We start from the raw sequence: 203386 nt of genomic DNA, 5'->3' as shown, positions 1-203386 counted from the left end.
TCGAAACGTCGGCAGTAATGCAATTCCCGACCCGGTGGCGATCTCGAGCAGGGGCGCAGCTAGGAATTAAGGCTGGGGTTTGGGGGGGAGGGGTTTAGGTGAAACTAATACCGGGGTGTGTGGAGGTATGCAATACCCATACAGGATAAGCGGTAGGTGCGAGATTAATAAATAGCGAAATTTTAAGATAAATTGTTCAAAACGGTGAATTTCACGGCTTTCTGAGGGATATTTTATTAATCCTTACACTATTCTATTAGTAATATCAATCCAATTAAGTAAAATGGATTAAACCAAAAAAATTTATGAGCTCAGGGGGTTTTTATCCCCCAAACCCCCCCAAACCCCCCCCCCCCCCCTCCCCACTCGCTGCGCCACTGATCTCGAGAACTCTTCATGAAGTCTATTCGCCGGGAAAGAACTAATTCAATAGCCATAGGCATTGTATATTCCAAAGAACCCAATGTGAGTTATGAATTACACTATGGAAAGCCCACCAACAATGACTTAGCATGTGCCAAAAAATATGTCGGAAACAGGAAGAGGCCCTGACGGAGAGCGTCTAAGATTTACGTGGTCGAATGTTTTACGTAACCACCCGCCGCGGCTGTGTGTTGAGCCTCACCGCGCGTTGCCCTGGCAACTCCTCCCACTCCACAATCCTATATCCTTTCATTATACCTCCCCCCTCCCGCCCATTCGACCACGATGCCCCATCCTACCCTCTGTAAATTTTTTTTTCATTCTCTTTCGTTTCATAGTTACCGTGGAACTCGACCAATCAGCGTGCGTCCTTCCTCCCTCACCCCGCTGCCTCATAGCAAGTCCACGTCCCCTCCACCACAGATAATCCGCGCCCCCCTTCCGAAGCATGCAACTTGAACCTGCGGGTCTTGCCGTGTTTTTATTTGGCTGCCTCAGTCAGTCCCGGGCGGAGGAGTCACTTAGTGTTTTCCGGCCCTTGCAGTTCGTGCGTGTATAGTTCCGATCTTGGGATATCCTCTTGGTGTTTCCCTGCCCCCAGTGTCGTCATGGTGGAAGGCGGGGACACAACGCCCCCCAGGCTGATATGGAGGTCCTCCGGATTTCGGTGAGTTCATTGCTATAATTCTTCTTTCCCCATTCTATCCAACCTTTATTTGTTCTACCATCGGCCGTGGTGGATTCGGGGTAATGTTCTGGCCTGCCAAGCCATAGTTCGCGAGTTTGAATCCCGTATGGATGAGTTACGCCGCCGGTGACATGGATTCCAACTTTTCTAGTGTCGAAGAAGACTCTACTTCTAATTTCGCTACTTAATTAAAGGCGAAATCATAATTAACCTGTTTTGAGTTTCTCTCGTGGTCAAAGGGAAAGCTGTGGCAAGGTTCCCTTAGACTGTCGAAAAACTGGTTTCGTTCTGTTATATAAACATTTTGTGGAATGTTATTTGACGTAATTCAAGAGACAATGACTTGGTTCACAAAGGCGGAGAGGTATGGTACGGATCCTTAGATTATTGCGACCGGTTCCGATCACAAGTACGCATTGTTATCCAGTACTGACTCGTAGGTATAGAGCGAATTTCTTAAGGCAGTTATAGCCTTGAAGTTTGACGGTCTTATCGAGCTTGATGTTACCCGTTTAACTTAAGTTAATATTTCGTTCAAGGGACTGCATGAAGGAGCCATTCTCAAGAAGCTTGCTCAATGCCGCCCCTGAAGGCCGTTTTACATGGGGCATTTCATTGCGCAGGTTAGCACTGAAAATATTTTTGAAATTGCGAGAATGCGAGCTCGGAATTAGAGCAGGGGCAATTTTGCCATTTCGCATCCATGCATTCTCGTATGCAGTCTAACAATTCACGACGCAATTTTTACTGCGCCTTAGTACATACGTTAGATTGCGCAATGACGTGCCCCGTGTAAAACGGCCTTTAGGTCGCATCGGTTTTACATAATTCCCGCAGAGCAACAATTAGTGCAGAGCAATCCGTTTTTTATATTGTATACATAAGCAGATTTAAGGGAGTTACGAGGGCACGTGCCCCCCCCCCCCCCTTTACGCTCAAAAAATAGGCGAGTTTTTTTAAATACAAATATCAATAAATTTAATATTTTAGTATAAAAGTTATAAATATTTTCAGGAATAGAAGGATCGACAACTTTGCTATTTCCACATAGTAATTTATTAGCACCGACCATGGTTTCGTTACAGAGTAAAATTATCAAGGTGTTACTTTATTAAATTAACTTGATAATGTTACTCTGTAACGAAACCATGGTCGGTGTTAGTAAATTACTGTGTGGATATAGCAAAGTTGTTGATCCTTTTATTCCTGCGATTATGGATTTCCACCACGTTACGCCCGCCACGATTAATTATTATAAATATTTGCTTATTAATAACTTTTATGTTAAAATTAAGAGTATTCTTCTTAGAGTAATTGTTGCATGTAGTTTATAATCCCAAATATTAGAAGACCGTTAGAGGGCCTGTCAGACCCTGGTGACCCCCTAGAAAAAAACTTGGATCGATCATTGATTTTGTATTTCCAATCGAGTATTTGTATACGCATGAGGAATTGAATAGATAATAGATAAAAATGATAGATTATGTAATCAAAAACATAAATTTTGGTTCGCTATCATCATCATCATTGGTCAGCATTCCTAAGATTGGTTTCACGCAGCTCTCCATTCCGCTATCCTCTCTGCTAGACTTTTCATACTTCGGTATTTACCTACTCTATTTTACATCCTTTATAACCTGTCCTATGTAACTCACTCGGAGCCGTCCCTCGCCCTTCTTCCCGTCCACCTGTCATTCGAAGATTGTCTTCATCAGGCCATCAGCCTCATGTTGTGTCCTTCTCTCGTTTCCTGATGAGGCAAATGGTCTTCTTATATTTAGGATTATAAACTACATGCAACAATTACTATAAGAAAAATACTCTTAATTTTAACATAAAACTTATTAACGAGTAAATATTTATAACTTTTATACTAAAATATAAAATTTATTGATACATATTTCATTAATATTAAAAAATCTCGTCTATTTTTTAAGCGCAAGGGGGGCACGTGCCCCATAACCCCCCTAAATCTGCCTATGTATACAATATAAAAAACGGATTGCTCTGCACTAATGGTCGCTCTGCGGGAATTATGTAAAACCGATGCGTCCTAAAGCCGTTCTCCCGTTTTCTATAACTAATAGCAGCGGGCGTAACTTGGTGGAAATCCTTTATCGTGGGAGTTGAAGGAGTAAAAACTTTGCTTTTCCCACGTGGAGATTTATTTCGTCCGACCATGGTTTCATTAGCGCGTAACATTATCAAGGTGAGGAGTACAGGCCAATTGATCAGTACATTCGAGGGCGTTGGGGGATCGGGTTGGTGTGGTGGCTAGAGTGTTGGCTTCCCACCTAGCGGGCCCGGGTTCAAATCCCGGCAGCGGCAGAGAATTTTCAGAGATTGCTCGATCCCTGCTTGAATGTTGTGTGGAGGACATTTCAAGAGCAACATTCCGTCCGTTGGATGGGACGCTAAGCTGTGGTCCCCTTGGCAGAGGTTGAGCAGAGGTCCCCTTGGTTAAGAGCAGGTTAATGCCGACGCCGAGTTTCTCTCCACCCTTCCTTCCATACCCTTCCCTCATGGCGCAAATAACCTCAGCTATCGGTCGCCTCCTCCAAATACCATACCATACGAGGGCGGTTTTTTAGGCGGGTAGTGCGCAGATAGGGCAGTAGGGTAGTCTCCTTCATCAAAGAAAACGAAAGGCATTGATTGCGATTCGTTAATCACCATTAGTGTATTCATAATATACAAATTATTTTGTTTTTATAAACCTAGTTTAGACGAATGTTAATGGTCAATTTAAACTCCGTAATATCAGCAATAACACCATACAAGCGACAGGCGGTTACTGCGCGCATAGGGCAACTGCGCATCCTCCGCACCACACGCTCAAGTCATTTTTGGCCGTAAGATTAAGAGGTTACTTGCAATCTCATTAACTACACTGCCTCAATTGATTCTCCCGCCTAGTGTGCACTGCGGATCGACAGCCAGATAATTCGCCGAATGGCTTCAGCATTGACTTGTCTTGACCTTCATGCCAAAAAATGAGAATTTTTTTATGCTTTATGGCTAAAGAGTGAAACAGTGTGAAACATTACGTCCATTCCCATTCCAAACAAAAGTAGAGGCATGCTGAATTCTGGAAGCGTTCCGATCGGTTCCGATCCAGGACAACGCCCGTCATCTCAGCGCTAATATAGCCCAACTGCTCCTTGAGCAATTTCAATGGGTCATATTCGATCTATGCTATGCCGGCCTAGTGCCGGGGGACTTCCATATTTACGCTGAAATGAAGATGTGGCTGTTGTGGAAGCGTTTTCAAGCGGACGATGAGCTTCAGAGTAAAGGCACAATTTATTGGTAGTCATTGACGGCGACATCCTATGAGGAAGTTATAGTGAAGTGTGTCCACGACCAATTCCTCAACCCCCCAGGCCATTATGTCGAAAGGAAACCACAAGTGTGCTCAATATGTAGCAATGAAATAATTTTCAATCAATCACTTCGTCTTTCGTTTATGACCCATCGGAGGTTGAAAAAATCGGCCTCGTATAATGCGTTAAAAATGGAGTGGGTAATTCTCGGGTGCTGTTGGTGAGGGGGAGGTGGATGTTGGGCTCGGTGCTTGAGTAGTCGTCACTGTGAGGGTAAGTGGAAGGTTAGTTGAGTAAGTGGAGGAGGGGGGAAAGCGAGAGGGGTAAAGGTAGTCATTAACTAGGTATGAATCCCTGTATCTTGAAATATCCAGCTCTTCCAGGGCGTCTAATCTGCGTACATATAGGTACTGCTCAATTTGTGTGTATTCTTCACCTTGAAAATGCTACGCGGTAACGAAACCATGGTCGGACAAAATAATCACCATATGAAAAAGCAATGTTTCTATTCCTTCAACTCCTAATTTCGTTATCTTTATAAGGTTTTTAGAATACCATATACCATTCTTCTCATCACTTTATCATTGATCATTCGGTTGATTTATTTCGTCTCCATCATTCTTCAATGCTTCCACTGTTGACTTTCTGCAGCTTTCTTCGATGAAGAGCCTTATCTTCCAAGGACGTACTCAGGTGAAAACTAACGGGGGTAAGCCTTGGTCGTTCAGATTGAAACACAAAAAAAAGGTTGTGAAACCAAAATATCAAGAAAATTTTAACCGCGCTTTATTGGTCTTATAAATTATTTGCTCGGAAAAAATATTTTTATTTGAATTACATGTTTAAGACTAACTGTTACTTTTTAAGACTGGATTTTTCAACCTTCGGATCCGCCCCAATTGTTAATTATCGATGGCTTCGAGCGAAATTAAGCATCAAGTAAGACAGTTTTCAAAGATGCTTTACGTAATGCATACCGACTTACGTGATCGTAACCATTAAATGTCATGATAATCTCTTGATTCAAATAGAGGAGCCATTCCAAGGTTTTCGTGTTAATTCAGCGACCGGTTTGAGCTGGTGTATCATCACGGAGGACCTTGAAAAAGAGTGCAAGTAATTTTGCTGAATGCATTTTACCACATATTCCTGCATTCGTGTCGATGCACAGTGATGATTGCACTATATTTAGTGGAATGTTTCAAGATCAAATGGGTAACTTTTACTTTTTTTATGTCTTCTCAGTCTGGAATATTGTTCAACAGACTTTCATTTGCTGCCGAGTAGTTTCGACGGCTATAGCGTCATAATCAAGACTGACTCTAGAAACCCTCAGGAGACTCATCACTTGCACTCATTCGGTCTATTATCGTGACGTGTGAATTGTTTAAAACTTGAACAATTTTAGTATTGAAAATTTCGGAGCATGTTGATCGGGCCCTTGTCTACACTTTCTTGTATCTCAAATTTGAAAAATTTTCTGTAATATTTTCTGTAGTGTGAAATTTTTTAATATTAAAATGTATATCAATTCTTTGGTGCTTCTCTAATTATAGAAAAAATGTCTCAAAATAGCTTCTAAGTTAATAGACTCTTCTACATCAAAGATTTACCGATGTAAAAAGTATTGTGAAGACGAAGGAAGACGTAGCGGAAGTGACCGATGGGTTGTTTCGTAACCGCACGTCGAGCTAAACACCCGTGGATTCTTCCTTCTCCTGTGACATGTATCAGTGACGTAGCAAGGGGGTCTAGGGGGTCCGGACCCCCCCCCCTAAATATGAAAACGCAATTGTTTTCCTTAACAAAAGAAAACAAAGTATTGAAAAATCATGAATTTACAAAATATTTCTTTAACAAATAAAGTTTTTTCGATTATGAAAAGGGTTACAATTAGTTTAAAATCCTGGCTTTGGACGAAATTCCTGGCTACGCCACTTCCATGTATTACTCCTTTTAGTGCTTCCACAAAGGGATGTTTTACCTACTTCAGTCGAGAAAATCTCGCGATACTCTTTTTGAGTTTCCATCGCAAAGCAGTTTTCTTTCGAGAGTACCTACCACGGAGTGAATGGCTCTCGCTTTGTCCTGGTTACCTAAGGGAGACGTAAAAGGCTTGCTCATTCTATGAGGTCGTTCGACGAGGTAGCCATTTATCTTCCTGGTGACGGCGTTTTGAAATGATCGACTTGAAATAGATTTCTAGCTGTTGTAGAACATTTTCCTACCACTACCTATGTACACCTAACCATTTCACAAATTCGCTTAAAATAATTTTTTTTAGAGAAAATCTCTTGAATATTCCTCTTAATAGATTTATCCAACACTCTCTAGATACAGCAAATTTGGTTTAGCTGTCATCCTTTTCGAATATCTTTGCAACTGGCTCAATCGTACCGGCTCGGAATGTTTTTAGTGGTGTCGCGCGGCAGGAGATGGAACACTAGGGATGCGACATGGAAAGAGAGAGAGAGGGCGACGCTGCCATGTTTTCTAAAAAGACCGTCAGTGAATGGAAACGAAAGACTATCTCAAAAACCATCTTCCCACTTGGCAAAACATCTAAATTAATCACGAAGCGTACTCCTCGAAGGTCTGAGAGCGACCGAATTTCCCGGTGGTTGGATCGCACTTTCATTGGTTTTCAGGAAGTCGTGTGCCCCCACAGCTAAAAAACTTGGTCCCGCTTCTCAGTCGCAAAGGTAATTTGAAATGAACTCCAGTGGTAGCTCGCGTCGCCTTCATTCACGGTGGTCGTATTTCATGACAGCAGCGACATTCTCCCATCACGAACCCTTCCTCCCCTATCCTTTCCCTGCAGGCATCGTCGATAATTAATTCAAAATTATTTGTTCAAAGATTGTCCAAAAATTAACAGTAAAGTTCATTAAATGTGAGTTTTTAAATATCTAATTTTCTTTTATAACATGCATCATTTGTATTTACTTTCGCGGAAATAATCTTAAAGCCCGTTGGCCTTCTTGACTTAACTTTTTTTTAAACAAAATGTGAAATAACAATAAAATTATTGCAAATACGTTTTTAGAATGTTAAAAAATCAGAATTAGCGGATCAAAAACTAGTATGAAACATATACGTACTAATAACAGCGTTATTAATTTTGGCCAGTTTTTTTCTATTTGTGACCACTGTGCGGCGCCACCATCTTCTGTATTCCTTCCTATGTCCTCCCGCCCCCTCTCCAGGAAGATGGGCGTAGAAGTCACTGATTGGGTTACCGCATTGGTGAAAATGCATCCCTGCGGACACACTGTGGGTAACCGCTTCCGATGCCTTAAAATAGTGTGTTATGAATGAGCAACTATTAACAACGAGCAAGTAACTATTACTGGGAAAATGGGGTACTTCACTCACTGTCAGACCTGAAATAGAGATTCATTGAAATGATTCAGATTAAGGACCATAAAGATAAGTTATTAAAAGTAAGAATCCTCCTCAATAAGCCCCTTCTTATCTATCATCATATTATATAATAATCTTCATCGTTATGGCCATAACGTACCTTAGAAATAAAACAGACGCGGGAGTTGCCGCCCAATGTTCCTGAGTTAGTGACGTCATTAGAGTTTCAGTTCACTGACTCGTTCAAAATAACCACTCGTTGAAGGAAGATATATCTCACGAGAGTATAAACAACTATGAGGTCGATACGCGAGACGCAGTAATAACTGAGACGCGGTGATCCAATTGGAAGGCTCTGAAACTCTGATGACTTCACTAACTCATGAAAAGTGGGTGGCAACTTTCGCGCTCACGACGAATAAGTATCTTCTTTCTTAAGCCCCTTCATATCATAATAACCTTTATCACTAAGCTTATAACATTTTTTTAATGGAAATGTGGAAAATAAAAAACGCCATGGTTGCCGCCCATTTTTTATGAGTTAGTGACGTCATTACAGTTTCTCGAGGAGTATACATCGGATAGAAAAACGGAGAGATCGATTGTGTCTATTTTCAAACTCTATCATATTTGTCTGGGGAAAATTGTGTAGGAGCCTTTTATGCTTTAAATCGAAACAAGGCAAAAGATCAATGTAGATAATAAGGATGGGAAACTTAATATGGTCGGTAAGATTTGGAAGTGGTTCGGTGGTATCACAAACTAACGTGGGGTTACTCTAAATAGCTATCGTGACACTTGCGAACGTCTGCTTTATACGGTTACATATTTTTTATATGAATGGAAGGAAACTATGCGAGCTATTTTTTCTCCGTTCTGTTATACCATGCCTGTTATATCACCTGGAGTGATGACCCCCAATCCGGAAAATTTTTTGAAAAATGATATGCCTGAAAGCGCATTTTGCATCATTTTGACACTAAAAATTTAACTTTAAGCAGATGCAGTTATTGAATGTAATCCCCTCATCCCCCCATCCCCAGTAATTGGTTGTATTCCCTCATCCCCCCATTGTCACGCTACTGCCATAATAAATGGCTCCAGTGCCTGTCTACATCGTTTCCTAGGTATCTTCACTTTCACCAACGTATTATCACCAACTTTCCTCTCCTTATGTTATCGTTTCTGTCGGACATAAACATACAGAGAGGTTCTAAGATAACGTTCTCAGTGTCTCTCTGAAAGGAGTTTGTTCTCAATGGCTCAAAGAATCTAAGCCTAGCTCGTAACCTCTGAATCCATTAAGGCTCCCATATTATGTCTAATATAAGCTGCGTACCACTCTCTGTTCGCTCGTAGTTTTTTTACGAATAGCGATGCTCCTTTGTATTTTATATCGCTCGCCAATGTAATATTTCTGCTTCGCATCCCGTATGCTTGGCGCGTATTCGTCTTTCACTGGAGTAGTTAGTTACATTCTTCGGTTAGAATGCTCCATGCATGAGCAGAGACTGCGGTCGTAGACAGGACATCTGAGCATCAACCTCCGCAGCCGGCTCCTCCCTCGTAATAACAGCGATCGTTAGAGAACCGGTGCTTCCACCGAGGCCGACCGTCCTCGGGCCAACGAGTGGAGACCTAAGCAAGGTGGAGAAGAAAGAAGGATAGCATTTGACGATTGGGAGGCTTTAAGACGTTTCCTCGCGAGCTCAGTGAAGGTTCGCAAGCATTCTTGTGTGAAGATGTTCATAGAAAAAATGTGAGGTGAGCAATGCTGGTAACTATTCGCGGGGAAATTGGATCGTTTTCTTAAAAGCGTGAATCTCACGATCATTTTTCCGTCCCTCAGAGTGATAGCTCGAGCGATAGGTTATCACGGAAAATCATCGTTAAAAAATATCTATTCTCAAGTGCTCAAGCAATCTAAGCCTGGCACGCAGCCTCCGAGTCTGTAGCGCCTCCCAGCCTAATTCGTTTAACATCTATGTAAAGGCCGTTTTACACGGTACACGGAATTGCGCAATCTGACGTACGTGCGAAGGCGCAATCAAAATTGCGTCGTGTAAAGCGGTGAATTTGTTAGAACACATGTGAGAATGTGTGGATGCGAGACGGCAAAATAGCCCCTGTTCTAATTTCGTTCATGCAATCGCACAATTCCACACCATTTTAGAAATTAATGCAGCTCTAACCTGCGCAACATCGTGCCCCGTGTAAAACGGCCTTAACACTCTGTACGCCCGTAGCAGACGTTGACGAATCGGGAAGCTTTGATTTGTATTTTATTGAGTTCCTGGATGCAATTTAACTGTGCTGGATCCTATATATTCGCTGCATATTAAAGGTACAGGCGAAAGAGTACAGGAGAAATAGCACCTCTCCTACTTTTTCATCCAAAAATCTTTCCACGATACGCTTGACGAATCCTTGCTTCAAATGTCAGGCAGCCAAAGGAAGCAAAGAAATGCGAAGATTTGCTTGGAATGAGATTATGAAAAACAACTTTTTGTATATTAGTAAGCAATGAATACAGATGAAAATTTTTTCATACTTCAAGGCATGTATACTAACACCAACTCGCATACCACCCAATCCCCCCGCGAAGCAAATTTATGGCTCAGTGCCGGCCATAAACGTTTTTAAATACTCTCCACAAGAAAATTACCTTATTCCCTCAGAGAAAGTGACCAGAAAGGTCGGGCCACGAAAGGTCGGGCAATAACCGAGTTAGCACGCTCGGAACACATTTATTACAATTTCCTGATATACTGGAAACTGTAGAGATAAGTATTTACCTTTACGTCTTCATTTTTATATCCATATCGTGGTGGCTATATGCCAAATCAAAGAGTCTAATGTTAACATAGTTAAGTCGAGTCTGGAAAGTAACTGTACGAAATAGTAAAAAAGGGATTGCATTTGGTACAGCTCAACTTGCTCCCTTCAACACCGTTGACAGCGATACATTTATAGTTTTACCCAAAAGCAAATTTATTGTGATAGCACGGTTGTGTTAGCCATTGTGGTAAATTATCTGATCTCTTCTCACCCGACAGTTGTTACTGATTGCATTATTTAAATTTTTAAATATATTTATCATTTCAGTTTTCATCCATTAAAATTTTCACACGGAGAATAAATGTCAACCTAATGAGTTTTCTTATTTATTTAATACATAAATACGTCAAATACATTTTAATGAAGAAGACTCGATCGATATCCCCATTTTTATCTGAAATATCAACTATCAATAATAAGCTTTTAAATCTGTAAATAATCAACTTTGTGAGATTCCCTAATGTGATGTTACAGACGAATGGGAAAGATCGGAAGGGTAGATCGTGTGAGTAATGTGAAAATTTTAAAATGGTAGGGAAGAAATCTTTGGAAAACTTTGTATGGAGCGCGGTACAACTTAATTGGCCATATTACGAGACACGATAATCGTCGAAGGACAAGTGGATTCGGAGAAAGGCGGAGGTATGCCTCGAATTAGATTCATGGTCAAGGATGAAGAGCAGAAAAATTGTGCGTGTATTAAAAAAATAGTTGACTGGTGAATTAAGTGAAGGGCTTTGTCAAACGAATCTTCAGATTGCTGACTGATGATGCTCGTGATGTAATGATATTTACAGCATGAGATCCTATAATAAATTTCTGTTCTTTTTTGGGAATAGCTAATGAGCCTATTGGGTCAACAATGGGTATAGCATATTTTTCTCGAAAAAAGGCTCATCATTTCCATACCGAAGTGGCTATATATCAAATCAAAAAGCGCCATGAGAACACAGCTTAGTCTGGAAACTGTCTACGAAATATTAAAAAATGGGAATGTGTTTGGTAGAGTGGTGATGATGAATTTTGGGCTTTTTTATTAGCCTGATTAACGTTTTCCTTAGAACTATATTGTTGGGATTTTTAAAGGGACTTGTGAGCTATATCGTTGATCTCATTTCCATCTATTCCCTAAATGTGCCCCGTAGTATTATGATATCAGTTCGCGTGAAATCACTTCCATTTGCCGTTATGACATTGATTCTCACCACTTTCACGCATGGAATTCTGTAATTCCTCATTTAATAGCGTATCCTAGGTGAAAACTCGTCCTATTCACAGGCATGCATATGCTTTCGCAGTTGTTTCTGGATAACTTACGCAACATGATATTCCGCGTGATGCAAATAACTCATGTAGAGACTAATTAGGGGCAACGTGATAGCATATTGGGGAGAGCGTTTGGCTGTCGATCCAGGGAACCCGGGTTCAGATCTTGTGGGAAGCCTTTAGTCACCCCGAAAATAAATTCTATAAGTGCGAGGTGGCCCAGGTGACGGAACTGGCCCCCTAAACTGAAAGTGTGAAATTCAAAGGCTGGTGGCTTAGTTCGAGGTGATCTCTACCCAGTCATATCCCAACCAACCTTTAGCTTGAAACTATTGGTGAGTGAGAGCATAATTAATATGAATAGGCAAGAGGACTGCGTAGAGGAGGCCCAATTCCATCCCATACAAGGCTATTTCTGTAGCCACTTCGGTCGCATTTTAATCGGGTTTGAAAAAAAAATGTCCACGGGGCTGTGATGAGTGCAATGCGATCCAATTTTTCCATTAGTTTGCATTATTATGTTTCTAATTGCGACGCATAGCATTGAAAAGTTATGGCTTTGAAAGAGGACATCATCACGTGTATAAATTTCTGCTGATACCCATAATTTTACCATATCTCGGAATTGAAACACATATCTTGAAACTCGGATCTATTTGTCCGTAAGCGACACGAGTGACGACTTTTGTAAACTCTTTTAAATGCGCGGTGGATGACAAGACATTTATAGGTCGACTTGAGGGTCCTCTTTTGTAATATTCGTGTGTGTACAAAATACAAGTGTGTATGCATTGACATACATTTAACCAGGGGTATTTTTTATTTTATTTATTTCCACACCACCAAAAGCAGCATCTTGGCCTTAAACATATTGGTTTTCTTTTAATTCGACTATTACATATTACAATTCGAACTAACAATCATGCCCTGAGAAGGGGCAACCTATCCATGCGGGATTCGAACCCGCGACCTCTTGTTTGACTGGCCAACTTAGGCAGATGACGGTCCCGGGTTTAAATACCGCGTGAAGCTCTAGGTCACTTAAATGAAATCCTCCAAGTGTGAGGTGGCCAAGGGTAAGGAACGTTCCCCTACCTTAAGCGTGTGAAATTCACTCGCCCATGGATTTCGATGCTAAATAGTATCTACACTGAAAATTAAAATGAAAAATTTGCAAATGCAGTTGCAGGATAGTCTGAAGTTAGTGACTGTCCCTAATATCTATCCACGGCCCAAATGATCAGAATCTAATGATGACGACATACTTTTGAAGCGATAGCACTTCATAAAACAAAAGCCTGACGGTCGTGAAAGATGCTTAGTCTGACGTGAGCTTTACCTTCACATATCCAAACCAACCTTACGGTTGAATCACTGAGCGCGTGCGTTATACAATTCGTGAGAAAAGTTTTGATTAATATTGGTTTTCGTGTGAATTTTGTCTCAAGTATTTGCTCTGCTTCTCAAGCCCCTTTCATTTATTACAACTCGACTCCACTATTGAAATTTAACTCCGATCCAAGGGAGGAAATGTTTTTCATCGAATGCTCTGACTTTTCAAACTCGAGACGACATGGCTAGCAGTCCTTGTCTCTTCATATGCTACACTTGGATAGAGCCTAGCTAAGCGTGTCCCTGTCGGTGCCCGTTAGAGGCGTTGAAGTCGAAGTTACACTAAGTTACTTCCACTGATCAAGGACTTGCAAGGTATAAAAGCAGAGATTGGTGGAGCACCAATAAAAAGTAACTGGGCTCAGATACAGCTGCTTTTTATTGCAAGCTTTTCCTTAGCTTTCTCCGTCCTTTTCATCGATGGAATCTTGTCGCAGATTTTTAACCCACTTCACATAGTCGGATCGGCTTGAAATTTTCAGTGCCAGACGGCAATGCATTCTTACACTTCCTTTTCCTAGATGTTAAGAGGCAGTATTTACCTCAAAATCGATAGTTAACATTCAAAGTGATAGCTCACGAGCTACAGGGTAAGTATTAGTAATTTCATACTTCGTATGTGCCGCAGATGCGATTTGGCGCAACGGTGAACGCGTCTGCCAAGGGATTAGAATATTACAGGCTTGAATACTGGAATAGGCTATAGTTTCCGTACTTTAAAAAAAAATTTATTTACAAGTTGACTTTACGCGTCTTGCATCGTTTTAGGCTTTGCTATTCCGCAGGTTAAATTTACAGGTTTTTGGCGGCCTTATAGGCCTCACTTTTATAAATGCATAATGAAAATTATATTGAAATCGATTATAAAAAATAATTCAAAAGTCACTTTTTTATTCGTACTAAAAAATGAAGTAAAAATACAAATTAAAAAACAAGCTTATTCCGAAAATAGTATACAATGGACAAAATGGTAAAAAATATGCTATTCATCAGTCAGAGAATAAATTGCTAACCCTTACTTACCGACTAGGCTCTTCTACACTCATTTCTAATAAAATTAATCATCAGGTTTTGGAAATAGTGTGTTTATTAAAAATCTCCTTTTATTAAAATTTGTGATCAGTTTAACGAACCAGTTACAGTTTCGAGAAGTAACCAGTCACGTGTACAATAGACATTACTTTTCATAAAACCTTTTGAAATTTGCACACGAGATTCATGCAGAAGTATCGATTGAATTTTTTCTTTAAGTTAAAAGTTGAGCAAATTGTGTGACATGATACCAAATAAATTTTGTGATATGATAACAAATTTTACAGTTAAGCTCCTTTTGAACAGTAGTACAGTTGCTGTGGACAGCCTAATGGGGACCAGGAGGAGGATATTGTTCACAATTGTCACATATCTACTTACCATGCGATTTTAGTTTTGAACATATCTTTAGCGCAAATTTCGTTTTTACAAACTTTAAGTCCGCCTCTCTGTCCCTCGCGTCATGACAGCTGCTCGTGGGATAAGCCTTATGAGAACACGTTTTTGGCAAGGGAAGTGTCGATTTTTCGTCGCCGGAGGGAATGTTAGACGTCGCCTGAGAGCATTTGTCCGATTTCCACCACCAAGCGTTCAGCCGGGTTTTCGCGTCGATGTTGACTGCTATGATATTCTTTCGGATTTCACTCAGGGATGGCGAGTGAAACGAAATGAAAATACTTCGTTTCGACCCGGAGGAAAGCGAAACACGAGGAGGAATATCGTCAGTAAAAGCATAAACCGAGATAACAGCCCAAAACCGAGTTCATGCATCTGGTGGAACGCGATTGTTGTAATATCTCGGTTTTTGGAGAATATTATCCGAATTAATTCAATTATCCTCGTTGGTGACTCTAGCTCTTACAGGAGAACGGTGAACGCAAACTGGCCATTCGATTTTTAAGCTCAAAGTTTCAATCTCTCTACACCAGCGGTTCCCAAACTTTTTCTATCCGCGACCCATTTTAGCTCATTCTTTTTAGCCGCGACCCCCTAAAAATGGTCGTCCAAGTTTAAGTACGTTGTTCACCATATTATTAGTACCTCGCGACCCCTTTCCGAACGGCCTACGACCCCCACTTTGGGAACCGCTGCTCTACACGCATTTCAAACGTAATGGGTCGAAATTATTCCCTCCTATCCCCCTCCACTCAACTTCAGGGATCGAAACTTAACTATGAGCAGCGGAGTTTCGAATAATTTAGTTTCGTTCCTGGGAGCAAAGTTTCGTCCCGGGTCGAAACTAAACTCCTTGGTGATTCTAATTTCCTCCGGAACAAAACTAAACTTAGGCCTCGTAATTTCGTTTTCCTCCGCGTCGAAACGAAACATTTTCGATTCGCTTCACTTGCCATCCCTGTTTGTAATCCCATAGGTGTGAGAAAAGTTCGCTGGCCGCGAGAGGCAGTGATTTTGCGAATTTGTGAAGACAACTCTTCTGAGTGTGCGGCAGGGGGACAATTTTTAGATCTTTGCGGAGGTTTGTGTAGCAGATGAACCACGGAGCGCCGACTATTCAGTGAAGAATTACGTTTTCGGTTCTTTGCAGTTTCTTGAGATGGGCCGACAGAAAGATAAGCTTCACGTTTTTTCGCTGTATAAAATGGGACATGACTGTACGTAAAAATAAACCTCTCCAAGAGCATACAGGAAACCTCATGGTGGAGGTCAGTTGGAGCCTTGCGGGCCGACTATAAAAATTCCCTCGAATAGAGACGCATTGAATTTTGATTCGCTTCTTCCTGCCTGGACACGTAACCCGTCTTATATAACGAGCGGACTTCGAAAACGCCGTCGGTAGTTTGAGAGATCTCCTTGAACGTCGAAACCTAGAGAAAAGATCTTTCCCTGCGTTTTCTGGTAGTAAAGGTTTCTCGGGTGCTACACCGCGTTATCTCCTCCATGGCAGCCGACGTTTCGGTATACGAGTCGTACTCATCATCAGGGCTGAATATCGTAGCTTTGAAAGTGGTCGCCTTATTTATAGTGCTGTGCAAGAGTCTCGTCTCGGCTTTCTGAGGGATAATTTATTAATCCTTACACCATTCTATTAATAATATTAATCCAATTGAGTGAAACAGATTAAAATAACTGTTATTACAACGGTTTCTGTACCTGATGATGTCGCCTCTGCGACGAAACCGGTCGTATTAATTAAATCGTGTGGAAAAGTACAATAACTTTTTATTATTAAGAATGGATTTTCACAAAGTAAAGCCAGAATAAATCAAGTTTATTGAAACAGATTAAACTTAACCCCTTCCCCTTCAATTTATTTCGTGAATATCTTGTTCGTATCCTCTATTTATTTTTTCTGTGGCTCTTTGAAAATGGAATGGCAGGTGATGCAATGGTATCTTGTAGTTCGTAATCAACGTTGAACAGTGAAATAAAAATTATTATTTAATATTGTCAAGTATCTAGTTAAATCCATCGAGAACACAGCTATCGCTTCTCGTATAAAATTATTCAGTTACCTTCCGAAGCATCATATTTCATGAAGTATCATTTCTTTATGCACATTATGGATGTCTTGACATTGTTGATTTTTCAAAATATTTTTATTGTTCCCCTAAATGGTGCTAAAATTGACGAGCTAAAATTCACGTCTTATGACGAGCTACACGCGATTTGGCATTGGAAGTTCATGACGAAGTAGACTCGTCATGTCAGCATAAGCGGTTAAAAATTTCTCTGAGCTTTAAGGGGGGCGTGGTTTATCCCCCTCGCTGCGCCACTGCTGTTGTGGTATATTACCACCTTTCTGTGGATTTTTTCGAGGGTATTGGGATCTCTGGCGGCCGCGCCTCTGAGTAAATAGTTTAAATGAAGAGAGATTGCCTGCTTCTGAGAATGCGACAACGAATATTCGAATTGCCCAATCTCAGATCATATAATGGGTCCAATTCCCCTGCCAAACACCCTTATGGTGGCTCGCAAGGTAATATGTAGATATGGATTGGCTAATTATACGGAAGCGTTTGTTTACATTATATTTATTTCGTTTGTAAATTTTACGGGAATAAAATGTAATGCTCACGAAGGAGGAGCGTAAAAATTTCAGTAAATACTTTTTATGAATTCGTTTTAAAATTTTTGCTTTTCATGATATTTACATATAAGTCAAGTAAGGATTTTTTAGAGTTGTCCTCAAGTTTTGGTTACTGAGCAGCCATTTTTACTGCTCTTCTTTGCAATTTACACCAAGATCCACACCGCCTAAACATACAGGAATTCGTATAAGAGGTGTACCCTCTTTTTTGATGTTTTTATATTCAAATAAAGATGCTCCTCTTCAGCGAATTTATGTGGTAACTTGCTCAACCCAGATGTTAAGTTTGTTTGTTGTAACACTTGGCCCGTACTCCTATCTTTTAGCTGTACTCGTTAGAAATGGAATACCAAAACGATTTTACTTTATTGCATAACTTGCTCCTTGAATAATTCAGACAACTTCCCTAATAAACTTTAAAGCTGCTCCTTTCTGTTTCAGAAATACAAAATTGTGAGGTCATACTCCAAATTAGTCTTTATTTTCAGATAAAAATAGAGTTTTAATCATTGTCCTAAGTTATTGTACCTCATTTGCTTCTTTCATTTTGATATTCCAGAGATTTAATGCGAAAATTGAATGCATGATAACCGATTCCTGGTAGTTCAATAACCTGATTACATCTACTTAAAGGCAGAACTGTTCTTAAAAACGTCTCCCTATTCGTGCATTGGAACAACCGTGGCTTTTATTTTGATATAGTTATTTCACCTTCATCAATTTATATTAGAGTAAAGGTTCAGATCAATTCCAGGGGCGAAATGATTACGAGTGATAATTTGTGCTTCGCCTAAAGGTAGCTACGATTCAGTACAATGTACCAGCTTTAACAGTGGTTGTGGTAAAATCAGGTTCCTGAGTCTATATTACTTCTTGAGAATCATGTGCCAAGTGAATCAAGGTCATCATGGTTTTTATTTCTCGCCTTGGAAATTAAGTCATGTGTGTCCATGATACGGCGTTTGTAGTGGAAATGTTTTTGTGGTTAATTTCCTACTTCCTTCAAGTCCATTCATTTTACTGTGACATTTTGTTGCACGTGTCTGACCAAGGACGAGGTAATTTATGCACACTGTGAGGTTTGATAGGAGTAGACATGATACATTTAAAAGAATACAGAGTGACTGCGGTTTTATTGACATATTTATAGGTAGAAGTTGTACATTTCTGTAAATAGATATATAACGTATGAAAATCAACTTTTTAGGCCAATAAATCCATAAGAATCTGAATTAATTATAAAGTATGAATAATATCGAAGGACATGGTAGGGAGTTACAGGTTTTCCATTTACCTGCTCGCAAGCAGAATCAAATTTATCATGGATGTGAATAGTAGTGGTTGAAGTCTAGGCTAGACTTATGGACTCCCAACTTGATTACAAAGGATTAAAAATATGAAATAATTTATGGACTTCGGGTATTAGTCTGATATTATTTTCGCTCTTTCGTGTAGAACGGGCTTATATGCAGAGGCGGATTCATTATTAAATTTGGGGGAGGGGGCGGTAGAGAGGGACGTTTTTACAGTAGGGTGTGCTACTCTCTGGGATAAACGCAACTCAAACTTCTCTCACGTTGGGGACTTGTAGCCATGCATTTGAATGTAAAATTACTTTACTCCTTTACAAGGATACAAAAAACTATTAAACGAATAAAAATTTTAAAAATTTTTAAATAAAATTTGGGGGGAGTCATTACCCCTATTACTCCACCGCGTCTGCTGAAGTGCTCGCGCCATCGTTCCCCGATGTTCCGCTTGCGTACGGTATGGCTTGAGTGAGATCTGCCCTGTTAGTCAGTGTCACCAATCAGACTCATCACGCGATTTGGGATTGTACCATATAAAGGCCCATAACTGGGAGTTTTGTCAGGAGGGTAGGGGGCAAAGGTCAGATTTCCCTTCTCCCTCCCCTGATCCACTTTCACTCTCTCCCTCCCCCAATTCCCACCGCAAAAAAGATAATACATCCGTGAGCTATTTGGGACTTATAGCCGTGTATTTGAATGTATAATCCCTTCACTCCTTCAAAACGATAACAAAAACTATTTAACGAATAAAAATTTAAATTTTTTTACAAAATTTGGGGGAGTCATGATTCCTCGCGTTATCGTCCCCGAATTTTCTTTAAGAATTGTAAGAACACACCGCATGTCTGCTATTAAGACGTTTTTAATGTTATTGTTCGTGAATTTATAAATTGATAATTATTCTCAAACAGTGGCGCCGACTCCAAGGGGCCTCAGGGGGCCCGAACCCCCTCGAAAATTTGTGATGGGTGTGAGGAAAAAAAGTGTCTGGCTTGTCGATTTTCACCGGAGTGTCCAGATATCGATATTTGAGTTATCAGGGTACTAATGTTGATCATACGACACTTCTAAAATTCTTTAAAAAAACTTAAAGCTCACTAGTTATATAATCCCCGGTTTGCCGGCCCCCCTAATATTTTTTGTAACTCGGCATCCCTGTTCTCAAATAATTTAAGTAGAGAAATTAAATATTTTTTTAAAATAAATTTTTCAAATATTACCACTCCCTGAAATCTGCCGCTGCCGGGGAATCTGCCTCGCCCTGATAACCGACCTGAGCTCCGGGCCTGACGATATCCATCATGATCGCAGGTGCAGAGGCCAAAAATCACTCGATTTAGTATTTTGCCCGATGTTGGGAGCAAGTGCCATCTGTGACTATGCCACCCCGGTGAGTAAGTACGGTTGGGGTAGTTTGCGTGCGTGATCGAAGTTTTTTCTGGCCGCTCGCCATCGAGTTATGCCTCGCACCGTCGCGGGTGGCGACTCGTGTCCGTCACAGCACGCGTGGTTCTGCACCCGACAAAGAGGGAATGAAAAAAGGACATATCTAATGGATGTCCCTCGGTGAATGCAAACGATCACCAATCCCACTGGTAAGAGACATCGGTGGGTAATGAACGACACTCTTGCATTGCTATCACAACGGATTTATTGGTAATACAACTTGAAGATTACTGGAGGATATTGACCACGGACCAGACAGCGGCGTTACTGTACGCAGTCACACGCAAGTGCTCTTTAAGTGGGAAAATTCCGCCGAGGAAACATTCCGGTCAAGGAAAATGAGTTTTCCCCACGTGGAATTCACTTTGGACGGTCGACGATTCAAAACTTCATAACATCAGTGCTGAAAGGCGTTGCTCGGGAGTATAAATAAAATAGAATAGAATATAAATATTAATCATGCAGTGGACATCACCCTTGGAGTCTAAACACAATTTGCAATAATTGGCACCCCTAAAAGCTCATTACGTATGTAAATTTCATTCCGTACATGGAAAATAAAAATAGAACAACAGAAATAGCTTTTGATAGAAAAAATAGGTATAGCAGTTTCATCCAAAAATAATTACTGGATCACAAGGATTTAAATTTTAAAACATTCGAAATAGGTATTCCATTTTGTGACTTCAATATCGTTGGCTAAGTTCTAACAGCATGTATCTCAAATTTGGCCAGTTTAAGACAGGTATCTTAAACAAAGTGTATTAAATAAAAAAATAAAATACAAGCAAAAAACAACTCTTTGTTTGCAAATGAATGCTTCTTTTTCAGTTTTATGAACTTTTGGTTGTTAATTTCAGTGTACAAGTAGAAATAATTAATCGTTTTTATACTCTCCTGAAAAGTTGCTATTTTTGAGATACGTGTTGTTAGAACTTACCCATCGATATGTATACCTGTGGTTTTTATTTATAAAAACTATATTTATTGCGCGATTTTTCTGTTTCTTTGTGTTTCATTTACCTGTAGTATATATGATTTGCGGCAGAATATAATAGAAATTTTCAGTTTTGATCAAAGGAGACATTACACAATTTTCCGCTTTAACTATTGGCACATCTCCTTCAAGTGCCCTAAAAACTAAAATAAAAAATATGTAATGACTCATTCAACAATACTGAATTATTTATTTTTTCTTTCTTTCTTTCTTTCTTTTTTGACAAAAACTTATTGTATCCTTCCATTTCGAATTTCATGCACGCTGTAATTCTTGTTACAACATTGTTCGATTTCCAACAATACTTTCCTATTCGTATTTTATTATCATTTATCTTTATTATATTATCTTTATTTTTCGTGAGTAAAATAGGTGCACAGCATTTAATAAAATATGCACGTTCATTACATTACATTTCATAGCGAAATTTATACATATTTAATCGTTCATTTTGCTGAGTTAATTTTCAATTCCTGTTCGGCTTTATTTGTCGAATTTTACCAAAGCTTTTTGCTAAAGCACTCAACCGGAAATCGGGGGATCCGGGTTCCAATCCCGGTCAAAAAGTATGATTATTTCCTTTGTGGGTTTTTCGAACAACTTAATTGTCGAATTTATCACATCGTTTTATCAAAAATCTATATGATTCGGAAGGGTACTAATGCCGAAGTAATGTCAAAATATAATTTTGCAAGATTAATACAATCCTATCTCGACCGGTAGAATAATTCAGTTCAAGCGTAACTGTTAACTCGCACTCTCAGCTGTTAACCCAAAACCGCAGACAAACTCTTCCACCTCTGTTCTCAATTCCTCTTTTCCGTTGATTTCCGATATTTAACACCAAAAAGGAGCGCTTCCTTGAGGTTTGACCGGTGAGGGCGCTGAAAACTTCAAAACACCTGTTATTTAAATATACCATTGAGCTGTTCAGCGATTCTCACCTTGTCACTTGATCTGCTTGATATGGAGAACGTGATTTTGACGTTGTCGGAAGTGTGGTTTTTGAATTGGTCATTCTTGGAGGTTTCTCGTAGATCTCCTGGAGATTTTTTGAAACCATGATCTTCCGGTTTCATTCTTCCATCCCATGGGTATAATGGATCAGGGAACAACCGCGTCAGTGATCTTGGTGAGCTTCGGCGGTCCGTGAATGTCACTATCAAAAGTCTCTCACCGCAGCGAGCCCAAAACGAGATTTCTTGCCAATTTATTTATTTTTTTATTGCGTCAGCTGCTAGACGGTGCAAAAACTTATGAATCTCATGTCTTTTCCCGCTTAGATCTGGTTTAATTTTTCCCCCGCGGCTACTTGCTGCGAGCAGCTTCATTACGTAATTACAATTTCACAGCCAGATTCGCCATACATAGTCGCTCAACAAGAGTTATGTTTATGTGCCACATTGTGAGCTGCCCAACCGTGTATGGTTTGGGGTGTTAGAACACCAAACAGTATATTGGTATTGTTCACAAAATTTTTAAACCGTCGATTTTGAAAGAGTTTGAATAGTAAAGACACCGGTATTTTCAGATTTTTTAATGTATAACCAACTCTTCGAGTTCATTACGACGAAAAATTGCCGACCTTAAACCTTTTCGTCGGTAAGTTGGTGCTCGAACGGTGTTTTTTCGACGCGTTTCTTGTTTAAGAGTTAGGCTATCGACATGAAATTCTGTGATTATATAAAGTTCTGAGATAATATGAGCCAGACCCAATGTAAGTATTCATTTATTTCTATAATTTTGAAGACTTCATCGGGGAGAAAATCCTATCCTTTTCATATTTGAATACGGGAAAATATTTACAAGGATCTATTCTAACTCGGACATTCAATTCAAAGATTAGTTATGAGAGCTGAGGGTGGAGTTCACCCCGTACTAAGCCGTGTACTTCTCACATCCAAAGTAGGGGGGGAGGCACTTCACTGAGCCTTCTTGATTCTTTGAGGCTTTTGTTAATGGGTGTCCGAGGGCTTCACCCAGGGTTTGAACCTGGGAAACCTTGAATGGCAGCAAGCCTCTTTCCCCACTAATTGTAAGCTACCACACTCCCTGGGTCTATTCTATTCACCCAAAAAGTTTTATCATGATTGCACGTGCTTGAAACATAATACGTCAGGAAATCAGATCGTGCGAACAGAATTTATTAGTCTTTTTGAGGAGAGATTAATACGATATGCACGATCAAGGTCCCTCTATGTGTTGTTGTGGTCAATTGGATGTGGATTCTCGTTGTGTTGTCTAAACCTTGAAGTAAATATTAGCAATAGCGGTAACCAAATGCTGACATCAATATTAAAACCGCAGATCCAGAGTAGTAAACAAAATGGAAGGTAAGCGAATGAAACAGTTGTAAATTGATTATTGTGAATTGATTATTATTAAAATCGTATTTCTTCTCCTTGAGGAATAATTTTGATGGAATTCAAATTTCCTGTCGAATTTAAAAGCATGATAAAAACGCTTATGTTGCAATCAGAAAATTAGACCCAACACATGATCTATGTAATTAATTTCAATTTTATTTGCATGTGTTAAAGACAAAAATCGCTCTTGCTTATATTTTACTAACAATGAAGAGGAAAATTTCAGTAATTTAAGTATACCGGGAATAGCCAGGGTGATGACTTTACCGAGTCACCCACAATGCACAAACTGCGAAAAATAAAAATACCATTTGCCTTGACCGGGATTCGAACCCGAATCCCCCGATTTCCGGTCATGTTCAATAGCCAGTTAAGCTACCAGGGCGTCATTCTCCCCTGTAGTTCAATATTGCTAATATGGCGAGGGTAAAATATTCAAATTTAAATACATGGATGTATAGAATAAATGATAGAGTCGCCGTAGGGAAAACCCAAATTTAAATACATGCATGGATTATAAGGGTGGGCCGAAAAGAGGTTTTTTTCCTGATCAAATTTGCCCTGTGCGGGAAAGTTGCGAAATGATATCAGGATATCGCATACAAAGTTTTTTAAAAATCGGATGATATTAACCGCTGCCGCCAGAGCTCTAAAAGTTAACATTTTGCAAAAATCAGGCTGATATCAGAATCAAACGGTTATGAAGACTAATTTTATGCAAATATAAAATAATGAATCATATTAAAGAGTGGATACATGTTTATAGTTTACAAAAATGAAATTTGAAGTTTATTTGACAAAATTTATGGCTCAAACAATGCCTATGAATAAACAACAAAATTAGAGTACAGACCATCCGCACAACACAACGCATTATTGCCTACGTCGAGCATCGTTTCGAAAATTCCATTTTGGGGGCTAAATTGAATATAAAATAATATTTATTCCGATTGAATCTCATTTTTGAGGAAAATAAGTCATCATATTGTAGTAAATAATCCCACAAAAATTAATAATAGGGTAAATTAATTTGCAACTCTCGCTCAAGAGCCCGGTTCACGCTACTTAGAGCATGCCTATACGAACTTTCCGTCGCGGAAATTCGTCCGATAGCGGCCGAAATGATGCAGGGTCACGGAAAATGACCATCCATTTCTCGGAATAGGAAAGCGATGCGCCAGCTGGTTATGGGATATTTGTGGGTTATGGGTTATATAAGTTTTGTAATATTATTACCGCGAAAATGGTGCTGCAGAAGCTGTTAAGAAGTTACAAGTAATTTGCAATACTAGCACGGTTTGTGTACTAAAAATTGTGGGAAATGGATGATTATGTGCGGAGTTAAGAATTAAATAAAGTTACAGGCGAAGCGAGTTGAAAGCGATATTGCCTTTCACGGCATTAACGCTGTACAATAATGCAGTAAATTTAGCATGGTTGATAGCATAAAAGCGCTTCCGAGTGACGGAAACGGAAAGTCCGAAATCTCGGAAACGAGAAGACTTAGTTCCTGGATAGATCTCCTGGAGTGTAGCGTTTTAAGGTTCGGAAACAATGATACTTAAGGAGGAGGACGAGAGAAGACTGGAGGCGGTACAAGATGAGAGTGTGGAGGAGAATGGAAAAGGTTAAGTGGACGTATAGGAGAGAGAAGGACGAAGTGCTGGACATGGTGGGTGAGGAGAGGCGGCTTTTAGATGAGATACGGAGGAGACAGAAATAATGGATGGAGCGAGTGCTTAGCGGGGAGGGGATTTTGAAAACAGTTTTAGAGGGTTGAATGTTGGGGGAACGAGGGAGGGGAAGGAAGAGAATAGTATTTTTGACAGGGAAGACTGCCAGAATACTTTTTAAATACTCCTTACAATCCTACCTAAAGCGGTAGAATTCTGAAATGATAATAAATATTTTAGGGCAATGGGAGGTATGGTTAAGAGTATATACCGAGTGGGAAGAAACTGTTACACAAAAATTCAGTGGCGGCGGGGTAAAGTCCTCGCCTACCAAGCAGGAAGTCGCGGGTTCGAGTCCCGATTGGGTAATTTACCCCTATCCTGGGGATGGTTGTTTTTGTACGTAAAATTGTTGACATATTAATAACCCTGATGTAAAAAGCCGTATATAGCTCTTTTCATTGATATGGAAATAAATAAAAAATCTCAAATCAATCACTTGAAAACGCGGTCAACAGGAAGATAAATGGCCACCTCGTTGAACGAACTCATGGAATGAGCAAGTCTTTTACGACGGCAACTTCTGGTAACCAGGACGAAACGCGAGCCATTCACTCCGAGGCATTCTCGAAAGAAAACAGTGCTTTGCGGTGGCAAGTGGAAAAGAGTATCGCGAGGTTTTCTCGACTTCAGAAGGTAAAACATCCCCACTGTGGAGGTACGAAAATGAGCAATCTATGTCACAGGACAAGCAAGAATCCACAGGTATTATGTCGAACGCGCGATTACGAAACAGCCTATCGGTCACTTCCGCCAAGACTACATCTTCTTTTGCCTTCACAATGCCTCTTACATCAAATATTTGATGTAAAGGAGTCTAGTAATTTCAGAGCCATTTTTTCAGGCAAAATCTTTTTGATTTTAGTAGAAAAAATTCAGTTTAAATAATAAAATAAGTGCAATAATAAACACCTAATTCTAATAATAAGGGGTCTCCAAACTTCGGCCACCAGGCCAGATATGGTCCACGAAGGCGTTTAATCTGGCTCGTGGAGACCTTTTTACCTCTATGACATCGGCAACAGTCACTACTTCCACCAAGACTGTGTATTCTTTTCCTTGGTCTTCATAATAATTTTACATCGGTAAATATTTGATGTAGAGGAGCCTAGCAAATTAGAAGTTATTTTAGTGAGGAAAACCCTTTTGAAATTAGTGAAGCATTTTTTTAACAACCCCTTTTGGGGTATACGTAAAGGATTAAGAGTAGCGATTGTAGTAGAAGTAAGGGGGTAGTGGGGAATTTTCTCTTGATTATATAAGCGGCAATGGGAAAAAAGCCCATAGCTTAATTTCGATACATAGCGCGAAGAAAACAAGTGGCTACTATTTTGAGATTCACTCCGTAAGGCTAAGCTTCGTCGTCTTGTCACGCAGGCGAAGGATCCAGGTGACAAGGCGACGCGGAGCGAATATTTGAAGGCACGAAGCGGAAGACGTGCCTCAAAGCCCCATTCTCCAATTTCATGCCTTTGCATATGGATATGCTGATATCCACTGGGGGGCAAGCGAGGACAAGTATTCGACGTATGTGAGGCCAAATCAACGCGATGCGCCCTTCTTTGACCAAGGACCCCTAACACTAGCAAGGTCCGCGGAGTATCTGTCGGAATGTAAATTAAGATATCGGCGAGGAGCTTTTACAAGACATATGTGTTTTATAGGTTTTACCTTCTGAACGCTAGCGGTAATCTTTGTCAATTTGCATGCTCATGAATTTAATGTGAACGGTATCTAATTCATCTTTTAGTCCTTGAAACACTCTCTTTAGAGAGATTTTGAAAAGGGCTTCTAGGTTCATGAACTACGCTTTCCTGAATATGGCCGATAGTAATAAAGATATCGGCGAGGAGCTTTCACAAGACACATGGGTTTTATTGGTTTTATCTTCTGCTCACAAGTGGTAATCTTTGTCAATTTTCATGCTCATGAATTTAATGTGAACGGTACCTAACTCATCTTTTAGTCCTTGAAACACTCTTTAGAGAGATTTTCAAAAGGGCTTTTAGGTTCATGAACTACGCTTTCCTGAATATGGCCGATAGTAATAAAGATATCGGCGAGGAGCTTTCACAAGACACATGGGTTTTATTGGTTTTATTTTCTGCACACAAGTGGTAATCTTTGTCAATTTGCATGCTCATGACTTTAATGTGAACGGTACCTAACTCATCTTTTAGTCCTTGAAACACTCTCTTTAGAGAAATTTTCAAAAGGCCTTTTTTGTTCATGAATTACCTAAGCTTTTCTGAATATGGCCGATAGTTGGGAAATCAAATAAAACCTAAAGGCGAAAAGCGTTGGTATTGATTTCGCCCTGAATGAGCCCTTACGTAACGTATCTAGACACCATAAAGTTTTACCGACATCGTTAGCTGTAGTTGAGTCCTTGTTGCAACCATACCACTTGCGTTATATAACTTCCATGCTGTATCTCATGCTAAAAAAACTATGAATTCATTTAAAATCCCACTTATAGGACGTAAACGTGAGAAGTAGGTCACGCCATTAAGGAAGGTATGTATTGATGGATAAGCTTTGGACGATGCCAATTAAAATGTATATATGAGTTCTATAAATTGCAGGTTACGTAATCTTACGCAAACTTTTGTATGATATACATATTTCTTAACCGATCCAAGCAGGGGAGTGAATAGCAAGAATGTATTTGGTGAGGTTCATCTTTCCAGAGGCCAAGGAACTGACATGTTTCGGATTAAAGTCTAGGAGACATCTACTCTCAAGTTGCTTTTAAATACCTCTCTATTCAGGAGTCATTGTTGAAGATGGGAAAAAGAGTTGGAAAAGGTGTGCAGAAAATAAAATAATAGATTTTATTATTTTTTTCCTTTTCTTGACCTTGTTTAATATATAATATAGTATTTCTTGGAGTTTAGGTCATTTATAAAATAAGTTTCAGCCAACGTTTCGATTTATTTTTTTAATCATCTTCAGGGCTATGTAAGAAAAAGTGTGAACAATATAATATACAGAGAATAAAACGATACACAATATTCATACATAAAAAAGGTACAATCGGTTTTTTTATACAATATAATTTAAAGAAACATACATATATATAAGAACAGAATGGAATACGTTGGCTGAAACTTATTTTATAAATGACTTAAACTCCAAGAAATACTATATTATATAATTGATATTTTGAAAAGCTTACTACAGAGTGCTTTAAGGACTAAATGATGAGTTGGATACCGTTCACATTTAATTCATGAGTATGCAAATTGACGAAGATTACCACTAGTATGCAGAAGATAAAACCAATAAAACCCATATGTCTTTTGAAAGCTCCTGACAGAAATCTTAATTTACATGCTGACCCGTAAACCACCTACATAGGTGAAACAAATACATAGTACTGTTCCACAAAATTTTATTTGCTGTCGAATAGTTTCCACGGCTATAGCATCATTATCAACATCAAATAAAAGTTTGTGGAACAGTGCTGGTTTTTTGCTTCACCATGAATATCTCATCGTTCTACCAAGTCACGACAAAAATCAGTTGATTTCACTCAAATAGGCTTGTGGCTATCGGTAGAGATGCGTGAAAATCGAAAATGCGATAAATGCGATATAGATGCGATGTGCGCAAAGAAATGCGACATAGATGCGATGACTGGACTTTTATGATATTTTTTCGAAAATTTGCCTTTTCGACGGAAAAATTCGTACATTTTATGCCGAGCGCAGTTTAAATGCTTCACCGACACTCACCGCTTAAAGCATGTGAGCGACTGGCCAGCTGCTAGTTGGCTGGGACTCTAAGTGACCGCGAACTACTAGTGGGCGCAGACAAGCTACACCTCCTATACTATATGTCTTATTCCTTAATCTATTATTGTTCTACACCATAATTATTTAAAATATTCTGTATTTTGTCATATAACTGCGTTGCACCACATTTTATCGTCATCTACCTCATTATGAAAATAAAAAATAGACGCTACAAAATGCGATAAACTGTTATAGAAAGCGCGATAAAATAAAAATAAAAGTGGGATTTTCACGTATCTCTAGCTATGGGTGTTAGAACACCAGTCGTTTACAAAGAAAGAAAAAGATAAGGAGCGCGTTAGAGTGGTTTGATTACCCATTCCCACCTAGCATATCCTTTATGTCCTTCATTGTTTTGGGGAAAAATGAATTCCTATCTACCTATTTGATGGTTGGTTTCCGGGTTAATTCCGCGTCGACTCCTTTTCGGCGGACGACATTTTCGGGCGCGTTCCAGCTCCCGTCTTCGGGTCCAAAAAAAGACTTGAAACTTTGGGTTGAAAATGTCGTCCACCAGAAATGAGTCGACATGAAATTAACCCGGAAACCAATCATCAATTTAATCATCGCGGAAGCTCCGTAATAATCCTATAAATATTTTTGGGAAAAATATCTTTCTACTTTTATCTTTTCTGTCGGAAGTAGAAACCCCGTGAATGTTATTTTCTAGTAAGCTTCTTCAAAATCTTAGAATTTTGAGAGCTCTTTGAGGACCAAAACTGTTTCTTAATATAAATTTTGAAATTATAGGTGCGCAAGGTAACAAGATGACTCTACTTTGAATCAACTTTTGCCGCAATCCACTAACAACTTTGTGTATTGGGTTGCAAGATTGAAGAAAAATATTTCACGAATGTCATAAAGAATTATGAGGATTGAGGTTGTGCTTATTGCTGGTTTTCATTCGATCATTGGACTCATTCATTCAACGAAACGCTAGATCAGTCTAATAAAACCGTATATCGGAGAAGCTTGATCACTTTAGATAGGCTTGCTTATAAAAGCTCTCGAAAATTCAATGCAAGTACATTCGTTTTTCCTCTTATTTTTGTTTGCTGTGTATCAAAATGTGCCATTTTCTCTAACTTTAAGACGTTGGTTTCCTATCTGAATGGAGTTTAAATTTATTTATTTGAGAATCGGCAGCATAAAATTTTGCTAACACATCTATCACAATTACATGCAAAAGTTTCGATAGAGAATTATTATTTTAAACATTGTCATTGTTTTTTATTCGATTCGCAAAAATGTGGAGGCTAGTATGATGAAGCTTATTACGTATCAGTAAATATTTTGCGGCATTTCATGCAAGATTATAGCGTCTGTTGATAAAAATATTATTCAGATTAATAGATGAAACGTTTATCGAATTATCTAAGTACATTAATTCTGTCTAATAATTACAACAGTAAAATCGTTTGAATATTTGAGAATTCCAGCTCATTTTTTTATTTTATGCCCGTAACAGAGAAGGTTGAAATAATTTATTGATTGATTTGATTCCAACATAGATACATGTATATTAATTGTATTTATGTCACGGAGAAATAATGTTTTGTTTTGAAAAATCTTGATGAACGCGTATCAATGCTTATCCCAGCTAATTTTGGCAACGGCATAGCCACAGCTCTCGAAGGCGGGCTAAGAATGATAAATTAATCGGTGGTTATGTAATGGTAGGGTTCTCTGACTCTCTGAAACACATCGTGAAGCCTGACTTGGGCAGCGGGTCTGGTCACGCTTACTGCACATCACAAGGGCACATTCATACGTTCGGAAGCAAAAGAATCAGGAACAGGTCTTTTCCTTCGATCCAAGTCCATTCAAGGCGATTTCAGTCACTTGAAGATTCCTAAAGGTATTTTGACGTAAAGGTTTTTCGTTATTCTTTGTCGCTACTGGAATTTGCATTCATCGCGCGCGCGTAAACAAGGGCTTCTAGATATCCATCAACGCGTCTATCACAAAAAATTCCAATGTTTTGATACAGGATTATTATTATAGATATTTTTTTTGTTTTATGATTGGACACGCATTAATTTTCATTATATAATATATATTATGTATTGAACATGAGTACAAGGCATTTTTTAATTGAACTTGCATCATATTTTCATTTTTTCCAGAAATTACGGGACGGTTCCCCCCCCCCCCCTTCCTCTTCACCCGCTCCCCAACTTAATCTGCCTCTAGATCCCCAATGCCTGGCAAAAATAGCGAACTTGATGAAATTTTCCTATTCTCGCAGGCAGGGGAGGATCCAGGATTTTTTTCTGGGGGGGCAGGATTTTTTTCCTCATTTGAAAAGGGCCAGATTGGCGCCCATGCGATGCCACTCCACGTGACGTCACAGGGACCTAGTTTCTATACGATTAAATTGGAGTTTTACATAGTCTGAGGTTATCAATGCATGCATGAGGCACAGAGCGCAGGGGAACATGTCTTAATAATCAGCTATTAAAACTGGCTAAGGTCGGAAAGTTTTCCTCGTTTGAAAAGGTATTAATAATCCTTATTTAAGCCAAGCGCTACCAGCTAGCAGGGTACTCTGCTACCTGCGAGCATCCTGCGTCGTATCAGCGCTCAATGCCTCGCCCCAAGGTCACCTCACTTGCGGCAGCGGGAACCAGAACGACGTCACACGGGAGTTTTCCCGGCTTACTCCCCCGTCGCGTTTTCGCGCGCTTGAAAATGTTCACTTTTCATTTAATCGCTAAAAATGGATATCGTCATTTAAAAATCTAAAAGCGTGAAATACGTACTCCAGGAGTAATAAGGTTTCGATTTAGGCAATAAAAAAATAATAGGAAACCACCCTATTCTTCTCGGGTTCTCAACCAGGTTAACTCAGTCGTATAGGCCGACGTTTCGGTAGATGACTTGTTATCCATTTTCAAGGTCTGTTACTCAGTCCGAAAGCCCAATCTCACACGCAGAAGCATCAGTTAATTTAACAATTTTTTCTTTACACTTAGCAGGAGTATCTTCAATTTTAGGTACAATTTTATTACCACTACAATTAATATAAAGTCACCAGGAATAAATATGGACCAGTTACCTTTACTTGTTTGAACTGTAGTTATTACAGCAGTATTACTTTTATTATCATTTTATTAAAAATTTTAGAAAAAGTTGAAGAATTCATCTCTGGTTTGCAACCACGTTAACTCAAAGAAATTGTAATGAAACTCAAATGGCTAAAAAAAAAAATAATGACGAAAAAAAAGAAAAAAAGTACAATTTTTTACACTCCCGACCAGAACCTGAAATTATGGGATAGTTGAATTTCGTTCTAGTGAAGGTGAACCTGGAGATTTTGATATCATTCATCGTTTACTACTTTGATAAAAGTGGATAAATAAAATGAATATTAGCTATTTTCATACGAAGAGAAGTCTCAAGAAGGTGTTAGATACTTCTACCAAGAGAAGATAACATTTGTAAGCATTGAAAATTTTAACCAAGGTTAAGACGTGATATAATTGGTCTTGGCTAAAATTAAGAGAAAGTTGATCTTTTCCGATTAATAACGCTAAAAAATTGAGAAACTTCGCGAAAAGTCATTAGTGACTATCAGACGCTCTCCCAAGTTATTTACTTATAATTCATGCCAAGTTGCGTCAATTTAAGTTGTTGCGAAGAGGACTTAAGTTTCAACGGCGCAAAGTGGACGTGATTAAAACATGACTTTGAAATCAGGATGTAAATAACGAATAAATGCAAACGAACGGAAATTAAGTGACGTGACCATTTCCGGGCACTGTCAAGGACTGCTCGCTGTGACCATGGCGCCTTTAAATCGGGTGTTGCGTTTTTCTCATTACGTAATTCGTTGTTTTTCATTCGCTGCAAGTAGCTAGAAAAGCGCACGTGAAAAACGCCGATCATTTTCCTCCTATGTCTACTATACTATAGCGCACTAGTAATTCTTAGTCAAAAATTTCGCGGTTGTCCGTCACTACAGTTTCATAGCTTTCGCTGATCTGCATTTCTTACCGGTGTAACTCTTCCCATAGGTTTGTCTACATTGGAATAAGATTGAACTTTTCAGATTGTAGCGGTTTTTACGATATGTTTCTCTTGCACACTAGGCGAAAATTTTGTCCTGACGTGGAATTTTACGAAGAAGTCAGCTGTACCTTTTGCGTATAAGAGAAAGGCATTTTTCTGGTCACATCTACTTCTACATAATATCCTGTGAGCCACCTTTAGGGTGTTTGGCAGGGGGTGATCAATCACTAGCATGTAGCATGCAAGAGGATTCCCACATGCACACCACACGGTCCAAAAAACGTCACGCATACTATCAAATTATGCTTCTAAATGCTGTAAGAAACAATAAAAACTCAGAAACAAGCATTTAGGAGAAGTTGCATAGGCATACATAAGTGAGTAGGCTACACTAGAAGTCATCTAATCCATTTGCGAGTCATAAAGCTGCCGTTTTAATTTCTCACTGCTCGTGGAAGAAAATACATTCTGAATCTGTCTGTTCAACAGTCAATCTCTCTTATTTTATTTATATGATCTGATCTTCTGTAGAATGTTGGCGTCCGTAAGATATGATTAACTTCGTTAGTAAAGACACTGCTCTTGAATTTATCTAAAAGATTTAGTATATTTCCCAATCTATGGTCTGACAGAGATTCCCATCCGCGTGTATCTAAGAGATCAGTTACACTAACAAGGCTATCGTAACGACCTTTCACATACCTGGCAGCTCTTCTTTGCACGCGTTCTAACTCTGTTATTAAGCCTTTTTCATGAGGGTCCCAAACACGGGCTGCGTATTCTAAATGGTGTCAAACGAGGGAGAAGTAGCTAATATCTCTCACATTGTCGTCGCACTGTCCTAATATTATTTTAACAAAACCCATTTTACGATTATCTTGACCGGTTATTTCTCGTATATGTTTATTCCACGATAGATCATTATTGAGTTTAACTCCTAGATATTTCACGGTTTCAACAATCTCTAAACGGGTACCCCGAATGATGTAGCTATGTTGTGGGGAGTTATTATTTTTCCAAAAATTCATTACTACACATTTTTTTTCAAATGTAGTCTTCTGCATCTCTAAAGCACCGAGGTTCTCTATGAGTTAACGGCTTCTGTGGAGATCTTTATATCTTCATTTTCATTAGCATTTGTCGATAAACATCGTTGGGGCCAACAGTGGCGAGGAGATATAACCGTAACTTTTTTTAAATTTAAATTGCCTCACAAGAATCAATTCCCTGATGATTCCCTTATGCGGCGAAGTACGTTGAGATTAAGTAATATATAGGGGAATCGGGAAGGTTTCGTTGCTTTAGGGTTGCCTTTCCACCCTGTCGGTCCCGATTCGAATCCCGGCAGCGGCGTAGATATTTCGGAGAATTCCCGATCCCCGCTAAAGTGGTTTCTGGAGTGCGCCTCAAGTACAACACTGTGTCCGTCGGAAGGGACGTAAAAACGCGATCCCTTTGGAGCCTTTTGTTCAGATCTGGATAATGCTGACGTGGGGTTTCTCTACAGCCTGCCCTTCCCTATAGCGCAAATGACCTTAGCCGTCGGCCGCCTCCTCCAAATATCCTACCTTACGTAACATAAATTCTGTAATTGAATACGTCGCCTTTTCTATAATGTTTATGGCGAAAAATTATTTGAAAAGCTAAATATAATCGGGCGACTATTGCTTGCGTGTTGTAATAACTCGCGATTGAGCTGAGCATTCGCATCCCATCGAGTGCAACTAATTCCTTCCACTAATATTTCCAACTATGAGTAATACTTTGATCAAGGTCACTTGTGATAATCTATGCTTGGGCGCTCCATACTCATTAAACTTACCATACTAAGGGTTCAAGTCATGCCATGCACATGCTCCGCGTGAGTTTAAGGAATTAGCACGAGTAAGTAACGAGGAAGTCCTAAGATGAGTAGGAGAGAAGAGAAACCTCATGAAAACCTTGATAAGGAGACGGTACGACCTTATCGGCCATCTCTTTTGACATGATGGCCTGATGAAGACATTCGTCGATGGACAAGTAGATGGCAAGACGGAAAAGGAAGACCCCGAAAACATTTATGGAACAGGTAAAAGGAATAGGGAGAAAGAAGGGAAGGAAGAATATCGCTCGAATGCCATGGTTTTCCCGATTTATTACGTGCGGAGTTTTCATATAAAAATGTATTGAAGGACTCCAGACAAGATATCTTGGAGCCAGAGACGTGAGAATGAATTCTATGCAAACAAAACGGTTGTTTGAAGACGCAAAGAAGTCAGAGTGATAAAATATTTTGAAGCATCATTGTGGTTTGGAGTCAAAGGGTGATTCTCTATTACATGTACCGCAACATAAAGTACTCTGAATTAACTAGTGCTAGTTATTTCTAGTTTACGATATGTTAAAATTTCACCAGATTAAGCCTGAAGCTACTTTCCATATTTTTAGTTTTCGTTCACCGATGACGTGAAGGCAATTGATAAGGTACAAGAAATTAGTGTGTTGGGCTAACTTATGTCATTTGAAATATTAAAATGACGCAGAAATTTGATATGCCAAGCCAATCCTCAGCGCATCAATATATATATTTTTTATAGCTCCAGAATATTTCGATGATATAGCATAGAACCAATTATCATCGTATTTTTTTCAACTGACTCACGTAACTGATCATACTTGCATATTTATACGCGTCAGGAAAAGAGTAAATGGTAGATATGATACGTCCATATCAATGACTGCTATTAATGATTGTAACCAGTGGCGCAGCGAGGGGGGGTTTGGGGGTTAAACCCCCCCCCCCCAGAGCTAAGAGAAATTTTCAAGTTTAATCTATTTTACTGTAATGGATTGATATTACTAATAGAATAGTGTAAGGATTAATAAAATATCCCTCAGAAAGCCGTAAAACTCATCATTTTGAATCGTTTATCTTAAAATTCCGCCTTGTATTAATCTCGCACCTACCGCTTATCCTGGTGGGTATTCCACACCCCCACACACCCCGGTAATAGTTGCACCTAAACCCCCCCCCCCAGCCTTAATTCCTAGCTGCACCCATGAGTGTAACTACATGGAACTTCTCACAATTACTTTGAAGGCTTATAGCTCCTGTGTTTGGAAAGAAAATCTTGTTATCTGAATTCGTTTTCTTGCAAATATACCGTGAATATGATGCATCCCACCCGCAACCAGAAAAATTTATTGAAAATTTGAGTGATAACGAAATTATTGCTATCGTTAAGCATTTTATTAGACGCAGAAATACGCGAAATATACTTTGATGTGATGATTTTCAAATTTGTGTCTTTGAGATATTAGTCTTTAAACTTGGGAGAAATAATTTTAGAGTAGAATGTATTCCGGACAGTATAGTGAGTCGCGGATTAGATGAGATATAAAGGGCGAAGCTGTCTGCTCGAGAGGTCTTCCCATCAATTTCATCGTCTTCCTTTCCTCTCCCGTGCAATCGAATCCGGATAGATGGATGAGAGAAGGTCAAACGCGGCCGACGGGCTCGTCAACCGCAGAGTTCCCGCCTTCGCGGCCGCCAGCCTTCACTTGCGAACTTCAATTGTCCTCTGGCGAGCCGCAGAACGACTCTTTTTTTCTATCCGTGAATCATATTAGGTGCGCTCTTTTGTGTTACCTTCCCGTAGCTTAGAAGATGCTGAGGAAGCAACTTAACTGTCCCAGTTTAATATATACGTGGCAATGAAGATCAAATACATATATTTATGCATTGAAAAGGTCGAGAAATAGTTGACATATGATTTATGATAGTATTATTTTTATGTGTCTGTTAGACACTTAACTGTCCCTCGTAAATACCTGGTGTTTCAAAATAAATAGCGGGGTTTACTCTGTATAATATTAGATTATTTATTATAATACCGTAGAAAATTTGTGGTAATATAATTTGTATGTGTCTGTCAGCAACTAAACTGTCCCTTGTAAATACCGGGTGTTACAAAATAAATAGTGGGGTTTAACGCCTTATAATGCATATTGCACTTAACTTAAAACTATAAATGATGTATCAAATGAAAGAACAACTCGAGCAGATTTGTTTGTAGGCAACTATGTGCATGTGCAGTGTGTACCCAATGTTTCCTCCGCCAACCGTTGAGAGCGCTAGTAGAAAAGATGGCGGCTAGTAAATAGGAAGCGTTTTGTGCAAGGGAACTGCATAAAGGAGGCCCAATTCCACCCCAAAGAAGGCTGATTTCTGTTGCCACTTGGGTCACATTTTAATCGGTTTTAAAAAATGTCAGCAACGTGGTGATGAGTGTAATGCGATCCACTTTTTTCCAATATTTTACATTACTATGTTTGTAACTGCGCTGAATAGCCTTTACGGGCAATGCATTTCACAAATCACACCATCATGAATGTAAAATTCAGTTAATAACTCTAATTATTCCTCATTTCCCCGTAAAACTCGGATTGGTAAGTCCGTTAGCGACGCGAGTGTTTCACAGCTTCTGTAAACCCATTTAAGTTCGCGGTGGTTGACAACACATTTAGAGACCGACTTGGGGATCCTCTTTTGCAATATTCGTGGTTTTGTGTTTCACAGCTGGCATATACGGAGTCTGTAGTTATAGTAAAACATGTGTTCCGAATTAAATTCGGTTGTGATCCTTCACGTATGCAAGTTACATCCTTGCTTCCCCTACCGGCTGACCTATCCGATTTAAGAAACGGGATCAAAGCAGCTGCTGCAACAATTACTTACAATCAACGTTTGGAGAAGAACTTGCATATCGTGTTTACATGTTCGGTGTGACGAATGGTATTCATATTGAACAGTTTTAGGCTTTTATATTAAACTGTTTGCAAAAAGACCCCATCTAAAATCGTCTGAAACCCTAGGAGAAATAGTCGAAACACTAAATTTCTATTTTCCATCTATTAAATTGTTGCTAGCTGCCTCTATGCCTATACTTTTTGGGTGCACTTTGGGGTAAAAATGATCGATTTTTCAAAAAAGTAATTTTTCGAATTTAGATCACGTGATAATCTGAGAAACTAATTGTCAGGCCGATTGGAGCACTTTTAGTTTTGGACAAATAGTGCAATTTCAGTATTTCGTAAATTATTATCTCAAAAACAGAGGAAGATACGATTTTGCGTCGTAAAGAGTGAACTAAAACGGCCGAAGGCCTTTTCCGGGGGATCTGGGGGGTATGCCCCCCTCCAGTGAGCGACAGTGAGTATTGAATTAAGGACCAAGTGGGGTGGAGATGATGATTTGAAAACGTTAATGAATATCTTTGTAAGAGTTTTCAGTTTGAATTTGCCACTTGAGGACGTTACTTCATAAATTTTAGTGACTAGACCAAGTCAAAGATGTAGCCTATTCCTCTTCACTAGTAAAATCCTACCAGGAAACTTCGGTAATTAAAATTCCAGAAAGTAAAAGGTTTGGAGTGATTGCGAATTGGAATTTGGCAGTATACTCAATTCGGCAGCCTTGTGGATCCTAACCAGCTCCCCGGGCCAGACAGTATCGTTCGGTGAATTTTATGGGCACACGTTTTTCGGAATGGTATTTTACGAGGGTGTTGGGTCGCGCGAAGTATACCGGTTATTCGGGAATTCCTCCCAACCTCTGACGATAAATCCAAGGTTTAATCAATCGAGTCCGTAACCAAGTTGCGCTATTCTTACTCTTAGATTCATATCCGCTCCAGCTTCAGGCCGCTCGGTTAAAGACATTTAGAAATTTGGAGTGAGGGCATAGAAATCTTTACAAGAAGTTCATGACAGATTAATAGATAGCTCAAGAATAATGCGATGGAATCATCAATAAGTTGAAAAAACTATTCTTCAAGGCATAAGTTTCGTTGATAATGATACGATTGTTTCCCATTTAATTCTTCACTTTGAATTCAGCCTTGCGATTTAATTAGAGATTGATCTACGCAGTAAATTCCGTGTGTGTTAACGTCTCACGGCATAACTACGACTAATAGCTTTCATCTTTTGTAGAGAATTCTTGGGGTTTTCTACACTGCTTGACCCGTAATTGCAATATTTTAGGGCTCCTCGATTTTCGCGAATACAATTTTTTTGCGATTTTGTATTGTTTGCAATTTTCACCTAATGTTTAGTTTTGTTGGTGCATTTTTAAATTTTTTTCTGCGACTTATCGAAGATTAGATTCCTCTCAGAAGACCCAAACACCTCTTATATATTGCAATCTATAATTTAGTCGTTATAATTTGCATTCGTGAAAATCTAGGTGCCGTAAATATTGCCTTGATGAATAATTGTTTTCAAAGTTGAACCTATCAATTCTGTAACGATGCCGATTCTGTGAAGTAGCCTCCATATATGCCAGATTTAGCTGTATGACGTTTTCATATTTTCAAAAATATACAGTAAAGGGCCACCGTTTAACAAGCATAGATGACGTTAAAATAAATTTCTAACAGAGGTAAATGCTATCCCAAAGATCGAGTTTGAGAAGTATTTCGAGCATTAGAAGAAGCGCTGTCACAAGCGTATGATATCTAATGAGGGAAACTTTGAAGGCGAAAATATAAATATATATTTTTTCAAAACATTAAAATCCCCTTTATTTCTGAACATACCTTGTACCTCTCAGCATTCCATCTAAAAACTAATGGTCTAATACCATGACAAAAATTTTGATTCAGTAATTCAATTCAATTAATCTGTTATCGTGGGCCTTTTGGCCTATGAGATATTTCGCACAGCAATTCAGGAAAAATCATTTAACAGAAGTACGACAGCATTTGACAGAAAACACGACAGCAAGGCTCAGTAAATACAAAAAGGTGAAAAAAAAAACAAAGGAAGAAAAAATAAAATATAAACCTACACAAGCGTTCACATAAAATTCCATCCCGAATGCGGATACCTGGGTATTTAGCCACACAACATTTCCATGCACTTTAAATACCATGGAAACGATATCACTATTTACTCAAAGGAAAACGTTCAGCTCAAGCAGAAAAACGTAGTACCAATAGAAAGTTAAATCATGAATGCAAAATATATTCTCACCTCATCAAATCAGTAATCAATCACGTTAGCATGGCTAGTTAAACTGGGAATTACCAAGAACTAACATGAAACAACTTATACACTTTAGTCTTAAATGCATGCATTGATGGAAAATTTCTTAGTTCTATCGGTAGGGAGTTCCATATTCAGGCAGCTGTAACTATGAAAGATTTAATGAGATGAGATGTTCTATGGTTGGGGATGTCATGTTGTGATTCATGGTGGATATTAAATGAATGTTTCTTTTCCAAATAAATCTTTCGCACAGATAAGGCGGGTTACCAGAAGGAAGTATTTTGAATGTAAGGCACTTGAGATGATAAAAATTATAAGAGACTTCACTCAGGTTTTCAAGAGGAATTTTCATCAAAATCCTCTTGAAAAAAAAACTTATTATATTTTCACAAAAGAGGCAAAAAATAATTTGATGGTCAAAAAACTCACTCACGCTATGACAATCCCCAGCAGAATTGCTCAAAAGAAGGATAGTTTGTGGATATCTTAAGCACACATACAAGCAGGGTATTATTAGGGCATGGGTATTACTCCCTCAGCAGTGTCATTTTCTCAAATTGGCAAAAGTTAGCAAGAAGATGGAATAATCCATGACAATTTACTCATTCTTTTGATAACGCTACCAGTGTAGGAGGTGCAACACTTCTAGCAAAAATTATTCGCACGAAGCATTTCGCGATAAGGAAACAAATAGTTGGTAAAAGTAGCTGCGAAAACCTCCCAGGAAAAAATCCTTCCTATTCTTTAAATGTTCACAGTTCTTCCATCGAGTTTGAGAAGTATTTCAAGGATTGAAAGAAGTACGAAAAATCCACAGAGAAAAAATCATTCGCCTCGACAAGGATGCGAATGATTTTTTCTCTGTGGATTTTTCGCACAATTTGTGCATTGCGGGTGACTCCGTAAAGATAACGTGGCTAGTCCCGGTGAGCTTAAATTGATCGAAAGAAGCGCTGGCATTAGTGCATTATATCTAGTGGGGACTACTTTGAAATTAAATCGACACTTAAATCTTTTGCGTGATGGATAGGCTCCGGGAAGTAACAAAGTGTCTGTTATCAGTAACAGACACTTTGTTACTTCCACAGTGTATTTTCAAATTTTTTGACTGGTTTCGGCTGTCAAATCATTATCAAGTATAGTAAATATAAAAAAATTATATCTTCTGTACTTGATAATGGTGTAACAGCCGTAAACGGTCAAATTTAAAAAAAACTTATCGTGGAAGTAAAAAAGTGTCTGTTATTGATAATATGACTATTTTGAAGACTACAGCATATAAGTGGACGAATAAAGATGGTATGCATTCCAAAAAATCAAAATTCCTGTTGTTTTCCGAACATATCTCGTGCAATTGATACTGATTAGTGTAAATTTCCCATAGATTTTTGCGAATAACTATTATTGTAATAGTTCTTGACTTTTTTCAAATTTTAATATCATTATGTGGATATTTATCAGTCAGAGCACTGCCTTACAATTGGAAGTTGGGTCTTTGCTTGTTTAGAGATTCGAATTACAGTCGTAATTCCATGCAATTTTGTTTATGAAAGTTTCTTCTCTTCGGATTAACCTATCTTGGGAATCCGAATGTTGTCAAAGTCCAAGAAACCAGACTTTCTATCCTTTGTGTCACGAGAGTGGTGTGGCTAACCTAGATTTTCACTTCATTATACTCGCATAAAAAGCAACACAATAATAGACAGCGTACGTACCTCTTTGCGGGAGTGAAAGTTTAAAAGGAACTTTAAAAGTTCACGTCTTCACTTCTGAGCACTTTCAGCCCGAAGGAGCAGAGAATTTTGCCGTCGGAATTAATGAACGCTAGAGTTTACCTGTAAAGGCACATACGATTTTGATCTCCGCACCAATCTCATGGATTTGAGAATTTTCTGCAGGTTTGTGACTTATGTAGTTGCTTCCAAAAGAAAAGGCTGCGATAAAAAAGTATTTAGGGTATAATATCTGATGGGAACTATTTTGAAGGTGACAAAATTAATGCAGACAGAAAATATTTCATTCAAAAAAGTAATATTCCCGTTGTTTTCTGAATATACCTCGTGAAAATGACATTTATTAGTTGCAAATTACCCACAGATTTTAACTTCTTCCTTGAGTTTCCTTCCTTGTATTTGCTTCCTGGAGTGAAATAGTGATAAATGAATAAATTTATGGTGGACGCACCGTATATTCTCAAGTGGCAATAATGAGATCAGTTTAGCTAAAAATATAATCATATCCGTTTAGAATGCAGGCAAAAAACTATGCCTAAAAGCTATCTTTCGAATTTCCATGTATTGTATAATAGAGTCGATAACGGCAGAAAGGCATCATGTTCAAGTTGAACGATTTTGCTTTTTTGTTCTTTAAGTTGTTGCTAGGTGCAAGACTCAACGTTTCCTACTAAAAGGAAAGATTTTAAGCTAATAACACTGAGCTGACATGCTTTAGTAGGAAACGTTCAGTCTTTCACCTAGCAACAACTTAAAGAAAGAAAAAGAAAAATCGTCCAACTTGGACATGATGCCTCTCTGCAGTTAGCGATTCGTTTGAATACACAAAAATAAAGTGTTTGGCTCAATTCTGTGTTTTCGTTATTCGCAAAAAAAATTCGGGGTCTTTTACTACAATCTATGAATTAAAACTTTTATGTATATGAATTATTTTCAATGAATCAGTAAAAAATGGGGGGGCAAGCCATGGTTGTTCAAGTTAAAACCAGGAAAAGGTGAACGAAACCAGGGGCGCAGCTAGGAATTAAGGCTAGGGGGGTTTCAGGCGCAACTAATACTGGGGTGTCTGGGAGTATGGCATACCTGCCAGGGTAAGCGGGAGGTGCGAGGGCCCTCCGCCGAAAAAAAATTAAGATAAATGCTTAAAATGGTGAGTTTTACGGCCTTCTGAGGGATATTTTGTTAATCCTTACACTTTTCCATCAGTAATATTAATCTAAATAAATAAAATATAATAAACTTTTAAAAAATGTCTGAGCTCTGGGGGGGGGTTTATCCCTCAAAACTCCCCCCTCGCTGCGCCACTGATTGAAAGCAACATTTTAAGAAAACTATAAGTGCTTTATTTGTTTTTAATATTATTTGCTTGAAAAAAATTATGTTAGTTGCATTCCTTATACTTATATCATTTTTAGTGGGTAAAGAAAATTTAGTGAAAACTTTCGTTTCAATCCAGTTCTGATTTTCCTTAAACACTTTTGCGATTTTTGATTGTGAGTCTTGCCCCTCGCAGGCTACTCCCGTGCATGGTGAAGCAAAAATCATAATCAAGACAAACAGAAGGATCATTGTAAGTGCTCCTTCGGTTTGTCTTGATAATGACGATATAGCCGTCGAAATTAGTCGACAGCAAATAATAGTTTGTGGAACAGTTATTGGGTTTTTGCTTCACCATGAACAATTTAAAGGCATTTACTAGGCCACCTGTTTCATTTCCATAAATACCTATATGGTAGGGTATTTGGAGAAGGCGACCCCCAATTAAGGTCATTTGCGTCTTGGGGAAGGCGCTCAACATAAATGGACCTGGCGCCACCGTAGCATGTCAACCTACAGGAACAAAATTTTTTCTCTGCTCATTTGGTACCTCGGGCTGCATTTTGACATGTCGAACTTTGAATTTCGAAAAAAATTTGTTTGATGACCGCCCCAAGTGTTGGTGTAATTAATAGATTTTTTGAATGCCCCGATGTAAAATGGCCAATATGTGCTGTATTCGGTGGTTTTGGAATAAAATAAAAATTAAATATTGAATGGAAGCGGGCATCATCGTTCCATTGTTTAGATTTCGGCGATCCAAGCCAATCTTTGATATCTAAAACCATCGGTATAGTTCAGCGATCGGAAGTCGACGAAGACAATCGCCCATCGAAGCGCGCACGTCTTGGGTGGGCTGGCGGGGCTCAGCTGTCTAGACGGGTTACCGGGTCTAGTCGAGCTCCGGCCGGTATGATTGTAGTGAGTACTTGCTTACGTAACAATCGCTGCACTGCGAGAAAGAGGGGAGACTGATGAGTTTGGAGGATGAGGGGATACGGCCCTCTCCATATGCGAGCCCTCGAGAGAAATTAGCGGAGTGCAAGGAAAAGCCGATGTCCTTGTTGAAGTAACCGCTGTGAGCGGACGTAATGATGGTCTGTCACGCTTGTGAAGTTTTAGCTGACTTGCAACTGTGCTATTCACAAGGAAAGTCCCTCAAGTTCCACATACCAGATCTCGTTCAAATTTTGCTAGGTGGTAGGAAATGGATACCATATGATGTAGTTTTTGTTTCTAACGCTCCCTGCATATTACATATTTTCGTCCGTACGGGTTTCATTTGTAATTTTCATTTCGTATTTCTCTTGTTGTATAGCATCGGTGGCAGTTATTAAAAAGACTGTTCCAAAATGGTTTCACCTGAACCAAGGGCGAACCCAGGATCAAAACTTGGGGGGAGGGGGGCAAGCCAAGGTTTATCAAGTTACAGGTAAAATTTAAGCAAGGAAAAGGTGAATGAAACCAACATTTTAAGGAAACTGTAACACCTTTTTATTAGTTTTTAAAATTATTTGCCTGAAAAATATTATTTTCCTTAAAGACATTTACGATTCTTGCTTCTAAGGGGGGGGGGGGGGGAGCTGCCCCCTCCTGTCCCTCGCTGGGTACGGCCATGACTTGAACTGCACGTGTATTCATTTTTATGACGTCCCCGACTGCTTTAACCGATCGGTAAACATAACAAACATCATAGAGAGAGTGAGAGTATCACACATAAATAAATAACTAGATTTTAAAAGCAAAGAAACACAGAAAAAGGGATACTCACAACTTTTTCAGGCATTTCCGTAGGATTACTTGCACTATTATCCAGGGGCGGTCGGGGGTGATTGGGAGCTCTCGGGTAGGGCTCCTTACCTGTGAATTCGGGGGTCCTGCCCCCGAAAAATTTAGGAAATTGCATGCCCGTAAATGGATTTTGGCGCTATTCTGGCTCTTAAAAACTAGATGAAAGTTAAAAAAGAATAGCATTTCGAAATAAAAATACTATTGAAAACGAGAACTTCACAGCTAAAAAAGTTTAATAATGTATTATGGTTCTATTATTTCTTTATTGACTTTGGTCCTTGAAACTGCACTGAAATCTAAAAAAAACTCTAAAACAATCATTTCGAATTACCCTTTCAAATAAAGCGCCAGGTTCTCTTTTATCTTCTGACACCCTTATTTTTTTTATCTTTTTACACTGATACTGTTAAAAAAATCAACAAATTAAAACGCAGAATTTTATGACGGTAAAAAATTTGGTTGGAATAATCTGAATCTTTTTATAATACTTTTCACATACGTTCCACGTTAGACGCGAGCGTTGTGTGGGCCCTCTTAGCTCGGGTCCCACGGCGATTGCCGACCAGCCGACCTGTCCAGACCTCCCCCCGAAAAATTTAGGAAATTGCATGCCCGTAAATGGATTTTGGCGCTATTCTGGCTCTTAAAAACTAGATGAAAGTTAAAAAAGAATAACATTTCGCAATAAAAATACTATTGAAAACGATAATTTCACAGCTAATGTACTTTTATCTCATGGAAACATCTGAAATTGTTAAGGGTCCCTTTTTCTGTGTTTCAGTGTATTTTAAAATCGATTTATGCTAAACAGCGATTTAAACAGGTGCAAATCCCATGAAGACTTCACTACAAATACTCGAAATCGGAGAAAAATTTTAGCCGGCTTTTTTTATCTAATCGCGAGATAATAGCGATTTTCGTACAAACTATTGGCCGCTCTTCAGCGCCTCATAATTAATCCTTGCGCGTTACATAAGCGCCGGCCCCATTTTTAAGGATTTTATTAGTTTATTGCGAGAAAATGCAAAATTGAGCAATTATGCAAGCATGATTCGTTGATTTTATGATTCGTCCAAGTGTTACAATTATTTACGATGGATCATGTTACTGGAGGTATTAAAGATTTATTGTCTTTGAAATCCATAAGTACTCCATTACGAGCTGGTTTTTGTTCTTATAGCACTTTTCGTTGTTGTAAAAGATTTCGAATTTGACATGTTACTGCAATATTAAAACATTTGCGAAGTCACGCTTTCTACTCAACTAAAAACTTAAGTTTTAGTATCTAGCGCTTTTGTTAAGAAATCATATCAACGTAAAGGTATTGTCAATATTCTTATCTCATTCTGAAGGGTATGTATATATAGTAATCAGTCACGGGGATATGCTGGTTTTAATTCACTTTTTATTTCGATTATGTGATGCTTGCTCGGCGCTCAACACAACCGTTTTTTCGTGTGACCGAATTCTGTCAAAATGTCACCTGGCGACACGTTTTGAGGTTTCCGGCATATTTTGCGAAGAGAGCCACGCAGGATGTCGCCTCGTGTCGATATTCAACACTCAAGGACTTATATAATGGTTCGTCTCCCTAGAGCCGGCTTTCGTCGTTTTAGGGTTGGAACGGGCCGCTCAATAAATCGCCAAACGTAATCCCACAGGTCTGTGGCTGAAATATAGTTGTAAGTGAAACATAATATTCTTCAGTATACTTTTCTCTTTTAATATTTAGCGAAAATATGGAAATCCGGCGCAAAAAGTCTGCGTGGAATTAATAAATTCAAATTAATAATGGGTGAACTCCATCGCGCTAGGATCCGCGGATTACATTACTAAATGGAAATCTGCGTGGCCTGTCAAAAACTGCTACGAGCGAACATAAAACGTTTCACAGATTTTACGCAAATTAGGCTAGGGGCCGCTAGAGACTCTGGCTTAGATTGCTTGAGAAATTAAGAATAGATATAATAGATCGATACGGAGAACATCATCTTAGAACTTCTCTATAGTTCTTTGTCCGAAAGTGACGATAATTTAAGAAAGTAATTTTGCCAGATGGATGGATATAGGACTTCTTTTTTCTCCAGAAAAATAAAGTAATTAAATGAACCCTAGATGGAACTCTGTATACGTAACTCCTTTCTTTGCCAACAGCTGGTGTCCGGACCCCCCGCCAAACGCCTATTGAGGCAGCTTTTGGGGGATCAAGATGTAGATGTAGCAGTATATTCATTTCCGCTTATCTCCTCCTAATCCCCAATGTTCTTTAGGGGGATCCATTTATTACGTGAGGTTATTTTTGCGATCACGATCCCCTGCTCCCTATTAGTGACATATATTGAGATTTAGCTCGACCCCCTACCTCTAATTTCACGTGAGATTTTTCAAAATGCGTATTTTCAGTGTAAATACGTTAATATATGCTTTATTACGTTGAATTTTTTTAAATTCTTGATTATTTTTATCTAATATTAGTTAAGACTAGCATTTAATAACACTAAGATCGTAGTCTACAATCACATTTTACACTGTTTCTTGAGGAAAAAAAATTATGTGATACTTGCCATGATCCCCTTTATCCCCTACGTGAGATAAGGTGAGAATCGGCTTGACCCACCTTAACGCCTCACGTAATTAATTGATGCCCCTCAGCATAGGCGGATTTAGGGCTTTACGCTTAAAAAAATAGACAAGATTTTTAACAAGGTTGTCATTACGTCCGTTTTATTTTTCGCATTACGGAGCCTCAATCATTTAATTTAATAACTTTCGTATCAAAATAAAGAGAATATTGTCTGCAGTAATTGTTGAATTTTGTTTTAAATTTCAAATATGAGAAGACCTGTCAGACCCTTGTACTTCAAGCCCCCAGAAAAAATCCGAGATCCGCCCCTGCCCCTCAAAGATTGTTTGTTAAGCTGCAAAAATTGCATTCGAAGGCCATAATAATGATTTCCATCTTTTCGGTTTTTTCAGGAAAGGGTTTGTTCGCTCAGACTGAAAGCATCATTTGAATAGAATATGTAGAATAGAATTTTATTGTTCGAGGACTAGTGTCCTATGGAACAGGATTACAATTTAACCTTTTTTAGTTTTGGTGCTGCAAATGGACAATATACCAATTATTTGAATTTCATACCTGCGCATTACATGCCAATAGAAACATTCGTAGATATTCATAAAGGAGTATACATATGTTAACATAGACAAAATTCCAATTACATGACAGTGAAAACATGCTTAGGTATTAATACAAGATTATACACAAGGGAAAAAAATACAGAGTATAAATTATGCATCTCTTCTGAAGCTATATACACACACATGTGTGAAATATATATACATACATACACATACATACATATACACTTATATATGCACACTTTCTTGCTATTGTCCTTTGGACAAGAAATCAAATTATTTTTCATTCGGTGTGCACAAAAGGTAACACACATACAAGAGTATACCCATGTAAACATTAACAAAAAAATAAATTATACACATCTTCAGAAAATGAATAGTTACAAATATACCAACATAATATATGTACACTTATTATTATGCATTAATCATTTGAAATCATTTGGTGGACGAAATGAAATATAAGTTTACCACGAAACATATCTTCCTCATGTTGCCATTCTCTTATAAGTTCCATTTTAAAAAAACGCAAAAGTCACAGACTACCTTTCATTGGTTTGTGACGTCATTGGAGTTCGGGGTCCTTAACTTGTTCATGGAGGAGTGCAAAATTTCGAACAATTACGAACAACGTGAGGCTGTTGCGAGAGGCCGAGGAGAAGGGGAGGAACAATAATACGCTCGGCAGGAGTTAATGACGTAATCAACTTATCTGCGAAAAGGAAGGTCGCCAATTTTTCGACGCTTATAGCTTGAGAAATAGATGACGGATGGAAAAATATGTTTTTTAATTTTTTATGCTCGACCACAATTGATAATTTAAAAAAAATTGGTGAACGAGGCTCTTACTCTGAAGGCGGTGACCCCTATAATTAGCATTTCTCCCCTTAATCAACCCTTAAATTACGTTACTCGCCTAGTGATTCAACCCATAGGTTGGTTAGAATAGGTGAAGGTAGAACTCACCCTGAACTAAGCCACAGGGGTGTAATTTCAGGACCCAATCAGGAGAGGTTTGGGGGAATTTCCTCTCCCTGGGCCACCTCACAATTCGAGGATTTTGTTTGGTGGTGCCCGAAACTTGAGATTGTCCCGATATTTGAACCTGGGACATCTCAAATTTCCGGCCTTGATGGCGGCAGGTCTGCCTCACTAGAGGTCATGAGTTCGAGTCCAGCCTGGGTAGGTTGCCCCTATCCAAGGCATGTATGCTTGTGTAAGTTTAATTGTTAAGTTAAAAACCCCGATGTAAAAGGCCAATGGTGTTGTTTTCGGTGGTAAAGGAATAAATGAAAATTTTGTACCCACCTCATCCAAATTCTCCCGTGAATAAAATATTTATCAGTGTATTATTCTCTTCCAAGGATTCCATCAATGAGAGGTGAAGAGAGGCCATTGCTGAAGGATGCCACGTCCGACTTTGGATACGACCGTCCACCTCCCCAAGAGGGCTTGTCCCTATTCTTCGCCATTCTGTTGATGATTGATCTTTTTGGTGTGTTTCCAATCATGGCACTTCCTGGAACAATCATCAGATGTGGTGAGTTCAATTCGCCAAAGTTTTAAGAAAATTTTTATGAGGCAGTTGAGAATATTTTCTGAGTTGTACATGGTTCATGAGCTTGCTTCGTGGAATAGTGACATATATATGCGCAGGGGCGCAGTTAGGAATTAAGGCTGGGGGAGGGGGTTAAGGTGCAACTAATACCGAGGTGTGTAGGGGTATGGAATACCCACCAGAATAAGCGGTAGGTACAAGATTAGTAAATTGAGTAATTTTAAGATAAATGGTGAGTTTTACGGCTTTCTGAGGGATATTTTATTAATCCTTACACTAGTCTATTAGTAATATCAATCCAATTACGTAAAATGGATTAAACTTAAAAATATCTGTGAGCTCTGGGGGGGGGGGGGTTCATCTCCCAAAACCCCCCGCCGCTGCGCCACTATATATGCGTGACCGTCTTCGGTGGTGGTGAGGTAAATAGGGTAGTTTCCTTAATCAAAGAAAACGAAAGGCATTGGTTGCGTTTCGTTACCCACCATTAGTGTATTCGTAATATACAAATTATTTGGTTTCAGAAATCCCAGTTTTGACGAATGTAAATGGTCAATTTTAACCTAATGTGAAAAAGGCCAGATTGGCGCCCATGCGATGCCACTCCACGTGACGTCCCAGGGGCCTGGACGCTATACGAGTAGTCAGGAGTTTTACATCGTCTGAGATTACCAATGTATGTGGCACAGAGCTCAGGGAGACATCTGTTAATAATCACCTATTAAAATTGCCTATGGTCGGAAAGTTTCCTTCATTTGATAGGGTATTAATAATACTTATTTAAGTCAAGCGCTACCAGCTAGAAGGGTAATCTGCTACCTGCTAGCAGCCTGCATCCTAGCGGCGCTCATAGCCTCGCAACAAGGTGGCCTCTCACAGCGGCACCTGGAACCAGAATGACGTCACACGGGCTTTTCCCAGCAACCATACTTGGTCGTCGCGTTTTCGCGCGCTTGAAAACTTTCAATTTTCATTTAATCCGAAAAATAGATATCGTCATTTAAAAATATAAAAGCGTGAAATAAGTACTCCAGGAGTAATAACCTTTCGATTTAGGCAATAAGGCTTCATTGAGGTTTATTGTTAGCTTGTTACAAAACCCTAATGTGGTGTCATTATCGATGGTACATAAGGAAATAAATTCGGAAAGGTTGGGTTTTTACGTTATTAGTGTCTTGAAATTTATCTCTGTTCCTTCCTCTCTAACCACTCGATCATAGTTACAACAATTTTGTCGACCAAAATATTTCTCTCTCTCATGGGTTAGGCAGTGACTTAATTTTTATGCATATTGCTGGTAATTCCTGTACCTAACCGCTTGGGCTATGAGTTTGTACGTGTATTCATCCTTAAGGTTATACTTCATTTCAAACACCCACAAAATGCATCTCAGAGAATAGCGCAGGAAGTACTAGATTGTGATGTTGTTTTTGTGATGGCTCGAAAAGAACCCCTGTTTTATGAAAAGTCTCATAGGTTTCAATGTCCGAACTTCAATTTGGATGGGAGATTGGCAGTTGTGTTATGAGCAATCATATACAACACATTGCTATTGACTATAGGGTGGTTTCCTATTATTTTTTTATTGCCTAATTCGAAAGATTATTACTCCTGGAGTACGTATTTCACGCTTTTAGATTTTTAAATGACGATATCTATTTTTCGCGATTAAATGAAAAGTGAAAATTTTCAAGCGCGCGAAAACGCGACGGGTAAGTATGAATGCTGGGAAAACTCCGAGTGACGTCGTTCTGGTTCCCTCTGCTGCAAGTGAGGTGACCTTGGGGCGAGGCTTTGAGCGCTGATACGACGCAGGATGCTAGCAGGTAGCAGAGTACCCTGCTAGCTGGTAGCGCTTGGCTTAAATAAGGATTATTAATACCTTATCAAACGAAGAAAACTTTCCGACCTTAGTCAGTTTTAATAGATGATTATTAAGACATGTTTCCCTGAGCTCCGTGCCTCATGCATGCATTGGTAATCTCAGACGATGTAAAACTCATATCCACTCGTATAGAAACTAGGCCCCTGTGACATCACGTGGGATGGCATCGCATGGGCGCCAATCTGGCCTTTTTCAAATGCGGTTAAAATTGACCATTGCCATTCGTCTAAACTGGGATTTGTAAAACCAAAAAATTTGTATATTATGAATACACTAATGGTGGGCAATGAATCGCAATAAATGCTTTGTTTTCTTTGATGAAGGAAACTACCCTATTGTTAATTCTAGAGGGCTGCATGGAGGAGAGCCCAATCCATCCATTATCATTTAAATATTAAAATATCAGTATAGGTAGCTTTTAATGGATCTTTTGAGAATTACTCCGACCATCTCCCCTACCATCTTGTCAATTTTTATGGAAGCTCCCCAGGGCCGGATTTAGGATGTAGGTGGGCCAGGGGAGAATAGGAAAATTTTTAAGAACAGGGTACTAAGTTGAGGGTTTTAAACTAATTTTAACACTTTTCATAATAGAAAGAAAACTTCATTTTGCAGAGAAATATTTTGTAAATTTACAATTTTTCAATATTTTGTTATATTCTCTGAAGCAAAGGAATTATGTTTTTATTTTTGGAGGGGTCCAGACCCCCCTAAACTTCCCCCTGGCTCCGCCACTGATGGCATTGGATATTTTAAGCATTTTTGGCTTGGGGGGTTGGCTTCCTGGGTACCTAATTAGCAGATATTTCTCCTAATCATCATTCTTAGTACCTAACAATGTTTCCTTTTCTCATTTTCAATTAAAAGGTTGGCTTGGAATCCCATTGGCTGTGACAGTGTTCTCGCTACAAATTTACACAGCAACTCTTTTGGGCCGATGCTGGGTCATGGCAGAAGTTCTGCAACCATCGATTGTGGAGAAGAGCAGGTCTGATGATCATTCTCGTTAGTTATAAGTAAGTTTAACATTTAGATTAAAAGTGAGGGTAATGTGAGGGCACTTTATCATTTGATTTTTTTGCATACAGACTGATTCATATCAGATTCACACAGGAGTTAAGGGTGGAAAGAATTTTTTTACGTTGTTTTAAAGTATGTACTGTGTGGGGAGTAAGTGTTCTGATAAACCTGTGCTGACATTATTGGTCTGCAATAAAATAAGTTTTTTTTCTGATGGGATATTATTCTTCGTTCCAATTCATGGCAAGGAATAATCAAACATTGCATAGTCTTATTTTCTTCAGCACATATGTAAGAGATGGAATAATGCAGTGGTGTAATTGGTGGGGGGGCGTAACTATTGAGGGGATTAGGGGATGTACCACCCTCCCAAAGTCACAGAGAAATCAAAAAATTATTTAAAAATCTTGTATGGATTTGATGTATAATAATTACCTCTGCTTAAAGTTAAATTTTTAACGCCAAAATGATGTAAAATGCATTTTCAGGCATGATATTTTTCAAAATTTTTCCTAAACTCCCCACTTCATGGGTGTGTAGCCCCCGCCAACCCCTCTCATCCCCCCCAAAGCATATTACTAGTTACGCATCTGGAGTACTTGCAGCTCACCTGCACCAAGTGTAATTCAAGCTGGTCACTGTAATTGTGATGCAAAAAGTAATACGTACATATTTATTAAATGCCTTGGGAATTTTCAGCAGTTTAGGGTAAAAAAGTGAATTCACCAATTCTGTGCTTTACCAATGACAAAAGAAATTATAGCAATGGAAATTTTATTTCTGTCCTTACTTTTTCTTAGATTATAGAATTTCCATCAAAATACTTACAACCAAGATATTTCAATCTTCTCGAGTGAGGACTTGAATAACATACAACGACAGGGAAATTCAAATGTGTTCAAAGAGTATAAGGGGAACCATAGGCAGATTTGGGGGGTAGAGGGGCATGACGACAAAATTTTAACACATTTATCATTTTGTTCGTTTTGTTGTGTGTATTTCGGGTCCTCAATCATTTGATTTTATATTTATAACTTTCATATTAAAACAGAGAATATTTTATTTAGTAATTGTTGTATGTTGTTTTTAATCCCAAATGAGAGAGGATGATTTGCCTGTCAGACCCCTGTGACCCTCCCCCCCAGAAAAAAATCCTGCATCCGCCCTTGACGGGAGCCAGTTTACTGGGAAACTTATTTGACCAATAGTGCATGTTGAACTCCCCCAACTCTTGCCACAGGATCAATAAAAGAGAAAGATTAATGTGAAAGATTTTATAATAATCATTGTAGAAACTCTTCTGATTTTCTGGCGTATCATGTTGGTGAACTCCTCCCAGGTTTTCCACCAGTTGTTCTGGACCATTTATTCCAACATTTCATTTTCTGACACTGCCATTGTCTTCTGGGGTCTGAATCCTATGACATCATTTCTGGTATTTTATATATTCTGACTGGTCATCCTTCAATTAATGTCCTCTGATTTGTTTCAGCAGCAGCCCCCAGGTATTGCTGAGATTGAAGCCCTTAGCTGGGGTTGAAATGATAACATGCATTAGGACTGGAGCTTCAACCTCAGCCAGTGGTGCAGCAAGGGGGAGGTTTTGGGGAATTAAGCCCCTTCCTCCAGATCTTAGAGAATTTTTTTTAATAAAAATATTTTAATGTGACAAATTTCGTAGCTTATATTAGGGGGATGGATGACTCATGAAAAAAAACATCAAACTATCCACACAACCATAAAACTCACCATTTTGAACCATTTACCTTAAAAATTTTCAGGGGGAGGGCCCCTACACCTCCCGCTTACCCTGGCGGGTATTCCATATCCACCAGACCCCCCAATATTAGTTGCATCTAAAACCCCCCCCTGGCCACAATTCCCAGCTGCAGCCCTGACCTCAGCAATGCATGAAGGTCGGAGCTGAAATGAATCCGAGTAGAAGGATGGAGCCTGGATAATAATCAGTTGGAATGCATTTAAACCACAAATGTGAGATGCCACAGCTATCAGTCCTAAGAAGGCTATGACTGAGTCTGCAATCGAAGTGTTGTGAGAAATGCACAAGATCAACTGGTGGAAAACTTTCCATTACAATAATCATTATCTTATTGAATTTTTTTTTTCTTCCTTTCAGATTTGCCATTGAATACCATTTTCTTTCCAGCTAATGGATATTTCATTATTTTTGATTTGGTTTTTATTAGGCAAGTTATTTGCATATATGATTTATTGACTCTTAAATTATTTCTCTTTTATGAAAGGTTTCCATATGCTGCTCTTGCAGAGGAAGCTCTGGGGTCATGGGCCAGGGGCATTGTGACCTTCATTGTTGACTTGACTGTTTTCGGAGGAGGAATCCCTAACCTTCTTATCGGTAAGGTACCTCATTTCAATGATTTCCTGAAGCATCACCCATCTCCATTCCACAAGGAATCCTAAAAAAAACATGTTAACTCTGGATGAACTGTTTTGGCATTAGTTCACTTTGAATGAAACTCATATAACCATAGTTTCCAGTCAGCACAATCGTTGGTCCACAAATTTTAAATCTCTTGTACAGTTAGAAATAGTATTAATACTTGTAAAACCATTGTGTTACTGTTGTATTCCAAAACCTCCAAAAAATCAATGATAATACCATTGTTACACAAGGTATATACGAACAAAATCCAATTTTTGGAACCAATGTACATATTTCCTTTGTAAAACAAGATAAATACAATCATACATATGTTTTTAATAAAGCACTGTGCCACTGTTGCTGTGAGTTAGCATCGGCAAGTTCTTGTGCACGCTTACTTGAATGGGTGACTATTAATTGCTGCTGTTGACTGCACCATTAATGAGCAACTGCAGGGATGCCGACTTACAAAAACTATTGGGGGGGCCCAAACCGGGGATCTTGCCCCGGGAAATTTTATAAGTAGTGAGTTTTAAGTATTATATGCATTTTAGAAGGGTCACATGATCAACATTAGAACTCTGATAACTCGAATCTCGATATCTGGACACTCTGGGGAAAATCGACAAGCCTGACAAATTTTTTCCTCACATCCATAACGAATTTTTGAGGGGGCTCGGGCCCCCTCAGGCCCCATGGAGTCAGCACCACTGGGCAAATGGCACTGGAAGTAACACTCGAAAAAAATTCATTTGTCAAAGTTATCTTTTGTAAATTCATAATTTTTCAATATTTTGTTTCCTTTTATGAAGGAAAGTAATTTTGTTTTTATATTTTCGTGGGGGTCTGGACTCCCCAGACCTCCTCCCTCGCTACGCCACTGCAAGCAATTAATGTTATATACTATTTGTTACATAAGAACATATACCCATTTATATGTTCTTATGTCTATACACTTACGTAAGCATTTAAAAATGGTATATGTAGTAATCAATCTGATGAGGAACTTATTGGAACCATTTCTCTTTTCTTTCAGCGGCTCAGAATCTACAACTCTTTGGAGCCAAAATGTCATGCTTTGAATTCAATGTGTCATTTTGTATTTGGCTGGTGTTTGTGGGCATTCTCATGTGCCCTCTGATGTGGCTTGGAAGTCCTAAGGATATGAAGTAAGTGCACCTTACTCTACCAATGCTTACACTCAGTGCTGTAACAAGAGATATGCTTTAAGGGGGATGACGGGGCTTTGGAGGGGATGAGGGAGGTTAGTGGGGGCCTACCCCCTCCGGGAAAAGTTTTGAAAATAACATGCCTGAAAATGCATTTTGCATCATTTTCACACTTATAATTTAAATTTAAGCGGAGGCAGTTATTATGTATCAAATCCAGACAAGATTTTTAAATGATTTTTTGATTCCTCTGAGGCTTTGAGGAGGGATACATCCCCTCATAGTTACGCCACTGCTTACAATAATTTCTATGGGAAATAATTACCCTGAACCAGGATTCAAACTGCCGAGCATTGACTTTCCCCTGTCATATTACAGTCATTTCTTCGTGGGGGGTCATCAGTTCATCACTCTCCATAGCAACTTGGTGATATGCCATACCTCTCAGCAGTAATGAGTCTGCGGTGTTTCATGAATAGACAAGTGGGTTTCAGATATACATCAATTAATTTTTAACTCTGCTTGTCAAGCCGGTGAAATAAAAACTATGTATAATTAGATAACCAACCTTAAGGGCCCCCACGCATTGGAACTTCTTCATAGAAACTAAATAGTTGCTTTGAAGTAGTTCCAAAGAAACGCAGTATTGACTGTGGCCCTGCGCACAGGTGACTTTTTAGTTGCCCCAACTAAATAATTGCATCCAGACCTAATCTGAGGGTGAGTAAACTGTTGCGGGCAAGAATAGACCATGTGGGTTTTGGCCCCTGTACTGTCAACTATTCAGTTGCTTGACGGCTGTTGTTCGGAGATCATCTTGGGAGGTTTCTTTCTATCTGCATTTGGAAAGGTCTCATAGTTTTTAAAGTAATAGTGGAAGAAGTTGAAAAGTTTATTTTGCTTATTGAGAAGCGAACAACTCGAATAGCTCCCACGAGATCCATTACAAACTGATCTGAGAGGCAACTATTTAATTGCTAGTGTGCAGTAGGGGGCAACTCTTGGGAGAGTGTATATTGTTTAGTTGCCAGTGGCAAGGATTGTCATCTTTTCAGTTTGAAAGTCTTCACTAATTTGCTAACACCCCTTGTTTCTTCAAAAAGTTTAATTCTTTAATTCATCATCTCCTCCAAAAGTATGGTCCAATAGCCTGACGAAAATTGTAAGGCACTAAGAGACTTTACTCAGATTTTCCAGAATTTTAAAGAGGAATTCTCACAAAAATCCTCTCTAAAAATTTGTTGTATCATCACAAAAAGAGGAAAAAAAATAATTTAATGTTCATAAAACACACATCTCTCAATCCCTAACAGAAAACATAGCTCCAAGGAAGAATTTTCTGAGAACATCCCACTCATACACACGCTCAGGTTCATGGGCATTACTCTCTCAGCAGTGGTATTTCCCTTACAATGTCAAAATTTAGTAAAAGGTGGAAAAACCTCCTGGGAGAAGATTTTTCCTTTGAATGCACACAGTTTGTCATACGGCTTGTAATATTACTGCAATAGGGTGGTTTCCTATTATTTTTTTATTGCCTTAATCGAAAGATTATTACTCCTGGAGTACGTATTTCACGCTTTTAGATTTTTAAATGACAATATCTATTTTTCGCGATTAAATGAAAAGTGAAAATTTTCAAGCGCGCGAAAACGCGACGCTCAAGTATGAATGCCGGGAAATATTTCCGTACGTCGTATTTCTGGTTCCCCCTCCCGCCCGGTGAGGTGACCTTGAGGCGAGGCTTAGCGCTGATACGTCGCAGGCTGCCAGCGGGTAGCTGAGTACCTTGCTGAATGGTAGCGCTTGGTTTAAAAAAGGTTTATTAATACCTTATCAAACGAAGAAAACTTTCCGACCTTAGCCAGTTTTAGTAGGTGATTATTAAGACATGTTTCCCTGAGCTCTGTGCCTCATGCATGCATTGGTAACCTCAGACGATGTATAACTCCTATCCTCTCGTGTAGAAACTAGGTCCCTGTGACGTCACGTGGAGTGGAATCGCATGGGCGCCAATCTGGCCTTTTTCAAATGAGGATAAAATTTGACCCTTGCCATTCGTCTAAACCGGTATTTCTAAAACCAAATAATTTGTGTATTATGAATACACTAATGGTGGGTAACGAATCGCAATCAATGCCTTTCGTTTTCTTTGATGAAGGAAACTACCCTATTCATGAAAATAAATATTTTTTGTTTCAGGTGGCTGGCTGTGACCTCTTCCGGAACTGTCCTCACTGTAACAATGTTAACTTGGTCATCAATGCTCACAGACCAAAATGTGCCAGTTCCTCCAGTGACCCCTACTCCCACTTGGGAGTCAGTGGCTATGGCATATGGAATATTAGCATTTCAGGTTAGTGTATTCAACAGTACTTATGTAATCAATAGATATGTATCTACAGTAAAACCCCTTATTTACACTTTTCTAGGGACCCAAGAAAAAAAGTGTAAATTGCGGGAAAATGCAAATCGTGGGAAATAGAGAATTTTCACTTTAATTCATATACTGGCTTTGGAAATGTTAATTTTTTAATTCTTCCCTAAGCATTATTCCATAACACTGTTTCCCTCTGAAGCACAGTGTTTTTGCTGGCAGCAAAAATTAAAAAATAACCCTGTTTTGTCTGCACTGAAAACATCTTTTGGGCTGTAACCTTCCAGAACTCTAATATATTCAGATTCTTTCCACTGAGTTGCTGTCTCTATGTTAACATCTTTGCTTTCACCACTCACCATCTTGTATACAAGACTGTACCTATTTTTGAATCTGTCCAACCAACCATTATAGATGCCGTGGAATCTTCGATTCCCAATCTTGTGGGGAAATACTTTTTCTCAAGGGCCTGTGGGCCTGTTTACACGATACATTAACACGTACGAGTTAATTTCTGCTTGCATGAATGATTTTTGTGGAACGGGACATGTACGAATGTAGGCAGGGGCAGATCCAGGATTTTTTTCTGGGAGGGGCACAGAGGGCCTGACAGGCAAAAGATCTTGTCTTAATTGAGATTAAAAACAAGATATAACAATGACTTTACAAAATTCTCTTTATTTTTATATCAAAGTTATTCTTATTGAAATAAATGATTGAGCCTCCTTGAGTAATACACTAAACAAAGCGAACATAATGATGACCATCAGGGGCGGATCCAGGATTTCTTTCTGGGGGGCACAAGCAATGCCGTATCCAGGATTTTGTTCTGGAGTGGGGGGGGGGCGCACAATGATACCACGTTATACAAAAAGAACGCAATGATAACCGGACCATATTAAAAATCTTGCATATTTTTAAGTGTCTGGGAGGCCCCCCCCCCCCCCCCCCCCATAGATCCTCCGATGATAACCCCTGCCCCTAAATCCGACTATGAATGCATGAACCAAATTTGAACAGGTTCTATTTTCTGTTCGTGCATATACGCACAAGTTGGGTGAATACACGATGCATTTTCGTGTTCATAATTTAGACATTAACTTGTACGGGTTAATGTACTATGTAAACAGGCCTTTAGATGACACCATTTGCTGGGACATTTGATGATCTTGCACCTAAAAACTACTCTTTTAGAATTCGTTCTATTTATTCGTACCTGGAATTCTTCACATATATTCTCTTTTTTGATAAATTTCCGCACTGGTTTGCATATTTTACAATGGCATCGCGATTTTTCACCACGGTATTGAATGTTGAAACTGGAAATCCGAACGGATTGCCAGTCCCAACATTCGAGTCGCCAGCGTTTGAATCGATGCGGGTTCCGGTGTGGGAATCAACTATCTCTATAATTTTCATTTTCTCGTCAATTAAAAATGTCCGTTTTTCACCTCGAATTTCCATTTTCAAGCAGGATCAATTGTATTTCCCGTACGAATTGAGGGTAACTCGGCAACACACGAGTATCGGACCTACTCCTCGGCGATCAAGTGCGTAGTACAACCTGTCATGGGACTTCATAATTTTTGAAAGTTACAATAGTTTGCGATACACTGCTATTTTAATGGGATAATTCAAGTTTAAATAAGTTTTTTTAAGTATTTAATTAACCCATAATTGCTACGCAACTGTTGAATGAAGTCAGCGCAAATGATCCCAGTTGTCGGTCAAGTTATATAGTTCCGGCATTTATCACGTCTGGTTTCCTTTCAAACTCTCGTATCAAATTATCGACTACATGATTATTGTCTACATTCCTTCAGGAGTTCTTGCATTATAATTAATACATATGTAGCTCGATTGCTCAATACACCTACTTTCATATCGTGAATCGTTTCGCCGCTGAGCCGCTGACAGAAAACGAGATGACGTAGTTCAACTTTCCGACGTTAGTGGCGTTCTGTCCCGCCACATTCAAATTCTTCCCGAAAATAGTTCTCATTACGTCTTTCTCTCTTAGATTTTTAAATAAAAATGCGCGAAAGGAAGCCAAAAGACAGTTTTAAGGGCTGATATGCGCGATTAAATATTTTACAACGCAAAAAATTTTTTTTAGTCGGCACGTCGTGATGCACATGGCGGGAAAACGAAAAAAACACGGCGTAAATACAGGGTTCTATTTACATTGGAGAGATAGGAAATATGACGGGACCCAGAAAAAAACTTGCAATTTGCGGGAAAACGTAAATTCCGATAACGCAAATACGGGGTTTTACTGTACTTTATAGGCTTCGGTTATGTTGATGCTGAGTTCTTAGTGTCACTAGGGCAATTGTCAAGGATGCAGACTTACAAAAAATATTGGGGGGGCCTAAACCGGGGATCTTGCCCTGGGAAATTTTATAAGTAGTGAGTTTTAAGTTTGTATTTTGTATTAATACCAGCTTGCTTAATACCAGTTTAAGCATTTTAGAAGAGTCATATGATCAACATTAGAACCATGATAACTCGAATCTCGATATCTGGACTCTCCGGGGAAAATCGACAAGCCTGACACATTTTTTCCTCACACCCATAACGAACTTTTGAGGGGTTTCGGGCCCCCTCAAGCCCCACTGGCAATTGTACAATTAAATCTCAGCCACACTGTGATAGAGATGTGTTCAAGTATCTGAAATTGTCCTCTGAAATAGCCACTCTGGAATCACAACTAACCTTTTCAGATGCATATCTCATTTTGTCCATTTCGTGCATTTTTATTTTCATCCTTCATTTTATTTTTCCTAAGTGACATGTCTTACACAACATTTAACATCTGTTACAGCTTTATCACTTGACTAATATATATGTAGTATTATATATTTTATTGTTTAATATAGAGCCCCACATATCTGTCAGGTAGATCTGCCTGATGCATTCGACCATTAACATCTCTTATGTTTGCTGGAATGCTCACAGTTATTTTACTTTAGTAGTTTTTATCCCATTAGTTTTGTATGTACTTGAATGAGGTATTATTCATTGAACCATTCTTTCCAGTTTGATATACACCCCAACATTCTCACCGTGCAAATGGACATGCAACACAAGCACAAAATGGGGAAAGCTGTGCTATTAAGCTTCTGTGGTGAGTTCTACAACATTACTGATTGCATAAATAAAAGTGTTACATTTGTATATTTAATTAATTCAAAATTCATTGATGAAATTATGATATGCTGCAGATAAGGCTGCAACTAGAAAAACTATTTGGGGGATTAATTTGGTGAGGGGGTAAATTTTGGGGGCAGTGGCGGATACAGGTGGGGGTGCGAGGGGCACGCACCTCCCCTTGCTGTTCCGCCCGTATTGCCGAACATTGCAAAACTACAATTGTAGCTTTTTCAAATCATAAGATTGAATTGTCTTTTGTCTTTTACATGCATCTGATCACTTTAAATAAAATTTTCTTATACTCCGTCTGTGACTTGATCATTTTTTATTACGATAAAAGTAAAGACAACTCAAGATATATTTTGGAACCCCCCCTTAAGTTTTTCTGTATCCCCTACTGTTTGGGGGGGTGGGGGGGTTACTTAAGAGGGTGTTATGTTCTCTTAACCTTCCGTCAGGCACACTGGATCTGACAGGCAGTGTGCAAGAGTTTTTTCATTTCTTCGTGCCACTAGGCAGCATAGACCCTTGGCGCTTATAGTGGCTGTTTATTTTTACACACACTATGCGGCCTTTCAGTTTTTGCATTTATGCAGACAGAACAGTCGCAGATTATTCAGCATAGTTAAACAAATTAATGGCACAATGAAGCAAAATAAAAGCACTATGTATTAAGTAAATAAGATAGCAAAATAAGAAACACTGATCTTTTAGGGGGATCTGGTTGGTGTGGTGGTTAGTGTGTTGGGTTCCCACCCTGTTGGTCCGGGTTCAAATCCCGATGGTGGCTGAGAATTTTCAGAGACTGTCCGATCCCTGCTTGAATGTTGTATGGAGGACATTTCAAGGACAACACTCTGTCCGTCGGATGGGACGTTAAGCCGTGGTCCCCTTGGTGCCTTTCGTTAAGAGCAGGCTAACGCCAATGCCTAGTTCCTCTCCACTCTTCCTTCCTATTCTTCCCTCATAGCGCAAATGACCTCAGCTGTTGGTCGCCTCCTTCAAATACCATACCTGATTTTATAAAATTCACATGCTAAAATACTACTTATTATTACACTCAATAGCCTTAGCAATAGAGCACATTAAATGGCACCTTGCTGGATCAGTCCTGGGCCGAATGACGGCTTGTAAAGGTGACTATGCATATCTTGAAAGACATTATGTAAGTGTTTGACTACACAAATAATGGCACTTTAAACTTTGGAGGAGTACCACTGAGCCATGCTAAGAGTTAATGATGTTTTTTCACATCTGTGCCTGTCCGGTACATTGCACCTAAACTCAGCAATTTCAATATTGCACCTGATGAAAGGTTAAAGGTGTACCTTCCAAACATACCAGGGGACTTTGAATCTACTTCGAAATAAAAATTAAGAAGAAAAATAATGAAGTATAATTAAAAGGTGAATTTTTTTAGCTGCTGGACAGTACCATCTTCCTTTCCCAACTGCTCTGCTCCACAGCATGAGATTGCGTGAGATTTGGCCCTCCCAATCCCCCGAAAGGCTTCACATAATAAATGGACACCCTCTAAAGTTGAATACCAACGATGGCTCCTTTTTCTTGTCTTGACCTCTATTTATTAAAGATCAAAAGTTTCAGGAATTTAGGCCAAATATTTATTCAGATTTATTTTGCCTAAACTCCAGGAACTTTTGATCGTCAACAATGGACCAATTTCTAAGATTATGAAAACATATTCTTACAGAATTGTCACTTATCATGCTCCAATTTTATTTATTTCCAGTAACCGGAGGTCTTTCCATGATAACTACAATTATAGCTCTCCATCAGTATGGGGATTTGGCCAGACCGAACTTACTGCAAGGTTTGCCTGGTAGCTACATGCTGTACTTTAATGTTCTTCTAGTCACATTGCAGATATGTTTGTCAATGGTTGTAGGAGGAAGTGCCTTGTTTCAAGACATTGAAGATACTTTGGGAGTCCCAAGAGGTTGGTACATCTTCATTTGTATTTTAATTGCCTCTATAACGAAGGGAATTCATATGATATGTTTTTGAATATTTTTTCATTATACCATCTCCTTTACTTCAGAAAGAATCATATTCATTGGCTAAGATAAATATGCAAATCATGTAATGGGAAAATATTTTGAGAATATATGAAATTAGGATTTTGAAATAACATTTATGTGGCAGAGTACTTTCTATTTCTAGCAAAGAATGTTATTGGATTCTTCTGAAGTATCTTAATGGAACAGAGAGATACTTGCATACCAAGGTTCTTAGACTGTAACTTAGACTTACTCTAAGAACCTTGCCTGCATACAACCAAAGACAGGGAATTCAAATTCCAATTAATCTGGTGGCAATTGTGCCTCATCCGATAGATGACTCTCTGTTTTATGATCATATGACTTTACTGTTGCATGAATAGAAGGAGATTGGCTTCGGCTTTCTCCCTTTCATCTTCTAATCAACAAAATACTCATATAGAATTTAATTATGCACTTTTACCACCCTCATTCAGACCCTTTATGTGACTAATATTCACCTAGCAGCTTTCGTGGAACATGATTTGACATATCTCATTTGGCCAACCACAAAAAAATGAAATTGCTACTATCGTTGTCAAAAATGATTTTTTTCTAATTTTTTGTTATTGATGACCCTCTAGAAGATCAGAGCATGATTTCATACATAAAGTTGATGAAAATTACTTCCAAATTTTAAGAACATTGAGGTCATCTCTTAGCTGCTGGTGGTGGTGAAACAGAGGCATTACAGTAGATTTGAAGATGGAAGGAAAACATCTGTGTACAGTGTTCAGAGATTTTCTACAGCAATAATCAATGGAGTGGAAAAGCCTGAGAGTGAAAATTTCAATTCCCATCTGGTGGTTGAATGTTGGTGTAACACTATGGAGAGGTTGTGTGTGCAGACCTCATCATGCGATTGCTGGACAAGAATCAAACCCATCACTCTTAGTCTAGCCCCAGAAGCGGATACATAAAAAATCAAGGAGGGTGCAAAAGATATCTTGATCTGCCTTTAATTTTGTCATAATCACAAGTAATTAAAGCACATGCAAAGTTTAAGAAAGTTTAATCTAAACTGATAATATGCTTGTACAAGACAATTCCATCTAATGATATAAAAAAGTTACATTAGTCGTTCTGCCAATTTAGGCAATGCAGGCGGCCCCACAAGGGGGGGGGGGGGGGCAGAGCCCCTGCACCCCACCATAAGTATCCGCCACAGCCTAGCCCTCAGCGTGTTTACACCTATTCTCCTATATGCTGATGATGGCCTACGACAGTCCAAAAACTGGTTTTGGAGATGTTTTCCTTCCAATTTTCATTGGCATTTGAATTTCCTGTCACTTAAGACATATTCACTTAAGCCAGTCAGCAGCTCAACTTCACTATATATTCCAAGGAAATATACCTGCTTCCCAAAGAGTGTGTTGTTTCAGGTTTAAACTGGCAGAATTATAACATATTAGTGAGTTAAAATTTAGTGGCAATTTCCAAAATAAATTTAACTTTAATTGAATGGTACCTTACCATGAATTTGTGAAATTCACATGCTTGTGGCTAAGTCTGGGGTGAGCCCTACCCTCACCAATCCAAACCAACCTTCATGTTGAATCATAAAGTCAGTTAATCTTCAAAGCGTCTCCCAAACGGCAACTTTCAAGAAATGGAAATCAAACCCACTGAAATTCTCTTCATTAACTTTTCACAGAATTCAACTGGAAGAGATGTGCTATTAGATCAACCATCCTCATGACTGCTGTCTTCTTGGCGGAAACAGTTCCAAGGTTTGACCTTGTCATGGGGCTGATTGGTGCTGCGCTCACTGGACCACTCATGTTCCTCCTCCCACCCTTGTTCTACATACGGCTGAGTAGGAAGCTGAAGCTGAGAGAAGAATCTCTTGGCCTGACCGACGGTGGATCCATGTACTCCTGCATGAAATACGGCTACGATGAGATGCTGTACCCAAGACTTCACACGGGGCATGTTGATCACATTGCCATTAGACAGAGGCGAGCATCCAACACAGTCTTTGAAGAGGAAGTTTGCGGCATCCCGTGGGAGATTTTACTGGCCTTTTTTGTCATTTTTATTGGAATTGGTGCCACAGCGACTGCCATTTACTTTGGAGTTGAAGAGAGCATTCGATATGCACAGTTCTCTCCATCCTGTTTACAGAATTCTACTGCAGCTTCCGATTTGGCCCTTTTTCTTGATGAGGGGGTGAAATAATGGCCAGTTACAATCAGTTAAAAATGAATGAATTGGTGCTAAAGTATGATGACTTTGAAAATAACGCAGGGCTATAGGAAGAAGAAATTGCCGTTTTCCACATAAAAAAATTAAATCAAATGGTTCATAATTTTTGTTTCTTGCTATTTTGTCATCAAGTGCGTGATGTGTTCATGAACAAGTCAAAAAAGAACTTATCTGTGCGGAAAATGAAACTTCTCCTACTTGCTCTTGTCCTGGAACAGTACAGTCTTGAAGCTCTCAGGATTAGTCAATTATGCATACACAGAGTTATTATGTGAATGAGTGATTGCATGATGCTTGTTGTCTACACAACATAATCCATGTACTTCAATAGGAAATTGATGACTTTGAAATATGATACAAAGACTGCTGAGAGAACTTACGAAAGGAAGACATTGGTGAAAGCAATTAGAAAAGGTACAGAATGTTGGGTTGCAATAGTGTGAATGCATTTTCCTGCAGTTGTTTTTGTTTTTGGCTGAGGAGGCGATAATTGTATACATGACTATTTGATTGAGAATCTCCTCTGTCAGTCAATACCAGCATTGTTGAGTGTGGCTCAAATGTTACCCATGAATGTGTAAGATTTGAATTAACAAGTTGACCAAAGCATATAATTTTCTATGACTGTAATTATCCTTAGAAGCACACATATGGTGGATGACAATAGTAGTATTAAGGGGGATTGAGCCCTCAGATCTGGAGCTCAGCATGACAGTAGACCACTACATAGTATATTCTTAACCGCCTTGAATAGTAACAGTGAAGTAATCCCTAATAAATGGCTTTTGAATCATCTAGCAACACACCATTGGACACATATTACTAATATTTGAGCAAGCTCAATCAAAGAAGAGTCCTTAGGCAAGTAGTAGCCAATAAGATAGCTTCGATAGATGATTGAGTGCTCACTCGCAGATGCTACATAGAGGTTGCACTCGGGGGTTAAGTCCACAGCTGTTTGAAAAACTGGGTGCTAAGTAGAGGGTTTTAATCTAATTTTCACACTTTTCATGACCGAAAAAACTTAATTCGTAAAAGAAATATTTTGTAAATTCATGATATTTCAATATTTTGTTTTATTTTATGAAGAAAAATATTTCATTTTTATATTAAGGGGGGTCCGGACCCCCCCTCTGGCTACACCAATGGCTCTGAGTGCCCACAATCCCTGAATGTACCCAATTCAATGTTATTACCATAAAATGGAAACGGCCAAAAATCTCATATGAATCTGGGGATTGAGAAACCCCATTTTTATCATCCTCGAAGGTGGGCTACACCACCTTCGACGGATGCATGTCTTACCTATGGCAGATCTAGACCAGAGACGGGTTAACACATTCAGTGTGGAGCATGTCAATTTACGTGGTCCCATCTAACCTGAGATATGGAGCTCGGCTCTGCCGATCGGGCCAGAAGCCCTTTCTCTGCCTCTGTTCGTGACTGACATGCACTTCTGAGTCTTCCGATCGTGTGTATGGCCTTCAGCAAGCTTCCCTCTTTCAAACCGTGTGCACTGTTTGTAAAAATCAGCATCTGAACGGAAGTTATGGCGTGGAAACCTCCATCTATTTTTCTATCTTATTTTTACAGCTTATTTTGATGACTTTAATGAAAATAGTAAATACTGAATATAGTAATAGTAATATTGAATATGTTAAGAGGGTGGTATGGTGCCCCTCATATTTTCCAGAAATTGAAAAGATGGTAATCTTCAATCTCTGATGAAAGTTTTATTTCACCAATTTCATTATATTTAAAATTAATCGAATGCCTTAAAGTTTACATAAATCAGACCGCAGATGCATTATTCTTCAGAGGAAAACCATACGACCAGGACACCACAGAGAGTTATGAACTGCCCCACAAAAACAATGACCTTAATCCGCTCCTGGTCAGGTTTTGGAGGTGGGTATGGTTTCACTAAGTCACATTCTCTTCATCCCAATATCTTCAAGGAAAAATTAATAAATACATATCAAATTGCAAATGTTGCTGAAAAATTTTGCCACTGATATTGAATGAATATTTCATCAGTAAAAAAATTCATTCCCGACAATTGTTTACAAGGTTTATTTACATGCTTGCAGTGGCATGACCGAGAAATGGGTCACACCCAGACTATTCTGAAAATTCACCTTTTAAAATTGATGGTTTGAGGCGTACCTTTGTGGAAGCGATTCATTGTGAAAAATGAAAAAGAAACTGTACTTTCATATGAAATATTTATTTACACAACCATATTTTCAACGTAAGACGTCATCATCAGGTGATCTCTACAAAGGTCCATCACATCAATTTATACCAGGGTTGGTGGGGGAGGGAGGAAGGTAATTAGGTTGAATGGATTGGTCATCAGAGATGAAGGAGGAGGAAAGAACTTGGTCATATGGTAGAAAGAAGTTAGGGGGAGGAGGCTCTCTTAGGGAGGGTATGGCAGGTGGAGGGAGGAGAGGTTTGGGTGAGAGAAAGACCGAAGGGTTCGTCTCGTCGTTAGCACAGGAATTTAAGAGTGGGACGTTTAATAAAGGGGAATGGGAGTCATACAAAAATTTGTTAACAATGTTGTCCTCGGAATGTACATGCTGCAAAATTTCCATCTGTTCCAAAGCATCAAGTCTTGGTCCTTTAGGTTCAACATGAAGCGCCTCACATACAAAATCACTTTTATGACTACTTTCTAACAAATTGTAATAACCGAATGTGACAAGAATCCACTTTCAAGTAGCGTAGAATTCTTTGTTTAAAGGATATTGGGCCAAAGATTTACAAAAAGGTGCCTAAGGATAAGATTAAAGTTGCATTTTACAATAAATTCAACCCTAGGAACATTTTTCCCTCACAAAAGATCCCATCCCATGAGAAGAAAGGAGTGGGGTGTATATGTTAAAATGTGAATGCAATGCAGTGTATGTTGGGCAAACGGGGCGACAATTTCAAGAACGGGTGAAAGAACACCAATCCTGCATGAGAAATAAAAAGACTACGTCACAATTTGTGAATTATTGTCACACTTTGAGAGCACTCGAAATACACTCACTGGAATTATGTCCCTCTAAGGTACCCAAGTAGCAAAAGAATATTGAAAAATGATTTTAAAATCATTTCAATTGATTTTAAAATCAAAATATCATAAGATGGCTAAATTCATGACTTTTTCAAGATTTTAAAATAATTTTAAAATAATGTATTAGGCGTTGCTCTTTTTAAGTCTTGTACCATTTGATCTCATTTTGTTGATAGTATATTCTTGGATATGCAGGAAGTAATGGCTTATTTTAGCCAAAACTGTTCGTTTTTTAATTTCACAGAAAAATAATTATGTGAACATTATTTTAAAACAATTTCAAAATTATTTTACACACATTTTAAAATAATTTTGAAATAATTTGATAATTATTTTCTAATCATTTTAACATAATGTTATAATCATTTTAACATAATTTTGAAATAATTAGGTCATTTCAATCTTAGTCATACCAGTGTGATAAAATAAACCAGTATAAACATTCTCATTCCTTGGAGGTGATTGTGGTAACTGACAAGTAGCGTTACATAAAACAAGTAATACAGATGATTTTGGAGACTTTGTCTACCAAAAATGAATCCCTTTTCTCAAAAGTGAGTTTGAATTTCGCCATCTTGAAATCCACAAAACAGTATTTTTTGGCAGTTTTCCATAATATTTCTAGAAATTTAAAATAATGAATTTCTGGGAAAAGTATCCCAAAATGAAGGCATATCATCAAAAAATGGACAGTAAACGATCCGAGAATGCAATCAAGGAACACCTGAAAACACTCTCAATATGTGCTTTATTGCATACTAAAAAGGGATAAGGACTGAGTATACATGTTTCTAAAATGAATTCGTTTCAAATCCAAACTCTGACATCTGATTTCCAAGATGTCAAGGTGTGTATGGTAATGGTGGGATTTCCGTGAAAGCACGCAGAGAAGGAGGTTCTGTAATTGTCACGATGCATGTACCATTTCCTTCAAAACATCCATGTCTGTTGACGCTAGGATAATTGTTAGGTGGGAAATTTTTTTTACTGTTCCCGGCACAGTTCAAAATTTCAAACATGTGTTTACTTATATCATATTAACATAGCAATTAATCATTTTTAAAAGAGGCTGAATTAGTTACAACATATTTTAAAACTATTTTAAAATCTATATTTCATAGCTTATACAAGAGTAGGACATATTTTAAACTTATGTTAAAATCATTTTGAAATGGTGAAAAAAAGATTTGTAACGTTGAAACAGAGAAAGCTAATATGTTTTCAAAATGATGTTAAAATCATTTAAAAATGTTCTCGCAATATATTTTAAAATAATTTTTACATAAGATTTTGCTACTTGGGTAGCAAAGTCTTTTGCTACTTATAAGTCCAAAAACTGTAGCTGCATATTTTTAAATATAAATGAGAAGATTCATAAAGTTAGTTAGGGATAAATAATGATGCTACCATAATAAAATGATGTCAGCACAGCGATAGCAACAGTGAATGGCAATGACGTGATTTTTGCATTTGCTAATAAATGCTAATTTTTCGAGAGTTTAATGACAATAACCAAAGAGCTTTTGTCACTATAGTTCCTTGGAAAGTCTTTTAAGATGTATCAGGCATACTTGCTGCCCATATATTTATTGGTCTCAAATTTTGAACTAGGAACAACACAAAGAATAAGGCTGTTAATTAACTGTGAGCTAGTTGTGGATTACATTGTGGATGCAAATATGTTGTGTTAGATTGAAAATTTCTATAGACATTCCCAATATCAACAGTTTATCAAGTTGGCTAAGTTAGCCCAAATGCACAACAAGCAACAAAATTAGTGCCAACATCATTTGCTGCATTATCTGGGCCAAGCTGGCGATGACTTGTGACCGATGTAAGGCAAAATTGGAGACAATAGCATCATGAAGTCTTGGTATATGGTTATTATATTAAAATGCTTGAACCTCTCTACCTGGATTATTCCTCCACATAATAATAACTAATTTAGGGAGTGTTTCTGTTGCTAAAGGATCCTCTTTCAGGCAAATTAGGACTAAAACATGAGCACAAATCAAAATTTTTCGTAGCTGTTGAGTGACAAATATTGATACATCTAAAATAAATGCACCTCACAATGTGAATCATGAATTTGGTACATTACCTTATTCACCGTTGATCAGCATATTGTGGAGTTCCACCAGCAGATGACTCCAGACTTCAGCTAATGCCACAAATACCATGGCACCCTTATGGAGGGGATCAGTCCCCCTTAAGATATTAATTGTGGATATATTTCTCTCTGAATCTGATGGTAACACATCTCTCATGGTATCTCACTCATTGTGTATAGTATATTGGCTCCATACCTTCATTACCAATGCACAGTGGCGGATACATATGGAGGATGCAAGGGGTGCACGCCCCCAACTTGCGGGGTCGCCTGCATTGCCTAACATTGCAGAACCATAATTGTAGATGGCACTGTCTTGTATGCATGCATATTATCAGTTTAAATAAAACTGCCTTAAACTTTGCACGTGACGTAATTATTTGTCATTGCTAAAAAAGTAAAGGTACCTCAAGAAATCTTTTGCACCCCCCCCCCCCCTTGAGTTTTTTCTGTATCCGCTACCGACCCTACATAATAACAGAAACTGCCAAGACTAAAAAAAAACTGGCATTTTTTTATTGTCTAAATCGGTTTTGTTTCCCATATTTCTGATTCAAGATAAAAAGGCCCTCCCAATTCTTATGAACAATTACATATTCCAGTATAGGAAGATTATAGAAGCAAACTTGGTCTTTCACATTACACATGATCTCATATTGTTTTAAGGTAATATCAGATGCCTTTCGTGACACCTAGAGGTTGTTTGTTGTGAATTAGCTGTCAGGGTTTTATCAGTCACTGCCTTCCATGTAATGATAAATTTATGACTTACTTTAAACTTTATTTTATCGGCCGGGATCATATGTAGGTACGCTAACACACATCCCTGGTAGAGAAGAGTAATAAAGCGATTGGGATGCATACCGATTTGAACCGTTCGGACATATACCTAGGCAAAACACAGGGTTATTAATGAATTATGTCGGTATACTTATCTTAGGAACTAATACCTGAAAATGGACATTAGTGTTTTCTCAGAAGTATACAACCGTTAAGAAATCACGTGAAATCTAAGCTCATGACATGAAGCTACAATCACGTTATTTTGAATTCGATGAACAAGATAAACATGGGAGTTAATATAGACCGAAACGAAATCAAAATCATCTTTGTGCACCATTGCATTGGTAATCACATCCTTATTATCAAATTTAAATGACGTGTCACTCGTTATTTGCTGATAGCATACCTTGTCCATTGCGAAACAGCCAATATTCGACAAACAAACCTCAGACTTCCAACAAGTGATGATGTAAATATACAATAATTCGAAGACTCATATTTAAATGCTTGCAGACAAAATTTGTGATGTATAAATCCAAGATATTAGAGAACATAATTCCATAGCATTAATTTAATAAAAGAAATTACCGAATTCGTGTGTAATATTGTTTAACCCTCTTAAACTTCTTCGGTCACTGCGACTTGAATTCGTAACTACAAATATTTCGAGCTGTGCTCGAGAGATGGCATTGCGTCCGAGGTTATGTGAATTTCTTTTGACCTCGCTGTGAGGCTAGCAACATGTGTCCTGTCAGCTGATTGGAAGAAGTCACCACAACAATGCCATGCGCTCTGGTCCAAGCGGAAGAGTTCACAGAGGGAAAGTAAACGGAGTAGATCGACGGAGCGTCGTACGTGCAGCTGTGATCTGATGTGAAATTTGCGACAATGCCGTTCATTTCTAAGGATTGGCGTTCTCCTGGGGAAGAATGGGTGAAGACAGAGGAAGGATGGGAAAAGAAAAAGATCCTAATGTGTGGACGGCAACGAACGAGCAACATGGAGGATTCAAACAGCAGGTCAGTTCCAACCGAGTTGGGGGTGGTTTGTTTATATCCCCTCAGCTGATCGAATGGCTTCCTTTGTAATGGCTTTCTGTCATCGCCCGTGAGGATGGTGGATGGATATCTGAGTTTTATTGCTGTCTAAAAATCATTTTCTGTGTTATGCTGCCCCTAAATGCGTGTAAAGTGCGTAGATTAAGACAATGTGTGACCTTGACTGGATGCACTGATTGAAGGGAATTTCGTGCCATTATCAAGCCGAAGATGCTGAACGCAAGGGAATATATCGCCGAGACAGGAGCACTGGAATGACAGAAATAGTTTATCGCATTCCAAGATTTTTAATCTTTAATGACAGTAGAATTATATTGAATGTATTAATTAATTATTGATCGATTTTATTTCCGCAGTGTTTGGTGAATTATTCGTATTTGTGAATTGATGTGGAATTTCTGTATTCAGATTAATTTATTGTCACGCATCGTTTTTAGCTTGGTGGTGATAGTGATTTATTCTCTGTAACTGCTAGTTTTGAATTCTCTCATTCATCTTAGTTCACTCGCAGTAATTGATTTTAGGGAGAGTATTTCGAAATTCTTGCTCCATATGCCGGGAAGAATTAGCATAATTTAGTTTTAACGTTATTTCCATAATTTTTTTATGTTGACTCATGACATAATGTTGCTTTCTGTAATCAAACCAAGTGTAGTTCATGCGCTTCATTAGCGTAATCACATATGAGTAATGTTACTCACCGAGTAATTTTTATTATTTTTGTAAAAATATGCGATTTCATTATGCAGCTGGAACGACTTTCTTTGTATATTTTCTTTTCACTTGCGGTGAGATAGAAGGCGATGTGTTATAGCGCATTGAATGTGAGAGAGAGTTGAAATTGTTGCTAAGCCCGCAATTAATGGTATTAAAATCTAGCTCTGTAATAAATTGATATAAAAATGTTTCGATTGTCATCTTTTATGGGCCTGATTAATATCCGCATCCATTTTGTGGCGACTATTACAAAATCATCGGTGATCTGCCCATCAGCTGTGACCACAGAATAGTTAGTCAATAGAATAATATCTCCCAAGGACTGCTTTGGCTCGATTTGGAGCAAGTTTAAAATATGTTTTATATGCGCGTCAATTATCCATTACATAATTGTTTAATTATTCATAAGTTTTGCCTTTGGATAGAAAAGAATATTAGATACATCTCCGTGCGTAACCCGAATTTACGTAATCGTGTCCTATCATTCGATCTCTTTGTTTACATTTGCTGTCGTGAAAATCACCGTGTTTTCGCGTAGCAACGGATGTGCTAGTATGATTGAGTTAAATAAACTGCTATGATTTTAAAGTATTTGGAAGTACTTCTATACTCATATCTAATACCGTGTAATGTCGTGGAAGACAATGTGATAACGGTTCGTCATCCTTCGCGTTGCAACTCCTCCGCAGTTTGTTTACTACGTCAAGTTACTCCGTTGGTCAGTAGCCGATTGGCTGCGCCGTTCACGTGACTGCGCGAAATTATTGCCGAGGGGACTGCGATTCCGTTTTGTGTTGCCAGGCCGTTTGTTTCCGCCACCGCGGGCGTACAAGCAGCCGGGATATTTCCTCGTGTTCATCGCCCCGTGATGGGCTTATGTTTTAACAGTGTCCTCACTCTCCTCCAGACTTCTCCTCTTGCCTGAGTAGGGAGGAATGCCCCGCTTTTACCTTTTTTTCTCCCCGAAAGCTCGACCTTGCAACGAGTTCAGATGCTTGAGAGGTAAAGATCAATGCCGCCTGGCAATAGCGCATGCGTCGAGACCCCGGTCGTTTCGATGTCTGGAATAAGGTCACTTATATCCTCCCTCCCATTCCCTTTGAAGATGACCATAGAATGATGATAGGTTTACGCTGCTGCATTATTCCCTTGTTTCTGTCAGGCTCCTCTGCGTTCCTCCTCAGGAGAAACGTCATCCACTCAGCTGGCCCCTTTGTTTTCCGCACTGTCTGGCACTCGGGGTGCGGCTGCGATTACTCATTGTTTTGGGAGGGGGAATATTAGGGGAGGGGGCATATATATCCTTGGGGGAACGGTAGTATCCAATAACGGTGGATGTTGCACCTCTGTCCTGGGGCACCTTATGCTATCGTTAGTGGCGGTGTAAAGGACGGAACCCCCCCATTAATTCTGGAAAAAATGAAATGATGGCAATCTTTAAATGTTGTTCTACGAGAGAAGATTTTCTCAAATTTGAAAAAATATGTTTAAAAAATTATGAAAGGAAAACCCCTTGTCTGTTTGTTTCAGACCTTAGACACATGATCGCTGAGAGTTTACCAAAATGATAAAATTCTCCACTACCCGAATGCAAAGACCTTAATCTGCCCTGGTTAACGTGCAGGTAATTATGAGTTTTCGTCGTGTATTGTTGAAAGAATTTCGATTTTCCACTTCTTTTTAAGATTTTTAGGAAAAAGACCAGTTTTGATAACCCCTTATCATATGTCTCCTCTATTTGCCCTCTAGAAGCTCTTTCCTCACCCACCCTTGGGGTATTTGAAATACCCCTTGCGCAATGGAAGGTGTGGAGAACCTTGGGCAAATAAATGATATTTCCACGACAATGAAACATTTACTTTCAACAGGACACTAATTTTTAAATTAACAAAATATCCCTTGCTGCTATTAGTACGATAGGACCGCTCGCAGATCTTCGCATACTTACATCTTCACAAACTGATCTTACGCCAGAATTTAACTCGTAAAATCATATAACTTAAGGCACAAAGGTCGATATGGTGCAACTTTCCATCATGTAGTGTCTAAAGAAATGCATTTCCAATTTTTTTTAAACAACGAGATGGCTGGTTTGGTTACACTGCGTCATTTTCTTATTGACTGTGGTATTTCTGGGACTTCTTTATCATAGGCACTTAGTAGGACAGAATATGTGGTACTAAATATGACGTATGACCTTTTAAATTTTAAGTACTTAATAATTTGTTGGCGACGAAGTGGTGGACATGGTGGGTGAGGAGAGACAGCTTTTGGAAGATAAACGGAGAAGACAGGAGGTATAGATGGAGCGAGTACTTAGCGGGGATGGGATGTTGAAGACAGTGTTAGAGCAGTGGCGTAACTATGGGGGAATGAGGGGGATTCCCCCCCCCCCCCCCCGCCAAAGCCTCAGAGAAAAAAAGATTATAAAACTCTTGCCTTGTTTTGATGCTTACTAACTGCATCTACTTAGTTAAATTTTAAGTACCTAAATGACTTAAAATGCATTTACAGGCATGTTTTTTTTCAAAAATTTTCTCGGGCCCCGATTGCTTGGGGGTGGAGGGAGTCGCCCCCTAGGCCGCCCCCCCAAAGCATATTCCTAGTTACGCCACTGTGTTAGAGGGTAGAGTGTTTGGTAAACGAGGTAGAGGAAGGAAGAAAATAGGATATTTAAATAGAATGAGAGGGGGTCTACCTAATTATGAATTGAGGTTAGCCCATAGTCCAGTTCTTGAAATTCAATGAATATATACCTTAATTGGTTTAATAATTGAATAATGATAATTAATTTGTTGGAATACTACTCCTACCTTGCGTAAATATTTGGACAGGGATTTGATGTGAGTCAGGGGTTGGAGTTTAACTGGGGGATCGGGTTGGTGTGTAGGCTAGAGCTTTGGCCTCTCACCCAGTTTGGTCCGGGTTCGAATCCCGTCGGTGGCGGAGACTTTTCGGAGTCTGCCTGATCCCTGCTTAGGTATTGTTCGGAGTATACTTATAGGGTAGCACTACGTCCGTAGGACTGGGCGTTGGGCCGTGGTCCCTTGACGCCTTTCATTGAGATCCGGCCAATTATGTCGCCGGTTTTCTCACCACCCTTCCTTCCCGACCCTTTCCTCACGGCGCAAATTACTAAAGCTGTCAATCGCCTTCTCCAATTATCAGACCGTACCAATCAAAATCGGGAAATATAGGTGTTAAGTACTGTGAGGTTCGCGAATTATCAGGCGTTAATTTGCCTGTCGTCGAGGGGGTGTAAGACGTATAGATGGGATCCGGTGCAGAAAGTCTTAATCTGTGAAATTAATAAAATACAAAGGAAAGCTGCGCGATTCGTCAAAAATGCTATGAGCGTGCAGAAAGCGTTGACCAGATGTTAAACGAATTAGGGTAGGAGCTTCTATAGACTCGGAGGCTGCGCACTAGGCTTTGATTGCTTGAGTAATTGAGAATAAATACATTTCAGAGTGACATGGAGAACATCATGTTAGGTCCCCACGTCATTTCCAGGTCCGAGGGAAAATATATAAAAACTAGACAATATAGCCCGGTCAAAATAGATATTGACCCTTGCATATATTCCCAACTAGCTGAAAATTTGCATGAACCTTAAGGATACCACTCTAATGAAATCCTGAAAAGTCCCCATAGATCCCGTGTGTGCAAAAACTTTTATTCAAGATCAAAGGTCACAAAAATGAGTTTTTGCATTTTTTGGCCAAACGGTTAGTTTTATGATAAAAATTGCTCAAACCAAAATTGCATATCAAAAAATTATCTACAAAATTGTTATTTCACTTATTTCTCTAAGATTTTCCGTTTCTGAGAAAAAGCCATTCGAAAGTCTAATTCGAGCGTCCAATAATGTTCGGTGAGCGCAACAATATAGTCATGTATATTACGGAGAATATAGCTCCAGCTGACTTTCGAATGGCTTTTTCTCAGAAACGGTCAATCTTAGAGAAAAAAGTGATGTGACAATTTTGTAGATAATTTTTCGATCTACAATTTTGGTCTGAGAAATTTTTATCATAAAACTAACCGTTTGGCCAAAAAATGCAAAAAAAAACATTTTTGTGATCTTTGGCCTTGAATAAAATTTTTTGCACTCACGGGATCGATGGGGACTTTTCAGGATTTCATTAGAGTGGTATCCTCAAGGTTTATGCAAATTTTCAGCTTATTGGGAATATATGCAAGGGTACCCCCTATTTTTTGGGATAATTTGACCGGGCTAATAGTTTTAAATATATTTTATAGATCCCCCACATAGTTACGCCAGAGAAATAAAAATTATATTTAAAACTATTGTCTTGTTTTTACATATAATAACTGCATCTGCTTAAAGTAAAATTTTAGTGCCAAAATGATGTAAAACGTATTTCCAGGCATGTCATGTTCAAAAATTTTCCCGGACCCCGTTGCCTAGGAGCGGGGGTCGCCACCCCAGGCCATCTCACTCCCCCCCCTCCCAAAGCATCTTCCTAGCTACGCCACTGATGACAGTATTTTCCGAACGGAATTTTTGCCCCCGAACATTAATGGACTTAAGTAAATGCTTGGCTGAACTTCGTTGAAGCATTTCCTTTTCATTTCCCAACGGATGATGCCCTAACACCTCCCGCCACACGCCTGCTGAGGCGGCTTGCGAGGTAATATGTAGATGTAGCTTAAGACAGTATTTAATCTAAAAATTACTCTTTCTCCTATCGAACTCCGCCTCCTAAAGAATCCCTTCCCCCAAAATATTCTGACTACGTTCCCGTCTGGGAGTAATCCGAGGTCTAGTTATCATCTGTGACCATCATTCTTGCCTAGGCATTGGTTAGTCTATTAAACACGGCTCAATGAATCCATTGTGCGCACACGTTTATCTTCCATATGCGTTGTGCAATCTCCACACTGCTTGCGAGTCCCACTGATTGCCCCCACTCCATTCCTTCGCGTTCTGCATCTCAGGTGACACTCCGCTATGCAATGCGCTAATGAAGTCGAAAGACTATGTGCAATACGGAATATTATCCCAGGGGAAGACGGACGAGCAAATCCCCAAATGCAAGAAAAATGTGTGTCGTGATGCTATATATTCAGTTTGTTCACTTTCACCCTTATTGATTGACGTATTAAGCAAATAATGTCCTAATTGAAGCAAATTATATAGTTGCTTTCTCCTTTTTTCAAATCTTTAAAAGCAAGTGATCAGTAGTAAGCCAAAAATAGTATTGAATATCCTCGCAAAGATGAGGAGGAGTACATATTTCTCTTTCGCAACTTTAACGTGGTTGTGCAAAATATAGTGGGAGAAATGATAAGTCTCCTTAAAACTCTGAAGAGAAGATCGGACAATTAGGCCACATTGCATTAAGACACATAGGCCTGATGAAAACAATCGTAGAGGGACAGGTGAAAGGGAACAGAGGCAAGGGACGGCCTCGAATGAGTTACATAGGACAGGTTATAAAGGGAATAAAAGAGAAGCAATCCGTTGCTATGATTAGGCTAGCAGATAGGAGAGCGGAAAGGACATTAGCGTAAAATCAATCTTGGGATTGCTGACTTATGATGGTGAACCAATTTATGAGTTAGGAAAAAATGATATGCTTGGACATATATTTTACATCATCAATACATGATATTTAACTTTAAGCAGATGGAGTTATTACATGTCAAAACTTGACAATAGTTTGAAAATAATTTTTTTGTTTCTCTGAGGGTTTGGGGGGGATCTATCCCCTCACCCCTCCATAGTTACGCCAGTGATCCCTTCTTTTCTACCTCTGCCATCACTAAATCCTGAATCACACGAGAACTTTTACCACCCCAGATACAGCTCCAGCAGTCGCTGCACCGATGGCGGCAAAATAACTTTTCTTGTGATCTTTTTCCGCGATGACTCGAGGAATGTGCTTTCCATCCCTTGTTCCATCAGTCGGCACGTCCATTTTTCCGCAGCTGAAACCATAGGTGACACTATTCTCCAGCCAATCATGACGCAAGGCCGCTAACAGCGATTGTAACGCCGCGATTGGCATTTAATTGAATGGCATTTGTAAACACGGAAAAGTCGATGGATAAAGGGACGGTGAGAATGACACTGTGATTAAAAAAATGATTGGTTGAGCGATCACTGTTTTGGTCTCTTGAAGCCTGTCGCTCTGAGAGACGGAAAAAAATGATCGTGTGATTCATGCTTTATATCATCGACACCACTCCGCGGAAGCCTTCTTTTCTTTTATATCAGTTAGTTTCGCGAATGATCAGACGTTGATTAGATAGTCACGAAGAGAATTGCGGGAACTGGTAGATTCGTTAAGTAAACGATACGATATAGGAATACGAAATGAATATTATCTACGAGATGACAAATGCGTAGTGGTAATGCAAGGCCTCGCGAGCGAGGAATGTGAGGCTCAAGATAAAGGTGAATGGGGACCAACTGGAGCTGTTTAAATATTTGGGTAGGGCATAAGAGGAAAACCGTAGTAAGGATAGTAGGAAGAGAGTTGCTTTAGAGAAGGAGGCGATTAGGAAAGGACAGATAAGATGGTCGTTTTACAGGCTGGAGCAAAATTGTGTCACAAAATTGTAACCCTTATTATGCCTGTGGAATCGGGCATCGGAAACACACAGGGCGGTCCCCTAGTCAGAGACTTATACGCCAGTGCCATCTCAAAGAGGGGATCGACAGAGGAAGGAAAAAGGATAGGAGGCATCGCCGCTATGAGAGCCCGACGACACCTCCAAGGAAGGGATCGGTTTGGAAGGGATGGATAGGGAATACCCGTGCCGCTATGGGAACGACGAGGCCCACTAGTAGCGAAACTATGAATTAATTTTTCTACAGAAAAGGGAAAATTTCCTATGAGGAAGGAAATTTCTACGATTTTCCGTAGATAATTGCTGATGCATCTCGAATCGTCGGGAGACATGTAGAACATGTAGAACAAGGAACATGTAGAACAAGGGAGGAAAACCCGAGAAACTTTTCTACATATTCCCTTGTATTTAGGGTTCTTTTTATTTCAACCCTTTGAAATGTTCAGCATGTCCCACTTTTTCACTGCCCATCCGCTATCGAGGCAATTGCTTCGCTCTCCGCTCGTCTCCGCTCCGCTATGGCCGTTTACCTCCGCTTCCTCATCCCAACAGGCCCTTCCGTCTCCCTTCACAGTACTCGCTCTATCTCTCTCTGCATTTTACCCTGCATCATGGCTCCAGCCTCATCTCGGTCTCCCGCGCTGATTTGTAGTACGTTACGGTTAATGAGGACGCATCGGGACCGGTACAGGGTAGAGTAATGGATGATTGTTATATTATTATTAATTTATTTTTTAAATTATCGTTTTTAATGTAAGGGGAATGGCGCTTATTTATTTGTTTAAATATAATCATACTTTGCGTAAGCATTTAGGCAGGAATGGGTTTGCTGTGAGTCAGAGATTGGAATTAGAGGGGGAGATTGGGTTGGTATGGTCGCTTTTGTGTTGGCCTCCCACCCTGTGCGTCCGGGTTCAAATCCCGGCGGTGGCTGAGATTTTTCAGAATTTTCTATTGTGTTCAAGAGAACTTGTCCCAAGTTAGCCGGCACCTTCTATATCTAGAGGATTAATATACTGATTCTTCTGCAGTATGTCTCAGGTAGTGAGCCTGACAGTCCATTTGATGCTGATTGTGAGATGAAAATATGTCTACGTGAAAGACTGACGGAATCACATTAAAGGATATTGTTCGCGATTTGCGGTTTGAATTTACGTATCACAGGAGAAAAACTCTAAAACTATTGTCTACGACACAGCGCACTAAAGAATTTTTACGCTTATTTGAAGGCTACCGGACCCTCCAAATATTATTCCTTTAATCTACTAAGGTTTCACGCTTATGATTTCGACAAACTCCGAAATTGGCCTCAGGACACTTTCATCTCTAGCTAAGTTTTCCCAACGGTTTTTTTTATCACTACATTTTCTTTCCATAAACCAGCCTTATTCCAAGGCATGTATGTGTCCAACTCCAAAATTCTAATGTATGCTGTGTGACAGTACTTCGTGTATTGACTTAGAAAATATCGGGCTGTCTCGGCATTACCTTCCTGTTATTTCATTAAATAATAATCATAGTTTATACATAGGCCATTACGGTGTTGTCTGCGTTCGCATTGGAAAAATGCTGAATACAAATTTAGGATATTGTCATTTTATAAAAAAACTGATATTTTCTACTTCTTAGTCCGCCACACAATAATACTCACTAATTAATGAAAATAGCGATACGGTCATCTTAAACGGCACGAAAAAGCATTCAACGTAAATTTTTTTCAAAGTATGCCGAGGTAAATCGCTCTGATGACAACTAATCCTCTACGTGAAAAAATAATAGTGTCTTGTTTTAAGGTGATATAAAGCCTCTTTCTATATATTATTTTACGTCTGGCATTACTTAGGCGGATTATTTTGTTAGATAAATGAAACATTGCAATATTTCCACTGAATTTATTTGAGTACGACGCGTTCAGTCGTTACAACAGCATACCCAGGTGAATCGTGTGCAGCCAAGTTCGTCCTTAAATATGTCTTGCTGCTGAAGGAGAGGGGTAAGAGGGTGGATGGGGTTTGGGTGGTGGAATGTGGGAATATTGAAGTCATAACTCCCTCCACATCGTACAACGTATCGTACAAAATAATTTTTAAATGCCTTTCACCACATCCCCATTATGCATATTCCGCCTTTTATCATTGTGATATCGCCAAACAAGTTCATAAAATGATCAGATCCGTTCTCTCTCCGACATGTCCATTTCATCGTGAATTGGAGTAATTTTATTTCAATAAATGTCGAAACGAATGTCCGGTTCATGCAGATGTTCTTGGTGTCAATGGAAAACTCATGCGGTATTCTGGACGGATGCCAGTTTCTAAGCGACGGGAAATAATCTCCTCAGGTTTGCCTCCAATCTCGAACGGGGCAATTTTTCTGACCGGAATAACAAAAAATAAATGATAAAATATAATAATTCATTTTGGGCTCCCTGTTTGTCTTTTCTAAACGGCAGTGTTCTATCCAAATGAACCTTTTATGCACGCACATACACAAGGAAGTCTGTGGGAACGATTGTTATGACACTGATTCTAGCATGGGACCCCTGAAATAAGTATATATGATTTTCTCGTTTTTACTTATAAATCTGTTCATTATATTTGAGCATAGAGTCATCTTGTGGTGTTCTGCCCGTCGGCAGGTCCCCTGCGCCAATGCTGTCTCCATTCCCGCCTGTCTCCGGCCATCTCCTTGAGGTCTCCACAATTTCTAATTTTTACGTTGTCAATAAACTTCAGCCTTCTCCTTCCCCTTCTTCTGATCCCTTCCACCGTTCCCTACGAAGCTAATTTCAAAATTTCATTCCCTCTCATCAAATGTCCCAGCCAGTTGCCCTTCCTTTGATTTATTTTGTCCGTCAACGTTCTTTTCTCATCTATCTTATTTAATACTCGCTCATTCCTAACTCGATCCGTCCACCGTATTCCCTCCATCTTCCTCCAAACCCACATCTCAAACGCCACAATCCTGTCCCTGTCTCTCTTCCCCATTGTCCAAGTCTCACATCTATACATAAACACACTCCACACACAGCATTTCACCAAACTCTTCCTCAATTTTAATTCCAGTGCCTTGTTACACAAGGCTCTTTTCTTCTTCTTGAAAATTTCTTTCGCCATTCTTATCCTTGCTATTTCTCCTATAATTTTCCAGTCTTCAGTTATCAAAGTTCCCAAGTAGCTGTAGGTTCTTACATTCTGTATTTCACCTTCTTTTGTCTTCACCCTCATACCATCTACATTTCTCTCATTCATTTCTACATTTCTCATTTTCATTATCAGAATCGATTAGGCGATCGATTCTTAATGCCTATTCTATGCGCGAGAATCGGTGGAATCTAGAATCGACTTTTGGAATCGGCTCATCCCTAGTCAAACCATAGGATTTCTACGCCCCCCTACATTACAAGGACAACGCTTCTGTCGACACGACTTCGGTCTCAAGTACCAAAATGTGGATGTGAAACGCTAAAATTTTGTTCACGATACTTAGTCTGAAATTTGGCGTGGATTAAAATGTTGGTGTTGCTGGCAGCTTACCTGACCGGCAATTGGGAGATCCTTGTTCGAATCCCGGACTGGGAATATGATATTTTCATGGAAATTTTCACCATGGTCGTAAATAAATTCTGATTTTACGATTAATGCCGGGATAAACGATCGTGGTTTTATGGTGAAAAAAGTCAGTAGTTGTCTGCATGCCCTAGTTACTCCCATGTACTGCTGTAAATTTATATGTTATTTTTATGTTCCTTTCGGAAACTCTTTCTCGCGGAGCTATCGTGAAACGACTTCGAGTGTTCCCATTTATCGATCAGTATCGCTCATCCATAGCCTTGTGCTGCTATTCTTTCTCGCTGTGTGCTCTCGTAGCGTGAACGAGTCGCCGAACTCCACCGCGTTTCCCCGCAAGACCTCATTTTTTTGCGTTTATGGTCGACTGACGAAAATGTTCTGCCTTCGGTAGAACTGCTAGTATCCCCCATCCCTCTCTGTATTCCCGAAGTCGATATTCGTGTCTATATTAGAGAACACGAATTTCGCCGACTTAAGCAAAGTGTGCGAAAATTTCTCGGAGGAAAAAATCATTCGCGTAGACTGGTTTTCGAACCTGGATCTCCCGAAATTACGGCAGGTGTTCTACCGCTTGGCTAGGTAAACCATCTTGTTCTCATAAGCCAAAGAAATTCCGCAGGGGAAGAAGGTGCCTTTGTTGTTAACATGGTAGAGCAGCTGTCGCAAATTCGGGAGATAATAGGCATCAATTCTGGTAAGGCAATCAACCCCTACCTTTTCAAATTATTCCGAATATCGTGCCCATATCCTCTATTTATTTTTTCTGCGGTCCTTTTTAAATGGAATGGTAGGTAATGAAATGGTATTTTGTAGTTTGTAATCAACGTAGAGCAGTGAAATGAAGAGTGATTATCATTTAATATTGTTCACGAGCAAGCCCTTTTCCTGTAAGAACATCGAGAACACGGTTATCGATACTCGTATAAAATCATTTTTTTCCTTCCAATGGAGTCTATTTCGTGAAATATGAGTTCTTTATGTGCATGATGGATGTTTTAGCATTGTTAAACTTAAAAACTGTTAAACACTAAATAGTGATAAAATTATGGAAATCTGATGACGCGCTACACTCGTCATTACGCGATTTAGCATCGGGCTAGACTCGTCATTTCAGTGAGAGGGATTAATGGATATTGTATGGAATTTCCGCACCTCAAGCACCGCTTACTCGCGGGATAATACACAATGCTCGCGACTCTAAAGGCCGTTTTATACGGGGCACGGAATTGCGCAGGTTAGAACTGCATTAATTTCTAAAATGGCGTGGAAGTGCGCGAATGCATGAACGATATTAGAACGGGCTATTTTGCCATCTCACGTCCACGCATTCTCGCATGTGTTCTAGGCTAGAACTTCTAGCAATCCACCGCTTTACACGACGCAATTTATACTGCGCCTTCGTACACACGTCATATTGTGCAAGTACGTTCCCCGTGTAAAACGGGCTCAATACTTGGTAGGCTCGAGAAAAATCGCGGAGTATTGCCATTATAATGCGGTATTGTCGCATTGAGGCTAGCTTGCATAGTTAGGCGTATTTTCGATCGCGGATATCTCCGAAACGAAGGCCCATTCGAAGCTTGAACAAAAGCAATTATCCAGAAAAATTTGATATTCAATCACGCTGCGAAGTTCGAACGTGGCCTAGTGGTGACTAGGCCAACTGACCTAAGTCAGTGCAAGTGGCTTCATCGGAAACTGGTCGCGGCCTCTTGGATGGGTGAATTAATAAATATTAATGAGTAAATATGACATAAAGATTTCATCTTTCTGAAAGAGTCCATTAGGTGAAGCCAGACCCCAAAAAGCTTACGGAAATGGCGTACTTGGATCGAATATTTCATCAGGAATGTATATAATATATTGTGTTATCACTAGTAAAGTACTGAAATCCTGATCAAAATATTGGAATTGAAAATCTTCGTTCTTTCAGCCTTTATCCATGTTTTTATGTCATCCTACTTAATTGCTTATCTATTTAAGTACAAATATTTAGAATTTTCGTTCTAGGTTAAATTGGTGACCACCCACTTAAAATGTCCTTTTTTATCACACTGCGAACTTAAAGCGCCATCTAGTGGTGACTATGGTGACTACTCTAGTTAGTGCAAGTGACTCCATCGGAAACAAGGTCGCGGCCTCCTGAATGAGTGAATTAATAAATAGGTATCAACGAGTATATATTTCATAAAGATTTCATCCTTATGAAAGTTTCCATTAGGTGAGCGGAAGTGGCATATTTAGATATAATATTTCATCAGGAATACATAATATATTGTGTTATCATTAGTAAAAAATTGAAAGCCTGGTAAAAATATTGGAATTTAAAATCTTCGGTCTTTCAATTTTGATCGAAGTGTTTTTTTTCTATAACTAATAACTTCAGGCTTAACTATGTGAAACCTCTCCATATTGGAAGTAAGGAAATAAAACTTTGTAAGGTCCACTGTTATTTAATTATGGGCACGACACTGTTATTTAATTATGGGCATGTTTTTTTTCTGTTTTCTTACTTAAGCTATATCTTGTAGTACTCAAATATTTAGAATTTTCGTTATAGGTGGCATTGATGACCACCCTTTTAAAATGCCATTTTTTATCAAGCAGCGAAGTTGGAACGCAATCTATCGGTGACTAGGGTGACTACTTTTGTTAGTGCAAGTGGCTCAATCAGAAACAAGGTCGTGGCCTCCTGAATGAGTGACAATCAACATTTTTTGCCCGTACCGTTACCTGCAATCAATCTGCTTCGCGTAACTGTTCTCTCGTCTTCGCCTTTTTATTTTTTCTTCGCGTGGGTGGTTGTCGAATCTATTGTATCGACGAGCCAGTTCACTCGAACAGTGCGGAGCGTCACTTCTAAGGTCTCCCGAGGCTGCACTCTAGACTGGCTTCTTAATCCGCGTGGGTGGATGGATACTCGACTATTACGTAAGCGAAGGAGATCGGGCGAAATGTTTTGTCTCCCTCCGGCGAAAAAGGAATGCGGTTCGGCATAATTTTACCTCCTCGTGGCTCTTTTGCCATTCGCATTCGGTCGAATTTTTAATGCACGCTTTTTCCTAACTTGCTTTGCCTGTCTGTTTCATCGATGGAATCTTGTAATTGATTTTTGATCGACATCTGATTGTCGAATCGGCTAGAAATATGGCACATTTGCTGAAGCCTGCATCACGCGATCATTTTTTCCGTCCCTATTAGTGATCGCTTTTCGCGACCGGAAAAGTGATCGCTCAAGTGATCATTTTTCTGAAAGTCCCTCCCGCCGTCGCTTTTCGCATCATTTCCGATATCACAGCTTGTTTTCATAGGACCCGTGTGAAGTATATAGCGTGTTTATGTTTTCCTATGTCGTTACCACGATTGTCAAACGTTGCGCTGAAATCGCTGCATACGGGCTTGTGTTCTGATTGTCTGATATGGTGTTTCAGTGACGGTTTCAGCGACGGAAAAAGCGACCAGACGAGTGATGAAAAAAGCTATGGGAATCTTCATCATTGGGGTGATCGCGAAAAACAATTGTGCGCGACGATCATTTCTGAGTGATCGCTGGAGTTATCACTCGAAAATGACGAAAAAATTGAACGAAACAATCGTGTGATTCAGGCTTTACTTTTGATGACAATGCAGTATTTAGTAATAAGACGATTGATATTTTGTTCCATTGTGCTCTAATTAATTAACTAAGTTTTTCTAAACGATTTTAATTTCTCCTTGTGAATTATATTGATGAATTAGACTTTCATTGAGTAACACGCCTTGAAAATGAGAGACAAGTCTTCTTCCGAAACGTCGTCCTATTCGACTGAGTTGACTTGGTTGAAAACCCAAAAAGAATTCATCAATAAATTTCTCTACGGAAAATAAATATAGATTTAAAAACTTTTTCCCAAAAACAGTATAAATTTCACTGAAAGGTAAAAAATCGGCTCGTCATTACTTGGAGAATAAAGGAAGGGTGATGATTTGTTTTAGGTAATAATATTGCGAGATAATCCTAACTCAGCTGTAAGTCTATTCTACGTGCATTTCTTAAAATGCTAATCTATTCCCGCTCTTTATTCTCCCATGAATGAGTAGTTTATTTTTTTTGCTTTTTGGTACATTTTATACTGTTTTGAAAAAACAGTTTTGATGAAATCTTTTTTATTAAAAAAATGTTTCTCTTCTAACCATTGCCTTGGTTAACATCAATGAAAAAATAAGGGGGATTTGTACCTTGGGGAAAACCTGTGTCTTTATTTCAGTATTCGAATGCAGAAATACTGCCATTTGAAAGACGTATTGACGATTTATATATTAATGAATTAAAACTAAAAAACAAGAATACAAAAATAAGAAGTTGATCTGCACAAATAATGTGTATGTATATGGGTAGATAAACGCCTACACAATACTAGAAATTAGAGGTGTTTCCAGGAAACGGGGCATCTCAAGTTTGATGAAAGAGCGTGAGGAGAGAAGTAATGGATACGCACTGTCAGGGAAATAATGAAATAGGCGAGGCAGGCTACATATTAATGAGCGTTTCACAGGGGATTATCTCTAGATAGATATAACAGAGTTAAGAATGTGAGCGGGGAGATCAGTGGGGAGCTCTGAAATGTATGAGAGTGTGTAATTCAGGGCTGTCTATTGTTGGAGCGATTCAAACGACAACCATATATTATTTGGTGTGGATGCAAAAAAATTGAATAATTATTAGTGTTCGTGGAATTCGAAAAGCAAATATGGGATTAGATATTTATTCCATCAATTTCTATCCTTTTATGAAGCTTATCATTTCCCGGAGCTAATTCCCCGACCTTCGCGACGTGGACAATTAATTTTTTCACAGTATTTCATTTGCGTACGTAATTACCTCAGGGGAGATATTTAGCCGCGACACGTAGTTTTACGCTTAGAAATGAGGTTTTATTTGTTTTTATATTTATTTAATTTCAAGTTTTGGGTTGTTTAATTCATTTTTATACTTTATGTGAACGAATTAATTTTCCGTGAATACGGCCTTCTGGGCTGCCTTTCAGTAATACTAAGTTCAACCTTGGGAATTAAATGGAAGGAATTACGTTTTAACGGTATCTTATTTGGGCGATGCATTGTTTGCGTTTCTTGGTGGAATTTGTATGCAATTTTGAGTATTTGGACAATTGAACTCAGGCCCACGGCGTGGTAAAGTGATGGGGAAAGCGATTTAGATTAAAATGAAAAAAAATCCAGTTTTGAATGCCTTGCATCGAGTAAATTGAGATCTAGCCTTGATCATAGAGTTTCGATCAAAACTCGATTTTTCAGCTTCGATCTTGGCCATTTCGTTTGATCTTGGCAGTATCACTACCGACCTATGATAAAGTCATCCACCCCATGTGGAAGACTTTTCCCCAAGGCCGGTAAAATTGGAAAGTTCGCCCTCGATCATCAAGAAAAGTCGCAATAAGTTGACATTTCCTAAAAAATATACTGACGCCAAATTGTTCCAAGTGGTGATCCAAAAAACTTAAATGAGTGTGCATTTGTATTTTTTTTACTAATAATTCACCCATGTTTTGGGGGATTTTTTTCTGTATTTCAAATGCTTAATGTGAGAGTTATTCGAATGCATAGTTAACACGTTTTTGTACAAACTGCAATGTTGTAGTAACCATCGTTTTTTTATCAATCGATCTTTCGCTTCATTTTTCGTTTAAAAGTCGTTCTTTTCATTTCGATTACCAATCGATTGATCAAAAAATCGATTTTTAACGACATTTTTCCATCACTTAGTCGGAAGCCAACACTCCACGACACCAACCCGATCCCATACGGATCCGTACACCCATGCTAGTAGCTCCCTTGGTGATATTGGCTTCCGAACAGTGGATGATAAGCGTCGGAGATATTGGATACCGCCAGAGAAAATATTGACGCTTTTAATCAATACGACGGGCCACCTTGATCGGGCTCTCTGTGTGGTCCTTAATCCCTTTAAAACAGCGGCGTATAAGCCTTTAAAAAGGCACGATGACGTCGCTATATAATTTCCCCTCTGAGGAGGTTCTTTTAAAGTGGCGGCTGACCATCAGGGAATCCGAAATTTATTTTACATTTCGGATTTTCGAAATTATTAAGGATTTGCTTCGAGTGTCTCGTTAGCTTTCCCAGTGCTTATTATTTTGTTTGAAATCCGCATATCTTATAATTAAGGGGTTTCCTGTATTTTTCATTTTAATTATCCGTTTGTTATTTTAGTGCTTGCATTTGTGGAATTAATGGGCGCCGTCTGCTACTTTTTTAAAAATTGTCAATTGTGGGAGATCCAACCATGATTGATAGTGGATTATTTATTAAAATGTGGAAACAACTATAGGTGTTTATATTTTATCGTGGATATATCGCATTTCCACAACGTTAAACTTGAAACGATTTTAAACGATTGTGTTCGAGTTTAAATGATGAAGTTTTTTATGATTTTCCCAATTTTCGATCCGTAGCCTACTTCTCAAACTTTTCGCGATGAAACATTGGCGGCCTCAGCACTTTCTGAGATAAGTTGATGACGTCACGGACATGTGCCGAGCGGGTCGCCGTTTCTTACATGCCCCTCATCCTAGTCCATGGACATCCTGTGGTCCGTTCTTGTTTGCCCTATTGTGAGCGATTCCTTCTCTCATTATCAGTAAGTTGTTCCCCCCGAACAAGTAAAGGAATCAGAACTCTTGTGACATCACCAAGATATGAGCAGAAGATTTTGGCCGTTCTTAAAGAACAACCCTCATTCAGACGTTATCAATAAATCATGGACCGTACCCTGGTCTGCGGTGAGCTCTAACTTCACCTAACCCTACCAACCTTCAGGACGAATTACGGAGTGAGATATCAGGAACTGCTGATGAAATTAAGGATGTAATTTTTAAGTTTTTATTTGTAATATATTTATCAACCACTTGGTCACTATTCTGTGTCCTTTCCGGAGGATTGGTCGGGAAATAATTTTTTTCGGAATAATTCCAACTTTTTGGTGTTTATCGGTGCCTATAACAAAAACACGAAGGACAAAACCGCAGGCTATGTGTCAATCATTGACATTTTTGTGAATTTACACTTTGATGAGAACACATTGAACAAACAGCAATACACATTGCTCACAATTAAAATAATGTGTATATAAATATACAAAATGAAAGTAATGTATTTCGTCTTAACTTCCTCTCTTACATTTTTTATGCTGATGAAGGTGAGTAAATATAGTGAAATAATATTTTCTGACTAGCCTTCTAGGAAAGACAGGATATTGTTTTAATTTTTAAGCTGTTTCTCGTTTTATTTAAGTTATTCTGGGGAAGTGTGTTGTAATAATAAATGTTGACGATGAGGGAAAACAACGAATCAAGCGATATTGGACTACAATTCGGGTTGACGTCGTGGAATAAACAAAATGTGAGTGATGAAATAGAAATGGTAGAAGGCAGTCGTGCGCGTCATCGCTTCCGATTTTTCGTCCTGAATTATTAGTTGTGTGTTACAATTTGTGTTAATGTGATTTTTGAAGATACATTACGTGTCATCGCTCCCGAGTCTCTTAATGAGGACGTATCCAGGGCAAGGGTTTAATATTTTGGTGTTTATTTGCCATATGAAATAAAAACAAATGTTACGATGCTATTAGTTGATGTAGTGAGGACTAGGTTTTTAATGAGAAAAATATTTTACTCCAGTCCATTATAGAATACTTTGAGTGTGCGTGAAAATAATTTCAAAAGTAAACCAAATCGTTGGCCGACTAAGCCCCCGTGCGGAAGAATTCTTGCATAGGGCGTTTGGCTCGTCTCCAGGGGCTATCCTGCTTTCATATTGAGTGCTAGGGATTTTATCGAACCGTAATGAAAGTTCCACATCGGCTGCCGGATTACAGCATCCTCACCCTCGGCTAGTTTCGGCCGGTCGGCCGCTGCTGTGTCGCCACGATCATCCGCTTAAATATCTATGTGCTCGTTTCAACGCGAAAATGTGATTTTCGTTCCAGTTTTGCGTCCTCATTCCGCCATCTTAATCTCATCATCGCCACGGAATCAATTATTTATTTTCTACAGTATCTCGCGAATCAATTTTTTCTTCCCAGTTACATCCTCTACAGTCTTAATGGCCTTTTGAACACTAAACGCAGAAAGTTAGGATATTTTACAGTTTTTAAATTTTGTTGTCTATGTCCATAATTATGGTTAAATACACGAATTTGGATGTAAGAATCCCATAAAGGTCATGTCCATTTCATGGACATAATGACTGTAACTATTAATGCTTCATTAAATCAAATCGTCACTTTTAGTTCAATATTATGCATGCCAGTTATACCTGCTTATTCTGCCTATGTCCTTTCTGGGGACCCCGCAACTCCTGCTTACCCTGGCGAGGACTCCAGACCCCCAAACTCCCCAGTTTAAGTTGCGCCTTAATTCCTAGTTGCGCCCTTGCTCATCGCAATCCCACAGTTATTCTGAGACTTTGTTTAGAGTGTTGGGTAGTATGCGTGTCCTCAGGCAACAATTGAAGTCTTCGAGACTTATCGCACGTTATCTCCAAGAGTGGTCTCACAACCATTTAAACTTTTGACTCGACTAATGATACTTTTAGTCTCCATTGGACACATAGCTTTAGTATTCACATAGCGCTGACATTTTACATCAAACTCGTGGTCGTGGTTATGAAACTGCTCTCGGAGGACCTTGGAAGTTAAATATTTTGATTTATTATGAGTAACCAAGCGTAACCAAGTCGCGACTAGAACTTGAAGGAGATATTGTGTTGCATCTAAACTGAATCGTTTAATAATGTGTAAAAATAATGTCAGTGCTTATGTTTGCGTTAAGGGTGTCTAAAGTTTTCCATTATCATTATTATTATTATCCTTTTTACTAATGTTTATTTGGTATCAAGTATACATATAACTCTAAATACGTTCAATAAATACGTTTTATGATGATACCCACGATATGCTTGCCATCAAGTAAATATTTAGGCATCATGAGAGGTAAAGAAAGGTAACCAAGTCGCGTCTAGTACTTGAAGTTCTTTGGTGTTCAGTACTCATTAAAAAATTAAAATATTCGGGTGACTTTAATAGTAAAATGAATCACGTTAGACGGAAAATGCCAAAGTTTGAAAATGCCACTGTGTTCGGCCTATTTATTTTTCGTTTCATGCAGGTGCCTCTTTAATATCACCCTAAGTCACTCCGCTTTGGGTTCAAATGCCAAGTGCTCTTATCCTTCAGGTATTCTCGGCTTTTCATACGGCAGCGGTCGTGTAATATCTGCTCCTTTATCTATATAGGTTACGGAAAGATCTTCCTTGCAGCCGTTTCGGTAATCGCGCCTTTTGAAACATTCTTGAAGGCTGGTCTTACGTGACGTGAGGTGCTTCCCATCATTTTGCTGCCTTCAGAGATTTCACATGCCTAACACGTCATAATGGGATCGTTTCTCAGGCGAAATCGGAAAGTTTTCATTCGTACGCATGCCTTCTCGTTCTTAATAGAGCATGGATAATATGGATTTATGTCCAGTTACGTCAGTTATGGTCTTTTCCCTGAGTTATGCTCACATCACGATTTTTTTCTCTGTTCTGATAAATTACGGACAAAGCAAAGAAGCCGGACATACGTTTTTAGAAGCTTGGACTGTCCAAATGAATTATTGTTTGAATTGATAGGGCAGTTCGAATGAATAATTGTTTAGATAGCCCAAATGAATAATTGTCCTAATGAATGGATAATGATTTGAATACATTGTGCGAATATTGTCGCAGTCCTAATAAGAGCGGGAGAGAAGAGATGACTGTTATAACATCGGGAAGAAATGGGAAAATAAAATCGGCCACGTGATGAATCAGCATGGTTTTATAGACATAAGCGATGAAGAATAAAATTAAGAGAAGAACGGCTGGGGAAGGCATCGGCTGAGATAAACATATGGATAAAGGATGTCGAACATAATAATTTTTCTGTATAAGTGTTATTTTACTATGTAAGTGTTAAAAAAAATAGCTGATTGTAATGCTGCGTGAAACCAATATTTTGCTGGCTGTTGATGATGATGAGGAGAAAAATCGATGGTTTTTGTTTTGCCTTGTGCTTCCATTGGTAAATTATTATCTCTGCTGAACGTTTTGGGATAATTTCATAATTTCGTGAGTGATTCCTTTCCTAAGTTAAAGTCTCTCTTTGAGCGAGTAAATGAATCCGGATGATTTTATTGGACAGTCCAATAAAATCATCCAATGAATAAATAGTGTATTGAATAGATCGTGTGTATAATATGACAGTCCTAATAACAGCAGAAGAGGAGAGATGATTCTGATAACATCGGGAAGAAGATGGGACTATAAAATCGGCCACATAATGTAGCAGTATGGTCTTATAGACAAGGAATGACGTGATGTATCTAAATTTTTGAAAAGTGGGTGGCAACCACTGATGTGAAGTAACGAAGTAAAAGTATCTTAAATACTGTCAATAGTTACATCTTTGGAGATTTTTACTAATATTCAATAAGTTTTGAAGAAGTAATTTTAACTTTTAATCTTCTTCAAAGCTCGTGGGAGTAATCGTTACATTTGCGTAATCGTTATGTTTGAGAAATCTTGAGATTTCAGAAATCGTTACATTTTAGTAATAAAAAGTGAAAACTCGCATTCCACGCGCGCTAATCGCAAGGCAGTTTCAGCGACAATTAACTCACCCACAAATGTAAATTTTTAGTAGAACATATTTATTTATCCTCAAAGTGCCTAAATAAAACATTTTAATTATTATTTTATGAAATGGAATTAAAAAATAATTAAAATGCTGGCATGTTATTCCTTGTTTGTGAAAATGGTGACAGCGATTGCATCATGCACACGAGATTTATTGAAAAGCAATTTTAATCGTAATGGTAATCCTGCTGATTACTTTTGCAAAAGATTTCATTGTAATTTTAATTGGGCCCCTATACATTTTTTTTCTAAAACTTTACCCATCGCTGGCGGCAATTTTCGCGTTTTCTCGTTAGGAGGCCTGTTTACACGGTACATCAACGCGTATGAGTTAATTTCCAAATGTATAAGAGCCAATATTCAAAGCGTAACGAGTTGTAACTGCCCAACTTGTGCGAATGCATTAATCGAAAATAAAGCCTCTTCCATTTTGGTTCTTGCAATCGTACATTTACCGTTCCGGTCCACCAAATTCATGCATGCATTTAGGTATTAACTCGCTCGGGTTAATGTACCATGTAGTCACGCTTTACTCTTAGGAAGGAATGGCTGACTGGCGATGATTCTTTCTTCGCCGTGGATTAGCTTTCCCTCTCTTTATTTTTATCTTTTATCCAATTATTTTTTGTGAATATCGATTTTGTGTCTTATTCAACGATCTCATTTCTTAGGAATTTACAGAAATAGCAGAGGCCCGATCTCATCTTAGGTATAACTATGAATCATCGAGGATCATGTATTGATGGTCAATTTCGAGGCATACTTCAGCGCTATTAACATGCATAGTTTTACTTTCTTATTATTTAGCTCTTCTGCGATCGTATATATATACTGCGATCGTATACTTCGGCTGTTTTGTTATAGACAGAGTTCAACTTCTGTATTTTCTGTTAACTCAGAGAGTTCTATTACTCCTTCAGATATGTCTTTTTATCTATTTGATTCTCAGTTACTTACGGAATTTGATCCAGGTATTTTTCATCAATTAATACATAAAACTACTTTTTTGTCGATAAATTTTGGCCAAGAAGTTAATTATCAATATTATCAATTACTTCTCTTGTTAAAACGTACAAATTAACTCATAGCTGAAGCATTGATTTTTGCTTTACACTTGTTGTTATTTTTGTGCCTGCAGCAGCATCGTTTTGTCAAATGTGAACAGAGATACAATGAAAATATTATTTGTGATTATGTTTTAAAAGGCAATTTTTGTCTTTTCAGGTGTCAAGCTTTACAGGAATTCAACCAGGAGCACATTAACGAATTAAGCACAATAACGAATAGATGGTGAGTAAAAAATTTCCCCTTTTTTTCACAATCGAACTTGCAGCCTCGGACTGCGCAGTACGGTCAAACAATCGATTTTATTTTTTTGTGTTAATGTCGATCGCAGATGATTTCTTAGGATGGACACTCTAACAGCTTTGCTGTAATTGTGGTGTAAATATCTGCTCGTTGTCTTTCTTCTTATATTCGAGCAAAGTTTTTACTGAAATCAGCGTCCTTTATTTGGCATTGTGTCGACGATAAATCGGTAAATATCACAAGACAATGGAGAAATCAGATTATTATAAATGGCAAAGAAATTTTGCTGTAATATATTAATGCTTTTATTGAATTCCTTTGCTATGAAAGATTCACTGTCCAACACCCTTCAATTAGGGTATTCCTAGTGGCCAGTTGTGCTGTGCTGCCCGGTCGAAAATTCGATCTTGACTCCGGCGTCCGCACATCATCTCTTTAGGTCACAATCTAAAGGCTTTGTTGTATATATTATGTAAATATCTCGAGGTAATTAGGGGACAAATATTTTATAATCCTACGTATACAAAAGAATCGACGAAAAACGGGATATGCCATCGTTTATTTATTTTATGTATTTCCATACCACCAATTTTTAGTTTCATTGAATCAATACAAATTGTGTACCGTTCGTAAGATAAATTTCGAAAAAACCTCAATACTGGCAATTTCTACGAAATTTTTTCTATTTTAATATCATGTATTGTGTTAAAAAAGCGACCAGTGAAAAACAGTATGCGCCAAAGCATTCACTAATGTATTTAAAACAACTGTGCAAAGTTGCGAATTCAATACCTACTATAAAAACGAGGTTTTGGTCTTTTTTGTATTTCTCCCCAATGTGCCCGGGTAGATTTCTGAACTCGGTTATCTGGTCATCTTGCTCCCCTTATCACGAGTTTTAATGAAATACTCACTTTTGATCTAATTTTTTTGGATACGAATAGTTTTTTGTTGGGTTCAATTGCCGGCCACTAAATTTGTCGTTACCCACCGCTCATTTAAATGAGTTCACGCAAGTCCACCACTCGTGACACTGACGGCAGGGTGATCCGAATTTTTTATATTTTTTTTATTCACCTTGTCACCGAAGCACAGCATTATATAGGCATTTTAAATCGTTTTTTTTTCAACAAGTTAATAACTAAACGTATTCGAACACTCATGCCGTATATCACGAGCCCGCGACCGTCACTGAGGACGGCGGGCTAAAGTTATAGGTAAATAAGCTGTAATCAAGGCTGTTAACCGAAATCCATACTCTAATGCTATAATTTATCCAATTTCTTAGCTTTAAATAGCGAAATAAAATACTCAAGGCAAATGTTTTAATATTTGGATCGTATAGCCCTAATTTCCACGCCGCGGACATTTTTGGAAACCGATTATAAATTGATAAAAAATTCAGCATAAATCAAGCTTCTACGAGACGAACTGGGCCCTCTTCCATGTTTGTCCCTCGTTTTTTAATTTGAAAAGGTGTTTCGACGTCTGAGAAGCCTTGATAGTGTTCCTGAGGGATGCGTGTGCCAACCGGATCGCAATTGATTCCGTCTCATGAGAGAATGACTCATTGCGACCACAATAGTCTCGCACACGGTATCTCACTTTTTCGTGGAAACACGTTCTCTCTCGTCTGCGGCGTAAGTATTTGCTCTCAGTAGGGGGGTGCAATAGCACTGTGAAACTGTGAAGAAACTTTTTTCTTATATAGGTTGATTTTTTAAATGCATTTCTGTCTCCTGCATTTGCAGGCGCTACTTAAAATTATGGTGGTATCATCCACATTTATGGTGTAAACAAGGATGTTGTAAATATCTGTAGGGGGCACCACTTGTTCCGAGCGTGGAGCGAAGTGTGGCCGGAATGGGGGTGCTTGGGTAGGACGAGCCACGCCCACTTGGACCAAAGCATTGATAATCCCATAAGGGTCAATGCTTACTATTTGGTGAAAGTTTTGGTCATAACTCCTAATAAATCAAAATAAACTACGGAATGCGCTATTCAAACCTTTTTTTTTTTCTTATTTCATTGGTAGGCTTTGCGAATTTATGACTCAAACATCTTTTCCCGGGGAAAAATAGGGTAGTTTCCTTCATCAAAGAAAACGAAAGGCATTGATTGCGATTCGTTACCCACCATTAGTGTATTCATAATGTACAAATTATTTGGTTTTAGAAATACCGGTTTAGACGAATTGCAATGGTCAATTTTAACCGCATTTGAAAAAGGCCAGATTGGCGCCCATGCGATTCCACTCCACGTGACGTCACAGGGATCTAGTTTCTATACGAGTAGATAGAAGTTTTACATCGTCTGAGATTACCAATACATGCATGAGGGACAGAGCTCAGGGAAACATGTCTTAATAATCACCGATTAAAACTGGCTAAGGTCGGAAAGTTTTCCTCGTTTGATAAGGTATTAATCATCCTTATTTATGCCAAGCGCTACCAGCTAGCAAGGTTACTCTGCTACCTGCTAGCATCCTGCGTCGTATCAGCGCTCAAAGCCTCGCCCCTAGGTCACCTCACTTGATGCAGCGGGAACCAGAACGACGTCACCCGGAGATTTCCCGGCATTCATACTAAGCCGTCGCGTTTTCGCGCGCTTGAAAATTTTCACTTTTCATTTAATCGCGAAAAATAGATATCGTCATTTAAAAATCTAAAAGCGTGAAATTCGTACTCCAGGAGTAATAATCTTTCGATTTAGGCAATGAAAAAATAATAGGAAACCACCCTATTATAATCAATCACCACGGTTACGTTCTACAACCAGCTGAACTGAAGATAACATTTTACGAGGGTAAACTAGTCATATACCTGCACAAATACTGGTATGTAATTTTATTATAGTGAACGGAAATCTTAATATTGCAGTGATTCATTTTTCCTATGCTTGAGGTTTAACTATATGAAGATCCCCTACATTTTCGAAAAAAAATTGTGACCTTTCAATTTTCTTCTTGGTGTTATTAATCCCTCATTGTTGCTCTACTACCCGTCTGATCAATTAATACTCAGATGATTACTCGAGTACTCACATAAGTACCCTTGTTATTCTCATTATTTTTCAATAGAAAATAAATTACCCTTGACCAGTAATTAAACCACGCACCTTTGGCTTTCCGCTGGCCCCTGCAAATGAGGCCACGATGAAGGATTAAGGAATTTAATTGCAATTTAAACAGTATGTTCGAAATAGTTTCCCTGCGGGTACTGAAGTTCCTACGAGGGATTACTTTTAACGCACCTTTAGTACGCAGTACCTTGCTAGACGCATCGAGGATAACTACTGGGAGAATTTTTATGGCATAGCATACTTTGGAATCATTTATTTATTTTTTTTAACTATTAGTCTCAACGGCATTTAGATTATGATAATTTCTCTAGAGTCCATCATTATGAGTATGCATAATGATAGACTCTATTGAGCAAGAAGAGGGACCAAACAGATTTTTTTCGGGAGCACTGATCGGAAAATAACATATTTTTATAATTCCATTAATAACTGTGATACAGATAATCGTGATGGCATGCGACTTCGTATAACTATTGCGAAAGTCTTTAACTACAATGTATGTGATGGGTAAGTCAATATCTCTATCCGTTTTGTTGTTAAAAAGTCGAAAATGCGATAATGTATCCGTCTGGAAATCAGAAAAAAGTGGTGGAATGCCATATGCTCGTGGATCGATAGAAGCTACTAGGAAACGGCTTGATTTATGACACCTGTCATACAACAATAGCTCTTTCCGCGCTCTTCATCGAGCCTTGTGACGGAATAGAAGAGTCTTCGTGAATGTGTTTGGGGCTATATTGCTGTTTCGGTAATCTACACAAAGGAGGCCCTACTCTACCCCATTGAAAGTTGACTTTTGTTGACACTTCTTTCGCTATTTAATCGGTTTTCATAAATGGCGATGAGTGCACAATGGTCCAAATTTTTCAAACATTTTGCGGTGTAGTACTTGCAATTGTAAGAACTAGCATTGAAAAGATATAAATTTGACATATCACGTCCTCAGGAATATGAATTTTGGTTACCAGCCCTTATTATAACTTATTTCTCGTTGGAATTCGGGTCGATTCGCCCATCAGCGACGCGAGTAGCGGCTAACGTAAACCTATTTAGAGCCGCGTAGGGTAGGGTACAACACGTCTGGGAGCCGAATTGAGGATCCTCTTTTGTAATATTTGTGGTGGTAATACAGTGGAACCTGGATAATTCGAACTCCTTTAATTCGAAATATTATTTCATTCGAACATTTCTCTGGTGCCCTAGCATTTTCTATTCCAACAATGCTAAAAAATTGTGGATAATTCGAATTTTTATTTTGGATAATTCAAATTTTTGGTGTGTCAAATTAAGGTAAAAATTACAATCAGCGACTCAAAATAATTGTGTATCCATCGGAAAATATGCTTTACCAACGATATTGTGAAAAGGTTTGTGTTACACAATAGGCGCGTAATTAATAGAATCTTTTATGACAGCCGAGAGACTTAATTCGAAGAAAAAGGCAAAAATATCATACTTTTTTGAAAAAGAGCAGGTTTTGTTTTTTGTCTATCATCCCAGGAGCTTTATTTTTATTTTTCAATATTCGGTTAGTCAATAAAGTACGTATTCAACGTTTTTAATATCTTTGGTTATTATGATTCTATTGCAGTGTGTTATGCTATGACATTTTGTCTAAACGTATACGATTACAAGTTAAGTTAGTAATGCACAGTAGTTCAGATGTTGCGGAGGACATTTTAAAGTTAGAATAAAAATGTTACTATACTTTAATTCGTAGTTTGTTGAAATATTCCTGTTTTAAGGTTATTTTAATCTTGTTAATTGGCGTTATTCAAAGTACTTATATCTCAAGAGTCGATTTGATCTAGAGTTTTATTGGAAATATGAATTTTATTGTTTTGGGCTAATTTTTTACGGTCTTCTTAAATTTGAATTCTTGGATATTTCGAAGTTTTTAACTGGTCCCTTGATTTTCGAATTATCCAAGTTCCACTGTATTTGATATTCCAATAATACCTCTATAACTATGGCCCATTGGACTCCTGAGTAAAAAAAGTATGATATATAACTTAAAATTTCAATTTCTATCACACTACAAAGTCTGAGCGCGATCTGATGGTAACACTTGGGCAAATATTTCTTCGTTAGTGCGTCCGAGTAGGGAACTGGAATTAAGTACCCCGTTTATTATTACCCTTTCTCTCCTTGCGTTCACTGGCGCTCCCAGTGAGTTATGCATATTATCCTCGCTACTTTCCCTGGGGGGAAACTACGTTCTCTTGTCATGTGTAACGGTGCATGCGAATCTCACTTTCACTCCTTGCGTTTTCCTGCAGTTGGGAAATTAATTTTTTCACCGCCCGTTCTCCTGTTCCTATCTAATGATTCTACTTGGTGACTGGCAACTTCCTGCCTCCAATTCCATGCGATTTCTCGCGTGCTGTAAACTTATCTACTCTCCGTCATACTCTGATCTAATTTCAGTTATCTTACCGATCACTCATTCAAAATTCTCACTGTGTCATTTATTAATAGATTATGAATGCATTATTTGCTACATATCTTTGATTTTTGTTGTGAATGTAGTAAATGGGATGTAGATGAAAGGCAAAAAATACGGGGAAAATTATTTCTTGTCGTGATTTGTCTCAAAATGCTTTTTAAAATATAAAAAATGTTCTTATTTTCTACTTATTAGTGATGAATCATGATGTCGATTAAGCTAGAGCTGATAAAAGACATTTCTGCCAAAAAAATTGTATCCAAAAGTCATTTACTTAGAAAATTTAAAAATATTTTTCCAAAACGAAATTAAGTTAATTCATTAGAGCACATTGGGACGAATTTTCAAATGTCTAATTATTGAATATTGTATGGTCATCAGAAGCAAGCGAGTATGCAAAATTTCAAGCAGATCCGACGTTGGGAAATAGGTTAAAAATCAATAGCTAGATTCCATCGAGAAACATGCTTACGAAGCAAGAAAAAGAGTGTAATAAATAAAGCTAACTCGACGCTATCATTCTTGATGGGAATCACTGTCAGACCGTAGATTTAAAAATAGACTAAACCTTTTAGATAAATTCAAGAGCAGTGTCTTTTCTGACGAAGTTAGCCATATCTTACCCACGCCAACATACTACGGTAGGTTAGCTCATATAAATAAAATAAGAGAGATAGACTGCAGAACAGAGATATTCAGATTGTCTTTTCTTTTCCACGATCAATAAGAGACTATTAAGGCAGCGTTAGAACTCGCAAATAGATTAGATTACTTGTAGTGAAGCTTACTAACTTATATATACCTTCATGCATGTTTCTAAATTTTCTTATTATTGTGGGAATCCAATTGCATGGCACATGCTGGTGGTTGATCACCGTCTCCCAAACAACCTATAGGTGGCTCTCAGGGTATTATGTAGATGTAGATAGATTCTTCTAGAGAATGAAAGGCTTGCTGCAGCAAACTCTGTAATTAAGTCGTTGTTTATTAGCTTCCTTGCTGTATTTTCCGGAGTTTTCTTCTCCCTTCCATATTATATCATTTATATTTTTTATTTCAAGATGTATTTTCCATGATTCACGGCAATGGAACTCAATATTCGTGATTCACGGTTTAATTTGATAAAACACGGGTAATAATGCGCATGAAACACTTAAACAAATGACGGTGACACTGCTCGTTTCTAAAATTTCACGCCAAGTTTCTTGTTAATTCAAAAATTGACCCAACCACGTGGAATTTTCGCGCTATTGTTTTTTTTACGTACGCCGCCATTCACTTATGGGTACCGGAATCTCACGCTAAGTTCTCCCTACGGATAATTTATTGCTAAGTTTTTTCTGTAAGGTGGCCCATTTTAGGTATTCTACTTCCTCCTTGCCATTACAGACATCCATCTCCTCTTCGGTGTTCAACGTGTTTGGTTTAGGCTCGAGTACTCGGTCGATTCCCTTGTGCTGCCATGGCGATCCTTTTGTTGTCACTCTCTCTTCCGGAACGTGGGTCCCGTTGGTGCACTGCCATTCCCACCATCATGCTGTTCTACTCTGTGGATTACTGAGGTTCTTGCCCAGTCATTCCATTCGTAGCCATAGCATTTGATGAGGATTTTGGCCATTGTTTGTAGAATTAATTAACATAACTGTTGACTACATACTTAAATTAGAATCTTTAGCTTTTCCGGCGAAGTAATGGTATGATTTTTTCTGGGGTTCTCCGCCGGATAGGCAATATTTCTACGCTCGACTCCTTTGTATTAGCGTGAACAGTAGGCTTCGGATCAAGAAATGGAAAAATACACATCTCGTTATTTTTTATGCACTATCAGAATCAACGGTTTAAAGTATTACAATATTTTTTTAATAAAAAACCTGAAACAATTAACTGTCCTGGAGAGATTTTATTTCAATTATAGTGATTGCAGTGCATTCGTTGGGTTTTGGAACTCCACATTTAATTTTTATTTCAGAATATTACTCGAGATGTTGTTCCCATAAAAATGTAAGAACATTGCATTGTCATCCAGTTCGGAATTATCTTGAAAATCTTAGCGCTCTAGCTAATCAGGGAGTTGTCGAAATTTGTTAAAAGAGTTGCAAGATTTTGCCTGGAGGACAAGTAAGAAAGCGAATATGTATTATAAAACGTGGTAGCAAAATTGGTGAGCGAGCTCCGATGAGTGATTCCGCGCTGATGGTGGACCATCCGCCGTGATCTTTCGCCTTATTTCGCCGTCTCTTTACCCCCTCATCATTCATCTGTCCAAGGCCCAATAGTTCTATTTTTGGGGTGATGAATATAAATAAATATGGATTGAATAGGTGATATTTTTATGCAGTAATGTGACGAGAGGCCTTATTTTGTTTCGTCACTCGGTTAGGTGTCTTCACAGTTGGTCCTTACTGTTGGTGATAAAATTATATAAATTTAATTCTCCGCCGACGCGCCCTGACTAAATATTGACTCCCGTCTTCAGAGCTATGAATTTTAACGAAGAAATCGGGACAAATGTACCGATAATATTTGGAAAATAAAGTTTACCTACTGTTAATTACTTCTCTTATATCTACATGTATGTAGAAAGGAGGATGTCTGTTTGTCTGTCCGCTATGCGTTTCCATACGGCCACACGGATTGCGACCTAAGTTAGTACGCAGATGCATCTCATGCTCTCAAACCCCGTAGTGCTATTTCCGGTAGCATTGGACGCGTCATATGCGTCGTTTTCGCATTACCGTTTGTTATGTCACGTCATACAAAGTCTGCGATAGGATATCCTGCTGGGTAGGCAAACATCTCGACAAGCTCAAAGAGAAAACATAAAAATCCTACTATTTGACCATAAATTCTAACTTCCAGGTTTCCGACTTCTCTGGGTAGTATCCTTCTCGAGCAACGCCGGTTGTCAATATTGCACAGGGGTCTCCAAACTGTGGCCTGCGGGCCACAACCGGCCCGACACATAATTTTATCCAAAAGCCTGCATGTTGGCCTTGAAAAAATAATATCTTACGAATTTGTGCATTGCGGGTGACTCCATAAAGTTATCACCGTGGCTAGTCTCCGTATACTGAAATATTATCGCGCGGCAGAATTATTCAATGCTGGGGAATCATTCAGAACTATGTGCAATCTGACTATCGAGGAAATTTGTATGATGATCGTTTGAAATCAATTCTTACAATTGGCTCATCTAATCTGGAACCCGATTTTAAATAAATCTTACGAAAGTCAAAATGACAGTATCATTCGTCACGCTTATTCGGTTGCAAAAAACTAAAGGCAGGAATCTATTTAGTTTACCCTGATTTTTTCCAATGAGATATTTTTTTAATATCTCTATGATAGTAATGTAATTTTTGAGGAAATTAAATTACTGGCTCTGATTTTTTTTTCATTCCTTCGGCCCGCATTAGTGTGGGAAATATATGTGTCCCTTACATTTGAAAGTTTGCAGACCCCTGTGCTAGTCCACAATACCAGGATTGCCCAGGAATTAATGCACCACAATATTTTTATCGGCCGACAACCATGGTGGCGGTCTGGGAGAATATCCACGGCTGTCACACCTGACATGTTGCAGCGAGCTGATGTTGCCATTTCCGAAAAAGACGCATTTTAACTTGACAATGGGCGCTAAATCTTGTAATGAGTAGGGAAATAGATGCTTCCTGCGACCTCAGTGCCATGCAAGCCCAGGAGATATTTTGATTCAACATGGTAATGCTCGGCCCCACACAAGTTTGAGGACTGTTGAACACATGGAAAAACAGGGTTGGACAGTGTTAAGCATTCACTCTACAGCCCTGAGCTGACTCCCTCAGGCTTCCTCTTGTTTGGCACGTTAAAGGATGCCATTCGTGGAAGATATTTTGAGGACGATGAGGAGGTGATTCACTCAGTGAAGAAATGGCTCCATGGTCAGAACAAGGATTGGTACCAACAGAGCAAACACGTCCTTGCTTCACGCTTGATGACGGCCGGAGAAATTGACGGAGATTACGTGTAAAAATAGTGTGTCGCTGAAAAATCATTCTCTCTTGCGTGTAATTCTGATTAGGTGTGATAAATAAATGTCGAAGACAAAAATTATGGTACATTACTTTCTGGGCAACCTTCGTATATGTGCAAAGGTTCAAAGATTGATTTTTGTCTTCTACCGTCACACATTTAGTGCCTCTTCCTTGTCGTCTCTCGGTATATTCTCGAAAAGAGGAAATCTTCAGATGCTCTTTCAAGTCGGACCAATCCCTCCCACGCTACCCATGTCAGAGATTTCGATCGAAAATTATTTTCCTCTTCGAGTCCGAGTGACAGTTCCGCTCTACTTGACGGACTGCATTCCTCAATGGGCAATGTGTTTCTTTTTCCCCCAATGCACTGAACCCCGTCCAATTTTAGCCCGCCCGAACATTTTGTGCGGAGACGCCCTCCCTCGCCCCGGAATTTGTCACGCGGTGGGTTTTTTGGTCGCTTCTTCAAACTTCCTTTGCTGCTTCAAATGACGTAGCCATAGCAGGAGTTTCTTGAGAGCTGAGTTCATAGGTTTTCCCTTTAATCGTGGTTATTTATAAATTCTCGACTGAGCGCGTGTATCGCATGTTGTTCTCGTTCTTTGAGAGTTCATTACGACACGTCGACGCGACCCTTCCACTGACGTTGATAAGGTTCGTGGTTGGGGTTAATAGTTTTTCGCATCAGTGGACGCAGTCAGGATATTAAACATTCTGAGCTAATGTATGCATGTATTTTGGAGTCTTTTGCGTAATTATTATAATCCTCTTTTTTATTCTTATAATTATCTGCCAGATACAAACTACCAAAAAATACTTTCCCACATTATTTTTATCATGTATTTATTTTGAATAACCTTGCTTGGTTATGTATGCTAAATTAATCAAATCAAATTATCATAATCCTTTTTATTCTTATATTTATCTGCCTCATACAATTGAATAATTCTTCTGAGTTATTTAATTATTTATTTTTAAATTCTAATATACTAATTTAACGAATGTAAATGTTATTAATTAATTATTATGGTTAACTCGATCGCTTTCACTTCATCGCCATCGGACATTTTTGAAAACCGATTAATATACGCCCCAAGTGGCTGCAAAAATCGGGCTTTAACGGGAGGGACAGCATTTTGTCCCGGGCATATTCCATTTATTTTCGAGTAAAAATGCAACTAGGCCTTTTACCGAATTTCTCTCGTCTCTGCTGGACCTCTGTGGTCGTGCCTGCGGGTCAGTGCTTTTGACAAGTTGCCAGAGTCGTTGTGCCGCTGGGGATTTCAAATGGGGAAAAGTCCACTCGAGGAAAACCTTAACTCGAGCAGCGCCAATTGAACTGATTCCCATCGGGAGCACGTGGGCGTGGCTGTGTTGTCACGTCAACGGAAATCTTCTTCGCTCCGGTTTCAATGTCATCACAGCATTGAATAAATTGCCTTCCTTATCTTGGTGACTATTTTTTAAAGGAATGCCTTGCGTCCTAACTTTCCTTATGGGGGAACGTTTTTTTTCGAACGTTACTATTCATAATGGGATCGTACACCTTTTTTTAAATTGTTGATTCTAATAGTGTATGAAAAAAGAGTCGAGTATTTTTCCGGTTATTGATCCCTTGCCTACTTTTCAAGCTAATCGCGACGAAAAATCGACAGCTCTTAACCCTTCGTTGATAATCTAATGACGTCACTAACTCCTCACAAGCGGGTCATTGATTCCACTCTCGCATCGCTTGGTTAGTTGTTTACACTCTTGTGAACGTTTCCCTGCCTTTATGAGCGGTACTAATTGAACGGGTTAATTAACCGGATTTCTAATGACGTAACCAACTCATGAAAAGTGACTGGCATTTTTATCAACTGATTTAAATGCGCCAAACTCCTTTCTACTTTTTAATGAAGGGGCGACATAAATATTTTAATGGGATGATTCAGAGCCACCTCTAATTAGTCTCATGACTATTATGATGTGCTGATTGGATTATTATTCCGTTAAATATATTATTTTATAGTTTCCCTTCCTTGAGCAGTTCTCCTTATTATCCGCCAAAACTTCAAAAAAAAAGCATGGGCAAAAAAATTGAGGGAATTTCCTTCAAGGTTTGGAATCGGTTTCCTCTCGGAAATACTTCGTTGGCCCCTTTTGGACTTACACCACCGCCGATCCAACCATTTTTTTCGGGTGTGAGATTATAGATGAGCTGATGAATCACGTCATAATTTTCAACTTCTAAATTTATTCCCTGCCCATTAGATACGACGAAGATATGCCAGAAGAGCCGATGATCAATCCCGCCCAGCTTTAATTAGTACCTAATTTTCAAAATGTCCATTTTACTATAAAAAATTTGAATTATTTATAAGAATAAATTTCCAGGCCAGTGGACGCAGTCAAAATATTAAACATTCTGAGCTAACGTCTGCATGTATTTTGGAGTCTTTTATGTAATTATAATAATAATCCATTTTGTTCTTATAATTATCTGCCCGTTACAAACTACCAAAAAATACTTTCCCACCTTATTTTTATCATGTATTTATTTTGAATAACCTTATTTGGTAGTGTATGCTAAATTTGAAGCCGACTTTTCAGGTTTGTCTTAGCTTACGAAATGTTCAAAGCCGAAAATATCGCTTTAAAAATAGGTAGAAAATTAATTATTCATTTATAAGTTACAGATTTAATCCATGTTGGTATTCTCAATTTATTTTCATTTTATTTTTTCAAACTCAACAAACCGAAATAATCATTATCCTAATAATTAATGCTATGTAACCAAAATAAAATATTTCCCGTGGTACATTACATGCATGGAGTTCAAATCAAAGTTATACTTAAAAGATTTAAAAAATAGGTAATTGATTTTTTTAGATAATAATTTTTTTATGGTACCGTGACCTTGATATTGATGATGAAGGATTATAATGTAGAGAATTTTTCCATAAAAACAATGGTGAACAACCCCAGCAATGTGAAATGTTCATAAATTCACGAAAACGTTGACGTTCTTCTGAAGTAAAACATTATCATTTCTTGACCAACGATCCAGAAAGACTAAAAATCTGCAACTAAGTGGTTGATTAATATATTTCAATACCCTGTATAAAAATCCGGTTTTTTAATGATATTTCCAGAAACTATTGAGCGGACTCATTCGTAATCCCTATATGCCCCAGACCGCGCAAGTAATGGTAGCGGATGGTGAATCTGGGTGGGCAGGTATTGGCCGAGCAGAGAGGCAAGGCATTATCAGCGTTGCTCTTTAACGTGCATGCTTAGGAGACAGCGCGAAGGCCGTTTTACACGAGACGAGTACTTGCACAATCTGACGTGTGTACGAAGGTGCAGTCTAAATTGCGTCGTGTTAAGCGGTGAATTACTAGAACACATGCGGAAATGCGTGGACGTGAGATGGCAAAATAGCCCCTGGTCTAATTTCCTTCATGCATTCGCGCAATTCCACGCTATTTCAGAAATAAATGCAGTTCTAACCTGCGCAAATCCGTGCCCCGTGTAAAACGGCCTTGGGAGACGTGAGATGAGTAGGAACGTGGAGTGAATGTGTGGGGAATAGTGTTCAAATCAGTGAGTCTCGCGGATAATCAGGCGTTATTAGGAGGGAGGACGATAGAAGACTGGAGGTGGTCGAGATTTGGGTGTGGATAAGAATGAAGAGGCTGAAGTGGACGGAGAGGAGGAGGAACGACGAAGTGCTAGACATGGTGGGTGAGGAGAGGCAGCTTCTATGTGAGATTCGAAGGAGACAGAATACAAAGATGGAGCGATTACTTAGCGTGAAGGGGATGTTGAAAACATCGTTAGAGAGTAGAATGTTGGGTAAACGAGGGAGAGGAAGGAAGAAAATCGGATTTTTTTGATGGAAAGAAAGGGAGTACACCTTATAGTAAATTCGGGTGGGAGACTGAGAAAATACTTTTTCTTCACTATGTCCAGCACTTCCAAATAATAATAATAATAATACGTCATTACTGGGCGAGATCGGGACTACAAAGTCCCATCTTCCATCTAACCCCTCGTCAAACATGAAATATATGTAGTTAAATACAAAATGAAGTTGCTCATGAAAGTACCTGCAGATAAATTACATAAATTGACATAGAAGTTCCATTTTCAATTAACAAATAAATAAATATAATCATTTCAATCAACAAATGATCCATGCTAACCTACCTTAATCAGTAGAATACTTAAATTGTTATAATATAGCGCGGAAATACTATTTTTTCGACTTTCGGTGGATGAGGTACAATTAGAAGAGCATATTTTGAATATTCATGAAAATGACTTAGAATTCGTTTCTCGTAGCAATCACCGCAATGCCCTCGTCGTTGATAGCCACCGCTGATTCGGCCCCCCGTGCCGTGCATTCACGAGTGAGTGTTTTTTTAATGTCCTGGAACGGTGAACTTACGTTTTCAGCGACTCATGCTCAAACCACCGTGACATTTTCCACCAGAGCGCATCGTGGAGAACTTCTGACCAGAGGAACTGCACACGAATAGAGGCTTCTTGACGGTTGAAGCGGGGGTTTTTAACCCCAAGCCATGAAAGGGGTTTGCGGAATGAGGAAATCATAAGTTAATTGACCACTTCTCGTTTCAATGACCGCTTTGTGTTGGAATATAGGGAAAATATTGCAAAAAATATTTATTTCAGGTTAATTTACTATTAAGAGTATCATAGAATAAAATAAAATAAAATTGCTTTGTCTTATTTCACACTTTATTTTAAATAGCACGACTCGGGTTTCATTCAGTTGATGATAGCATTAGATGCTGAAACTCGGGTCGTGCTATTTAAAATTAAGTTTGGAATAAAACAAAGTAATTTTATTTTATTTTATTCAATGTTGAAGCAATTCCATGAAGTAACGCCTGAGACCGTGTCTTAAAATATTAACTTATTATAGATGCGGCAGCTGTAGATATTTATGGTGACTATTCCCTTAAAATGCTCCAAAATGTCGTTTCATTCATATTCTTCCTTACTTTTGTGATTTCTGCTCTAAAATTGATGTGTATTTGATTTGTGATTGATGCTCTATTATTGTTAAATGTAGTAATACTGGTTATCTTAAATTTTGGCGAATCAAGTCTTGCTTAATTTTACGTGATGTTCATTTTTGTGAACGGAAAATGCGTAAAGAAAAGATATTCCATCTCATCCAGTTAGTGCCGTGATTGAAACTGTATTTATTGTGGTGCCGTGATTGAAACGTATTAGGAAGATCCATAAAGATCAGTATAATTCCACCGAACCTCCTATATTGATTTTGTTCTAAATTAAAATATTACTATCCTTAAATTACAAAAAAATATTTACAAGAATTACTGGAATTTATTTTTGCGGTAGGAAAAGTATTTTCACATAGCATTAATTCATCTCATTACGATTCGTGCATCGATTGGTGGCCAGATGATTAATTTCGTAATTTTCATGGACTAATAGGTCGAGCATGCTTCATGGCAAGCGTTAGATATTAATTTGACCCACATTCGGTCCAAGCTGTGATATTTACTATGGCTTCCGCCTCGAAGGGCTCATAGGAGCAGTCATTGTCTTCTGCTCTGCGGCCAAGATTGAAAATTCTCGAACCAGTGTTCCTATCATCATCCCTCCTGCTGTATTCGGTAACGAAAACAGCATTTTGACCAATTCCATCATTAGAACTCGGTATCTTTAAGCGTCGAGTTCGGTTATTTCGTGTGATTACAATTAATGTAGGACTCACGAAGAAGGAAAGGTAACGGTTTCGTAATTGAAGCGATTCGAGTTTAAAGGATTATTTCCCACGAAGAATTTTCTGTAAATATTCTGACATTTTCTGTAGAAAATGTAAGACAAAATGGATCGACCGAGTGGGTAATGAGAAAGTTCAAACATGAGTGGGAGAAAAGGGAAGTTTTCTTAACACCCTAAGAAGAAAGGTCTACTTGGTGTGTGATAATGTGTCATGATGGCCTGATAAAGACAATCGTCGAAGGACAGGTGGACGGTAAGAAGGGCAAGGGAAGGCCCCGAGTGAGATACACACTTAGGACAGGTTATTGAGAATGTAAAACATAAGGAATGCCTCACTATGAAAAGATTGAATTACACGATCATTTGTTCAGTCCTCAGAATGATAGCATAAACGATAGGTTTTCAGGGACCAAAAGAGTGATCACTCAATCCATCATTTCCTGAACTACGTGGTCATTCCCACCCTCCCTTTTTCCTTCGCTTTTTCCGTCTCTTTCCGTATTTACGACTTTCATTCAGTTGAAAGCCAAGCGTGGCGTTGCAATCGGTGTAAGCGTCCGTGCGTTCTGATTGGCTAAAGGACGGTTCCAGCCAAGGGGACTACATAGAGGATGACCAATCCCATGGTAGGCTGATTTCTGTTGCCACTTCGTTTGCATTTCGGTTTTCAAAAATGTCCGCGGCGCGGTGACGAATGCAATGCGATCCGCTTTTTTTTTACAATATTTTGCATTATAATGTTTATCATAGCGAGGAATAGCACTGAAGGAAGAATTTTGAATTTGGTATATCACAGCATCATGTATATAAATGTCAGTTGACACCCATAATTGTACTACTTACTTCTCCGTTTAACTCGGATCACCTTGTCCGTCAGCGACGTGGGTGGCGTCTTTTTTAAACCCATTTAAATGTGGGGTGGGCGACAGCCCATTAAGAAGGCGCCTTGAGGATCCCCTTATGTAACATTCGTGGTTCCAGGTATGGTTTCAGCGACGGTAAAAGGGACGTACCGAGTGATGGAAAAAGGGATCCATCGCGGAAATGGTTGCGTGAAGCGGTCATTTTTTCCGCCATCATTGGAGTAATCAGTGGAGCTCTCCCTTGGCAGGGCTGGAAAAAATATCGTGTGATTCAGGCTGGCGGGTTGGTGAGCAGATTGTAGAGCTGCGTCTAGCCAAACCTAGGATTGAAAATTGTTTTCGGGTAAGTGCCGCGTCGACTCATTTTTGTTGGACGACAGTTGCGGGCGCACTTCGTCTTCGGGTCCAAATGATCTTTTTAATTTCATTTCAAAAAGGTTTATTTCCATACTGCAGTGTACACGAACATATGTACCTAGTAAGGTGGAGGTATAGTTATTTACAGTAGGTCCCCGTTAAAGGAAATACTTCCTCTTCAGGGCATGTCACATTGTTATTATTGATACGTTGTTTGTGAGCTTGTAGCAGAGACGGTAAAAGTCAATAATGCTGGAATTCTTTTCCTTCCGGATGGCTATTGGTCCGACATTCGTCCGAGACGTGAGGGAAACGGGCAAAACCCCACGTATACCGCCGTGTAAAATGATGCTGTTGTTGTTGGGTTGATGAAGGGCTCGCGGTGAAGTAGTTCGCTGTTATCTCGATGACTTTGCATAGCTGGTGTATGTGGTCTTGTGGTGATGCTTTGTTTGCAGTGCTGCAATGTCAGAAATATTAGTTATATCCATTATATTACATTTTATAAGCACAGGTCTTATTGTGCTATGATTCCGGTAATTGGAGTCTTCAGATAGTTGGGACAGTCGCTTATTTGGGACAAATATCCAAATCTCTTCGTGGTCCACTGGTCCACTAGGAAGTTGTAAATATCAGGAGGCGCTGTTTCCGAGTTTACAGCGTGGTCAAAGCTCCGCCATGTTGGTTTGATAATTTTTGGACTAAGTCTCTGCCTGATATTTTGTGGTGACTTAGTTTTATTTTGCAAATGAACTACATTAAGTGAAAAATGCTAGCATAATCATTAGTATTTCGCCGGTGATTGTCATCGGATTTTTTTCCATCATTCGCGATACGCGTTAGTGTAAAATTTCTGTCTGTTAGCCACTTTACTGGTGGGGATATCCGTGAAAATATACTTTTGTACTGTAATTTATGCATTTAAATTGGCTAAAATAAAATTTAATACTGCTATAAATGTAGGGAAATTACTATTTTAAACTCCTCAAATTTTATTTTCAGCTCAGCTGGTTGTAGAACGTAACCGTGGTGATTGATAATAATTTTTCCCTGAGAAAAGATGTTTGAGACATAGCTTCGCGAAGCTTACCAATGAAGTAAGAATTAAAGTTTCACGGTGTGCGTTTCAATTTTTTTATGTATGAACGAGTGGTGGCCAAAAATTTTACCAAATATCAAACATTGACCCTTATGGGATTGTCGATGTTTTGGTCAAAGTAGGCGTGGCTTATCCTACCCAAGCACCCCCATTCTGGCCACACTTCGCTCCACGCTCGGAACCAGTGGTGCCCCCTTCAGCATATTTCAACCTCCTTGGTGGTCCCGCATATCATCTGTTGGGTTGTCTTTGCAGCCCGTCTCCTGGCCACCCCGCAACCCTCAAAGCACCGTATGCGTCACTGCTTCGGCAGTGATGTCGTGTGGGCGTCTGGAAGCACGGCGGCGATGTTCCTTTGGAGGTCGATGGGGGAGAGTTGGGGGAGGGGGAAGAGGTACCTTCAGGGTTGAATGCCCCCTGCCACCCCACCCCCCTCCCAGTGATCTTGTGTCGAAATGCTTCCTCCTGCCCAATTTACGTTGCCACTTGCCATCCATCCGTTCTGCGCTGAGATGTCCAACCGCCACGGTTCCGAGTCCGGGGCTCTTGTGAGCGACAGACGCCCTCCGAGACAAGCATTGGATTCCGTGCAGGACCGTCTTGTTTCACATTTAAAAAATGTTTCAAAACAGCTTAAGTCTGGAATGATTCGTAAATAAGCTTTTTTAACGTTTCATTCCACACAGTATTTATTGAAGAAAACTACCGATTTCGACCTTATCCGATCATTATCAAGAGGTTAATATTTTACCTAGAAGCTTTAGAAGCTTCATTTATGTTAGTATGATTAAATTAATATCATGTTTATCACAGAAATGTATTTGAGCCTTTTTGTCTACGCCCGCTACGACCTCAGTTTTAATCTTGGTCACCTAATCATTAACAAGCAAACCCTTCTTTGCTACATAATTGAAGATGGAGATGACGCCGTATACTTATTGCTACTTAAACCGCATTGTAATCGCTTAACAGAAATTTCGCGGCGGCAGAGAGAATAATTTATTCTCAGTATTTACTATGTATATTATTATCGTAAAGGCCTGGTTACACGATACGTTAATACGTACGGGTTAATGTCTAAATGTATGAATGCGAGAATGAACGCCAAAATGCATTGTGTTACCACTTAACTTGTGCGAATGCTTACACAGAAAATAGAACATGTTCTAATTTGGTTCATGCATTCGTACATGTTCCGTTCCGGTTCACCAAAATCATTCATGCAAACGTCATTAACTGTACGTGTTAATATACCGTGCAACCAGGGCTTAATGAATTGCGTGGGTATATTGGAAATTTGATAAATGACATAATCGCGATTATAAATTTCGGTGAAGAGCTCTAAGTTAAGCGTACTTCTTCGTTAAATTACGATCGCCATGCCCGTCAGTAACGCGAGTTGCCATTTCTTTAAACCCATTAAGTACGCAGTTGTTGACAATGCATCTGAACAACTAAGGCTGCTACACCGATTGAAAGTAACCACAACTCCCTTTCAATAGACAATGAATCGTTTTTTTCATATCAGAATTGCTTGTTTCCCAGCGAAAATTATTTCAAATTTTCCGTTTTACAGACCTCTTATTTTGTCGTAGTGTTTATTTTTTTAAGTTCTAAAGGATTAAGTGAATTAATAGTTAATCGCTGGTATGAGAAATTGTTCCCTTCAATCAGTGATTATCCCTGTTTGAGTAAATGAACCGGATCTCTGATGGCTGCAGCAGCTCATGAAAAGTGGGCGACAGCTGACACGGCTTTTTATTTTTAAATTACGAGATAATTTCTGTATGAAGAATGCTTTCTTCGTCGTTACTCAAGTTTCCCATTCATCTGTCGAATTATTTTAGAGAATTGAGAATTCGAGTCTTAATGAACGACCTACTTCTTCATAAATCATGTACTGTGATTTAGCATCTATCGTTATAGTCACGGAAAAAATGTATTTTATTTTTGGATAGTTGCAGCGTGAATTTGCTCGTAAAAAAATTCGCTGCGGACAGGATTCGAACCTGCGCGGGCAATGCCCATTGGATTTCAAGTCCAACTCCTTAACCACTCGGACACCACAGCCGTGATACAATTGTTAAGTTTGTACACTATGGTTCAGAAAGTTTTCAGTTCTATCTTATTTGATGGAGTGGGACCCAGTCCGTCATTTTGAAGCTTGATTAAATTGCCTGTAAGGGGCCATTTTAATTGGCTTTCAAATATCATCCTCATCATCACACTCTTAACTTGAATGCTTGTTTTGGACGTGTATTTTCCCTGCAGGTCTTCATCGCGGCGATGGTGTGAGAGTGGTAATATTTACAAACGCAAGGAGTAGCTATCAAAAGTTTTGCATTTGGTAGATCGCGTAATCACGAGTATAAATTTGGGTTAACAGTACTAATTATTGCTAACATTTTCTGAATCGCTCTGCCCTTCAGCGCCGCGAGTGGCGACTTTCGTTAACCCTTTAAATTAGCGATGGATGGCAACGCATTTTTGAAGGCATTTTGGGGAATCCTCGGTTCTATTATTCGTGTCTCTGAGTGTTGAACTTCGTGCACTGATGCGCTGTTATGGGACCGTGCAATTATGAATTATTTGTCGCAGAAAAATATTACGTACTTGAAATTTGCCGACCCCATGGGAGGAATAAGCATTAAATTGGTGGGGGGGGGGGGTCATGACTTGGGTTCGGGGAGTGTGGATTGCCCCGCGGGAGAAAGGGGCGTTCTCCCGTGTACTTTTTTTTTAGATAGTGCTGCGTTCTGCGAGAACTGCAACTCAAACTTCTCTCACGTTTGGGACTTGTAGCCTCGCATTTGCGTATACACTCCCTTTACTCCTTTACAATGATATGAAAACTATTAAACTAATTAAAATTTTTTTGATAATCATTAAATAAATTAAATTAATTGATAAAGTTTTGGGATGATCATGACCTGTATAACCTTCCCCCCCCCCCCCCAAACCCTTCCTGGCCTCGTTCCACGTAAGATTTGGTAAGACTCGGCACGATCCTCTTACCCCCCCCCTGAACACCTCTCGTAATTAATAAACGCCCCATCTAATCTTCACATTTCTGAATGCTGCAGCCATGATTTTCTCCGTCGCACTTCTCTTTAGCTCAGCCAAATATTCAAATCCAATCCACCCACCGTACTATATCATATACTTCAAGATGCTCTAATCCTCGCCATCCTCTTACTTCCTTGCTGATTGTTTTTCCCTCTATTAATTTGCTCAGGATATACATATGCCGTTGAACATCTTCCTATCTACCAAACTTTCATTAGTCTTTTCCTCCTCGAAATTTCGAATCTATTTACCTATGCTGCCTTTGTTATCAATCTGTGAATGCAAATTTCCATTTATCCATGTTTCCTGAGTTCATATGCATATACAATTTTTCGTTCGTATACTACATGCTACGTCCACTTAAAAGTGTGCTACGCTAAACATTTTCCTTATTGCTCCATTTCTACTCTATTAGTACTGCTAGTCACTATTCTTAATAGTAAGTAACTGCATGATTTTCACCATCATATACTGTCCTTCCCAAGAGCCTTTTCTTTCGTTAAATAAATTAATGGTAAGTTTTTTGATCGGTAATGTCAGCTCAATTCATTGTAAGTCAGTAGAGAGTCAGTTTGAGGGTTGGAAATTTTTGTTTGCTATATATTTTTATGTTCTTGATCTGAGTAAGGTCGCCGTATGGTTTGTCTCTACCTGAAGACTCGCTAATCCGGCTGAACGTCGCAATAGAGGAAGACCTATCTTGGAGGCGCAATTTTGATTCACGTCATCACGGTATGAATCACAGGATCGCCTTTTTAAGGAAACTAACTCGTAGTGCTCAATTCTGAAGGAACTCCACGTTTCAATGTCAAAAATAGAATTTTGTAATGGGTTTTACGTGAATATCTCTCTTTCAATAGATCTGGAACCGTCTATAATGAAAGAAGTTGATTTATTTGAATTAATTTATTAATTTAGCGATGTGTTTGGCAAGTGCTCTATTTGTTAAACACATTTTTATTATAAAATAAGGTTCGATACACTGTTGAAAATTCCTTTTAGCTCCAATTACGCAGAGGAGTTGTGTATTAGGACCCCATACTGAGCTTTGAATGGTTGTGAGAATTCTGCATTGGGCGTGTATTTTCCTTGTAGATTTTAAACGGCACCTACCAATATGGTACTAATTGACTAGCAATTGGTAGTCCCAACGTTCAATTTTAATATGTAGTTACAAGCATAAGAGCCCGTTCATCTAAGTCGGGGTTCGAAGAAAGAAAATAAAATAAAATGGATGAAATTTTGTCATCATAATAATTTTTTCCCCTGCGATGATTGCTTTAGTAACGTTTATCGTGTAAATCATAAGATTCCCGGGTTTCTGCTGTCGAAGTTTTGCTTGAATAAATTAAGCACGTAACCTAGGACTATAGACGGGACACATCCAACCAAAAACACTGTTTAACTCATATGAGGAAAATGATTCCTGGTTGAATACACATCCTATACCGCAAATATTATTGAAAACTACTTTAAGAAAATGGCTTTTCAGTTTTGATGTTTTTGTCATGCTTTTCGGATATCATTTACGTGAAAAAAGTAATAAACAATTTCCCGTTAAATAGCTCCCAAAATTGCGTCAAATGTAGCTATCAAATCAAATTTAAGCTCTATATAGTCATATTGGAACGCATAAATCTATTAAATGCATTAACAGGTAAACAATTGGACCTGATCCGATTAATTTCATTCCATAATATTATCTTTTTGAACGCATTTTGGGCTTCTGACTTCAATATTACATTAACTACGTTCAAGGAGGTTGTAAATACACATATACATGTATATTTACAACCTCCTTTAATTCGTTACATTACTAGGTATTTACAAAGCGTTACACTGGTGCTAACTTAGTTAAAACATTTTTGTGGTACCATTGTCTGCAATAATGAACATGTTAACCATAAAAATATTTGACGATTAGTTTCCGGCTTAATACCGCGTCAGAAAAATATTTGTTGATTATTTATGTTTAATTTTATTACTACGGCAAAAATGACTTCTGTGATATCTTGTCCTTCATCGGTGAATTATATAAGTAAATAATTCTCGTTATTCCGGCCGATTTTATTTTCTCTGAGGACGAATAGAAGCTTACCGTATATGCATTATCCGCAAAAAAATCATACTTTACTAAAACCCCGAGAATTATCGGACAAAAAAATGACTACTCTTTGGGAAACGCTATGTATATGACATAAATGAACTGTCATTGGTTAAATCTTGAATTTAAATCTATTTTATTTGTCATTCCCTTACATTAAATCTCACTTTTATCAGCCATGCATTTGGAATTGAACGATTACCATTGCATATTGAAAATGTATGTAAAAAGTAAAATTCTATCTACTGCATGCTACCTATGCTTAAGCGTGATGTCAGTACCTACTTATGTACTAAGAAGTGTTTTCTTTTCCCACTTTTAATCCCGGATCTCTTTAAGCATTGCCACATGGGGCGCAACTTCCCAGCTACTCGAAATCTTCGATTCAGAAAAAAAACTGTCACAACATGTCTAATTTTCCCTTCAGGGTTCACTCTCAGCCATTGTTTGAAAAACTGGCTTTGCTCACTGTACCGTCCATTTATGTTTATAATGTTGTGCTGTATGTTAGATCCAACATGTCTCTATTTGATACAAATGAGAACGTCCACAACCTCTACACCAGGATATCTGAGGATTTACATACTATGCAACAGGATTTTAAATTGTGTTCCCGGGGTCCCAAAGTCAAGGGTATGAAACTTATATTGCAATCCCACCCCATATTAAAAAGAGGCAAGTTTGAATGCCTTTAAAGGACTATCGCATAACTTTCTCCTTGAGAAATGTCTCTATAAAGTTGAGGACTTATTTTTGTGCGTATTTCTGTATATGTTTTTCATTGTTCTTATTATATCTTTTTTAAATATGACCTGTTATATACAGTCCTTATTATGTCTCTGGTTCAAATAAATAAATTAAATTTTTCGTTGGAAAGTTCACTATAATATTTCCAAAAAATACGGGAAGGTCGCCAATCCCTTTACCCATTCCACTTAAAATATTTTCTGAATATCGTGCTCCTATCCTCAATATGTTTTTTCTGTTGTGCTTTTTAAATGGAATAGGGTAGTTTCCTTCATCAAAGAAAACGAAAGGTATTGATTGCGATTCGTTACCCACCATTAGTGTATTCATTATACACAAATTATTTCGTTTTAGAAATACCGGTTTAGACGAATGGCAATGGTCCATTTTTATCCTCATTTGAAAAGGGTCAGATTGGCGCCCATGCGATGCCACTCCACGTGACGTCACAGGGACCTAGTTTCTATACGAGAAGATAGGAGTTATACATCGTCTGAGGTTACCAATGCATGCATGAGGCGCAGAGCTCAGGGAAACATGTCTTAATAATCACTTATTAAAACTGGCTAAGGTCGGAAAGTTTTCCTCGTTTGATGAGGTATTAATAATCCTTATTTAAGCCAAGCGCTACCAGCCAGCAGGGTACACAGCTACCCGCTAGCAGCCTGCGTCGTATCAACGCTAAGCCTCGCCTCAAGGTCACCTCACAGGGCGGCACTGGGGACCAGAAATACGTCGTACGGAGAAATTTCCCGGCATTCATACTTACGCGTCGCGTTTTCGCACGCTTGAAAATTTTCACTTTTCATTTAATTGCGAAAAATAGATACCGTCATTTAAAAATCTAAAAGCGTAAAATACGTACTCCAGGAGTAATAATCTTTCAATTTAGGCAATAAAAAAATTATAGGAAACCACCCTATTGTAGGTAATGAAATGATATTTTGTAGTTTGTAATCAACGTAGAGCAGTAAAATAAGAAGTGATTGTTATTGCATGTGGTAAATTATTTAGTTAAATACATCGTGAACTCAGCTGTCGGTACTCGTATAAAATAATTCCTTTATATCCAAATCTTCATATTTCATGAAATGTGAGTTATTCATGTACTATTATGGATAATTAATCTTGGTGGAAATCCATAATATCACGAATACAAGGATCAAGAACTTTGCTATTTCCACATAATATTTTATTAGCACCGACCATGGTTTCGTTACAGCGTAACATTATCAAGGTGATACTTAGGTAGGACACCTTGATAATGTTACTCTGTAACGAAACCATGGTCGGTGCTAATAAAATATTATGTGGAAATAGCAAAGTTCTTGATCCTTGTATTCGTGATACTATTATGGATGTTTTAACAATGTTAAACTTTCAAAATATATTTATACGAGCGTGATGCGCCCGCCCCCAGCGGGCTTCCCCCGCTCTTTTCAATGCAGGTCCACAGAGGAATAGGCGCGTTTCTAATTTTAAAAAGTAGAAAAAAAGGCAGGGTCTTACGTACAAATTTAATTGGAATGTTCATGTACAAATTGAGGCCAGAGGACCTCTTTAAAACACAACATTGGAAGTAATTACACTATCCTCTGTTAAACGCACATGATGACTCATACTTACGTATCAACAGGAGACTTGAATGTGGAATCTGCCGCATTTTGATAAAAGTTATTTAAATAATGCGAGACATTGTTGCAAATGAACAAATGTATCAGTTTGTGCGCCGTTAACGTCAGGAATATTTACCGTTTTTTTTATTATTTAAAAACCAATTTTAGGAAACAATAGCAATATTTAGGAAGTAAGATATGCCGTCGCATGTTCTCTGATAAATTCTGTGCATTTTGGTACCTCATTTGTAGAGTTTGGTTGCGTATAAGTTGAGAAAAAGGTATCTATACAGTATAAATAATATAGGAGATTGTTCCCCTTAATGGTGCTGAAATTATTAAAATCTGAATGCGCGATTTGTCATTGGAAGTTCATGACGAGCTGGGCTTGTCACTTAAGCGCAAGGGGTTAATCCTCTATCTCCCCCTTAATCCGCCACCGGCGCGATGTCGTAAGCTTTCGCAGGGACTCTAGAAAGAGAGGTCCACGGCTCGTCGGCCGATTGATGCCGGTGAACGTGCGGCCGCGAGGGAATAAAAAGCGGGAAGTTCACGTGCAGACACGGCAAGTTTTCTCTCCCTCAAGGCCGCGAGGCAGACCGATTGACTGGAAATCGAGTGCGGTTGACTGCCGCTTGGATCCGCGCCTGGCCCAAGGGCGCGGTCGCAAATCCACTCGGCTCTCTACGCACGCGGGCGCTCGAGTCATAACTGCAATCAAGGACCTGCGAAGACGAGGTTCCGGTCAATAGTGGACCCCCCTTCAAAAGAGCGTCATCTAGACTATATCCTCGGAGCTTTTCATAGCAGGAGTTCACGGACTTATTGTATTGAAATAAGATTTGATGCTTTCCCCGCGAATAATTCGGGTAAACTTTTCTCGGGATTTCCACCGGGTTAAATTCTCCATTTTAGCCAACGTTTCCAGCTCCGACTCGGGGCTCATCCACAGGGCTGCCGAATGTCGATTTATTTCAGCAGCATTGAGGATTGACCCCTAGTCGGAGGTCGAAACGTTGTCTAAAATGGAGAATTTAACCCGGTAGGAATTCCGAGAAAACTTTACCCAATTTATTGTATTGTTTTTATTAATAAACGTTGCTTTTGATTGTCTATAATTTACTCATATGTGAGTATAATTAACATTTTTAAGCATTTTAGAATTTAAAACGGATATCTAATGTTGATAATAACAAAATCATTTTCAGAAGTACGTTAATAATTTCAAAATTCCGTTTAAATAAATTGCTTACGCACAGAAAAAACAACGAATTCATTTTAATCTTTAAAATAATTCGTCAAATTTGTTTGGAAAAATAATTGACAATATAACCGCTTCACAACAGATTCCTGCTGTGAGGAGGATTATAAATTAGTCGGAGGGTTGGGTCCAATCGCCGAAAAGTGGCACTAAGGACTCCTTAAGCTGGATCTCCCGCAGAGCCTGAATACTTCCGCCCCTTGCTACCTTAGCGGTAACTTCACTTCCCGCGAGTCGGCTATCGCCGACGGCCGTTAGCTTACGTTGAAAAATTCACGCCGGCTTTTTTTCTGTCATTTTCAAGGATTTTCGAAATCATGGTCGGTCGTAAGTGTTAAATGAAATAGTGTGGAAATTACCATTTGTGTTTTAATCATGGATTACTCCACAAAATTAAGCCTGAAACGATTGTGTACGTTTAAATTGGTTTTCAGCCGACAGCCCTAATTACAGTTTTCCCCTAGCTATACAGATATCTTTTCTATCAGCTTCGCTATGGCGACTAATTTAAACCCATTTTAATGCTTGGTGGGTAGCAGAAAATCCAGAGGCCTAGATTGTAAAATTCTCTGTATAAATTCTAAATATTTGTAGTTGCCGAAATCTCACAGTAAATAGAACATGGACACCCCTATTATTTTATCTGCAGTCAATGAAGTACATGCATACCATTAGAAAATCATGTTTTCAAATTTTAATTTCCTCGTAGCAGCAAATAAAAAAAATTTCCCAGCAAAATTGCAGGAATAATCCCTGAATCCCAGTCCAGGAAAATGGCGTTACTAATTTTACTTTTTTCAAGGGGCAAGGGTAATTAATATATATATGAGCGTAGAAAAAATAAATTCTTTTTATATTTATTTCATTTTATATTTTTACCAAATTTTATTGAAGCTATAGCATTCATTGTTAATTGTCAGTGCAGAACTTGATGTGACTGTAATGCCCGGGGTACCAAGATTGCTATGTTCTCATGGCTATGCAGATAGAATAAGACGTTTCATATATTCAGAATAGTAGGGTAGCCTTTTTCCCTTTCAACTTCACACCTTTTTTAAGTTCTAAGAGTCATTGAGTCAGTCTAAGAAGGCTACATTCAGGAGTGTCATAAGGCTTCACTGGTTAACTGTGGTACCCTTCCAAAGACCTTCCAGTGCGTAATCCAGTGCTCTTTGCACTAATCCATCACTTCTGCTGTATAATCCTCTGCGGCTCCACATGCTAAGCAGAAATATGGAGCAAAAGCCAAACAGACAATATCCTGCCGAAAACTCCTCTAATAATGTTCCTACAGTGCAGTGGCGCCGACTCCATGGGGCCTGAGGGGGCCCGAGCCCCCTCAAAGATTCGTTTGGGGGGGCGGAGCCCCCTCTATAATTCAAGAAAATAATTAAGTTATAATATGCTATGTGAAATCACAAAAATATATTGTTAATTTTTATTTCCGATGTTTGACGAAAGTTACCTTTTAAAATAAATTCAACAATGTGTGTTGAAACAAATAATTATAAGGTTGAGCAGGTTAACTGAATCAAGTGGTGTGGATCATGGTAGTGTTTCGGTGCTGCGACACACTTTGAATTTAACCTCTCCCCGGGGCAAGACCTCCAATATGGGCCCCCCCAATGTTTTTTATAAGTTGGCGCCCCTGCTACAGTGAATATGCAACACAGCAGTAATCAATAATCAATTAAATGAATTTCAGGGGAAAAGTGCTAAGTAGATGCCAATCCACATTCTAATGAGAAATGAGTTTATTGTCCAAGTACAGAATTTTCTATTGATCATGTATCATTCAGACTTTTTTTCTATCTTGAATTTTTTAACATTGAAATCCTACAAAGGAAAATTAATTTTATGTCTGGACTCGCATTATGGGGTCAAAAGATCAAAATTTTCATATTTGGTTTACAATGAGAAAAATGTACAACCTTATCTGAAATGTGTGCCAAATTTCATCAATATTGCACTACTTTAAGTTCCTAAAATTAGAGATCAAAATGACCCACGATTAGTGGGACAGTCTGCATACATGAACACATCAAATCAACAAATGTTTTTCAGTTAGCATCAGAGATTTTAATGAAAATTTCTGCTTTGGTATTCATTCATCTCAAACTAAGTACCTATAATACAATTTGATTTCTTTTAATTTTTCACATTATCCTAAAAAAAGGTGCCTTAAATGGCATAGTTCCATGTATTTCTCCACGGATTTATTGTAGAACCATCATTTATGGCTTAATTTAAAGCTTAGACTTTGTGAAAAGCATTAAATGTGCAAAAAAGTAATTAAATTTCCTTCCCTATCCCTAAGCTGTATTTAAATATTTAAAACATTGTTAATTAACCTTTTCAGGTACTCTGCCTCAGAGAAGACTGAAACTTTTATTTTACAATCTCTTCACATCTAACTTATTATGTATTTAAAAAATTAAAAATTAAGTCACAACCCATAAATGGATTTGTTTAAATGTTTAAACATTTACATTTTGCACAGTGTGCCGCCCTCCCCATCATAAATTGGTAGCATTATAGTGCATATCTATAGATGTAATAACTGCTCCAGTCCATAGTACATAATATAACCTTTCCTCATGGCACAAATGACTTCAGATGTTGGTTGTCTCCTTCAATTACCATTTTTTTAAGCCTTTAAAGGATTTAAAACGGATATACTGCATTGATAATGACAAAATTATTAAGCACAAGGTACTAAGACTTGACTCCATCCATTTCACCTGACCTTCATAATTTATTATTGCTTTTCCCTCAATTTTTACACCTCCGATGCTATAAAATAACTGAATGAAACGTAAGGAGGACTCCGTATATTTTCTAATGGCATTGGGGTATACTCCTGTTTGATTTGTGTTTAAAATTTTGTGAACTTCCTAACTTATGTACCTATACAAGAGCCTAAATATTTGAAATAGCAATATTTATATACTATATATATTCGGCCTCTGATTACTATGCCTTTTCTTCATTGCAGGTTGAGAGAGGAAGAAGAGGAAGATAAGGAAAACATGATCACCGATGCAGAATCTTTTCCTAGAGAATATCAGTCATGTGATGAAAGACAGAGAAATAACGGTAAGCATGTACCTTGAGATAAATGAATCAGCTGAAGTGATTTTGGGGTAAAGTCCTCACCTCTCAAATCGAAGGTCTTCGGTTCAATTCCTTGTCCAGGGAATATTTTCCCTATGGCTGTTCATGCAGCAAAGTTGAAATTTAGCGCATCAATTGTGCTGGCAATCAGCAATCAATAAGTCTGCATTTGGTCACTGTTTTTTTACCTTGTAATGGTCTCATTTGGTATTTGTTTTCATTTCAGACATGAGTGTGCAGCCACACTGCCATATTACAATAAAATGCACACGGGAGGTAATTGTCAATTTTTTCCTTCTACTTATTCCATGTATTTTCATTAGCACATTGACTGCACATCTATTGATGTGGCCTCTATATTCTGCCAGTGGTTGATTATTGTGTGCAGCTACTTCTGTTGCCACTGGTGTCTTGCAAATCACTAGAGGAAAATTTAATATAAGATGAAACCCAATTTCACTTTCAAAGAGGAAAGATATCAAGTACATGTCTCATTTACATCGGCAAACTCACCTGATGTACAAGTGATATAGGCGACATCAAACCAGCATCAGAATGGTGTAAAATTGACTGTTGATGCTGCATAAGAAATGATACTTTCTTCTCCTGAATGCTATTTTAAAGCGCTTCTGAAAATTACTATCATTTTGGGTGGCAGATCTTGTAAAAATGTGCAGTCAATGTGTTAAAGGAATGCTATTTTTTAGATATAAAAAATATTTTAATTTATTTTCTTATAAGCATAGGTACTTAATAGATATGTAACCCTAATATATGCTCCATCTGCTATAAATTTATTCCCCTGGGATAAAATTTTGGTATAAATTCAATTAATGTTCTATTCTGAACATTTTGACAAATATACTAGGATATACCAGTGGGAAATTATATAAATAGGTCTTGCACATTTTTAATCCAACACATATTTATCCATTGTTAAACCAAGACAAGATCATAAATTTATGCTGTTGTGAATATTAATGCAGTGCATATTAGGTTTTTTGTCACAGAAGGCATTACCCTTATGCTCCTTGCGCATTACACGTTTTTGCCTATGCGGGAAAAATGCGGGAAAACAGGTTTAAAATCATGGCCAATTGCTTTTCATACTGTACCATTTTAAGTTTTTTACAATAAGATTATTATCAACAGTACTAGAGACAGCTTCCGCATGACTGAAACCGTCTAGCGTGAAATTGTGCATTTGTTTACATGGATCACTAAGCAGAAAGACGATACGGTAGCCATGTGGCCCAAGTGGCACTGCACGGCTACAATGCGGCTAAAAATCGTGCCCGTGTTTTAGCAGTACTATATGAAAGATCTGGTAAACTTCTTCAGTGGACTAATTTAAAAAGGCCTGTGCTGTTTTTTCTTGTATGGGCAAAAACGTGTAATGTGCAAGGAACGTTAGGGTACCAGAACATTTTTATACATTTTGCATGCTGGCTGCGGCATTTACCCAAAATTTTTATTGCTACCTGTGGGGATGTGCGAGTAGTGCTTTTTGATCTCGAGTCAAGTATCGAGTCGAATTCAGTCTGGTCATTTCTGGAATATGATGATATATATATGCCTCAACATATTCTCATTTTCAAATCCCTTTGTGAATTTTCTTAGCTTGATGTAAAAAGGAAAAGATAATGAGGAATGTTGATGGTAGTTGTATCAGTATAAAGAGATGAATGAAAATTTTATGTATTTTGAAAAGTTCCGTAAGCACTATTGAATTGAATTAACCTATAGTAAAATGTGATCAATTTAATTAATATATGCGTACCCAAACTGCCAGAAACATCCCTGAGTAAAAGCATTTGCACCATTGTAATAATAATTCATGATAGTGCTTCCTGTCGGCAGATTTCTGAACTTACTGACCTCAACAACTCTATAACGGAAACTACTCGACTCAACTCGGCATTTGTAGTGCTACTCGAATTTTCGAGTACTCACACATCCCTAACTACCTGTATATTTTGCACTTTGGGACTTTCCATCACCATAAGGATTGCTAAGGGGCTTAACTCTACCAGACCAGCCCTCGTGGCAGGGGGTGCCTCCTGCACAAGGGGTCTCTTCTGCACTGCACTGGCTAAAATCATGAACTCCCTCAGCCTAAGGGTTAATGAATATTTATTTGATCCTTTGTAACTCTGATATTATATTTATTAAAAGACAGATGAAAAAATCTACTGTCTCTCAACCCTTTGCGGTCCAAAGTCGAGGCTGGCTCGACAAGTCTAGTGCAACAAGCCCAATAATCTATAACATCATTCAACCTCAATAATCTATTATAAATTACCATCTGATATTAAATCACTTACTTCTCTGCCGGTGTTCAAAAACCATGTAAAGAATTTACTTCTCGAAAAAGCGAATTATTGCGTTTCTGAATTCACGTTATCAAAGTGTGACTGTTCTCATACTTAAACTTATTGTATTTGATTTACATATTTACTGAGTCCTGTTGTGATTCTTTTATTTTCTGCTATTTAACCAATGCTGTTTGCTATTATGTATCATTATCTTTATGTATCACTTTTTTCCCTTTGACGATTTATATGCTACTTGCTAACCAACAGAAATAAAATCATTATTATTATATTACGAGCACTAGGCTTGTCATGGCAAAAGGTCTAACTTCGAGTTGACAGCAAATCAGGTAATCTCTTGAAACATTGCCCTTGTATAAATCGCTTCTCCTTGTGATGCTGAGCTCAACTGGAAGTTACACCTGATGCTTGTTAATTTTCTCTCGGCATAATGGTTTTTGTATTAAAATCAGTTAATACCAAATAAGGAATGCATCTGTGGATGAATAAAAATATTATTTGTTACAACCCTGGGATTGGGACTGAATTTGTGTGGTGGCAAGAATGTTGACCGTCTCACCCTTAGGTCTGGGCTCAAATCACTATTGACATATTTTTTAGAGATTGCCTGATCCCCACTTCAGTGGTTTGTTGAGGTCATTTCAACCGTAGAACCTTGTTTGTCAGATTGGACATTTAGCTTTAGTTCCCTTGTTGCATTTCTTGCAGAGAAATTCAGGCCTATGCTAGGTTTTTCTCCACCCTTCCTCCCATGTCCTTGATAGCAGTGTAAATGATGGAAGCTGTCAGCCACTTCCTTCAATGCCATACTCTAACCTTGTGGCTAGAAATTCATGTTAATATTTTCAGACTGCACCTAGTGTGGTATCTAGAGATGAATCTTTGGATCATTATCTTCATAGGATGATCCATAATTTCTCAACAAATAGTAAATTTGGTTTTACGTTTATCAGAGCTTGGCTAGTACATAACTAAAGAACTCTAGAGATTACACACAATATGTTTTCATTATACCTATTAGAAGGGTACTTGAAAGTGTTTCTGATGTATATTTTGTGAACCCTTTCAGATCGCTGGTTTCAATGGCTTAAGTGATGCACTGAAGAGGCTAGACTTCCGGAGCGCTGTTCGAGATGTTAGAAGATTTAACTACATTTGCAAGCTCCTCGATCTTCTGGTATCAAGTCAAAAAGTAGCTGCTCTCTCTGGCTGTGCACAGAAAGTATTATTTAATATGCTGGAGGAGGTGGCGTACCAAGGTAGATACTGGGTATCCTACCACTTCCCTTGCGTCTTCCTGTCATCTATTTTTAATGCTTGGTTGCCTATTGTCGGCGTCAAAATGATGTGCCCCTGTACTTTGCAAATTTATATCTGGACTTAAATGCATACCCTAATAATGAATAATATGTCATTTTAAAGAAAGTTTTATTCTCAATTCATATTTATTTTTTCTTTTCTGAAAAATTTAAAAATATAGCCACACGACTGCAATAAATGACTCCGTGCACCATAAAATTAGTTGTTTTGTCAACTTCATGAACTTTTTAACTCAACCTAGGGAAAACTACTTCGTCTACAACGTTCATCTTCCACAATAAGCTGCAAACATTAATGTAGATTAATAAAATGGCTTTTGCGTGTTTTTAGAACACATATTTGGTTGCAAAATAACGGAAATGTTTAAACACTATCTAGTCCTACAGTTTACCGCGAAAGAAAAAATAAAATTGATAGAAACTTTTCTTAATTTATTTGCAATTTTTCTATGCTAAAGCACTTGACCGGAAATTGGCAGATCTGGGTTCGAATTCGGGTCAAGGCTGATGAATTTTTTCTCTGTGGAATTCCCGCACAATTTGTGCATTGCAGGTGGCTCCGTAATGTTATCACCATGGCTAGTCTGAGTCTTAATATATACTTCAAATAGCCAAGAGCAAACACCTCTTTGTGTTCAATATTCAGGCTTTGCTCTCCGACAGTGGTGCATTTCACACAACTTGGACTGCTAGTTCTGATCATAATCATAATAATATGCTGAGCAGTCCACACCACCTTGTCAGGTATAGTCCACAAATTTCCACAGAGGGGAAAGACATATCAGTAGCTTAACTGGCTTAAGTACTTGACTGGAAATTGGGAGATCCGGGTTTGTATCCTGGTCAAGGCGAATCATGTTTCCTCCGCGGAATTTTCGCACCTCAAACGAAGTGGGAGGTGGCCTAGGGAAAGGAACTGCCCCTCCTACTGTGAATGCGTGATGTTTGCCCACCTGTGGCTTAATCTGGGGTAAGCTCTATCCTCACCCCTCCAAACCAACCTTATTGGGGATCAGGTTGGTGTGGTGGCTAGAGAGCTGGCTTACCATCCAGTTGGTCCAGGTTCAAATCCTGGCAGTGGCAGATTTTTTTCCGGGGCTGCCTGATCTCCGCTTGAGTGCTTTGTGGAGGGCACTTCAAGTGCTGTACTTCATCCGTTGGATGGGACGTTAAGCAGTGGTCTCCATGGTGCCTTTTGTAAGGAGTAGTGATGTCGATGCTGGATTTCTCTCAACTCTTCCCTCCCTACTTCCTTCATGGTGCAAATGACCTTAGCTGTCGGTTGACTCCTGTAAATACCATACATACATACTTACCTTACTAAGTGAGTGAGGTCATGATAAGTTCATGGTAACTGCATGGATGGCCATGGTGTAGCCAGGAATTTTGTTCGGGGAGGGGGGTGTCCAAAAGCAGGGGGGAAAATTTTCGAAAAACAGGGTACTAAGTAGAGGGTCTAAACTACCTAACTTTAATACTTTTCATAATCAAAAGAACTTCACATGTTAAATAAAGATTTGGTAAATTCATGTTTTTTCAATGTTTTGTTTTCTTTTATGAAGTAAAATAATTGTGCTTTTATGTTTTGGGGGTCCTGACCCTCAGCTACGCCACTGATGGATGGATGGTGACTCAGGTGAATTAAAAACATGGTCTATTGGTCCAGGTTTTGAATCCTGATCAAGGCTGAATGGTATTTCGTCTGTTAAATTTTTTATAAACAAAAAGTAAATTGAAGTCCCTTTAAAATGCATCAAACTAGAAGATGATACAGGAAAGAAGGAAAAGAAAATTCACTCTCTATGTTTCACGCTGATACATTATTTTGTACTGACCATGGTTTTCACACTGTTATGCCACTGCCATTTGTTGAATGCCATGTCATGTATATTTTAAAGTGCCGGGTACACAATGAATTTTCTTTTCCAATATCATGGCTCCTCAAATTAAAGTGGCATAGGTTACACAATGATTAAGGTAAATAATAGTTGCTTGTAACCTTCATTTTTTAGCCTATTTTTGATAAGCAGGTTACCATTGATAGAAGGTTGTAGATAGTTATGGTGTGTGTGGATTCTCCCCATTTTATCTTCTGATGGATGTTTTCTTGTGCTCAGTGAGTTCCAGTCAACAGAACATCCACCTGCTTCGTGGGCTTCTGTCTCAACTCCGTCTCATGAGAGAAGACTGCTCATCGTGCTGGGGGAGACCCCTGGGCAGTACGACGCTCTGGGAAAGACATCTCTCCACCATTAACCGAATCCTAAACATAGCAGCGAGGATTCAGATTAATGAGGCACGTAAATTACACTGGGTCTATTGAAATATTTATTCACTAAACTATCTTGGTCTTTGGGGTGAAGCCTTGTCGAGTTGTCACTGGAGAGATGAGCCCAGAAGATGGAGTGCTGCATCGCCACCAAAATGTCAGCCAAGTATGTGATCAATGACAACTTGACATGGCTTCACCCCGAAGACCGAGATAGTGTCGTGATTAATTTTAACTGCGGAAGCCTAACTTTTAGAAATACAGTAGAACTTCTTAAGTATGTATATGAAGGGACCACAAAAAATGAACGCGCTATCCAGGAAAACGTGCTAACCAGGGAAGTAAATAATAGAAATAGGGGTTATTGCAATCCTTGGAAAAGTCGTCATAATTAAAGTTGTCTGAAGTTTTTGTAGGATCGCCTTCCTGAACACTTTTCACATTTAAAATCAAGAAAATTAGTGCTAAACTGCCGAAAAAAAACATGTGAATGAAAATCACAATGTTTTCATAGATTTCCCAGAGACAATTACATAAAAACGTCATCATTCTCCAGTGATTTGTCGTGTATGTTTTAATAGTACAAGTTTAGCTAGGTCATTTCTTCTTTCTCAGAGATTACCTGTAGAAAATTACAATAACCCTGAGTATATCAAGTGTTTGTTTTTAAAAAATCATAAAAATTGGGCTACATTTTCTTTACAATCGCGGCAACAGCCGTATTCATTCGTGCTCGGAATGAACCCATATCAATAAATATATCGATTGACATAAAAATTTTGCTACATTTTCAAAACAATCCCGGCAACAACCGTACCCATTCGTGCTTGGAATGAACCCATATCGATGAATATATTGATTGATACATCGATATCGATGTGACGATTAAGAAGACATTTAAAGATTATTATAAGTAGATTTTTATGTTTTACAGTTGAAATTCTTTAAAAAATATTGTTCAATGTAAGAAGGATTTGGTGCTAATGTTTTAGGACTACTCTCCTTGCCAAATACAATACATGTGTATTAGGATATTCTGCCTAATGTTATTTCAGTACATCATCAAAAAATATATCTAAGATTGTATTTATATCACATGATTGGTAACACATCCGTGTATGGCAGTGTCCATGTTTAAGGTCAACTGACCAGGAGTGCATGCAACACTTTCCTTGCTGCTAAAGTCTTACTTGCCTCTTGGCAATTCCAGTTGAAAGGCTGGGGTTTGTCGCTAAAATATAACTCTCCCCATCTGTACACCAACACTGATTAATAGACCTCTGGACACCTATCAAGGTAAAGACCTTTCTGAAAAGTATGTGTAAATATTAAGCTAAGTGGTGTAACACTTTGGCCGTATAATCTTGCATTTTTTTATTTCGAGCATTTAAAATAGCTGTCACTTGCCATGCAAGAAGAACGTAATTCGCACCACTGCCATCTTGAATGACGTCAGCTCATGCAATAGTGTTGTTCGCGTCCGTGCGCATTACTGTAGAGGAGGTTTGGAATTAGTGATATTGTGGATATTACGCCGTTTTTGTTGTCGTACGTATTTCGTCGATTTGTCGAAGCGCAGCTATAAGAACTGCATTGTGCCTATGTGCAGTAATACTTGTGGAAATGCCTCAAATAAGTATTTTCACACTGTCCCCCAAGACGGTGAACGACGAACTGTTCGGATGAAAAAGTGCCGACGAATTTCAGTTTCTTGATTTATTGGTACTTACTACGAAAAATCTAATATCATTAACTGAAGTAATTCTCTCTTGAAACTAGGGAAAGACTGGAGTTAACAATGTTAGAGTAACTCGAATATATGCTTACAAAACCAAATGAATAAGTACCATAGAACCCTACAGCTCTTTGATAGGTAACAAATGTAATAATAATAAGTGGATAGTTTTATCTCCTATATTTTTGTTGTAGGTAAAGAATTTAAGGAACAGCAACAGAAAAAGGGGAATTTTTTTATCCCATTAAGTTACTTAAAAGTGAAATTTTGAGCAAGTGGGCTACTTCGAAGAAGTTCCATATTATATTTTCCACACTTCAGGAAATACAAATTGTTGGGTCTATTAAATCGGAGATTTCACCACTTAAAAATTTCATCAGGTTTTTCTACAAGAATAATTAACGGGGAAATTTGTTTACCTTAAAATGCCAAATAAAAAAAAAAGATACAATACCACTTAAAGTCTTACGTACCCAAACTGGCTATGCAATCCTTACACGAAAGAGTCACAACTTCGCTTTCGCCGCTCTCCTCCAAAAGACGGGCATCAACAACATAGGCCTTCGATCGAACCTAAGAATCCGAGCACGGACGATGCATTCATTTTTTATCACGCTTAACTTGCACGTAACCTATAGCATCATTGCCGTATTCTTCTCGCCCAACTCTATGTGAAAAAAAAGGATTTCGAAACGTTAACATCAACTACCCAGCCAGCACAGATTTGAACTTATCCTTGGAGAAATCAGATATTGTGGGGATAAGCTTATCCTCCATGTGTAATATCCCTTTTTTCCACGATTTCAAGCGTTTGGGGAGGGGATGTCATGGTACCATATTGCCAAAATTGGCCGCATAGCAGCGCTGAAGTCCTCCATTACCGTTAAAGCCATTATAGTGGCTTCGTGTTTACATTTTTGGTGTTGTGTATAGTGGTGTTTGTGAGTAAAAATCGTTGATTATTTTGTGTATACAATAATAGTTAAAGTGATAATGCGACCTAAGCATCGTTTTTGTGTGCCTGAGTTCGATGTAGGCTACGACGGTACGTACAGTTGTGGCGACACATCAAAACATCCCGGATTGTCGTGGATATTAATGAAGGAATCATCGACAGTGCTGTGATTTGTTAACAAATGCGAGGTATTAGTGATCGTAATTGCCAAATTCTTGGGTATAACGGTAATGGATTTCGAATTTGTGCTTTTAGAAACCATACGTAAGGTAATTCACCAGTCTCCTCTATAATGTGATGTAAGGAATTGAACAGTAAGATTTATGGTTTACCGATGAAGGTATAAAGACTGCTCCGTGTTCTAGTGTATTGTATATCGTTTCAAGATGAATCATTCATTAAATATATCGTTTTTAGAGCAATAATTTTGTTTATTTTCCACCTTCTTCCAACGGATTTTTTGGTAAGTTCCTAAACTTGTGTGAATGTGTAACATAGTGAAAAAAACCTCATTGTGGAGACTAATGCGGTATTGGCTTTCGATGGTGAATGATTCAGTGCATTATATTTCATCGTGTACGTTATTATACAGTATTGTATTGCAGTATCCCATGTAGCATCAAATATCTCAGAGGAATCTCACGAGATATGATCTCATAGGCATACAGACCTCATAGACAGAGTGGTCATATATGCCTCGTGAGATGTCTCTGGCATATTTGATGCTATATGGGATACCATAATATAATAAAATACAATGATGAAAAGTAATGCATTGAATCTTACCTCATCGAAAGCCAATTTATGTTTTTACGGTTATTACATTATTTTCACGTAGTTCTCATGAATCTCGCGTGGCAGCGCAGCGATCGTACGCGAAACAGCTGCCACCTAGCGGCAATTATACGGCGTAAGGATAGGCATATCTCCAAAAATGCGGAAGTGCATCTCCGATTTATCCCAAAAAACGGCGTGGATTATTCATACTTTATCTCTGCTTTCAGATAGGTTTCGTCACGGCATATATGTATAATATCCTCGTATTTAGGGATAAGGCAAAATCTGTGCTAGTTGGGTAATATCCTAAGAAAATCAATTTCCAATTGTGGCGATGCACTCACCCAGCCATCTTCACTCCCCGGGTCTCAGAATTTATGTAGTTACTATTTCTACTTATGAATGTAAACATTGAGGCAGTTGAAATTTTAGGCAAGTTTCACGCGTCTCCCTTATCGAAACCAGGATCCATGATGCCCATAGAAGCAAAATAATATCCCTAGTAACTTTTTCACTCTTCGGAAAAGCACGTCACGGCGATATTATATGCACTTCTCAAAGTGAAACGCTAACGAAGTGCCGATCCGTGCTGAAAATCTCCTTGCAAATCCGCCGAACCCCTATGGATTTCATGGTACCGCCGCATGGTTGCATGAGCTGACGTCATATTTCCGTCAGCCAATGGAAATACGTATTGAGGTGGGAGTGTCTGCTGATGAGAAAAGCTTCCTTTTCTTGCGATTAAAAAACATTCCATGGAAAATTATTACATATAATAAACGTTTTACGCATATATTTATCCTTGTTGATTTTTTAGAACATATTTGAAGGCAAATTAAAATTTTGTCCAGAGGTCTATTGTTGCGAGTGGGACAAGGATTAGGAGTTATTATACAGCCAATTGAGTTTTCATTTCATATTGTGTTTCATTATGCTGTTTATTTGTTATTATGACTGTGACTGCATTTGATGTCTACGTAGGCTGATGGAATGTATTGAAGAATTATTTGTAACTTCATATTTACTTACAGCCCGGGGACGATGTCTTTCCAAAACTTCAGAACCTTCCTGAGGAATGTGTTAGGGAAATATTACTCCGTCTTGCTGATCACAGAGACCTTGAAAGTAGTGCGGATGCAGGCAGTGAGGTCATTCGGAACTTAGTGTATGGTGAGCAACGATTGTGGCGTGAGCTGGCTCAGTTTCATTTTACCAATGCCCAGATCGAGACTGTGTTGGCGCTTATCGAGTCTGAGGATGAGGAGGCCGAGAAGGCAGCTCTTGAGTCATCTTCGAGGAGGACTGTCCGATTTTATAATCGTGTGGGCAATAGCATAGTCAAGAGTAATCGAAGACCATCAGAACCAGATTGGCAGCGTGTGTATCATAAACTTAGAAGGTAAGGCCAATTTTGCATGGGAATTCCTTGCTTGTATATATTTCCTCAACTTGTTGCCTTTTCTTTTCATTGTAATGCCTCACAATTGCATAATTGTGAGGCATTGCAATGTATTGCCTAAGTACATAACTTGGTCATGATAAATTATACATGTTATTGTTAACTTTGAGTGCTGTTTTGCTCATCTAATTAATGGTAATGCAAAGGCTTGTTCACAATTTTTAAAAATTCCTGATTGTGATAGAGTTTGAAAAATGAAGAGACTTATACATGTAAGTAACTTATAAATTTCCTGCAACAACTTTCTATGAAGAGTCGTGTATTACTCCATTCTTCATCCTGCTGGCTACTTCTCAAACTCTTTTTGCCGTAACCCTTTCTTCTGATAGTTTGATGGTGTCACGAATACTTGAGAGTGGTTCCCTGCTTCTCAGCTAATCCTTGTGCTCTTGCATTGGCCACTTGTGGTTCATTGTTGCTTACATTGTGAATGGAATTGAGTGTGGTTTCCTTTATTTCACAGGTCTGTGGGGCTCAGAGAAGAATATGCAGAGATGCTACAGTTGTGTAGAAACTGTCGTTGCCTGTTTTGGAAATCTAGTGGCCACCCATGCATCATCGACCAAGACCCTGCTTTCCTCGAGAAGCTTGAGGATGTGGACAAGGACTCATTACATGTGCCAATACCACCTCATGCCTTCCTCAAGTTCTTTTCTCTGTGATTCCACAACTCCTAATGCAGTGACTGACTAGGCTCTGGCAGCACGAAGAGGGTGTATGCTAGAATATTTCCAGAATGTGATAAGGTATATTCTGGAGGACTATTCTTTCACTTGCCAGACCAGTGTATAGGATTCGAAAATCTTAGATTTTCTTTCTTTGGCAGTAATTTAGAGAAATACACAGCATATGCAGCTGCTGTGAAGATGTTGTTGGCTTGATGCCAACTTAATACTGTACTAAGGTTTAGTTTTATTTCAAACTAAAGCTCGTGTTTTGTTGATCGAACATGAAAATAGTCGCGTAAAAATACATGGTTGTGTACTCATTGCATTCTAAAGCATCAGTAAGGGATTTTATGAATCAGCTGACTTTTGCCTGCCTATTCCTCTAAATTTTTTAGTTTGCCGAGTTTAATATTTTATACTCTATCATGATCATTTCTGCGATAAAAGAATTTTCCACTTTGAGAGTGTAAGTTTTAAGAACTGCGGTTTTGTGATTTTAGTGGGCAGCATATTTTTTTAACTAAGAATTTGTGAGTCCATGTACTGATGTGAGTTTTATCTTGCTCGTAGTTCATTTTAATTTGCATTCATTTTAAAGTCTAATTAAGTAGATGGATGCCAAGAGAGGGTTTACTTTTGGGGTTGGTTGGAAATCTTTTTTTACGGAAGTTGGAATGAGACATGTTAAGTATTTTAAATGCAGGTAATGATTGTGGTAAGAAGAGGTATATTTTGCTAGTTGTTCTGACTTAGAGATCAATGCACATAATTGGTTTGCATTAATATCACCTGTGGCATAAGATCTCTGCCAGAACCGTTGAAAATAGATCATTATGTTTTAGATTACTACAAGTGATCGATGGGTTGGTGGTTATACCGTTGAAGTCTGTGAAATTTTGGACTAACATATTTGGAATTGATTGACAGCCATGAAGGTACCAAACATTGATCATTTGAAATGTTCAGTGTGGCTAAATGAATTGTACAATGACGTATATTCCATGCTATAGCAATTAATTCACCTTGATCGGTTTCGGCTCACCTAGCATCATTATGAAGAGGTGAGGTTTGACGTGTTGTCAGGGTATATATGGTCAGGAAAGTGGAGGGAGAGAGTCAAGGAGTGGGAGAAAAAGAGCGGTGAATAGTTAATCTGGCTTACCTCATTTAAAACATGCCACCAATATTTTTAAATAAAATTAATGATTTAAAAATTTTCCTAAAATCTAATTTTTTTACCCCTGTCACAGTGTTATAAAATTGAATCAAAAGTTGGAAATCTGAACAATCATTGTTGTTTACAAACAAATTCGGTCAAGGTGCATTTAATTTTATAGTGTAGAATACTCTTAAGTTGTTGCATTATTCATTTTATGAGATTTTCTGCAAAGTTAACTCGTCAAGAATTGAATTTATTCTAAGTACGTACGTAGCTTTTCAAACCTTCCAAAGTGACTTTTAACTCCAAGGGGCCAAATGTTGTTGGATCTGTGTATTCTGAAAATTTGAAACTGTCATACTTGAGTGGGATGCTAAAATTAAAGAACATTTTTTTGAAGCTTCAGATTCTGAATTTATCATAGCCACTTAAAGCAATGGAGGAAGTGATTACGTCAGAAATTTAACTGGTCTCTTGAAAGTTACAACTGATGTCTGAAAATCCAGTTAAATATCCATTCTCTCCTAATTATATCGGATGAATCTCTTATTTGGGCTCTTTGCATTTCTTCTGATGTTTCTTTAGGAGAAATACATGAGCAATTAATAAATTCTTTCTTACATGGATGATGTTGTAACAGCTAAAATATGAAAATCCCCTACTTGCTCAGTTTGCTGCTTATTTCTTGGTTTATTCACAATTATTATTTGGCTAAACGTCATCATGTATCTTCCAATGTAGTTTTCCATACGTTATTAAGTTTCCTTTGTGAAAAATTAAATTTTTGGGACAGTTATTTCAAATTTGAAGTTTGCATACCATATTTTTGTGCTATTTTGTGAGCACTGACAGAATTGATTGAAAGAAGGTTTCCTGAATTGAATGCTTAAATGTGACTTCTCTGGTATGATTTACATAAAAGACACTGTGTTTTTTTAAAAAGCATTTGTGTGGTGCTACCTGGTGTTACGGAAACTAGTGCTTGGGTTAATTCACATTTGGTCAAATGATAAAAGTCACTCGTCTTGTATTCATAAATTGACTAATCATTCAATCAGGTGATTTCATCATTGCTTCTTCTTTAGGAACGCTGTGCATTGACTTGTAATGATATATTTGGAGAGGATATTTTTTTCTTAAGGCTGTGTCTAAAACCTTCGTATGATGGACTCAAAAGGAAGTATGATGTTGATGACTACAAATGTTTAAAAATAATTATTAGGTTACCCTCATGGTTTTCTATCAATCCATATACCCGTGGCACATATTTCTACTATTATTTTGTTATTTTTCATCTTAAAGGTGTTTTTTTTTATTGATTAACGTTTTTTGTGTGAATTTTTTTTTTCAAATTAATCCTGTGTGAATTATTTGTTCTTGTGGGAGTTGAAAAATGAGAAAACTTAGAATGCACCTTTTACATGCATTTTTATGTGGTTAAATGTTAAGTGAGATGGTTAGTGATAGTATTTTTGGTTGTTATTTCCATGGTTTTATTATTTGGCACTCTTTTATTTGTATACATGAATGACTGCCTCAGTTGTTTCCAAAGATTTATTTCCATACCCAAGCAGCTTTTTCTGTCATTTTATATCTAAAATTTCTCAATTTTATATCACCTTAATATCATTTTTAAGTGAAAATCCTCTAGGTAATGTAAAAGTAATGTCATTTTAATATCGTTTGGTTATTAAAACTTAAATCCCAGCAAATGATGAAAAAATTATGATTACCATTAAAATATCTCTTAAAAAAATAGTAACTGGCCAAACTTAGGCCCATTAATATTTTTCAGGGCAGTGTACCAAAGCCAAGGAGGTTGTAAATACGCTGGAAGAGGCGTAATTGGTTCCGAGCGTTGAGCGTAGTGAGTCAGGAATGGGGTTGCTTGGGTAGGAAAGCCACGCCAAAACCAAAACATTGATACTTCGACCAAAAACATTGATAATCCCATAAGAGTCAATGCTGACTATTTGGTGAAATATTCGGTCATGATCGTTGTTACGTTAAAATAAACTATCGCAAACGAACACAGTGAACCTTTTTTCTATCATTATGGGAAGGCTTCATGAAATTATGCCTCGAATATCTTTTCCCAAGGAAAAATTATTGTCAATCACCACGGTTCAGCTGTGCAACTAGCTTAGCCGAAAATAACATTTTGAAAATGTAAAATATCCATTCCCCTGCACTTCTACTGGTAATTAATAAGATTACAACCAATGGAAATTTTACGATATAGCGGATTGGTCGCAATAATAGTGTGAATGTATGTTCACGACGATATATTATCATCATGATGATATATGGACAGTTTAATATACATAGTAGTATGATGAACGATCGGAAAACTCCTACGACAATCAAGAAGTAATTGTTGCATTTTCACTTTATAAATCAGTGGCGATTCAAGGAATAGAATGCTTGATCATATAAGTACACTGTTTGAGACTAAGTCCAAAAATGGTCAAACCAAGATGGCGGAATTCTGACCATGCTTAAAATCGAATATAGCGCCTCCAGTGTATTGACAACCCCTTTGACCGAAGCAAATTTTATAAATTGATGACGCCATAATTTCATGTATGTGTCATTTTAGTGGTAGTGGTCTAACCACCTATTTTACATGAGAATGATACAACTGTTAAATATTGCTTTGGCGATAAATTTTGTATAATTTTTTATGTATAAAGGCCGTTTCACACGGAGCACGGAATTGCGCAGGTTAGAGCTGCATTAATTTCTAAAATGGCGTGGAATTGTGCGAATGCATGAACGAAATTAGAACAGTCGAACAATGAGAATTTTGCCGTCTCGCATCCACGCATTCTCGCATGTGTTCTAGCAATTCACCGCTTTACATGACGCAATTTTGATTGCCCCTTCGCACGTATGTCATATTGCGCAATTCTGTGTACCATGTAAAACGGCCTTAAGTGATGTGCAAGGGATATCTTTTTGCCAAATAAGTAATGAAAAATATGTAAAAAGATATCACCATGCTGCTTGGGTATTTTCGAGCACTGTGGCAGAAGGATGATTCAGAAGGGTAACCTAACATTCACCTGCTTAACTACTTTCTGATAAAATGAAACTTTGTTCCCAAAAATTAGTCAAAGTTACAAAACTGTCTCTTTGTATCAATTTCTTGTTATGGTTATTGTAATCTGTTGGCCTGGCCTTCTAATTTTCATTGGATATAATCCTTCAAGATTAAGTTTGTCGTGATTCAGTATCATTATTTCTATGGGTAAAACTTCTGTGTGTTTTATATGCATATTGTGTAAGGAACTTAGTGTTGCATTGATTCAAAATCAATATGCTTCATGCTAGTCAAGTGCACTCATTTATTTAGCTGAGAGCAGTGTTGAATGTGCTTTGTTTTGTCCTGTTGAAGCTGCTTTTATAAAAACTGTCAATGTTGGGTGTTCAAAGTTTTGCTGTCATAAAGAAATAGAGCTTTTTGGGGAAGTTGTATTGTGCGTATTAAAAGGACTGATGGCATTAGAAATGCAGTACCTATTTTGGTGATTAAGTTTCTCGGTATATGATGAGTGCTTCTTTTTAGGAAAAAAAACAATGAACACCTTAGTAAAGTTAATGAAAAGTCCAATATTGGCGGGAAGATTTAGGATAAAGTATAGACAACTGTATTTTTTGGAGTGATAAATGTTAGACATGGCTTAAAGTAAAATCTTTGAATTAAACAATGAAGACAAACAGCCTTCCATGGCAAGACTTGGATATAGAGCTGGGCAATATCGGATTGCTTTAATTTTTTAATACTGACAAGTTGCGATAATGATGACTAATAACAGAATGATAAAATATTTACTGTTAAAGAAACTCGACGTGATAAAATATTCAACCCTGCATTATTTATTAGTTCAGAGGTATCAGAAAATCCTTTATTGCCAATTTCAAAACTCAACATTGGCTTCCTGTTAAATTTTAATGCATATGTAGCATGATATTTCTCAATATATTGCCCAGGCCTACTTTGATGTAGCTTCACCAACAAAGTTGAACATGGTTTGGTTGAGGTTGACTTTGAATGGGTAATTGTCCAATGCATCATGAGTGCACTTTGCCCTGTCAGCTAATTGTCGATGGTGATATTCCGTCATAGCACTTAAAAATTATGTACAGAAAAAGTTGCTAAAGAAATGCTCTAGATTTTTGTAGTCATTCTAATTACATTGTTGTTTTTGATTAACAGTGGCTCATTAACCATGATACTATCATTTTATTTGTTAAGTGACATATTTGGTGGCCTTTTCCAAATGTTTCTACTGGAATTGATGCATGAAAACATTGTTTGAGATTTACTTTGTTTACGTTGATGCCTTGATGATAGAAATTTGTGTGTGATGCAGCAAATAAATAGTCACCTGTTCCTATAGACCTGCTTACACTGTACATTAAACCGTACAAGTTTCTCTTTTATGAACATGTGCAAGAATGCACACTGTAACCGTATAACCTGTGCGAGTGCATGAATAGAAAATAAAACCTATTCTAATCTGATTCATGCTTAAGGTAGATATTCGATTTTGGTCATGGATATTGCTCATTCATTCATGCATTAATACATGTGTGTTAATGCACCATTTGGCCAGGCCTTTTGACCTTATGAGATAGCCTACGAATTTGCCTCTATGTAAAAGATATTTGACCTGTTGTTATTCTGTTTAGCCTGCGATATCAATAACACCATTTCTGGCGCCATTATATGTATGAAAAACAGCAGTTCATGGTGTTAGATATTAAAAAATCTCCTGAAAGTAACATGTGATACAAGCGTTCACTTCTGCAATATGGAGTACTTTATCCCAGGAGGAAGGATACAGTGGTGATCAAACTTGGGTACAATGCGCATAGTGGCGTTATCAAATTCCTGGTTATAAAACGATTGCGAAAGATATTGAGATTAAGAAAATCTCCCTGTAGAGCAATCCCAGTGTATTTCAGCTGAACCAGTGACACAATGATGGCTGTTTGAGCCGTGTTATTTTTTATTTAGTGATTTATATCATCACCGCTCTTATTTTTACTCCAGGCTTTTCTCAGATATACCGTATTTCTCCGAATATAGTCCCCCCCCCTAATTTTGAGGCTTCAGTTTAGGGAAAAGTTAAAAAAATGCGTTTGAATATAGTCCCCCCCTTTACTTTTACCACGGGACTATATTAAGACATATACGGTATGTATTAAAAATTATGTATACATATGCAATATTAACGGTTACATTTCTTGATCATTGGATACTTTGTTTATAAAAATGTCTTCTCGATTTAAAAAAAAGGTGAACAAGCATAGGCTTTGTTGGCAAATGCAAGCATGTATTAAATTCAATAAATTCCACTCACAATAAATTAAATGATACTGTTCAAGAGCTTTAAAACAATTAAGGCCCCTAATGAAATTGTTTGCAGCCCAATACTTTATGCCTTTCTGGTTATAGTTCACAATGATTAGAAGTGGTTACACTCATAGCACCTCTTGATTTTCGCACACACAATTCTTTCATTCAATGTGATCACGTATTACACTGTGACGATCAGCTTGCAAAAATACTGTCAGTTGATGTTTTTGTGCATTTACATTCCAGCTTCAAAGAAAGGGAATATTTTGTGATTTCAAAACTTGTTCTAACAATTTGGGTTTTTTCTTTTTATGACCAATTGCATTCAATTGATTAGTAGAAACCCTCAGTTCTCTGTGATATTGATATCCATTTTCAATGTTTTCTTCTTTTGTTGAGTATTTTTCTCAGAAAATGTGTGATTAAATCCTACTATACAAGCTTGTACTTTATTGTGTCCATGACCTCTGTATGATTTTTTGTACGCCAAGTTGGTGATTGAACAGGAGTTAAAATTAACAGTTGTAAATAGCTGTGTGCTCATTGAAGAAAGTGCATGATTCCTATTGTGTAAACTATTCCATTTAGAGTAAGAAATGTATCTTTTATCATATTTTCTGCCACTAAATTGGTTTGTGCACCTTTTTTCTCCTTAATTCTTGTGAAATAGGTGAGCAGTGAAATTCTTCAGCAAGGCACTTGTAAAATTTTTATCTCACTCAATTACAATGCATCCAACACCTGGAAGGAATGCAGCAGCAAATTAATTGAAGTTTCTTGTAATGACACCACCCAAGTTTTTGTGAACCATTTATGTTTCTGAATCTGGAGTTCACTTTCCTGGGAACATGGATTTTTTCAAATTATCTTATCTTTCTTCTCGAAGAATAAATTGCAACAACATAAATGGCAATTAAAAATTTTATTCAACCCAGAAAAACTGGTAGTCACATTACTCTTTACCAGTGCTTAATTTCTAAAATTTTAGGTACCAGAATGCATACGCGCACACTTAATCCACACATGATTTTCATATAATACATAAGTCGACACCTCCCCTAAAACTTCTAATTTTTTAAACTTGTAATAAAAGTTACAATGAGGAATCATGCGTTACCAAGTACAAAAAAATTACTTTTTTTTCTAACCCAAATTTCCCCGAGAGGTAGAGCATGAATGCAGTTCTGGTGTATTCCATCCAAAATTAAGCACTGATCCTTACTGTAACGGTTCAAACTGCGAGAGCCGCCCGCTCGCCTCTCGTGCGATATCTCCCCGAACATGTGATAGTTAATTCTCCACTTCCCCAAAATATAAAATTGCCCCTACTTAGACTTACCGTTTCAGGGCTCCAAATCAAGTCCCCCGATTGAACGTGCCTGCACGCACACTCACTTACAAAAGGATTATAGGCACTCGTGGCAATAGCAAAAAAGAGTAAATTCAATGAAATCCCTTTCACAACTGATTTTAATAAATGAAATACCATTGGTTCAAAAGTTTACACAGAAACCAAAATATTCCCCAAACACAAATGATAAACCCCTTTCCAAAATACATCGGCGTCACCTCCAACATGAAATTTGAACATCCGTCTTCTCCTTCAAAATCACAATCTCACTTTATCAATGAATATTATTTAAAAAAATTATATTTCCCAATAACAAAATACATCAATGCACCTTGGCTAATGAACAACGTGAATAGTGTGAAGTCAGACTCACAAAAATTACGTGCAAGGCAATTATGAAATTATGCGTTAGTCAGTTCAAATGGCCACCCGTCTTGAATTAGGGCTCAATGATACGCCAAGTAACCACTAACATTCAGAAATAATGCTCAAGCTCCTCCACGCTAGCACTTAAGTCTTGCAGGGCCGTGACTAAGACCAGTCAACAGCGAATTTACTAGGGCCTTTTTATGGAGAGTACACTAGGGACTTTCGGAGGGGGGAACAATCTGGATTCAAAGGACCTTTTCGGGCTTCGGGAAATTCCAAGCTTAAGTCCTTTTTTAGATGTCCACGCCACCCCTTGCCAGCTGTCCACGTGCATGCCACCTCCACGTGCCGTAGCCTTGCTGCCACCGCTTATCACTGCACACTCACGATTCGACTTCTTTCGTGACAGAGCGTAGGAGAGAGAGAGAGCGAGACCTCTCGTCTCTCCCTTTTATAACCTATTTCTTTCCCACAACCACCTCCGATGCACACCTCTCGTCTCTCCCTTTTCCCAACAGAGAGGCGGGTTTTCAAACACGTTCCGGGAGAGAACCACAACGTCGCCTCTCCCGGAAATCCACTTCCACACTATTTCACTTGAATTCACATACATGTAAAAAAATATATTCTACATTTAACAAAAAATTAAACCCTTCACCCAGATTTAGTGCAGAACTCTATTCAAAAATGCTAAAATTGTGAGCGTGGGCGCAGACGTAACCCCAGCCGCAATGTTTTAAATTGACGCGTCGGGCCAGCTCCGGACCGTACCGCTACATTACAGTTAGGTTTTTTCTAGATTTAATTATGTAGTGTTTCTTCAATGCTTTCAGTATGCGGCTAAGTTTTTTTTAGATATTAATTGAAAACTAGGGAGAATTTCAGTAGTCATTTGCTCTCCACAGAGGATGTTTTATCTATTACTGCTGAATTGTATTTGAACAAGTTTTTTTTTTTTAATCTCCTCCGCAATAGATACAAATACTCCACATTTTAAGTAACACACTCAGCAACATGACACTCCTCCCATGTCATTTTAAACAGAGTATAAGGGTATTAAGCTTAAAATGGACTCTCAACTGGCGGCATTTTCAAAAGTACCAATAATCTAGTCAACTTGATATGATTGTTTACCTGATTATTGTTGTTGCCAGAGATGCTGAGAAGAGAATTCTCTGGGTGGTGTGGCATGCTCGGAAGAATCTTCAAGTCTGTGACTAATTCATCAGAGTCCGCCTCACAATCAATGCTTTGAGAGCAGAGGTGAACTACTGAATTGTAGGGTTTGAGTTCGACATGCAGTGGAACCTTATAAATTTTCCGTTGGGTTCTCGTTGATCCGCCTCATTTCCAGGCTGGTGTATCCCCGGAAGGTGACAACTTAAAAAATTTAAATTTATTGACTTTTTAAATAGCTTCAATCAATAAAATTTTTTCTTCTTCCCAAAATGCCGAATGCTAACTTTGATCATGAAACAGCTGCATTATGAATTGAAGGAATTCTGCAGTCACACTCGCATCTTGATCAATCAACCCTGCAATAGACAGTAAAAATAACAGTTAAATAGTTCTCGGAGTGTAGGTCCAGTATATATGATGCAAAAAAGCTGTAGCCAACGTTTCAGTTTATTTTAAACTGACATCAGGGCTACGAATGAAAACAATATAAAATACAATGATATAAAATGTTTTTACATAAATAAATATTACGATAGTTAATTTACAATAATATAATTTTTTAAATACATAAATAAGAACAGAATACACAAAAAAATTTGACATGCCTTAGCTTTGCATTTATTTATTGATATTACGTTACTAAGCTATTAAAAATCTAGTTAAAGAAGGTCAAGATAAGAAGAAAAGAAATTAATTGTAAAAATAACATGGATGTCTCCTTGCCTAAATTTGCCTTTTTGAAGTTTCTATAAGAAATCACACTAACCCAACAAAAATGTCCATTTGAGATGCCAGTGATCGAGTGAATACAGGTCTGCAAGGCTCACCTTCCTTCAGGATTGAGAGCAGAGGGGAATACCTTGGGGAAGGGGACAATGTTGCCATTGAGTCTTCCTCTCAGACAGTCTACTCAATGTGGGTTCATTTTCTAACCCAAGAAATAGCCACTTTTATCAACTGTAACCTAAAACAAAATCATAATTAATGTTCGTTATTTATATAATAATGTCAATTTTATAGTGTTCATACCTCTCCTTTAATGTCATATTTCATGTGCAATTCAGGAGATGTGGAGTGTCATAGATGGTGAATATTTTTTCCGCTGCAAATCTGAAATAAAGGAGAGATTTCATTGGCAGAAGTGAACACTGGGGTAATGGAAAGGACTTAAAATAATCTCTTATTTCCTCATCACATCAGCTGACCTAATACAAGGATATTGCTTAGGGGATCTCAGTGAGGATTCCATTGCTTCTTTTCCCTGATCCATGGTCTTGGAAGCCTTCAATTATTTGTATGTGCTGATTGTAAATTAGGCAAGGTTTCACTGACATCTCATCAAAAATTAGGATGCAAAATTTGTCTCTTTCTGACATTTGGGACACTTGAGATTTTTAAAATTTTAATTATAAATGGGTTGACACCAGAAGAGGAAGGGATAGAAGGAAATTTCAAAGCAGAAGGAACATTTAGGAGAGTAGAAAGGTAAAGATACTTTCCTGGGCTTCTTTCATAAATGGATGAGAAAATCAGCGTCTCCTTCAGGGTCCATCTTCTAGCCTTTTTTTGTGAAATTCTGAAGCAGGGATGTCATAAAGATATTGGAATTGAGGACAGCTTCCCCTAATATCATTTGACTAACATCCGAGTGTCTTTTAAGAATGGTTTCAATTATTTTTCTTGATCATTTTTTTGAAATTCTCACACATTTATATGTGTAGGTATTTCTTCCATGGAGTAAGAGGTTCCACTTCCCATACTCAAATATTTTATGGCTTTATTTGATGTGGTATTTGAAGTTGAAGTAGGAGTAGGTGGAAAAGAAGGCAGAGTAGGAGAAATGGGCTTTTTAGCTAGGCTTTCCACGGGAGAAATCTCATCATCACAACGGAGAGGATCAGCAACAGAGTAAGAAGTATTGCATATGATGAAATGGTAGTGCGGCTTAGAAGACAGGGTTGAAGAAAATGAGACACTTGCAAGAGTTAACCAAATGGGAAGAGGATTCCTTTGTCTAGAGAGGAAGGAGATAATAAAGAAGCAACCTCTGTAGCTGGTAGGATAAGTCTCAGTGCCAGGAAAAATTGAGGGAATGGCATAATCATGAAGTTTTTTTCTCCAGTGGATACTGGTATAGGTCAGCAAAAAGTGACGCTCACACAGGTAAGCATAATTGTTCACTTTTGTCGATGGCTTTCCCATCAATGATGGGTTATTAGCCCCTTTAAGCCCATTAATTTATGTGTGCAGAATGCACTCACCAGACCTAAATAAAAGAAAAAAATCACGTCAATTTGTGAGCACAGACTGCATCCAAGGAGTTTGTAAATGTACAATATTTATAAAGATATTTTCTGATATTTACAACCTCCTTGACTGCATCGCTAAAGATTCTGAGTTGGCCTTTATAAAGCAAATGAAAATACGAAAATTGGATAATCATAAAAACAGCAAAACGAATAAGAGTATATCAACCTATAAGTAATTAAGTTTAAATTTCATACACCATATATCCAGGAATTTATTACATTAATTCTGAAATGAGCAGGAAAAACCTCAACACTTCTGTGGCAATATATCTTATTTATTGTAAATGACTGTCATTCGCACGGAATAAAAGATTGCCTAATTGTTCCGAAGTCCCTATACCCTTTGCCATACCATTTACCATAGAGGTATCTCTATGCCATTTACCGACCCGATAAACTGATTTACCGAGTTGAAACACCTCTTACGTAAGAATTCAAATCGTTTGTCGTCTGCTGACAACTTTCGATTGGCTGTTATCCTGACGTCATGCGATTGCCACGCCACTCGCGGTGGCGAATCTTAAAAGCTTTTACAAGCGGCTGCAAGCGGCCTTCAACCCTTCAACTTGCTTCAACTCGCTTCAACGCCCGCGAATTCCAGCGAATTCTTCCCATCACGTGCTCACGCTAAATCCATGTGGACTGGGAAGAATGATCGTTGGCTTCGCCTTCCACAATTCTTTACGCCGGGAAAGCCAACCATGGAAGGCTACACGGGATTTCCACCGGGTCAGGTTCTCCAACTCCATCTCGGCCGACGTTTCGATGGGCGAGTTGTCCATCGTCTTCAGGGCATGCCGGTGGAAATCCCGTGTAGCCTTCCTCAACATGTGGACTGAAATTGGCGGAGGAAAGGCGCTGGCGGAATGTTGCAAATCGGATTGGGTAAGTTACCGCCATGATGTAGATGATTATTAAGGAAACTTTTTGGCTAGCTGGACGCATTCCATTAAGTCGCTTACATTTATCATCAGCTAATATAGGCTTTCCAGTGGTGCGCAATTTTATTTTAAGGTTTTGGGTCTAGGGCAGTTAACCATAGCATATGTTTACATCGGTTTACATGAAGTTTTGTTGCTCAGGAAGGGTTCCTGTTTAAATTAAGGAACTACTGTAAAAAGAAATGTCGGAAAGTGCAGCTGTTGGCAGAAATGTTAGATATAATGGGAATTATGCAGCTCGTTGCTGTGCCGACACGAGTTTGTGTAACAGCACGTTTTTCTAAGATAGCAACCTTCCTTCTTTAAAAGTTACTGTTAAGGTGAGTGGAATAATTAGATTGAGAGTTCAGTGCTACCTTTACTTTCGGTAATAAATTATTTTCTTAAATTCGAACTAATCTGCATGTTGGCGCCTCTTTTCGTGCATGATGCTTATATTTACCAGGACATTCATTGCATCGTGGAAAATAACTAACACGCCTCGAAAAGAACTAGGAGGAGAAGGTATCATTGTTCATGTCAAGGAAAGCGTAGTAATTCGGAGGAAGTTAAACAAGGGGAGAATGGTGAAGAAGTGGGTTTTGGGGATGTTTGGCATGGAGAGATAGTTTGGGGTACTTATATGTGTCGTTAAAGACAAATAGGACGACCATGTTGCACATAATACAAAAGTGCGTCAAACAAGGTAGTATAATTTGGACTGATGGTTGGTCTACTACTCAGCAACACGCACGCAGCAACACACATTTTTATACATAAGAAAAATAAATTTTATAAAAAATTGAAACAGGTTTTTACATAGGGGCATACTGTGAGCTACGAAAAGGAATTCAGAAGTGCGGATGGCGTATATGGTCTTGAGAAGCCACCCACTACTCGAGTACGTCGTTGAGTTCATATATGCCGTCAAAATTTCAGTGGGACACATGCTACTATGTTCAAACATTTTTTGCACGTGGAAATGAGCGGTACGCCTTGTAGAATTCCATTTTTTACTGTTTTCTTTTTTTATGATTTTATTTTAAAGTATTTTCATTCTAATATTTCCCTCGTTGTATTAAAAAATGTCTAAAGTTCTAGTCCCTCAATGTCTACATTTATTTAAATGGGTGTTTTCTTAGCGCATGCATTTACGTGAAGGGTGATGGGGTTACAACTGTGTTACCAGAGTAACTTGGCACAAGGCATCAGAGGAGGCAGATGCATAAACTGTGTTGGCCAATGTAAAATTCTTATTTTTAGTTTGGGAATTCAAGTATTCCTATAGCATTTTCATTTATTTGAGTATTTTTGTGCTGTGCTAGAAGTTATTTGCGTTGATTAAATCCGTGAGAATATATGTATGCATTTGAGCGGCTCGATAATAAACATCAGCGGAAAATTTAAGGTATGAACTTCTGTAATTGGATGTGACAAATTTCCAATTCTGTTTGATATTTTATTTTGAGGTTCAAAAATTTGGTATCATGGTGGTGGAAATAGAAATGTTATTTCTTAGAGGGTATGGAGATAAATGTTATAAATTTCATTCTTAGAGGCAGGAAGAACTCATTTGGAAGAACTTTGTGAATTTTTGGCTATCAAATATTTTGGTTGGTATTTAGATAAAGTGACTGACAGACTGCCGGAATCACCTATGCCATGTTTCTGGGCCACCAGGAAATGGGTGGGATGAGGGCATTGCGTTCTACTTTCAAACATTCACTGTGAAGCTGAATTTCCATTCCTGGGTTCTGACTGCATGGAACCCTCCCATTTGTCAAGGAAGATTCAGCCCCGATGCCTAGATTGCAATTGTCCACTTGTCCACTCAAAGTGCAACATATCCTGACAGACTGAAAGGTATCGGGTTGCCTGTGTGAGTCATAATTTATGACTCGTAACCTCAGAGGAAACACAGCTGATATGCTCGGAGATAGCACCAAACATGTCACTTGACTTATCAATTTTTTACCATCGACTTATCTCTTTAATAATAGAGTGTTTGAAAAGTTCTCCAAATGGAATAGAAAGTGGAAAAAAGTACATACATCACTGAAACTTTACTTCATTTTTCTATCTAGTCTCTTTGTAGATTGCATTGGTCCATGATGTTTCAGTGACCTGATCCCATCTTGAAGGAGAGATTCCTCCTGGCATGCAAAACAGTTGTCTTCTCTGGCTATCAGTTTTTCATTTGAGGTGAATCCTCGTGAACTAATAAAAATCTTCAGTTTTGGGAAGAGATAAAAGTCTAACGGAGCCATATCTGGTGAATTAGGTGGGAATGGCAACAGTTCATACCTTAGTTCATGTAATTTTGCCATGGCGATGGCATATGTGTGGAGGTACGCATTATCTTGATGGAAGATGACTTTCTTCCTTCCTATTGCCTAAATGCCCTATTTTCGCTTATCTTTTGTTGCAGTTTGTCCAGGAAGTTAGCATAATATTCTTTAGTAATTGTTTGCCTTGGGGGGAGATAATTTACAGGCAGATCCTGGAACACATACGCCAAGACATTTCAGGCCAAAAGATTTCTTTCTTTCTTTGTCTTTGCTTTCTTTGGTGGCGGAGAATCAGCATGTTTCCATTGCTGTGATTGTTGTTTTGTCTCTGGGGTATTGTAGTGTACCCAAGTTCATCTGTGGTCACTCACTGGTACAAAAATCTTGTTTGTTTCTTTTAAAACAGGCCAAACATTGTGCCGATATGTCCATTCTCATAAGTTTTTTATCCCGCATCAAGAGTTGCAACACTCATCTTGCAGATAATTTTTTCATTTCTAATTCTACAGTTAAACTGTGAGATACCCTTACAGATTATATCTGGCTAGCGTGAGCAATTTCGCACACTTTCAATCAGCCTCTATGACCATCATGTGCACTTTTCAATAGTTTCTGGAGTGGTGATGTGTCTGGGCCGACCATTTAAGCTCTCCCTACCAAATTGAAATTCTTTGGCCACTTGGCCACAGTTGAATATGAAGGAGCATCGTCCCCCTGTATATTCTGGCAATCGGCATGAATGTTCTTTGCTTTCACATCTTTCTTTGACGAAGTAATTCATCACTTGAATCTAAATTTTTCTCCTACTTTGCAAATCACAATGCGGGAACAACATAAGAGCCACGTCACCTCTACAGCTTTCTTCCACTAGCACAGACATCAGGGTTCCCACTGAACTGCGAAAACCTTAAAACTGTGAATAAGCCGTGAATTTCCTATGCCGTGAGAAAACATGTAAAAAGCAGTGAATTTCATCATAAAGCATTAAAAATCTCTGAAACTTGATTTTAAGGTCATAGAACTGCTATTGATAGATTAAAAGAAAAATGGATATTTAGATCATGTTTCATTCACACTTTCCTATCTGAGTGACATCTGTTCAAACGGCGCATATGCGGAAAAAAGATCACCTGAGTCATCACATTCCTTGGATATACCTCTTAATTTAAAAGGCATTGGTGGTGTAATGGTCAGCATAGTTGCCTTCCAAGCAGTTGATCCGGGTTCGATTCCTGGCCGACACACTTTTTTTCGTTCCTTTTGAGGCATTTCCCTTTTTCTATTTTTCTCTTTACTTAATATGTTTGGAAATTATGTTTTATGTGTATTTTTAATCAATATGGTGTTCAGGTTCTATAATTTATAAAATTTTCTGAATGACTAAATAAAATTATTTTTCATGGACAACGCCAGTTATCACGAAGGGATATTTATGGTTACGGGAACTCTCTCGAATGAAAATGGTTGTTTTAAGTGTCCACACTTTCACAACTGTGTCATCTCTTTGCATGTCATAAAATGAGGCAACTTCCATTCTAAACAGCCTCAACTTTATTATTGTCCATGGTTCTATTTATTGTTATTACTTTTATTTAGAGATGTGCGAATAGTATCCGCGAATACTCGAATACCTCGAATATTAGAAAGTATTCGATATTCGAGGTTTCGAATAGTTATGCGAAAAGTACCGCCTCGAATACCTCGAATACTTTGAATTTCGCGTCATACATTGTCGCACGCACGTCGTTGGTAGTTGACTCGGAAAAATGTAGATAACTGTAGTCATTTAGTGCTCGCAGCGCCGTTTTACGCAAGTTGACGAATTACATCAAATTCATGGATTTTAGCGGTGAAAAGAGTTCGACGAGGGGAACCGAAAATGGTCGGGTGAAAAAATCCGAAAATCCCCGATTCCCCCCACTAGGAGAACCTCAGTGCCGTGGGATAGCAACCTTAGGGCATTTCCCACGATCCGCTATCCCCCTCCATTCAGCACTCGCCTCACCCACTCTGACGCTTTCCTCTTCTCCGAAATCAAACAAAAGGTCCCAGCTCGCGCAGGGATCGCATTACGAAGACCCCTGCTTCGAAAAAAATATCGAGTTACGAGAACAATAAAAACGTGTTTCACGCCCTCCCCCCTTTTCTCACCCACTGACCTTTTTCTGGCTACCTGCTTCGAAGTTCCCCAATTCTGGATGTCAACTGCTGTGTGAGTACCGTGGGATACTTACATTAGCGCATTTCCCAAGATCCGGTATCCCTCTCCATTCAGCCCCCCCCCCCCCCCTCTGAGGCTTTCCTCTTCTTCGAAATAAAAAAAGGTCACAGCTCGCGCAGGGATCATATTACGAAGACCTTAGCTTCGAAAAAATACCAAGTTACACGAGAACAATAGAAACGTGTTTCGGGCCCTCCCTTTTCTCCCCCACTGACCTTTTTTTTCCTACCAGCTTCGAAGTTCCCCATTTCTGTGGAGGTCAACCGCTGCATGAGTCATCTATTAGCACAAAAGGTCTCCAAGAATGACTTTCGTCAATTGATGTTACACCTTTATTGAATTGAAATATTAGTAATGTGCGCGTAATTTCAAAAAGAATAAAACCAAACACGATGTATTTCTGAGTTTATTTAAGCATTTTACGCAAAGAAATAAATGTCAAAATACGACGGAGACTTAGCATTCTGGCGAAACTCGATATGAGCAGCAGAGCTTCTCGGAAGTTGATGCGGTATTTTTTTCCGAAAGCATATATCAAGTTACAATTAATGAGTGGTGCTATAAATCTTTATTGTTACAGTCCCAGACAAAGGGATATTTTCTCAGAATATTTGGTTTCTCCCTGATAGCAATTACAATTCATCTTCTTATCTCGTGAGAACTCCCAAAGATGGACTGAAAATAATTGAAGAAAATCCGGTGGAATAGAGCTTATATTTTGCAAAATGCCTCAGATTGTCAGCTAGCACTTGGCAGCAGAAGTGGGGGTAAAGCGATGTTAGTTGAATTAATGATATGCCCAATTGTTTCCATAAAATTAAAATATTCATTAATCAGCTAAATTCCTGTTCGAATCATTTAAAGGAAATCAAAATTACTCCCCAAAATCTTGTGTTGCCTGCTGCATAGGCAAACGAGTCAAACATTCCAGCATTCATCATTTAGTATTCGAGGTATTCGAAATTCGAGCTATTCGAATATTCGAGCAATGATTTAATATTCGAATTCGATATTCGAATTCGAGAAATCTGCTATTCGACCCATCTCTACTTTTATTCGTAGAAAGGTTGCTATGGCCTCTTTATTTTTATTTCGCTCTAATTTATATTGCTGGCAAGGATATGAAATCAGTTATTTCCATGAGTGTTTATTAAATGATTATTTTGTAGCGCAGACATAGCCATGGATTTATCTGGACTCGTCTTTTGAAGTGCAATTAATGCTCCGTGTGTCATGATGACACGTTGACCTTTAGCCAGTACCAAAGCAAGAAGGCTGGTAACCAAAGTGTTCATTAACACTATTTTCCCTCTCACAACCTTTAGCCGGAGCTGAATTTTGTAAAACGTTATGTGATGTCAGGAGAAATAGCACTTTCATTGCTGCATTTGCATTCACGGTGTCTGTCGCGTTTGTTAAATTTGTAGTTAGCGTGCCTCCGATGATTGTCACGTGATCAATATTTCTGCCTAAAACGGTTTATCTACAAACCGTGAATTTGAAATCATTCAGACCGTGAAAACCTGGAAATAACCTAGAATTTTATATTTTAGATTGAGTGGGAACCCTTGACATGGCACTTGTTTATAGGCTTCGGTCCAATGATATCACGTGGACAACTCGACTGACAAGCACTGACCTCTCAAGGTGATTCTGAGAACTTCTCATATCGCCCTTGTAAAATATTTTTGAAATTATATTTATGTTTTTACTTTATTTTAAGGCTAGTCTTGTTTTTATAAGCATTATTGTTTTCTTTTTTAATTATCTGATCAGTAAGAGGCACAAAATGGCTTTAGTCGCCTACAAGGGCGGTTCCATGATTTTTTTCTGGAGAGGGCACCAGTGTCTGACTGGCAAAAGGTCTTCTAATATTTGGAATTAAAAACTACATGCAACTATAACTATACGAAATATACTCGTACTCTTAATTTTTATATAAAAGTTTTTTATATGTAAATATATTTAACTTTTATATTAAAGTATAAAATTTATTGATATTTGTATTGAAAATCTCCTTTATTTCTTAAGTGCCTGGGGGGGTACGAAGGCACGTACCCCTGTACCCCGGGGTGGATCCAGGATTTATTTCTGGGGGGGCACAAGCAAGGTCGTATTCAGGATTTTGTTCTGGGGATAGGGGAGGTCAAGGATACCTTGTAATACAAAACGAACGCAATGATAATGGGATCGTATTAAAAATCTTGCATATTATTTAAGGGCGGGGGGCACATGCCCTCATGCCCCCCCCCCCCCCCCTTGATCCACCTATGGTCGCCCACGAACCTATAACATAAACACTTCTACTACTACTACTGTTGTACTTCATTTTGATTGTTTCAACCCCTTCGGTGGGTCATGTCTAAGTTTCTCTTCTAGGTCCTGTCTGGAGTTGGCACCACACTCTGCAACTTCTGATGGGAGTGGGTTAAAGGAAAGTGAAGGAACATGGGGCAGCCAGGATTTTGACCCGTTGCAGCTCGTGACTAGGCTTAGGTCCTTCCCAGGTTCATGAATGAGGTACTGGGACTCGGTGTTGTTAATTTATTGGGCTTTGCAACCTTGGTAGTAGATTGAGGCGAGTGCTAAATATGGGCTCCACCTGGGAAGGCCAGCTGATGCCAATCCCATTTTTCCATTGTTTTGTTACAGCATTTTTATTTGTATCTTTAGACTTCTATGTTAAATGTTTATTAAGTGTCTTGAAGAATTGTAAATCCTAATTTTTTTCCAATGTTTCGGTATATTTCTTTGCCTATATCAGGTCTTTGATATGTGCTAAGGGTTCTCTTGGATTAATGTTTGAATTTTCCATTTCTGATGCTCCAAAAGATGTGTTTACTCACGGTTCCCACTCAACCGTGAAAACCTTAAACCCGTGAATAAGCCGTAAATCTCATCTACCGTGAAAAAACCTGGAAATAGCCGTGAATTTCATCATAAAACCTTAAAAATCTCTCAAACATATTGAAAAAGAACTACAATTGACACAGCAAAAGAAAAAAAGATATTTCAATCATGTTTCAAGGCCGAGCCACATACAGACACATTTATCCCCACAGGTCTATTTTCGAAGTGTAATTATTGGTGCGTTATGCCATGACGACACATTGATCTTGAGCCTGTGATTGGAATACCGGCAAACAAAGTGTTCATTAACCCTGGCGAAAAATCAGACTCTTCTTTACTTCCCTACCTCACTGCTCCCTCCATTTTGCCACTCACAACCTTAAGCTACACCTAAATTTTGACATCGATAAGTGACGTCATGAGAAATAGCACTTTCATTGCTACGTTTGAATTCACGGCGCCTGTCGCAGTTGATAAATTTTTAGTTAACGTGCGGGCGGTGATTGTTACGTCGTCAATATTGACTGCATGAAATGGCTTATCAACAGACCGTGAATTCGGTGATATTTAGACCGTGAAAACCTTGAAAAAACCGTGAATTTAATAATTAAGTTAGTGGGAACCCTGTTTACTGTTTGATGTTGTTACACAGCTTACTTCCTCTGATCCTTTTTCTTTTACTTCTTTATTGTTGGATGAGACGATGATGATACTAAAGTGTTGATTTTTTATTCCTTATTGGGTAATGCCATAAATTGCGATTTTTTTATTTTTCTTGATCTCAATGTTGAATGTTGATTCAGTGTCTTGTAGTATAGGTCCTGCGGAAGTTTGAATGCTAATTTTTTCCCAACATTTTGGTATGATTATACACCTTCATCAGGGCTTTTATATGTGCTAGGAGTCCTCTTGGATATGTAACATTTTCTATTTCTGACCCATTTTTTTATATTGTCATGGTGAAGGGACTTCAGGGAGTTGGGTTATGTAACACTGAATGGTTGAGTTACACACGAAATAACATGCCAATGGGTTTTCCATTACCATTCATAGTTCTCACGAAGTCTCATATCAAATTTCTCCGTTCACCAAATGGCAACAAGAGGCAAAGTCAATTTGCCATCACGTAAGGAGCAATGAGGGTGTGACACACCGGTTGGTCTTGCAGCAGTAAATATGTTGAGGATACTTCGGTAGAGTGGAGAAAAAATAGCCTTTGCATTCTGTTAAGGTTGGGTTAGGGATGTGCTAAAGAGCTTAAAAAAGAAAAAATACTTCTTCATCAAGTAATTTTTATAGTTATTTTGGAAATCCAGAATCAGTTAACAGCTGTAGTGAGCTTATTCAATGAATGGAGTCTCAAGATTTTCAAAAGTCAATAGATACAGTTGTTGCACTTATTTGTTAATTCGTACATTTTTTTCTTAACTGTCTCAGAAAAAAATGTTGTCTATTGTAGATTTTCATGGAAGAAAGCCACATTGATATTACCCATTAATTTTACCAACTTCGGTTTAACCTTAGTTAAGTGGCACTTAGAAAAGACTTAGGCCTTGTTATGTATGGAGGGTCATTAGAGGGAAACCTAACATTTTCATCCGCGTATTCTTCACATGAGGGATTAAGGGATCAAAGGTACTGCTAGGATTTACATTAGGTCTCCTTGAGGGGGAGGAGGGAAGTAGGACAAAGGCTCCAGCAAGGGAGTAGCAGCTACCATTTGTGGTGCTCAAATATTTACATTTATTTTCTCGCATTGCAAATAGCCTGCAATATTTTCTTTGCCTTAAAAATTTTGTGGGTGGCATGAAATTAATTTTTGGTCACTCTCCTGCAGATTACAGGCTATATGAGTTTGAATAATTGGAAAGAAGTAGATGGAGGGAAATTGGGTTTCCATTAATTGGCTCTTTAGAAAAAAATTAATTTTTTTGTACCTACATGTATTTTCCCCCCTTTTCATAGTTCATTTTTTCATGAGCATTTCCCATCCCCAAGACAGGAGAAATTTTTCTAATTGAGGAAAAAAGGAGGAAAATGATTATTAAAAACTGGTGATCTTGTATTTAAAAAATAATTACTTTGCACGGCTCTATGATCATTCAATGAGAGGAAATATTTTTTGAAGAAGCCTGCTTATTAAGATAGTGCGTGCTAGTAGGAAATGTTTGCTTACAGATTTTGACTAATTTTCTTTGGTATGTCTTGTGTACTTACGCATTCACACACTGGGGCACGTTGCCCCTCTTGCACTTAAAAAAATCAACAATGTTTTTTAAATTTTGTTATCATTATGTTCGTTTTGTTTTGTGTATTACAGAGCCGTAGTTGTTGAATTTCATATTAAAATACAGGGAAGATTTCATAGTTTTTGTTGTGTTATTTTTAATTTCAAATATCAGAAGACTGTTTGCCTGTCAGACTCTTGTGTCCTCCCCAGGAAATAATCCTGGATCTGCCCTTGTACTTATGGTATTATTTGTAATGAGCTATTAGATATTTTGATTTCTATAGAAGCTTCTAACTCTGTCTCCGTGACACTATTAGTTTTAAAATGCTCTGTAATGCATTCATTTCCCAAAGCTGCTTGCTTGGTTGCAAATATTTAAAAAAAATACACGATGTAGAGGCTAAAGAGATTATAAAGATCACTATTAATGTAAGAATTCATTAGGGATTTGTCTTGAAAGCCAATTAGTTTGCTTTGATCTTGCAGATCATTTCTTACATATCACTCCTTTCAGCCATGATGCCATCCTAGCTTTCATCTTCCAAACTCCTCACTCAGTCACCATCTCTGCTCAATTACAATCTACTCAATCACCTATACTAAGGCCTGCCATATACGTTCTGACCCATTTTGGCTGGAGCCGCAAGCCTTGAGGCCAAACTGACAGTGTGTGGCGATGCCTTGAGGCGGATTGTCGGCCGGACGGCGGCCGGATGGGAAAACAATAGGTGCGGCCTCAAGGCCGCTTGGCCTTGAGGCCGGGCCTCATTGGATTCTCTCTCACTCACGTGTGTGGGGGGCCTAAGAGATGCGTGGATTAGTATGGGGAACTAGAAATGTGGATAGCAAAATAAACATTGGAGAATGCACCTGTGGTAACATTTCACTTTGTAAGATGGATATTTCATGTACTATAACAGTCAATCAATACATTTTTGATTTTCAAACCAAGAATTTTGTGGTGTTTTTTCTTTTTACTCCTCTTAAAATAAGGAATTAACAAGTTCACTCTTTCTCCTAAGTCGTAATTAATAAATGATTATGATTAATTATGGTATCTTCTGGTTGGTAGGTGCTTGGACAACAGTGCTGGGCACTATGTAATCAGTATCATGTACTCTCAATGACATAACATTTTCATTCAGCTTGTAAGTGGCTTTTAGAATGTACCTGTGAACCTAATTTTGTCACCTAATTAGTATTTAATAATTGTCTGGTTCTACTGTATTCATCCATTTTGTGCAAATGGGAAGAGACTGAAGAATGAAAGAATAGTCTTTCACCCAGCATAGCGGAATCTAGTTTCAGCTTCTTTCAATCATCTCAAGTCATTTAAGTAGGATTGTGTTTTTCAAGCAATGGCTATAATGGTTAACTGAGAGCAGTACTCCTGTGCTGCGATAGGCAAAAATGTGATAGTCATCCTTGATGTTTTAACATAAGTTTGAGTAAAATGTTGGAACGGTGAATCTTGTCATGTTGAATTTTGATGCTGGTTATTTGTCTGTTTCTGGTGCGTGGGTCATGTGGGATCCTACTTTTACATCTCCAGAGCACTGGTGGTTAGGCTTTATTATACTGGTGTTCACTTTATTATTAAGTAAATAATCAGGTGACATGCTCAATGCTGGGTGTTTCAGCAGGTATCTGCAATACTACAGGTGGTGGTTGGAGAGACAATTTTAAGCTTTTTTTTTACCATAAACATGGTGTTGCAATTCCTTAGTCACAGAGCTATGGCAATGCAAATATTTATTTTGATGCTCTTTGCAGTTAACATGAACATGGTTTTTCTTGGGTATCTTTGACTTTTTATTTAATACTCCGGATTATTAATGACATTAAATAATTAAGATTGGAAGAATATGTGTGATTTTAATAGTCTGGAACAATCTTTGAACTCGATTAAATGAGAGCTTTGAGCAAGAATCAACAACACGACTGAGCAATCTTACCCATTTTGAGATTAATTTTTTCAGTTAATTATAAAATCACAATTTTTCCTCCAAACTTAATTATTTTATGTCCTTAATAATCCAGAGTATGAAATAAAATATGGAAGATATCCTAGAAAAACTTTTCATGGTAATTGCAAAGTGCATCAAAGAAATGTTTGCGTTACCATGGCTCAGTAACTAAGGAGTCTATGTTTATTGTCAAAAAATTCTTAAAATTGTCTCCCCTATCACCTGAAGTGTGGTAGATCCTTCTAGAAACACCCTGTATAAGAAGGAATTGAAATTAAAGACTGGTGAGGCTTTGCTGAGTCCCTGCAGATGGGGGAGATAGAATACCTCTGCAGCATCCCTGCTTGTCGTAAAAGGCGACTAAATGGGTCTTGGGAAGTAGCCCCTTGTGTTAAAAAAATTCCTTCGAGCATTACCTGTACCTAAGCCCACCCACACCTCACTCAAGCACTCCAGAATCCCCATTTTCTGGAGTAAGTCATGAGGCTGTAATTTTAAGCTCTAAGTTCGTGGTCAAGAACTTGGATGTACTCAATCCTAAGTACAGGACACACCACTGCCAACTATCACGGAGTGGTATCAGTGTGGGCATTGAAAGAGAGAATATATTGTCATTCAGCGAGGTCGAGAGAACAGACCGATGTCCCAGCACTTCTGTATCCACTCGATCTTCCGCTGATACATATGGCTAATAAGAAAGAAGGGTAAGTTCAAGACATAACACACCCAAGAGATGTAACCAGCAGCCTTAGGGATGTCCAAGGGTCAAAGTTGAGGCACAATAGTGAATGTAAAGTCCAGCCGCACTAAGGTGGCAGGGGTGAACTTTAATTGAGTTCAAACAGTATCAAATTCAATCCCGAGTTAGAGGATTTTCTGCTTTGGACGTTCCAAGACGAACATGCCCAATGTAAATTGTGGAACACTGTAAAGCTGATTGCATGTCTCTTAGGTGCACAGCTCCATTATTTCCTCTATTAGTCCTACTGTATTAGGCACTTTCAATTATCTGCTCCCCTATTACAGCTCTTTTAAACTCTGTCAAAATTGTTACATTCACCCATAGTTTCTCTAATGCCCTTTGTTTTCCCACATCTTGGCATAGAAAAAGTTTTCCACACCCAAGAAAATGTGCATTCCCAACCTGTAGTAATCTTTTTACCAAAGGATAACCAAGTACTTCCTTGCGGAACTTGTTTACCGTGACTGAAGCACTTTGCATTATTTGTAAGACTGCCACAGACTGGAGCAGAAAGTGCTTGGCAATTTGGGAAGCTACCTCTTTAGGTCCCTTAACATATTTCAAGAGTGGCCCGTTTGAACTCTCAAATGCAAGCCCAGAGTGGACTCCAGTCCCTTACTCTGGGTACTAGATGTAGAAGTACATGGACGTTGAATGTTATCTTTGACTTCCCATAGACTATTTGTGTCTTATATACGAACTCCATGAGATCAATGTGGGACTGATTGATCTCCTCGAGCAACAATGACTGACACAATAACGTAAACACTCCTCCGGTCAGCTATACTCTGTGATTTAAATTCTTGGTAGGCAAGATGTCCCTCAGGCATAGTATATTGTAAAACAGATGCCATTTCTTCCACTCATAGGCCTTCCAACACTTTCTTTCTACTTAAGACCTCGGTAATCTTCAAACCATGAATTAGTTATTTGGCGTACCACACCAAGACATTAAATGCAGGCACAAAACCACGCACTAGTCTGAAAAGGGGCAAATTTATGAGAGGATGGTCCCTTGACACCTTTAACTTAACTCCTACAATGAAATGCAGTACTTGTACGTTTTCCCAGTTGCCTATCTGTTCTGGGTTTTGTCTCTCCCTCAATCACACAGGGTACTTCACTTGACCCTGAACTAGCTCCCCTTTCAGAAGGCACCGAATGCAGATGTAATAGCCATTAAATTGTTGTACCCTGTAAAAATGGCCTGACAACAATTATGAAGCAACACAAGCGTACAAATTTGCTGCAGATATTTTTTGAAATCCTTTTCCAAGTCAGTAAAAAACTTTTTCCCATGCTGAACCAACTCCTGTAGAAATGCCCATCGTAGGATCACTACAGTCCAACCATACACAATAGAAAAGCAGGACTTATTTACTTTTCTCATGGTGGAAGTTCATTTATTTGCAACCATCAGTGTTAAAGGTGCAGGAGTAATTATTACTGTCATGTGAAAACTGTCCTGGTTCCATTAGCTCCTTGAGAAAGAGACCATGTCTTCAAATGATTCTGGATGTTTCTTTTCAAGACAATTGTGGATGTTAGGATGTTGGTTAAAGTTGAAAAGGAAGCAAATGTTCAACTATTTTCAAAGACTAATGAGGGAATGGAGGAGCTATAATTCCTAAAAATTGATAATGGGAGTTGAAACTTCAATGTACCAAATAGATAATTGATGCTGTATTTACTATATAAATAATACTGTATTAAATAAATTATATAGTATGCACTATGTAAATAGTGCTCTTCAACCTTAATTAGGCCTGAAAGAAGTATTGCTAATACTCAGCTAAAGGAAGTTAAATATTTAGTAGAACCTATAGCATTAACAAGCACATTATTTCATTGTATGTAGGGAGCCTTGATCTACTGCATCCACAGTGGACGTTGGGGAATTAGGAAGGACTTGTTCAAAGGGATTGCTCATATCAGCTCACCGAATATAAGGGTACTGCTTAGTGGAGCTCAGTGAGTAAAGTACAGAGCAGTTGTTGCTCTCCACAAGGGATAGTTGCAGCAACCCTTAAGGCAGCATCGCTTGTGGCATTATGGATATCCTTCAATAATTTGGCCAGTACAGGGCCAGGTCTGCTTCCACAAGTAAAGCAGAATGCAATGGGCATTTTCCGTTGCAAGTAAAAGCAGAAGAAGAAAAAGAAGGTAAAGATAATTTCGTGGGCTTCTTTCGTAAAGGAATGAGAACATCAGCTTCTCTTTCAGGGTTCATCTTTTAGCATTTTTTTGTGTAATTCCAAAAGTATATCGGATTTGGGGACAGCTTCGCCCAATATCATTTGGCAGACATTATCCAATTGTTTTTAAGGATCATTATCTGCACCCTTATGTTAAAATTAGATTATGTTTTTGTGAAGAAATTTCTCCCTTGGAGTAATAGGTCCTACTTTCCTCATACTCAATTTTTTATGATTGTAATTGATGTAGTATTTGAAGGTGGTCTTCACCACTGGTCTTAATTCCAGTCTGAATGGGTTTTCACTTGCTATCCCCAACACTCATCCTTTCGCTAATTCTCACAAAGTATTTTAAAAATTCAACAGACAGTTTATTTGGGACGCATAGGAAATCCACGAAGCCTTTTTGGCTTCCTTGATTATCCGCCTAGCTTTGGCCCAGAGTCGTCGGAAAGCTGCCAGGTTCATTGTAGTTGGGTATTTTTGAAAGTTCTTAAGTGCTCTTTTCCTTGCGGCATTAAACTGTTTTAAATACACTGCATAAAATTAAACTGTCGGACTCCTATATCTAAGGTATGGGAAAAGGTGAATAAAATCACAGGAAGCCGAACGTCCACTGCTATCGCTGGCCTAAAAGCGGGACCCAAAATTGCAACTTCCAGACAGGAAGTCGCGGAAGCATTTGTGGAGCACTTCGCTGAAGTAAGATCTATCAAAAATTATGACCAGGCATTTATATCAATGAGACGGATAGCTGAGGCAGCCCCTATGAATTTTGACAATAAAGCGGACTTTCCATATAATGAGCCCTTTAGTCTATGGGAACTCGAAGCCGCAATCGCATGCTCAAAGAATACAGCTCCAGGTGACGATAACATCCACTATGCCTTTATACGGAATCTCCCCGTTAAGGCTTTTGCTGATATATTGTCAACGTTCAACCAGATCTGGTATGATGGATCTTTCCCGGATGCATGGCGGGAATCTGTAGTCATCCCTGTCCTTAAACAGGGTAAGGATCGCAGCGATCCTGGGAGCTACCGCCCCATATCACTAACAAGTAGCCTCTGTAAAATAATGGAGAGAATGGTTAACCGACGCCTGGTTTGGTATCTTGAAAGCCGAGACCTTCTCTCCAAAATTCAATGTGGCTTTCGCCGCAACCGATCGACAACGGATCATCTCGTCAGAAGCACCAACTTCATACACGAAGCCTTTTTGCTCCGACAGCACGTCATAGCAGTATTTTTCGATATAGAAAAAGCCTATGACCGATTATGGCGACACAAAGTTTTAAAAACTCTGCATGAATGGGGTTTTAGGGGCAACCTTTTAACTTTTATCAGGAATTTCCTAGAAGAACGGGTCTTTAGAGTTAGAATCCACAACATCCTGTCAAGTTCCCGCACCCAAGAAAACGGGGTCCCTCAAGGTTGTATTTTAAGCGTCACGCTGTTTGCTATCGCTATTAACAGCATTGAGGAATGCATAATACCTCCGGTAATTGGATCCTTATTCGTTGATGACTTGGCAGTTTTTTGCCGGGCATCCACGCTCCATTCCGCTACGAGGCAAATTCAGATGACCCTCAATCGGATCGAGAAGTGGTCCAACTACAATGGTCTTCGATACTCGCCTGAGAAGACAAAATGCACGCACTTTTACCGATTACGTGGAATATTCCCTATACCATCCCTGTTCCTCGGCAGAAAGAAGCTACCTTTTGTGCAGACGACTCGTTTTTTAGGGCTAACATTCGACTTTCGGTTGAATTGGCGCGACCACATCTCTATTGTTCGGGACAAATGTTTTAAAAATTTGAACGTAATGAGAGTTTTAGCAAGTACGACTTGGGGTGCTGACCGAACCACGATGCTCATGTTGGATAGAGCTTTGGTGAGGTCTAAACTTGAGTATGGTTCGGTTGCCTACTCTTCGACCCGAGAGTCCTATTTAAGACCTTTGACGACAGTACACAATGCTGGCCTCCGGTTGGCCACTGGTGCGTTCAGGACCAGCCCGATTACTAGTATTTACGCTGACTGTGGGGAACCACCGTTATCCATCCGGAGAAATATTTTAATGTGCAATTATGCTGCCAAAATTTTATCATTAAAAGATCACCCTTGTTTTAATGGAATTTTTAAACCTAGATTTATGGATGTTTTTAACCGTAGGACAAGATCTACGAAGCCTTTAGGCGTGCGATTTCGTAATTTCATGAATGAAGCTGAGTTTCGGCTACCCGACATCATCCACCAAGGATGCTCAGCTAACCCGCCGTGGGTCATTCCACGACCAGACGTTATTTTTTCTTTAGCGCGGGGAGCTAAGTCCCTCACTTTGGATTTGGAGTACAAGCTCCTTTTTAAAGAAGTCCTCGAACGCAAACCGCGGCTTGTACCCATTTATACTGACGGCTCAAAATCCGAATCAGCTTGTGCCTGCGCCGTCATTCCTTATTATGGCGGCACGATCCAAGCTAAACTCAACCCGCTCTGCAGTATATACAACGCAGAACTTCTTGCCATAAAATATGCTCTGGAAAATATATCTTTACGCAAGTCCTATTTAATCTGCTCAGACTCCTTAAGTGCACTCCGTGCCATTTCAGATTACTACCCCTCTCATCCCTTGGTGCAGTCCATACAAGATACCCTTTACTCTTTGAGCAGGAAGGGCATTACAATTTCTTTCATGTGGATCCCGGGGCATGTCGGAATTCGAGGCAATGAGATAGCGGATGCAGCAGCGAAGAAGGCACTTAGTAAAACCGACATCGATTTCGATAGGATCTCCTCGGACGATCTAAGAGCCGCACTGAAGAGAATATGCATGGAGCAATGGCAAGAGGTGTGGAATAATATCGCTGGCAATAAACTAAGAAACATCAAAGTAGAGACGACCGCTTGGTCCACCTCAGCCAGGAATAGTCGTAGGGAAGAGGTAGCCCTCACTAGGCTTAGAATTGGTCATACTGCGCTCACACATGCATACCTCTTCACCGAAGAGAAACAACCTCCCCGCTGTGATAGTTGTGATTGCATCCTTACTGTGAGACACGTTCTGGAGGAATGTACAAAATACTCTCTTGAACGCAGGGAACTAGTTGGAAACCAAGATATACGAACCATTCTGGGTAATAATTTGGATAATATTAATAATGTAATGCAATATATCGTCAACACCGGAATAATTAAACTCTTGTGACCTCATACAATGGGATACCCTATTTTTGTTGAAAGCGCTTAATAGAACCCAATAAGCTTCCTTAAGGTTAGCGAACTATGAGAGGTGCAAATGACCTTGCTGTCGACGCACCCCAAAAAACGCATCTCTACTACTACAAAATTCAACACTTTTCTCATGCACATCCAATCTAATTTTTTAAAGAGCCATTACTGTGTTCATTGAGCATATCAACTTGCTAAAAAAACCAAGCTGTGGGGAGAAATTCATCATTCCAACCGAAGTGCATCACACAATACCTAATGCCAGCAGTAACATCATGGCTCATCGATTCTCTTGCACTGCGCGCCTTCATTTTCTGGTACTGCCTCACTTCCACATGGTCCTCTGCCAATTTGGGAATTATTTTCAGTTCCCTGTTCGCCTGCAACTCCTCAAATCTAATGAAATTCTGCCACCAAAAACAAACATTCTCCTTTACTTCATCTTCATTAATATTAATACATTTGCCATCAAGAATGTGGTTGTGCAAATTCTGAATTATAACACAAAGATCTGCCATGAAATACTCCTTTGAACCAGTATTACTTGTATGAGGAAAAGTATTTGAACTATCTGAATAACTAAAGTAACTCCTAACTCCACACAGACCGATTACAACTGCCCATGTCACAAGTAATCAACCAACCAATAATCGAAGCACTTTTCAAAATTATCGATAATAATACCCTAGTGATCAACACTATTGAATGGATTACCCATGTAGTGGTAAGCCACTGTTTGCTTCCAGCGGGTGAAAACCCCTGCTGACATAAACGCCAAGGCATGCGTAGCCACTACCTTAGGTGGAGGCAATGTCGTGTGACCGACCAAGATTTTAAAGCTTCAAGCTCCACCCTTCCCTCAATAGCCATTTCATCCATTAAAGGGACGCACATTCTTTCCTTCTCATTCGTGAAGTTCATTTCTTCGGTGGAATTCAAAAATCTCCTCTTTGACTATAGGATGAAACTTGTAATCCCTTTTCAGATCGATTGTTTTATCCAATAGTACTACAGCGGGTCATGGTTTCGCGGTCAACGAAATAGTATGCCTACTGTTAGCCTTGCAATGTACGGAATTCGATCAATATTTAGATCATAAGTTGAGCTATCTCTATGGTGCTACTACTATTACGTGGAGAAATCAGCAATGTACATGCTATCTTCATCTTCCTTTGATCCATCTAGGTTTCTAACGAATCCACAATTGGAGCAACCTCTCCAGTTTTCTCTCTCACGGATGGAAAAGGGATTTCCTTTCTCGGAGGCAGAACCACAGATTCCCAAGAATGTTCTCTTCCTCAGTGCTTTCCTCTCCAGGTTGTTTTCTTTGAAGGAATCCTTGCCTATCCTTTTTTGCATCAACTAGGACTTCCTATGCTTTCTGGGACGATTTAAGCTTGATAGCCAGGGTTTCCAGTTCTAGTGCTTCTTGGAAATCACCTGAAACGCCAACATATGTTCTACAACTAATCAGGGACCTGTCACAAATTACCATATTATAAGCTGATAATTTTATCACAAGCTAACTTCTCAAGCCCACCTTTGCGTGATTGCCGGTGCGAGTCATTGTCCCATAGGGAGAATACGAAAGGAGAAATAACGCCTCCAAGCCCGAATTCCATAAAACTGTTCATGACGAGGGTAAATTTTAACCTGTTAGAAGGCATCCTCGAGATCAATTTTACATAAATTGGTGTTTGCAGGAATGGCAGCCACAGCTGTGGATGCTTCCTTAAGTCGAAATTTTGGGTTAGAGTAATAGCTTGTCCAATGGAACAAGTCGTGAATATTTCTATGACCGCCCGTGGCTTTCTGGATTAAAAACGCGCGAAAGGCGCAATTGGGCATTTTACCTTATTCCATCCTTACCATGTCCAGTTGCACTGAATACCCACTCCATGTGCACGAGAGACTTGGCTAGTTCAAATAGTTGGTAACGGTTTTTGAAGTGACTATGGGCACCATCAGAAATAATTATGATCTTTTCTACCTGTGGTTGAAGAATTTTGTGCATTGCCAACAATGCATGAGCTGAGTCACGTCCTCTGTCATCACTTTTACTGCAACACTTGCGGTCTTGTTCTGAAAATATGTCACTCCTGTAAAAATTGAAACTTGGTCATTACTCCAGTGATATCCTTGAACTTCTTGTGGTAGAACCGCTGACCAGTTCTCAGCAAAATCAAAGTGAAGCACTAAACATACAGCTTCTACTCGTCCCGTCACTTCTGCTATGTGTTCTTGATGCTATTTCTTCAGATGTTGATGTGTTACTGCTTTTATTGTCCACCTCCCAAGGTCATCTACGAACGTATCAATGGCAACAGTTTTCTTAATGAGTTTATTTTCTTCCCATGTTGCATATGTAACTTCGGAAGAGTTACCTGCTACATTTTCCAGGACAAGTGTCTGTAAGTGGAGCCTCCCCTTTCCAGGGCAGTCACCACAGTCCTGAAAAAAACATCTCTTTCTATATCACAGACCACTAGCGACTTCAAATGTCCTACCAAGGTGTCATATATCATATCTTCAAGTAAGTTATTCAAAACTACCACACAAAGTTCAAAATTTGCACAGTACACACAAAAAACATTTATAGGTGGATGTGGAACTACACAATTAAGTCGTAGTGCATAAAAGTTTTCCCTCTTATTTCCAACCCGAATGCTGGGATTGTAATGGACCAATATTCCTTGGTGCTCCACGTTGCGGCTTACAGGAAAATCGAGTACGGAAACTGTATTTCAAAAATTCCATTCACGTTGGCTCTTCAAAGTTGAAGGATTTCCCCATTTTGATCTTTCGTCAAATTGCCTGTCAAAAGCCCATGCTACAACATCCAAATTTTCTTTCCATGTGGCAAAAACACTGTGTATCAGAATTTGATCCAACGCGTCATCCCAACTAGGAGGGCAAAGCTTGGTAATCCTGGGAACAACTTTATCTAGTACTCTATGTACCTAACCAGTTGTGATGTCTGCATTTTTAAATTCACATCCTCCATGTTTAGAATTATTAGTGGCGGCAGAACGTAATGATTTTCAATATGTGGTTTTATAGCAACAAATGATGCCATCAGCAAAGGTAAGTTAGTCGTGTCACCAATTTTTAATTGATCAATAATTTTTCTCTGTCCTTCAGAGATACATTGTCTTTTTAGTGCATCAACATGCCTCTTGAATATCTGGGGAGCACTAGTACTTATTACATTTTTCTCGGCATTGGTCAAATTTTTAAGCTTGATAAGCTGCTTAATGTGAACTAATGGACCAACACTGAGATTTCTGCTCTTTTTCAACTTATTTGCTACCATTTTCATTTGGTTATAAATTTCTGTCCAGGCTGGTAGTCCAAGATCTTTTGATATATCGTTTTTGTGGTACAGTATTTCCTCTTTTGTCTTCGATGCCATTTGAATAAATGACAAGATTGGAAAGAGTGATCTTGGTCCTAACTCTTCCCTTTTTGCAGTTATCCACCGACCAAGTTCTTCCCAATTTGGAGACCATTCAACATAATTGAGTGTATCATCCACACGCTGTACTACCTTGTATTTAGATGTGTGCTTTTTGGTCTTCCATAATTGTCACAATTAGGGAACCTATAAACTCATCATTGTGGTCATACTTTAAACTGATGTCACCGCAAATATGGAGTGCTCCATCTCCTATTGCTTTGCAAACGTTACCAAGGTATTGCTTATCAGTCACAGTTCCTGTAGGGGTCTCATCAACTTCAATAAGTTGTTGCTCTTCATGAGAGGAGCTGGCTCCTACATTTACTGAATTGTCAGACATTTTTGTTTAGTGAGTCGGGTTAATTTTGGTAATATTGCCTGTACCTGAGGATGACGCCGCTGCGTCGAAACTAGTCGTACCGTGTTTTTATTTATTAAGGACATTGCTTCCCCAGGGCTACACAAACCGTAAAAAACCCGTAGGGAAAGTTTTCTGGACGTGACAACACATTACCATAAGAGGAGAGCCTTTTATAAACTTCTTGAGGGAAAATTGACCCAAGTTCATGCCTCGGGAGCTCTAAATATTTGAAGCTGTTTTCTTTTTTAAGATATTTTTTTACTAATATGTACTCCTTTTCAATAATACTCCTGGAAAGTAAGTCAAGGTCTTTGAGGGGTAATTGATTCAGAAAACAGTGTATTTTTGGTTGCGATCATATTTTTTTTATGTGAAGAGTAAGCTTTGTAGTGGTTGAATTTTGGTGCAATAGAACCATTTGGCGGATACCGGAAAAAGTCAACGGTTTAAGATAACTTCAGCTACCTTTATTTTTATCGTAATAAAATCAATTCAAGCGCAAAGTTTAAGAAAGTATTGTTTAAACTGAATATTCACATATACAATAAAATTTGGGGTGGATAAGAAGCTGGGGAATGAAGCTAATGCACTAAGATTGAGTTTACGTGTGAACTGAAAGTTGAGGCAAAATTTGTGGTGGAACTAAATGGAGTGAGCTATGAACAATTGGCTGGTGTCGATTAGATGATAGGAAAGGGGCTCTTATGCCCGGTACACTTAACCGTCAAAGGCTCTTATACCTTCCGGTTTTAACCTTGCGCTATACTTAGTTCGCTAGTGCAGATTAGGGTTGCAATATGTAGGTAGAATTCAGATGAGTTAAAGTTAAGTGAGGCTAGACGAGATCAAAGGTGTCTTAGTCCGGAGGTGAATTTAATCAAATTGAGTGCAGAAGAAGGCCGAAAGTGAAGTTAAATCAGTTGGGTGCTAACAGAGACCGAAAGTGCAGTTAAATCAAACTGGGTCCAAAATAACCGAAGGTGACTAAGTTCGGAAGTGAAGTGAGAGGAAACTAAGTGCAAGTTCGAAGTGACTGAGTGCGGAAAATGAACTAAATGCCCGGAGTTTGAAAGTGACTAAGTCCGGTAGTGAAGTGAAATGAAGCTAAGTGCTGACGAAGGCCGAAAGTGAAGTGAAATAACTAATTGCTCAAAGGGAGTTAGATGAAGCTAAGTGCTGACGGAGGTCGAAAGTGACTAAGTCCGGAGGTGAAGTAAAATAAACTAAGTGCCCAAGTTCGAAAGTTGACTAAGTCCGGAAGTGAGAAAAATAGACTAAGTGCCTATGAAGTCCGGAAGAGATGTTAAATGAAGCTAAAGTCCAAGAGCAAACTGTAAGTGAAACTAGCGAACTAACCGCGGACTTACTGCAGGAGAGAGGCTCTTATGCCAACTCCCCCACGATGATCCTCTTCTGAGAGCGCGCTTAGATTCGAAGAGTTAAAGTCCGTAAAAGGCCCTCTTTGGGTCCTTTTCGCTTTGGGTGGCTGAAGGCCCTGGTGTCAGGTCCCTCCTGACGGGGGAGGGCCGCCTAGCGCTGTGTTGTCCCCCCGACCACAGTGTGCCTATTGGACTACTTGCCCGCAGACAAGCAGAAAAGCCCCGACGGTGATCGCTGCCCCACGGCTGGAGAACCCACCGCACGTTACGTGGGCGCCGTTATTGTTTGTGAAGGGGTGGTCCGTAAGCTGCTAACGAGTGCGTTAGCGTGCAAGCTTCAGGAAATGGGGACTCTCACCCTATGGCCAACGAGTGCGTCGGGGTAGGTCGTATGAGAGGTTTTACGTGTACCAGCCGACGTTTTGAGGACGGAACCCACTCCTCTTGCAGACTTCGCTTGGGCAGGTACTAGTTCCCCCGGGCGGGGAATGCCCCTGCAGTCACAAGGGTGCAAACTTAGGGTTACCCGTAGGGCCCGCAGAAAGTTCCTTGCACTGGCCTAAAGGAGAAGGGAAAAATAGTCGGCCCCGAAGAGGACCAATCAGCACTGGAGAACGGCTGCTTCCCTTCCTCCGCTGCTCCTCTGTGGTGGACCTCCTTCCTTCCCGGTCTGGCCCGATCCTTGGGCGGGTAGGCGCTTGGAGTCTAGAAAGGAAAGACTATGCGGCCCTAAAAAGGACCAATAAGCTTTGGAGAATAGGCCTCCCTTCCTCCGCTACCTGTCTGTGACGGTCCTGGTGCCTTCGGTTGCGCCAAGCTCTCCCTCAGGCGGGTCCTCCTTGGCGGTGGTGTTGTCTTCCTTCCTTCGTTGGTCCTTGGCCTAGAAAAAACTTGGTCGGGAACCGACTGTTTAGGTCCTTAAAAGAACCGAAGCTCTGGTGCTGCGATGGCTTAGCCCTTATAAGGACAAAGCACACCCTCCCTCCTTGGAACGCCTTGGTGGCAGTCCTCGGTCGCGGCAAGCGCTTCCTCGGACAAAACCTCCTTGGCGGGTGTTGCCTCGCTCGTTGACGCAGGCGTCGACGGTGCTCTCGCCTCCTCTCCGCTGCTGTCCCTCGATGAGCTGCTCCTCGGTGATCCTCTCGGCGATGACTCCATCGGTGATCCTCGAACTGCTGCTCCTGTTTTCTCTACTAACCAAAGAATCCTTTGGACTGAAGGTCCTTAAGAATGAGATCATCCGTCACCGAAGGAAGAGTACCCCGAAGCGCAAATACTCGGCGACGATTTTCGGGCAATTGATAGGTGGTATACGGTATCTTAAGATTATTGAGAACTGATTTCGCGGTGTTGTAGTCGGAAACATTGGAACACTTGATGATTGCCGTGGAGGTTCGGGTTGCATGACAAATCGGTGGCGAAGTACATGCTTTCAAAAGATTTTGTTGAATTGTTGGCCATTGAGCCGTGTCGGCAACACAAAGAGGCGGAATTTTATATTTTTTCGGATTGGCTGAAGGCATTAACGTTATCAGAACTCTCGTCTGAGGGACTTACACTTGGAGCAAGAATAGAGTAATGATTAGTTAAAGGAATAATATTTTGAGCAGTTTTTTTAGACCTAGACGCGGCTTTGCGATGATTAACCACTCTTCACACAACAACAGTCCATATGCGCACGACGCCGTTAATTATTGTAAAATCTGTCTGACTGGTTGTGGTGAGGTTGGTTTGGTGAGTTTTACTGACGTGTCACGACCCGGCCTCGGGGTAAGCCGGGACTCGAATCCGAACGAAATTAACGTGGGCTCTTGCCCTTGGCGTCGGGTATCAATGATAGCACATGGATTGCATTTTAATAAAAAGAAAAAGGCACTCTACCTTTTACAGCGGATGGCACAAAAACCCTCAGAGAGGCTGGAGGCAGGAGAAGGCGGCGTACTGGGCGGCGGCTACCAACGGACTGGCAAATACTGGTCTAGCTACGGATAGAGCGCGGGGAATTTCCCAAGTTCCCGGAGGGGGAAGGGATTATGACTCGTGAGTAAGTAGCGGAAGTTTATGGCTAATGTTGCCCACAAGAGGGCCTGAAAGCAAGGAACGAAGAGAGTGAAAGCAAAAGAGCCCGGGAAGCGGGTACTGACGAGCCAAGTAGGCGCGAGGCAAGAGTTTAAGGTAATCACGACGTGCACAATCACGCCTTCCGTGATCAAAACTTCACCCCGGAGTAGTAGAAGACCAACTCTTCTTTTCGGTTTACCTTTATATAGTGTCTCTCGAATGACGTAGAGACGTTCAGAAAGCCCAGGGGGGGGGGGGGTATTTCGCGGAAGCTTATCTTTTAAACTAAACCCCCCCCCCCCTTCGAAAGGTAAGATCCCTTGAGCGTTCTATTAATGGTGCTTATTCCTAATTGCCAATCCTTCGGTCATCGCCTTCCTTCTCCATCCTCTCGGATCTACTATTTTATGACTAACAGGGCTGTTTGTGCATCGTCCTCTGCTTTGCAAACAGCCTTGTCCTTCGCGAATTATTTTGTAAATGGCCTCCGAATTTCGGGCCATTACAGACGCGCCTTCGGCGCGACCAATCCAAGTGTGCGAATGTCACGGAACATATTTTTGGTATAGCATACATTTTTTGCACCAGAGTTTCTTTGTACACATACATGTTATACACTGTGGTTGTCATGTTTCAATCACCTATTTAACCATATGGTATCGCAGATACGTCCTCAACATCTTCATCGTTAAAAAACAAACATTGACTCACAAGGGGGAATACAAAATAAGTCACCGTAAGAATTAACATTCATTACATGGCTAAAATTCAGATCTTTCTCAGGATTTGTATCCATCACCTCAGTATTCACCTTTCTCACAATTATCCATGCTTCATGATATGAGGCAGGTACTATTTTTTGTATAGTTACAATTAAATTTCCTAAGTCATAATGCAAGAGTCATTATTGCGTATCTTCTCTGAAACATAGTAAGCACGAGAGTAGCGGATGCCATTATACAACATTCTCTCATATAATTTTCACTTTTCCACTTCTGTAGCTTTCTATACATTTCTCCTCCTTATGAGTTAAAGAGGAATGCAGATATTTCTTTATCGGCGAAATTATTTTGTCACTTCGAGCAAAGTAGGTACTAAAATTTCCTATCTAATATACTCTCACAAAATCGTATCGCATTTTTTACTAGAGACGAATGCAGCTAATGAGGTGGATGTCTACATAACTAAATATGTTCTGGCTAGTTGCTTACACATTTCTTTGGACTATGGAAACATAGCAATAAGGATCTGTTGGCCCCCTCAAATACCAAAGTGTTAAGTGTCCAAATAGGACCCCAAATCAGAACAACTTATATAACATGGGTACTAAGGTGGGTACATTATGCTTCATTTCAGTTACCCCGAAGTATTTGTTGAAGAGTAAAACATATCTCAAAAGCGCCTCCTTAGCTATCTTCACGTGATCGAGAGTAATTGAGATCTGTAGCAATATGTACGTAACAGAATGTACATCCTTTGACAGCAACGACAGGTGCAGTAAATACTTATTCTTAAAAGTACCCTGAGGTAAGTATTACAAAACAGCCATGCGTGCGATTCAGAGCCTTTCCATAGCTTAAGATGTGTCAAGGCACGCGCTGATCATGGTATAGAGACACCACGTATCTTTAAAAGTCGTTATCAACACAGGAAAGCATGTAAATTATACTATCCTCATTTAGTATGTCAATAAAAAATTTCTTCCTGACACATTCAAACGACTAGCTAGTATGAAGACGTGCCACGGCAGGTAAAATGCAACGCATGACGCCTGGGGTAAATCCTGCTATCAAATTGAAATATAGCAAATTGGTTGACGGTGATGGTCCGTTGACTACTTTGCGTCTATCATCACTCCTATTCCTTCTCTCAGAGGCGTGTTTCACATCAGTTGAAGTGTACTCAGGTGTCCTTAACCCTTGCAACGCTGAGGCGATTTTTTATATGGCTTTTCTCTGACGAGTTTAATGCATCTTTTAAAATGTTTGTTTTTATAGATTGTCTGTGGTGCAAATGACCTTAGTTGTCGAGGCACCCTAAACACAAATACTACTACTACTACTACGGAAAGCATGTTTTTGGTTTTTCAGTAATGCTTCACCTAAGAAACAATTGTTCTTCAGTAATAAAAAAATTTTATGCTAAAAAATTAAATTTTTTATACGGACGTGAATGAACGTTTTCAGTCAAACATATTATTAATAATAATAATAATAATTTTTTTTTTATTACAAACTCTGCTTTATTGCCAAGGATTTAACATATTAATAAATAATGTGTTATAATGATGATAACAGCAGTAGTTTCAAAACAATTGCTTTAACCAATATAACAAAAAAAAAGATTTTTATAACATTAGTAGCAATATATCCTCACGGTCCTGCTAAGCCAATCAAGGCTTGTCAGCAGGTGCCGGCTGGAGTGTGTAAACATAAAATTATCCATAAAAATACATATTGAGTGCGTTCACAGATAAAGAAAAGACAAAAAATTAACAAAACCATGTATGTGGAATTAACTCTCAATTAAAATACAACAAAATATTTTCATTTGCAACAAGCAAAAATATCTCTCATTTAAGTAGTACAATTTCCATCACAAAAAATGCCTTCACCCACAAGAAAAAGCATCCACTGCATATAAAATCTTAGTCCAGAAAGATTAATGTCAAGCTTGTGCTAAGATATTCATTAAGCTTCTTTTTTTAATTCACTCAAATGATTTAGGCATTCAGGTAAAATCATTAAAAATCATTGGTATTTTTTACCTTTGATTTGTTTTTTCTATACTACCAATCCAAACAAGAGAAAACATCACCATATATGTGGAATTAACACTCAGTTAATATACAACATAATATTTTCCTTTACAACAAGCGAAAATATCTCTCATTTAAGTGGTACCAATTCCATTACAAAAAAATTACCTTCACCCACATGAAATAGCATCCAATTGCAGAAAGAATCTCAGAAATGATTATCGTATAGCTTGTGCTAAGATATTCTTTTAGTTTCCCCTTTTTTTTAATCACTCATATGATTTAGGCATTTAAGGCTTTCAGGTAAATCATTTAGAATCATTGGTATTTTTACCTTTGATTTGTTTTTTTCCATTGGGTTCCGTATTATCTGATTCTGCTGCGGATACCTTCTTCTGACGGCATGTCACACATCTCCAAGCCTCCTTTGTTTTTTTTGACATGCATCTGTATGTAGACTCCTTGACGCCGGCGCATTCGTAATGAATGTTACCAGCGCAGGAGCTGCAAACCACGAAGTCACCGTCCGAAGGGAGAGAGTCACGACATCTTGCACATATCATCGCTCAGAGGAGATCCAAGATTAAACTTGTAATTGGCTTGTAATAATTAAATTAAAGCCTGAAGAATTTAACGCTGCTATTTTGTTTTCGGCCAATATGTAAACAAACTGATTCAGCTCGGTACACAAGGATAAAAGCAGTCACAACTCACTCAATTATAGTTCTCGGGTCGCACTAATGATACACCAAAGAGAACACACACTTATTAAAACTTGTGACAGCTGATTATATCACAATATGTGTACAACACGATGCATCGGCACTACATACATAGGCAGAAAGGGTAACACACGTCTTACCACTTACACACCACTCGAGTCAATGGCAATAATAATAATAATAATAACTTTTGAATAAATTCCGATGTTTACATGATAAGGCTTCAGTAATTAGGTTCTATATCCCAAGAAAGGAAGGAGGTAGAGGCCTAATAAATATTCTCCGACAATGCCGATCTCAGGAACAGTCAATGAAATCCTCCTTAAAATCGTCAAAAGATGCATTAATGAAAGCGGTAATAAAGGCTGACGTGGGATACACACCATTGCCCCCGCACGGGGGGAGGAGAGTTATCTCTTCCTTTGGGGAGCCGCGCCCCCACGGACCCGAGCCCACAGAGGAGAAAAGCTCGTTAAAAAACCCCGTCGCTCGCTTGGATAGTGTCCAGACAGCATGTGACTCTGCTGCTCTGAGTAGCCGTAAGATCTGGCGTCCAGAATCACCCACGTGTTTGCCGTGCGTGGAGACCCGTACGTGGGGGAGAAGGGGATCCTGGTGGGTGAGCTCTCCGGCACCCAGCTGGGCGTCGGATACCCGGTATGGGCCGGAGTTCAACACCCCACTTCGGCCCTGGATTCCCCGCAAAACGGGCGGCCGAGAAGAGCCCAGCTCGGTCAATCGGCTCCTGGCGGCTGGGGAGCTTGGCGGCTCCTTCCGAGCGTACGCCAGGACGGGTTAGTGCTGGAGATATGGGGGTCTCCGTAGGGCGGCTGAAGGCGTGTGGGTTCGGAGGGCCCCCGCGCTGGAGGTTCTAACCCGAAAGAGACCCCCTTTCGAAGGTTCCTATGTCCCTTGGGTAGCCCTGGCGACCACACCGAATCTCGGTGTGGCGTCCCGAATGTGTGGCTCCGTGGTGGGTGGGGAGCCCAGGGGATGAAATATAACGTAGCATGGAGTCTGAAATTCTTCCTCCACCAAAGAGATCCCGCCCGGACACGGGCGGAGGAGAACAGTTATTAGAAAGAGCAAAACTGTTTCTGTCATTGAAATGCTCCAAGGACGGCGAAAATTTGAAAAAGGTTTCTCCCTTCTTCATTAAAAAAGCACTTCAAGCCATCATTCCAGGAGAGCCAAACTCAGTAAAGAAACTTAGAGATGGTTCCCTATTAATCGAAACAGCCAATAACGTACAAGCCGAAAAATTGTTAAAAGTAGAAAAGTTGCACGATATACCAATCAATGTCGAGATCCACCGTACTCTAAATACATCTAGGGGTGTGATAAGCCACTACGACCTACTATATGTCGAACCAGACGAAATTAAGAAGGAGATGGCTTCCCAGGGTGTCATTGATTGTCGACGACTTACAACGAAGCGTAACGGTGAAGTGATTAATACTACCTCGGTAATCCTCACGTTCGGTTTGGAAAAAATCCCGAGCAAAGTCTACCTAGGCTATGAATCGGTACCTGTGAGACCTTTCTTTCCCAACCCGATGCGTTGCTTTCAATGCCAAAAATTCGGCCACATCGCACCGCGATGTGAGGGCAAGAACACCTGCCCGCGCTGTGGCAAGGACAAGCATGACGGTGAGAAATGTTCATCGGAGCCTTACTGCGTCAACTGCGAGGGCACGCATCCATCGTACTCCCGAGATTGTCCCGTCATGAAAGATGAAAGGAGGATAATGGAAATAAAGACCCTGGAAAGAATCCCCTACTCCGAGGCACGAATGAAATACCGGTCACAGATGGCCCCAACATTTTCAAAATCGTATTCGCAAATAGTCGCAACCACCACTAGAAAAACTACATGTACCATATCTACTCAGACTTATAAAGATTTTCGCATTGAGAGCACGAAGATGCCCACACGAGAACAAAAAAAACACAGAAAAGCAAATTAATAAAGTCACAGACAGGAAAAGTCATTCTAAGGCGGTTTCCCCTAAGAAAAACCCAAAATCTACTTCTGAGGATGCTGGGAATAAGCGGGATAAAACACCCCCACCCACATCCTCTAAAGATGCACAATATGATGCCATGGAAGAAGACCTCTGTGTCTCGGACACAGAAGTGTTCCAGGCCAGGATAAAGCAGAGGAAACAGCGGTTAAAACGTTGATCCTCCGCTCACTGTGTACATACGTACATTTCCAGATTTTAACCTATTTATTTATTTATTTTAACAATTTAAACCATGAATTTTATTCTACAATGGAATATGAATGGTTTTTATAGGCACAAGGAGGAGCTGGTTGTTTTAATTAGAGACTATAGCCCCGTCTGCATATGCCTGCAAGAGACGCATTTTAAGCTGACAGACAAGACCGTTTTAAAAGGTTTTAAATTTTTTAGACTTGACGACACCAGTGGTCAGCGAGCCCAGGGTGGAGTGGCAATTGCTATTCGGGAGGCCCTATACACCTCACGAGTGCAATTGGACACTCCGCTGCAGGCAATTGCAGTGACAGTACACGCACCCGAGGCAATTACTCTCTGCAACGTATATCTGCCGGAAGGTGCACCTGCCCCGCACGGGGGGAGGAGAGTTATCTCTTCCTTTGGGGAGCCGCGCCCCCACGGACCCGAGCCCACCGAGGAGAAAAGCTCGTTAAAAAACCCCGTCGCTCGCTTGGATAGTGTCCAGACAGCATGTGACTCTGCTGCTCTTAGTAGCCGTAAGATCTGGCGTCCAGAATCACCCACGTGTTTGCCGTGCGTGGAGACCCGTACGTGGGGGAGAAGGGGATCCTGGTGGGTGAGCTCTCCGGCACCCAGCTGGGCGTCGGATACCCGGTATGGGCCGGAGTTCAACACCCCACTTCGGCCCTGGATTCCCCGCAAAACGGGCGGCCGAGAAGAGCCCAGCTCGGTCAATCGGCTCCTGGCGGCTGGGGAGCTTGGCGGCTCCTTCCGAGCGTACGCCAGGACGGGTTAGTGCTGGAGATATGGGGGTCTCCGTAGGGCGGCTGAAGGCGTGTGGGTTCGGAGGGCCCCCGCGCTGGAGGTTCTAACCCGAAAGAGACCCCCTTTCGAAGGTTCCTATGTCCCTTGGGTAGCCCTGGCGACCACACCGAATCTCGGTGTGGCGTCCCGAATGTGTGGCTCCGTGGTGGGTGGGGAGCCCAGGGGATGAAATATAACGTAGCATGGAGTCTGAAATTCTTCCTCCACCAAAGAGATCCCGCCCGGACACGGGCGGAGGAGAACAGTTATTCGAAAGAGCAAAACGGTTTCTGTCATTGAAATGCTCCAAGGACGGCGAAAATTTGAAAAAGGTTTCTCCCTTCTTCATTAAAAAAGCACTTCAAGCCATCATTCCAGGAGAGCCAAACTCAGTAAAGAAACTTAGAGATGGTTCCCTATTAATCGAAACAGCCAATAACGTACAAGCCGAAAAATTGTTAAAAGTAGAAAAGTTGCACGATATACCAATCAATGTCGAGATCCACCGTACTCTAAATACATCTAGGGGTGTGATAAGCCACTACGACCTACTATATGTCGAACCAGACGAAATTAAGAAGGAGATGGCTTCCCAGGGTGTCATTGACTGTCGACGACTTACAACGAAGCGTAACGGTGAAGTGATTAATACTACCTCGGTAATCCTCACGTTCGGTTTGGAAAAAATCCCGAGCAAAGTCTACCTAGGCTATGAATCGGTACCTGTGAGACCTTTCTTTCCCAACCCGATGCGTTGCTTTCAATGCCAAAAATTCGGCCACATCGCACCGCGATGTGAGGGCAAGAACACCTGCCCGCGCTGTGGCAAGGACAAGCATGACGGTGAGAAATGTTCATCGGAGCCTTACTGCGTCAACTGCGAGGGCACGCATCCATCGTACTCCCGAGATTGTCCCGTCATGAAAGATGAAAGGAGGATAATGGAAATAAAGACCCTGGAAAGAATCCCCTACTCCGAGGCACGAATGAAATACCGGTCACAGATGGCCCCAACATTTTCAAAATCGTATTCGCAAATAGTCGCAACCACCACTAAAAAAACTACATGTACCATATCTACTCAGACTTATAATGATTTTCGCATTGAGAGCACGAAGATGCCCACACGAGAACAAAAAAAAACAGAAAAGCAAATTAATAAAGTCACAGACAGGAAAAGTCATTCTAAGGCGGTTTCCCCTAAGAAAAACCCTAAATCTACTTCTGAGGATGCTGGGAATAAGCGGGATAAAACACCCCCACCCACATCCTCTAAAGATGCACAATATGATGCCATGGAAGAAGACCTCTGTGTCTCGGACACAGAAGTGTTCCAGGCCAGGATAAAGCAGAGGAAACAGCGGTTAAAACGTTGATCCTCCGCTCACTGTGTACATACGTACATTTCCAGATTTTAACCTATTTATTTATTTATTTTAACAATTCAAACCATGAATTTTATTCTACAATGGAATATGAATGGTTTTTATAGGCACAAGGAGGAGCTGGTTGTTTTAATTAGAGACTATAACCCCGTCTGCATATGCCTGCAAGAGACGCATTTTAAGCTGACAGACAAGACCGTTTTAAAAGGTTTTAAATTTTTTAGACTTGACGACACCAGTGGTCAGCGAGCCCAGGGTGGAGTGGCAATTGCTATTCGGGAGGCCCTATACACCTCACGAGTGCAATTGGACACTCCGCTGCAGGCAATTGCAGTGACAGTACACGCACCCGAGGCAATTACTCTCTGCAACGTATATCTGCCGGAAGGTGCACCTGTGAGTCGAGTTAATTTAGAATCCCTCGTTCGTCAGTTACCTCGGCCCTATGTTTTAATGGGTGACTTCAACGCACACGACACCCTATGGGGTAGCTCAAGAACTCAGTGCAATCAAAGGGGACACATAGTCACAAATTTTATCAATGACCTTAACTTGTTTTTACTAAACACCGGTGAAAAAACTCGATTCAACAGCTTCAACGGTACCTTCTCGTGTATCGACTTAAGTATTACGACAGGTGGCCTAATGCCTAGGCTTGAGTGGTCCGTACATAAAGATTTATGCGGTAGCGACCACTACCCTATTTTAATAACTAAAGGTGGCGGTTTTATCCACCGTCCGACTCAACCAAGCAATTGGGTTGTCCGCAAGGCCAATTGGTCTCTTTTTAAAAGAAATTTTTATTTTAACCACGACGACAATGTGAATGGTGTGGGGAACATAAAAGTACTCACAGATAACATTCTAGAAGCCGCAAATTCCACCGTACCCCGTTCTAAATGCAAATCTCACAGGCCCACAGTTCCTTGGTGGAACGAGGAGTGCGCAAAAGCTATACAGGTGCGAAAGAGGGCACTCCGAATCTTTAGCAAATATCCTACGGCGACAAATCTCACCGCCTTCCGGCGCCTCAGAGCTAAAGCTCGGCAAGTGGTTAAGGAGGCCAAGAAAGCTTCGTGGGAGGAGTTTGTGTGTTCTATAAACCACAGGACTCCCATATCCAACATCTGGAGGAAGATTAAAAGCATCTCTGGCTCTAACCACAACCCTGCAATTTCATCCCTGAAGGAGACTGACCGAGTTCTGACGACACCTCCCGAAATAAGCGAGTGCTTTGGACGTCGACTTGCGGAGACGAGTCGTAACGGCAGCTACGACGAACCATTTAGAACACTGAAAGAGCAGAATGAGACGATACCTCTTACCTTTAACCCGAGAGACTCTGGCGAGGTTTACAACGACCCCTTTTCTCTGTGGGAGTTGACCTCCGCCATCCTCGAATCCCGTGACGGCTCACCAGGAATAGATAAGGTGCATAACGCTTTTCTAAGAAATCTTCCCAAAGAAGCACTCCCCCATATGCTGCGATCCCTTAACCAAATTTGGTCAGAGGGTAGTTTTCCAGACCCTTGGAGGGAGTCCATAGTCGTACCCATCCTTAAACAAGGAAAAGATGGATCGGACCCAAACAACTATAGACCGATATCTCTCACCAGCTGCGTATGCAAGGTGATGGAAAGAATGGTCAACCGTCGTCTCGTTTGGTGGTTGGAGCGGCGGAACCTTCTTTCGGATATCCAGTGCGGCTTTCGACGGGGTAGGTCAACCTCCGACCATCTCGTCAGGACTGACAGTTTCATTCAGGAAGCATTTCTCTTGCGGCAAAACGTAATTGGCGTGTTCTTCGACTTAGAGAAAGCGTATGACCGTGTTTGGCGGTACAAAATTCTGAAGACACTTGATAAATGGGGGTTTAAAGGAAATCTACCTATTTTCATTAAAAATTTTCTTTATGCCCGAGTTTTTAAAGTTAGAATAGGTGAATATCTATCTACCTTATATCCACAAGAAAATGGAGTACCCCAGGGGTCCGTACTGAGCGTGACCCTATTTGCCATTGCGATAAACGATGTGACCGAGTGTATCCGCTCCCCAGTTATGGGCTCCTTGTTTGTTGATGACCTCGCTATTTTCTGCAGGTCATCAAAATTAACGAATGCCTCTAGGCTGATCCAGCTGACTCTGAATAAGCTCTCCGTTTGGTCTCAGAGGAATGGATTCCGTTTCTCTACTGAGAAAACGAAATGCATTCACTTTTACCGAGGACGGGGTGTACAAGCCCCACCGTCCCTATATCTCAATGGTAATGAGCTTCCTTACGTTGAGAACGCCCGATTTCTGGGTATGACATTGGACCGGCGCCTGAATTGGCGCGAACATTTCCGAGCTCTAAGAGACAAATGCTTCAAAGTTCTGAACATTTTACGGTTTCTGTCACATTCGACATGGGGCGCGGATCGTACCTCAATGCTTATGCTGTATCGAGCATTAGTACGTTCAAGGCTAGACTACGGATCGATTGTGTACTCATCCGCCCGTGAGACCTACATGAAACCGCTCTCGACGGTTCATAATACGGGACTGCGTTTAGCAACCGGTGCCTTCAGGACCTCCCCTGTCTTGAGCATTTACGCCGATACAGGAGAGCCTCCCCTAGTCAATCGCAGAGAGACGTTGATGTGCAATTATGCCACAAAAATTTTATCCGCGCCGAACCACCCCTGTTTTAACATTATTTCTCACCCACTGCTTTTAGACCTTTTTAACCGAAAGACAAGATCCACTAAACCTCTAAGTGTTCGCTTCAGAAACCTAATCGCAGAACGCAATTTTACCTTGCCCGCCACGTACCCCACTGGGTACAGCAACGTGCCGCCGTGGTTAATTCCCCGGCCAGCTTTGAGACTTGATCTTACTCGCTGCTCTAAATCTACTACTATGCCGGGAGAATACCAACAACTTTTCAAGAAATTCCGCGCCGAAAACTCCGAATCTACGTTCGTATACACTGACGGTTCGAAATCGGATACCGCCTGTGGGTGCGCTGTGGTATCCCCATATCATGGAGTCCTCAAGGCAAAATTGCATCCGTACTGTTCCATTTTTACGGCTGAGCTCACTGCCATTAGGATTGCTCTCCGATCCATTAAAAACAGTGTTGCGTCATTTATGATCTGTACAGATTCTTACAGTGCTCTCCAATCCATATCCCTTTATTCTCCTTGTCACCCCATTGTTCAGGACATACAAAGCACTCTGTTATCCCTGAGTAAAAAAGGGACCACTATAAGCTTCGCTTGGGTCCCTGGACATGCGGGCATACCAGGGAATGAGAAAGCAGATTCTGCAGCCAAAGATGCGCTCAGGTCTCCGGATACAGATTTTCAGTTAATGCCAGCGGAAGATTTAGGGAATGCCATGAGGGGTATGATTAGACAAAATTGGAAGACGCAATGGCTCGAAATCCAAAATAACAAACTTCGGGAAATTAAGCCCGTAATAACTGCGTGGCAGACCTCTATACGAAATGTCCGCAGGGAGGAAGTGGTTTTAACACGCTTAAGAATTGGTCACTGCTTATTAACCCATTCATACCTCTTCACCGAAGAGAGAATACAGCCCCAATGCTTAAATTGCAATTGTCCACTAACAGTGCGACATATCCTGACGGACTGTGCAAGATATCGTACTGCACGGGTGAATCACAACCTCGGAGTCAACCTAGCTGAGGTACTAGGAGACACTCCCGAAAACATTTCCCGACTGATAGCATTCCTACACTCAACTCGACTTTTCAATAAAATATAAATGATACCTATTGTAAATTATTGACACGTTAATTTCAGAACGGGCCTAATCCCCTTTATCAATACCAGTCAGTGAGTGGTGCAAAATGGCCTTAGCCGCCGACGCACCCTATAAAATAAACACTACTAAGGTGCACCTGTGAGTCGAGTTAATTTAGAATCCCTCGTTCGTCAGTTACCTCGGCCCTATGTTTTAATGGGTGACTTCAACGCACACGACACCCTATGGGGTAGCTCAAGAACTCAGTGCAATCAAAGGGGACACATAGTCACAAATTTTATCAATGACCTTAATTTGTTTTTACTAAACACCGGTGAAAAAACTCGATTCAACAGCTTCAACGGTACCTTCTCGTGTATCGACTTAAGTATTACGACAGGTGGCCTAATGCCTAGGCTTGAGTGGTCCGTACATAAAGATTTATGCGGTAGCGACCACTACCCTATTTTAATAACTAAAGGTGGCGGTTTTATCCACCGTCCGACTCAACCAAGCAATTGGGTTGTCCGCAAGGCCAATTGGTCTCTTTTTAAAACAAATTTTTATTTTAACCACGACGACAATGTGAATGGTGTGGGGAACATAAAAGTACTCACAGATAACATTCTAGAAGCAGCAAATTCCACCGTACCCCGTTCTAAATGCAAATCTCACAGGCCCACAGTTCCTTGGTGGAACGAGGAGTGCGCAAAAGCTATACAGGTGCGAAAGAGGGCACTCCGAATCTTTAGCAAATATCCTACGGCGACAAATCTCACCGCCTTCCGGCGCCTCAGAGCGAAAGCTCGGCAAGTGGTTAAGGAGGCCAAGAAAGCTTCGTGGGAGGAGTTTGTGTGTTCTATAAACCACAGGACTCCCATATCCAACATCTGGAGGAAGATTAAAAGCATCTCTGGCTCTAACCACAACCCTGCAATTTCATCCCTGAAGGAGACTGACCGAGTTCTGACGACACCTCCCGAAATAAGCGAGTGCTTTGGACGTCGACTTGCGGAGACGAGTCGTAACGGTAGCTACGACGAACCATTTAGAACACTGAAAGAGCAGAATGAGACGATACCTCTTACCTTTAACCCGAGAGACTCTGGCGAGGTTTACAACGACCCCTTTTCTCTGTGGGAGTTGACCTCCGCCATCCTCGAATCCCGTGACGGCTCACCAGGAATAGATAAGGTGCATAACGCTTTTCTAAGAAATCTTCCCAAAGAAGCACTCCCCCATATGCTGCGATCCCTTAACCAAATTTGGTCAGAGGGTAGTTTTCCAGACCCTTGGAGGGAGTCCATAGTCGTACCCATCCTTAAACAAGGAAAAGATGGATCGGACCCAAACAACTATAGACCGATATCTCTCACCAGCTGCGTATGCAAGGTGATGGAAAGAATGGTAAACCGTCGTCTCGTTTGGTGGTTGGAGCGGCGGAACCTTCTTTCGGATATCCAGTGCGGCTTTCGACGGGGTAGGTCAACCTCCGACCATCTCGTCAGGACTGACAGTTTCATTCAGGAAGCATTTCTCTTGCGGCAAAACGTAATTGGCGTGTTCTTCGACTTAGAGAAAGCGTATGACCGTGTTTGGCGGTACAAAATTCTGAAGACACTTGATAAATGGGGGTTTAAAGGAAATCTACCTATTTTCATTAAAAATTTTCTGTATGCCCGAGTTTTTAAAGTTAGAATAGGTGAATATCTATCTACCTTATATCCACAAGAAAATGGAGTACCCCAGGGGTCCGTACTGAGCGTGACCCTATTTGCCATTGCGATAAACGATGTGACCGAGTGTATCCGCTCCCCAGTTATGGGCTCCTTGTTTGTTGATGACCTCGCTTTTTTCTGCAGGTCATCAAAATTAACGAATGCCTCTAGGCTGATCTAGCTGACTCTGAATAAGCTCTCCGTTTGGTCTCAGAGGAATGGATTCCGTTTCTCTACTGAGAAAACGAAATGCATTCACTTTTACCGAGGACGGGGTGTACAAGCCCCACCGTCCCTATATCTCAATGGTAATGAGCTTCCTTACGTTGAGAACGCCCGATTTCTGGGTATGACATTGGACCGGCGCCTGAATTGGCGCGAACATTTCCGAACTCTAAGAGACAATTGCTTCAAAGTTCTGAACATTTTACGGTTTCTGTCACATTCGACATGGGGCGCGGATCGTACCTCAATGCTTATGCTGTATCGAGCATTAGTACGTTCAAGGCTAGACTACGGATCGATTGTGTACTCATCCGCCCGTGAGACCTACATGAAACCGTTCTCGACGGTTCATAATACGGGACTGCGTTTAGCAACCGGTGCCTTCAGGACCTCCCCTGTCTTGAGCATTTACGCCGATACAGGAGAGCCTCCCCTAGTCAATCGCAGAGAGACGTTGATGTGCAATTATGCCACAAAAATTTTATCCGCGCCGAACCACCCCTGTTTTAACATTATTTCTCACCCACTGCTTTTAGACCTTTTTAACCGAAAGACAAGATCCACTAAACCTCTAAGTGTTCGCTTCAGAAACCTAATCGCAGAACGCAATTTTACCTTGCCCGCCACGTACCCCACTGGGTACAGCAACGTGCCGCCGTGGTTAATTCCCCGGCCAGCTTTGAGACTTGATCTTACTCGCTGCTCTAAATCTACTACTATGCCGGGAGAATACCAACAACTTTTCAAGAAATTCCGCGCCGAAAACTCCGAATCTACGTTCGTATACACTGACGGTTCGAAATCGGATACCGCCTGTGGGTGCGCTGTGGTATCCCCATATCATGGAGTCCTCAAGGCAAAATTGCATCCGTACTGTTCCATTTTTACGGCTGAGCTCACTGCCATTAGGATTGCTCTCCGATCCATTAAAAACAGTGTTGCGTCATTTATGATCTGTACAGATTCTTACAGTGCTCTCCAATCCATATCTCTTTATTCTCCTTGTCACCCCATTGTTCAGGACATACAAAGCACTCTGTTATCCCTGAGTAAAAAAGGGACCACTATAAGCTTCGCTTGGGTCCCTGGACATGTGGGCATACCAGGGAATGAGAAAGCAGACTCTGCAGCCAAAGATGCGCTCAGGTCTCCGGATACAGATTTTCAGTTAATGCCAGCGGAAGATTTAGGGAATGCCATGAAGGGTCTAAAATCTTGCATGGAAAGTTCCCAACAGTCATACAGGAGTATTGGGTTGACAGAAACGCCTCTTTGAAATGGCTCCAAGATGGCTATTTATACCTGGAGACTGAAGGGTTTGTGATGGCAATTCAAGACAGAGTTATACGAACTCACAACTATGAAAAAAATATATTAAAACTTGAAATTGCAGATAAATGTGGGAAAACGGGTGAATCCATTGAACACATAACTTCGGGGTGCTCAGCTCTTGCTGGTAATGACTATCTCAATAGGCACAACCAGTTGGCCAAAATTATCCACCAAAACCTAGCAACTACCTATGGACTTAAAAATACTCCACCATATTACAAATACCATCCTCCCGCCGTACTAGAGACAGATACACACATCCTATACTGGGATAGACCGATACTTACAGATAAAACCATAGATTACAATAGGCCTGATATTTTATTGATCCACAAATTACAGCAAAGAGCAAACATAGTCGATGTAGCAGTGCCACTAAATCACAATGTTGAGTCTACGGAAAGAGAGAAAATACAAAAATATCAGAATTTAGCCGGTGAAATAAAAAATATTTGGAAGTTGAAAGACGTCAGCATACACCCACTGATAATCTCTGCGGTGGGAGTCTTGTCTAAAAGATTCAAAAAAGAAGTTGAAGACCTGGGAATTAAAAAACAACTGATTAACCTCGGTCAAAAAGCTGTTTTACTACAGACCTGCCAGATCGTGAGAAGATTCCTGGGTCGGGCATGATCGGACAGTGTAGGATAGGGTGAATTCTCTTCCTTAGCATCCGAGCCTAATCCTAAATTGACCTTGGGATAGGTGAATATTTCCAGCTGGTTTTAATCAGCTGAGAAAGTGCATTAAAAAAATAATAATAATATTTATTGTTCTTGGACAAAATTGTCCATTAAGAACATAAAAGATATTACAAAATAAACTTGTACAAAATATATGAGATATTTCCGAATGGAATTTAGCACAACTAACACATCAGGGCATAGAAATGAAATCTTGAAGTTAAATTAAACAATCATATCAAAAAATACCTAAGAATGCACATATACCCATCGCAACATTTAGGGTAGAACATGAAAAAATACATAAATAACTAAATAAATAGAACATGAATAATGATAAATCAATTACTCCAGTAAATATGGATTTGGATTTAAAACAGACCTGAGGTAAATATTATAAAACATTAATTATGAATAGTTTAAATCTCAATGACGAACAAATAAATGCATACTTAACAAGTTAGAAAACCAGTAAATACATTCCAACAGCATGAACATGAGTTTAAAAAAATACTAATAGCATTGAAACTGCGATATATTATGTATTACACATTATGAAAGAGTTTGCAGGTGTTTTTTTTTTAGCACCATCGCTTATTGCTATCAAATTCACATCTATACAAACTAAAACGATTTATAAATGGTAACCACAGGAGTAGGCAGACACATAACAATGAAAAACAATACAAAAGCACAAAACGAGATCATACATTTTCGAGGGTTTTGATGAATTGGAGAAATCTTTGCTTGAAAGAAGACCGAGACATAGTTTTTTACATTTTTTGGAATGCTGTTCCACGGACGTGCTCCAACAACAGAAAATGATTTTTCATAGGTGGTGGTTCTGTGTCGGGGGATGATGAGAAAATCAGGAGCCATTCTAGTCTAGATTTGAGATTTTTTATCTCTTACCGAAAAAAATAGCTTTAGGTAGCTTGGCTGATCAGTATTGAAAAGAGAGAAGAGGTATATACCAAGCAGGTACTTTCTTTTGGCTTTTGCTTTCAACCAACCAAGACGGTTGAAGTAGGGGAAAATGTGATCATCCTTTTTTATATTAAAGATAAACCTAACGCACATATTTAATTAGCGTTGAATCTTAGCATTGTTCTCTTCAGTTAGATCCTGATAGACCAAACAGCAATAATCGATATGAGGGAATATTAGAGAGGACACTAACTGCTTCCGAGTGTGGGGTGGCAGAAGGTCTTTTTGGGTTTTAAGCTGGTAGAGGATCACATTAACCCTATTGCACACGGATTGCACGTGATTCTGCCAAGACAAGTTACACATAAACGTGTCACCCAAATTTTTAACACAATTTGAATACTGTATTTCGGTGTCACCAACTGTTATCTTCGGTATAGCGTTTACATTCAAATCTCTGAGTAGATTTGAGGTACCAAGTATAATTGATTTGGTTTTGTTACAGTTTAGAACAAAGTTGTTACCAACAGCCCATGAGCTGATGGCTGTAATATCTTGATTTACTTTCTCAATTGCATCATTCAACTCATTCTTATGACAATGGTAGTAGATCTGCAAATCGTCAGCATATAGCATGTATTTACAGTGTTCAATACCGCTCGGGAGGTCACGGATGTAAAGAGAAAATAGAAGAGGGCCAAGAACTGAGCCCTGAGGTACTCAACAGTGAAGATTAGCCCAATCCGATGTATTGCCAGTAGGGTCCTTGACTGCTTGTTTTCGTCCATTTAGGTATGAGTGGAACCAGTTTAGTGTTGAGCAGGAAAAATTAAGGTTTTTCATTTTTTGGAGAAGTTGGGCATGATTCACAAGACCGAAAGCATTTGTAAAGTCAAATAGAACAAGAATAGTGATCATTTTTTGATCAATTGCATGACGGATGTCGTCTGTGACTTTTAGTAGCGCTGACTGCGTGGAGAAATTTTTCCGAAAACCAGATTGGTAAGGGTCAAATGAGTTATTCCGGTTTAGGTAATCAGTGACCTGCTTGGAGACAATTCTTTCAAGGCATTTAGAGAGGGCACACAGATTAGAGATTGGGCGGTAATCTTGAGGAGTGACAGGATTTTTTACCTTTTTAATTGGTGTGACGAGAGATGATTTCCATACCTCCGGAGATTTAGATGACATTAAGGAGAAGTTAAAAATATCAAGAATATGAGGGAAAATTGCTGTTAAAGAGGACTTTATAAATTTAGCTGAAATGCCATCAATGCCAACAGAATTGGTAGCGGATGTGGAAAATGTTGTTCGTAGAGCTTCAGGCGTGACGTATTGGAAATAGAAACTATTTTCTTTATATGGTACAAGTGGTACTACATCAAGGATATTAAATGTATTTAAGGCAGTGTTTACCTCAGAGGTAGCAGTTTGCGCAAAATATTTGTTTAGTTCGTTTATTGAGAATTTATGTGTAGGTTCGTTTTTAGGTCGGTGCACAAGGCCAAGGTTTCTAAGTTCTTTCCAAATCTGGTTTGGCTGAGTCAAGTTAGATAATGTGGCTGCGTAGTGTTTTCTCTTGGCTACTGTGACAAAACGTTTTACCTCATTGCGTAATCTAATAAACTCAGCGTAGGTAGTTGAGCTTCTTGTACGAATAAAGATCCTACGTGATTTATCTCTTTCCTTCATTTTTTGTCTAAGGTCATTTGTTATCCATGGGGATGAGAATCGTCGAGGTTTACAAGACCGCCAAGGGGCATGACGATTTAAACAGTCCAAGAAGTTAGAATTAAAGCGTTCCAATTTGGAATCAACAGAGGTAAACTCTGGAAAGTGTTGCCATTCGCTAGAGATCAAGTCTTCCCGAAATCGGACTGCATCAAATTTTTTTAGATCGCGGTAAAAAATTTTAGGCGGAAGCGGACAAGGTGTATTGAATTTGTAAGAAAATGCAACTTTGTCGTGAGCGGAGAGAAAGGGGACCGGGGATTGTGAAAAAGACGAGACTTTGCATGCGGAATCAACGATGCAAAGATCCAAAAGAGTATGAGTATACTCAGTATGATGGGTTGGTTGCGTAGAAACAAGATGAAGATTATAACTATATATGAAATTCTTCAAAAAAGAGGAAGAGTAGCTATCACGTAACATATCAGCATTAAAATCGCCAACAATTACGATATTTTTATAATTAGGACTAAATGTAGTGTAAATATGTTCAATATCAGTAAGATATCCGACTTTTGGTGGTCTATAAACAATGAATATTAGAAGTTTGGAGAAATTTAAACCATAAACTTCGAGAACGATGAACTCCGGGCGTCCTTCGTAAGTGGGAGAGGAAGTCGCCACCACAGATGAATGGAGACGATGGTGAATGTAAGCTCCGACGCCACCGCCACCTTTTCCAGTCCGATCATGTCTGAGTAAGCGGTAGTCGGCGAGTTCCACCATGTTATCAGGGATGCTAGGTTTAAGCCAAGTTTCAGTCATACAGATAACATCATACGAGCTCAGCGCAAAATGGTCTTTAAATTCGTCAAAATGAGGTAGTAGTGACTGACAGTTCACAAGGGATAAATGAAGAGATTGAGCAGACGAAGCTTTCACAAGTTTAGGAACACTTGTCCCCATATCACCGTTGAAATTATCGGCTTCGTTGCCAACCTGATATCATAAGGTCTCGAGGTCGGCTTCACAGCGTATAGTGATACGCCGTCCACCGTCCTCTTTCCTAACAAAGATAGACCCATTGCGAATCCACAAATATTTCAATTCCCCGCACGGGGGGAAGAGAGTAATCTCTTCCTTTGGGGAGCCGCGCCCCCACGGACCCGAGCCCACCGGGGAGACAACCTCGTCAAAAAACCCTTCGCACGCTAGGATAGCGTCCAGACAGCATGTGACTCTGCTGTGCTGAGTAGCCGATACATCTGGCGTCCAGATTCACCCACGTGTTTGCCGTGCGTGGAGACCCGTACAAGGGGGAGAAGGGGATCCTGGTGGGTGAGTTCTCCGGCTCCCAGCTGGGCGTCGGAAACCCGGTATGGGCCGGAGTTCAATACCCCACTTCGGCCCTGGATTCCCCGAAAAACGGGCGGCCGAGAAGAGCCCAGCTCGGTCAATCGGCTCCTGGCGGCTGGGGAGCTTGGCGGCTCCTTCCGAGCGTACGCCAGGACGGGTTAGTGCTGGAGATATGGGGGTCTCCGTAGGGCGGCCGAAGGTGCGTGGGTTCGGAGGGCCCCCGTGCTGGAGGTTCTAACCCAAAAGAGACCCCCTATCAAAGGTTCCTATATCCCTTGGGTAGCCCTGGCGACCACACCGGATCTCGGTGTGGCGTCCCGAATGTGTGGCTCCGTGGTGGGTGGGGAGCCCAGGGGATGAATTATGTTCTTACTTTCATGGAGACGATTACTCTTCCTCCACCAAAAAGATCCCGCCCGGACACGGGCGGAGGAGAAAAGTCTTTTGAAAGCTCGAAGCGTTTTTTGTCTATGAAATGCGCCAAAGAAGGTGACACTCTGAAAAAGGTGTCTCCCTTTTTCATTAAAAAAGCTATGCAATCGATAATTACTGGAGAGCCAAATTCGGTGAAAAAACTAAGAGATGGTACCCTACTAATAGAGACTGCGAACAACATCCAAGCTGAAAAATTGCTTAAAACTGAAAAATTACACGACATCCCAGTTAAAGTCGAGATCCACCGCACTCTAAATACCTCTAAGGGAGTAATAAGTCACTACGACCTTCTTTACGTGGAACCAGAAGAGATCAAGAGAGAGATGGCCCCCCAGGGCGTCATCGACTGCCGCAGACTGACTACGAAGCGAAACGGTGAAGTGATAAATACCACGTCAGTAATTCTCACGTTCGCTCTAGACAAACTGCCCGTTAAAGTCTTCTTAGGATACGAATCTGTAACTGTGCGACCATTCTTCCCTCAACCGATGCGCTGCTTCCAATGCCAAAAATTCGGCCACATCGCACCGCGATGTGAGGGCAAGGCCACCTGCCCGCGCTGCGGCAAGGACAAGCACGATGGGGACAAATGTGCGGAAGCGGCCTGCTGCGTGAATTGCGAGGGTACCCACGCGGCTTACTCTCGCGATTGCCCGAAAATGAAAGAGGAACGGAAGATTATGGAAATAAAAACTATGGAAAAAATATCTTACCTGGAGGCAAGGAAAAAGTTCAAAGCCCTTAGTGCCCCCTCTTTCTCGCGTTCCTTTGCCGCAATCGCCTCTGCTCCAGTTAAGAAGTGCACCATTTCTACACAGACGGAACCTGAAAAGCAGATAGATTTATTAAAAAAAACAAATGCGAGTAACAATAGCAATACTAAAAAAAACACCCCTAACTCCTCCGTAGTGTCTCCCAAAAATACAACAAAGAAAACCACCAGAAAACCTGACCAGCGAGAGAAAACTCCCTCTCCTGGTCCCTCCGGCAAAGGTATGGAACCGATGCAGGAGGACATAGACGAAGATCTCTGTATTTCGGACACAGAGATCGAAAAAGTCAGGAATAAGGGAAGGAAAAGTCGCTTAAAGCGATGATTCCACAGACTTCCGGGCTAATGCTGCTCCAAGTTTCAATATTGACATCCTTTTTTTTCTGTTTTTATTTATCTTTTACCCTTTTTAAACCCTTTTTATGAATTTTATATTACAATGGAATTGTAATGGATTTTATCGGCATAAGGAGGAGCTGGCTGTTTTAATAAATGATTTTAACCCTTTCTGTATATGTTTGCAGGAAACGCGTTTTAAAGATACAGACAAGGGATATTTAAAACATTTTAACACTTTTAGACTGGACGATACTAGTGGCCAACGAGCCCATGGTGGAGTTTCGGTTTTTGTCCGGGAGGCTCTTTACACCTCCCGAATAAATCTTAACACACCGTTCCAAGCGGTAGCGGTGACGGTGCACGCTCCCGAGGCGATAACGGTGTGCAACGTTTACCTGCCGGAGGGTGCACCCGTCACCCGTTTTAATCTAGAATCCCTTGTTCACCAGCTACCTCAGCCTTTTATTTTACTCGGAGATTTTAATGCTCACGATCGTCTATGGGGAAGCACCCCGGAACAGTGCAACCGCAGGGGACGTATTTTATCAAGTTTTATTAGTGATTTTAACCTTTTTTTACTCAATAACGGCGAGAAAACCCGTTTTAACTCTTATAGCGGCGATTCTTCCTCCATTGACTTGAGTATTTTATCGACTAGTTTGGTCAATAAACTCAAACTCTCTGTGCATAAGGATCTTAGTGGGAGCGATCACTTTCCCCTTTTAATCAAAAGGGAGCAAAATATAAACCCCGATTTTATTAGACCAGGCTGTTGGATTGTCCGGAAAGCTGATTGGCATCTTTTTAACTCAAATTTTAACTACGTGTGGGATAAAAACAACGACTGTGTAACAAACGTAAATCTTTTGACATCCAGCATCATTCAAGCCGCCGAAATTAGCATACCACGATCTCGAAGCATCCTTCCAAGAAATGCGGTGCCATGGTGGAATGAAACCTGCGCAGAAGCCATTAAAAAACGTAAGAAAGCTCTCCGAATTTTCAACAAGTATCCTACAGCAAATAATCTCTCCGCTTTTCGGCGACTAAGAGCGAAAGCGCGTCAGGTAATAAAGGACGCAAAGAGGATTTCTTGGATGAATTTTGTCTCCGGTGTCAACCACAGGACTCCACTTGCACAGGTATGGCGTAAGGTGAGGAGCATATCGGGTAGCAGCCAGCATCTAGGTATATCCTTCCTAGAAGTCGAAGGAAAGGTTATCACTTCTCCAGCTGCGATAGGGAACGTATTCGCCCAATTACTCGCCAAAGTGAGCAGCGACGAATGCTATGACCCTTCTTTTGCGATCCTCAAGAAAAGGCTCGAGAACGTCCCTATATCCTTTATGGAGCCTAAAACAACGGCAGACTACAATATGCCATTTACCATTTGGGAGCTGAAATCTGCCATCCATGACTCCCACGACACGTCCCCAGGACCCGACGAGATCCACAATGCCTTCCTCCGAAATCTATCGGAATCGGCGTTGCTGGAAATCCTTGAAACTTTTAATCAGCTCTGGGCCAATGGGGATTTTCCTCCGTCCTGGCGGGAGTCCGTCATTGTCCCCATCCCAAAACATGGAAAAGACCGAGCTGACCCGAATTCTTACCGGCCGATTTCTCTCACCAGCTGCCTGTGCAAGTTAATGGAGCGAATGGTAAATCGACGTCTCATTTGGTGGCTGGAGCGTCGAAAACTCCTCTCTAGGATACAATGCGGATTCAGACGGAACCGTTCCACAATGGACCACTTGGTCAGAATTGAAAATTTCATCCAAGAAGCCTTCCTTCTCCGCCAACACGTAGTCGGTGTATTTTTCGACTTAGAGAAGGCTTACGACCGGGTCTGGCGACGTAAGATTCTACGCGTATTACGCGAGTGGGGTTTTAGAGGCTGTTTGCCCATTTTTATACAAAATTTTTTAACCAACCGTGTTTTTAAAGTAAGGACGGGACAGTTGTTGTCAAATTTTTACCCTCTCGACAACGGAGTTCCCCAAGGCTCGGTTCTGAGCGTGACGTTGTTCGCTATTGCGATCAACGACATAGCTCACTGCATCAAGGAGCCAGTGTTAGGGTCACTGTTTGTGGATGATCTCGCGATTTTCTGCAGATCATCTAGGGTCGTGAATGCATCGCGTATGGCGCAACTCACCATCAATAAACTTCACAAATGGACCCAAAATAACGGCTTCCTTTTCTCTTTGGAGAAAACAAAGTGCGTTCACTTTTCTCGCACTCGGGGCGTCCATGTAAATCCCACGTTACACCTAGGTGGTAGAAACCTCCCATTTGTGGAATCAGTCCGTTTTCTGGGGATGACCCTCGACCACAAACTCAACTGGAAGGAGCACATTAATTCTGTCAAGGTAAACTGTTTGAAGTCTTTAAACATTTTAAAGTTTTTAAGCCACGCATCTTGGGGAGCAGACCGCACCACCTTAATTTTACTTTACCGCACACTGGTGCGGTCGAAATTAGACTACGGCTGATTCGTGTATGCGTCCGCACGCGAGACGTATTTGAAAGCACTTAATTCAGTGCACAACGCAGGTCTGCGACTATGCACTGGGGCGTTTAGGACCAGCCCGATTCCCAGTATATATACCGACGCAGGCGAGCCTCCTCTATGTTACCGAAGGACCTGGCTTCTTTGTAGCTACGTTTCCAAAATTTTAGCAATGACGAGTCACCCATGTTATAGTTTACTTTTTAAACCCCGTTTTATTAATGTTTTTAACCGAAGGACTAAAGCAACCAGACCAGTAAGCGTTCGTTTTAACGATTTTATTCGCGGATGCGAATTCACGCTACCTGAAGTGTATCCTGTTTCATTCTCGGAACACCCCCCTTGGATTACTCCCACTCCGGTGGTGAATGTTCTTTCACGATCTCGACCGAAGTCTTCCACAACTCCCTCGGAGTACCAGCGTTTGTTTGCCATGTTCCGATGGAATCACCCCAACCTTACCCCCGTTTACACTGACGGTTCGAAAGATAACTCTGCTTGTGCATGTGCAGTGGTCTCCCCTATCCACGGGAACATCAGAGCAAAGCTTCACCCGATGTGCAGTGTGTACACGGCGGAGCTTTATGCCATAAGGACAGCTCTAGAAGCCCTAGATGACCACGGCGGCTCCTTTGTGATATGCACTGACTCCAGGAGCTCGCTACAAGCCATCTCTGGCTTCTCACCCGTGCACCCGATCGTGCAAGAAATACACTCTCTCCTGCTGACCCTTTCGAGAAAGGGTTTGAATATCCATTTTCTGTGGGTACCGGGACATGAGGGGATAGCCGGGAATGAGATAGCAGACGCTATGGCCAAGGAAGCTCTGAATAACGAAGTTCTAGTCTCAACGCTGGTTCCCCACGAGGACTTACGAGCATCTCTAAGAAACGTGGTATTTGGAAAATGGAGGGAGTCATGGAGGATTCTAAATAATAACAAGCTCCGTGGCATCAAGGACACGGTAGCAGCGTGGCCCTCCTCAGCTCGTAGTAATCGGCGAGAGGAAGTAGTACTTACACGATTGAGGATAGGGCACAGCCCCCTGACCCATGCGTATCTCTTTACTGAAGAGAAGGAACCTCCCCAATGTGGGGATTGTAAATGTCCATTAAGTATTAGACACATCATGCTAGATTGTGTTAAGTACCGCGAAGCGCGAAGGCGAAATAATCTAGGGGGAGACCTAAAAACCCTTTTAGGAGACCACCCTACCAACTTAATCTGTACATTTCGGTTTCTCAGAGAAATAAACATTTTTAATAAAGTCTAATTATGTACACTTTCAACGAAGACATCAGATGCATTAGATTACTTTATACATAACAATTGTAATTAAATAGCACAGTAGTGGTGCAAAATGACCTTGCCGTCGACGCACCCTAAATCCAAACACTACTACTACTAATATTTCAATTTTCCCTGCTTTTTCAATTCCCTGGCAGCAGAGTATAGTCGACGGTTGAAGGTACTAAGAGCTTCGTCGATGTAAATAGTGCGATTGTCATCGCAGCCAAGGTCTTTCGCGGATAGGTTTTTCCTCGCGCGTCGTGCTGCCAGAAACTCACACACAAGATTATGCCGGAGAAATCGAACTTTTAGGAGATGTTGAACTGAAGGGGCGTTCTTGTTTGATCGAACACTGACCCAATAACAATAGTCAATGTCACTGGGGGTTAGACTGACTCCTAGTACCGATGCCATTTGACACACTATTGTTTCTGGTTTTTCATCCCTCTTTTGAGAAATGCCATGAATATCCATGACATTCCTTTGGGAGTTCTGCTCTGTAGCACTTAATCTTAGTTCTAAGTAATTAATACGTTTTTGCAGAGCCTTGGTTTCTTTAACTATACTATCAGTTTTTGTGTTAACTGAATTTATAGTCTCGTTGAGGAAAGCAATGCTTTTAGTATGTTCTTCAATCGTGCGTTGCCACTGTGACATAGTGCGATATATTGAGGACAATTCGGCTTTGATGGATCTCTCAAACTCACGCTGGCCATCCTGTAAGTCGGTGACACGCTGCAACAACTCCTTCAGCATTCCATCTCAAGATTCCATAAGGGCCTTAGGGCGTCGGGCTAGGAGCGGCGAACCAACGGGAGTGTCGTCCCGCCGTTTGCTGCGATTATCCGACGTGCAGGTCAGACAGATCCAGGATTTTCCCAAGTCCTCTAATGTCTGCAGATCAGCTTCGCTGAGATTGGTGCAGTGAAGATGGTGGACTGCACAACAGCTACCACACGTAAGAATCTTCTGAGTGCGTTTGGATGGCTTAGTACACACAACACAGTTTTCAGGCATTGCAAAATACACTCTTTCACTACCGAGAGAGCAGCATACGACTGTTCACGGCCCCCGCACGGGGGGAAGAGAGTAATCTCTTCCTTTGGGGAGTCGCGCCCCCACGGACCCGAGCCCACCGAGGAGACAAGCTCGTAAAAAAACCCCGTCGCTCGCTCGGATAGTGTCCAGACAGCATGTGACTCTGCTGCTCTGAGTAGCCGTAAGATCTGGCGTCCAGAATCACCCACGTGTTTGCCGTGCGTGGAGACCCGTACGTGGGGGAGAAGGGGATCCTGGTGGGTGAGCTCTCCGGCACCCAGCTGGGCGTCGGATACCCGGTATGGGCCGGAGTTCAACACCCCACTTCGGCCCTGGATTCCCCGCAAAACGGGCGGCCGAGAAGAGCCCAGCTCGGTCAATCGGCTCCTGGCGGCTGGGGAGCTTGGCGGCTCCTTCCGAGCGTACGCCAGGACGGGTTAGTGCTGGAGATATGGGGGTCTCCGTAGGGCGGCTGAAGGCGTGTGGGTTCGGAGGGCCCCCGCGCTGGAGGTTCTAACCCGAAAGAGACCCCCTTTCGAAGGTTCCTATGTCCCTTGGGTAGCCCTGGCGACCACACCGAATCTCGGTGTGGCGTCCCGAATGTGTGGCTCCGTGGTGGGTGGGGAGCCCAGGGGATGAAATATAACGTAGTATGGAGTCTTCCTCCACCAAAGAGATCCCGCCCGGACACGGGCGGAGGAGAACAGTTATTCGAAAGAGCAAAACGGTTTCTGTCATTGAAATGCTCCAAGGACGGCGAAAATTTGAAAAAGGTTTCTCCCTTCTTCATTAAAAAAGCTCTTCACGCCAACATTCCAGGAGAGCCAAACTCAGTAAAGAAACTTAGAGATGGTTCCCTATTAATCGAAACAGCCAATAACGTACAAGCCGAAAAATTGTTAAAAGTAGAAAAGTTGCACGATATACCAATCAATGTCGAGATCCACCGTACTTTAAATACATCTAGGGGTGTGATCAGCCACTACGACCTACTATATGTCGAACCAGACGAAATTAAGAAGGAGATGGCTTCCCAGGGTGTCATTGATTGTCAACGACTTACAACAAAGCGTAACGGTGAAGTGATTAATACTACCTCGGTAATCCTCACGTACGGTTTGGATAAAATCCCGAGCAAAGTCTACCTAGGCTATGAATCGGTACCTGTGAGACCTTTCTTTCCCAACCCGATGCGTTGCTTTCAATGCCAAAAATTCGGCCACATCGCACCGCGATGTGAGGGCAAGAACACCTGCCCGCGCTGTGGCAAGGACAAGCATGACGGTGAGAAATGTTCATCGGAGCCTTTCTGCGTCAACTGCGAGGGCACGCATCCATCGTACTCCGGAGATTGTCCCGTCATGAAAGATGAAAGGAAGATAATGGAAATAAAGACCCTGGAAAGAATCCCCTATTCCGAGGCACGAATGAAATACCGGTCACAAATGGCCCCAACATTTTCAAAATCGTATTCGCAAATAGTCGCAACCACCACTAAAAACACTACATGTACCACCTCTACGCAGACTTATAATGATTTTCGCATTGAGAGCACGAAGATGCCCATACGAGAACCAAAAAAAAAAAACAGAAAAGCAAATTAATAAAGTCACAGACAGGAAAAGTCATTCTAAGGCGATTTCCCCTAAGAAAAACCCAAAATCTACTTCTGAGGATGCTGGGAATAAGCGGGATAAAACACCCCCACCCACATCCTCTAGAGATGCACAATATGATGCCATGGAAGAAGACCTCTGTGTCTCGGACACAGAAGTGTTCCAGGCCTGGATAAAGCAGAGGAAACAGCGGTTAAAACGTTGATTCTCCGCTCACTGTTTACATACGTACATTTACAGATTATAACCTATTTATTTATTTATTTATTTATTTTAACAATTTAAACCATGTATTTTATTCTACGAATTTAAGTATACCGGGACTAGCCACGGTGATAACTTTTACGGGAGTCACCCGCAATGCACAATTGTGCGAAAAATCCACAGAGAAAAAATCATTCGCCTTGACCGGGATGGAACAATTTCTACAATGGAATATGAATGGTTTTTATAGGCACAAGGAGGAGCTGGTTGTTTTAATTAGAGACTATAACCCCGTCTGCACATGCCTGCAAGAGACGCATTTTAAGCTGACAGACAAGACCGTTTTAAAAGGTTTTAAATTTTTTAGACTTGACGACACCAGTGGTCAGCGAGCCCAGGGTGGAGTGGCAATTGCTATTCGGGAGGCCCTATACACCTCACGAGTGCAATTGGACACTCCGCTGCAGGCAATTGCAGTGACAGTACACGCACCCGAGGCAATTACTCTCTGCAACGTATATCTGCCGGAAGGTGCACCTGTGAGTCGAGTTAATTTAGAATCCCTCGTTCGTCAGTTACCTCGGCCCTATGTTTTAATGGGTGACTTCAACGCACACGACACCCTATGGGGTAGCACAAGAACTCAGTGCAATCAAAGGGGACACATAGTCACAAATTTTATCAATGACCTTAACTTGTTTTTACTAAACACCGGTGAAAAAACTCGATTCAACAGCTTCAACGGTACCTTCTCGTGTATCGACTTAAGTATTTCGACAGGTGGCCTAATGCGTAGGTTTGAGTGGTCCGTACATAAAGATTTATGCGGTAGCGACCACTACCCTATTTTAATTACTAAAGGTGGCGGTTTTATCCACCGTCCGACTCAACCAAGCAATTGGGTTGTCCGCAAGGCCAATTGGTCTCTTTTTAAAAGAAAATTTTATTTTAACCATGACGACAATGTGAATGGTGTGGGGAACATAAAAGTACTCACAGATAACATTCTAGAAGCCGCAAATTCCACCGTACCCCGTTCTAAATGCAAATCTCACAGGCCCACAGTTCCTTGGTGGAACGAGGAGTGCGCAAAAGCTATACAGGTGCGAAAGAGGGCACTCCGAATCTTTAGCAAATATCCTACGGCG

At 39.6% G+C, this 203386-nt stretch overlaps 2 protein-coding genes, 2 long non-coding RNA genes and 1 other non-coding gene across 6 annotated transcripts; 3 read left to right on the top strand and 2 right to left on the bottom strand.

Annotated features, from left to right (window-relative positions):
- Window positions 1–871: 871 nt before the first annotated feature.
- On the top strand, window positions 872–66484 carry LOC124163893 (amino acid transporter AVT1H-like). Its single transcript, XM_046541003.1, has 9 exons — window positions 872–1090; window positions 49410–49585; window positions 52356–52476; window positions 54773–54885; window positions 55949–56081; window positions 58284–58437; window positions 61498–61585; window positions 63362–63568; window positions 65323–66484. Exons 1-9 carry the CDS (start codon window positions 1032–1034, stop codon window positions 65844–65846), a joined length of 1575 nt encoding a protein of 524 aa, XP_046396959.1. The 5' UTR covers window positions 872–1031; the 3' UTR covers window positions 65847–66484.
- A 6130-nt stretch (window positions 66485–72614) lies between these two features.
- LOC124163328 (F-box only protein 32) lies at window positions 72615–144328 on the top strand. Its single transcript, XM_046540151.1, has 9 exons — window positions 72615–72852; window positions 95736–95801; window positions 125231–125331; window positions 125576–125625; window positions 128752–128941; window positions 131119–131297; window positions 135769–136136; window positions 136660–136942; window positions 144059–144328. Exons 1-8 carry the CDS (start codon window positions 72722–72724, stop codon window positions 136856–136858), a joined length of 1284 nt encoding a protein of 427 aa, XP_046396107.1. The 5' UTR covers window positions 72615–72721; the 3' UTR covers window positions 136859–136942; window positions 144059–144328.
- Window positions 115430–115511, bottom strand: Trnas-uga. Its single transcript has one exon. It is a non-coding gene; the product is annotated as a tRNA-Ser (tRNA).
- A 1559-nt stretch (window positions 144329–145887) lies between the features above and the next one.
- On the bottom strand, window positions 145888–147938 carry LOC124164114. 2 transcript variants are annotated; one of them, XR_006865960.1, is made up of 3 exons: window positions 147317–147938; window positions 147054–147251; window positions 145888–146643 (listed from the first exon to the last, which is right to left on the bottom strand). It is a non-coding gene; the product is annotated as an uncharacterized LOC124164114 (long non-coding RNA). The 2 variants fall into 2 exon arrangements; XR_006865961.1 differs by lacking the exon at window positions 145888–146643 and having other exon boundaries at window positions 147037–147251.
- Window positions 147939–149161: 1223 nt separating this feature from the next.
- LOC124163728 lies at window positions 149162–156891 on the top strand. The gene is made up of 2 exons (XR_006865833.1): window positions 149162–149481; window positions 156405–156891. It is a non-coding gene; the product is annotated as an uncharacterized LOC124163728 (long non-coding RNA).
- The last annotated feature ends 46495 nt before the right edge of the window (window positions 156892–203386 follow it).

The sequence above is a fragment of the Ischnura elegans genome, chromosome 8 (assembly GCF_921293095.1).
Source record: "Ischnura elegans chromosome 8, ioIscEleg1.1, whole genome shotgun sequence".
Lineage (NCBI taxonomy): Eukaryota > Metazoa > Arthropoda > Insecta > Odonata > Coenagrionidae > Ischnura > Ischnura elegans.
The sequence above is the reverse complement of the archived record's forward strand: the minus strand, read 5'-3'. Positions and strand labels throughout refer to the sequence as shown.

Bases quoted from the DNA above. Each gene is read 5' to 3' on its own strand.
- LOC124163893 (XM_046541003.1), top strand. From the start codon at position 1,032: ATGGTGGAAGGCGGGGACACAACGCCCCCCAGGCTGATATGGAGGTCC. The intron at 1,091-49,409 runs GTGAGTTCATTG...TTCTCTTCCAAG, and splicing joins TGGAGGTCCTCCGGATTTCG to GATTCCATCAATGAGAGGTG. The intron at 63,569-65,322 runs GTTGGTACATCT...AACTTTTCACAG, and splicing joins TACTTTGGGAGTCCCAAGAG to AATTCAACTGGAAGAGATGT.
- LOC124163328 (XM_046540151.1), top strand. From the start codon at position 72,722: ATGCCGTTCATTTCTAAGGATTGGCGTTCTCCTGGGGAAGAATGGGTG. The intron at 72,853-95,735 runs GTCAGTTCCAAC...TTGTCTTTTCAG, and splicing joins ATGGAGGATTCAAACAGCAG to GTGTCAAGCTTTACAGGAAT. The intron at 95,802-125,230 runs GTGAGTAAAAAA...TCTTCATTGCAG, and splicing joins AGCACAATAACGAATAGATG to GTTGAGAGAGGAAGAAGAGG.